The sequence below is a fragment of the Triticum aestivum genome, chromosome 3B (assembly GCF_018294505.1).
Source record: "Triticum aestivum cultivar Chinese Spring chromosome 3B, IWGSC CS RefSeq v2.1, whole genome shotgun sequence".
NCBI lineage: Eukaryota > Viridiplantae > Streptophyta > Magnoliopsida > Poales > Poaceae > Triticum > Triticum aestivum.
The window spans coordinates 812,915,563-813,203,920 of record NC_057801.1 but is presented as its reverse complement, the minus strand read 5'-3'; the positions used below and the strand labels follow the sequence as shown (position 1 = coordinate 813,203,920).

The following is a 288,358-nucleotide window of genomic DNA, read 5'->3' as shown; positions in this document are numbered from 1 at the left end:
TGTGGTGCTCCTCGTTGATGGAGGCGCCGTTAAGCACCTCGAGCAAATTGTCCGGTACCTCCGGTTGGATGGAGGCCGCCGGCGTTGTAGGCTTGCCCTTCTTGCGAGGGGGCCGCCTGCCAGACTCCGGAATCACTGATGGTTCCGGGGCGGTGTCCGCTCAGGGCCGGACTTAGATCCCTCTGGGCTTCATTCCCTTTGGGCCTCGAGTCCGGGAGGTCGCCTTGCGGCGCCTCCAGGACCACCTCCTCCTGGTTTAGCCCCTTTTGGGACTCCACCTCGACATCGTCTGTAGGGCGAGGGGAGGTAGCAGTCGGGAGTGAAGCGCTATTCACATCTGACGAATCCAGGGAGCCGCTCGACGAATCGCCGAGTTGAGCCTTGGGCGGACTGCATGATTGAATTCGGCGTCAGAAGGTATTGTACAATAGAAGAACGCCATGAGTTATTCTGGTATCCGGATACTTACGATTTTGCCAGGGGCTTGGCCCTGGATGGCCATTCCTCTCCGTCGTCGGCGGCGTCGGAGGCGTAGTCCGGAAGAAGGGTCTTCGCCTTCTTGGACCCTCCGGCCTCCCCAGTTGGGGCGGCCTTCCTTTTCGTTCCACCCCCCGCTAGAGGGGGAGAGGCTTCTTCTTCCTCCTTGTCGGTGTCAAAACCGGTGGATCTCGGGTAGGGGGTCCGAACTGTGCGTCTAGGCGGATTGTAACAGGAGACAAGGGACACGATGTTTTACCCAAGTTCGGGCCCTCTTGATGGAGGTAAAACCCTACGTCCTGCTTGATTGATATTGATGATGTGGGTATTACAAGAGTAGATCTACCACGAGATCAAGGAAGCTAAACCCTAGAAGCTAGCCTATGGTATGATTGTTGTTCATCCTATGGACTAAAGCCATCCGGTTTATATAGACACCAGAGAGGGCTAGGGTTACTCAGAGTCGGTTACAATGGTAGGAGATCTACATATCCATATCGCCAAGCTTGCCTTCCACGCCAAGGAAAGTCCCATCCGGACACGGGACGAAGTCTTCAATCTTGTATCTTCATAGTCTTGGAGTCCGGATGATAATGATAGTTCGGCTATCCGGACACCCCCTAGACCAGGACTCCCTCAGTAGCCCCCGAACCAGGCTTCAATGACGACGAGTACGGCGCGTATATTGTCTTCGGCGTTTGCAAGGCGGGTTCTCCTCCATATTCCATGTGTTTGCCGAATAGTGTCCAGTTTCCTTATAAATGTTGTGCTCCTTGGCTTCCACGTCCAATAATGGCCCTCTTCCACGTGTCGTATGAATGCGAAAAGCCAGGGTATTTTTACGTTTTACCCCCCTAGCTGCGCGAATAATCCGCCTATAAGAGAGGCGAGGATCCAGATCTGAATCACACCATCCTCCTTCCGCAAGTACTCATCGAAGCGCATCTGACAAAAATCCATTCCAACATGGACAGTCGACGCGGCTCCTCCTCTCGTGCTCCTAGTCCTCAGCCAGGAGATTGGAGGAGATGTTCAATCCCGCATAGCGAGTTAGTGACGCTCCAAGTAGAGGGATACCTTCCCCCATCCTTTATGGTTCCGGTTCGAGCCGGACTGGCCACCTACAAGGGTGGGAAGCAAGCGGAGAGCGTCCCCAATCCCTCCAAAGGAGAGCGGGTATGCTTCCTCCCCTACCTAATAAGGGGACTCGGATTTCCCATACATCCGTTTCTCCGGGGGCTCCTGGAGTTCTATGGACTTCAACTTCACCACCTCACACCTGCCTCCATCTTGCACATTGTGGGCTTTGTAGCTCTCTGCGAGCTGTTCTTGGGCATCGAGCCCCATTTTGCGCTGTGCAAGAGATTGTTTTGCCTCGTACCCCGTTCTCACGAGGGGTCGATATATCAAGTGGGCGGAGCCGAAATATGGCGCATCGCCAAGACCGGATATCTATCCGGAACCCGGAAGAAGGCGTCCGAAGACTGGCCTTCGGAGTGGTTCTATACGGAAGACGCCCCGCTGCCGGATCCAGTTCGGATCGGCCTCCCGGAGTTTAGCAACGCTCCTCTGAAGAAACGCCTAAGTTGGCGCCCGCGGAGCCCTCAACGGGAAGATGATAGGAGCGTCCAATATCTGATGGGCCGGATAAGGTTATTGGCCCATTTCGGATTGACCATGATTGGAGTCATGGCCACATGCATTATGCGAGGGGTGCAACCGCTCCAATATAGGGGCCACCCCATGTGGGATTTCAACGGGGAAAATGACGCCACCCGTCATGGCCGCAAGGGGCCGGGATCGGCCGTCGATCTGGTGAAGATCCTGTCCGGCTTGTACAAGGGGGAGAAGGAGGACTTCCTCCGCACGAGTCCATTGAATGGATTCTCCATGAATAACCCTCGGAGCTGGGTAAGTGGACGTTTATATATCCGATCCGTGCTTTCAAAGATAAGTGTCTTACTTTATGATTTCGATGCAGGAACTGCGCCGGGATATGGAGGGCATAGAAAGCCCGACTCCACAACCCGAGGATCCGGGAAGATCCCTTGATCCGGCCTCCAGGGAGGATCCAGACATAATGGTGGAACTGATTGACGGGGTGTTCCACCAACTCAGCATAGACAATTCTCTAGTCGCCATTAGGGCTGACTACCCGGTTTATCTCCGGCTTCCCAGGTGAGTACGACCGAAGTCCTGACACCATTACTTTTTTAATGCTTATTTCTGGCCACCGTGTACCAACGGTGCTTCGCAGGAGGTGCCTTTACGGCGGGAAGCCGAGCCCGCGGCGACTGACCAACCAGGGTCAGTGCGGCCCAGCAGGCGGAAGAGGAGTGCGGCGCGAATCGAAACATCGCCGCAAAGGTATGGCGTACCATTGTCTTTAAGGGAAAGACTCCTGGGAGGTATATTAATGCTCATGATTCTTCCAGGAGAAAGAGCGCTCGCCGGACTGTGCCCGGAGAGGTTGCCAATCAAGCCTCCGCCAGCCAGGCTCCAACACCTGGTCCGGAGGGGGAGGCTAGCGCAAGGCGCGAGCCGGATGCTCCTCCAACGGAGGATGCCGACAGGTTGTCCGCCACCAGGTCTGAGGTGGAGAGCGCCATGAATCACAGGCGCCGTCGGACAGTTCTTCGTGACGCGTGTTTCTCCGCAGAGGCGTTGAATGCCTTTAATGCGGGAGACGCGCACCTCCGTGCTGCTCAAGATGGTTTAACCAGAGCCAGGAGCAGTATGTGAAAGACATACGGGTGAGGAATTTTAATAGTTATATATGCCAGTAGCCCCCGAGACTTAAAATAGTTAAACTAACTGATTTAAGGATCATTTGTTATGCAGGATCTTACGGAGAAGAATACCCACCTGTCCCAGGAGCTTCAAGAATGCAAGGCCCAACTTGAGGCCGCACTAGCCGCCGCCGGGGGAGCCACAGAGACCCCCTCTGGTAATACATATTTCGAAAAGATAAGTAGTTTATGAAGTGCGGCGTGTGCGTTTAGTCTGGCAATAATATGGCAGAGGGTGCCGAACTAGATCCGGACAAGCAACATCTGCTGCGCCAGCTGAAGGCCGGCGAGAAGGTGCTTATGAGGGTGCAGCAGGAGAGGAACAAACTCCAAGATGCCAACACCCAGCTGGGCGAAGAACTAAAATATGTTCGGTCCAGCTGTCTAACTCCGTAAAGGAGAATCGGCGGCTTCGTCACGGCATTTACAGTAAGTGCTTGAGCAAACTCTTTTGAAAAGAAGAGTTCGGCGAGGAAGTCGATTGACAGAAATGTGTCTGTAGGTGTGCTCACGGGTCGTCCGGCGGAGGAAATGCCTGGTTCCATGGGTGACCTTCTTCCCGAGTTCCTGCAACTGCACGAACATGTCCGGCAGGCGATGAGCGGCGTCGTTCAGGCCTTATGGCCTTCCGTCTCCCTACCCGAGGGTCTTGGAGCGCTTGCTGAGAAGCATCGGGGAGTACGGCAGCGCTTCCGTCTGTGGAAGATATCGGCCTGCCGTCAAGGTGCCAGGGAGGCCTGGCCATGGTGAAGACGCGGTACACGAAGGCTGATCCAAACCACATGGCCGAGGTCGGACCTGTGGGGCCCGATGGGAAGGAGATCCCTGTGAGCCTGATGTACGGCCAAGTAGAGTTGGCCGCGAAATATTCCCAACGGGACTGTAAACTAGACAGCCTGTTAGATGGGATTGAAGAGGAGTACAATCAGTCAATTTGACGATGTAATTGAAAATGACATGTAAAATGCCTTCTAGCCGGATTGTAGATCATTTTTCTTTGCGGACCTTTTCGCTTCAACCTCGGGATCCAACAGTCCGGAGTGTGTCCGAATACCCTCACGGTTATACAAAAACCGGGGCATGCATGGAGACTAGGTGTAGGGGTCATAAGTGCTTTATTAGACAAGTGCCCAACTAGCTATGTTATATTACATGGTTAGTAAGAAACATCTTCCAGGGAGAATAGTTCCGTTAGGGGTTCCTTTCCCTGGGAGGCATGCCCTAAAGTGCATGTCCGGACTGCGAAAAGAGCAGAAAAAGCATCTGGGGGCAGATAAATAAATAAGTAATAAATCATCTTTCAAGTCACCGACCGAATATTCCCTTAAGAACGCTATCCTTTGGCTTCACCCAGTCTGAGGTACACATCCGGCTGACCCGGCAGTAACAATCACAGAGGTGCTCCCTTTACCTCCTAGCCGAACAATCGGGAACGTAGGGGTAAGCACAGGAGCCAGGCAACCCAGCTTGGCCAAAACTTAAGTCATGTCGATGCATATAATGGTGAGTAAAAGGTACATGCGGAAGTATGACACATGTGTTGGGCATGAAGCCCGTATAAATAAGCTTCTGTTAAAGAAGCCCCCAGGTATAATGAGTGCGAGTAGCACATCAAGTGTGTGCGAACAATGCGCAGATCAACCCTCAAAGGCTTTTACTGAAAGAGGGAGGAAAAAGGAGGGAAACCAAAGACAGCGAAAAAATATGAAAGGTGGACGGAGGAAGGAGACGAACTCTGAGTCCGGCGCTAGGCGTAGTATCTTCGGAGACGGGTTGCGTTCCATGGGTTCGGCTCGAGTCGGTTGTTAGATGCGTTGCATAGACGGTATGCACCGCCGGCAAGGACTTGGTCGATGATGAAGGGACCTTCCCATTTGGGCTTAAGTTTGTCCTTTTTCTTGTCGGGTAGGCGTAGAACTAGCTCGCCAACATTGTAAGTTTTGGCCCGTACGTCTCTGCTTTGATATCTTCGAGCCTCCTGCTGATAGAATGCGGAACGGGATTTTGCCACGTCGCGCTCCCCCTCTAAGGTGTCCAAACTGTCCTGTCGATCCAACTCGGCTTCTCTTTCTTCGTACATGCGCACGCATGGTGAGTCATGAATTATATCGCAGGGCAAAACTGCCTCTGCGCTGTATACCATAAAAAATGGTGTGAATCCGGTAGTGCGGTTTGACGTGGTCCTCAGCCCCCAGAGTACGGAGTCGAGCTCCTCTACCCAGTGCGTGTTAGATTCCGTGAGGGACCGCACTAATCTGGGTTTAATGCCGCTCATGATTAGACCATTTGCTCATTCGACTTGACCGTTAGTTTGAGGGTGATAGACTGAAGCGTAGTCGAGCTTGATGCCCATGTTTTTGCACCAGAGTTTAACCTCGTCGGCCGTGAAATGCGTGACGTTATCAGTGATGATGCGGTGGGGGATGCCGAAACGGTGTACTACCCCGGATATGAAGTATATCACAGGTCCGGATTCTGTCATTTTAACCGGCTTGGCCTCTATCCATTTGGTGAATTTTTCCACCATGACCAATAAGTATTTTTGCTTGTGGGATCCCCCTTTAAGGGGTCCAACCATGTCAAGCCCACAGACCGCGAACGGCCAAGTGATGGGTATAGTTTTGAGGGCGGTGGGTGGCATGTGGCTTTGATTAGCAAAGAGCTAGCAACCGACGCATTGTTGGACTAAGTCCTGAGCATCTGCCCGGGCTGTCGGCCAATAAAATCCTGTACGGAAGGCCTTTCCTACAAGGGCCTGGGCTGCAGCGTGGTGCCCGCGGAGTCCGGCGTGAATTTCAGCCAGGAGATTTCGCCCTTCCTCTTCGGAGATACACCTTTGAAGGACTCCGGTTGTGCTTTTCTTATAAAGTTCTCCCTCATGGACCTTGTAGGATTTAGATCGCCGAACTATGCAGCAGGCCTCATTTTGGTCTTCGGGAAGTTCCTGCCTAATTAAGTAGGCTAGGAATGGTTCCGTCCACGGGGCAATTACTGCCATTATTTCTTGGCAAAAGGTGTTATTTCATTGGCTGAGCCACCGATTGTGTCAGAATGTTCCGTGTTGGGTGGTGCAGTTGGTTCCGGGTTGTTATTTCCGGACTCCTCTTCCCATAATACGGATGGATTAAAGAGCCACTCTAGGAAGATGTTTGGAGGGACGGCGTCGCGTTTTGCACCGATGCGTGCCAACACGTCTCCTGCCTAGTTATTATCCCGGGCTACATGGTGGAATTCGAGTCCTTCGAACCGAGCTGACATTTTTAGGACGGCGCTAAGGTAGGCTGCCATTTTCGGATCCTTGGCATCAAAGTCTCCATTTACTTGGGATATTGCGAGGTTTGAATCCCTGCGCACCTCTAGGCATTGAATACCCATGGAGATTACCATCCGGAGACCATGTAGAAGGGCCTCGTATTCGGCTGCGTTGTTGGAGTCCATGTACATTATTTGAAGTACGTCTTGGACTATGTCTCCGGTTGGGGACGCCAAGACGACGCCAGCCCCCAAGCCAGCCAACCTTTTGGAGCCGTCGAAATGCATGATCCAATTGGAGTGTGCGTCGTACTCTTTAGGGAGTTCGGCTTCGGTCCATTCGGCGATGAAGTCAGCCAAAACATGCGACTTTATAGCTCGCCGTGGTTTGTATGTTATGTCAAATGGTAAGAGCTCAATGGCCCATTTTGCAATCCTGCCCGTCGCGTCGCGATTGTTTATAATATCGCTGAGAGGTACTTCGGAGGCCACCGTTATGGAACACTCTAGAAAGTAGTGTCGCAGCTTCCGGGATGCCATGAACACCACGTATGCTATCTTTTGATAATGTGGGTACTGGGACTTGCATGGAGTTAAGACAGTGGATACGTAGTACACTGGTTTTTGAAGAGGGAATTTGTGCCCTTCTGTTTCTCGTTCGACGACGAGTACCGCGCTGACAACTTGATGTGTTGCCTCGATATATAATAACATCGGTTCGCCCAGGTTGGGAGCGGCCAGGACCGGATTTTTTGCCAATATGGCCTTAATTTCTTCGAGTCCGGTCGTGGCAGCATCCGTCCATTCGAAGTGTTCGGTGCACCGGAGGAGGCGGTAGAGGGGCAGTGCCTTTTCTCCCAAACGGGAGATGAAGCGGCTTAGAGCTGCCACACATCCAGTTAGTTTTTGTATTTGTTTGAGGTCTTTTGGGATATCCAATTGTGACAGAGCTCGGATCTTGGCTGGGTTTGCTTCAATTCATCTACCGGATACAATGAAGCCCACGAGCTTTCCGGCTGGTATGCCGAAAACACATTTTTCCGGGTTGAGCTTAATGTCGTATGCTCGGAGGTTCTCGAATGTAAGCCTCAAATCGTCTACTAGAGTTTCGACGTGTTTGGTCTTAACGACCACATCGTCTATGTATGCCTCCACTGTTTTGCCTATCTGGGTAGCCAGACATGTCTGAATCATGCGCTGATATGTTGCACCGGCGTTTTTGAGTCCGAAGGGCATTGTGTTGAAGCAGAATGGTCCGTATGGAGTAATGAATGCCGTTGCGGCCTGGTCTTTTTCCGCCATCTTGATTTGATGGTATCCGGAGTATGCGTCGAGGAAGCACAATGAATCGTGCCCTGCGGTAGCATCGATGATTTGGTCGATGCGGGGGAGGGGGAAAGGATCCTTTGGACAGGCCTTGTTAAGGTCTTTGAAATCGACACAAAGGCGCCATGATTTGTCCTTTTTTGGTACCATTACCAGGTTTGCTAGCCAGTCTGGACGTTTTATATCTCTGATGAATCCGGCTTCTAAGAGTTTGGCTAGCTCCTCTCCCATTGCCTGTCTTTTGGGTTCGGAAAATCGCCGAAGAGCCTGTTTGACTGGCTTGAATCCTTTTAGGATATTTAGGCTGTGTTCTGCCAGCCTGCGTGGGATTCCTTGCATATCTGAAGGGTGGCAGGCAAAAATGTCCCAATTTTCCTGAAGGAATTCTCGTAGTGCGGCTTCTACATCAGGGTTTAATTGTGCCCCAATGGAGGCCGTCTCTATGGGGTCCGTTGGATGGACCTGGAATTTGACTATTTCGTCTGCTGGTTTAAAAGAGGTGGACTTAGATCTCTTATCGAGTATCACATGGTCCCTATCCACCGTGGAGCACAGCGTAGTGAGTTCCTCTGCCGCTAGGGCTTCGGATAGTGCCTCTAGGGCTAGTGCGGCTGTCTTATTTTCAGCGCGGAGTGCTATATCTGGATCACTGACAAGAGTGATGATTCCATTGGGCCCGGGCATTTTAAGATTCATGTTCCCGTAATGGGGTATAGCTTGGAAAATTGTGAATGCCTCTCACCGTAACAAGGCGTGATATCCGCTACTGAACGGGGCCACTTGGAACGTAACCTCCTCAGACCTATAATTGTCCAGCGAGCCGAACACTACATCTAGTGTGATTTTTCCTGTGCAGCGTACTTCTCGACTAGGGATTATTCCTCTAAAGGTTGTGCTGCTTCGCTCAATGTGGCTCCAGTCAATTTCTATTTTTTGGAGGGTTTCCTCGTAGATGAGGTTTAATCCACTGCCGCCATCCATGAGTACCTTGGTAAGACGAAAGCCGTCCACTATTGGACTAAGGACTAATGCGGCTGGTGCTCGGGCTGTTCGGAATTTAGGTTCATCGCTGGCATTGAAGGTGATAGCTGTGTCGCTCCATGGATTTGTTGTTGCTACTTGGTAGACTTCGGCGAGGCTGCGGATTGTTCGTTTCTGCATATTATTTGATGCAAAAGTCTCGAAGACTGTTAATACCGTACTGGTACTGTTGGGCTGGTTGCCCGGGGCTAGAAAACCTTCGCCACTTTTGGCCACCTGCCGTCGTATCCAACATGCTCGAAGGCTATGTGTTGGAGTGGCGCCCTCTGTACTATGGATTTTACAGGGTCCGTTGAGCCATCCCTCCAGTACGGTTCCGTGCCCTTTAGGGGTTTTTTGCTTTTTGGTTTTTAACCCAAGTGCTTGAGTATGACGCACCCTCTTATTTTGAACTAGGGTTGTGTTCAGGGCCGGATTGTCCCAAAACCTAGTTTCAGTTTTCCAGGCACTCTCCATCGCATAGTATTTTTGTACTATGGTCGCCAGGTCGGTGAAGCGTGTAACTTCGCGACGACTTATGGCGTTCATGATTCCCTTGTCCGTGCAATTGTTGCAGAAACTTGAGATTGCGCTTTTCTCACGGCAGTCCTTTATCCTGTCCATAACCAGGAGGAATCTGGCCCAGTAATGATGTACTGTTTCATCGGGCTCTTGCCGTATTTGAGATAGATCGCTTATGTTTGGGTGGGCGGGCGGAATTAAATTCGGAACCCCGCCCAATCTGAGGCTCAAAGGCCGATAAGTTACCGGATTTGGAAGCTTGGATTGCTGGATGTTATCCAACAAATCTGGTCCGATGCCTGACTTTAGGTTCAGTACTTGATTGAGGTCCGTCCCTCTGCGGGAATCCGGCATGGAGGGATCGGGAATCCGGACATAACTGGTCTTTAACATAGAAGAAGAGTCGCCGCGTTGTTCCTCTACCCCAACAACGTGGTGGGTAGCCTGGGGAGAGTTAATTTCTCTCAGATCGGTTTTAAGCCCAATCTGATCGTAGTCTGTAGCGACTCCCAGGGCGGCGATGCGATCCAAGAGCTTATTTACGGAGGAGAGCTCCATCGGATCTAGCTGCTCGGCGAATTCCGAGTTGACGTGAAGATTGATTTTGATGACCTGAGAGGTCATTGTCGGAGCGGCGGCCGAATAGGCGGTCATAAGAAAACCTCCTAGCCGGATAGTTTGGCCAGCGGCCAAAGCTCCCTTGACGACGGCGCCGTCTTTAAAGACAGGAAAAGGCATCCCTCCTGATTGCGACGGCATAGAGGAACTCTCAATGAAAGCACCAATGTCGGTGTCAAAACCGGCGGATCTCGGGTAGGGGGTCCCGAACTGTGCGTCTAGGCGAATGGTAACAGGAGACAAGGGACACGATGTTTTACCCAGATTCGGGCCCTCTTGATGGAGGTAAAACCCTACGTCCTGCTTGATTGATATTGATGATGTGGATATTACAAGAGTAGATCTACCACGAGATCAAGGAGGCTAAACCCTAGAAGCTAGCCTATGGTATGATTGTTGTTCGTCCTATGGACTAAAGCCATCCGGTTTATATAGACACCAGAGAGGGCTAGGGTTACACAGAGTCGGTTACAATGGTAGGAGATCTACATATCCGTATCGCCAAGCTTGCCTTCCACGCCAAGGAAAGTCCCATCCGGACACGGGACGAAGTCTTCAATCGTGTATCTTCATAGTCTTGGAGTCCGGCTGATAATGATAGTTCGGCTATCCGGACACCCCCTAGTACAGGACTCCCTCACTCCTCCTCGTCTTCGGAGGCGGAGGGTGCTTCGGGGTCGTCGGGCGATGAATCCGACACCACCAGGCGCCGGGAACTCTTTCAGTCCCCGTGCCCTTCTTCTTGGCCTTCTTCTCCGGCACCACGTGAGGTGCCGGAACTAGCAGCTTAGTCAAGCGTGCATCTGCTGGGCCTTCGGGCAAAGGGGTCGGACAGTCAAACTGTTCGGACGTCCTCTTCCAGTCTTGTCAAAGGAACGGGAGTTTAGATCCTGCATAGAGTCAAACTATGAAAATCAAGTGTCCTGTAAAGGATAAAAACAAGCTTACTTCGGTGGCTTGGCGCTTGGCACAGAATCCGCGATCCTCTGTGACGGGAGGGGAAACCTCGGAGCTCTTGAATAGCACCTTCCAGGCGTCCTCGTGCTTTGTGTCGAAGAGCCTGGACAAAGTCTGGTGCTGGGCCGGGTCGAACTCCCACAAGTTGAAAGACTGTCGTTGACACGGAAGGATCCGGCGGAAGAGCATGGCCTGGACTACGTTGACAAGTTTAACCTTCTTGTTCACCAGGTCTTGGACGCAGGTTTGGAGTTCGGTCACCTCTTCCGGATTACCCCACAACAGGCCCGTCTCTTTCCAGGATGTGAGCCGGGTGGGGATGCCAGATTGGAATTCAGGGGCCGCTGCCCATTCAGGGTCACGCGGCTCGGTGATGTAAAACCACCCCGATTGCCACCCTTTGATGGTTTCCACGAAGGAGCCCTCGAGCCATGTGACGTTGGGCATCTTGCCCACCATGGAGCCTCCGCACTCCGCTTGCCGGCCGCCCACGACCTTCGGCTTGACGCTGAAGATCTTTAGCCATAGGCCGAAGTGAGGCTTGATGCGGAGGAAGGCCTCGCACACGACGATAAACGCCGAGATGTTGAGGATGAAGTTCGGGGCTAGATCATGGAAATCCAGGCCGTAGTAGAACATGAGCCCTCGGACAAATGGTGAAGTGGGAAGCCCAGTCCGTGGAGGAAATGGGTGAGAAACACCACCCTCTCATGGGGCCTAGGGGTGGGGATGAGTTTCCCCTCGTCGGGGAGCCGGTGCGCGATGTCGTCAGACAAGTATCTGGCCTTCCTCAACTTTTTGATGTGCCCCTCCGTGACGGTGGTGGCCATCCATCTACCTCCCGCCCCGGACAAGATTGGGGAAGGTTGAGGTGGGAAGAGCGGACTTGGGCGCTGGAGCTCGAGTGTGCGGAAATGGATAAGCAAATGAGGAAGAAGGCGTAGATTGAAAGGGCGGATCCTTATCCCCTTATATGGGCGGCCGGAACTATGTTCCCCCATTAGCCTAGTAAAACTCGCTTATCCCCCAAGCGCCGCGATTGATGGCGCGGTTGGGTTACCCATGCCCGTATTGATGAGAATCCCAGAATAAGGGGACACGATCTCCTCTTTGACAAGACGTGCCAAGGAAACCGCCAAGCTAAACACGCGGAGGTGGGACAGTAAAACGATTCGAATAAAGGCTTGGCTATGGCATGATGTCACGCTACAGAATACGTCAGCAGATTAGATTTGTGCGAATATTATTCTCTCTATGGTGATATGTGGAAACTATTTTGCAGAGCCAGACACTATCCTTGTGTTCAACATCTTCTATGAAGTATTTAGAGGAGGAACCCGCCTTGCAATGCCGAAGACAATTTGCACGCCGGACTCATCGTCATTGGAGCCTGGTTCGGGGGCTATTGAGGGAGTCCTGGATTAGGGGGTGTCCAGATGGCCGGACTATGACCTTTGGCCAAACTCCCGGACTATGAATATACAAGATTGAAGACTTCGTCCCGTGTCCGAATAGGACTTTCCTTGGCATGGAAGGCAAGCTTGGCGATACGATATGTACATCTCCTCCCATTGTAACCGACTCTGTGTAACCCTAGTTGAGGGAGCCCTGGATTAGGGGGTGTCCGGATGGCCGGACTATGACCTTTGGCCGGACTCCCAGACTATGAAGATACAAGATTGAAGACTTCGTCCCGTGTCCGGATAGGACTTTCCTTGGCGTGGAAGGCAAGCTTGGCAATACGATATGAAGATCTCCTCCCATTGTAACCGACTCTATGTAACCCTAGCCCTCTCCGGTGTCTATATAAACCAGAGAGATTTAGTCCGTAGGACGAACAACAATCATACCATAGGCTAGCTTCTAGGGTTTGGCCTCTTTGATCTCGTGGTAGATCAACTCTTGTACTAAACATATTATCAATATTAATCAAGCAGGAGTAGGCTTTTACCTCCATCGAGAGGCCCCGAACCTGGGTAAAAACATCGTGTCCCTTGTCTCCTGTTACCATCCGCCTAGACGCACAGTTCGGGACCCCCTACCCGAGATCCGCCAGTTTTGACACCGACATTGGTGCTTTCATTGAGAGTTCCTCTATGTCGTCACCTTTAGGCCTGATGGCTTCTTCGATCATCAACCACGATGCGGTCTAGGGTGAGACTTTTCTCCCCGGACAGATCTTCATATTCGGCGGCGGCGCACTGCGGGCCAATTCGCTTGGCCATCTGGAGCAGATCGAAAGCTACGCCCCTAGCCATCAGGTCAGGTTTGGAAGCTTAAACTACATGGCTGACATCCGCGGGGACTTGATCTTCGATGGATTCGAGCCACGGCCGAACACGCCGCACTGTCACGATGGGCATGATCTAGCTCTGCTGTCGGACAGCGCCCAGAGCGTCGTTCAGGTGCCCGCTCCGACCATTAGCTCACAGCCGGCTGCACCAGTCGGAGATGGACGGTCGGACGCCACCCCAGGAGCTGCAATCTCTACGGCGATAGAGCCGAATACCAGCCTAGTCCTTTGCGAGGCCTATGACTCCAAGGTGCCGGACTCCGTTCCGAACTTCAAATCTTCAGCACCCCTTCCGATCGAACCCGTTTGGGCTCTGATCATGGAGTTCACCGCCGTGGACGTCTTTCAGCACTCGCCCTTTGGCGATATCCTAAATTCACTAAAGTCTCTCTCTTTGTCAGGAGATCCCTGGACGGACTATGGTCAGCATGGTTGGGATGCGGACGACGAAGAAATTTGAAACCCACCCAGCACCCACTTTGTAGCCACTGTCGACGATCTAACCGACATGCTCGACTTCGACTCCGAAGACATCAATGATAAGGACGCCGATGAAGGAGACGACCAAGAACCAGCACCTATAGGGCACTGGAAAGCCACCTCGTCATATGACATATACATGGTGGACACCCCCAAAGCAGGGGATGGCGATGAAAAAACGGAGGACGACCCCTCCAAGAAGCAACCCAAGCACCGACATCAGCGGCGCCGCTCTAAATCCCGCCAAAGAAAAAACGGCTAGTCCGGCACTGGAGACAACAACACCCCAGACAGTGTCCTCATGAGAGAGCTGCAGACAGGGAGGTCGAGGACAACAATTATATGGCTCCCTCTGAAGACGAGGCAAGCCTCGACGACGACGAATTTGTTGTGCCAGAAGATCCCGTCGAACAAGAGCGTTTCAAACGCAGGCTTATGGGCACGGCAAGCAGCCTCAAGAAAAAACAGCAGCAGCTTAGAGCTGACCAAGACTTGCTAGCCGACAGATGGACTGATGTCCTGGCTGCCAAAGAGTATAAACTCGAACGCCCCTCCAAGAGCTACCCAAAGCGAAGGCTGCTACCCCCACTAGAGGAGGAAGCAACTAAACCTACATCACCAGCATACGATGCGCCCGATCGGCCACCGCGTGGCCGCGACAAAGAGGCCTTTCGGCCCTCGACCCAAGCCGCACACCGGCGCCGATCAAAAAATACCAGAGCGCGGTGAGATGCAACAGAGTTGCAAGACATATTGGAGAATAACCGTCACGCCGGATATGACAAACAAGATCGATCTACGGATCGTGTGGGCACCACACGTCACGTGACGATAACCGTCACGCCGGATATGACAAATACGGCCAGGCCGAACACAACAGAAAAAGCTCATCCGAGCTGCGTCGCGATATAGCCCAGTACAGGGGCACCGCACACCCACTATGCTTCACAGACGAAGTAATGGATCATCAAATCCCCGAGGGTTTTACACCCGTAAACATCGAATCATACAATGGCACAACAGATCCCGCGGTATGGATCGAGGACTATCTCCTTCATATCCACATGGCCCGTGGTGATGATCCAGCAGCCAGAGGAATCGGCTAGACAATTCTGGACACGGTTCCTAACCAAGAAAAATCAAATAGTCGACTGTCCGAATGCCGAGGCCCTTGCAGCCTTCAGGCACAACATCCGAGACGAATGGCTTGCCCGACACCTAGGACAGGAAAAGCCGAAATCTATGGCAGCCCTCACGACACTCATGACCCGCTTCTGCACGGGAGAAGACAGCTGGCTAGCTCGTAGCAATAACATAACCAAGAGCCCTGGCAATTCGGATACCAAGGACAACAACGGCAGGTCACGTCGCAACAAGCACAAGCGCCGCATTAACAGCGACAACACTGAATATACGGCAGTTAATGCCGGATTCAGAGGCTCTAAACCCGGTCAGCGGAAGAAGCCATTCAAAAGAAACCCTCCGGGCCCATCCAGTTTAGACCGGATACTCGATCGCTCGTGCCAGATACACGGCACCCCCGAACAACCAGCCAACCACACCAACAGGGATTGTTAGGTGTTCAAGCAGGCAGGCAAGTTAAGTGCCGAAACCAGAGACAAGGGGCTGCATAGCGATGACGAGGAGGGGCCCCGGCCGCCAAACAACAGAGGATAGAAGGGCTTCACCACGCAATTGCGGAGGTGAACATGATATACGTAACCCATATCCCCAAAGGGGAGCGGATCGTGCTCTCAAGGACGTCTATGCGTTGGAGCCGGTCGCCCCAAAGTTCAACCCATGGTCCTCCTGCCCGATCACTCTTGATCGAAGGGACCACCCCACTAGCATCCGTCACGGCGGATTTGCCGCATTGGTCCTAGACCCAATCATTGACGTATTTCACCTCACTAGAGTCCTCATGGATGGTGGCAACAGCCTGAACCTGCTTTATCAGGATACAGTGCAAAAAATGGGTATAGATCCCTCAAGGATTAGACCCACAAAGACAACCTTTGAAGGCGTCATACCAGGTGTAGAAGCCAGCTGTATAGGCTCGGTTACACTCGAAGTGGTCTTCGGATCCCCGGATAATTTCCGAAGCGAAGAGTTAATCTTCTACATAGTCCCATTGCACAGTGGCTATCATGCCCTGCTCGGACGAACCGCATTCGCAAAATTCAATGCGGTGCCGCACTACGCATATCTCAAGCTCAAGATGCCAGGCCCTCGCGGAGTCATTACAGTAAATGGAAACACCGAACGCTCCCTCCAAACGGAGGAGCACACAGCGGCCCTGGCGGCGGAAGTATAAAGTAGCCTATCAAGGCAATTCCCCAATCCGGGTGTTAAACGTCCGGACAATGTCAAGCGCGCCTGAAGTAACGTACAACAAAACTGGCTGGCACATTCCGAGCAAGCATAGCAGTGCGGCCCCAACCCCAACCCTCGCCAGATGGCGATAGCGGTACCACGCGTACATAACTACGCTTTGGAAATACCATGGGCATAAGGGGAGGGGCACAACTACGGCACGCCTAGAATGCGGATTAACCGCACTAGGGGCTCCCTATTCTACCATTTCCTTTTATATATATATATATACTTTCAGGACCCAACTATCGGGAAGGCCTGTCCGGCAATACACTCGCCGAACGCACGATGCAACAGCCAGGGACAGAGCAAGCCATGTCAAATGTCCAGGTGGTCTCTATAACGAGCTAAATACCTATTTTACTTAAAAGTCTCACAACTTGCCCCTGGAGGGGGACATGTCAAATAATCCCATGTCTTGCTTATCGCACTATTTGTATCGCTCTGCTTTCATAACAGCCCCTTTTTAATAAACAAAACATGGCTCTTATCTATTATTGTATTCGTCTATTTTTATACAAATATGTTCAGTCATGATAGTATGCAACCGTATGCTTTGGTACAGCCAATACACCAGGGGCTTAAGCACCCCATAATAAAGGTGTGAGAAGACCGAACACTCTCACGAGTGCGGCACCCCGAACTTATAGCACTATATGCATCGGCTCCGAATCATGTCTTGGGTCAATAGTTGGGTTTGCCCGGCTCCCATGTTTTGGTACCTTACGTTCCGCAATGTTGGCTAAGGTAGCGCTGGGAGAACTACTGCGATTGTGCCCCAGTTGAGCTGGGTTAACACCTCAGTAGAGAAAGCTAAAACTGACCGTCATGATAGTGTGAGAGACCGGTCGCTGTTCGCGAGGTTTTTCGAGTCCCTAAAGACTTATGCCGCTTAGAGCGAGGAGCTGGATTTATCTGGCCTAGGCGTGGATAGCGCCCCGAACTCGGTCTTCCGAATACTAGGGGCTTCGACGAAATTTAAAATTATAGAATTCTATGGCTAAGTGAGAGTGATAAAGCATTATAAGTCTGACGGCCTCGTTCGTTGTGCTGAGCGCCTCCCTAGATGGACCCAAGAATGGGAACAAGAGCACTCAGGTTTATCCCGAATACCCCAGCACTCGTGGCATGGGGGTAGAAGCCGACGACTTGCATCTCTCAGATTTGATAAACGGCCGCACAGAAGGTAATATTTTATATTAACAAGCGTTGCTTAACGCATATGAACAAAGTTTTCAGCGTACAGGATAACAGATGTGAGTCTACTCAAAAATTACATCTTTGGAGCATTCACCCGCTTAAGGCGGCACCCTTCAGGACGCCCTTATAATAACATCTCGGGCTTGCGATACTCCTTGCCCGGCGGTGGCGCGTCCGTCAAAAGCTTCTCTGCGTCCATCTTACCCCAGTGCACCTTAGCACGGGCAAGGTCCCGACGGGCACCTTCAATACAGACGGAGCGCTTGATGACTTCAATCCATGGACAAGCGTCCACCAGCCGCCGCACCAGACCGAAGTAGCTCCCAGGCATGGCTTCTCCAGGCCACAGCCGAATTATGAGGCCCTTCATAACCTGTTCGGCCACCTTGTGGAGCTCGACCAGCTGCTTTAGCTGGTCGCTCAGGGGCACCGGATGTCCGGCCTCAGCATATTGAGACCAGAACACCTTTTCCGTCGAGCTCCCCTCCTCGGCTCGGTAGAACCTGGGAGCATCAGACACACTACGGGGTAGATCGGCGAACACTCCTAGAGAGCTCCGGATTCGGGTAAGTAACAGATAATTCACTTGTATATGCTTGCTTTGCATAAAGAATGCCTTACCCACCGCTATCTTCTTTATCGCCTCGATCTCCTAGAGGGCCTTCTGGGCTTCGGCCTTAGTGGTTTTGGCACTCTCAAGAGCCAAGGCGAGCTCGGACTCTCGAGTCTTCGAGTCACGCTCCAAACTCTCGTGTTTCTCCATGAGAGCCTGGAGCTCTTGCCGCACCTCTGCCACCCGCGTGTCCTGTTTCTCTCGCTCGATGCGCTCCAAGGCCGCACTATTTTCGGCCTTGGACACCGCTTCCTTCAGGGTCGCCACCTCGGTCGTGGTCCCTACAACATTCACATTGGTCCTGTCATTATTTGCAACCAGGTATTTCTATATACATTTACATACGGTATTACATACCCTCCTTGTCCTCAAGATGCTTCTTGGCACGGCCGAGCTCATTCTCAAACCGCTCGAGGCTCTTCTTCAATGTATCAACCTCCGCAGTCAGTGCGGCAGAGGTAAGCAGCGCAGCCTGCATTCCCATATTGACATATTTATGTTAGACTCCTGCGTATATCTTTTTAGATCCTCAGCTTGGCTTTTCTTTCCGAACACCAAACTGAGCATCAGGGGCTACTGTCTATGTGGTACATATTCTTACATATCTTAAAACTTAGCTCAAAGCCTGTTAGAAGGCTGATACAGGCTTCAGTCAGCCCGCTCTTGGCGGACTGAACCTTCTCAATCACCACACTCATAACAGTGCGGTGTTCCTCGTCGATGGAGGCGCCGTTAAGCACCTCCAGCAAATCGTCCGGCGCCTCCGGTTGGACGGAGGCCGCCGGCGTCGTAGACGTGCCCTTCTTGCGAAGGCGCTGCCTACCGGTCTCTGGAACCGTTGATGGTTCCGGAGCGGTGTCCGGCTCAGGGCCGGACTTAGATCCCTCTAGGGTTTTACCCCCTTTGGGCCTGGAGTCCGGGAGGTCGCCTTGCAGCGCCTCCAGGACCACCTCCTCCTAGTTTAGTCCCTTCTGGGACTCCACCTCGGCCTCGTCCGTAAAGAGAGGGGAGGAGGCCGTTGGAAGTGAAGCGCTATTCACATCCGACGAGTCCAGGGAGCCGCTCGACCAATCGCCGAGCTAAGCCTTGGGCGGACTGCATGATTGAATTCGGCGTCAGAAGGTACCATACATCAAGGAGCACCATAAGTTATTCTGGTATCCAGATACTTACGATTTTGCCAGGGGCTTGACCCTGGATGGCCATTCCTCCCCGCCGTCTTCGGCATCGGAGGCGTAGTCCGGCAGAAGGGTCCTCCCCTTCTTGGACCCTCCGGCCTCCCCAGTTGGGGCGGCCTTCCTCTTCTTTCCTCCCCCCGCTGGAGGGGGAGAGGCTTCTTCTTCTTCTTCCTCCTCCTCGTCCTCAGAGGCGGAGGGTGCTGCGGGGTCGTCGGGCGATGAATCCGACAACACTAGGCGTTGGGAACTCTTTCGGGTCCCCGTGGCCTTCTTCTTGGCCTTCTTCTCTGGCACCACGTGAGGTGCCGGAACCAGCAGCTTCGTCAAACGTGCGTCTGCTGGGCCTTCGGGCAAAGGTGCCGGGTAGTCAAACTGTCCGGATGTCCTCTTCCAGTCCTGTCAAAGGAGCAGGAGTTTAGATCCTGCATGGAATCAAACCATGAAAATCAAATGTCCCGAGAAAGACTAAAAGCAAGCTTACTTCGGTGGCTTGGCGCTTGGCGCAGAATCCGCGATCCTCGATGACGGGTGGGGAGACCTCGGAGCTCTTGAATAGCACCTTCCAAGCGTCCTCGTGCTTTGTGTCGAAAAGCCGGGCCAGAGTCTGGTGCTGGGCCGGGTCGAACTCCCACAAGGTGAAGGCCCGTCATTGACACGGGAGAATCCGGCGGAAGAGCATGACCTGGACTACGTTGACAAGCTTAACCTTCTTGTTCACCAGGTCTCGGACGCAGGTTTGGAGTCCGGTCACCTCTTCCGGACTACCCCACAACAGGCCCGTCTCCTTCCAAGATGTGAGCCAAGTGGGGATGCCGGATCGGAATTCAGGGGCCGCTGCCCATCAGGGTCACGCGGCTCGATGATATAGAACCACCCAGACTACCATCCTTTGATGGTCTCTATGAAGGCGCCCTCGAGCCATGTAACGTTGGCTATCTTGCCCACCATGGCGCCTCCTCACTCCGCTTGACGTCTGCCCACGACCTTCGGCTTGACACTGAAAATCTTCGGCCATAGGCCAAAGTGAGGCTGGATGCGGAGGAAGGCCTCACATACGATGATGAACGCCGAGATGTTGAGGATGAAGTTCGGGGCCAGATCGTGGAAGTCCAGGCCGTAGTAGAACATGAGCCCCCGGAAGAACGGGTGAATAGGAAAGCCTAGTCCGTGGACGAAATGGGGGAGAAACACGACCCTCTCATGGGGCCCAGGGGTGGGGATGAGTTGCCCCTCCTCGGGAAGCTGGTGCGCGATGTTGTCAGAAAGGTATCTGGCCTTCCTCAACTTTTTGATTTGCCCCTCCGTGACGGAGGAGGCCATCCATCTACCTCCCGCTCCGGATATGATTGGTGAAAGGCCGAGGTGGGAAGTGCGGGCTTGGGCGCTGGAGCTCGAGTGCGCAGGGATGGATAAGCAAGGGAGGAAGAAGGCGTAAATGGAAAGGGTGGATCCTTATCCCCTTATATGGGCGGTCGAAACTATAAGCCCCCAACAGCCGAATAAAACTGGCTTATCTCCCAAGCGCCGCGGTTAATGGCGCGGTTGGGTTACCCACACCCGTATTGATGAGAATCCCGGAATAAGGGGACACGATCTCGGCTTTGACAAGACGTGCCAAGGAAACCGCCTCGCTAAACGCACTGAGGTGGAACAGTAAAACGATTCGAATAAAGGCTTGGCCGTGGTGTGATGTCACGCTGCGGAATACGTCAGCAGATTAGATTTGTGTAGATATTATTCTCTCTACGGTGGCTTGTGGAACTTATTTTGCAGAGCCGGACACTATCCTTGTGTTCAACATCTTCTATGGAGTATTCGGAGGAGGAACCCGCCTTGCAATGCCGAAGACAATTTGCGCGCCGGACTCATCGTCATTGAAGCCTGGTTCAGGGGCTACTGAGGGAGTCCTGGATTAGGGGGTGTCCGGATGGCCGGACTATGACCTTTGGCCGGACTCCCGGACTATGAAGATACAAGATTGAAGACTTCGTCCCGTGTCCGGATAGGACTTTCCTTGGCGTGGAAGGGAAGCTTGGCGATATGATATGAAGATCTCCTCCCATTATAACCGACTCTATGTAACCCTATCCCTCTCCGGTGTCTATATAAACCGGAGAGATTTAGTCCGTAGGACGAACAACAATCATACCATAGGCTAGCTTCTAGGGTTTGGCCTCTCTGATCTCGTGGTAGATCAACTCTTGTACTACCCATATCATCAATATTAATCAAGCAGGAGTAGGGTTTTACCTCCATCGAGAGGGCCCGAACCTGGGTAAAAACATCGTGTCCCTTGTCTCTTGTTACCATCCGCCTAGACGCACAGTTCGGGACCCCCTACCCGAGATCCGCCGGTTTTGACACCGACACTAGCCCTCTCCGGTGTCTATATAAACCGGAGAGTTTTAGTCCGTAGGACGAACAACAATCATACCATAGGCTATATTCTAGGGTTTAGCCTCTCTGATCTCGTGGTAGATCAACTCTTGTACTACCAATATCATCAATATTAATCAAGCAGGAGTAGGGTTTTACCTCCATCGAGAGGGCCCGAACCTGGGTAAAAACATCGTGTCCCTTGTCTCCTGTTAACATCCGCCTAGATGCACAGTTCGGGACCCCCTACCCGAGATCCGCCGGTTTTGACACCGAAATTGGTGCTTTCATTGAGAGTTCCTCTGTGTCGTCACCTTTAGGCCCAATGGCTTCTTCGATCATCAACCATGACGTGGTCCAGGGCGACACGTTTCTCCCCGGACAGATCTTCATATTCGGCGGCTTTGCATTGCGGGCCAATTCACTTGGCCATCTGGAGCAGATCGAAAGCTACGCCCCTAGCCATCAGGTCAGATTTGGAAGTTTAAACTACACGGCTGACATCCGCGGAGACTTGATCTTCGACGGATTCGAGCCACAGCCGAGCGCGCCGCACTATCACGATGGGCATGATCTAGCTCTGCCGCCTGACAGTGCCCAGAGCGCCGCTCAGGTGTCCGCTCCGACCCTTAGTTCGGAGCCGACTGCGCCGGTCGAGGACGGGCGGCTAGACACTGCCTCGGGGGCTGCAATATCTACGGCGATCGAGCCGAACACCATTCTTGTCCTGCGCGGAGCTCGTGACTCCATGGTGCCGGACTCCTTGCCGGACTCCGAATATTCCGCACCCCTCCCGATCGAACCCAATTGGGCTCCGATCATGGAGTTCACCGCCGCGGACATCTTTCAACACTTGCCCTTTGGCGACATCCTGAATTCACTAAAGTCTCTCTCTTTATCAGGGGAGCCCTGGCCGGACTATGGTCAGCAAGGTTGGGATGCAGACGACGAAGAAATTCAAAACCCACCCACCACCCACTTCGTATCCACTGTCGACGATTTAACCGACATGCTCGACTTCGACTCCGAAGACATCGACGGTATGGACGCCGATGAAAACGACGAACAAGAACCAGCGCCTATAGGGCACTAGACAACCACCTCATCCCACGATGTATACATGGTGGACACACCTAAAAGAAACAACGAAGAGGATCAAACGGGTGCAACGAGGGATCATTCCCTCGAAAAGCAATCAAAGCGGCGGCAGAAGCGCCGCGCCAAACCCCACGTCAACAGAGATCCAGCCATAGAGCAGGATGAACCGGCGGACGACGAACATACCATCGAGCAATTGACCGAATAGGGCAACTTGGATAAACAAACCAAACATCCCGTCCCCGGCGAAGATAATAGTCCGGACGACCTCACGTAGGACAAGCTGCTGGAGAAGAAGAACCTCCACCAAAGGCTCGTCGCCACTGCGCGTAGCCTGAAAAAGCAGAAGCAAAAGCTCAAAACAGCGGAAGATGCACTCAGAATCAGATGGGACAAAGTACTCAACACCGCACACAAGTACGGTGACAGCCACCACAGAAAGAGCTATCCGACGCGAAAATTACTACCGGAATTTGATGAGGAGGCCTTTCAACCCCCACGGTCAAAAAACAAGGAAGTCACCAGGTCGGATAGACGACACGATGACCGACGTCGAGTGGCAAAGGGCGCCGCACTCAATCCGGTGCGCGATCCGCACAAGGATTCACATCAAAAATACGGCCCAACTAGATCTATCTACGAGCCAAGAAAGTAAGCTCTAGTAAGCAATGCAACACAACAAATATCCGAACATCACGGCACACCCAAATACAGGGGCGCCGCACATCCCCTATGTTTCACCAATGAGGTGTTGGACCATGAATTTCCAGCGGGATTCATGCCCGTAAGCATAGAGGCATACGACGGAACAACAGACCCTGGAGTCTGGATTGAGGATTATATCCTCCACATACACATGGCTAGAGGAGATGACCTCCACGCCATAAAATACCTACCCCTCAAGATCAAAGGGTCAGCCCGGCACTGGCTTAAAAGCCTTCCCGAAAACACCATAGGAAGTTGGGAGGAGCTCAAGGATGCTTTTCGGGCAAATTTTCAAGGGACCTATGTCCGACCTCCAGATGCAGATAGTCTAAGCCATATAACTCAACAACCCGGAGAGTCAGCCCGGAAACTCTGGAACAGATTTCTTACTAAAAAGAATCAGATAGTCGACTGTCCGGACGCCGAAGCCTTAGCAGCTTTCAAACATAGCATTCGAGACGAATGGCTCGCCAGACACCTCGGCCAAGAAAAGCCAAGAACAATGTCCGCATTGACAAGCCTCATGATGCGGGAGGTGCAAGGGCATCCTGTTGGGTTTCGTAGTAATTTCAAAAAAATTCCTATGCACACGCAAGATCATGTGATGCATAGCAACGAGGGGAGAGTATTGTCTACGTACCCAACGCAGACCGACTGCGGAAGCGATGACACGACGTAGAGGAAGTAGTCGTACGTCTTCTCGATCCAACCGATCAAGCACCGAAACTACGGCACCTCCGAGTTCGAACACATGTTCAGCTCGATGACGATCCCCGGACTCCGATCCAGCAAAGTGTCGGGGAAGAGTTTTGTCAGCACGACGGCGTGGTGACGATCTTGATGAACTACAGTAGCAGGGCTTCGCCTAAACTCCGCTACAGTATTATCGAGGAATATGGTGGCAGGGGGCACCGCACACGGCTAAGGAATAGATCACGTGGATCAACTTGTGTCAACTTGTGTGTTTAGAGGTGCCCCTGCCTCCGTATATAAAGGAGGAGAGGAGGGGAGGCTGGCCGGCCAAGGGGGGGAGGCGCAGGAGAGTCCTACTCCCTCTGGGAGTAGGATTCCCCCTCCAATCCTAGTCCAACTAGGATTCCTCGGAGGGGAAAAGAGGAGGAGGGGGCCGGCCACCTCTCCTAGTCCTAATAGGACTAGGGGAAGGGGGGGGCGCGCAGCCCATCTAGGGCAGCCCCTTCTCTTTTCCACTAAGGCCCACTATGGCCCAAATAGCTCCCGGGGGGTTCCGGTAACCCTCCCGGTATTCCGGTAAAATCCCGATTTCACCCGGAACATTTCCGATATCCAAATATAGGCTTCCAATATATCAATCTTTACGTCTCGACCATTTCGAGACTCCTCGTCATGTCCGTGATCACATCCGGGACTCCAAACAACCTTCGGTACATCAAAATGCATAAACTCATAATATAACTGTCATCGTAACCTTAAGCGTGCGGACCCTACGGGTTCGAGAACAATGTAGACATGACCGAGACACGTCTCTGGTCAATAACCAATAGCGGGACCTGGATGCCCATATTGGCTCCTACATATTCTACGAAGATCTTTATCGGTCAGACCGCATAACAACATACGTTGTTCCCTTTGTCATCGGTATGTTACTTGCCCGAGATTCGATCGTCGGTATCCAATACCTAGTTCAATCTTGTTACCGGCAAGTCTCTTTACTCGTTCCGTAATACATCATCTCACAACTAACATATTAGTTGTAATGCTTGCAAGGCTTATCTGATGTGTATTACCGAGAGGGCCCAGAGATACCTCTCCGACAATCGGAGTGACAAATCCTAATCTCGAAATACGCCAACCCAACATCGACCATTGGAGACACCTGTAGTACTCCTTTATAATCACCCAGTTACGTTGTGACGTTTGGTAGTACCCAAAGTGTTCCTCCGGTAAACGGGAGTTGCATAATCTCATAGTCATAGGAACATGTATAAGTCATGAAGAAAGCAATAGCAACATACTAAACGATCGGGTGCTAAGCTAATGGAATGGGTCATGTCAATCAGATCATTCTGCTAATGATGTGACCTCGTTAATCAAATAACAACTCATTGTTCATGGTTAGGAAACATAACCATCTTTGATTAACGAGCTAGTTAAGTAGAGGCATACTAGTGACACTTTGTTTGTCTATGTATTCACACATGTATTATGTTTCCGGTAAATACACTTCTAGCATGAATAATAAACATTTATCATGATTATAAGGAAATAAATAATAACTTTATTATTGCCTCTAGGGCATATTTCCTTCAGTCTCCCACTTGCACTAGAGTCAATAATCTAGATTACACTGTAATGATTCTAACACCCATGGAGCCTTGGTGCTGATCATGTTTTGCTCGTGGAAGAGGTTTAGTCAATGGGTCTGCAACATTCAGATCCGTATGTATCTTGCAAATCTCTATGTCTCCCACCTGGACTAGATCCCGGATGGAGTTGAAGCGTCTCTTGATGTGTTTGGTCCTTTTTTGAAATCTGGATTCCTTTGCCAAGGCAATTGCACCAGTATTGTCACAAAAGATTTTCATTGGACCCGTTGCACTAGGTATGACACCTAGATCGGATATGAACTCCTTCATCCAGACTCCTTCATTTGCTGCTTCCGAAGCAGCTATGTATTCCGCTTCACATGTAGATCCCGCTACAACGCTTTGTTTAGAACTGCACCAACTGACAGCTCCACCATTTGATGTAAATATGTATCCGGTTTGCGATTTAGAATCGTCCGGATCAGTGTCAAAGCTTGCATCAACGTAACCTTTAACGGCGAGCTCTTTGTCACCTCCATATACGAGAAACATATCCTTAGTCCTTTTCAGGTATTTCAGGATGTTCTTGACCGCTGTCCAGTGATCCACTCCTGGATTACTTTGGTACCTCCCTGCTAAACTTATAGCAAGGCACACATCAGGTCTGGTACACAGCATTGCATACATGATAGAGCCTATGGCTGATGCATAGGGAATATCTTTCATATTCTCTCTATCTTCTGCAGTGGTCGGGCATTGAGTCTTACTCAATTTCACACCTTGTAATACAGGCAAGAATCCTTTCTTTGCTTGATCCATTTTGAATTTCTTCAAAATTTTGTCAAGGTATGTGCTTTGTGAAAGTCCAATTAAGCGTCTTGATCTATCTCTATAGATCTTAATGCCTAATATGTAAGCAGCTTCACCGAGGTCTTTCATTGAAAAACTTTTATTCAAGTATCCCTTTATGCTATCCAGAAATTCTATATCATTTCCAATTAGTAATATGTCATCCACATATAATATCAGAAATGCTACAGAGCTCCCACTCACTTTCTTGTAAATACAGGCTTCTCCGAAAGTCTGTATAAAACCAAATGCTTTGATCACACTATCAAAATGTTTATTCCAACTCCGAGAGGCTTGCACCAGTCCATAAATGGATCGCTGGAGCTTGCACACTTTGTTAGCTCCCTTTGGATCGACAAAACCTTCTGGTTGCATCATATACAACTCTTCTTCCAGAAATCCATTCAGGAATGCAGTTTTGACATCCATTTGCCAAATTTCATAATCATAAAATGCGGCAATTGCTAACATGATTCGGACAGACTTAAGCATCGCTACGGGTGAGAAGGTCTCATCGTAGTCAATCCCTTGAACTTGCCGAAAACCTTTTGCGACAAGTCAAGCTTTGTAGACAGTAACATTACCATCAGCGTCAGTCTTCTTCTTAAAGATCCATTTATTCTCAATTGCTTGCCGATCATAGGGCAAGTCAACCAAAGTCCATACTTTGTTCTCATACATGGATCCCATCTCAGATTTCATGGCTTCAAGCCACTTTGCGGAATTTGGGCTCACCATCGCTTCTTCATAGTTCGTAGGTTCATCATGATCTAGTAGCATGACCTCCAGAACAGGATTACCGTACCACTCTGGTGCGGATCTTACTCTGGTTGATCTACGAGGTTCAGTAGTATCTTGATCTGAAGTTTCATGATCATTATCATTGGCTTCCTCACTAACTGGTGTAGGTGTCACTGAAACAGTTTTCTGTGATGAACTACTTTCCAGTAAAGGAGCAGGTACAGTTACCTCGTCAAGTTCTACTTTCCTCCCACTCACTTCTTTCGAGAGAAACTCCTTCTCTAGAAATGATCCATTCTTAGCAACGAATGTCTTGCCTTCGGATCTGTGATAGAAGGTGTACCCAACAGTTTTCTTTGGGTATCCTATGAAGACACATTTCTCCGATTTGGGTTCGAGCTTATCAGGTTGAAGCTTTTTCACATAAGCATCGCAGCCCCAAAAGAAACGACAACTTTGGTTTCTTGCCAAACCACAGTTCATAAGGCGTCGTCTCAACGGATTTTGATGGTGCCCTATTTAACGTGAATGCGGCCGTCTCTAAAGCATATCCCCAAAATGATAGCGGTAAATCAGTAAGAGACATCATAGATCGCACCATATCTAGTAAAGTACGATTACGACGTTCGGACACACCATTACGCTGTGGTGTTCCGGGTGGCGTGAGTTGCGAAACTATTCCACAGTTTTTCAAATGAACACCAAACTCGTAACTCAAATATTCTCCTCCACGATCAGATCGTAGAAACTTTATTTTCTTGTTACGATGATACTTCACTCTGAAATTCTTTGAACTTTTCAAATGTTTCAGACTTATGTTTTATTAAGTAGATATACCCATATCTGCTTAAATCATCTGTGAAGGTGAGAAAATAACGATATCCGCCACGAGCCTCAATATTCATCGGGCCACATACATCGGTATGTATGATTTCCAACAAATCTGTTGCTCTCTCCATAGTACCGGAGAACGGTGTTTTAGTCATCTTGCCCATGAGGCACGGTTCGCAAGTACCAAGTGATTCATAATAAAGTGGTTCCAAAAGTCCATCAGCATGGAGTTTCTTCATGCGCTTTATACCGATATGACTTAAACGACAGTGCCACAAATAAGTTGCACTTTCATTATCAACTCTGCATCTTTTGGCTTCAACATTATGAATATGTGTATTACTACTATCGAGATTCAATAAGAATAGACCACTCTTCAAGGGTGCATGACCATAAAAGATATTACTCATATAAATAGAACAACCATTATTCTCTGATTTAAATGAATAACCGTCTCGCATTAAACAAGATACAGATATAATGTTCATGCTCAACGCTGGCACCAAATAACAATTACTTAGGTCTAATATTAATCCCGAAGGTAGATGTAGAGGTAGCGTGCCGACTGCGATCACATCGACTTTGGAACCGTTTCCCACGCGCATCGTCACCTCGTCCTTTGCCAGTGCCCGCTTATTCCGTAGTCCCTGTTTCGAGTTGCAAATATTAGCAACAGAACCGGTATCAAATACCCAGGTGCTACTGCGAGCTCTAGTAAGGTACACATCAATAACATGTATATCACATATACCTTTGTTCACCTTGCCATCCTTCTTATCCGCCAAATACTTGGGACAGTTCCGCTTCCAGTGACCAGTCTGCTTGCAGTAGAAGCACTCAGTTTCAGGCTTAGGTCCAGACTTGGGTTTCTTCTCTTGAGCAGCAACTGGCTTGCTGTTCTTCTTGAAGTTCCCTTTTCTTCTTTCCTTTGCCCTTTTCTTGAAACTAGTGGTTTTGTTAACCATCAACACTTGATGCTCCTTTTTGATTTCTACCTCCGCAGCTTTCAGCATTGCGAAGAGCTCGGGAATAGTCTTGTTCATCCCTTGCATATTATAGTTCATCACGAAGCTCTTGTAGCTTGGTGGCAGTGATTGGAGAATTCTGTCAATGACGCAATCATCCGGAAGATTAACTCCCAATTGAATCAAGTGATTATTATACCCAGACATTTTGAGTATATGCTCACTGACAGAACTATTCTCCTCCATCTTGCAGCTATAGAACTTATTGGAGACTTCATATCTCTCAATTCGGGCATTTGCTTGAAATATTAACTTCAACTCCTGGAACATCTCATATGATCCATGACGTTCAAAACGTCGTTGAAGTCCCGATTCTAAGCCGTAAAGCATGGCACACTGAACTATCGAGTAGTCATCAGCTTTGCTCTGCCAGATGTTCATAACATCTGGTGTTGCTCCAGCAGCAGGCCTGGCACCCAGCGGTGCTTCCACGGACGTAATTTTTCTGTGCAGCAATGAGGATAATCCTCAAGTTACGGACCCAGTCCGTGTAATTGCTACCATCATCTTTCAACTTTGCTTTCTCAAGGAACGCATTAAAATTCAACGGAACAACAGCACGAGCCATCTATCTACAATCAACATAAACAAGCAAGATACTATCAGGTACTAAGTTCATGATAAATTTAAGTTCAATTAATCATATTATTTAAGAACTCCCACTTAGATAGACATCCCTCTAATCCTCTAAGTGATTACGTGATCCAAATCAACTAAACCATGACCGATCATCACGTGAGATGGACTAGTTTTCAATGCTGAACATCGTTATGTTGATCATATCTACTATATGATTCACGCTCGACCTTTCGGTCTCCGTGTTCCGAGGCCATATCTGCATATGCTAGGCTCGTCAAGTTTAACCTGAGTATTCTGCGTGTGCAAAAACTGGCTTGCACCCGTTGTAGATGGACGTAGAGCTTATCACACCCGATCATCACGTGGTGTCTGGGCACGACGAACTTTGGCAACGGTGCATACTCAGGGAGAACACTTCTTGATAATTTAGTGAGAGATCATCTTGTAATGCTACCGTCAATCAAAGCAAGATAAGATGCATAAAAAGATAAACATCACATGCAATCAATATAAGTGATATGATATGGTCATCATAATCTTGTGCTTGTGATCTCCATTTCCGAAGCACCGTCATGATCACCATCGACACCGGCGCGACACCTTGATCTCCATCGTAGCATCGTTGTCATCTCGTCAATCTGATGCTTCCACGACTATCACTACCGTTTAGTAATAAAGTAAAGCATTACATCGCGATTGCATTGCATACAATAAAGCGACAACCATATGGCTCCTGCCAGTTGCCGATAACTTGGTTACAAAACATGATCATCTCATACAATAAAATTCAGCATCATGCCTTGACCATATCACATCACAACATGCCCTGCAAAAACAAGTTAGACGTCCTCTACTTTGTTGTTGCATGTTTTACGTGGCTGCTACGGGCTTAAGTAAGAACCAATCTCACCTACGCATCAAAACCACAACGATAGTTTGTCAAATAGACTCCATTTTAACCTTCGCAAGGACCGGGCGTAGCCATACTTGGTTCAACTAAAGTTGGAGAGACAGTCGCCCGCAAGCCATCTCTGTGCAAAGCACGTCGAGGGAACCGGTCTCGCGTAAGCGTACGCGTAAGGTTGGTCCGGGTCGTCTCGTCCAACAATACCGCCGAACCAAAGTATGACATGTTGGTAGGCAGTATGACTTGTATCGTCCACAACTCACTTGTGTTCTACTCGTGCATATTACATCAACATAAATAACCTAGGCTCGGATGCCACTGTTGGGTTTCGTAGTAATTTCAAAAAATTTCCTACGCACACGCAAGATCATGTGATGCATAGCAACGAGGGGAGAGTATTGTCTACGTACCCAACGCAGACCGACTGCGGAAGCGATGACACGACGTAGAGGAAGTAGTCGTACGTCTTCTCGATCCAACCGATCAAGCACCGAAACTACGGCACCTCCGAGTTCGAGCACACGTTCAGCTCGATGACGATCCCCGGACTCCGATCCAGCAAAGTGTCGGGGAAGAGTTTCGTCAGCACGACGGCGTGGTGACGATCTTGATGAACTACAGCAGCAGGGCTTCGCCTAAACTCCGCTACAGTATTATCGAGGAATATGGTGGCAGGGGGCACCGCACACGGCTAAGGAATAGATCACGTGGATCAACTTGTGTCAACTTGTGTGTTTAGAGGTGCCCCTGCCTCCGTATATAAAGGAGGAGAGGAGGGGAGGCTGGCCGGCCAAGGGGGGAGGCGCAGGATAGTCCTACTCCCTCTGGGAGTAGGATTCCCCCTCCAATCCTAGTCCAACTAGGATTCCTCGGAGGGGAAAAGAGGAGGAGGGGGCCGGCCACCTCTCCTAGTCCTAATAGGACTAGGGGAAGGGGGGGCGCGCAGCCCATCTAGGGCAGCCCCTTCTCTTTTCCACTAAGGCCCACTATGGCCCAAATAGCTCCCGGGGGGTTCCGATAACCCTCCCGGTATTCCGGTAAAATCCCGATTTCACCCGGAACACTTCCGATATCCAAATATAGGCTTCCAATATATCAATCTTTATGTCTCGACCATTTCGAGACTCCTCGTCATGTCCGTGATCACATCCGGGACTCCGAACAACCTTCGGTACATCAAAATGCATAAACTCATAATATAACTGTCATCGTAACCTTAAGCGTGCGGACCCTACGGGTTCGAGAACAATGTAGACATGACCGAGACACGTCTCTGGTCAATAACCAATAGCGGGACCTGGATGCCCATATTGGCTCCTACATATTCTACGAAGATCTTTATCGGTCAGACCGCATAACAACATACGTTGTTCCCTTTGTCATCGGTATGTTACTTGCCCGAGATTCGATCGTCGGTATCCAATACCTAGTTCAATCTCGTTACCGGCAAGTCTCTTTACTCGTTCCGTAATACATCATCTCACAACTAACATATTAGTTGTAATGCTTGCAAGGCTTATGTGATGTGTATTACCGAGAGGGCCCAGAGATACCTCTCCGACAATCGGAGTGACAAATCCTAATCTCGAAATACGCCAACCCAACATCGACCATTGGAGACACCTGTAGTACTCCTTTATAATCACCCAATTACGTTGTGACGTTTGGTAGTACCCAAAGTGTTCCTCCAGTAAACGGGAGTTGCATAATCTCATAGTCATAGGAACATGTATAAGTCATGAAGAAAGCCATAGCAACATACTAAACGATCGGGTGCTAAGCTAATGGAATGGGTCATGTCAATCAGATCATTCTGCTAATGATGTGACCTCGCTAATCAAATAACAACTCATTGTTCATGGTTAGGAAACATAACCATCTTTGATTAACGAGCTAGTTAAGTAGAGGCATACTAGTGACACTTTGTTTGTCTATGTATTCACACATGTATTATGTTTCCGGTAAATACACTTCTAGCATGAATAATAAACATTTATCATGATTATAAGGAAATAAATAATAACTTTATTATTGCCTCTAGGGCATATTTCCTTCACATCCCTGGCGGAGGACGGTGCACTATGCTACCGACGTCAGTTGCTCGGGAGGAACTTGGTGTAGGCGCAACACACAGGGATGCAGGGGTTAAGTGGCGGCATGTGGAGATGTTGGGTCCCGGCGGCGAGCGAGGGGTGCGTGGTTTTAGCGGCTTGCGTGGATCCGGAGGTCCAGCGGTGGTGGAGCAGGGGAGAGAAGACCCCGACGGTGGTGGGGGTGCAGGATTCCCGGCGGCGCGCGGGGGTGCAAGGTTCCCGGAGGCGCCGTACAGTGCGGGGGATCCCGACTGTGGTGGTGTGCGTCGTCTGTGGCAGGGCGCTGGGGTGCGTAGGCCTCGACAGCGTTGGGCGCAGGCGGCGGCGCATAGCAGGGGGAGGTCATTAGATCGAGAGAGGTTAGGAGAGGTGGAAAACGGGAGCGGGTGGGGCGAGGTGTATCCTTTTTCTTGTGCTGATCGGGTCTGGTGGGTATCTCGTGATCTCAGGAACATACTGTCGGGCCCTTATAGGGACGAGGGTGATCAGAATAACTATTCTAATCCTAGGATCTCTCTCTAGGGAAGCCTCACTCTAATATAATAAGATGATCGAACGGTGTGATTGTAAAAATATGCATTTATGTGTCCTCAGCGAAAAAGACAAGCATTTCAGCTCACTGCAGGATCAATATATATTGAAACATTTGTTCTTTTTGTCCAGGACACATGCAGTCATATTTCTTCAATCCCTCCGTTGGATCATGTTTTATTATAGGTGTGTTGGTCCAGTATTTTTTACAGAATTTTTGAGAAATTTTACACCGTCAAAAACCTTAACTAGTTCTGTGGCAAGCTATTGTACACACACACACACACACACACACACACACACACATATATATATATATATATATATATATATATAGAGAGAGAGAGAGAGAGACACTTATAAGGACATGGTTTCATAACCAAATTAAACATCCACTTACATAGGTGGCTAATACAACAATGGCATTTGCACACACCGAAGTAAACTATTACATGCATAATTAAATAGGTGGCTACTACACACATATCATTTCCACACACCAAAATAAACTATATATTACATGCATGATTAACTAGCATAAACGATCATCTGATCGTCATCTCCTGCTTGTGATGCTTCGTCTGCTTGTGGTTCGATCCGGGCTCGTCAATTTGGGTAATGAAGCACTTCCTCATGTCAACGATCCGTCTATGCATCTCGTAGTATGTGTACATGCTGTTGGTCGCGAACCTGAGGTGAGGTTCATCCAGTCGCCGCATCCAGGCCCTGTGCGAGGATACGGGACTTGATCTCTGGGCATCCTGGTTCATCGATGATGGCCAACGCGAATTGAACCAGGGAATCGTTCTTCATGTTGTCCCAGACCCTGTAGTGATCACGGATTTCGACAAGGTTCTTGCAGGTCAAGCTCGTAAACCTGAGCGCTTTTACATCATCGGTGGTTTCCATCGTAGCGAACTTGTAGTTGGTTTTGTTGACAAACCTGGCGAAACTACTGCAAGGCTCTGTGGCCATGCAGTAGTGGTAGATGAGGACATGATGGCGCACTCACAACTGGGCCACGGCAACCTCCTGATCTTTGCCGGGAACACTGTCGGTGTATTGGAGGTCGATATCAACCACCTTGTACTTGTCTCCAGCAAGCAGCTGCTAAACGGTGTTGACGTAGTCGTCCACCACGGCTGGGTCGATGGTGTACACCACCGAGAGAACCATCTCCCTCGCATGGGTCTCCACTTTATGATCGCCAAACTCCATTGGAGCGCCGCTAGACATCCCCTCTCTATGTGTCATTGTGGGTGCGATGGTTGTGTTGTGGGGCACGATTGAAAGGTTGAAGAAACTAAGGTTATCATGGCCGCGGGAAATAAAGGGGAAGCTAGACGGCCTGGAATATCTATCGGCACGCCCTGATGGCAGTTGTAATTCGTAGCGCATAACTCCATCGTGCCGAACATAACTGCATCACGTGACAACGTGCGCGGCGCAACCACATGCATATGGGCCCCTGACGTGATCATGTGCTGGCCCAACCGCTAGCGGAGCGCGCGCGGACGGACGTGAGCAGAGCGCTTCGTGGTCGCTTCAACCGAGCAGTTGAACACGCAAGTTGAAATCACAAGGAAAAGTTGTCCACAACCCAAGCACACAGACGAACGCGAGCAGAGCGCGCCACAACACCTAACGGCGAGCACAGCGCGCTGCAGTGCCTAACGGTGAGCAGAGCTTGTCAAGGGACGCGAGCAGAGGCCGGCACAGTGATACATGGCAAATAAGACGAAGTGTGTGAGCGGTGTCGGAGACATCAAGCACGAACCAGATTAGAGTTGCGTGTGCGATACATGGCATACAATTGATCCATCCTAGCTATTTGTGATGGAATAAACCATGTGTGTTGTGGGCAAACGCTTGCTAGTATATAACCTCAAATTTGACCAACAAATCGTTAATGCTTGTTGCAAAAATTATATAACTAGAAACTATGTTCAAATACGAATCCAGATATATAATCTTTGGCGACATGCATTCGTATTTTATTAATTAAATCCTACTTATAAACCAGGATGGGGGTATAGTAGGTAAATATATCGCAAACGTTTTTTTATTAAACATTTGTGTACATGTCCTTTCGTCCTCCTCTCGCACGTCTTGTCACCCCGCTGCTAGCCTGCCATAGATGGTTCGAGTGCAATCTTGAGAAGTCGTGCGGGGGTGTTCTTTTGGCCAAACGTTGGTGAGCCCATTCCCACGCAACCGCGCAGGTTCCTGCGCAAGCTTCCCGCATGACTTGGTGAAATCCCCCTAAATCCCAATGCTTACCAGCCTACTATATAAACCCTCACAGCCGGCAAGTCATGTGTCGCATTTCCCCTCCCTCTCTATAGGTTATCTCGTCTTCTTCTCCCACAATCACCAATGGCACCGGTCCGTCATCGCCGCTCAGCCACTCCACCATCATCAGAGCATAGCTCTAGCTAGGAGGCTACACCGCGACGGCGGCGCAGTCACCATCGTAGTGTAGTGCATGTGGCGTCCTTGTTGGATGTGCGTGCAAGACCCACCACACGCTCGGCCGCCGGTGCCCGTCGGCAGCTATTGCCGGTCACCATTGCCGCCACAGCTCCGTCAAAAGCCAGGGCCATCGCCCGCTCCGCCGCCGAGACCCGAAGGCGGGAGGTGTCCGTCGTGGCCTCCACCCCACTGCCGGCCACCATGGCCATCACCCGCTCCGCCACCACGGCTCGAAGGCGGGAGGTGGTGGTCATAGCCTCCACCCCATCGTCGGCCGACGTAGCCGCCAGCCCCCGTCAACCGCCAGGATCATCACCTCTCTGCCACCGCCTCCCGAATGAGGGAGGCGGAGGTGTAGGCCCGCACGTGTGGCAGCGACCTTGCAAGCTACATCGAGTTCCTGTGGGAGGAGGAGGAGCGCCTTGTTGAGCACGCAAAGAGACTTACCGCCGTCGTGGCCGCGGCACTCGCCCAGCTAGAGGCAAGGAATCAGGAGATCCACGAGCAGTCCGGCCGCTTTGAGAGGGGTCGTCTGGAGCAGCAGAGGGCGTTCGAGGTTAGCGTCACTGAAGGTGCAGCAACGGCAAGCACCGTATTGCAGTTGTCCAGCTCATCGGTAGGCTCCTCCTCCTCTTCCTCTTACTGAGCGCGCTGAGCAAAGGAGAGGCTGCCGGAAGTAGTACAAAGCACCTCTAGTAGTAGTATTTAGGGGCTATTCTGTCTAGTTCATATGACTATAGATGTGGTGGAACTGTATAACGTACTTAAAATTAGCTAGTATATATAGTTGAACTAGCTATTTTAGTATGTGGTTGGCAACAATTGAGGAAAATTTTGGTCGGTTTAGCTATCGAGTTGAACTATTTGTATAAATTAAGAACGACTACTTAATCTATGAATGAAATCTATGCTTAATTACTGAATTGTAGTTGCCAAAATTAGATAGTGCTAGTGATTTTTGCTACTTATTTTGAAAAATCGCAGTGTTGCAAGGATTGACAAATGGCAATTTTACTAGATCAACAAATGTCAATCTTTCCAGTTTGACAAATGGCAATATACCCAATATGACAGGTGCAAATCTTACCAAGCTGTCTGTACGTGGTTGCACACGGGTCAAACGAAAAAACCGATTGCGTTGAAGGGAGGTAGAAATCCTACTTGCCAAATTTTCTCTTGGCTTAGCGCCGAAGTCTCGCTTTGCATACCTTATTCAACCTGAATCGTTTGTGTTGAAGGGATGCACAAATCCTATGGCTAACTACAGAAGATCGTAGCTCTTAGTTTGCATATAGGTGTTCTATCTAAAACATCTGCGATGAAGAGCTGCACAAATCCTGCTCGGCACATTTTCCATTGGCTTACTAGGGAAGTTGTCAGTGTACATACGTGTGTTCTATCTAAAAAGTTTGTGATGTTAGAGTGGCAGGTAGTTGTTTCAAAATGCCTTTGTTGACTGTTATTTGAGTGCACCTTCTCTCAAAATGGACACAAAAATTACCAAAGCATGTCGGGTGCCATTCCATCATGGCATGCCAAGTTTCATGAATTTTAGACGAGTTTTGGATTTACTAGAATTTAAAAACAAAGTATCTCAACGTTTTGCCGGCAATCAATAGTGCCCTGGTGTTTGAATTCATTCCCATTTCTTGCATGGGACCTAAGCATGCACATGAGGACACAAATTTGCTTTTTCAACCAATTTATATACACTGGAGCATGTGCATGTAGTTCAAATTTGAATTATGCACATAAAATGCCTAGAAAAACAAGTTAATATATAAGCATGTCCAAACGAACCCCGAAAAATTCCAAAATTTAACACAACACTCATGTTGTTCTATGTTGACACTAGATTTTTTTTGAAGCTATAACATGCAATGGGTATCGTTTTGGCCCCAAAGGTGGCACATTCCCTACCAAAACCATCAGGCTCTGATTTCTGAGAAGCAACCTGCCCCAAATGGGACAAAAAATTTACCACAGCATGCCGGGTGCCATTCCATGATAGCATGCCAGGTTTCATGAATTTCAGACGAGTTTTGGATTTACTAGAATTTTAAAACGAGGTATCTCAAGGTATGGGGCCGAGTGACAGTGGCAGGGCATTTGTCTTTCATTCCCATTTCTTACATGAGACCCAAGCATGCAACCAAGGACACTGATTTGAATTTCAACCAATTTATATGCATTACAACATGTGTATGTAGTTCAAATTCGAATTATGCACATAAATGCATTGAAAACACAATTAATGCATTAGAATGTCCTAACAAACCCTGAAAAATTCCAAAATTTAACACAACACCCATGTTGTTCTGTGTTGATACTAGAGAAAAAATTGAAATCAAGAAGAGGCAACGGCTATCCTTTCGTCCAGAAAGGTGAAACGTTCCCTACCGAAACTACGAGGCTTGTTGTGAGAAGCTCTGGTTTGTGATAAGTTTATACCCAAACCTACCCCAAATGGGACAAAAAATTTATGACAACATGTTGATGCCGCTCCATGATATATAGCATGCCATGTTTCATGAATTTCAGATAAGTTTTGGATTTAGTAGAATTTAAAAACCAGTTATCTCAATGTTTGTGCCCGAGTGACGGTGGCAGTTTCTTTGACATTCATTCTCATTTCTTGCATGGGACCTAATTAAGCATGCAACCAAGGACGCAGATTTGAATTTTCAACTAATTTATATGCATTAGAGCATGTGTATGTAGTTCAAATTTGAATTATGCACATAAATGCATTGAAAACTCAATTAATGCATAAGAATGCCCTAACGAACCCCAAAAAATTCCAAAAGTTAACACAACACTCATGTTGTTCTATGTTGACACTAGAAAAAAATGAAATCAAGAAGAAGGCAACGGCTGTCATTTTGTCCAGAAAGGTGAAACGTTCCCAACCGAAACCACCAGGCTTGTCGTGAGAAGCTCTGGTTTTTGAGAAGCTTATACCCAAACCTGCCCCAAATGGGACAAAAAAATTACGATGGCATGTTGATGCCACTCCATGATAGCATGCCATGTTTCATGAATTTCAAATCAGTTTTGGATTTACTAGAATTTAAAAAACAAGTATCTCAATGTTTGTGGCTGAGTGACATTGGCAGGGTGTTTGACATTCATTCCCATTTCTTGCATGGGACCTAAGCATGCAACCAAGGAGACAAATTTGAATTTTCCACCAATTTATATGCATTAGAGCATGTGCATGTAGTTCAAATTTGAATTATGCACATAAATGCATTGAAAACTCAACTAATGCATAATAATGTCGAAACAAACGCCGAAAATTTCCAAAATTTAACACAACACTCCAGTTGTTCTATGTTGACACTAGCGCAAAAATTTAAATGAAGAAGAGGCAACAGATATCATTTTGTCCAGAAAGGTGAAATGTTCCCTACCGTAACCATGAGGCTTGTTGCGAGAAGCTCTGCTTTGTGAGAAGTTTATACCACAACCTGCCTCAAGTGGGACAATATTTTTACCACTGCATGTTGCTGCCGTTCCATGATAGCATGTCAAGTTTCATGAATTTTAGACAAGTTTTTGATTTATTAGAATTTTAGAACCATGTATCTCAATGTTAGCATGGTAGCAAAGGTGTTTGCCATTCATTCTCATTTCTTGCATGGGACCTAAGGTTGCAACCAAGGACACATATTTGATTTTTCGACCCGTTTATATGCACTGGAGCATGTTCATGTAGTTCAAATTTGAATTAAGCACATGAATGCGTAGAAAACTCAGTTAATGTATAAAAATGTCCACACGAACCCCGAGAAATCCCAAAAATTGCACAACACTCTTGTTGTTCTATGTTGACACGACAAAATTTTTGAAAGTAAGAAGAGGCAGCAGATATCGTTTCGTCGCCAAGGTGGGACGTTCCCTACCAAAACCATAATGCTTGTTGTGAGAGAAGCTCTGGTTTGCGAGAAGCTTATTCCATAACCTGCCCCAAATGGGATAATATTTTTTTACCCCAGCATCTTGATGCTATTCCATGATAGCATGGCAAGGTTCATGAATTTCAGATGAGTTTTGTATTTACTGGAATTATAAAAGCAAGCACCTCAACGTTTGCCCAAGAGCCATGGTGTCATGGTGTTTAAAATTCATCTCCATTTCTTGAATGGGACGTAAGCATCAACCCATGGACACATATATCATTTTACAACCCATTTTGGTGCACCGGAGCATGTGCATGTGGTTTAATTTTGAATTGTGCACCTGAAATGCCTAGAAAACCAAGTTACTGTATAAAAATGTCCAAACGAACCCAGAATGATTCCAATTTTTTTGACGACACATATATAGTTGCATGTTCACTGCATATAGAAGTTCTAGCAATTCAAACACCATGCTTTGCAGCTGTGACACCATTATGTAATTCAAATCAAGATGAAAAATTAAGTAGATCCCACACAATTTATTATCACCAACCGTGTGAGATGAAGTACAAAATATGGTGGAGCAACGTCGGTGTATAGTACGCCTATGGCTTACGCGAGAAGGTGTGTCGGCTAGAGTCCACAGCCAACGTGTCAAGCACACTAGCTCGCTCCCCAATTATCATTTAACTATTCAATCGTCGCCGGTGAAAGATGGGGACATGGACCCGCGTCCCAAGGGCAACTTCGGCGGCCCACTCCGGCGAGAGTGCCATGGAGCCCCTTCCCCAGGAGACCGTCAGGCGCGATAGGACATGAAGGAGGCGGCGAAGATCGACGAGCACCAGCCATAGTAGTACTCTTGTTTTGTTTAATTAAGAGCGTCGGTATTTAATTTGTTAGAGTAATGTTCAGGCTAGCTAGCTCTATTTAATTGCTGAACTTGCTCGATCAAGAAGTGTCGGTGTGTTGTACTCTCCTTTGTGTACCCAAATTATGCAATGACGTGGATGACCATTGTAACCAGGGAAATTGGAACCAAAATTTTTGACGTTCAAACTCATCACACACGGGTTAAGCTATCTGAATTGTTTGTCATGTTCACATAACGTACACAGTTCTGAATAAGGGACCGTGTCTGATGACACTGCGCACAAGTTTTTTCGCTAAACCCATTCAAAATTTTCAGCTTCCGCGGAAATATCTACCTCCCCGCCCCCTCCCCCTTAACAAAAGCCACATTTCCCCTATTTCCGCCTTCCTTTCCAAGCTGAAGCCTTCACTCCTTTCTTGCAGTGCCGCCCCCCTCGCCAGCGACCCTCTTTCAGGCTGCTCGGCCTTGTCTATCCAGGAAGGTAATCCACACCAGACCCCATCCTCCTCCTCCTTCCACTTCCCACATGCCCCGACCGCTGGCGCGACACCTTCCACCCAAATCACTGACTCCTCCACCAAATAATCGCCGCCCTAAGCCATGGTGCACGTAGTATAGCCAGAATCTCGAGGAGCATTTGGCAGCGGAGAAGCAAATCGCGGCCGCACGCGCGGATGGGGTCGCAATGGCTGCCATTCGTGCCGACCCCCAGATCTTCGAGGAGCACCTCGCCATCGAGGCCACCATCGACGCCTCGCGCGCCAAAGGCGCGACGTGGTTGGCAGCTTTAAACGACAGTAAGCAGTGTTTTCTCGAGGCCACCCTCGGTGCCTTCGACAAAGACTACGATGTGCTTTCTCAGCATGCACGTGCTTACCTAAACTCGAGAGCCAGAAGGTTGGTGCCCGGAGCGGCTCACGCAACTCACCACTATGACGAGGGCACGCACGATGCAGACGCCTCGCCCTCGTCCATGTCCAAGGAGCCAATCATCATCGATATCTCCGACAATGAGGAGTAGCTTGTCTTATTAGCTCACTATAAGGACCCAGTTCAGTTTGCTAGCTAGTGCCTTTCCTTAACAAATTCTAGTGAATTGTGCTATCTACTTTTACCATGCAATCTATTGCTCTAGTGTATATGTTCTATATGTCGTGCAATGTGGTGCTCACTTATTAACTGTTTGGTTAATTAGTTGTCATGTTTAGTTAACTATTAGGTTTAATTCTGCAAATGTGATGTTCAATTCTTCAGGATGCAATTTTGTATTGTCTTCCATGTGAGAAATACACCGAATTTTTCTTTACAAAATACATGAGAAACAAATCCAATTTCTATATTTCCAAGTTGTCAAGCATGCTTGGTTTGGTTAACTGTTTGATCTTCTAGTATGTTATACATTGTGCAATGTGTTGCTCAGTTAATCTTTGGTTCATTTGTTGTTGTGTTAGTTAACTCTTTGGTTCCATTCTGGAATGCGATGTTTAATTGTTGCGGGTGCATTCTGGTATTGTACACCATCTGAGAAATAAATCAAATTTGGTTGTACCAAATACATGAGAAATGAATACAATTTCTATATCTCCAAGTTGTTAAGAATGCTTGGTTTGGTTAACTGTTTGATCTTCTATTAGGAATATGTTATATTATGCAATGTGGTGCTCAGTTAATGTTTGGTTCATTTGTTGTGATGTTTAGTTAACTTCTTGGTTCAATTCTGCAATGCGATGTCCAATTATCGTGGATAGAATTTTGTATTGTTGTGCATGCGAGGCATAAATCGAACTTGGCTGCAATTAATACATGAGAAACATATACAAGTGTTATATTTCCTAGTTCTTAATCATGCTTCGTTTGGATAAATGGGTTTTCCATGTGGCTTGAATTAATGTGATGAATCTACAATGTGCTTATTTTTCATCAACATATTTTACTGACAGCATGCGATCCCTTACTTAACCTCATGACTAAATACCTTTTATGTGTTGCAGGGAAACAATGAAAAGCACCGAGGTTTACAATCGAGGTCAGCACGTGCATGGTTTGTTGTCTAATAGCACATTATTGTGCAATTGCAGGAACCATTCTAATATTTAGCTTTTTAACAATTTGGTCTTGCGCATGTAGGTCCTACTGTCAGAGGTTTTGACCCACCGTTTGACCCTTTTTGCATATGGGGAAATGATTTGTTCATGAATATCAGTCAAGTCAAGAAACTCAGAAAGATTATTAGGATAAAGAAATTAGCGACAAAAACAACAAGATCTTTGTCTGCACAATGAAGAAGACATCAATTCACTACAAGATGGTACATACTATTATACCTTTTCTTTTTTATTCCTTTACCCCATTTTCAATATAGAGAAGATATTTATGCACATCCTTGTTTTCAGGCCTTTCTAAAGCAGTTCACTGATGATTACCTCTCAAACCACCTGTATGGTCAGGAGGCAAGGAAGGTTTTCATACAACACCCACAGTTCAATATTGAAGTGTTTCTGAAGAGGACGAAGGATGGACGGTCAATCATCCACAGGCACTGACCTAAAGTTGCAAACACCTTCAACATCAATGAAGGCTCTATATTCACCTTCCGCTTCAGCAGTTTTCCAAATGAGATGCATATGTCTATGTAGCATCTATGATGCTAATTTCGAAAGGTTCTAGATGTTGCATGTGAAACTTGGTGCTGGTGCTGTAATGAGGTAGCTGGGTGCTGAAGCTATATCATGTTGTAGTCTCATGTATTTCAATTATTAAATCTTGCTTCATTAATATGTTAATGAAATATAATATGTGTTTGATATGAATGTCAATTAGATTAATAAATGGATAATTAATAATAGGGCAATTAGCCTGCTAATTATTTTTGGATTGCAAACAGTTATTGAGAAAATACCATGGGCGATCACATAAGGCAAAACACACAGTTTGTAGGAATAAACCATGTTGGATCTATGAACAATCACACACGACATTCTCTTCAAAACTGTTTGCGTTAGGCCACCTTGCGCAAACGTTTACCACATAAAAATTGTGTGTGATGGACAGCATTTGCCACACAGTTTCTTCTATGCACCTTGTCTGATGCATTCAATAACGCAAAAGATAAAATTGTTAATATTGTGTGCGATGGCAACGGTATCACAAACGATTTAACGGGGAAAATTGTATGTAATATACGTGCGAATAGAAACGTTTCCCAACGGAAACGTCTAGCGGGGACTGACTGTGTGGGATGTACTTACGACCGGAAATAATTTTGCCTGTATAATTGTATTTTTTTAGCACTACTATACGTATAACCGTATTTGCTCGCTCGCCGGTCACACACAACCTCGTTTTGCCAAGCGTGTGTGCCAGGAGGGCATATCCTCGATGGTTTCTGGTTCATGTGTGAAGGGCCCCCCTATCGCCCACATTCACTTGACGATGGTTCCAAATGCCATCATGAAAAAGGGGTTAAAAACCGTTTGTATAGCACCGGTGTGTATCAGTGTATGGATCAATATCATGCGCCATAAATCCAGGGTCGCAACATCAAGCCGGCTAAAACAACCGAAGAATGTTTGTTCCCATGTGTACTTGCATCATATCGCTGCACATCACCTGCGTGGTGAACATACACACTTAGAGAATCTACCACCGGACTTGGCAAATTCAATCCCTTAAATACACGCGGATGCGTTCAAACACATTTGCGGACAATGACCGATTACATCTTAAATATTTGATTCTAAAACCGGATACCTCAAGTTAGAAACCTCAAATCCATATTATTACAGGAAACATAAACCGAGCTTTAAGCGGAGCTCGTCCGGCTCCGTCGTGCCCATGTCCGGCGGCTGGCTGTACTCTTCAGAGTGTTGGTCCAGTCACCAGTAAGGTAAAGTAGGACATGGGACACGAGCCGGCTCCCAGGACTCAAGGCACTATCGTATCCCATGCACTACTCTTCGTCGTCGGAGCCCGGACGGTGCCGATGCACATCAGATTGATGATGGATCCATCCTGGGACAAGCTGGCGACATCCACCATGACGCACTTGCGGCGCCCATATTGGTGCACCATACGAGGCGTCGAAGAATGTGACTCCACCTCTCCAATGTCCACCGCCGTGAGGGTTGTCGTCGCCTCCCGTGCCGGTTGCCTTGCACGTGGAGCATGTGATGCCATGTTTCGGTTGGACGACGCGCATGGTGCGTCCATGGCCTCGGCACGCTTCCGTCACGGTGCCCGGACGCCAAATGGAGCTCGCCGCCTCTGGTGAGGCAGTGATGGCACACCTAGCGTCGGATCCATGCGTTATTTGGCGGATGCCAGATCCCTGATGGAAGGAGTCCGAGCGTTGCCTCGCATGGGCCTCCTCCTCGGAGTGGCGGAGGGCAAGGCGAACGGTCAACTCCTCTTCGGGGACGCGTGGAATTAACTCGGGGTCGATGGATCTGGAGGTGTAGGACTCGGATCCGCTGCCCGACATGTTGGGGAAGGCCGGAGATTGGCACACGTGAGCTTGGGTGGCGGAGGGGAGTGGAAGGAAGTGACTATGATTTTGTCCAGCAAGCGGATGAAAGGAATATATGTGGGATCGGATGGACCAGCGTGGGTCCAGGACGACGTGGCAGACGCACTCGGGCGTCTCTATATCTGCCTCATATTTGACCTAGATATTAAAGATGCCTGTCAACCTGGACGTATGAGGCGTCTATGTGATTGTTTTTCTTTTTTTGACCTATCAATAACCAGGCTGCCCGATCAAGTATTTGAGTCGGGTTTGGGGCGTTACCCACTCCCTACTGATCTGGCAAGGAAAGAGAGCCACCAGACTAGCTACGTGTAGACCGGATACCCCATTGCCTTGAAAGAGCTCGCGCCGGTGTGACAGAGGCAGTCACCACCAGCTACCATTGTGAGAGCATCTCCAGCCGTTAGGCCCCCCAGGGCTGCAAAAATAAGCCGCCTGGAGCGAATGGGCGCAAGCTTGGAGCATGGGGGCGACTCCGTTCCCAGTCGTCGCCCATCAGGTCGCCGCCAAATATCACGCGAGCTCGGCGATACTACATACATATTTGCGCAAACTCGGTGATCTCGCACGAACTCAGCGAAATTTCATTGAAATTTGTAGAAAAAAGATAAAACATGCAAACTATGCCTACTACTACGCCTAGCATAGCCACTGCGCCGCGCCCGCCATCTACATGCCGAGAAGCCTGTAGAAACGGGTGTAGACGCCGTCGTCGTCGTCATCATGATCGTCGTCGCGCGCCACGCCGGAGCTGCCGCCGTCCCTGCTGCACCCCTTCCCAGGGTCGCCGACGCGTGGTGGGGCGCTGGACGGTTCGGCCTCGTCCTCCTCATCACTGTCGAGGACAATGACGCCGCCCTCCTCGCGTCCGCGGCGCCATGCCTGGAGCTCTGCGTATGCCAGGTGCTGGCGGCGCACCTGCTCGAGGACTTAGTCCTCCTTTGCCCATTTTAGGGAGGACTCGTCGTCAGAGGCCACCATGTTGATGTGCTCCGGCTTCACGGGGCGCAGGACCGGCTTGGGTTTCGACCGGACCAGGTGGAGTGAGAGCGGGGAGGAGAGGGCACCCTCGTTGATGAAGAGGGCGCTTCTGTGGGTGCGGCTCCGGAGTTGTGGTGTCTCCTCCTGCTCTGGCTTGACGGGGTGGAGAGCTAGTGAGCCGGAGGAGAGCGAGCCAGAGCCCGACGATGAGGACGTCGGCGCCATTCGCCGAGGCGTCCAGGAGCTGCCACGATGGCGAGAGAAGGACGACCGCGCCGGGTTATTTGAGGCGCGGTACGTTGTCGGTCTCGATATGGTCGAGGACGGCCTCGAGGGTGCAGCCTGGCACGCCCCACCACTCACGCCGTCCTTCGACATTGAGGCGGCCACGGGGGATGATGTCGTTGATGGAGGCGATCTGCTCTTGGCGGCGGCGCTCGAAGTGCAGCGTCCATAGTGTTTCGCTGTCGGCAGAGTACCTCGGCTCGTTCCGCTGCTCCTCCGTCAGGGACGAGCGAATGCGGGCGATCTCGGACTGCCGTGCCGCCCCTTCGGGCACCGGTGCCACCGGGGCGCCGCCAATGCTCAGCCTCCACGCCCCCGGCACACGCAAGTCTGGGGGCGCCGAATACTCGGCCTCGTAGAGGAGGCGCGCCTCTGGCTCTTGGAGATGGCGGCGGCCGAAGCCGTTCAGAGCCTCGCCGTCGCCCGGAAACCTCTCAGCCATTTTCTCGTCTACGGGAAGGGGGGGAGAGTGTTGCTGTGTGCGGCGGATGCGAGGGGTGCGAGGGGAATGTGAGCTGTAGCATTCACCGGCGGGGAGGTCGCCTTTTATAGCCGCAGCGGGGGGCGGCGAGAGGCTGCAAGCTGGGCGATGCATGGCGGGAGCGGGTGGGACGCACGTCGGTGGCGTCTTCACTAAGCTGCCCGGGAGGCATCAATGGAGGCTGACGCGGCGCGGCAGTGCGGCAGCCTTCGCCAGCCTTGGCATTGATTCCCGCGGGAACCGAGGCGATGAGGGAGACAAAGCGGCATATCACTGACTCGGTGGGCCACCATCGTTCGCACCAAACATGTTTCCCGGTGCCTCCAGGCGCTCCCCGGCGCGTCGGGTTCGGCCAGGGTCCGCTGGCGCTAATTTTGGCCCAAACCGACAAAAAACGGGCTCATTGGAACGCGACTGGACCGATTTTTGGGCGCCAGCGCGGAAAAATCACCTGGGGATGGCCTGTTGGGGGCGTGGCGGGAGATGCTCTGAGCAAGTGGCCCAGCGACAGTGGGCGGGCGAACCTCGTGGGTGTGCGTGGACGGCGTCTTGGGAGGCAGGCAAGTCGAGGCCGTGGTGAGGCAGAGCGTGGGGAGTCTCATTGTTAGTGCGAATCCAGGCATGTTAGTATTCATAATACACCAACTACTCATACTAGTAGCGATGGCAAGAAACCAATCGACACAGCAAATCCAATATGTATAGCGTCCGGGGCTTCAACGCCGAGAGAGAAGACACATGCACATACACCATATATACGAGCCAGCTAGTAGCTATAGGCCATAGCTCCTGCTCGCTAACCCTTGTCCTACCATACGGTAGGAGCATGGCTGGCAGGGACGAGCATGAGCATCAGCATCAGCATAGCACGTCGAGTCGGCTGGAGAGATCCTAACGGACACATCGGCGCCAATAGCAGAGCACGGGTGGGCCGCGGGGACGGTCGAGCTCCGCCTGCTGTCGTGACTGGCGGCCCCGGCGGTGGTGGTGTACATGATCAACTAAGTCATGTCCATGTCTACGCAGATCTTCTCCGGCCACCTGTAGAACCTGGAGCACGCGGCCACCTCGCTCGGCAACACCGGCATCCAGACCTTCGCCTACGGCCTCATGGTGCGTTCAGACTCTCTCCTCTCATCTCTATACGTAGCCGCAATGCTTCAATCAGGTAGATCGAAATGCTTGATTTGCGCGCTCATGCTCATGGAGAGCGGCTGAGAGAGAGCACATGCATGCTCGGGTAGATCGAAATGTTTCCAAGATCGCTAATATTTGCGATCTTGAGTGAGATTTAAATTAACAAAACATCTGATTTCCAAAGATCAGACTTTTGACAGGAGAGAGACTTTCTCGGGATGCCGTCACCCCTCCCCTCCCCCTCCCATCCCTCTCCCCCTTGGGCGATGTGTACGATGCGCCATTAAAGCGAGCTTATCCCCGACCTCCCACCCACCCCGCACCTTGTCGAGCTCTCCCCGCCCCAAATCCACACTTGAGATCTCACATGACGGGTGCGCATCGCCGCGGCGTTCGGGTTCATCAGCTTGCGCGGTGTCAAGGGTAGCGGAGCCATGGGCGCTCCCACCTCCGGCAGCGAGGCCACTACCTGAGATCGACCCAAGCACGACGGAGGCTCGCCGCGAGATGCGTCAAGTGGAACTGGAACGCTTCCACGACAGAGACGAGTGGGGGGAGATTGTCGGTGTCAAAACCGGTGGATCTCGGGTAGGGGGTCCCGAACTGTGCGTCTAAGGCTAATTGTAATAGGAGACGGGGACACGATGTTTACCCAGGTTTGGGCCCTCTCTATGGAGGTAATACCCTACTTCCTGCTTGATTGATCTTGATGATATTAATATTACAAGAGTTGATCTACCACGAGATCGTAATGGCTAAACCCTAGACGCTAGCCTGTGATTATGATTGTTCTTGTCCTACATACTAAACCCTCTGGTTGATATAGACACCGGAGGGGGCTAGGGTTATACAAGGTCGGTTACACAAAAAGGAATCTACATACCCGAATCTCCAAGGTTGCCTTCCACGCAAAGGAGAGTCCCATCTGGACACGGGACAAAGTCTTCTATCTTGTATCTTCATAGCCCAACAGTCCGGTCGATGTATATAGTCCGGATTTCCGAAGACCCTTTAATCCAGGACTCCCTCAGTAGCCCCCGAACCAGGCTTCAATGACGATTAGTCCATTGCGCAGATTGTCTTCGGCATTGCAAGGCGGGTTCCTTCTCCGAATACTTCCAGGTACCTGTTTTTAGAGATTAGTGTCCGGCTTCCCATATAATGTTATACTCATCGGCTTCCGTACCTTCATGGTTTCAGCTTCCACGTGTCGAGCGAATGCGAGAGGTCGGGGCATTTTTACACTTGCCACCCTAACCATGTAATTAAATTGTCTATTTAAAGAGACGGGGATCTTCAGATCGAATCCACACCATCTCCCCCAAGCGAGGAAGAATCGGAGCGTGCCCGCAAAAACCACCCCAACATGGCTAGTGTTCGCAACTCTTCCTCTCGCCCTCACAGCACCAAACCTGGCGATTGGGAGAAGTGTACCGTATCCCACGGTCAATTGGTGAAGTTGCAGACCCAGGGGTTTCTTCCTCCTACATATCTAGTCCCTGTTTGAGCCGGATTGGCTTCCTTTGACGGCGGGGAGCAAGCGGAGGAGTTTCCCAACCCATCCAGGAGGGAGTGAATATGCCGTGTCCCCTACTTGCTGAGGGGTGTCGGATTTCCAATCCATCCGTTCCTCTGAGGTCTTCTGGAGTACTATGGCCTCCAGCTGCATAACTTCACCCCAGCCTCCATCCTGCATATTGCCTTTTATGTCGCTCTTTGCGAGCTATTTCTGGGTTGTGAATCCCATTTTGAGTTATGGAAGAAGCTGCTTTGCCTCGTCCCTCGCAATCAAGAGGGATCAATATTCCAAGTAGGTGGACCCGAGATATGGCACATCGCCGGGACCGGATACCAATCTGGTACACCGAAGAAGGCATCCGAAGAATGGCCTTTCGAGTGGTTTTATATTGAGGACGTCTCCCTTCCCGACCCAATCCGAATGGGTCTTCCTGAATTTTCAAGTGCTCCATTGAAGAAACGCCTCAGCTGGTGTCCCCGGAGCCTCAGGGAGGAGGATAGCATGGAGGTCCATCAATTGATGAGCAAGATAAGGACACTTGCTAAATCTGGATTGTCAATAATCGAAGTTATGACGATATCCATAATTCGAGGGGTTCAGCCACTCCAATATCAAGGGCGTCCCATGTGGCACTTCAATGGAGAAGACGATGCCACCTGCTGCGGTTGGAAGGGTCCAGATACCCCCGCTGCTTTGGCAAAAATATTGTCCGGATTATATAAAGGGGAGAAAGAGAAGTTCATCCGCATTAAGCCATGGGACGGATTTTCCATGTACAACCCTCCCAGCTGGGTGAGTTTCCATCCATTACTCTACTCTATTCACTCCCTGAGTCCTTTCTCATAAATATTTAATCCGTCCTTTTATAACAGGAATGACGGAAAATAACCAAGGAGATCCACAGCCTGGCACCACAGCCAGAGGACCACAACTGAGCTCTTGACCCTGGATTTGAAGAGGATCTGGATATATTCATGGAACTCGGAGAAGGGGTGTTTTACTAGGCGAGCTGTGACGGCACAGAAGTAGCCATCATCGCTGACTATCCCGGCCTCCTCCCTGTATCTCATGTAAGTAAACAGGAGACCTATCCTTCAATAAGGATTTACTCTTTCCACCATACCCACCGCACAATTTTATGCTCTCAAGGGAAGATGATTGGCGCGCCATGCCGAATCCGAGGCGACTCACCAAAAAGGGGCCCCCATGCCGGGTAGGCCTTCAAAAATAAAAGCAAACGGAAACATGGCCAAGCTGTCATCAAAGAGGTGTGGTTTTAAACATGCTCCGTGGTTGTCATCTTAAAGTATGACACTATCCATTGTCGCAGAAAGAACATCCGACGGACTATGTCCGAGGATCCTGCCGGCCATCCTTCTCCTAGACGGATTCCGGACCCGGTCTCGAGGACGGAGGCTAACCCGGAAGTGACACCGGACTGTCCTTGTATAGAGGATTCAGATAGAATATCCGTTACAAATTCTGAAGTGGAGGGCGCCATGAATCTGAAGGAAATATGCTCTAGAGGCAATAATAAAGTTATTATTTATTTCCTTATTTCATGATAAATGTTTATTATTCATGCTAGAATTGTATTAATCGGAAACATGATACATGTGTGAATACATAGACAAACATATAGTCACTAGTATGCCTCTACTTGACTAGCTCATTAATCAAAGATGGTTATGTTTCCTAACCATAGACATGTGTTGTCATTTGATTAATGGGATCACATCATTAGGAGAATGATGTGATTGACATGACCCATTCCGTTAGCCTAGCACTTGATCATTTAGTATGTTGCTATTGCTTTCTTCATGACTTATACATGTTCCTGTAACTATGAGATTACGCAACTCCCGTTTACCGGAGGAACACTTTGGGTGCTACCAAACGTCACAACGTAACTGGTGATTATAAAGGAGTACTACAGGTGTCTCCAATGGTACATGTTGGGTTGGCGTATTTCGAGATTAGGTTTTGTCACTCCGATTGTCGGAGAGGTATCTCTGGGCCCTCTCGGTAATGCACATCACTATAAGCCTTGCAAGCAATGTAGCTAATGAGTTAGTTACGGAATGATGCATTACGTAACGAGTAAAGAGACTTGCCGGTAACGAGATTGAACTAGGTATTGGATACCGACGATCGAATCTCGGGCAAGTAACATACCGATGACAAAGGGAACAACGTATGTTGTTATGCGGTTTGACCGATAAAGATCTTCGTAGAATATGTAGGAGCCAATATGAGCATCCAGGTCCCGCTATTGGTTATTGACCGAGAATAGTTCTAGGTCATGTCTACATAGTTCTCGAACCAGTAGGGTCCGCACGCTTAACATTACGATGACAGTTTTATTATGAGTTTATAAGTTTTGATGTACCGAAGGAGTTCGGAGTCCCGGATGAGATCGGGGACATGACGAGGAGTCTCGAAATGGTCGAGACATAAAGATCGATATATTGGACGACTATATTCGGAGTTCGTAAAGGTTCCGAGTGATTCGGGTATTTTCGGGGGTACCGGGGAGTTACGGGAATACGAGGAAGAAGCAATGGGCCTCATGGGCCAAGTGGTGGAAGAGAGGAGGCAGGGCGCGCGGCCCCCCCTAGCCCAAACCGAATTGGACTAGGGGGCCAGCCCCCCTTTCCTCCTTTTCCTCCCTCTCCTTCCTTCTCCTTCTCCTTCCCTTCCTTCCCCTCTCCTAGTTAGACTAGGAAAGGAGGGAGTCCTACTCCCGGTGGGAGTAGGACTCCTCCCTGGCGCGCCCTCCCTTGGCCGGCCGCCCCCTCCCCCTTGCTCCTTTGTATACGGGGGCAGGGGGGCAGCCCATGACACACAAGTTGATCTACGGATCGTTCCTTAGCCGTGTGCGGTGCCCCCCCTCCACCATATTCCACCTCGGTCATATCGTCGCGGAGTTTAGGCGAAGCCCTGCGCCGGTAGAACATCATCATCGTTACCACGCCGTCGTGCTGACGGAACTCATCCCCGACACTTTGCTGGATCGGAGTCCGGGGATCGTCATCGAGCTGAACGTGTGCTGAACTCGGAGGTGCCGTACGTTCGGTACTTGGATCGGTCGGATCGTGAAGACGTACGACTACATCAACCGTGTTGTCACAATGCTTCCTCTTACAGTCTACTAGGGTACGTGGACAACACTCTCCCCTCTCGTTGCTATGCATCACCATGATCTTGCATGTGCGCAGGAATTTTTTTTGAAATTACTACGTTCCCCAACAGTGGCGTCCGAGCCTAGGTTTTATGCGTTGATGTTATATGCACGAGTAGAACACAAGTGAGTTGTGGGCGATACAAGTCATACTGCTTACCAGCATGTCATACTTTGGTTCGGCGGTATTGTTGGATGAAGCGGCCCGAACCGACATTACGCGTACGCTTACGCGAGACTGGTTTTACCGCCGTGCTTTGCACACAGGTAACTAGCGGGTGTCTGTTTCTCCAACTTTAGTTGAACCGAGTGTGGCTACGCCCGGTCCTTGCGAAGGTTAAAACAACACTAACGTGACGAACTATCATTGTGGTTTTGATGCGTAGGTAAGAATGGTTCTTGCTCAGCCCGTAGCAGCGACGTAAAATTTGCAACAACAAAGTAGAGGACGTCTAACTTGTTTTTGCAGGACATGTTGTGATGTGATATGGTCAAGACGTGATGCTATATTGTATGAGATGATCATGTTTTGTAACCGAAGTTATCGGCAACTGGCAGGAGCCATATGGTTGTCGCTTTATTGTATGAAATGCAAACGCCCTGTAATTGCTTTAGTTTATCACTAAGCGGTAGCGATAGTTGTAGAAGCAATAGATGGCGTAACGACAACGATGCTACAATGGAGATCAAGGTGTCGCGCCGGTAACGATGGTGATCACAATGGTGCTTCGGAGATGGAGATCACAAGCACAAGATGATGATGGCCATATCATATCACTTATATTGATTGCATGTGATGTTTATCCTTTATGCATCTTATCTTGCTTTTATTGACGGTAGCATTTTAAGATGATCTCTCACTAATTATCAAGAAGTGTTCTCCCTGAGTATGCACCGTTGCGAAAGTTCTTCGTGCTGAGACACCACGTGATGATCGGGTGTGATAGGCTCTACGTTCAAATACAACGGGTGCAAAACAGTTGCACACGCGGAATACTCAGGTTAAACTTGACGAGCCTAGCATAGACAGATATGGCCTCGGAACACGGAGACCGAAAGGTCGAACGTGAATCATATAGTAGATATGATCAACATAGTGATGTTCACCATTGAAACTACTCCATCTCACGTGATGATCGGACATGGTTTAGTTGATTTGGATCACGTAATCACTTAGATGACTAGAGAGATGTCTATCTAAGTGGGAGTTCTTAAGTAATATGATTAATTGAACTTAAATTTATCATGAACTTATTCCTGGTAGTATTTTGCAAATTATGTTGTAGATCAATAGCTTGCGTTGTTGCTTTCATATGTTTATTTTAATATGTTCCTAGAGAAAATTGTATTGAAAGATGTTAGTAGCAATGATACGGATTGGATCCGTGATTTGAGGTTTATCCTCATTGCTTCACAGAAGAATTATGTCCTTAATGGACCGCCAGGTGACAGACCTATTGCCGGAGCAGATGCAGACGTTATGAACGTTTGGCTAGCTCAATATGATGACTACTTGATAGTTTAGTGCACCATGCTTAACGGCTTAGAATCGGGACTTCAAAGATGTTTTGAAAGTCATGGAACATATGAGATGTTCCAGGAATTGAAGTTAATATTTCAAGCAAATACCCGAGTTAAGAGATATGAAGTCTCCAACAAGTTCTATAGCTAAAAGATGGAGGAGAATCGCTCAACTAGTGAGCATGTGCTCAGATTGTCTGGGTACTTCAATCGCTTGAATCAAGTGGGAGTTAATCTTCCAGATAAGATAGTGATTGGCAGAGTTCTCTAGTCACCAACACCAAGTTAGTGGAACTTTGTGATGAACTATAATGCAAGGGATGACAAAAACGATTCCCAAGCTCTTCGTGATGTTGAAATCAACGAAGGTAGAAATCAAGAAAGAACATCAAGTGTTGATGATTGAGAAGACCACTAGTTTCAAGAAAAGGGCAAAGGGAAAGAAAGGGAAACTTCAAGTAGAATGGCAAACAAGTTGTCACTCCCGTGAAGAAGACCAAAGATGGATCAAAGCCTGAAACTGAGTGCTTACACTACAAAGGAAATGGTCACTAGAAGCGGAAATGCCCTAAATATTTGGTGGATAAGAAGGATGGCAAAGTGAACAAGGGTATATTTGATATACAGATGTTTGATGTGTGCCTTACTAGTGTTTATAGTAACCCCTGAGTATTTAATACTTGTTCGGTTGCTAAGATCAGTAACTCGAAACAGGAGTTACATAATAAACAGAGACTAGTTGAGGGGAAGTGACGATGAGTGTTGGAAATAGTTCCAAGATTGATATGATCATCATCACACACTCCCTATATTTTCGAGATTAGTGTTAAACCTAAATAAATGTTATTTAGCGTTTGCGTTGAGCATGAATATGATTTGATCATGTTTATTGCGATACAGTTATTCATTTGAAGTTAAAGAATAATTGTTATTCTGTTTACATGAATAAGACCTTCGATGGTTATACACCCAATGAAAATAGTTTGTTGGATCTCGATCGTAGTGATACACATATTCATAATATTGATGCCAAAAGATGCAAAGTTAATAGTGATAGTGCAACTTATCTGTGGCACTGACGTTTGGGTCATATCGCTGTAAAGCGCACGAAGAAACTCCATAAAGATGGATTTTCGGAATCACTTGGTTATGAATCATTTGATGCTTGCGAACCGTGCCTTTCGGGCAAGATGACTAAAACTCCGTTCTCCGGAACAATGGAACAAACTACTGACTTATTGGAAATAATACATACCGATGTATGCAATCCAATGAGTGTTGATGCTCGTGGCAAGTATCGTTATTTTCTGACCTTCACAAGATGATTTGAGCAGATATGGGTATATCTTCTTGATGAAACATAAGTCTGAAATAATTGAAAGGTTCAAAGAATTTCAGAGTGAAGTGGAAAAATCATCTTAACAAGAAAATAAAGTTTCTGCGATCTGATCGCAGAGACGAATATTTGAGTTACGAGTTTGGTCTTCAAGTAAAACAATGTGGAATAGTTTCACAGCTCACGCCACCTGGAACACCACAAGGTTATGGTGTGTCCGAACGTCGTAACCGCACTTTATTGGATATGGTGCGATCTATGATGTCTCTTACTGATTTACCACTATTGTTTTGGGGTTATGCATTAGAGACAGCTGCATTCACGTTAAAAGGGCACCATCTTAATCCGTTGAGACGACACCGTATGAACTATGGTTTAGCAGTAAACCTAAGCTGTCATTTCTTAAAGTTTGGAGTTACGATGCTTATATGAAAAAAGTTTTTCAACCTAATAAGCTCGAACCCAAATCAGAGAAGTGCGTATTCATAGAATACCCAAAGGAAACTGTTGGGTACACCTGCTATCACAGATCCAAAGGCAAAACATTTGTTGCTAAAAATGGATCCTTTCTAGAGAAGGAGTTTCTCTCGAAAGAAGTGAGTGGGTGGAAAGTAGAACTTGATGAGGTAACTGTACCTGCTCCCGAATTGGAAAGTAGTTCATCACAGGAATCAGTTCCAGTGATTCCTACACCAATTAGTGAGGAAGCTAATGATGATGATCATGAAACTTCAGATCAAGTTACTATAGAACCTCGTAGGTCTTCCAGAGTATGGTCCGCACCAGAGTGGTACGGTAATCCTGTTCTGAAAGTCATGTTACTAGACCATGATAAACCTACGAACTATGAGGAAGCGATGATGAGCCCAGATTCCGCGAAATGGCTTGAGGCCATGAAATCTGAGATGAGATCCATGTATGAGAACAAAGTGTGGACTTTGGTGGAGTTGCCCGATGATCGGCAAGCCATAGAAAATAAATGGATCTTCAAGAGGAAGACAGACGCTGATAGTAGTGTTGCTATCTACAAAGCTAGACTTGTCGAAAAAGGTTTTTGACATAGTTCCAGGTGTTGAATACAATGAGATTTTCTCACTCGTATCGATGCTTAAAAGTCTGTCCGAATCATTAGCAATTGCCACATTTTATGAAATTTGGCAAATGGATGTCAAAACAACATTCCTTAATGGATTTTTTTTAAAAGAAGAGTTGTATATGATGCAACCAGAAAGTTTTGTTAATCCTAAAGGTGCTAACAAAATGTGCAAGCTCCAGTGATCCATCAATGGACTTGTGCAAGCATCTCGGAGTTGGAATGTACGCTTTGATGAGTTGATCAAAGCATATGGTTTTAATACAGACTTGCGGTGAAGCCTGTATTTACAAGAAAGTGAGTGGGAGCACTACAACATTTCTGATAAGTATATGTGAATGACATATTGTTGATCGGAAATAATGTAGAATTTTTTTGGAAAGCATAAAGGAGTGTTTGAATGGAGTTTTTCAAAGAAAGACCTTGGTGAAGCTACTTACACATTGAGCATCAAGATCTATAGAGGTAGATCAAGACGCTTGATAAGATTTTTCAATGAGTACATACCTTGACAAGATTTTGAAGTAGTTCAAAATGGAACAGTCAAAGAAAGAGTTATTGCCTGTGTTGCAAGGTGTGAAGTTGAGTAAGACTCAAAACCCGACCATGGCAGAAAATAGAAAAGAATGAACAGTCATTTCCTATGCCTCAGTCATAGGTTCTATAAAGTATGCTATGCTGTGTACTAGACCTATTGTATACCTTGCTCTTAGTTTGGCAAAGGAATACAATTTTGATCTAAAAGTAGATCACTAGAACGGCGGTCAAGAATATCCTTAGTGAGGACTAAGGAGATGTTTCTCGATTATGGAGGGGATAAAAGAGCCCGTCGTAAAAGTTACAATGATGCAAGTTTTTACACCAATCCAGATGACTCTAAGTCTCAATATGGATACATATTGAAAGTGGGAGCAATTATCTAGAGTAGCTCCATGCAGAGCATTGTGGACATAGAATATTTTGCAAAATACATACGGCTCTGAATATGACAGATCCGTTGACTAAACTTCTCTCACAAGCAAAACATGATCATACCTTAGTACTCTTTGGGTGTTAATCACATAGCGATGTGAACTAGATTATTGACTCTAGTAAACATCTTGGGTGTTGATCACATGATGATGTGAACTATGGGTATTAATCACATGCAGATGTGAATATTGGTGTTAAATCACATGGCGATGTGAACTAGATTATTGACTCTAGTGCAAGTGGGAGACTGAAGGAAATATGCTCTAGAGGCAATAATAAAGTTATTATTTATTTCCTTATTTCATGATAAATGTTTATTATTCATGCTAGAATTGCATTAACTGGAAACATGATACATGTGTGAATACATAGACAAACATATAGTCACTAGTATGCCTCTACTTGACTAGCTCATTAATCAAAGATGGTTATGTTTCCTAACCATAGACATGTGTTGTCATTTGATTAATGGGATCACATCATTAGGAGAATGATGTGATTGACATGACCCATTCCGTTAGCCTAGCACTTGATCGTTTAGTATGTTGCTATTGCTTTCTTCATGACTTATACATGTTCCTGTAACTATGAGATTATGCAACTCCCGTTTACCGGAGGAACACTTTGGGTGCTACCAAACATCACAACGTAACTGGGTGATTATAAAGGAGTACTACAGGTGTCTCCAATGGTACATGTTGGGTTGGCGTATTTCGAGATTAGGTTTTGTCACTCCGATTGTCGGAGAGGTATCTCTGGGCCCTCTCGGTAATGCACATCACTATAAGCCTTGCAAGCAATGTAGCTAATGAGTTAGTTATGGAATGATGCATTACGTAATGAGTAAAGAGATTTGCTGGTAACGAGATTGAACTAGGTATTGGATACCGACGATCGAATCTCGGGCAAGTAACATACCGATGACAAAGGGAACAACGTATGTTGTTATGCGGTTTGACCGATAAAGATCTTCGTAGAATATGTAGGAGCCAATATGAGCATCCAGTTCCCGCTATTGGTTATTGACCGAGAATAGTTCTAGGTCATGTCTACATATTTCTCGAACCCGTAGGGTCCGCACGCTTAACGTTACGATGACAGTTTTATTATGAGTTTATAAGTTTTGTTGTACCAAAGGAGTTCGGAGTCCCGGATGAGATCGGGGACATGACGAGGAGTCTCGAAATGGTCGAGACGTAAAGATTGATATATTGGACGACTATATTCGGAGTTCGGAAAGGTTCCGAGTGATTCGGGTATTTTCGGGGGTACCGGGAAGTTACGGGAATACGAGGAAGAAGCAATGGGCCTCATGGGCCAAGTGGTGGAAGAGAGGAGGCAGGGCGCGCAGCCCCCCTAGCCCAAACCGAATTGGACTAGGGGCCCGGCCCCCCTTTCCTCCTTTTCCTCCTTCTCCTTCCTTCTCCTTTTCCTTCCCTTCCTCCCCCTCTCCTAGTTAGACTAGGAAAGGAGGGAGTCCTACTCCCGGTGGGAGTAGGACTCCTCCCTAGCGCGCCCTCCCTTGGTCGGCCGCCCCCTCCCCCTTGCTCCTTTATATACGGGGGCAGGGGGGCACCCCATGACACACAAGTTGATCTACGGATCGTTCCTTAGCCGTGTGCGGTGCACCCCTCCACCATATTCCACCTCGGTCATATCGTCGCGGAGTTTAGGCGAAGCCCTGCGCCGGTAGAACATCATCATCGTTACCACGCCGTCGTGCTGACGGAACTCATCCCCGACACTTTGTTGGATCGGAGTCCGGGGATCATCATCGAGCTGAACGTGTGCTGAACTCGGAGGTGCCGTATGTTCGGTACTTGGATCGGTCGGATCGTGAAGACGTAAGACTACATCAACCGCATTGTCATAACGCTTTCGCTTACGGTCTACGAGGGTACGTGGACAACACTCTCCCCTCTCGTTGCTATGCATCAGCATGATCTTGCGTGTGCGTAGGATTTTTTTTGAAATTACTACGTTCCCCAATAGAATCATCGGGGCCGGCGGGCCGTACTCCGCGACCCTGGTTTTTCAGAAGAGGCTTTCCACGCCTTCAACTTGGGTGATGCATACATCCGAGCTGCTCAAGATGGGCTTGCTAGAGCCAAATACCAGTATTTGAAGGATATATGGGTAAGTGAAATCTGAAAATTATGTATGTCAGTAGCCCCTGAGACTTGAAGCAATTGGTACAATTGATTTAAGGATCACTATATGAATAGGTGCTCACAAAGAAGAAGAACCTGTTGTCTCAAGAGCTGGAAAAGTGTCGGACCCAACTAAGGGATGCAACTGCCGAACTAGAAGAATCCAAGAAGGCCTCAACTAGTAATGTGTCCCTCTATCGAGAAAAAACATGATCATATGTACCAGTAATATTAACGCAGATGCATATCTGGTGATAGAATCCGCAGATAATTCGGAAGCAAATCCGGAAACCCCACAAGAGGGTGAACAAAGAGCTCAAAGACAACTCGATGCTAGCGAGCGTGTACTTACACGGGTCAGGCAGGAGAAAAACAAACTTCAAGATGCAAATACCCCGCTGGGCGAAGAGTTGAAAGATATTCGGGCCCAGCTAGCTGACTCCGTGAAGGAAAATAAGAGGCTTCAACACGGCATATTTAGTATGTGCTCGAACTAAATCGTAAATAGTTCAGCAAGGAAAGAAACTAACAAAATTATGTCTGTAGGTATGTTGACTAGTCATCCCGAAGAGGAGATGTCCGCATCCCCAGGCGATCTGCTACAAGAGTTATTACAACTACACGAGCAAGCTCGGCAGGCAATGCGGAGTGTCGCCAAGGCCTTGTGGCCATCCGCCTCCATACCAGGAAATACGGAGGAGCTTGTACAACTATTCAAGGGAGCACGACGGTGTTTCTGATTATGGAATATATCGGCCTGTCGAGAAGGTGCGCGGGAGGGTTGGGCCATGGTGAAGACACGGTATAACAAGCTCGATCCAAATCATATGGCCCGGGTCGGACCTTTAGGGTCAGATGGGAAAGAAATTTCAGTCAGTCTGGTGTATGACCAGGTAGAATTAGCCACAAAGTATTCTCAGCAGGATTGTAGGCTAGACAACATGTTGGATGGCATAGAAGAAGAAGCTTTTGAGTCTAAGTGACTATGTACTTCGATGGACATATTTATCCTTAGCTCGATTGTAAAACATTTGTCATGGCGAACCTTTTCGCTTCGGCCTCCGGACCTGACAGTTCAGAGTGTTTCTGAATACCCGCTCGGTAATATAAACCGGGGTATGCATGGAAACCAGGCATAGGGGTCATAGTTGCTTGAACAGACAAGTACCCAACTAGGTACGTTATATTACATTGATAGTAAGAAACATCTTCCAGAGAGAATAGTTCCGTTAAGGGTTCCTTTCCATGGGTGTACACGCATCAACGTGCATGTCCGAACTATGATTAAGAAGTCACAGTATATGTAACATGTGGGGGTTCATAGTGTAATAAGTAAAAATAATCTTTAGTCCACCGACTGAATATTCCCTTAAGAACGCTAACTTTCGGCTTCACCCAGTCTGAGGTACACATCCGGAGTACCCGGTAGTAACAATCGCAGAGGTGCTCCCTTTATGCCCTAGCCAAACTAACGGTAATGTAGGCATAAGCACAGGAGCCAGGCAACCTAGCTTGGCCAAAACTTAAGTCATATCGCTGCATATAATGGCAGAGGAAAGGTACATATGGAGTAAGGACACATATGCGGTGAGCTTGATGCTCGGAAAATAAGCTTCTGTATAAGAAGCCCCCTGGTATAATGGACGCACATACTTGAAGATTACTGTGTCGCAAGTGTGCGATCTAGCCGCGCGAGAGCTTTATAGCTGGAAGAGAAAAAGCAAAAAGAGAGCTAAAAATAAATAGAAAGGAAATAAGGGAAGAAGATGAACGAAGAGTCCGACGCTAGGCGTAGAATCTTCAGAGTTTGGCCGCGTTCCATGGGTTCGGCTCGAGGCGATTATCTGATGCATCACGCAAATGGTACGCTCCTCCGGTGAGAACTTTGTCAATGATGAAGGGACCCTCCCACTTGGGCTTGAGTTTGTCCTATTTCTTCTCCGGTAGGCATAGAACGAGTTCACTGATATGATAGGTCTTGGCCCGTACTACTCTGATTTAATACCTGCGAGCCTATTGTTGATAAAATGTGGAACGGGCTTTGGCAACGTCGCGCTCTTCTTCAAGGGCATCTAGCATGTCCTGCCGATCAATTTTGGCGTCTCTCTCTTTGTACATGCGCATTTGAGGTGAGTCATGAATAATATTGCAGGGCAACACAGCCTCTGCGCCATACACCAAGAAGAATGGTGTGTATCCGGTAGTACGATTCGGCGTGGTTTGTATGTTATGTCAAATGAAAGGAGCTCGATAGCCCACTTTGCAATCCGGGCCATGGCATCACTGTTATTTATTATATCCTTGAGTGGTATTTCAGAGGCCGTCGTGACCGAACACTCTTGAAAGTAGTGTCGTAGTTTACGGGATGCCATGAAGACCGCGTATGCTATTTTTTGATAATGAGGGTACCGGGATTTGCATGATGTGAGGAAACTGGATACGTAGTATACCGGCCTTTGAAGTGGCAATTTGTATCCGTCCTCTTTCCGTTCGACGATGAGAACCGCACTCACGACTTCGTGCATTGCCGATATGTATAATAACATGGGTTCGCCGATGTTTGGTGCAACCAGGATTGAGTTGCTTGCTAAAAGAGCCTTAATTTCCTCCAATCCGGCTGTTGAAGCATCCGTCCACTCGAAGTGTTGGGTTCATCGGAGGAGGTGGTAGAGCGGCAATGCTTTTTCTTCTAATCTGGAGATAAAGCGGCTTAAAGCTGCCACGCATCCAGCCAGTTTTTGGACCTGTTTCAGGTCCCTTGGTTTAGCCAACTATGAGAAAGCCCGAATTTTGGCTGGGTTTGCCTCGATTCCTCTATGGGAAACAACGAATCCCAGCTGTTTTCCAGCGGGGACGCCGAAAACACACTTTTCTGGATTGAGCTTGATGTCATATGTGCAGAGGTTGTCGAATGTAACACGCAGATCGTCTATTAATGACTCGACGTGTCTAGTCTTGATGATCACGTCGTCCACGTATGCTTCAACCATTTTGTCGATTTGTGTCTCGAGGCATGTTTGAATCATGCGCTGATAGGTGGCACCGGCGTTGTTGAGCCCGAAAGGCATAGTGTTGAAGCAGAAAGGCCCATATGGGGTCATAAATGCCGTTGCGGCTTGATCGGACTCCTTCATCTTGATTTGATGGTATCCGGAGTATGCATCGAGGAAACACAATGAATCATGTCCTGTGGTAGCGTGGATAATTTGATCGATGTGGAGAGGGAGAAGGGATCATTAGGGCAAGCCTTGTTGAGGTCTTTGAAATCGACGCCCAGACGCCAGGATTTTTCCTTCTTTGGTACCATCACCAGGTTGGCTAGCCAGTCCAGATATTTTATTTCTCTGATGAATCCGGCTTCGAGTAACTTGGCTAGCTCTTCTCCCATAGCTTGTCATTTGGGTTTTGAAAAGCGTCGTAGTGTTTGCTTGACCGGCTTGTATGCCTTCAGTATGTTTAGGCTGTGTTCAACCAACTTGCGTGGGATCCCTGGCATATCAAAGGAGTTTTCGCGTAGAAACGTCTGCAGTGCAGTGCCCCGATGGATGCTGTCTTCATGGAGGCTGTTGGATGGACTTGGAATTTAACTATTTTGTCTGCTGGTTTAAAGGAGGTGGATTTGGATCGCTTATCGAGTATCACATCTTCCCTATCCACTGTGGAGCGTAACATAGTTAATTCTTCGGCCGCGAGGGCTTCAGACAGTGCCTCGAGGGCCAAGGCAACGGTTTTGTTTTTGGCGCGGAGTGCTATGTCCGGATCACTGGCGAGAGTGATGATTCCATTGGGCCCAGGAATCTTGAGCTTCATGTACCCATAATGGGGTATAACTTGGAAGCTTGCGAATGCATCTTGCCCTAACAGGGCGTGATATCCACTATTAAAAGGGGCCACTTGAAAGGTTATCACTTTGGACCGATAATTCTCCGGTGTGCCGAATACCACATAAAGTGTGATTTTCCCGCACATTGCGCCTCTCGACTGGGAATAATTCCTCGGAAGGTCATACTGCTTTGCTCAATGCGGCTCCTGTCTATTTCCATTTTGTTGGGAGTTTCCTCGTAAATGAGGTTTAGTCCGTTGTCGCCGTCCATGAGTACTTTGGTAAGCCGAAAGCCGTGCACAATTGGACTAAGGACTAATGCGGCTGGTGCCCGGACTGTTCTGAATTGTGGTTCTTCACTGGCATTGAAGGTTATGGCTGTGTCGTTCCAGGGGTTTATTGCTGCAATTTGGCAGACTTCAGCGAGGCCGCGGAGTCCCCTTATGCGCCTGTTGTTTGAGGCGAAAGTCTCGAAGACTGTCAACACTATAGGGTTGCTGTTTTCTGCGGAACGTTGCTCTGCGGTATTCCTGGTGAGGAGATCCTCGCCGCTCTTGGCCACCTGCAGGAGTATCCAACATGCTCTAAGGCTGTGGGGAAAAGTACAGTATCCGGTGTGGTGTGCAATTTGCATGGCGTATCAAGCCATCCCTCTAGAACGATTCCGTGCCCCGTAATGGGTTTTGATTTTTTCGTTACTGGATCAGGCGACCTATGAGGGTACACCCTTTTTTTCCGGACGAAGGGTTTAGTGGAAACCGATGGTTCCGAAGAGGCTGCCTGAGTTTTCCAGGCGCTTTGCATCTCGCACTACTTTTGTACTATGGTTGCCAAGTCAACGAATTATGATACATGACGGCGTTTTATGGCGTTGAGGATTCCCTCGTTTATGCAATTCTTGCAAAATAATAAGATTGTGTCTTCATCGCGGCAGTCCTTGACCTTGTTTATGACAAGGAGGAGTCTGGCCCAAAAGTGATGGACCGTCTCTAGGAACTATTGTCTGATGTGGGAAAGATCGCTTGTACCTAGGTGGGCAGGCAGATTTATGTCCGGACCCTGGTCCAATCTGGGATCCAGAGTTTGAGGAATTTCCGAGCATAAAAGTTCAGGCTCCGAGATATCGTCCAATTTTTTCGGCCCCTAGTCCGACTCTAGGTTCTGAGCATGGGGCATGTCTTCCCGTGGGCGGGTATTCGGCTCGATGAGCTCAGAAATCCGGACATATTTCGTGTTCAATATAGGGGAAGAGTTGTTGCATTGTTCCTCCACCACCGCTATCTGATGGGTGATCAGTGGAGATTCAATCTCTCTCTGATCGGGTTTAAGCCCAATCTGATCGTAGTCCGTAGCGACTCCCAAGGCGGCGATGCGATCCAGGAGCTCAATTAAAGATGATAACTCCATCAGATCCATCTGTTCGGAGTATTCCGAGCTGATGTGGAGATGATTTTCGATGACCCGAGAAGTCATCGTCGGCCCGACGGCCGAACGGGCGGTCATGACGAAGCCGCCTAGCCAGAGGGTTTGGCCTAAGGCCAGGGCTCCCCCGGAGGTAATGTTGTCCTTGATAACAAGGTGAGTCATCAACCCTATCTTCGACGTCACAGTGGAACTCTCAATGAAAGCACCAATGTCGGTGTCAAAACCAGTGGATCTCGGGTAGGGGGTCCCTGCGTCTAAGGCTAATGGTAATAGGAGAGGGGTACACGAAGTTTACCCAGGTTCGGGCCCTCTCTATGGAGGTAATACCCTACTTCCTGCTTGATTGATCTTGATGATATGAGTATTACAAGAGTTGATCTACCACGAGATCGTAATGGCTAAACCCTAGAAGCTAGCCTGTGATTATGATTGTTCTTGTCCTACAGACTAAACCATCCGGTTTATATAGACACCGGAGGGGGCTAGGGTTGTACAAGGTCGGTGATACGTCTCCGTCGTATCTATAATTTTTGATTGTTCCCTGCCAATATTCTACAACTTTCATATACTTTAGGCAACTTTTGTTACTATTTTTGGGACTAACATATTGATCCAGTGCCCAGTGCCAGTTCCTGTTTGTTGCATATTTTCTTGTTTCACAGAAAACACATATCACACAGAGTCCAAACGGATTAAAAATGGACGGAGATATTTTTTGGAATATTTATGATTTTTGGGAAGAAGAATCAACGCGAGACGATGCTCAAGTGGCCCACGAGGCAGGGGGCGCGCCCCTGACCCTCGTGGAAACTCCGTAAGGCGGTTGGTGCCCTTCTTCCGCCGCAACAAAGCCAATATCCGGATAGAAATCATGTCCAAAGGACAAGCCAATTGGAGTTATGGATCTCCGCGAATATAAAAACGGTGAAAGGGCAGAATTTGGAATTCAGAAACAGAGAGAGACAGAGAGACAGATCCAATCTCGGAGGGGCTCTCGCCCCTCCCACGCCATGGAGATGATGGACCAGAGGGGAAACCCTTCTCCCATCTAGGGAAAAGGTTAAGGAAGAAGAATAAGAAGGGGGCTCTCTCCCCCTTGCTTCCGGTGGCACCGGAATGCCTCCGGGGGCCATCATCATCACCGCGATCTACACCAACACCGCCGTCATCTTCACCAACATCTCCATCACCTTCCCCCCATCTATATTCAGCACTCCACTCTCCTGCAATCCGCTGTACCATCTACTTGAACATGGTGCTTTATGCTTCATATTATTATCCAATGATGTGTTGTCATCCTATGATGTCTGAGTAGATTTTCGTTGTCTATCGGTGATTGATGAATTGCTATGACTGGTTTAATTTGCTTTTAGTTATGTTGCTGTCCCATTGTGCCCTCCGTGTCACGTAAGCATGAGGGATTACTGTTATAGGTTGTTGCAATATGTTCATGATTCGCTTATAGTGGGTTGCTTGAGTGACAGAAGCATAAACCCGAGTTAAGGGGTTGTGGCATATGGGATAAAGGGGACTTGATACTTTAATGCTATGGTTGGGTTTTACCTTAATGATCTTTAGTAGTTGCGGATGCTTGCTAGTATTCCAATCATAAGTGCATACAATCTAAGAAGAGAAAGTATGTTAACTTATGCCTCTCCCACATAAAACTTGCTATCGGTCTAGTAAAGTAGTCAATTGCTTAGGGACAATTTCACAATTCCTACCACCACTTTTCCACACTCGCTATATTTACTTTATTGCTTCTTTATCTAAACAGCCCCTACTTTTTATTTATGTGCTCTTTATTATCTTGCAATTCTATCCAACAACACTGAGGGAGTCCTGGATTAGGGGGTGTCCGGATAGCCGGACTACCATCATCAGCCGAACTATCATCGGCCGGACTATCATCATCGACCGGACTCCAAGACTATGAAGATACAAGATTGAAGACTTCGTCCCGTGTCCGGATGGGACTTTCCTTGGCGTGGAAGGCAAGCTTGGCGATACGGATACGTAGATATCCTACCATTGTAACCGACTCTATGTAACCCTAGCCCTCTCCGGTGTCTATATAAACTGGATGGCTCTAGTCCGTAGGACACAACAACAACAACCATTACAATTATACCATAGGCTAGCTTCTAGGGTTTAGCCTCCTTGATCTCGTGGTAGATCCACTCTTGTAAACATCCACAATATCAATATCAATCAAGAAGGACGTAGGGTTTTACCTCCATCAAGAGGGCCCGGACTCTCGAGTCTTTGAGTCACGCTCCAAACTCTCATGCTTTTCCATGAGAGCCTGGAGCTCTTGCCGAACCACCGCCACCCGCGCCTCCTGCTTTTCTCGCTCTGCCCGTTCCGTGGCTGCATTGCGTTCGGCCACAGACACGGCCTCCTTCAGGGTCACCACCTCGTTCGTGGCCCCTGCAGTACCCATGTTATCCTTGTTATTTTTTGTTGCAACCTAAATCCTTTTCTGTAAGGTACAAGTTCAAAGTGGTGTTACTCACCTTCTTTGTCCTGGAGCTGCTTCTTGGCGCAGCCGAGCTCTTGCTCGGACCGCTCGAGCTCCTGGTTCAAAGCACCGACCTCCGCAGTCAGTGCGGTAGAGGTCAGCAGCGCAGCCTGCAACCCATATTGACATAATTTTTTAGCAACCCTGCGTATATCTTCTTTTTTTTAGATCCTCAGTCCGGCTTTGCTTTCCGAACACCGAACCGAGCATCAGGGGCTACTGTCTATGTGGTATTACATTGCATATTTTTAACTTCTTACCTCAAAGCCTGATAGAAGGCTACTCCAGGCTTCGGTCAGCCCGCTCTTGGCGAGCTATACCTTCTGAATCACCGCACTCATAATAGTGCGGTGTTCTTCCTCGATGGAAGCGCTCTGGAGTGCCTCCAACAAATTGTCCGGCGCCTCCGGTTGGACGGAAGCCGCTGGCGTCACGGTCTTGCCCTTCTTGCGAAGGGGCCGCCGGCCGAACTCCGGAACCACTGCGGGTTCTGATATGGAGTCCGGCGCAAAGTCCGGGAGGCCGCCTTGTGGCGCCTCCGGAGCCTCCCCCTGATGGTTCCCTTCTTGGGATCCCACCTCGGCGTCCTCGGTGTCGCGAGGGGTGGAGGCGGTCGGGATGGAGTCTACATCCGACGGAGCCAACGACCCGCTCGATGAAGCGGGGAGATCATCATTGGCCGGACTACAGGCAGCATGCGGCATCAGAATGACATTATGTGACACAGAAAAAGAAATTATAAATCATTCAGGAATCCGGATGCTTACGATCTCGCTGGAGGCCTAGCCCTTGAAGGCCATTCTTCCTCGCCAACATTGACGTTGGCGGAGCTGTCCGGGGGAATAGTCCTTCCCCTCTTGGACCCTTCGGCCTCCCCTGTTGGGGAAGCCTTCCTCTTCCTCTCTCCCTCCTCTGGGAGAGATTCCTCTTTCTCCTCCTCGTTTTCGGGGGAGGAGTTCACCCCGGAGTCGTCGGACACCTGAAAACGGGAACTCTTTCGAGCACCCGTGGCCTCCTTCTTGGCCTTCTTCTCCAGCACCACGTGCGGTGCCGGAACCAGCAGCATCGCTAGATGGGCGTCTACTGGGTTTTCTGGCATGGGAGCCGGGTAGATAATCTGCTCCGCCTTCCTCATCCAGTCCTGTCAAAGGAAAAGGGGAAATTAAAACCCGCATAGAGTCAAACTATGAAAAGTAAGTGTCCCGTAAAGGGGTAGAATCACTTACCTCGTTGGCTTGGCGCTGCGAGCGAAATCCGCGATCTTCAGTCGCGGATGCGGGGGCTTCGGCGCCCTTAAACAGCACCCTCCAGGCGCCTTCGTACATCGTGTCGAAGAGCCCGCTCAGCGCCTGGTGCTGTTCCGGATTGAACTCCCACAGATTGAATGCCCGCTCTTGGCATGGGAGAATCCGGCGGACGAGCATGACTTGGACCACGTTAACTAGCCTGAGCTTCTTCATCAGCTTCTGGATACAGGCTTGGAGTCCCGTCAGCTCCTCCGAACTACCCCACAGCAAGCCCTTCTCTTTCCAGGAGGTGAGCTGTGTGGGGATACCAGATCTGAACTCGGGGGCCGCCGCCCACTTAGGGTCGCGCGGCTCGATGATATAGAACCAACCCGATTGCCACCCCTTGACGGATTCCATGAAGGCCCCTTCGAACCAAAGGACATTGGGCATCTTGCCCAACATGGCGCCTCCGCACTCCGCTTGAGTGCCCTTCACTACCTTCGGCTTGACATTGAAGGTCTTGAGCCACAAGCCGAAGTGGGGCTGGATGCAGAGGAAGGCCTCGCACATGATGATAAACACCGAGATGTTGAGGATGAAGTTCGGTGCCAGATCATGGAAATCCAGGCCGTAGTAGAACATGAGCCCCCGGACAAAGGGGTGAAGTGGAAAGCCCAGTCCGCGGAGGAAGTGGGGAAGAAAAACGACCCTCTCATGGGGCCTGGGGGTGGGGATGAGATGCCCCTCGTCGGGCAGCCGGTGCGCAATGTTGCCGGACAGATAGCCGGCGCTGCACAGTCTTTCGATGTTCTCCTCCGTAACGGAGGACGTCATCCACTTGCCTCCCGCTCCGGACATAACTGGGGAAGGTTGAGACGAGATGTGCGGGCTTGGGCGCTGGAGCTCGAGTGCGCGGAGATGGATAAGCAAAGGAGGAAGAAGGCGTAGGTGAAAAGGTGAATCCTTATCCCTTATATGGGCGGGCGAAGTCTACGCGTCCCCCCACCGGCCTGGTAAAACTCACTTATCCCCCAAGCATCACCATCAATGGCGCGGTTGGGTTACCCACGCCCGTATTGATGAGAATCCTGGATTAAGCGGGAACACGATCTCTGCTTCGACAAGATGTGCCAAGGAAACCGCTTCGCTAAGTGCGCTGAGGTGGTAGAGTAAAAAACGATTCAAGTAATGTCTTGGTAGTGGCGTGACGTCATGCCGCAAAAAACGTCAGCAGATTGAACTTGTGTATATATTATTATTCTCTCTACGGTGGAATGTGGAATTTATTTTGCAGAGCCGGACACTATCCTGGTGTTCACAATCTTCTATCATTCACAGGAGGAACCCGCCTTGCAATGCCAAGCAATATACGCGCCGGACTTATCGTCATTGAAGCCTGGTTCAGGGGCTACTGAGGGAGTCCTGGATTAGGGGGTGTCCGGATAGCCGGACTACCATCATCAGCCGAACTATCATCGGTCGGACTATCATCATCGACCGGACTCCAAGACTATGAAGATACAAGATTGAAGACTTCGTCCCGTGTCCGGGTGGGACTTTCCTTGGCGTGGAAGGCAATCTTGGCGATGCGGATACGTAGATCTCCTACCATTGTAACTGACTCTATGTAACCCTAGCCCTCTCCGGTGTCTATATAAACCGGATGGCTCTAGTCCGTAGGACACAACAACAAGAACCATTACAATCATACCATAGGCTAGCTTCTAGGGTTTAGCCTCCTTGATCTCGTGGTAGATCCACTCTTGTAAACATCCACAATATCAATATCAATCAAGCAGGATGTAGGGTTTTACCTCCATCAAGAGGGTCCGAACCTGGGTAAAATATCGTGTCCCTTGTCTCCTGTTACCATCCGCCTAGACGCACAGTTCGGGATCCCCTACCCGAGATCCGCCGGTTTTGACACCGACAAACACCTAAAAAGTACTTCTAGTTTCATACTTGTTCTAGGTAAAGCGAACGTCAAGCGTGCGTAGAGTTGTATCGATGGTCGATAGAACTTGAGGGAATATTTGTTCTACCTTTAGCTCCTCATTAGGTTCGACACTCTTACTTAACGAAAGAGGCCACAATTTATCCCCTATACTTGTGGGTTATGAAGACCTTTTTCTGGCGCCGTTGCCGGGGAGTCATAGCGTGGGGTGAATATTGTCATGTGTGCTTGTTTGCTTTATCACTAAGTAATTTTTATTTGCGGTTCTAAGTTGTTCTCTATCTTTAGTTATGGGTAGGAAATGAAAATACCAAAAAAATTAGTTGTACCTACTACACCAGTGGTTGAAAAACCACTCAAAATCTATCACACTCCTGAAGCTTTTTACTTGGATCATCTTCGATCCCTTTGTGCTCGTGCTGAAACCCCAACTAGCTTAGTTGAGGGCAAATCTTTAGATGAGCATGCTTGTTATGTGCGACACCGTATATCTAAAAAAAGGGAAACTTTTACTCGATCAAATTTATCATTTGCAATGCTATGCTTGGAATTTATGTGAAATATATGATTTTACTTGTTGTTCTGAAAACCCTAAGAAACACCTTCCCTACCAATGTTAATTTAGTGATAATGGAATCATATCTTCGTATGCTAAGGGTGTTTATAATTACTATGATGTTCAAAAAATTGAAGAATTTGTTGCTTTTAAGGGTGCTTATGAAATTGCTTCCTTGATTGAAAAATATGATGCTACTCTCTACGAATCTGAAAATTTTGCCATACTTCAATATTGTTATGATAATTATGCTTCTAATTCCTATGTTAAACCATATATTGAGGACTCCTCCGCTGTCCAAGAAGAGATTAATATTTTGAAGGAGTCTATGGAAGAAGAAATTGATGAAACTGTGAGCTCATTGGATGAAAAAGATGAGGAGGAGAGCGAAGAACAAAAGGAGGAAGAGCGGATTAGCTACCCGTGCCCACCTTCTAATGAGAGTAACTCTTCAACTCATACACTGTTTAATTCCCCTTCATGCTTACCGAAGGATGATTGCTATGATGATTGTTATGCTCCCGTTGATTCTCTTGAAATACCCCTTTTTGATGATGCGTGCTATGCTTGTGGCCAAGATGCCAATATGAATTATGTTTATGGAGATGAACTTGCTATAGCTCCTTATGTTAAACATGTAATTTTTGCAATTGCACCCACGCATGATAGTCATGTTATCTTTTTAAATTCTCCGTACTACACTATATCGGAGAAGTTTGCCCTTATTAAGGATTATATTGATGGGTTGATTTTACTACTACACATGATGATTTCGATAGATATAATATGCATGTGCTTTCTGCTCCTACTTGCAATAATTACGATAGAGGAACTATATCTCCACCACTCTATGTTTCCAATATGATGAAATTGCAAGAAACTGCTTATACTATGCATCGGCCTTTACTATGTGTGCATGAATTGTTCTTTTATGACATACCGATGCATATGAAGAGAGTTAGACTTTGTTGTTGCATTATATATGTTACTTTGTGCTCACTACTAAATGACAAATCATTGTTAATTAAAATTGGCGTTGATACACCTTGGAATCCGGGTGGATCCATTACTTGAGCACTATATGCCTAGATTAATGGCTTTAAAGAAAGCGCTGCCAGGGAGACAGCCCAGAATTTTAGAGAGTCATTTATTCTGTTGAGTGCTTTCATAAAGTTTAAAGACAAAAAAATAAAGAGGGGAACCCAAAACTTTTCAAAAAGGAAAGTGAAAGTGAGAAAGACAATCATTGTTGAAGTGGGAGAGCTCCTTGAACTTTGTTCATGCTCACGGAAAATTTGTGAATCTTAATTATAGAAACTTTTCATCAGAAATAATTATCCCCTTGTAAAATTCCATTGTATTATAAAAATAATGTGCCAAGGTTTTCCTTTAGGATGTTTACAATGCTAGTTGGTTTGTGCGGTGCAGGACAGAATCTTTGGCTGTAGTGCATGATTTTAAATTTTCTACTAGAATGTCAAACGGTTCTGATTCTCTTTGCACTATCTTTATATACAAATTTTTTATTTTTTCTAATTTTGGTAGAATTTTTGGACTAAAATAAGTACGGTGAATGTTCAGATTTCTACAGACTGTTCTATTTTTTGAAAGATTCTGGTTATGATGCATAGTTTGCTTGTTTTGATGAAACTATCAATTTCTATCAATGAATTAAACCATGGAAAAGTTATATTAAAGTAGCTATAATGCAAAAAATATATATGAATTGGTTTGTAACAGTACTTAGAGTAGTGATTTGCTTTATTATACTAATGGATCTTACTTAGTTTTTTGTTGAAGTTTTGTGTGGATGAAGTATTCGATGATCGAGAAGGTCTCGATATGAGGAAAAGGAGGAGAGGCAAGAGCTCAATCTTGGGGATGCCCAAGGCACCCTAAGTAAATATTCAAGGAGACTCAAGCGTCTAATCTAGGGGATGCCCCGCAAGGCATCCCCTCTTTCTTCAACAAGTATCGGTATGTTTTCGGATTCGTTTCATTCATGTGATATGTGCAAATCTGGGAGCGTCTTTTGCATTTAGTTTTCACTTTTCTTTTATGCACCATGCTGGTATGAGATAGTCCTTGGTTGATTTATAGAATGCTCATTGCACTTCACATAAATGTTTTGAGTATGGCTTTATAGAATGCTTCATGTGCTTCATTTATATCATTTGAAGTTTGGATTGCCTGTTTCTCTTCACATAGAAAACCGCCATTTGTAGAATGCTCTTTTTCTTCACTTATATTTGTTAGATCATGGGCATATCTTTTCTTAGAAAGAATTAAACTCTCTTGCTTCACTTATATCTATTTAAAGAGATGACAGGAATTGGTCATTCACATGGTTAGTCATAAAATCCTACATAAAACTTGTAGATCACTGAATATGATATCCTTGATTCCTTGCAATAGTTTTGTGATATAAAGGTGGTGATATTAGAGTCGTGCTAGTTGAGTAATTGTGGAATTGATAAATACTTGTGTTGAGGTTTGCAAGTCTCGTAGCATGCACGTATGGTATCCATTGTGTGACAAATTTGAAGCATGGGGTGTTTCTTTGATTGTCTTCCTTATGAGTGGCGGTCAGGGACGAGCGATGGTATTTTCCTACAAATCTATCCCCCTAGGGGCAAGCGTAGTAGTACTTTGCTTCAAGGGCTAATAAACTTTTGCAATAAGTATATGAGTTCTTTATGAGTAATGTGAGTCCATGGATTATACGCACTCTCACCCTTCCATTGCTAGCCTCTTCGGTACCGTGCATTTCCCTTTCTCACCTCGAGAGTTGGTGCAAACTTCGCCGGTGCATCCAAACCCCGTGATACGATACGCTCTATCACACATAAGCGTCCTGATATCTTCCTCAAAACAGCCACCATAGCTACCTACCATGGCATTTTCATAGCCATTCCGAGATATATTGCCATGCAACTTCCATCATCATCATATACATGACTTGAGCATTTATTGTCATATTGCTTTGCATGATCGTAAGATAGATAGCATGATGTTTTCATGGCTAGTCCATTTTTTGATGTCATTGCTATGCTAGATCATTGCACATCCCAGTACACCGCCGGAGGCATTCATATAGAGTCGTATCTTTCTTCTAGATATCGATTTGTAATATTGAGTTGTAAGTAAATAAAAGTGTGATGATCATCGTTATTAGAGCATTGCCCCAGTGAGGAAACGATGATGGAGACTATGATTCCCCCACAAGTCAGGATGATACTCCGGACTTTATGAAAAATAAAAGAGGCCAAAGAAGCCCAAATAAAAAAAGAGGCCAAAGAAGCCCACCAAAAAAAGAGAAATAAAAAGAAAAAGAGAGAAGGGGTAATGTTACTATCCTTTTACCACACTTGTGCTTCAAATAGCACCATGTTCTTCATATAGAGAGTCCCTTGAGTTATCACTTTCATATACTAGTGGGAATTTTCAATATAGAACTTGGCTTGTACATTCCGATGATGGGCTTCCTCAAATGCCCGAGGTCTTCATGAGCAAGCAAGTTGGATGCACACCCACTTAGTTTTCAGTTTGAGCGTTCATACACTTATAGCTCTAGTGCATCCGTTGCTTGGCAATCCCTACTCCTCGCATTGACATCAATTGATGGGCATCTCCATAGCCTGTTGATTAGCCTCGTCGATGTGAGACTTTCTCCCTTTTTGTCTTCTCCACACAACCTCCACCATCATACTCTATTCCACCTATAATGCTATATCGATGGCTTGCGCTCATGTATTGTGTGAGGGTTGAAAAGGCTGAACCGCGTTAAAAAGTATGAACCAATTGCTCGGCTTGTCATCGGGGTTGTGCATGATGGGAGCATTTTGTGTGACGAAAATGAAGCATGGCCAAACTATATGATTTTGTAGGGATAAGCTTTCTTTGGCTATGTTATTTAATAAGACATAATTGCTTGGTTGGCATGCTTGAAGTATTATTGTTTTTATGTCAAATGATAGACTATTACTTTGAATCACTCGCGTCTTAATATTCATGCCATGATTAGATTACATGATCAATTATGCTAGGTAGCATTCCACATCAAAAATTATCTTTTTTTGATCATTTACCTACTCGAGGACGAGCGGGAACTAAACTTGGGCATACTGATACGTCTCTGTCGTATCTATAATTTTTTATTGTTCCATGCCAATATTCTACAACTTTCATATACTTTTGGTAACTTTTTATACTATTTTTGGGACTAATATATTGATCCAGTGCCCAGTGCCAATTCTTGTTTGTTGCATGTTCTTTTGTTTCGTAGAAAACCCATATCAAACGGAGTCCAAACGGGATAAAAACGGACTGAGATTTTTTGGGATATTTATGATTTTTTTGGAAGAAGAAGCAACGCGAGACGATGCTCGAGTGGCCCACGAGGCAGGGGCATGCCCCAGGGGGGTTGGCGCGCCCCTGACCCTCGTGGCCACTCCGTATGGCGGTTGGTGCCCTTCTTTTGGCACAAGAAAGCCAATATCCGGATAGAAATCGTGTCCAAAGAATAACCCAATCGGAGTTATGGATCTCCGGGAATATAAAAAACTGTGAAGGGCAGAATCTGGAAAACAGAAACAGAGAGAGACAGAGAGATAGATCCAATATCGGAGGGGCTCTCGCCCCTCCCACGCCATGGAGACCAAGGACCAGAGGGGAAACCAGTCTCCCATCTAGGGAGAAGGTCAAGGAAGAAGAAGAAGAAGGGGGCTCTCTCCCCCTTGCTTCCGGTGGCGCCCGAACGCCGCCGGGGGCCATCATCATCACCGCGATCTACACCAACACCGTCGTCATGTTCACCAACATCTCCATCACCTTCCCCCCATATATATTCAGAGGTCCACTCTCCCGCAACCTGCTGTACCCTCTACTTGAACATGGTGCTTTATGCTTCATATGATTATCCAATGATGTGTTGCCATCCTATGATGGCTGAGTAGATTTTCGTTGTCCTATCGGTGATTGATGAACTGCTATGACTGGTTTAATTTGCTTGTGTGTATGTTATTGTCCTATTTTGCCCTCCGTGTCGCGCAAGCGTGAGGGATTACTGTTGCAGGGTGTTGCAATACGTTCATGATTCGCTTATACTGGATTGCTTGAGTGACAGAAGCACAAACCTGAGTAAGGGGGTTGTGGCATATGGGATAAAGGGGACTTGATACTTTAGTGCTATGGTTGGGTTTTACCTTAATGATATTTAGTAGTTGCGGATGCTTGCTAGAGTTCCAATCATAAGTGCATATGATCCAAGAAGAGAAAGTATGTTAGCTTATGCCTCTCCCACATAAAATTTGCTATCGGTCTAGTAAAGTAGTCAATTGCTTAGGGACAATTTCACAACTCCTACCACCACTTTTCCACACTCGCTATATTTAGTGTATTGCTTCTTTATCTAAATAGACCCTACTTTTTATTTACGTGCTCTTTATTATCTTGCAATTTTATCCAACAACACCTGCAAAGTACTTCTAGTTTCATACTTGTTCCAGGTAAAGCGAACGTCAAGCGTGCGTAGAGTTGTATCAATGGTCGATAGAACTTGAGGGAATATTTGTTCTAACTTTAGCTCCTTGTCAGTTTCGACACTCTTACTTATAGAAAGAGGCTACAATTGATCCCTTATACTTGTGGGTTATCAGTCGGTTACAGAGAAGGGAATCTACATATCTGAATCGCCAAGCTTACCTTCCACGCAAAGGAGAGTGCCATCCGGACACGGGACGAAGTCTTCTATCTTGTATCTTCATAGGTTAACAGTCCAACCGATGTATATAGTCCGGCTGTCCGAGGACCCCTTAATCTAGGACTCCCTCAGAGATCCATCTCCACATCGTCCGCCATGCAAACTTCATCGAACACGTGCGCTTCATCGGAGATGACGACTGCGGTGATTTGGACCTCCTCTTCTGGGTCATCCAGGAAGCTGTGCGGTAGGAGAACTTCTAGATGGCGAACCCATCAAGGCTCCACATTCGATCGCCGTCGTGGGAGGGCATCGCCAACATCCCGCAGGGGTTCCTTCCGCCGGCAATCGTTTGGCCCCAACTGTTGGGGAACGTAGTAATTTCAAAAAAAATACTACGCACACGCAAGATCATGGTGATGCATAGCAACGAGAGGGGAGGGTGTGTCCACGTACCCTTGTAGACCGAAAGCGGAAGCGTTAGCACAACACGGTTGATGTAGTCATACGTCTTCACGGCCCGACCGATCCAGCACCGAACGCACGACACCTCCGAGTTCTTGCACGTTCAGCTCAATGACGTCCCTCGAACTCCGATCCTGCCGAGTGTCGAGGGAGAGTTCCGTCAGCATGATGGCGTGGTGACGATGATGATGTTCTACCGACGCAGGGCTTTGCCTAAGCACGACTACGATATTATCAAGGTGGATTATGGTGGAGGGGGGCACTGCACACGGCTAAGAGATTAATGGTCAATTTTTGTGTCTAGAGGTGCCCCCCTGCCCCCGTATATAAAGGAGCCAGGGGGAGGGGGTCGGCCAGCCAGGAGGGTCGCGCCAGGAGGAGTCGATCTCCCACCGGGAGTAGGACTCCCCCTTCCTTGTTGGAGTAGGAGAGGAGAGGGAAGGAGAGAGAGGGGGAAAGGAAAGGGGGGGCGCCGCCCCCACCTTGTCCAATTCGTACTTGAGGGGGAGGGGTGTGTGGCTGCCCCTTGGCCGCCTCTCCTCTTCCACTACTTGGGCCCATGAGGCCCATTAACCTCCGGGGGGGGGGGGGGGTTCCGATAACCCCCCGGTGCTCCGGTATATATCCAATAACCCCCAAAACCATCCCGGTGTCCGAATATAGTCGTCCAATATATCAATCTTCATGTCTCGACCATTTCGAAACTCCTCGTCCTATCCGTGATCATATCTAGGACTCCGAACTACCTTCAGTACATCAAAACATATAAACTCATGATATAACTGTCATCTAACTTTAAGCGTGCGGACCCTACGGGTTCAAGAACAATGTAGACATGACCTAAACACGTTTCCGGTCAATAACCAATAGCGGAACCTGGATGCTCACATTGGCTCCCACATATTCTACGAAGATCTTTATCGGTCAAACCGCATAACAACATACGTTGTTCCCTTTGTCATCGGTATGTTACTTTCCCGAGATTCAATCATCGGTATCTCAATACCTAGTTCAATCTCGTTATCGGCAAGTCTCTTTACTCGTTATGTAATACATCATCTCGCAACTAACTCATTAGTCACATTGCTTGCAAGGCTTATAGTGATGTGTATTACCGAGAGGGCCTAGAGATACCTCTCCGACAATCGGAGTGACAAATCCTAATCTCGAAATACGCCAACCCAACAAGTACCTTCGAAGACACCTGTAGAGCATGTTTATAATCACCCAGTTACATTGTGACGTTTGGTAGCACAAAAAGTGTTCCTCCGGTAAACGGGAGTTGCATAATCTCATAGTCACAGGAACATGTATAAGTCATGAAGAAAGCAGTAGCCATATACTAAAAGATCAAGTGCTAAGCTAACGGAATGGGTTAAGTCAATCACATCATTCTCTCCATGATGTGATCACGTTAATCAAATAAAAACTCTTTTGTCCATGGCTAGGAAACATAACCATCTTTGATAAACGAGCTAGTCAAGTAGAGACATACTAGTGACACTCGGTTTGTCTATGTATTCACACATGTATCATGTTTCTGGTTAATACAATTCTAGGATGAATAATAAACATTTATCATGATGTAAGGAAATAAATAATAACTTTATTATTGCCTCTAGGGCATATTTCCTTCAGTCTCCCACTTGCACTAGAGTCAATAATCTAGATTACACAGTAATGATTCTAACACCCAAGGAGCCTTGGTGCTAATCACGTTTTGCTCGTGGAAGAGGTTTAGTCAAGGGTCTGCAACATTCAGATCCGTATGTATCTTGCAAATATCTATGTCTCCCACCTAGACTTGGTCCTGGATGGAATTGAAGCATCTCTTGATGTGCTTGGTCTTCTTGTGATATCTCGATTCCTTTGCCAAGGTAATTGCACCAGTGTTGTCACGGAAGATTTTCATTGGACCCAATGCACTAGGTATGACACCTAGATCGGATATGAAGTCCTTCATCCAGACTCCTTCATTTGCTGCTTCTGAAGCAACTATGTACTCTTCTTCACATGTAGATCCCGCCACGACGCTTTGTATAGAACTGTACCAACTGACAACTCCACTGTTCAATATAAACACGTATCCGATTTGTGATTTGGAATCGTCCGGATGAGTGTCAAAGCTTGCATCGACGTAACCATTTACGAGTAGCTCTTTGTCACCTCCATAAACGAGAAACATATCCTTAGTCCTTTTCTGGTATTTCAGAATATTCTTGACCGCTGTCTAGTGATCCACTCATGTATTACTTTGGTACCTCCCTGCTAAACTTATTGCTAAGCATACATCAGGTCTGGTACACAGCATTGCATACATGATAGAGCCTATGGCGGAAGCATAGGGAACATCTTTCATTTTCTCTCCATCTTCTACTGTGGTCAGGCATTGAGTCTGACTCAACTTCGCACCTTGTATTACAGGCAAGAACCCTTTATTTGCTTGATCCATTTTGAACTTTTTCAAAACTTTATCAAGGTATGTACTCTGCGAAAGTCCAAGCAAGCGTCTTGATCTATCTCTATAGATCTTAATGCCCAATATGTAAGCAGCTCCACCGAGGTCTTTCATTGAAAAACTTTTATTCAAGTATCCTTTTATGCTATCCAGAAATTCTATATCATTTCCAATCAATAATATGTCGTCTACATATAATATTAGAAATGCTACAGAGCTCCCACTCACTTTCTTGTAAATACAGGCTTCTCCAAAAGTCTGTATAAAACCATATGCTTTGATTACACTATCAAAGCATTTATTCCAACTCCGAGAAGCTTGCACCAGTCCATAAATGGATCACTGGAGCTTGCACACTTTGTTAGCATCCTTTGGATCGACAAAACCTTTTGGTTGCATCATATATAACTCTTCTTCCAGAAATCCATTCAGGAATGCAATTTTGATATCCATTTGCCAAATTTCATAATCATAAAATGCGGCAATTGCTAACATGATTCGGACAGACTTAAGCATCGCTACGGGTTAGAAAGTCTCATCATAGTCAACCCCTTGATCTTGTTGAAAACCTTTTGCAACAAGTCGAGCTTTGTTGACGGTAACATTACCATCAGCGTCAGTCTTCTTCTTGAAGATCCATTTATTCTCAATGGCCTGCTGATCATTGGGCATGTCAACTAAACTCCACACTTTGTTCTCATACATGGATCCCATCTCAGATTTCATGGCGTCAAGCCATTTTGCGGAATCAGGGCTCATCATTGCTTCCTCATAGTTCGTAGGCTCATCATGGTCAATTAACATGACCTCCAGAATAGGATTGTCATACCACTCTCGTGCGGATCTTACTCTGGTTGACCTACGAGGTTTGGTAGTAACTTGATATGAAGTTTCATGATCAATATCATTAGCTTCCTCACTAATTGGTGTAGTCGTCAGAAAAACTGGTTTCTGTGATAAACTATTTTCCAATAAGGGAGCAAGTACAGTTACCTCATCAAGTTCTACTTTCCTCCCACTCACTTGTTACAAGAGAAACTCCTTCTCTAGAAAGGATCCATTCTTAGCAACGAATGTCTTGCCTTGGGATCTGTGATAGAAGGTGTACCCAACAGTGTCCTTTGGGTATCCTATGAAGACACATTTCTCCGATTCGGGTTCGAGCTTTTCAGGTTGAAGCTTTTTCACATAAGAATTGCAACCCCAAACTTTAAGAAATGACAACTTTTGTTTCTTGCCAAACCATAGTTCATAAGGCGTCGTCTCAACAGATTTTGATGGTGCCCTATTTAACGTGAATGCGACCGTCTCTAAAGCATAACCCCAAAACAATAGCGGTAAATCAGTAAGAGACATCATAGAACGCACCATATCTAGTAACGTGTGATTATGACGTTCGGACACACCATTACGTTGTGGTGTTCCGGGTGGCGTGAGTTGTGAAACTATTCCGCATTGTTTCAAATGTAAACCAAACTCGTAACTCAAATATTCTTCTCCACGATCAGATCGTAGAAACTTTATTTTCTTGCTACGATGATTTTCAACTTCACTCTGAAATTCTTTGAACTTTTCAAATATTTCAGACTTATGTTTAGATATACCCATATCTACTTAAATCATCTGTGAAGGTGAGAAAATAATGATACCCGCCGTGAGCTTCAATATTCATTGGACCACATACATCAGTATGTATGATTTCCAACAAATCAGTTGCTCGCTCCATAGTTCCGGAGAACGGCGTTTTAGTCATCTTGCCCATGAGGCATGGTTCGCAAGTACCAAGTGATTCATAATCAAGTGATTCCAAAAGTCCATCAGTATGGAGTTTCTTCATGCGCTTTACACCAATATGACCTAAACGGAGGTGCCACAAATAAGTTGCACTATCATTATCAACTCTCCATCTTTTGGTTTCAACATTATGAATATGTGTATCACTACTATCGAGATTCATCAAAACTAGACCACTCTTTAAGGGTGCATGACCATAAAAGATATTACTCATATAAATAGAAGAACCATTATTCCCATATTTAAATGAATAACCGTCTCACATCAAACAAGATCCAGATATAATGTTCATGCTCAACGTTGGCACCAAATAACAATTATTTAGGTCTAAAACTAATCCCGAATGTAGATGTAGAGGTAGCGTGCCGACGGCGATCACATCGACTTTGGAACCATTTCCCACACGCATCGTCACCTCGTCCTTAGCCAGTGTCTGCTTAATCCGTAGTCTATGTTTTGAGTTGCAAATATTAGCAACAGAACCAGTATCAAATACCCAGGTGCTACTGCGAGCTCTAGTAAGGTACACATCAATAACATGTATACCACATATACCTTTGTTCACCTTGCCATCCTTCTTATCCGCCAAATACTTGGGGCAGTTCCGTTTCCAGTGACCAGTCTGTTAGCAGTAGAAGCACTCAGTCTCAGTCTTAGGTCCAGACATGGGTTTCTTCTCTTGAGCAGCAACTTGTTTGTTGTTCTTCTTGAAGTTCCCCTTCTTCTTCCCTTTACCCTTTTCTTGAAACTGGTGGTCTTGTTGACCATCAACACTTGATGCTCCTTTTTGATTTCTAGCTCTGCAGCCTTTAGCATTGCGAAGAGCTCGGGAATAGTCTTGTTCATCCCTTGCATATTATAGTTCATCACAAAGCTCCTGTAGCTTGGTGGTAGTGATTGGAGAATTCTGTCAATGACGCAATCATCCGGAAGATTATCTCCCAGTTGAATCAAGTGATTGTTATACCCAGACATTCTGAGTATATGCTCACTGACAGAACTATTCTCCTCCATCTTGCAGCTATAGAACTTATTGGAGACTTCATATCTCTCAATCCGGGCATTTGCTTGAAATATTAACTTCAACTCTTGTAACATCTCATATGCTCCATGACATTCAAAATGTCGTTGAAGTCCCGGTTCTAAGCCATAAAGCATGGCACACTGAACTATCAAGTAGTCATTAGCTTTGCTCTGCCAAACGTTCACAATGTCTGCAGTTGCATCTGCAGCAGGCCTGGCACCCAACGGTGCTTCCAGGACGTAATTCTTCTATGCAGCAATGAGGATAATCCACAAGTTACGGACCCAGTCCGTGTAATTGCTACCATCATCTTTCAACTTTGCTTTCTCTAGGAACGCATTAAAATTCAACGGAACAACAGCAGGAGCTATCTATCTACAATCAACATAGACAGGCAAATAACTATCAGGTACTAAGTTCATGATAAATTTAAGTTCAATTAATCATATTACTTAAGAACTCCCACTTAGATAGACATCCCTCTAATCATCTAAGTGATCACGTGATCCAAATAAACTAAACCATAACCGATCATCACGTGAAATGGAGTAGTTTTCTATGGTGAACATCATTATGTTGATCATATCTACTATATGATTCACGCTCGACCTTTTGGTCTCAGTGTTTGGAGGCCATATCTGCATATGCTAGGCTCGTCAAGTTTAACCTGAGTATTCTGCATGTGCAAAACTGGCTTGCACCCGTTGTAGATGGATGTAGAGCTTATCAAATCCGATCATCACGTGGTGTCTGGGCACAACGAACCTTGGCAATGGTGCATAATCAGGGAGAACACTTTTATCTTGAAATTTAGTGAGAGATCGTCTTATAATGCTACCGTCAATCAAAGCAAGGTAAGATGAAAAAGGATAAACATCACATGCAATCAATGTAAGTGATATGATATGGCCATCATCATCTTGTGCTTGTGATCTCCATCTTCGAAGCACCGTCATGATCACCATTGTCACCAGCGCGACACCTTGATCTCCATCGTAGCATTGTTGTTGTTTCGCCACCTATTGCTTCTACGACTATCTACCGCTTAGTGATAAAGTAAAGCAATTACAGGGCGATTGCATTGCATACAATAAAGCGACAACCATATGGCTCCTGCCAGTTGCCGATAACTCAGTTACAAAACATGATCATCTCATACAATAAAATATAGCATCACGTCTTGACCATATCACATCACAACATTGCCTGCAAAAACAAGTTAGACGTCCTCTACTTTGTTGTTGCAAGCTTTACGTGGCTGTCGGTGTCAAAACCGGCGGATCTCGGGTAGGGGGTCCCGATCTATGTGTCTTAGGCTAATGGTAACAGGAAGCAAGGGACACAATGTTTACCCAGGTTCGGGCCCTCTCAATGGAGGTAAAACCCTACTTCCTGCTTGATTAATATTGAAGATATGTGTAGTACAACAGTAGATCTACCACGAGATCGTAGAGGCTAAACCATAAGAGCTAGCCTATGATGGTATGATTGTAATTGTGATCGGCCTTCTAAGGACCATCCTCTCCGGTTTATATAGACACTGGAGAGCTAGGGTTTACATGGAGTCGGTTACAAGGAAGGAAATATAATATCCAGATCGCCAAGATTGTCTCCCATGCAAAGGAGAGTCCCATCCGTACACGAGCTGGAGTCTTGAGTCTTGTATCTTGACGCTTCTATAGTCCGGACGATGTGTATAGTCCGGCTATCTTGATACCTCCTTATCCAAGACTCCCTCAGTAGCCCCTGAACCAGGTTTCAATGACGATGAGTCCTGCGCGCAGTCTTGTCTTCGGCATTGCAAGGCGGATTCCTCCTCTGAATACTCCAAGGTTATTATCGAACACGTAGACCGTGTCCGGATCTGCAAGATGATCTTCACATACCCTAGTATAAATACATTCTGTTGGCAATCTTTGTACGTCGTGCCCTTGAATCGTGGCCTGGTCCAACACGAACCGGCGTCTCCTGCTCCACCTCGACTCGCATTGCGAGGCGGTTTTATTGGCACATCTTGCCAAAGCAGATATTGTGTCCCTCTTAATACATGATCTTTTATTAACATGGTCATACGTGACCCCATGGCGACCGTTGGTATGATTCCGTGTATTTTAGATAAGTCTCAAGCGGTCACGCTGAGGACTCTTGGTATTCACCCCTTTTATAAAGGGGTCAAGGCCTACGCCTCTTTTCCACCTCTCCTGCTCCTTCTCGCACCTCGAGCTCCGGCACTCAAAACCTAAGCTCCAGCACCCCAGACCCTCCAGTATGTCCGGATCCGATGCAATAGGTCGGTGCGTGGCCTCCTCGATTTAGGAGGAGGATATCGTGAAGCTTAGGGAGGTCGAATACCTGACTGTCGATATCCACCACAGGCTTCCCAATCCGGGGCAATTCATCCCTATGCCAGATCCCAGTGAGAGTGTTGTGTTCATTCCTCACTTCCTCCGAGGCTTGGGCCTCATCCTCGACCCCTTTGTGAGGGGGCTCATCTTCTACTATGGGTTGGATTTTCACGATCTGGCTCCAGACGCCATCCTCCACATATCATCTTTCATTATTGTGTGCGAGGCTTTTCTCCACGTCAACCCACACTTCGGCTTATGGCTGAAGACCTTCAATGTGAAGCCGAAGATGATCGAGGGGCGACATGCAGAGTGCGGAGGCGCTATAATAAGCAGGAACGCTGATGCCCCATGGCCAAAGGGTTCTTTTCCGGAAGTATCCGACGTATGGCAACGGAGATGGTTCTATGTCACTGCTCCCAGAGGTACAAAGTGGTAGCTGCCCCCGAGTTCCGCTCAGGCCCTCCGTCATAGTTGGCGTCTTGGACCGATGTAGGACGGAATTACGGGCCTGCTAGCGATGTACCAGAACTGCAGAATCGCATCCGGGAGCTCATTGGGAGGGACATAAATCTTGTCAGCATAATTCAAGTAATGCTAGTTCGACGGATGTTGCCGTGCAAACGTCGGCCTCTCCGGATGTGGGAGTTTAATCTGGACGGTCCGCGGACTATTAAGCACTTCTTCGTCCTGATGCTCGAAGGGATGTGTAAGTTATTCTTTGGACCACATGTGAAGTGTCCGGACACCACCGAGGATGCGGGCCTAAGCTGCAGTCGCCTAGATGCCCAAGTAAGTTACCTTAAAGCTGGACCCTTTATTTATATTAATCATAACTATTATTCTAACAATCCCTCCGAGGCCAGAAATGGTCCGACAAGGCAAAGAGAATCAGGTGTCGGGCGCAGCTTCCTGAAGGCTCGCCTGGTCCAACCATCGCAAAGATGCTGGACCGGGCGCTCAGCAAAGTCCCTTCAGGGAAATGTGAAGGAAAGGGCGGTGAAGCCGAACTTCACGCGCTGCGCATCCAGACCGGGGAAATCGCTACCCCTCCTATGGAGGATAGCCGGGAAGGGGAGGTCAAGGCCTCCTCCCCACGCAGGAAGAAGAGGGCCGCCTTCGACGATTTGGAGGCGGAGACGCCCAAGAAAGGGAAGAAAACATCACCAAGGGGCTCTGCCGCGACGGGCACCCTCACCACGTCGTGCCCACCAACGGGCCATCCATCCACCGAGCCGTAAGTTATTCATTAATTCGAAAGTATGGGGTTATTCCGCGATCCATAACCAGGACTTCGTCTTTCATAGTCCGGCAAGCAGCTCTTCTCAACAGAGCTCGTCTTCGGGGGACCTTCGTCCGGAGATGATGGAGAGTGAGACTCCACCCACCTCTCCGCCTCATGAAGCCGACAGCGAATACGTCAATCACCTAGAGCCCGGAGCGTTTGGCTCCCACGGGGGGCGATGAGAAGGGTCCGGCACAGGTCAGTGTCCGGCCGGACGTACTAACGGGCCTTCTGGAGTGATCCGCGCTCTCGGAGGAGCACCGCTCTTTAATGAGCGCGGTGGTCACGAAGATTTCATTCGCCACCATCGGTATGAATGAGGCATTTACAAGCCTGCTCAAAGGCTTTGAGGTATGTAGTGAAAAATGCACAATTTTTGGTTATGAAGCGCACGCTAGGTGTGCTCCCTATAGATAGTAGCCCCTGAGACTCTGGTTGCCCGCCATAGGCGGCAAACGGGGGATCATATACTAATGGCTGCGCCGTATATGTGTGCAGGTATACAAGGATCCAGCAGCCGACCAGTCTGTTGAAGTTGCCGAACTAAGGAAGCAGATCGGATCCATTTATGCCGATATCATGCTGGTGAATAAACGGTTGGAGTCACATGGTATATGCTCGGTTTCCCTTATTATGATGTATATGAGGGGCATAATATTAATGCAATGTGTTTGGACTACAGATGGTGTTGCTGCCATGGAGGCCTTGAGGGTGGAACTTGCTCAAGCCAAGGAACAAGCTCGGGCTAGCAATGCGGCTGCCCTAAAGGTGGCCGAAGAATTGAGAGCCGAACAGGCTGCTCGTCGCTGAAGCGAGGAAAAGATAGACGAAATGGCTGGGGAGTTAAAAAATGCCGCCATCCGGTACGCACCCCTCGAAAAGGAGAATAAGGCTAATTCGGCCGAGCTTGACAAGGCACTTAATGCCGCCAAGGAGATGCAGACCGAGATCCGGAGTATGTGGGAGAAGCTCCAACAGGCCGGCAAAATCGTGGCTGGGGGCTCATACTTACTACGGATGAAGTTCTTGGATCCGAAGTATGCTCCCCTGGCTGGTCGCATGAGTCCTGCAGACGCATATGTGGACTTGGAGAATAGTACAGCTGACGATGTCAAGTTCTTTGAGGGTCAAGGCGATGAAGAAGTGGAGAAGCTTTTCTGGTCGCAGTTCAATGCTCCCACTCGCCCGCTGCCGCTGAATGAGAAGGTGGCTGCTATGGTGGAGCTCCATAGGCTGTCCGGGCTTGCAATGCGGTCTGTAATAGACCATCTTTGGCCGAAGGGGCCTAAGCCGGACAACTATTTTGGTTTGGTGCAGCAATTCCTTGGAGCCGTGTCTCGGATTGACGCCATGAGGAGGTCGGCGTGCATAGAAGGTGCGCGGATGGGTCTAGCCCGCGCTAAAGCCTATTGGACGGATATGGAGGCCACTGTAATAGCGACCCAGGATTCGGCGGGAGGCCAATATCGGGCCGAGCACTACTTGGCGCAAGTCACAGAAGGTGCCCGCCTAATAGAGGCGCAGTGCTCGAAGAATGTCTTGTTCGAGTGATAAGTCGAATCATTGTAAAAAACAATATTTATTTTGAATACAAGGGTATATTTATACTTTCTGCTTGAAAATATGATTGTGTCCCCTGTACGGCCATTTTTATATGTATAGGTAGTCTGAACGATAGAAGTCGTTGGCTTCAGCCCCCATGCATAAAATGCGGGGGTGTTGGCGAAAAATATGCATAATCACACTTGATCCAACGTCTTGGTCCGTGAAGGAGGTGATCGCACGCCAAACTAGGCAGTCGGACTATATAGCTTTAACACTTTCGCTTAGCCATGGGAGTCTAATGGTGGGGCTACTATGTAGCCCCTGGTACATGCGCGTGCATCCGAATACGGGTGCGTCTGTACATGGCCGGGAAATGGCCCTTCATTAATGTGGAGGAATGTTTAGGGATTCCGGTGAGTCTTCAAGTGGTTGAATAGTCTCTTGATGTATCATGATAGTCAGTTTTCGGCTTTCTCTAGTGAGGCGCTCATCCGGAATAACCAGGGCACAACCGCAGTAGTTCTCCTTTGGCCTGCCTTAGCCGGTGATAACGGAACGTAAGGCGGCAAACCCAGGAGCCGGGCAAACCCAACATTTTGACCAAACACATGATTCGGCACTAATGCATATAGGGCCAAACTCGTGATGTCGAACACTCCCGAGGGTATTCGGTGTTTGTAAAAGAAAATAGGCTGACGAGAGCCTATTACAAGCCCTTGATTTCTAGGTACGTGCAATTTAGTCTGCCGTGGCAAAATGCCAATAACGGCAGTATCCTCTGTGGGTATAGAACCCATGGGATGGTTAAACAACAAGAGGCAGTAGAAAAGGTTTACCCAGAGGCTTAATCTAAAAAGAAACATGTTGAACGGGGCCCTGCTGCATGTCTGCGCCTTTGTCTCCGATGTGTCGTATCCTGGAAGGGTATCGCGCGAACGTTGTTTGTAAAAAAACGGAAAGCTCGTAGGAGAGTGCAACGTAAGTATGCGATTGATAATAAAAGTGTAAGATGTTGGCCTGTCAAAAATGGCGAGGCAAGTGTGGGGCTGTGTTAAATATTTACAGCCCCTGATTTCCGTTATGGGATTACATATACGGTGCCCGGTTGAATTTTATCCGGGCTACCGGACTCGTCTAACCGTGTTTATGGTCTTAGTGACCAGTCATATCTTCTGATATTAGAGGCCGATTATAGTCCGGCCGCCAGGGCCATCGCGTATTCCTCTGCGCGTGAAGGGCTCTCTGTGATTCAGCTAATGGTGATGATGCCACCAGGACCGGGCATCTTCAGTGTAAGGTAGCCATAGTGCAGCAATGCGTTGAAGCGGGCGAAGGCTGTTCTTCCTAGCAATGCGTGATAGCTGCTTTGGAAGGGTGCGATGGTGAAGATCAGTTCTTCGCTTCTAGGGTTGCCTGGGGAGCCGAATGTTACTTCCATCACGACGGAGCACCTGGCGCAGGATTCAACGCCTGGTATCACCCCTGCAAAGGCGGTGTTGATTTGGCTGATTCGGGATGGGTTTATCCCCATTCTGTGAACAGTGTCCTCGTATATTAAATTGAGACTACTGCTGCTGAGGGAGTCCTGGATTAAGGGGTGTCCGGATGGCCGGAATATGACCTTTGGCCGGACTCCCGGACTATGAAGATACAAGATTGAAGACTTCGTCCCGTGTCCGGATAGGACTTTCCTTGGCGTGGAAGGCAAGCTTGGCGATACGATATGTAGATCTCCTCCCATTGTAACCGACTCTGTGTAACCCTAGCCCTCTCCGGTGTCTATATAAACTGGAGAGTTTTAGTCCGTAGGACGAACAACAATCATACCATAGGCTAGCTTCTAGTGTTTAGCCTCTCTGATCTCGTTGTAGATCAACTTTTGTACTACCCATATCATCAATATTAATCAAGCAGGAGTAGGGTTTTACCTCCATCGAGAGGGCCCAAACCTGGGTAAAAACATCATGTCCCTTGTCTCCTGTTACCATCCGCCTAGACGCACAGTTCGGGACCCCCTACCCAAGATCCGCCGGTTTTGACACCGACATTGGTGCTTTCATTGAGAGTTCCTCTGTGTCGTCACGTTTAGGCTCAATGGCTTCTTCGATCATCAACCACGACGTGGTCCAGGGTGAGACTTTTCTCGCCGGACAGATCTTCATGTTCGGCGGCTTCGCACTGCGGGCCAATTCGCTTGGCCATCTGTAGCAGATCGAAAGTTACGCCCCTGGCCATCAGGTCCGATTTGGAAGCTTAAACTACACGGCCGACTTCCGCGGGACTTGATCTTCGACGGATTCAAGCCACGGCCGAGCGCGCCGCACTGTCACGACGGGCATGATCTAGCTCTGCCGCCGGACAGCGCTCAGAGCGCCGCTCAGGTGTCCGCTCCGACCCTTAGCTCGGAGCCGACCGCGCCAATCGGGGACGAACGGTTGGACGCCACCCCAGAAGCTGCAATCTCTACGGCGATCGAGCTGAATACCAGCCTAGCCCTTTGTGAGGCCTGTGACTCCAAGGTGCCGGACTCCTTTACAGACTCTGGATCTTCCACACCCCTTCTGATCGAACCCAATTGGGCTCCGATCATGAAGTTCACCGCCGCGGACGTCTTTCAGCACTCTCCCTTTGGCGACATCCTGAATTCACTAAAGTCCCTCTCTTTGTCAGGAGAGCCCTGGCCGGACTATGGTCAGCAAGGTTGGGATGCGTACGACGATGAAATTCGAAACCCACCCACCACCCACTTCGTAGCCACTATCGACGATTTAACCGACATGCTCGACTTCGACTCCGAAGACATCGACGTTATGGACGCCGATGAAGGATACGATCAAGAACCAGCACCTATAGGGCAATGGAAAGCCACCTCGTCATATGACATATACATGGTGGACACCCCAAAAGTAGGGAATGGCGATGAAAAAATGGAGGATGACCCCTCCAAGAAGCAACCTAAGCGCCGACGTCAGCGGCGCCGCTCTAAATCCCGCCAAAGCAAAAACGGCGAGTCCCGCACTGGAGATAACAACACCCCGGACAGTGCCGAAGACAACCCCCTCCAGCAGGATTCAGCGCAGGAGGACGGAGAAGCCAACCCTCATGAGAGAGCGGTAGACAGGGAGGTCGAGGGCGACAATTACATGCCTCCCTCCGAAGACGAGGCAAGCCTCGACGACGATGAATTTGTCGTGCCAGAGGATCCCGCCGAACAAGAGCATTTCAAACGCAGGCTTATGGCCACGGCAAGCAGCCTCAAGAAAAAACAGCAGCAGCTTAGAGCTGACCAAGATTTGCTAGCCGACAGATGGACTGAAGTCCTGACGGCCGAAGAGTATAAACTCGAACGCCCCTCCAAGAGCTACCCAAAGTGCAGGCTGCTACCCCAACTAGAGGAGGAAGCAACCAAACCCACAACACCAGCGTATGATGCGGCCGATCGGCCACCCCGTGGTCGCGATAGAGAGGCCTTTTGGCCCTCAACTCAAGCCCCACCCCGGCGCCGCTCAAAAAATACCAGAGCACGGGGAGACGCACCAGACCTGCGAGACATATTGGAGGATAAGGCAAGGAAAACAAGATCAATCTACGGATCGCGTGGGCGCCCCACGTCACGTGACGGTAACTCTCACGCTGGATATGACAAATACGGCCGGGCCAAACACAACAGACAAAGCTCATCTAAGCTACGTCGCGATATAGCCCAGTACAGGGGCGCCGCACACCCACTATGCTTCACAGACGAAGTAATGGATCATCAAATCCCTGAGGGTTTCAAACCCGTAAACATCGAATCATACGATGGCACAACAGATCCCGCGGTATGGATCGAGGATTATCTCCTTCATATCGACATGGCCCGTGGTGATGATCTACACGCCATCAAATACCTCCCGCTCAAGCTTAAAGGACCAGCTCGGCATTGGCTTAACAGCCTGCCAGCAGAGTCAATTAGTTGCTGGGAGGACCTGGAATCCGCATTCCTTGACAACTTACAGGGCACTTATGTGCGACCACCAGACGCCGATGACCTAAGCCACATAATCCAGCAGCCAGAAGAATCGGCCAGACAATTTTGGACGCGGTTCCTAACCAAGAAAAATCAAATAGTTGAATGTCCGGACGCAGAGGCTCTTGCAGCCTTCAGGCACAACATCCGAGACGAATGGCTTGCCCGGCACCTAGGACAGGAAAAGCCGAAATCTATGGCAGCCCTCACGACACTCATGACCCGCTTTTGCGCGGGAGAAGATAGCTGGCTAGCTCGTAGCAATAACATAACCAAGATCTCTGGTAACTCAGATACCAAGGACAAGAATGGCAGGTCACGTCGTAACAAGCACAAGCGCCGCATCAACGGTGATAATACTGAGGATACGACAGTTAATGCCAGATTCAGAAGCTCTAAACCCGGTCAGCGGAAGAAGCCATTCAAAATAAATCCTCCAGGCCCATCCAGTTTAGACCGGATACTCGATCGCTCGAGCCAGATACACGGCACCCCCGAACAACCATCCAACCACACCAACAGGGATTGTTGGGTGTTCAAGCAGGCAGGCAAGTTAAGTGCCGAAAACAGAGACAAGGGGCTGCATAGTGATGACGAGGAGGAGCCCCGGGCGCCGAACAACAGAGGACAGAAGGGCTTGCCCCCACAAGTGCGGCTGGTGAACATGATATGCGCAACCCATATCCCCAAAAGGGAGAAGAAGCGTGCTCTCAAGGACGTCTATGCGTTGGAGCCAGTCGCCCCAAAGTTCAACCCATGGTCCTCCTGCCCGATCACTTTTGATCGAAGGGACCACCCCACTAGCATTCGTCACAGCGGATTCGCCGCATTGGTCCTAGACCCAATCATTGACGGATTTCACCTCACTAGAGTCCTCATGGACGGCGGCAGCAGCCTGGACCTGCTTTATCAGGATACAGTGCGAAAAATGGGTATAGATCCCTCAAGGATTAAACCCACAAAGACAACCTTTAAAGGCGTCATACCAAGTGCAGAAGCCAGCTGTACAGGCTCAGTTACACTCGAAGTGGTCTTCGGATCCCCGGATAATTTGCGAAGCGAAGAGTTAATCTTCGACATAGTCCCGTTCCGTAGTGGCTATCACGCCCTGCTCGGACGAACCGCATTCGCAAAATTTAATGCAGTGCCGCACTACGCATATCTCAAGCTCAAGATGCCATGTCCTCGCGGAGTCATTATGGTCAATGGAGACACCGAATGCTCTCTCCGAACAGAGGAGCACACGGCGGCCTTGGCGGCGGAAGTACAAAGTAGCCTCTCAAGGCAATTCTCCAATCCGGTTGTTAAGCGTCTGAACAACATCAAGCGCGCCCGAAGTAACCTACAACAAAACCGGCTGGCACGTTCCGAGCAAGCATAGCAGTGCGGCCCCAACCCCAGCCCTCGCGAGATTGCGATAGCGGTACCATGCGTACATAACTACGCTCTAGAAATACCATGGGCATAAGCGGAGGGGCACAACCACGACACGCCCAGAATGCGGCTCAACCGCACTAGGGACTCCCGATTTGCCGTTTCTTTTTTTATACTTTCAGGTCCTAACTATTCGGAAGGCCTGTCCAGCAATACACTCGCCGAATACATGATGCAACATCCATTGAGACAACAAGCCACGTCAAATGTCCAGGTGGTCTCTATAACGAGCTAAATACCTGTTTTACTTAAAGTCTCGCAGCTTGCCCCTGGAGGACATGTCAAATAATCCCATCTCTTGCTTATCGCACTATTTGTATCGTTCTGCTTTCATAGCAGCCCTTTTTAATAAGAAATACATAGCTCTTGTCTGTTATTGTATTCATTTCTTTTTATACAAATATGTCCAGTCATGATATTATGCAACCGTACACTTTGGTACGGCCAATACACCAGGGGCTTAAGTACCCCATAATACGGTGTGAGAAGACCGAACACTCTCATGAGTGCGGCACCCCGAACTTATAGCACTATATGCATCGGCTCCGAATCATGTCTTGGGTCAATAGTTGGGTTTGCCCGGCTCCCATGTTTTGGTACCTTACATTCCGCAATGTCGGCTAAGGTAGCGCTGGGAGAACTACTGCGATTGCGCCCCAGTTGAGCTGGGTTAACACCTAAGTAGAGAAAGCTAAAACTGATCGTCATGATAGGGCGAGAGACCGGTCGCTGTTCGAGAGGTTTTTCGAGTCCCTAATGACTTATGCTGCTTAGAGAGAGGAGCTGGATTTATCTGGCCTAGGCGTGGATAGCGCCCCAAACTCGGTCTTCCGAATACTAGGGGCTTCACCGAAATTTAAAATTATAGAATTCTATGGCTAAGTGAGAGTGATAAAGCATTATAAGTCCGACGGCCTTGTTCGTTGTGCTGAGCGCCTCCCTAGATGGAACCAAAAATGGGAACAAGAGCACTCAGGTTTATCCCGAACACCCCAACACTCGTGGCATGGGGGTAAAAGCCGACGACTTGCATCTCTCAGATTTAATAAATGGCCACACAGAACGTAATATTTTAAATTCAAAAAGCGTTGCTTAGCGCATATGAACAAGTTTTCAGCGCACAGGATAAACACAATCGAGTTTACTCAAAAATTACATCCCCGATACATTCATTCGCTACAAGACGGGCACCCTTCAGGACGCCCTCATAATACATCTTGGGCCTGCGATGCTCCTTCCCCTCCGGTGGCCCATCCTTCACCAGCTTCTCAGCATCCAGCTTGCCCCAGTGCACTCTAGCACGGGCAAAAGCCCTGCGCGCGCCCTCGATGCACACGGAGCGCTTGATGACTTCAAGTCGTGGACAAGCATCCACCAGTCGCCGCACCAGCCCAAAGTAGCCCAAAGGCATGACCTCCCAGGCCATAGCCAGCCTATAAGGCCCTTCATGGCCTGTTCGGCTGCCTTATGAAGCTCGACCAGTTGCTTCAGCTGGTCGCTCAAGGGCACCGGGGATTCGGCCTCAGCATACTGGGACCAGAACACCTTCTCCGTCGATCTTCCTTCCTCGGCCCAGTAGAATGCGGCGGCGGCGGATACACTGCGGGGCAGATCTGCGAATGCTCCTGGAGAGCTCCGGATTCGGGAAAGTAATAGGTAATTTACTTTCGCGTGCTTGCTTTGCATAAAGAATGCCTCACCCGTCGTAATCTTTTTCATCGCCTCAATCTCCTGGAGGGCTTTTTGGGCTTCGGCCTTGGCAGATTTGGCGCTTTCAAGTGCCGAGGCAAGCTCGGACTCTCGAGTCTTCGAGTCAAGCTCTAAACTCTCATGCTTCTTCACGAGAGCATCGAGCTCTTGCCGCAGCTCCGCCACTCGCACCTCTTGCTTTTCTTGTTCAGTATGCTCCACGGCCGCATTGTCTTTGGCCTTAGATACCGCTTCCTTCAGGGTCGCCACCTCGGACGTGGCCCCTGCAACATCCACGTTGGTCCTGTCATTATTTGCAACCATGTATTTTTTATATACTTACATGAGGTATTACATACCTTCCTTGTCCTCGAGCTGCTTCTTGGCACGGCAGAGCTCAACAGCGTAGCCTGCATTCCCATATTGACATATTTATGTTAGACTCCTGCATATATCTTTTTTAGATCCTCAGTCTGGCTTTTCTTTACGAACACCAAACTGAGCATCAGGGGCTACTGTTTATGCGGTAACATTTTTATATCTTTTAAATACATACCTCAAAGCCTGTTAGCAGGCTGGTACAGGCTTCTCATCAATGGAGGCGCCGTTAAGCACCTCCAGCAAATTGTCCGCTGCCTCCGGTTGGACGGAGGCCGCCGGCGTCGTAGGCTTGCCCTTCTTGCGAAGGGCCCGCCTGCCGGACCCCGGAACCACTAAAGGTTCCGGAGCGGTGTCCGGGCCAGGGCCGGACTTAGATCCCTCTGGGGCTTCGTCCCCTTTGGGCCTGGAATCCGGGAGGTCGCCTTGCGGCGCCTCCAAGACCACCTCCTCCTGGTTTAGTCCCTTTTGGGACTCCACCTCGGCATCGTCCGTAGGGCGAGGGGAGGAGGCCATCGGGAGTGAAGCGCTGTTCACATCTGATGAATCCAGGGAGCCGCTCGACGAATCACCGAGCTGGGCCTTGGGCGGGCTGCATAATTGAATTCGGCATCAGAAGGTACTGTACAATAGAGGAATGCCATAAGCTATTCTGGTATCCAGATACTTACGATTTTGCCAGGGGCTTGACCCTGGATGGCCATTCCTCTCCGCCGTCTTCGGCGTCGGAGGCGTAGTCCGGTAGAAGGGTCTTCCCCTTCTTGGACCCTCGGGCCTCCCCAGTTGGGGCGGCCTTCCTCTTCTTTCCTCCCCCCGCTGGAGGGGGAGAGGCTTCTTCTTCCTCCTCCTCGTCTTCGGAGGCGGAGGGCGCTTCGGGGTCATAGGGCGATGAATCCGACACCACCAGGTGTCGGGAACTCTTTCGAGTCCCTGTGGCCTTCTTCTTGGCCTTCTTCTCTGGCACCACGTGGGGTGCCGGAACCAGCAGCTTTGTCAAACGGGCGTCCGCTGGGTCTTCGGGCAAAGGAGCCGGACAGTTCATCTGTCCGGCCTTCTTCTGCCAGTCCTGTTAAAGGGATGGGAGTTTAGATCCCGCATAGAGTCAAACTATGGAAAACAAATACCCCGTGATGGGAAAATTGAGCTTACCGCATTGGCTTGATGCTTCGCGCAGAATCCGCGATCCTCGGTAATGGGAGGGTGAACCTCAGAGCTCTTGAAAAGCACCTTCCAGGCATCTTCGTGCGTTGTGTCGAAGAGCCTGGGCAAAGTTTGGTACTGGGCCGGGTCGAATTCCCACAAATTAAAAGCCCGTCGTTGACACGGAAGGATCCAGCGGAAGAGCACGACCTAGACTACTGTGACAAGTTTAACCTTCCTGTCGATCAGGTCTTTGCCGCAGGTTTGAAGTCCGGTCACCTCTGCCGAATTACCCCACGACAGGCCCGTCTCTTTCCATGAGGTGAGCCGTGTGGGGATGCCAGATCGGAATTCGGGGGCCGCTGCCCATTCAGGTTCACGCAGCTCGGTGATGTAGAACCACCCCGATTGCCACCCTTTGATGGTTTCCACGAAGGCGCCCTCGAGCCATGTAACATTGGCTATCTTGCCCACCATGGCGCCTCCGCACTCCGCTTGTCGGCCGCCCACAACCTTCGGCTTGACATTGAAGGTCTTCAGCCATAAGCCAAAGTGGGGCTGGATGCGGAGAAAGACCTCATACGCGACAATGAACGCCGAGATCTTGAGGATGATGTTCGGGGCCAGATCGTGGAAGTCCAGGCCGTAGTAGAACATGAGCCCCCGGACGAACAAGTGAAGAGGAAAGCCCAGTCCGCGGAGGAAATGGGGGAGAAACACGACCCTCTCATGGGGCCTAGGGGTGGGGATGAGTTGCCCCTCATCTGGAAGCCGGTGCACAATGTCGTTAGACAAGTATCTGGCCTTCCTCAACTTTTTGATGTGCCCCTCCGTGACGGTGGAGGCCATCCATCTACCTCCCGCTCTGGACATGATTGGAGAAGGTTGAGGTGAGAAGTGCGGACTTGGGCACTGGAGCTCGAGTGCGCAGGAATGGATAAGCAGAGGAGGAAGAAGGCGTAGATGGAAAGGGTGGATCCTTATCCCCTTATATGGGCGACCGAAACTATAAGCCCCCACCAGCCTAATAAAACTCGCTTATCTCCCAAGCGCCGCAGTTAATGGCGCGGTTGGGCTACCAAGCCCGTATTGATGACAATCCCGGAATAAGGGGATGCGATCTCTGCTTTGACAAGACGTACCAAGGAAACCGCCTCGCTAAACACGCTGAGGTGGGACAGTAAAACAAAACGAATAAAGGCTTGGCCGTGGCATGATGTCACGCTACGGAATACGTCAGCAGATTAGATTTGTGCGAATATTATTCTCTCTACGGTAGTGTGTGGAACTTATTTTGCAGAGCCGGACACTATCCTTGTGTTCAACATCTCGTATGAAGTATTCGGAGGAGGAACCCGCCTTGCAATGCCGTAGACAAATTTGCGCGCCGGACTCATCGTCATTGAAGCCTGGTTCAGGGGCTACTGAGGGAGTCCTGGATTAGGAGGTGTCCGGATGGCCGGACTATGACCTTTTGCCGGACTCCCGGTCTATGAAGATACAACATTGAAGACTTCGTCCCGTGTCCGGATAGGACTTTCCTTGGCGTGGAAGGCAAGCTTGGCGATACGATATGTAGATCTCCTCCCATTGTAACCGACTCTGTGTAACCCTAGCCCTCTTCGGTGTCTATATAAACTGGAGAGTTTTAGTCCGTAGGACGAACAACAATCATACCATAGGCTAGCTTCTAGGGTTTAGCCTCTCTGATCTCGTGGTAGATCAACTCTTGTACTACCCATATCATCAATAGTAATCAAGCAGGATTAGGGTTTTACCTCCATCGAGAGGGCCCGAACCTGGGTAAAAACTGTTGGGGAACGTAGTAATTTTAAAAAAATTCCTACGTACACGCAAGATCATGGTGATGGCATAGCAACGAGAGGGGAGAGTGTTGTCCACGTACCCTCGTAGACCGTAATCAGAAGCGTTAGCACAACGCGGTTGATGTAGTCATACGTCTTCACGATCCGACCGATCCAAGTACCGAACGTACGGCACCTCTGAGTTCAGCACACGTTCAGCTCGATGACGATCCCCGAGCTCCGATCCAGCAAAGCTTCGGGGATGAGTTCCGTCAGCACGACGGCGCGGTGACGATGATGATGCTCTACCGGCGCAGGGCTTCGCCTAAACTCCACGACGATATGACCGAGGTGGAATATGGTGGAGGGGGGCACCGCACACGGCTAAGGAACGATCCGTAGATCAACTTGTGTGTCTATGGGGTGCCCCCGGCCCCCGTATATAAAGGAGCCAGGGGGGAGGAGGCAGTCGGCGAAGGAGGGCGCGCCAAGGGGGGAGTCCTACTCCCATCGGGAGTAGGACTCCCTTCTTTCCTAGTTGGAATAGGAGAAGGGGGGAAGAGGAGGAAGAGGGGAAGGAAAGGGGGGGCGCCGCTGTCGGTGTCAAAACCGGCGGATCTCGGGTAGGGGGTCCCGAACTATGCGTCTAGGCGGATGGTAACAGGAGACAAGGGACACGATGTTTTACCCAGGTTCGGGCCCTCTTGATGGAGGTAAAACCCTACGTCCTGCTTGATTGATATTGATATTATGGATGTTTACAAGAGTGGATCTACCACGAGATCAAGGAGGCTAAACCCTAGAAGCTAGCCTATGGTATGATTGTAATGGTTGTTGTTGTTCTACGGACTAGAGCCATCCGGTTTATATAGACACCAGAGAGGGCTAGGGTTACATAGAGTCGGTTACAATGGTAGGAGATCTACATATCCGTATCGCCAAGCTTGCCTTCCACACCAAGGAAAGTCCCATCCGGACACGGGACGAAGTCTTCAATCTTGTATCTTCATAGTCTTGGAGTCCGGTCGATGATGATAGTCCGGCCGATGATAGTTCGGCCGATGGTGGTAGTCCGGCTATCCGGACACCCCCTAATCCGGGACTCCCTCAGTAGCCCCCGAACCAGGCTTCAATGACAATAAGTCCAGCATGTGTGTAGTCTTCGGCGTTGCAAGGCGGGTTCTCCTTTAAGTTCTACGTACCTGCCGAACAGTGTCCGGCTTCCTCATCAATGTTGCGCGTCTCGGCTTCCACGCCCAATAATGGCCTTCTTCCACGCGTTGCGCGAATGTGAAAAGCCAGGGTGTCTTTTATGTTTTACCCCCTAGTTGTGTGAATAATCTGCCTATAAGGGAGGCAAGAATCCAGATCCAAATTACCATCTTCCTCCCGCAAATACTCATCGGAGCGCTTTCGACCAAGAATCCATTCCATCATGGACCGTCAACGCGGCTCCTCTTCTCACGCTCCCAGCCCTTTGCCAGGAGATTGGAGGAGATGCTCTGTTCCGCACAACGAGCTGGTGAAGCTCCAAGCGGGGGGATATCTCCCTCCGGCCTTCATGGTTCCGGTTCGAGCCGGGCTGGCCACCTACAAAGGTGGGAAGCAAGCGGAGGTTACCCCAAGTCCCAACAAAGGGGAGCGGGTATGCTTCGTCCCCTATCTGATAAGGGGGTCGGATTTCCTGTACATCCATTCCTCCGCGGGCTCCTGGAGTTCTACGGACTCCAGCTTCATCACCTCACGCCCGCCTCAATCCTGCATATTGCGGGTTACGTAGCTCTTTGCGAGCTATTCCTGGGCGTCGAGCCCCATTTCACGCTGTGGAAGAGGTTGTTCTGCCTTGTACCCCATTCTCACGAGGGGTCCATATATCAAGTGGGCGGCGCCGAAATATGGCGCATTGCCGGGACCGGATATCCATCCGGAACCCCTAAGAAGGCGTCCGAAGACTGGCCATCGGAATGGTTTTATATAGAAGACGCTCCGCCGCCGGACCCTGTTCGGATCGGCCTCCCGGAGTTCAGCAATGCTCCTCTGAAGAAACGCCTTAGTTGGCGTCCGCGGAGCCCCCAACTGGAGGAAGACAAGAGCGTCCATTATTTGATGGGCCGAATAAGGTTACTGGCCCATGCCAGGTTGACCATGATTGGAGTCATGGCGACATGCATTATGCGGGGGGTGCAGCAACTATAATACAGGGGCCACCCCATGTGGGATTTCAACGGGGAGGACGATGCCACCCGTCATGGCCGCAAAGGGCCGGATTCGGTCGAAGATCTGGTGACGATCCTGTCCGGCCTGTATAAGGGTGAGAAGGAGGATTTCCTTTGGACGAACCCGTTAAATGGGTTCTCCATGAATAATCCCCGACCTTGGGTAAGCGAACACTCTGCATGCCCGACCCATGCTTTTTGAAACTTAAGTTTCTTATATTGTGTTCTTCTTCCGATACAGGAGCTGCGCCAGATCGTGGAGGACATGCTAAGTCCAGCTCCATAACCCGAGGATCCAGAGGGATCCCGGGATCCGGCCTCCGAAGAGGATCCGGACATAATGGTAGAGCTAATCGACGGCGTGTTCCACCAGCTCAGCATGGACAATGCTTTAGTCGTCATCACGGCCGACTATCCCGGACTATATCCGGCTTCCCAGGTGATTGCGACCGAAGTCCTGACACCGTCATTCCTTCCTTGCTTATTTCTGACCACCGTATACGATGGCGCTGCGCAGGAGGCACCCCTGGGGCGAGAAGCCGAGCCCGCGGTGGCTGGCCAACAAAGGCCAGTCCGGACCAGTAGGCGGAAGAGGAGCGCGACGCGGACTGAAACGTTGCCGCAAAGGTGTAGCTCACAATTCATTATTTAGAGCAACATTCCTAGGAAGCGTTTGAGTGCTCATGACTTTTGTAGGGAAAAAAGCGTCCGCCGGACTGCGGGCGTGGAGGTTGCCAATCCAACCTCTACCAGCCAGGCTCCAGCACCTGGTCTGGAGGGGGAGGCGAGCACAAGGCACGAGCCGGACGTTCCTCCGATGGAGGATGCCGACAGATTGTCCGCCACCAAGTCTGAGGTGGAGAGTGCCCTGAATCACAGGCGCTGCCGGACAGTATTTCGTGACGCATGCTTCTCCCCCGAGGCGTTGAATGCCTTTAACGCAGGGGATGCGCACCTTCGTGCTGCTCAAGATGGTTTTACCAGAGCCACAGAGTAGTATGTAAAAGACATACGGGTAAGAGAATTTAATAGTTGTATATGCCAGTAGCCCCCGAGACTTAAAGTAGTTATATTAACTGATTTAAGGATCATATGAAACGTACGATCTTACCGAAAAGAATACCCAACTGTCTCAGGAGCTGCAAGAGTGCAAGGCCCAACTTGAGGCTGCACTCTCTGGCGCAGGAGGAAACACAGGGACCTCTCCTGGTAACGCATTATTTTAGAAAGATAAGTAGCGTTTGGCCTTTGCGCAAGTCTAAAAAATGACATTGCAGGTGCTGCCGGACAAGATCCGGACAGGCAAGAACTTCTGCGCCAACTAAAGGCCGGCGAGAGGGTGCTGCATAAGGTGCAGCATGAAAGGAACAAGCTCCAGGATGCCCATGCCCAGCCTGGAGAAGAGCTGAAAGGTGTTCGGGCCGAGCTGTCGGGCTCCGTTAAGAAGAATCAGCGGCTTTGTCGCCGCATCTATAGGAAGTGCTTGAGTGAACTCCTTTGAAAAGAAGAGTTCGGCGAGGAAGTCAATTTGACAGAATATGTGTGCAGGTATGCTCACAGGTCGCCCTGCGGAGGAGATGCCCGTATCAACGGGTGATCAACTTCCCGAATTGTTGCAACTGATCGAACGAGTTCGGCAGGCAATGAGCGGCGTCATCCAGGTTTTATGGCCAGCCTTCTCCTTACCCGAGGGTCTTGGGGAGCTTGCGAAGAAGCTTCAGGGAGTGCGGCAGCGCTTCCATTTATGGAAGATTTTGGCCTGCTGCCAAGGTGCTAGGGAGGCCTGGGCCATGGTAAAGACGCGGTACAAGAAGGCGGATCCCAACCACATGGCCGAAGTCGGACCTGTGGGGCCCGATGGGAAGGAGATCCCCGTGAGTTTAGTATACGGCCAAGTAGAGCTGGCCGCTAAATTTTCCCAACAGGACTGTAAATTAGACAACCTGTTAGACGGGATTGAGGAAGAATACAATCAGTCGATTTGACAATGTATTATAAAATGACATATAAAATTCCTCCTAGCCGGATTGTAGATCGTTCGTCTTTGCCGACCTTTTCGCTTCGACCTCGGGACCCTAGAGTCCGGAGTGCGTCCGAATACCTTCTTGGTTATGAAACAACCGGGGTATGCATGGAGACCAGGCATAGGGGTCATTAGTTCTTTATCAGACAAGTGCCCAACTAGTTATGTTATATTACGTGGGTAGTAAGAAACATCTTCCAGGGAGAATAGTTCCGTTAAGGGTTCCTTTCCTCTGGGGGTGGCATGCCCTAAAGTGCATGTCCGGACTGCGAAAAAAAGCAGAAAAACATCTGGGGGCAGATAAATAAGTGGATAAAAAAATCATCTTTTAAGTCACCGACCGAATATTCCCTTAAGAACGCTAGCTTTCGGCTTCACCCAGTCTGAGGTACACATCCCGCTGACCCGGCAGTAACAATCGCAGAGGTGCTCCCTTTACCTCCTAGCCGAACAATCCGGAACGTAGGGGTAAGCACAGGAGCCAGGCAACCCAGCTTGGCCAAAACTTAAGTCATATCGATGCATATAATGGTGAATAAAAGGTACATGTGGAGGCTTGACACATGTGCTGGGCATGAAGCCCTTATAATTAAGCTTCTAGTAAAGAAGCCCCCAGGTATAATGAGTGCGGATAGCACATCAATTGCGCGCGAACGTTGCACAAGTAGGCCCTTTAAGGCTTTGATGAATAGGGTTGAGAAGAAAAAGATAAACAAAAGGCAGCTAAAGTAAAAAAAAAATTGGACGGGGGGAAAGGGACGAACTCTTAGTCCGGCGCTAGGCATAGAATCTTCGGAGGCGGGCTGCGTTCCATGGGTTCGGCTCGAGTCGGTTATCCGATGCATTTCGTAGACGGTACGCTCTGCCGGTCAGGACTTGATCGATGATGAAGGGGCCTTCCCATTTGGGCTTGAGCTTGTCCTTTTTCTTGTCCGGCAGGCGTAGAACTAGTTCGCCAACGTTGTTAGTCTTGGCCCGTACTTCTCTGCTTTACTATCTTCGAGCCTGTTGCTGATAAAATGCGGAACGAGCCTTGGCGACGTCGCGTTCTTCCTCCAATGCGTCCAAGCTGTCCTGCCGATCCAACTTGGCTTCTCTTTCTACGTACATCCACACTCGAGGTGAGTCATGAATGATGTCGCAGGACAAAACTGCTTCTACGCCGTATACCATAAAAATGGTGTGAATCCGGTAGTACGGTTAGGCGTTGTCCGCAGCCCCCAGAGTACGGAGTCGAGCTCCTCTACCCAGTGCGTGTCAGATTTCGTAAGGGACCGCACTAGTCTGGGTTTGATGCCGCTCATTATTAGACCATTTGCTCGTTCCACTTGACCGTTGGTTTGAGGGTGATAGACTGAAGCGTAATCGAGCTTGATGCCCATATTTTTGCACCATGATTTAACCTCGTCGGCCGTGAAGTTCATGCCATTATTGGTGATGATGCTGTGGGGGACACCGTAACGGTGTACTACCCCGGATATGAAGTCTATCACTGGTCCGGACACTGCCGTTTTAACTGGCTTGGCCTCTATCCATTTGGTGAATTTATCCACCATGACCAATAGGTATCTTTGCTTGTGGGTTCCCCCTTTAAGTGGTACAACCATGTCAAGCCCCCAGACCGTGAACGGCCAGGTAATGGGTATAGTTTTGAGGGCGGTGGGTGGCATATGGCTCTGATTAGCAAAGAGCTGACAACCGACGCATCTTTGGACTAAGTCCTGAGCATCTGCCCGGGCCGTCGGCCAATAAAATCATGTACGGAATGCCTTTCCTACAAGGGCCCGGGCAGCGGCGTGGTGTCCGCCTAGTCCGGCGTGAATTTCAGCCAGAAGGTCTCGCCCTTCCTCTTCGGAGATACACCTTTGAAGGACTCCGGTTGTGCTTTTCTTATAGAGTTCTCCCTCATGGACCTTGTAGGCTTTAGATCGCCGGACTACGCAGCGGGCCTCATTATGGTCTTCGGGGAGTTCCTGCCTAAGCAAGTAGGCGAGGAATGGTTCTGTCCACGGGGCAATTACTGCCATGATGTCGTGGGCTGAAGGTGTTATGTCATCGGCTCAATCGCCGGTTGGTGCGGCTTGTTCCGGTTTGTTATTTCCGGACTCCTATTCCCATAGTACGGATGGCTTGAAGAGCCGTTCCAAGAAGATGTTAGGAGGGACAGCGTCGCGTTTTGCGCCGATGCGTGCCAGTACGTCGGCTGCTTGGTTATTATCCCGGGCTACGTGATGGAATTCAAGTCCATCAAACCGGGCTGACATTTTTCGGACAGCGTTGCGATATGCTGCCATTTTTGGATCTTTGGCGTCAAAGTCTCTGTTTATTTGGGATATTGTGAGGTTTGAATCCCCGCGCACCTCTAGGCGGTGAATGCCCATGGAGATTGCCATCCGGAGACCATGTAAAAGGGCCTCGTATTCGGCTGCGTTGTTGGAGTCCGTGTACATTATCTGAAGTATGTATTGGACTGTGTCCCCGGTCGGGGACGTCAATACAACGCCAGCCCCCAAATCCGGCTAACATTTTAGAGCCGTCGAAGTGCATAATCCAATTGGAGTATGCGCCGTACTCTTTAGGGAGTTCGGCTTCGGTCCATTCATCGACAAAGTCAGCCAAAACTTGTGACTTTATAGCTCGCCGAGGTTTGTAAGTTATATCAAATGGTAAGAGCTCAATGGCCCATTTTGCAATCCTACCCATCGCGTCGCGGTTGTTTATCATGTCATTAAGTGGTACTTCAGAGGCCACTGTTATCGAACACTCTTGAAAGTAGTGCCGGAGCTTCCGGGATGCCATGAACACCGCGTATGCTATCTTCTGATAGTGCGGGTAATGGGACTTGTAGGGGGTTAACCCAGTGGATACGTAGTATACTGGTTTTTGAAGAGGGAATTTATGCCCTTCTGTATCTCGTTCGACGGCGAGTACCACGTTTACAACTTGATGCGTTGTTGCGATGTATAACAACATTGGTTCGCCCAGGTTGGGCGCAGCCAGGACCGGATTTGTTGCCAATATGGCCTTTATTTCTTCGAGTCCGGCGGTGGCAGCATCCGTCCACTCGAAATGCCTTTTCTCCTAGACGGGAGATAAAGCGGCTTAGAGCCGCCACGCATCCAGTCAATTTTTGTATTTGCTTGAGGTCTTTTGGGATATCTAGCTGTGACAGAGCTCGGATCTTGGCTGGGTTTGCTTCAATTCCTCTACCGGATACGATGAAGCCCAGCAGCTTTCCAGCCGGTACGCCGAAAACGCATTTTTCCGGATTCAGCTTGATGTCATATGCTCTAAGGTTGTCGAATGTGAGCCTCAAGTCGTCTACTAGAGTTTCGACGTGTTCAGTTTTGACGACTACGTCATCTACGTATGCCTCTACTGTTTTGTCGATCTGGGTAGCCAGACATGTCTGAATCATGCGCTGATATGTTGCGCCGGCGTTTTTATGTCCGAAGGGCATCGTGTTGAAGCAGAATGGTCCATATGGAGTAATGAATGCCGTTGCGGCTTGATCCGCTTCTGCCATCTTGATTTGATGATAGCCGGAGTATGCGTCCAGGAAGCACAATGAATCGTGCCCTGCAGTGGCATCGATGATTTGGTCGATGCGGGGGAGGGGGAAGGGATCCTTTGGGCAAGCTTTATTTACGTCTTTGAAATCGACACATGGGCGCCAGGATTTGTCTTTCTTTGGTACCATTACCAGGTTTGCTAGCCAATCCGGATGTTTGATGTCTCTGATGAATCCGGCTTCCAATAGTTTGGCTAGCTCTTCTCCCATTGCCTGTCTTTTGGGTTCGGAAAATCGTCGAAGAGCCTGTTTGACTGGCTTGAATCCTTTTAGGATGTTTAGGCTGTGTTCTGCCAATCTGCGTGGGATTCCGGGCATATCCGAGGGGTGCCAGGCAAAAATGTCCCAATTTTCCCGAAGGAATTCTCGCAGTGCGGCGTCTACATCAGGGTTCAATTGTGCCCCGATGGAGGCCGTCTTTGTCGGGTCCGTTGGGTGGACCTGGAATTTTACTATTTCATCTGCTGGTTTAAAGGAGGTGGACTTGGATCTCTTATTGAGTATCACATCGTCCCTATTCACCGTAGAGCGCAGCGCGGTGAGTTCCTCTGCCGCTAGGGCTTTGGACAGTGCCTCTAAGGCTAATGTGGCTATCTTGTTTTCGGCGCGGAGTGCTATGTCCGGATTACTAACGAGAGTGATTATTCCGCCGGGCCCAGGCATTTTGAGCTTCATGTACCCGTAATGGGGTACAGCTTGAAAAATTGTGAATGCCTCTCGTCCTAATATAGCGTGATATCCGCTGTTGAACGGGGCCACTTGGAACGTGACTTCTTCGGATCTGTAATTGTCCGGCAAGCCGAATACCACATCGAGTGTGATTTTTCCTGTGCAGCGCGCCTCCTGGCTAGGGATTATTCCTCTAAAGGTTGTGCTGCTTCACTCAATGCGGCTCTAGTCTATTTCCATTTTTTGAAGGGTTTCCTCGTAGATGAGGTTTAATCCGCTGCCGCCATCCATGAGGACCTTTGTAAGTCGAAAGCCGTCCACTATTGGACTAAGTACCAGTGCGGCTGGAGCTCGGGCTGTTCGGAATTTAGGTTCGTCGCTGGCGTTGAAGGTGATGGCTGTGTTGCTCCATGGATTAGTTGTTGCTACTTGGTAGACTTTGGCAAGGCTGCGGATTGTTCGTTTCCGCATATTGTTTGATGCGAAAGTCTCGAAGACTGTTGATACCGTACCGGTATTGTTGGAGTGGTTTTCCAGGGCTAGAAGCTCCTCTCCACTTTTGGCCACCTGCCATAATATCCAACATGCTCGAAGGCTATGTGTTGGGATGGCGCCCTCTGTATTGTGAATTTTACAGGGTCCGGTAAGCCATCCCTCCAGTACGGTTCCGTGCCCTTTATGGGGTTTTTGCTTTTTGGTTTTTGTATCTGGTGCCTGAGTGTAATGCACCCTTTTGTTGCAGACTAGGGTTGTATTCGGGGCCGGATTGTCGCAAAACTTATTTTCGGTTCTTCGGAAACTCTCCATCGCACAGTACTTTCGTACCATGGACGCCAGGTCGGCGAAGCGTGTAATTTCATGACGGCTGACGGTGTTCAAGATTCCCTCGTCCGTGCAATTATTGCAAAAAATTGAGATTGCGTTTTCCTCTCGGCAGTCCTTTATCCTGTCCATAACCAGGAGGAATCTGGCCCAGTAGTGATGTACTGTCTCAGCGGGCTCTTGCCGGATTAGAGATAGATCGCATATGTCTGGGCGGGTGGGTGGAATTAAGTCCGGAACCCTACCCATCTCAAGGCTGGAGGGCCGAGAAGTTTCCGAATTTGGAAGCTTGGATTGCTGGACGTTGTCCAATGAGTCTGGTCCAATGCCTGACTTTAAGTTCAGTGTTTGATCGAAGTTCGTCCCTCCGCGGGAATCCGGCATGGGGGGTTTGGGAGCCCGGACATGACTAGTTTTCAATACAGGAGAGGAGTCGCCGCATTGTTCCTCTACCACTGCAACGTGGTGGGTGACCTGGGGAGAGTTAATCTCTCTCAGATCGGTTTTAAGCCCAATCTGATTGTAGTCTGTAGCGACTCCCAGGGCGGCGATGCGATCCAAGAGCTCGTTTATGGACGAGAGCTCTATTGGATCCAGCCGCTCGGCGAATTCCGAGCTGACGTGAAGATTGCTTTTGACGACTTGAGAGGTCATTGTCGAAACGGTGGCCGGACAGGCGGTCATAAGAAAACCACCTAGCCGGATAGTTTGGCCAGAGGCCAAGGCTCCTTTGGCGAAAATACCGTCCTTGAAGACGGGAGGAGGCATCCTTCCTATCGGTGACGGCACAGAGGAACTCTCAATGAAAGCACCAATGTCGGTGTCAAAACCGGCGGATCTTGGGTAGGGGGTCCCGAACTGTGCGTCTAGGCGGAAGGTAACAGGAGACAAGGGACACGATGTTTTACCCAGGTTCGGGCCCTCTTGATGGAGGTAAAACCCTACGTCCTGCTTGATTGATATTGATATTGTGGATGTTTACAAGAGTGGATCTACCACGAGATCAAGGAGGCTAAACCCTAGAATCTAGCCTATGGTATGATTGTAATGGTTGTTGTTGTTCTACGGACTAGAGCCATCCGGTTTATATAGACACCGGAGAGGGCTAGGGTTACATAGAGTCGGTTACAATGGTAGGAGATCTACATATCCGTATCGCCAAGCTTGCCTTCCACGCCAAGGAAAGTCCCATCCAGACACGGGACGAAGTCTTCAATCTTATATCTTCATAGTCTTGGAGTCCGGTCGATGATGATAGTCCGGCCGATGATAGTTCGGCCGATGGTGGTAGTCCGGCCATCCGGACACCCCCTAATCCGGGACTTCCTCAGCCGCCCCCCTTCCCTTGTCCTATTCGGACTAGGAAGGGGAGGGGTGCGCGGCCCCCTCCTTCCTCTTTCCCTCTTCTCCCTCGAGGCCCATGTAGGCCCAATAACCCCCCGGGGGGTTCCGGTAACCTCCCGGTACTCCGGTAAAATGCCGATTTCACCCGGAACGATTCCGATGTCCAAATATAGGCTTCCAATATATCGATCTTTATGTCTCGACCATTTCGAGACTCGTCCGTGATCACATCCGGGACTCCGAACAAACTTCGGTACATCAAAACTTATAAACTCATAATAAAATTGTCATCGTAATGTTAAGCGTGCGGACCCTACGGGTTCGAGAACTATGCAGACATGACCTAGAACTATTCTCGGTTAATAACCAATAGCGGAACCTAGATGCCCATATTGGTTCCTACATATTCTACGAAGATCTTTATCGGTCAAACCGCATAACAACATACGTTGTTCCCTTTGTTACCGGTATGTTACTTGCCCGATATTTGATCATCAGTATTCAATACCTAGTTCAATATCGTTACCGGCAAGTCTCTTTACTCGTTCCGTAATGCATCATCCCGTAACCAACTCATTTGGTCACATTGCTTGCAAGGCTTATAATGATGCGCATTACCGAGAGGGCCCAGAGATACCTCTCCGACAATCGGAGTGACAAAACCTAATCTCGAAATACGCCAACCCAACATGTACCTTTGGAGACACTTGTAGTACTCCTTTATAATCACCCAGTTACGTTGTGACATTTGGTAGCACCCAAAGTGTTCCTCCGATAAACGGGAGTTGCATAATCTCATAGTTACAGGAACATGTATAAGTCATGAAGAAAGCAATAGCAACATACTAAACGATCAAGTGCTAGGCTAACGGAATGGGTCATGTTAATCACATCATTCTCCTAATGATGTGATCCTGTTAATCAAATGACAAGTCTTTTGTCCTTGGCTAGGAAACTTAACCATCTTTGATTCAACGAGCTAGTCAAGTAGAGGCATACTAGTGACACTATGTTTGTCTATGTATTCACACATGTATTATGTTTCCGGTTAATACAATTCTAGCATGAATAATAAACATTTATCATGATATAAGGAAATAAATAATAACTTTATTATTGCCTCTAGGGCATATTTCCTTCAGTCTCCCACTTGCACTAGAGTCAATAATCTAGTTCACATCGCCATGTGATTTAACACTAATATTCAAATCTGTATGTGATTAATACCCATAGTTCACATCGTCGTGTGATCAACACCCAAAGGGTTTACTAGAGTCAATAATTTAGTTCACATCGCTATGTGATTAACACCCAAAGAGTACTAAGGTATGATCATGTTTTGTTTGTGAGAGAAGCTTAATCAACGGGTCTGTCACATTCAGAGCCGTATGTATTTTGCAAATGTTCTATGTCTTCAATGCTCTGCATGGAGCTACTCTAGCTTAATTTCTCCCACTTTCCATATGTATCCAGATTGAGACTTAGAGTCATCTGGATCAGTGTAAAAGTTTGCACCGATGTAACTTTTACAACAAACTCTTTTATCACCTCCATAATCGAGAAACATCTCCTTAGTCCTTACTAAGGATATTCTTGACCGCTGTCCAGTGATCTACTATTAGATCAAAATTGTATTCCTTTGTCAAACTTAGAGCAAGGTATACAATAGGTCTGGTTCACAGCATAGCGTACTTTATAGAATGACTTTTCATTCTCTTTCTATTTTCCGCCATGGTCGGGTCTTGAGTCTTACTCAACTTCATACCTTTGCATCACAGGCAAGAACTCCTTCTTTGACTGTTCCATTTTGAACTATTTCAAAAATTTATCAAGGTAAGTACTCATTGTAAAATCTTATCAAGCGTCTTGATCTATCTACATAGATCTTGATGCTCAATGTGTAAGCACCTTCACCGATGTCTTGCTTTGAAAAACTCTTATTCAAGTATCCTTTCATGCTATCCAGAATTTCCATATCATTTCCAATTAACAATGTGTCATCCACATATAATATTAGAAATGCTACAGAGCTCCCACTCACTTTCTTGTAAATAGAGGCTTCTTCAAAAGTCTGTATAAAACCATATGCTTTGATCAACTCATCAAAGCGTATATTCCAACTCAGAGATGCTTGCACCAGTCCATTGATGGATCGCTGGAGCTTGCACATTTTGTTAGCACCTTTCGGATCGACAAAACCTTCTGGTTGCATCATATACAACTCTTCTTTAAAAAATCCATTAAGGAATGCAGTTTTCGCATCCATTTGCCAGATTTCATAAAATGTGGCAATTGCTAACATGATTCAGACAGACTTAAGCATAGATACGAGTGAAAAACTCTCATCGTAGTCAACACCTTGAACTTGTCGAAAACCTTTTGCGACAATTCTAGCTTTGTAGATAGTAACACTATCAGCGTCCGTCTTCCTCTTGAAGATCCATTTAATCTCAATGTCTTGCCAATCATTGGGCAAGTCAATCAAAGTCCATACTTTGTTTTCATACATGGATCTTATCTCAGATCTCATGGCCTCAAGCTATTTTGCGGAATCTGGGCTCACCATCGCTTCTTCATAGTTCGTAGGTTCGTCATGGTCTAGTAACATAACTTCCAGAACAGGATTACCGTACCACTCTGGTGCGGATCTTACTCTGGAAGACCTACGAGGTTCTGTAGTAACTTAATCTGAAGTTTCATGATCATCATCATTAACTTCCTCACTAATTGGTGTAGTAGTCATAGGAACAGATTTCTGTGATGAACTACTTTCAAATAAGGGAGCAGGTACAATTACCTCATCAAGTTCTACTTTCGAGAGAAACTCCTTCTCTAGAAAGGATCCATTCTTTAGCAACGAATGTTTTTGCCTTCGGATCTGTGATAGAAGGTGTACCCAACAGTTTCCGTTGGGTATTCTATGAAGACGCACTTCTCAGATTTGGGTTCCAGCTTATCAGGTTGAAACTTTTTCACATAAGCATCGCCGCCCCAAACTTTTAAGAAACGACAACTTTGGTTTCTTGCCAAACCACAGTTCATAAGGCGTCGTCTCAACGGATTTAGATGGTAAACTTTTAACGTGAATGCAGCTGTCTCTAATGCATAACCCCAAAACGATAATGGTAAATCAATAAGAGACATCATAGATCGCACCATATCCAATAAAGTGCGGTTACGATGTTCGGACACACCATAACGTTGTGGTGTTCCAGGTGGTGTGAGCTGTGAAACTATTCCACATTGTTTTAATTGAAGACCAAACTTGTAACTCGAATATTCGTCTCTGCAATCAGATCGTAGAAACTTTATTTTCTTGTTACGATGATTTTTCCACTTCACTCTGAAATTATTTGAACCTTTCAATTATTTCAGACTTATGTTTCATCAAGTGGATATACCCATATCTGCTCAAATCATTTTGTGAAGGTCAAAAAATAACGATACTTGCCACGAGCATCAACACTCATTGGATCGCATACATCGGTATGTATTATTTCCAATAAGTCAGTAGCTTGTTCCATTGTTCCGGAGAACGGAGTTTTTAGTCATCTTGCCCAAAAGGCACGGTTCGCAAGCATCAAATGATTCATAACCAAGTGATTTCGAAAATCCATCTTTATGGAGTTTCTTCATGCGCTTTACACGGATATGACCCAAACGGCAGTGCCACAAATAAGCTGCACTATCATTATCAACTTTGCATCTTTTGGCATCAATATTATGAATATGTGTATCACTACGATCCAGATCCAACAAACTATTTTCATTGGGTGTATGACCATCAAAGGTTTTATTCATTTAAACAGAACAAAAATTATTCTCTGATTTTAAATGAATAACCTATTGCAATAAACATGATCAAATCATATTCATGCTCAACGCAAACACCAAATAACATTTATTTAGGTTCAACACTAATCTCGAAAGTATAGGGAGTGTGCGATGATGATCATATCAATCTTGGAACCACTTCCAACACACATCGTCACTTCACCCTCAACTAGTTTCTGTTTATTCTGTAACTCCTGTTTCGAGTTACTAATCTTAGCAACCGAACAAGTATCAAATACTCAGGGGTTACTATAAACACTAGTAAGGTACACATCAATAACATGTATATCAAATATACCCTTGTTCACTTTGCCATCCTTCTTATCCACCAAATATTCAAGGCATTTCCGCTTCTAGTGACCATTTCCTTTGTAGTATAATCACTCAGTTTCAGGCTTTGGTCCAGCTTTGGGCTTCTTCGCGGGAGTGACAACTTGCTTGCCATTCTGCTTGAAGTTCCGTTTCTTTCCCTTGGCCCTTTTCTTGAAACTAGTGGTCTTGTCAATTATCAACACTTGATGTTCTTTTTTGATTTCTACCTTCGTCGATTTCAGCATCACGAAGAGCTCGAGAATCGTTTTCGTCATCCCTTGCATTATAGTTCATCACGAAGTTCTACTAACTTGGTGGTGGTGACTAGAGAATTCTGTCAATCACTATCTTATCTGGAAGATTAACTCCCACTTGATTCAAGCAATTGTAGTACCCAGACAATCTGAGCACATGCTCACTAGTTGAGCGATTCTCCTCCATCTTTTAGCTATAGAACTTGTTGGAGACTTCATATCTATCAACTCGGGTATTTGCTTGAAATATTAACTTCAACTCCTGGAACATCTCATATGGTCCATGACGTTCAAAACGTTTTTGAAGTCCCGATTCTAAGCCGTTAAGCATGGTGCACTAAACTATCAAGTAGTCATCATATTGAGCTAGCCAAACATTCATAATGTCCGCGTCTGCTCCTGCAATAGGTCTGTCACCTAGCAGTGCATTAAGGACATAATTCTTCTGTGCAGCAATGAGGATAAACCTCAGATCACGGATCCAATCCGCATCATTGCTACTAACATCTTTCAACACAATTTTCTCTAGGAACATATCCAAATAAACATATGAAAGCACCAATGCAAGCTATTGATCTACAACATAATTTGCAAAATACTACCAGGACTAAGTTCATGATAAATTTAAGTTCAATTAATCATATTACTTAAGAACTCCCACTTAGATAGACATCCCTCTAATCCTCTAAGTGATTACGTGATCCATATCAACTACACCATGTCCGATCGTCACGTGAGATGGAGTAGTTTCAACGGTGAACATCAATATGTTGATCATATCTACTATATGATTCACGCTCGACCTTTTGGTCTCCGTGTTCCGAGGCCATATCTGTATATGCTAGGCTCGTCAAGTTTAACCTGAGTATTCCGCGTGTGCAACTGTTTTGCACCCGTTGTATTTGAACGTAGAGCCTATCACACCCGATCATCACGTGGTGTCTCAGCACGAAGAACTTTCGGAACGGTGCATACTCAGGGAGAACACTTCTTGATAATTAGTGAGAGATCATCTTGAAATGCTACCATCAATCAAAGCAAGATAAGATGCATAAAGGATAAGCATCACATGCAATCAATATAAGTGATATGATATGGCCATCATCATCTTGTGCTTGTGATCTCCATCTTCGAAGCACCGTCATGATCACCATCGTCACCGGCGCGACACCTTGATCTCCATCGTAGCATCATTGTCGTTACGCCATCTATTGCTTCTACGACTATCGCTACCGCTTAGTGATAAAGTAAAGCAATTATAGGGCGTTTGCATTTCATACAATAAAGCGACAACCATATGGCTCCTGCCAGTTGCCGATAACTTCGGTTACAAAACATGATCATCTCATACAATAAAATATAGCATCACATCTTGACCATATCACATCACAACATGCCCTGCAAAAACAAGTTAGACGTTCTCTACTTTGTTGTTGCAAATTTTACGTGGCTGCTACGGGCTTAGCAAGAACCGTTCTTACCTACGCATCAAAACCACAATGATAGTTCATCAAGTTAGTGCTGTTTTAACCTTCACAAGGACCGGGCATAGCCACACTTGATTCAGCTAAAGTGAGAGAGACAGACACCCGCCAGCCACCTTTAAGCACAAGTGCTCGTAATGGTGAAACCAGTCTCGTGTAAGCGTACGCGTAATGTCGGTCCGGGCCGCTTCATCTCACAATACCGCCGAACCAAAGTATGACATGCTGGTAAGCAGTATGACTTGTATCGCCCACAACTCACTTGTGTTCTACTCGTGCATATAACATCAATGCATAAAACCTGGCTCTGATACCACTGTTGGGGAACGTAGTAATTTCAAAAAAATTCCTATGTACACGCAAGATCATGGTGATGGCATAGCAACGAGAGGGGAGAGTGTTGTCCACATACCCTCATAGATCGTAAGCGGAAGCGTTAGCACAACGCGGTTGATGTAGTCGTACGTCTTCACGATCCGACCGATCCAAGTACCGAACGTACGGCACCTCCGAGTTCAGCACACGTTCAGCTCGATGACGATCCCCGGGCTCCGATCCAACAAAGCTTCGGGGATGAGTTCCGTCAGCACGACGGCGTGGTGACGATGATGATGCTCTATCGGCGCAGGGCTTCGCCTAAGCTCCGCGACGATATGACCGAGGTGGAATATGGTGGAGGGGGGCACCGCACATGGCTAAGGAACGATCCGTAGATCAACTTGTGTGTCTATGGGGTGCCCCCGGCCCCCGTATATAAAGGAGCCAGTGGGGAGGAGGCGGCCGGCCAAGGCGGGCGCGCCAAGGGGGGAGTCCTACTCCCACCGGGAGTAGGACTCCCTTCTTTCCTAGTTGGAATAGGAGAAGGGGGAAAGAGGAGGAAGAGGGGAAGGAAAGGGGGGGGCGCCGCCCCCCTTCCCTTGTCCTATTCGGACTAGGAAGGGGAGGGGCGCGCGGCCCCCTCCTGCCTCCTTCCCTCTTCTCCCTCGAGGCCCATGTAGGCCCAATAACCCCCTGGGGGGTTCCGGTAACCTCCTGGTACTCCGGTAAAATGTCGATTTCACCCGGAACGATTCCGATGTCCAAATATAGGCTTCCAATATATCGATCTTTATGTCTCGACCATTTCGAGACTCCTCGTTACGTCCGTGATCACATTCGGGACTCCGAACAAACTTCGGTACATCAAAACTTATAAACCCATAATAAAACTGTAAACGTAACGTTAAGCGTGCGGACCCTACGGGTTCGAGAACTATGCAGACATGACCTAGAACTATTCTCGGTCAATAACCAATAGCGGAACCTGGATGCCCATATTGGTTCCTACATATTCTACGAAGATCTTTATCGGTCAAACCGCATAACAACATACGTTGTTCCCTTTGTTACCGGTATGTTACTTGCCCGAGATTTGATCGTCGGTATCCAATACCTAGTTCAATCTCGTTACCGGCAAGTCTCTTTACTCGTTCCGTAATGCGTCATCCCGTAACCAACTCATTTGGTCACATTGCTTGCAAGGCTTATAATGATGTGCATTACCGAGAGGGCCCAGAGATACCTCTCCGACAATTGGAGTGACAAAACCTAATCTCGAAATACGCCAACCCAACATGTACCTTTGGAGACACCTGTAGTACTCCTTTATAATCACCCAGTTACGTTGTGACGTTTGGTAGCACCCAAAGTGTTCCTCCGGTAAACGGGAGTTGCATAATCTCATAGTTACAAGAACATGTATAAGTCATGAAGAAAGCAATAGCAACATACTAAATGATCAAGTGCTAGGCTAACGGAATGGGTCATGTCAATCACATCATTCTCCTAATGATGTGATCCCGTTAATCAAATGACAACTCTTTTATCCATGGCTAGGAAACTTAACCATCTTTGATTCAACGAGCTAGTCAAGTAGAGGCATACTAGTGACACTATGTTTGTCTATGTATTCACACATGTATTATGTTTCCGATTAATACAATTCTAGCATGAATAATAAACATTTATCATGATATAAGGAAATAAATAATAACTTTATTATTGCCTCTAGGGCATATTTCCTTCAAAAACATCGTGTCCCTTGTCTCCTGTTACCATCCGCCTAGACGCACAGTTCGGGACCCCCTACCCGAGATCCGCCAGTTTTGACACCGACAGCTGCCATCCATGAGGACACGGGTGAGATGGTATCCGTCGATTATTGGGTCTAGCACCAAGGCCTCTGATCCTCTGCGCCGAATACAAGTTCGGCCGTCATTGTGATCGAAAGTGATCGGATGAGACATCCAGTAGTGAGATGTGGGTACGATGGGCTTTACATCGTGCGCGTCTCTGGGCGCACGTCCATGCTTTCTCATGGATGTGTGAGTCGCATGGATCGTGTTTACTGTTTTAACCTCTGGCGGGAATTTTTTCTGTCCCCTAGTGTTCGGCTGGCGAGGTTCATCCTCGTCTTCACTTGGTGTGTCCCTTCCCTTGTGTTCGGCGTTTAATTTGCCGGCCTGCTTGAAGACACAACACTCCCTATGGGTGTGGTTCGCAGGTTTCTCCGGGGTGCCATGAATTTAGCATAGTCTGTCCAGGACCCTGTTCAGACCGGACGGTCCCTCTTTATTCCCTTCAAATGACTTCTTTTGCTGATCAGGTCAACAGCCCCTGAATCCGGCGTTCACTGTCGTGTTATCCAGGCTCTCTTCCTTGTTTTGGCGTTTGGTTTTATTACGCCGTGGCTTCCCATTGCCGTCTCTTATTTCGGATGTGCTGGGGTCGCTAGTGCCTTTGCGGGCCAGCTAGCTATCTTCACCTGCGCAAAAGCGGGTCATAAGGCTTGTTACGGCTTCCATTGTCCTTGGCTTTTCTTGGCCGAGGTGTTGGGCGAGCCATTCGTCACGGATGCTGTGTTTGAATGCCGCTAAGGCTTCGGCGTCCGGACAATCGACAATTTGATTCTTCTTAGTGAGGAATCTGTTCCAAAGCTTGCGGGCGGACTCTCCGGGCTGTTGGATTATGTGACTTAGGTCGTCTGCATCCGGAGGCCGGACATAAGTCCCTTGAAAATTGGCCCTGAAAGCATCTTCGAGTTCCTCCCAACTCCCAATTGAGTTTTCGAGGAGGCCTTTCAACCAGTGTCTAGCTGGTCCCTTCAATTTTAACGGAAGGTATTTGATGGTGTGGAGGTTATATCCACGAGCCATGTGAATATGCAGGATAAAATCCTCAATCCAGACCCCTGGGTCTGTCGTACCGTCGTATGCTTCTATGTTCACAGGTTTGAAGCCTTGTGGGAATTCATGGTCCAGTACTTCTTCGGTGAAGCACAGGGGTTGAGCAGCCCCTCTGTATCTGGACATGCTATGGCATGCAGTCGGCTGTTGTTGTGTCCGCAGTTTATTCCAAACTGGTATTTGGCTTGTATGAGCATTTGGGTGACCATAGTCCCTCGCCGGGGTGTGTCTTTTAGATCCATAGATGGACCTGGCTGCACCGGCTTTCTTATCCAGATGCTCATGTAGATCGTGCGCGGCGTCTATGGCCGTTCTGTTGCGGTTGTGGAGCGGTACGTCTGGTTTCTTGGTCGAATTTTCTTTTGGTGGAATGGCCGGATTATCGAATTCTGGCAGTACCTTGCGCTTCGGATAGCTTTTCGTATGGCGGTCATCACCATATCTTTCTTCGGTGTCTAGCACTTTATTCCATCTTCCGCTGAGCTTTTCCTGTGCGGCCTTAAGCCATTGCTTCTGCTTTTTTAGACTTCTTGCGGTGGCCATAAGCTTTCGGTGGAGGTTGTCTCGTTCCACTTGTTCGTCCGGGATGATGAATGCGTCGTCGTCCGGACTTTCTTCCTGTTCAGGGACGGTTTCATGAGCTCGTCCCTCCGGATCATTGTGATCGGATATTTGCTCCGAACTTGGTTTGGCGTGACCTGGCTCATCCTGCTCCATCGCTGGGTCCATGTGGTCGTTGTTGCCTTCGGAGTTTACGGATATATCGACCCTTCTTGCGCTCTTGTTGCCTACCATGTATATATCGTGTGACAAGGTAGTAGTTTCGTGTCCCAGATTCTAGAGCTTCTCCTGCATCGTCGTCCATTCCGTCGATGTCTTCGGAGTCGAAGTCAAGCACGTCAGTTAAATCTTCGATCGTGGCAATGAAGTGGGTGGTGGGTGGGCAACGAATTCCTTCGTCGCCTGCTTCCCACTCGGGCCGGACATAGTTCGGCCCAGAGCCTCCTAATAAAGAGAGAGACTGTTGGGGATATACCCCGCAGTATGAACCGGCCGGAAATATGATCCGGCCGGGCTTGACGGTTTACTTGAGACCCGGTTGACACTTGGCGATTCACTGGCGACCCGCCCTGACCAGACGGTTTACAAGAAACCTACCTGAACATTATAACTCACTGGTAACCCGGCGGGCAGTGGAAGGATGACAAGGCCCAAGGCCCAATAGGCCGATTTATATTAATGGTGGGCTGGTTTAAGAGGAAAGCATAAGGAGTATTCCCTTACAAAGGAAGCAAGACTAGGACTCCACTTGTAATAGAGTAATAGTAATCCAACTAGGAGTAGTGATGTAACCCGCCCTTCAACTTATATAAGGAGGGGCGGGGCTCCCCAAAGAGGGACAAGCAAGAAACAATCCCTAGGGCTAGACACAACTAGAGGGGAGCCGGTTTACGGCGACTCCCTCCTGATGATAATGAGATCTAGCCTCAAATAGCATGTAGGGTTGTTACCGGATGATGTTTCCCGGGGCCCGAAGCTGTCTAAATCCTTGTCTTGTGTTGCATCTCTCGATTCCGCTCAACCCCTCTCAAGCTACCACATAGATGCGTTGGCCTCGCGACTAAGTCCTCACACTAAAGACATCTGACGTGTTAATTCCACGACAGTTGGCGCCCACCGTGGGGCTTGCGCACGGTGATGTTGAGTTCTTGAAGGGATTTCTTCAGGGATTGAGAAGCACGCAGTTGACCGGATAAAGAAGAGCCAACGCAGAAAGATTCACATCGTCTTCAAGTTCATCAAATCAAGATAAGAAAAAAAAAATAGGCGAAAGAATGCAATCTGTCCACCACCACGATCTCGTGATCCGGCATATCACAGTTGTTTTTTCTGCGGACGTAATCCGCCAAGACCAAAGGAAAGTCAATCTCCATGGTTGCGTTATCCTACAAGGGCACTTGAGTCCCGAGAAGATTCATCGCGGCGGCAGCAGGCAGAACCAAAAGAGGTTTTGTCATTGATATTTTCCATGAGAAGGAAGAAATTGTTTATTCAAACTAGGGGGAGTACTAATCCATGGAAGAATCAATCAGCAAGTCACGTCAATGTACATTAGCAAATACGTCAAGCCGGCGTGAAGTCAAGATCGATCTGGCAGGAGGCCTCATCTGGCAGTACTATTTTTTCACAAAAGTGAAATCTGGCCCGTGAAAAAAAAGGCTTCCGTGGGACGTGAGACCCGGACTCGGTTTGGCCTCGCTGGCTTACCGTGGGAAATGGAATCGGTTTCGCCTCGCCTCCACCTCTGCCGCACGTCATCACAGTCTTGAACCGCCCGCCTCCGTGGCTGGCCTCGCTCTCGCCCTCGCCCAAACCCCAGGCTCAGCTCGCCTCCTCTGGTGCTGACCCGGCCCTTCAAGAGCTTGAGGCGGCCCACATCAGTACATGTGACCTTGTCTTGGTTCCACTCCGCTACGCTGGACCCGGTGCATTTAAACTGCCATTGTTAGGGGAACGCCAGCGTCAAGTCCCGAGGGAATCGGTGCCGCCGCTACTGTTTCCTGTAGTGGGGGCTAATTAAATCCAAAGAAACAAATTGCTACTTGTAGACGAAGACTGCCGCAAAGATCTAAGGAATAAACCAACGTGACTAGTGCTGGTACTCCGTATTGGGCTGATTTTCTTCGGAGATCGGTTTGTCGTAAATTGGATGGAATACACATATGTGGAGACCAGCCCACATGCGTTCAAAAAATAAATCAGGTGTTATCTTTTCTATACATTTTCTTAGTATACTTTAATTATTCTGAGCACTCTGCTATACGGTATTTTTTTATATCCAGGAGAATTACTCATTACAAAGTGGCATTATACCGCGGAGATGGAGGTGCGCCGACATCGTTCGGCACAGGCGGTTCTTGTTATTCAACGGACTCCCACATCAACTTACAACACCGTGGCCGTCTCTCGCGACCGCACTGTCTTATAACGTCACAGACGACTCACCCGTCCGCCCTCGTGGCCGGTTCACGCGTCCGCGCCGGTTTACAACGCGGAGGATAACTTGCTCATCCGCACCGGTTTACAACGCCTCGGTCGACTCATGTGTCTACTTCCGCGGCCGACTCGGCCGTGATTTATTTCAACTTCACCATAGTGATCATCAACACTACGGCGGGTAATTTCCAGCCTAATATATCAGGTGAAATCCATCCAGCGTATTTTTACATAATAATTTCTTTAAAAGAGCAATTACTCTGGCTTGCGATGTTTTCTATGCAGGACAATTATTCACTGCAAGGATCATCATTATGTCACGGATATAAAGCTCGCGCCAATATTATCAAGCGCCAGCATCCGACCATACTGCATTGTTCAACAAATGTGTGTGCAAACTGCCGCCTCTGTGGCTCAGTCTATAAAACCAACACCGCGGCCGGCTCACCCGTCTATGCCGGTTTACAACACCGCAGATAACTCACCCGTCCGTTCTGGCAGCGGATTTTCCCGCCCGCGCCGGCTTACGACGCCGCGGCCGACTCGTCTGTCTTTGCCGCCTCAGATGTTGCGGTCGTCTTTACCACCCATCTCTTGCGGGCTCGTCCACATCAACACAAAGGGTCGCATCTATCTGCATGAGCTGTTTATTGATTATGAACAAGTCACATCTTGGGTAGCCCGGTTTTCATTCAACAAAATGGAGGCAAATTATCATATACTATCAACCATCGTCTGCACTGGTTGGTTCAATAGGCAGGCGCACAAGTCATCGCCACTACAGTTTGGTTAACTTCAAATCACCAGTTGGAAGGAACCATTGGCCGAGTTGCTGACACGGCTCATACGGGACCATTTATAACCCGCCGTAGTCACCTCAATCTTCTATGGATTCACATCGTGCTATCAACACCAATGATATGCAACTTATGCCGGTTTATCTCACGATCCAATATGGAGAATCTCAAGCCAACTCCTCGAGTCACGTTGAGACTCGGGGGCTACAATGATATGACTCAGCAGAAGTTTGCAGTTTTCAGTGAAGTCAAGAACCCCAGGACGTTGGAGGGAAAGATAACCCGGTCCCGGAGGCTACTGCCTTATTGGCGAAAATTTAAAAGCCGTCAGAAGAATTTTCCGGTTCAAAATGAAGAATGCCGGTTTAAGATCCGGTTCAAGAGAAATCAGTTCCCCCACAAAGCTCTGAAGCTCTCAAGTCCGGTTTAAGAATTTCTGGTTCAGAAAGAATTAATTTCTCGCAAGTTCGAGTTTAAAGGTCGCCAGAAAATTTCCGGCTGAAAAAGAAGGATTCCGGTTTAAAATCCGGTTCAAGGGAAAGATATCTCCCACAAAGCTTCCAAGCTCTCAATATCCGGTTTAAGAATTTCTGGTTCAAGAAGAATTTGTTTCATGCAATAAGTTAAAGGTTGTCGAAGAGGACCTACTGCCCTAATGCGCGGTTCAAATATGGGTATCCTGCCTTATGGGCTCATCTTCATATGATCACTTGGGGGCTTCCTGTTCAAACATAGGTGTATTCACCAAAGAGAACATAGCATTACTACCCTCTTGATGCGGCTATCAAGCCAATGTTATCATAAGAGCACAACTCTGGTTACTTCGGTAATCCGGCTATCAATCCAATATTATCATAAGGGGCCAAAGAGAGTTTGTTGCACAGCACAACTCAAACATAGGCACCCGGCAAGCACAGCTCAGGAATATATCACATGGGGGCTTCTGCTTGCAAAGCGGAGTCCTGTCCATTAATCTGTCTATCACGCCACAACAAATTTTGGGAGCTTCACACCCAAGGGGCCAAAGAGAGTCTTGTTTCTACACACAGCTCAAACATAGGCACCCATTGAGCACAGCTCACAAAGTTACTTGGGGGCTCTTTGTGCAAAGCAACAAAGAGTTTGAAAGGACCCTTGTAATATGCTATCAAGAACGGCTTGGAAGCCTGGTGTATTCACCTAAAACCCCGGGTTAACCTGCTTTCATCAAGTAAGCACCTCCTATCCAGGTAATCCTGGCATGACCCGCCGAACGTTTGACAAGTCAATCTTATACAGACCCTGAACTTGTCAAAGTTGAAATGACGATTGGTTAGTTGGAGGTCCATCTTAAAAGGCTTTGTCAAATAGTTTAACTCAGTGGCCTGGCAGCCCATGAAAAGCCTCGAATTTGGGCTTGGCAGCCCTTGAAAAGCCTCGACTACATGGTTTTATTTGCTTTTGCCAAGTTTTTATCCTTTGATAAATTTTATGTTGAACCGGCGTATATTGATCCGGCATGACTATCAGTCATCAAATTAACCCGGTGTTCATTAACCCGGCTCGACTTTCAACTACAAGTTGTCAGTACATAATCATTTATATCCGGTGTTTATTGACCTGGCCTGGCTTTGGACAATAAGTCGCCAGTATATATTTGGATTGCGCCATTGGAATTATGCACTTATAAATCATTGGGTATATTATTCAAATAGCGAACATGGCTGGATTCATATTATGGTTATGAATAACCAATATTATGATTGAGGTTTTCAATGTTGCTTCAGCGCACTGGATATTATTTTGTCAATGGGTATGATTTATTCTACAATTGCCGGAACGGTCCCGAGTCGCTGCAGGCTTACAACCCGGCACTTGGGGGCTACATTATTCAAATATGCAAGTCTCATGTCGCTGCAAGCATGCACCATGACACTTGGGGGCTAATGCAAAGTCATTTTTTGCTCACCTTATTGAAGACCCAACTCATCACATTGTAATGAGCCGGCCCTTGGGGGCTACCAATTGCCTCTGTCAACAATTTAAGGAATAAAGCTTTTTATCCATTATATTGAAGGGTCCACTGCTCAGTTGGTAAAGCACAAGGCTCTTAACCTTGTGGACGTGGATTCAAGCCCCATGATGGGGGTTACATCATATGATGTTATTTTTTGTTGAAGTATATATCAAGTCCCAGCTCAATATTATCTTACTGAGCCGGCCCTTGGGGGCTACACATCACTGCTCAAATTTACATGATTATATTTAGAAAGTCCCTGCTCATTATTGCATACTGACCCGACCCTTGGGGGCTACACTGGTGGGTGTTTTTATGAGCATAAGGCAATTTCAAGTCCCAGGTTGCTGCAAGCATGACAACCCGACACTTGCGGGCTACATATATGGAGTATTCAGTTTTCATTAGTGACTGAGATGAACAACATGGATTTCTTCAAAGTGGCAGTAATTATATGGAAACAAGTCTCAAATCATCACTTTGTTCTGTTCAAGACTTGGGGGCTACCGGTAATATGGATATAAGGGAGAAATATCTTCCATTTTCAGTATGACCCGGCATCACCAATCATTATGACCCGGTGTCTGCAACGATCATGAACCGGCATTGGCAACAATCATGAACCGGCATTGGAAACCATCATGACCCGGAATTATCAGTTTTTACAACCCGGCGATTTTTGGAAATCATAGATCGGCAAGTTCTACAGTTTCAAACCGGCTGAATATCAGTTGAATATTTGAAGACCAATATTTTTGTCAAATCAAAGCATTGAAGGCCGATTCAAATGGATTCTTTGTTTACAAAATATCTTCGGCAAGTAAATTGATTATGAAGCTGGTTTATTAATTGACTCGGATTTTCTATAAGGAAGAAATAACAAAGATTTAAGGATGATCAAGCGCCGGTTTATAAGAATCTTTAACCCGGAGCACAAGCCGCCAAGTTTGTTCTTGTGTTTGTTTTACAGGATCTGTTTAACATGGATGAATCCAAATTAAATTGGGGGCTAATGTCGGGGATATACCCCGTGGTATGAACCAGCCGGAAATATGACCCGGCCGGGCTTGGCGGTTTACTTGAGACCCGGTTGACACTTGGCGATTCACTGGCGACCCACCCTGACCAGACGGTTTACAAGCAACCTACCTGAACATTATGACTCACTGGTAACCTGGCGGGCAGTGGAAGGATGACAAGGCCCAAGGCCCAATAGGTCGGTTCATATTAATGGTGGGCCGGTTTAAGAGGAAAGCATAAGGAGTATTCCCTTACAAAGGACGCAAGACTAGGACTCCACTTGTAATAGAGTAATCCTAATCCAACTAGGACTAGTGATGTAACCCGCCCCTTCAACTTATATAAGGAGGGGCAGGGCTCCCCAAAGAGGGACAAGCAAGAAACAATATCTAGGGCTAGACACAACTAGAGGAGAGCCGGTTTACAACGACTCCCTCATGATGATAATGAGATCTAGCCTCAAACAGCATGTAGGGTTGTTACCGGATGATCTTTCCCGGGGCCCGAAGCTGTCTAAACCCTTGTCTTGTGTTGCTTCTCTCGATTCCGCTCAACCCCTCTCAAGCTACCACATAGATGTGTTGGCCTCGCGACTAAGTCCTCACACTAAGGACATCTGACGTGTTAATTCCACGACAGAGACTTTAATGAGTTCAGCATGTCGCCAAAGGGCGAGTGCTGAAAGATGTCCGCAGCGGTAAACTCCATTACCGGAGCCCAACCTGGCTCGGCTGGCTCGAGAATGTGCGGATCGGGGCCAACACCCGGATACGAGTCCGAGGGCCCGGGGATACAAGCCTCTACAGAGATGCGACCTGTGTTCGGCTCCACCGCTAATGAGTGTGCGTCCTACGGGATGGGATCTATCCCTCCGTCCTTGGACAACGCAAACTGTTCCGGATTTGAATCCGGGGCTGCTGCAGGGATGATGTCCTGAGCATAGTCCGACAGCAGGTCCAGGCCATGCTTGTCGTGACTGTTCGGTGCTCCTCGAATAGGCCTGAATCCGTCGAAGATCAAGTCTCCGCGAATGTCCGCCCTATAGTTCAAGTTTCTGAACCTGATCTAGTGGCCAGGGGCGTAGCTGTCGATATGCTCCAGCTAGCCAAACGAATTGGCCCGCAGTGCGAAGTCGCCGAACACAAAGATCTGTCCGGGGAGAAAAAGTTTCACCCTGGACCGTGTTGTCCATGATTGAAGACACCATCAAGCCTCGAAGCGACGACACAAAGGAACTCTCAATGAAAGCACCAATGTCGGTGTCAAAACTGGCGGATCTCGAGTAGGGGGTCCCGATCTGTGCGTCTTAGGCTGATGGTAACAGGAAGCAAGGGACACAATGTTTACCCAGGTTCGGGCCCTCTCGATGGAGGTAAAACCCTACTTCCTGCTTGATTAATATTGAAGATATGTGTAGTACAAGAGTAGATCTACCACGAGATCGTAGAGGCTAAACCCTAAGAGCAAGCATATGATGGTATGATTGTAATTGTGATCGGCCTTCTAAGGACCATCCTCTCCGGTTTATATAGACAACGGAGAGCTAGGGTTTACATGGAGTCGGTTACAAGGAAGGAAATATAATATCCATATCGCCAACCTTGTCTCCCATGCAAAGGAGAGTCCCATCCGGACACGAGCCGAAGTCTTGAGTCTTGTATCTTGACGCTTCTATAGTCCGGACGATGTGTATAGTCCGGCTGTCCGGATACCCCCTTATCCAGGGCTCCCTCAATGGCTGCTACGGGCTGAGCAAGAACCGTTCTTACCTACGCATCAAAACCACAACTATAGTTTTTCAAGTTAGTGTTGTTTTAACCTTCTCAAGGACCGGGCGTAGACACACTCGATTCAACTAAAGTTAGAGAAACTGACACCCGCCAGCCACCTATGTGCAAAGCATGTTGGTAGAACCAGTCTCGCGTAAGCGTACGCGTAATGTCGGTCCAGGCCGCTTCATCCAACAATACCGCCGAACTAAAGTATGACATACTGGTAAGCAGTATGACTTGTATCGCCCACAACTTACTTGTTTTCTACTCGTGCATATAACATCAACGCATAAAACCTGGCTCGGATGCCACTGTTGGGGAAGGTAGTAATTTCAAAAAATTCCTACGCACACGCAAGATCATGGTGATGCATAGCAACGAGAGGGGAGAGTGTGTCCACGTACCCTCGTAGACCAAAAGCGGAAGCGTTAGCACAACGCGGTTGATGTAGTCGTACATCTTCATGGCCCGACCGATCAAGCACCAAACGCACGACACCTCCGAGTTCTTGCACACGTTCAGCTCGATGACATCCCTCGAACTCCGATCTAGCCGAGTGTCGAGGGAGAGTTCCGTCAGCACGACGGCGTGGTGACGATGATGATGTTCTACCAACGCAGGGCTTCGCCTAAGCACCGCTACGATATTATCGAGGTGGATTACATGGAGGGGGCACCGCACACTGCTAAGAGATCAATGATCAATTGTTGTGTCTAGAGGTGCCCCCCTGCCCCCGTATATAAAGGAGCCAGGGGGAGGGGGTCGGCCGGCCAGGAGGGGCGCGCCAGGATGAGTCCTCCTCCCACTGGGAGTAGGACTCCCCCCTTCCTTGTTGGAGTAGGAGAGGAGAGGGAATGAGAGAGAGGGGGAAAGGAAAGGGGGGGCGCCCCCCCCCTCCTTGTCCAATTCGGACTTGGGGGGAGGGGCGCGCGGCTGCCCCTTGGCCGCCTCTCCTCTTCCACCACTTGGGCCCATGAGGCCCATTAACCTCCGGGGGGGTTCCGATAACCCCCCGGTACTTCGGTATATATCCGGTAACCCCCGAAACCATTCCGGTGTTCGAATATAGTCATCCAATATATCAATCTTCATGTATCGACCATTTCGAGACTCCTCGTCATGTCCGTGATCACATCTGGGACTCCGAAAAACCTTCGGTACATCAAAACATATAAACTCATAATATAACTGTCATCTAACTTTAAGCGTGCGGACCCTACGGGTTCGAGAACAATGTAGACATGACCGAAACACGTTTCCGGTCAATAACCAATAGTGGAACCTAGATGCTCATATTGGCTCCCACATATTCTACGAAGATCTTTATCGGTCAAACCGCATAACAACATACGTTGTTCCCTTTGTCATCGGTATGTTACTTGCCCGAGATTCGATCGTCGGTATCTCAATACCTAGTTCAATCTCGTTACCAGCAAGTCTCTTTACTCGTTATGTAATACATCATCTCACAACTAACTCATTAGTCACATTGCTTGCAAGGCTTATAGTGATGTGTATTACCAAGAGGGCCCAGAGATACCTCCCCGACAATCGGAGTGACAAATCCTAATCTCGAAATACGCCAACCCAACAAGTACCTTCGGAGACACCTGTAGAGCACCTTTATAGTCACCTAGTTACGTTGTGACGTTTGGTAGCACACAAAGTGTTCCTCCGATAAACGGGAGTTGCATAATCTCATAGTCACAGGAACATGTATAAGTCATTAAGAAAGCAGTAGCAACATACTAAATGATCAAGTGCTAAGCTAATGGAATGGGTCAAGTCAATCACATCATTCTCTCAATGATGTGATCCCGTTAATCAAATGACAACTCTTTTGTCCATGGCTAGGAAACATAACTATCATTGATAAATGAGCTAGTCAAGTGGAGGCATACTAGTGACACTCAGTTTGTCTATGTATTCACACATGTATCATGTTTCCGGTTAATACAATTCTAGCATGAATAATAAACATTTATCATGATGTAAGGAAATAAATAATAACTTTATTATTGCCTCTAGGGAATATTTCCTTCACCAACGCCGTCAGTAGATCGACTGTCCCGACCGTTTCAAGCTCAGCGACGACCCATCGAACCCCCGCCATGGCCTGGTGAGCTAGGTATGCATTACATTCGTGCAGATTTATCTTTCAAGGCTCAATTGTGGGATTTTCGATTGTGCTGGAAAGGGATGACAATTCAAATTGATTCGAGTGTTCATACTCTAGATAAGGAAATGGTAGTTAAATTGGGGGTTATCCCTCATGCATCTGTGCATCTTGAGGATTGTGTTGCTGTTTCCACAGCTGGTGAGACCTCGTCGGGGTTGGATTCCGAAGAGGGGCTCGGTCGAGTCCCAAGCACGAACACCAGTTTGGGGGCGATGGCACTTTGTCGTTCATCCCCTTCAAATCCAGTGTTGACTGGTCCCACATTCATAATACGTGTCCTGGGTGAGAAAGCGGGTAGAGCGAGTCATTTCCGTAAAGTGGAAACCATATAAAGTGTGGATGAGCATTTTGGCCAGCTCTGGCTTATACCTTCCCCCCACGCCACCGCTATCAAAAAGATCTCGCCCTTCAGCCTCAGACCAACCCAAAATCCGGATTCCTTTGTTGGATTCGGAGAGACTTAGTTGAGAGCAACTCTTTTATGGCTACTTATTGCTTCCCTGCCTCAATTCATGTTGGGGAACGTAATAATAATTCAAAATTTCCTACGTGTCACCAAGATAAACCTAGGAGATGCTAACAACAAGAGAGAGAGGGAGTGCATGTTCATACCCTTGAAGATCACTAAGCGGAAGCGTTACAAGAACACGGTTGCTGGAGTCGTACTCGCGGCGATTCAGATCGCGGAAGATCCGATCTAGCACCGAATGGACGGCACCTCCATGTTCAACACACGTACACCTCGAGGACGTCTCCTTTCTTGATCCAGCAAGGGGAGATGAGAAGTTGAGGGAGAACTCTGACAGCACGACGGCGTTGCGGTGGTGGAGCTCGTGGTCCGCCGGCAGGGCTTCGCCAAGCACTACGGAGGAGGAGGAGATGTATGAGGAGGGAGGGGCTGCACCAGGAGAAGGGTCGTGGCTGCCCTCCTACCCCCTCACTATATATAGGGGAAGGGAAGAGGGGGAGGCGCCCTAAGGGGCGGCAGCCGGGGTAGATTGGATCTCCCTAGGGAAACCCTAGGGAGACTTGCCCCCCAAGCCAAGCAGGTGGAGGGTTGCCTCCCAGGTCAGGTGGAGGCGCCCCACCTCCCCACGCAACATGGAAAAGGATGTGGGGGTGCACAGCCCCTTAGTGGGCTGGTTTGCCCCTCCCCTTGGCCCGTGAGGCCCTGCAACACTTCCCGGGGCCCCCAAAACACCTTTCGGTCATGCTGGCCATAGCCTTGTACCCCCGGAACACTTTTAGTCTCCAATACCCTTCGTCCAATATATCGGTCTTCACCTCCGGACCATTCCGGAGTTCCTCGTCATGTCCGGGATCTCATCCGGGACTCTGAACAACCTTCGGTAACCACATACTATTGCCGATAACAACTCTAGCATCACCGAACCTTAAGTGTGTAGACCCTACGGGTTCGGGAACCATCCAGACATGACTGAGACATTCTCCGGCCAATAACCAACATCGGGATCTGCATACCCATGTTGGCTCCCACATGTTCCATGTTGATATGCACGGATGAACCACGATGTCGGGGATTCAATCAATCCTGTATACAATTCCCTTTATCCATCGATATGTTACTTGCCCGAGATTCGATCGTTGGTATCCCTATACCTTGTTCAATTTACACGCAAGTATCTTTACTCATTCCGTAATGCATGATCCCGTGGCTAACTCATTAGTCACATTGAGCTCATTATGATGACGCATTACCGAGTGGGCCCAGAGATACCTCTCCATCATACGGAGTGACAAATCCCAGTCTCGATTCGTTCCTACCCAATAGACACTTTCGTAGATACCCATAGTGCACCTTTATAGCCACCCAGTTACGTTGTGACGTTTGATAAACCCAAAGCATTCCTATGGTATCCGGGAGTTGCACAATCTAATGGTCTAAAGAAACGATACTTGACATTAGAAAAGCTCTAGCAAATGAACTACGTGATCTTGTGCTATGCTTAGGGTTGGGTCTTGTCCATCACATCATCCTCCTAATGATGTGATCCCGTTATCAATGACATCCAATGTCCATGGTCAGGAAACCATAACCATCTATTGATCAACAAGCTAGTCAACTAGAGGCTCACTAGGGACATGTTGTGGTCTATGTATTCACACATGTATTATAGTTTCCAGTTAATACAATTATAGCATGAACAATAGAAAATTATCATGAGCAAGGAAATATAATAATAACCATTTTATTATTGCCTCTAGGGCATATTTCCAACAGTCTCCCACTTGCACTAGAGTCAATAATCTAGTTCGCATCACTATGTGATTGTAATGAATCCAACACCCATGCGGTTTGATCATATCTCGCTTGTGAGAGAGGTTATTAGTCAACGGGTCTGAACCTTTCAGATCCGTGTGTGCTTTACAAATCTCTATGTCATCTTGTAGATGCAACTACCACGTGCTATTTGGAACTATTCCAAATAACTGTTCTACTATATGAATCCGATTTACTACTCAGAGTCATCCCGATTAGTGTTAAAGTTTGCATCGATGTAACCCTTTACGACAAACTCTATTACCACCTCCATAATCGAGAAAAATTCCTTAGTCCACTAAGGATAAATTTGACCCTTGAAGAGTGATCCATTCATGGATCACTCTTGTACCCATTGACTGACTCATGGCAAGGCACACTTCAGGTGTGGTAGACAGCACAACTAAGAACTCCTTATTTGCCGATCTATTTTGAACTCTTTCAAAATCTTGTCATGGTACATATTCATTTGGAAGTACTATCAAGCAATTTTGATCTATCCTTATAGATCTTGATGGTAAAAGTTCAAGTAGCTTAATCTAGGTTATCCATTGAAAAACACTTTTCAAACAACCCTATATGCTTTCCAGAAATTCTACATCATTTTTGATCAACAATATGTCAACAACATATAGTCATCAGAGATTCTATAGTGCTCCCACTCAGTTATTTGGAAATACAAGTTTCTCATAAGCTTTGTATAAACCATAAATCTTTGATCATCTCATCAAAGTGTATATTCCAACTCTGAGATGCTTACTCCAGTCCTTAGAATGATTGTTGGAGCTTTGCATACTTGTTAGCATCTTTTAGGATTGACAAAACCTTCTGGTTGTATCACATACAACCTTTCCTCAAGAAAATCGTCGAGAAAACAATGTTTTGACATCCTATCTGCAAGATTTCATAAACAATACAGTAACTGCTAATATAACTCCAACAGACTCTTAGCATCGCTACGAGTGAGAAAATCTCATCGTAGTCAACTCCTTGAACTTGTTGGAAAACATCTTAGCGACGAGTCGAGCTTTCTGAATGGTGACACTTACCATCATTGTCCGTCTTGCTTTTAAAATCTATCTGTACTCAACAGCCTTACGACCATTAAGTAGTTCTTCCAAAGTCTACACTTTGTTTTTAGACATGGATCCTCTCTCAGATTTTATGGCCTCGAGCCATTCGTCGGAATACGAGCCCAACATCGCTTCTCCATAGCTCGTAAGTTCATTGTTGTCTAACAACATGACCTCCAAGACAGGATTATGTACCACTCTGAAGAAGTACACATCCTTGACGACCTACGAGGTTTGGTAGTGACTTAATCCAAAGTTTCATGATCACTATCATCACTTCCACTTCAACTGGCGTAGGCGCCACAGGAACAACTTCATGTGCCCTGCTACACACTGTTTGAAGTGATGGTTCAATAACCTCATCAAGTCTCCACCATCCTCCCACTCAATTCTTTCAAGAGAAACTTTTCCTCGAGAAAGGACCAGTTTCTAAAAACAATCATTTTTGCTTCCAGATCTTAAATAGGAGGTATACCCAACTATTTTGGGTGTCCTATGAAGATGTATTTACCCGCTTTGGGTTCGAGCTTATTAGGCTAAAGCATTTCCACATAAGCGTCGCAACCCCAAACTTCTAAGAAACGATAGCTTAGGTTTCTCTAAACCATAGTTCATATGGTGTCATCTCAATGGAATTACATGGTGCCCTATTTAAAGTGAATGCGGTTATCTCTAATTCCTAACCCATAAATGATAGTGGTAATTCAATAAAAGACATCGTGGTATGCACCATATCCAATGGGGTGCAGCAATGATGTTCGGACACACCATCACACTATCATGTTCCAGCTGGCATTAGTTGTGAAACAATTTCCATAGTGTCTTAATTTTGTACCAAACCCGTAACTTAGATATTCATCTCTATGATCATATCATAGACATTTTATCCTCTTGTCACGACGATCTTCAACTTCACTCTGAAATTACTTGAACCTTTCAATAAATCAGACTTGTGTTTCATTAAGTAAATATACTCAGCATCTATTCAAATCATATGTGAATTAAGAACATAACGATATCCATTGCGTGCCTCGGCACTCATTGGACTGCACACATCAAAATGTATTACTTCCAACAAGTTGCTTTTTTTGTTCCATTTACTGAAAATGAGGCTTTTCAGTCATCTTGCCCATGTGGTATGATTTGCATGTCTCAAGTGATTCAGAATCAAGTGAGTCCAAATGATCCATCTGCATGGAGTTTCTTCATGCTTGCATACCAATAGACATGGTTCACATGTCTCAAACTTTAAAAAAATTAGTGAGTCCAAAGATCCATCAACATGGAGCTTCTTCATGTGTTATACCAATATGACTCAAATGGCAGTGCCACAAGTAGGTGGTACTATCATTACTATCTTATATCTTTTGGCATGAACATGTGTATCACTACGATCGAGATTCAATAAACCATTCATTTTACGTGCAAGACCATTGAAGGTATTATTCAAATAAATAGAGTAACTATTATTCTCCTTAAATGAATAACCGTATTGCGATAAACATAATCCAATCATGTATATGCTCAACGCAAACACCAAATAACAATTATTTAGTTTTAACACCAATCCCGATGGTAGAGGGAGCGTGCGATGTTTGATAACATCAACCTTGGAAATACTTCCAACACATTTCGTCACCTCGCCTTTAGCTAGTCTCCCTTTATTCCGTAGCCTTTTATTTTGAGTTACTAACACTTAGCAACCGAACCGGTATCTAATACCCTGGTGCTACTAGGAGTACTAGTAAAGTACACATTAATTTAATGTATATCCAATATACTTTTGTAGACCTTGCCAGCCTTCTCATCTACCAAGTATCTAGGGTAGTTCTGCTTCAGTGACTGTTCCCCTCATTATAGAAGCACTTAGTCTTGGGTTTGGGTTCAACCTTGGGTTTCTTCACTAGAGCAGCAACGGATATGCCGTTTCATGAATTATCCCTTCTTTACCTTACCCTTCTTGAAACTAGTGGTTTTACTAACCATCAACAATTGATGCTCCTACTTGAATTCCACTTTCGCGGTGTCAAACATCGCGAATAGCTCAAGGATCCAATGTCCATGGTCAGGAAACCATAACCATCTATTGATCAACGAGATAGTCAACTAGAGGCTCACTAGGGACATGTTGTGTTCTATGTATTCATACATGTATTATGGTTTCCAGTTAATACAATTATAGCATGAACATTAGACAATTATCATGAGCAAGGAAATATAATAATAACCATTTTATTATTGCCTCTAGGGCATATTTCCAGCAATTCGACCATTTGAGCCACCACCAAATCATATCAAGGTCTCGCGAGAAGGAATTGTCCCCAGCTCGCTCTCTTTCGCGGAGGTAGTGAAGCGAGGGTCGGAGATGGCCGATCGTCGTGTAATCTTGCTGTTGGTCAGTCTAAGGTGGTGGAGTAGAAATCCACCTCTTTCGCTGGACGGAAGCAGCCATCTTCTCTTTCTGCGAAGGAGCAAGCTCCTGCCCCCAAGCCAACCAGATCCACAGCCTCAACTGCTGGATCGGCCTAGGTACAATCATCTTAATCTGCTGAAGTTAAAGTGGAACAAGTACTTGATCCTAGGTATAAAGACATGATCTTCTTCTATTGTGGAGGGCCTGGGCATTATGTTGGGAATTGCGTGAAGCCAAAAGCATGTTTTATATGTCAGCAAAATCACAATGTTAACAAATGTGCAGTGCTGACCTACTGCTGATTTCTTTGGTAGTGGAGCTCGAGGGCTTGGTTTCTACTATGTGGATGTGCCTGTAGCTAATGAGTCAAAATGGCTGAACTTCCAAAATTGTGCTGTGGTGAATATTTTAAAAGGAGAGGTGGACTGCTCTAAGATGATGGAACTGCTATCTGCCACTTTCTGCAAGACTAGGCAATGGCATGGAGGATGAGGGAGTCCTGGACTAGGGGGTGTCCAGATAGCCGAACTATCATCATCGGCCGGACTCCAAGACTATGAAGATACAAGATTGAAGACTTCGTCCCGTGTCCGGATGGGACTTTCCTTGGCGTGGAAGGCAAGCTTGGCAATACGGATATGTGGATCTCCTACCATTGTAACCGACTCTGTGTAACCCTAGCCCTCTCCGTTGTCTATATAAACCGGATGGCTTTAGTCCATAGGACGAACAACAGTCATACCATAGGCTAGCTTCTAGGGTTTAGCCTCCTTGATCTCGTGGTAGATCTACTCTTGTAATACCCACATCATCAATATCAATCAAGCAGGACGTAGGGTTTTACCTCCATCAAGAGGGCCCGAACCTGGGTAAAACATCGTGTCCCTTGTCTCCTGTTACCATCCGCCTAGACGCACAGTTCGGGACCCCCTACCCGAGATCCGCCGGTTTTGACACCGACATTGGTGCTTTCATTGAGAGTTCCTCTGTGTCGTCACCGATAGGCTCGATGGCTTCTTCGATCATCAACAACGACGCAGTCCAGGGTGAGACTTTTCTCCCCGGACAGATCTTCGTATTCGGCGGCTTTGCACTGCGGGCCAATTCGCTTGGCCATCTGGAGCAGATCGAAAGCTACGCCCCTGGCCGTCAGGTCAGATTTGGAAGTTTGAACTTCACGGCTGACATCCGCGGGGACTTGATCTTCGATGGATTCGAGCCACAGCCGAGCGCGCCGCACTGTCACGATGGGCATGATTTAGCTCTGCAGCCGGACAGTGCCCTGGAGGCCGCACACGAGTCCGCTCCGACCCTCAATTCGGAGCCGGCTGCGCAGATCGAGGACGGGTGGCTAGACACCGCCTCGGGGGCTGCAACCTCTACGGCGATGGAGCCGAATACTGACCTTGTCCCTCGTGAAGCTCGTGACTCCGAGGTGCCGGACTCCTCGCCGGACTCCGAACCTCCCGCGCCCCCTCCAATCGAATCCGATTGGGCGCCGATCATGGAGTTCACCGCTGCGGACATCTTTCAACACTCACCTTTCGGCGACATCTTGAGTTCGCTAAAGTATCTCTCGTTATCAGGAGAGCCCTGGCCGGACTGCGGTCAGGACGGTTGGGATGCGGACGACGAAGAAATTCAAAGCCCACCCACCACCCACTTAGTAGCCACTGTCGACGATCTAACCGACATGCTAGACTTCGACTCCGAAGACATCGACGGTATGGACGACGATGCCGGAGACGACCAAGAACCAGCGCCTACTGGGCACTGGAAAGCCACCTCATCATATGACATATACATGGTGGATATCCCAAAGGATGGGAATGGCGAAGGAACAGCGGAGGATGACCCCTCCAAGAAACAGCCCAAGCGCCGTCGTCAGCGGCGCCGCTCTAAATCCCGCCACAGCAAGAATGGAGATTCCGGCACCGGAGATAATAACACCCCAGACAGTGCCGAAGACAACCCCCTCCAGCAAGATTCAGCACAGGAGGACGGAGACGCCAGCCCTCATGAGAGAGCGGCAGACGAAGAGGTAGAGGATTACATGCCTCCCTCCGGAGACGAGGCAAGCCTCGACGACGACGAATTCGTCGTGCCTGAGGATCCCGTCGAACAAGAGCGTTTTAAACGCAGGCTTATGGCCACGGCAAACAGCCTCAAGAAAAAGCAGCAACAGCTTAGAGCTGATCAAGATCTGCTAGCCGACAGATGGACTGAAGTCCTTGCGGCCGAAGAGCATGAGCTCGAACGCCCCTCCAAAAGCTACCCTAAACCTGCATCACCAGCGGACAATACGGCTGACCGACCACCCCGTGGCCGCGACAGAGAGGCCTCTAGGCCCTCCACTAGAACCGTACCCCGGCATCGCTCGAAAAGCACAAGGCCACAGGGGAACGCTTTGGACTTGCGAGATATATTGGAGGATAAGGCAAGACAATCAAGATCGATCTACGGATCGCGTGGGCGCCCCATGATACGTGACGACAACCGTCGCGCCGGACACAGCAAGTCCGGCCGGGCCGAACACAGTAGACAAAGCTCTTTTGAGCTTCGTCGTGATATAGCCCAATACAGAGGCGCCGCACACCCACTATGCTTCACAGATGAAGTAATGGATCATCAAATCCCCGAAGGGTTTAAACCCGTGAACATTGAATCTTATGATGGCACAACAGACCCCGCGGTTTGGATCGAAGACAATCTCCTTCATATCCACATGGCCCGCGGTGATGATCTTCACGCCATCAAATACCTCCCGCTCAAGCTTAAAGGACCAGCTCGGCATTGGCTTAACAGCTTGCCAGCAGAATCAATTGGGTGTTGGGAGGACCTGGAAGCCGCATTCCTTGATAACTTCCAGGGCACATATGTGCGACCACCAGACGCTGACGACCTAAGCCATATAATTCAACAGCCACACGAATCAGCCAGACAATTCTGGACACGGTTCTTAACTAAGAAAAATCAAATCGTCGATTGTCTGGATGCGGAGGCCCTCACGGCCTTCAAACATAACATCCGTGACGAGTGGCTTGCCCGGCACCTGGGATAGGAAAAGCTGAAATCCATGGCAGCCCTCACATCACTCATGACCCGCTTCTGCGTGGGAGAGGACAGCTGGCTAGCCCGCAGCAACAACCTCAGCAAAAATTCTGGCAGTCTGGATATCAAGGACCGCAATGGCAGGTCGTGTCGCAACAAGAACAAACGCCGCATTAACAGCGACAATAGTGAGGATACGGCAGTCAATGCCGAATTCAGAGCCTCTAAACCCGGTCAGCGGAAAAAGCCATTCAAAAGAACTACTCCAGGTCCGTCCAATTTGGACCGAATACTCGATCGCTCGTGCCAGATACACGGCACCCCCGAAAAGCCAGCTAACCACACCAACAGGGACTGTTGGGTATTCAAGCAGGCAGGCAAGCTAATTGCCGAAAACAACGACAAGGGGCTGCATAGCGATGACGAGGAAGAGACTCGACCGCCGAACAATAGAGGATAGAAGGGTTTCCCCCCACAAGTGCGGACGGTGAACATGATATACGCAACCCGCATACCCAAAAGGGAGCGGAAGCGTGCACTCAGGGGTGTATACGCGATGGAGCCAGTCGCCCCGAAGTTCAACCCATGGTCCTCCTGCCCGATCACTTTTGATCGAAGGGACCACCCCACCAGCATCCGCCATGGCGGATTCGCCGCATTGGTTTTAGACCCAATCGTCGATGGATTTCACCTCACCAGAGTCCTGATGGACGGCGGCAGCAGCCTGAACCTGCTTTATCAGGATACAGTGTGCAAAATGGGCATAGACCCCTCAAGGATTAAACCTACAAAGATGACCTTTAAAGGCGTCATACCAGGTGTAGAGGCCAATTGTACAGGCTCAGTTACACTGGAAGTGGTCTTCGGATCCCCGGATAACTTCCGAAGCGAGGAGTTAATCTTCGACATAGTTCCGTTCCGCAGCGGCTATCATGCTCTGCTCGGACGTACCGCGTTTGCAAAGTTCAACGCGGTGCCGCACTACGCATACCTCAAGCTCAAGATGCCAGGCCCTCGAGGAGTCATCACGGTCAACGGAAACACTGAACGCTCTCTCCGAACGGAGGAACATACAGCGGCTCTCGCGGCAGAAGTACAGTGCAGCCTCTTAAGGCAATTCTCGAGTCCGGCCGTTAAGCGACCGGACACGGCTAAACGCGCCCGGAGTAACCTACAACAAGACCACCTGGCACGTTCCGAGCACGCGTAGCAATGCGGCCCCAACCCCAGCCCCTGCAAAATTGCAAGACTGGTCCTTCGCGTACATCATTACGCTCTGGAGATACCATGGGCATAGGGGGAGGGGCACGACCACGATAGGCCCAGAATGCGGCTTAACCACACCAGGGGCTCTCAAGTGTGTCGTTCTTTTTTTCTCTTTTTCTTTTTTTACCTACAGGACTCCGTTCATCAGAGGCCCTATCCGGCAGTAGACCCGCCGAACTCACGATGCAACAGCCAGGGAAGGAGAAAGGCTACGATGAATATTCAGGTGGTCTCCATTACGAGCATTAAATCTGTTTTATACACCATTCCGCAGCCTACCCGTGGAGGGGGACATGTTTAATAGTCCCATCCCTTGCTTATCGCACTATTTGTATCGTTCTGCATTCACAGCAGTATTTCTTGAATAAACAATGCAGCACCTTTTTGCTTATAATTGCATTTCTTTCTTATACATATGTTCATTTATGACATGTTGCATTCGTACACTTTGGTACGGCTAAATACACCAGGGGCTTATGTTTCCCGCATCATGGTGTGATAAGTCCGAACACTTTCACAAGTGCGGCACCCCGAACTTATAGCATTATATGCATCGGCTCCGAATCATGTCTTGGGTCAATAGTTGGGTTTGCCCGGCTCCCATGTTTTGGTACCTTACGTTCCGTTGTATCGGCTAAGGTAGCACTGGGAGAACCACTGCGATTGCGCCCCAGTTGAGCTGGGCGAGCGCCTCAGTGGAGAAAGCTAAAACTGACCGTCATGATGAGGCGAGAGCCGGTCGCTGTTCGAGAGGTTTTTTCGAGTCCCTAAAGACTTATGCCGCTTAGAGCGAGGAACCGGCTTTGTCCGGCCCAGGCGTGGATAGCGCCCCAAATTCGGCCTTCCGAACACTAGGGGCTTCGCCGAAATTTAAAATTATAGAATTCTATGGCTAAGTGAGAGTGTTCAAGCATTATAAGTCCGGTTGCCTTGTTCGTTGTGTTGAGCGCCTCCCTAGATGGACCCAAAAATGGGAACAAGAGTGCTCAAATTTATCCCGAACACCCCAGCACTCGTGGCATGGGGGCTGAAGCCGACGACTTGCCATCTCTCAGATTTGATAAACGGCCGCACAGAAGGTAATATTTTAAATTAACAAGCGTTGCTTAGCGCATATGAACAAAGTTTTCAGCGCACAGGATAACAAAATGCGAGTCTACTCAAATATTACATCTTTGGAGCACTCACCCGCAATAATGCGGGCACCCTTCAGGACACTCTTATAATACATCTCGGGCGTGCGATACTCCTTGCCCGGCGGTGGCGCGTCCGTCACAAGCTTCTCAGCATCCATCTTGCCCCATTGCACCTTTGCGCGGGCAAGGGCCCGACGGGCACCTTCAATACAGGCAGAGTGCTTGTTGACTTCAACCCATGGACACGCATCCACCATCCGCCGCACCAGGCCGAAGTAGCTCCCAGGCATAGCCTCCTTGGGCCACAGCCGAACTATGAGGCCCTTCATGGCCTGTTCGGCCACCTTGTGGAGCTCGACCAGCTGCTTCAGCTGGTCGCTAAGGGGCACCGGATGTCCGGCCTCAGCATACTGAGACCAGAAGACCTTCTCCGTCGAGCTCCCCTCCTCGGCCCTATAGAAAGGGGCAGCATCGGACACGCTGCAGGCAGATCTGCGAACACTCGTGGAGAGCTCCGAATTCGGGTAAGTAATAGGTAATTCACACTCACATGCTTACTTTGCATGAAAAATGCCTTACCCGCCGCTATTTTCTTCAACGCCTCGATTTCCTGGAGGGCCTTGTAGGCTTCGGCCTTAGCGGCTTTGGCACTCTCAAGAGCTGATGCAAGCTCGGACTCTCGAGTCTTCGAGTCGCGCTCCAAACTCTCATGTTTTTCCACGAGAGCCTGGAGCTCTTGCTGTACCTCCGCCACCCGCGCCTCCTGCTTCTCTCGCTCGGTGCGCTCCGCGGCCGCATTACGTTCGGCCGCGGACACCGCCTCCTTCAGGGTCGCCACCTCGTTCGTGGCCCCTGCAATACCCACGTTATCCTTGTCATTCTTCTTGCAACCAAATCCTTTTCTGTAAGGTACAATTTTAATAAGGTGTTACTCACCTTCCTTGTCCTCGAGCTGCTTCTTGGCACGGCCGAGCTCGTTCTCGGACCGCTCGAGGCTTTGCTTCAAAGTATTGACCTCCGCAGTCAGTGCGGCAGAGGTCAGCAGCACAGCCTGCAATCCCATATTGACATATTTTTTATGACTCCTGCGTATATCTTTTTAGATCCTCAGTCCGGCTTTTCTTTCCGAACACCGAACCGAGCATCAGGGGCTACTGTCTATGCGGTACTATTTTACATATATCAAAATTCTTACCTCAAAGCCTGTTAGAAGGCTGCTGCAGGCTTCGGTCAGCCCGCTCTTGGCGAGCTGAACCTTCTGAATCACCGCACTCATGACGGTGCGGTGTTCCTCTTCGATGGAAGCGCCGTTGAGCGCCTCCAGCAAGCTATCCGGCGCCTCCGGTTGGACGGAGGCCGCCGGCGTCACGGTCTTGCCCTTCTTACGAAGGGGCCGCCCGCCGGACTCCGGAGCCACTACAGGTTCCGGTGCGGAGTCCGGTGCAAAGTCCGGGAGGTTGCCCTGCGGCACCTCCGGGGCCTCCTCCTCCTGGCGGGTCCCTTCCCAGGATCCCACCTCGGCATCGTCCGCATCACGGGGGGTGGAGGCAGTCGGAAGGGAATCCATATCCAACGCACCCAAGGACCCGCTCGACGAAGCGGGAAGATCATCATTGGGCGGACTGCAGGGTTGTATGCGGCATTAGAAAGACACCATGTGGCGAAAAGAAAAATCATGAAGTTATTCGGGAGCCCGGATACTTACGATCTCGCCAGGGGCTTGGCCCTTGGAGGACAATCCTCGTCGTCATCGCCGGCGTTGGCAGAGCAGTCCGGGGGAAGAGTCCTTCCCTTCTTGGACCCTTCGGCCTCCCTCATTGGGGAGGCCTTCCTTTTCTTCCCTCCCCCCACTGGGAGAGAGGCCTCTTTCTTCTCCTCCTCGCCTTCGTGGGAGGAGTCCGCCTCGGAGTCATCGTCCGATGACACCTGAAAACGGGAACTCTTTCGAGTGCCCGTGGCCTTCTTCTCCGGCACCACGTGGGGTGCCGGAACCAGCAACCCCGTTAAGCGGGCGTCCGCTGGGTCTTCTGGCAAAGGGGCTGGATAGTAAGTCTGATCGGCCTTCTTCAGCCAGTCCTGTCAAGGGAGAGGGAGTTTAGATCCCGCATGGAGTCAAACTATGGAAAACAAGTGTCCCGTAAAGGGAAAAATCGCTTACCTCGCTAGCCGGACGCTGCGAGCTAAATCTGCGATCTTCGATAGCGGATGCGGGAGCCTCGGCGCCCTTAAACAGCACCCTCCGGGCCTCTTCGTACGTAGTGTGGAAGAGCCCGCTCAAAGTCTGGTACTGCGCCGGATCGAACTCCCACATATTGAAGTCCCGTTGTTGGCACGAGATAATCCGGCGAATGAGCATGACCTGGACTACGTTGACAAGCTTGAGCTTCTTGTTCACTAGCTTTTGGATACAGGCTTGAAGTCCGGTCAGCTCATCCGAATCACCCCATGTCCGGCCACTCTCTTTCCAGGAGGTGAGCCGCATGGGGATGCTAGACCTGAATTCGGGGGCCGCTGCCCATTCAGGGTTACGCGGCTCGGTGATGTAGAACCACCCCGATTGCCACCCCTTAATGGTTTCCACGAAGGTGCCCTCGAGCCAAGTAACGTTGGGCATCTTGCCCACCATGGCGCCTCCGCACTCCACTTGGCTGCCCTTCACAACCTTCGGCTTGACACTGAAGGTCTTGAGCCACAAGCCGAAGTGGGGCTGGATGCAGAGGAAGGCCTCACACACGACAATAAACGCCGAGATGTTGAGGATGGAATTCGGGGCCAGATCATGGAAATCCAGGCCGTAGTAGAACATGAGCCCCCGGACAAAGGGATGGAGTGGGAAGCCCAGTCCGCGGAGGAAATGGGAAAGGAATACTACCCTCTCATGGGGCCTGGGGGTGGGGATGAGCTCCCCCTCGTCGGGGAGCCGGTGCGCGATGTCGCTGGACAGATATCCGGCGCTGCGCAGCTTCTGGATGTGCCCCTCCGTAACGGAGGAGGCCATCCACTTGCCTCCCGCTCCGGACATAGTTGGAGAAGGTTGAGGTGAGATGTGCGGACTTGGGCGCTGGAGCTCGAGTTCGCGGAGATGGATAAGCAAAGGAGGAAGAAGGCGTAGGTAAAAGGGTGGATCTTTATCCCCTTATATGGGCGGACGAAACCATGCGTCCCCACCGGCCTGATAAAACTCGCTTATCTCCCAAGCGCCGCAATCAATGGCGCGGTTGGGTTACCCACGTCCGTATTGATGGGAATCCCGGAATAAGGGGAACACGATCTCTGCTTCGACAAGACGTGCCAAGGAAACCGCTTCGCTAAACGCGCTGAGGTGGTACAATAAAAACAATTCGAGTAAAGGCTTGGTGGTGGTGTGACGTCACGCCACAAAATACGTCAGCAGATTGAACTTGTGTAAATATTATTCTCTCTACGGTGGTATGTGGAATTTATTTTGCAGAGCCGGACACTATCCTGGTGTTCACAATCTTCTATAAATTATTCGGAGGAGGAACCCGCCTTGCAATGCCGAAGACAATATGCGCGCCGGACTCGTCGTCATTGAAGCCTGGTTCAGGGGCTACTGAGGGAGTCCTGGACTAGGGGGTGTCCGGATAGCCGAACTATCATCATCGGCCGGACTCCAAGACTATGAAGATACAAGATTGAAGACTTCGTCCCGTGTCCGGATGGGACTTTCCTTGGCGTGGAAGGCAAGCTTGGCAATACGGATATGTAGATCTCCTACCATTGTAACCGACTATGTGTAACCCTAGCCCTCTCCGGTGTCTATATAAACTGGATGGCTTTAGTCCATAGGACGAACAACAATCATACCATAGGCTAGCTTCTAGGGTTTAGCCTCCTTGATCTCGTGGTAGATCTACTCTTGTAATACCCACATCATCAATATCAATCAAGCAGGACGTAGGGTTTTACCTCCATCAGGAGGGCCCGAACCTGGGTAAAACATCGTGTCCATTGTCTCCTGTTACCATCTGCCTAGACGCACAGTTCGGGACCCCCTACCCGAGATCCGCCAGTTTTGACACCGACAGAGGATTAGTGGGCTTTCCAGCAAGACCTTTCTGGTCAGATTTCCCCCTAGAACAAAGTTGAGGACCTCATTGATATGCCTGGGTTTTCTCTTCCACATGATGTGAATGTCACTTTGACTGAATGGAAAGGAGGATGCGAACCTTTTGGGGAGCTGGTTGAAGCCTGGGTTCTAATTGAAGGTATTCCTCCAAAATGGTGTACATGGAAAGTATTTGCTCAAATTGCTTCACTCTTTGGGGTTCTTACAGATGTTGATTGGGATGACATGTTCAGGACTTTCTTTGAGAATGTTAGGATTAAAATTGCCTACAGAGATCCCACTAAGATTCCATTTGAGAGGCTGATTGAGATGAAGAAAAAACTATTCCTCTTTACCTGATTCTGAAAATAAGGAACCTAAAGAAGAGGAGCTGGGGGTTCTCCCCCTTGAGGCCATTCATATCTTGCAAAGTGAGACATGGAAGAGATCCTTACTAGAATCACTCAATCAAGCCCAGAAAGATGGAGCCATTCCTGAGAATAAACCAAAATGGAGACCTATGCTAACTCAGAATCCTGCTACCAGAGGACATGGAAATGTCAACATCATGGAGAAAGATGTTGCATACAAGAGGAAGAAAAACCTGGAGATCCCACAAAAGTTTAAAGGTAAATCCTTTTCTACTATTGATAAATCTATTCTTGTTGATCAAAGGGTAAAATGAACTTAACAATTGGAGGGGATGAATCTCAAAAGAACTTCACCATTGATGAGATGATAGCTGAGGAGAAAGAGAGATGTCTGGTTTTTGCAAGCAATAATCTCGAATTAGTTCTACCTGATAACCTAGACATCAAAACCAATGAGATAGTTAGTACACCTGTGGGTGGCATTTCCTTGGAGCCAGTTGGCACTACTGTTGCTTTTAGGAAAACACCCACTGTCCTAACTAAGTCTAAGCCTTGTGGCTTATCTCACACTTTTAAAATTGCTTAATCCATGATAGGTCTTATTTGGAATATTAGGGGTCTTGAATAACATGGGAAAATTCAGTGCCTTTGTGATACTATTACTAAATCTGATCCTGATTTTATTGGCTTTCATGAAACTAAAAGAGAAGTTATTCTGAGGGTTTCCTCAAAGCTATTGATAGATATGATAATTTTGTTTGGCACTTCTTGCCTGCTGATAATACTGCTGGGGGGATCCTCTTAGGATTTAAAAAAATATCTTTGAGGTTGTTGGTTTTATTAACCAAAGATTTTCTATTGTTGCTACTATTAAAAATAAGAATGATAGCTTTGCTTGTCAACTGGTGCTGGTCTACAGTTCTGCATGTCCTTAGTTTAAAATGGATTTTGTGGCAGAACTACATGATACTTTGACAAATTCATCTTATCCTATCATGATTTGTGGAGACTTTAACCTGGTTAGGAATAAAGCTGAAAAAAGCAGTGGCTTGATTAACCAACAAACTGCATTTTTTTAATGATTGGCTCAACAGATGGGCCCTGATGGAGATTTCTATCTCTAACAAAGTGTTTACTTGGTTTAACAATCAGATTTCCCCTGTTTTTTCTGTTCTTAATAGAGTGTTCACTTATGTGGACTGGGATGCCCATTTTCCTTTCTCTACCTTGTCAGCACATCCCAGAGTGGGAAGTGATCACACTCTTTTAGTCCTTGACACTGGTGCTAGAGCCCCCTCTAATCCCAAACCTTTTAGATTTGCAAAATGGTGGCTCTCTCAGCCAGGTTTCCATCAAATGGTCACAGAAGTTTGGAACTCTGTGTCCTCATCTAATTATTCAGCTGAAATTTGGATGGTTAAGACTAGGGTCCTTAGGAATAAGACAAAGGGGTGGAGTATTAATAGGGAGGCAGCTTTGAAAAAGAAGAAAAAGGCACTCCTTATGGAGTTTGACATCCTTGATGTCTTGTCTGAATCTCAGCAGCTATCTGTTTCTGATTTTGATAGGATGAAGGAGATTAAGAAGGAACTTGATGATGTTTGGAAAAAATAGGAAATTGCCTTATGGCAGAGATCTAGGGACAGGAAAATCTTAGAGGTGGGGTAGGAAAAATGCCTACTTCTAGGCTCTTGCTAATCATAGGCATAGGAAGAATCATCTTACTGAGTTGAATGGCCCTAATGGTGTGGTTACTTCTACCAATAATATGCTTGAGGTGGCTACCTCCACTAGTAGAAAAGAGGGCTTTGGTTTAGGCCGGATCAGCCCATTAGTCTCGGTTTAGTCCAGAACCGGGACCCATGGGGGCATTGGTCCCGATTTGTGAGCCCAGGGGCCGGCCGGGCCACGTGGGCCATTGGTCCCGGTTTGTCTGGACCGTTTGGTCCCGGTTGGTGGGGTGAACCGGGACCAATGGGCCTGGCACCTGTCCCACCACCATTGGTCCCGGTTGGTGGCTCGAACCGGGACAACTGGCTACCCTTTAGTCCCGGTTCATGCCACGAACCGGGACCATTGAGGTGCCTATATATACCCCTCGCCCGCAAGCAGAGCACTCCACTGCTCTGTTTTTCTCTGGCCGGGGAGGGGAGGGCTTTGTGGTGCTCTAGCTCACCTCCTATGCACTTGAGGTGTTCGATGAAATGCCCAAGCCACACTAGTTAAGCTTTCTCCTCTCGAAGCAGGACCTCTGAACTCTATTTTTCCCGAGATTTGTCTAGGTTTATATTAGCGGCCCGTCACGCCCCGTCCCCGTCTTCACTGTCGTCGATCGCCCGCGCCGATCTCGTCGCCGGCACCACCGTGGTGAGCCTCTTGTTCTTATCTTCTTTCTGGAAAAAATTCTTGCTTTAGATAGATACTTGTCTAATTTTCTTACTATTTTATTGCTTGTTATTATATAGTGCGATGGTTTTGGTATACGCCCCCGTCGGCCCTCGTCCTGTCTATGATTCGGGTGTGGTATATATTATCTTTATAACTATTGCTTCATTTATTATTTATGAAAATTATGCCAACCAACGTGACATAGATTTTATATATCTGGGAGGTATGTGAACTGGAAATTCCAACCGACCCTATTGTCGAGAGGTTAAATTTAGTTGAAGAAGAAATCAATTTCTTGAAGGAAAAATAAAAAAAATGAGGAGAAGATGTTATTGGAGTTGCATGTTGCGGATGTCATCGATGATCACAAGATCAAGATGGATGCAATGCGCTTGAAGATTAGAAAGATTAGAAAATATGTCATTCATACCGAGGCTTGGTATCATTATGCCGTTGGATCAATTGTTACCTTGGTTGCAATTATGACCGCATTTGTTTTCGCATTGAAATGTTTTACATAGTTTCAATGTATGGTTTAATTAATTTAGATGCTTTGGAGAGCTTTATGTTGTTAGATGAGAACTATGTATGTACTTTGGTTTTAATGTGATGATGAACTTCTATTAATTTGGTCACTTAATTATCTTTTCATGATGTTCTGTAATGGTTTTTGACACACTTAATTATATATAATGCACGCAGATGAACCGGCAATGGATGTACGGAGAAAGACACACCTCCGAGTACATTAAGGGCGTGCATGATTTTCTCGAAGTGTCTAAGGCAAACAAGCAGAATGGTTTTATGTGTTGTCCATGCCCTAAATGTGGGAATACAAAGTCTTACTCTGACCGGAAAATCCTTCACACCCACCTTCTTTACAATGGTTTCATGCCACATTATAATGTTTGGACAAGGCACGGAGAAATAGGGGTTATGATGGAAGACGACGAAGAAGAAGAGGACGATGACAACTATGTGCCCCCTGAATACGGTGATGCTGCAACGGGGGAAGCTGCTGAAGATCAAGAGGAACCAGATGATGTGCCCAATGATGCTGCAACGGGGGAAGCTGCTGGAGATCAAGAGGAACCAGACGATGTGCCTGATGATGATGATCTCCGTCGGGTCATTGTCGATGCAAGGACGCAATGCGAAAGTCAAAAGGAGAAGCTGAAGTTCGATCGCATGTTAGAGGATCACAAAAAAGGGTTGTACCCCAATTGAAAAGATGGCAACACAAAGCTCGGTACCGTACTGGATATGCTGCAGTGGAAGGCAGAGAATGTTGTGCCTGACAAAGGATTTGAGAAGCTACTGAAAATATTGAAGAAGAAGCTTCCAAAGGATAACGAATTGCCCGACAGTACATACGTAGCAAAGAAGGTCATATGCCCTCTAGGATTGGAGGTGCAGAAGATACATGCATGCCCTAGTGACTGCGTCCTCTACCGCGGTGCGTACAAGGATCTGAATGCATGCCCAGTATGCGGTGCATTACGATATAAGATCAGACAAGATGACCCTGGTGATGTTGATAGCGAGCCCCCCAGGAAGAGGGTTCCTGCGAAGGTGATGTGGTATGCTCCTATAATACCACGGTTGAAACGTCTGTTCAGAAACAGAGAGCATGCCAAGTTGATGCGATGGCACAGTGAGGACCGTAAGAAAGATGGGAAGTTGAGAGCACCCGCTGACGGGTCGCAGTGGAGAAAAATCGAGAGAAAGTACTGGGATGAGTTTGCAAGTGACCCAAGGAACCTATGGTTTGCTTTAAGCACGGATGGCATTAATCCTTTCGGGGAGCAGAGCAGCAATCACAGCACCTGGCCCGTGACTCTATGTATGTATAACCTTCCTCCTTGGATGTGCGTGAAGCGAAAGTTCATTATGATGCCAGTTCTCATCCAAGGCCCTAAGCAAACCGGCAACGACATTGATGTGTATCTAAGGCCATTAGTTGAAGAACTTTTACAGCTGTGGAATGGAAACGGTGTACGTACGTGGGATGAGCACAAACAGGAGGAATTTGACCTAAAGGCGTTGCTGTTCGTGACCATCAACGATTGGCCCGCTCTCAGTAACCTTTCAGGACAGACAAACAAGGGATACCACGCATGCACACACTATTTAGCTGACACCGAAAGTATATACCTGGGAAGCTGCAGGAAGAATGTGTACCTGGGCCATCGTCGATTTCTTCCGACCAACCATCAATGTCGAAAGAAAGGCAAGCATTTCAAAGGCGAGGCAGATCACCGGAAGAAGCCCGCCATGCGTACCGGTGATCACGTACTTGCTATGGTCAATGATTTACATGTAATCTTTGGAAAGGGTCCCGGCAGACTAGCTGTTCCGAGTGATGCTGAGGGACACGCACCCATGTGGAAGAAGAAATCTATATTTTGGGACCTACCCTACTGGAAAGACCTAGAGGTCCGCTCTTCGATCAACATGATGCACGTGACGAAGAACCTTTGCGTGAACCTGCTAGGCTTCTTGGGTGTGTATGGGAATATAAAAGATACAGCTGAGGCATGGGAGGACCTGCAACGTTCGCACGAAAAAGACGGCATATGCCTCCAAAGCAGTATGAAGGTCCTACCAGCTATGCTCTTACCAAAGAAGAGACGGAAATCTTCTTTGAATGCCTGCTTAGTATGAAGGTCCCGACTGGCTTCTCGTCGAATATAAAGGGAATAATAAATATGGCAGAGAAAAAGTTTCAGAACCTAAAGTCTCATGACTGCCACGTGATTATGACGCAACTGCTTCCGGTTGCATTGAGGGGGCTTCTACCGGAAAACGTCCGATTAGCCATTGTGAAGCTATGTGCATTCCTCAATGCATTATATCTGAAGGTGATCGATCCAGAAATCGTACCAAGGCTAAGGAGTGATGTGGCGCAGTGTCTTGTCAGTTTTGAGCTGGTGTTCCCACCATCCTTCTTCAATACCATGACGCACGTCCTAGCTCATCTAGTCAACGAGATTGTCATTCTGGAGCCCGTATTTCTACACAATATGTTCCCCTTTGAGAGGTTCATGGGAGTCCTAAAGAAATATGTCTGTAACCGCGCTAGGCCAGAAGGAAGCATCTCCATGGGCCATCAAACAAAGGATGTCATTGGGTTTTGTGTTGACTTCATTCCTGGCCTTAAGAAGATATGTCTCCCTAAATCGCGGTATGAGGGGAGACTGACTGGAAAAGGCACACTTGGAGGGGACTCAATAATATGCAGGGACGGAAATTCTTAGTCTCAAACACACTACACAGTTCTACAGAACTCTACCTTGGTGACCCCGTATGTCGATGAACACAAGAACAGTCTGCGCTCCAAACACCCGGAGCAGTGCGACGACTGGATTACATGTGAACACATCAGGACTTTCAGCAGTTGGTTGGAAACACGTCTCAGAGGTGACAAGACTGTTTGTGATGAGTTGTACTTGTTGTCCAGGGGACCATCTTTGACTGTATTGATTTACAAAGGATACGAGATAAATGGGAATACATTTTACACGATTGAACAAGATCAAAAGAGCACCAACCAAAACAGTGGTGTCCGCTTTGACGCGGCAACCGAGAGGGGAAAGGACACATATTATGGTTATATAGTGGACATATGGGAACTTGACTACGGACGTGATTTTAAGGTCCCTTTATTTAAGTGCAAATGGGTCAATCTGTCACGAGGTGGGGTACAAGTAGACCCACAGTCCTGGGCCCTTGGAGCATATAAAAACTTTTACAGATGGGTCCCTAGGGATGGCAAAAGCATTGCCTTCTGGCATGATATATGGATTGGGGAATGTTCTCTTAAAACTTCATTTTGGGACCTGTTTGATATCTATCAACAACAAGAGGCCACTCTTGCACAGGTCTGGGTGGGAGGTGAACTCCAACTTACTTTTAGGAGATGTGTAGAGGAGGTAGCTATGATTAAACGGAATGAACTCATCAACTTAGTTAAGCAGGTTGTGTTGTCTGACTCTCCAGAACAACCTGTTTGGATGTTGGAGTCTTCCAGCAAGTACTCTGTCAAGTCCTTTCATAAATTAATCAACTTTGGGGGGTTGTCTGCTGAGATTAAAGATGATATTTGGAAAATTAAAGTCCCACCTAATATCCATGTCTTTTCGTGGTTGATTTACTATAATAAGAGCTTGACTAGAGATAATCTTGCCAAACGTAGGCATGTAGAGGACATGACATGTGTCTTTTGTGATGAACCAGAGACAATTCAACATCTTTTCTTTGAATGTATTGTTGCTACACAAGTATGGGAACTAGTAGCTGATAGTTTTAACATTATTACACCTGATTCTTTTGCTTTGCTGTCTTCCTTCTGGAAGAGGAGGAAACATTATGAAGCTTTGAACATATATACTTGTTGCTGCTACCTTGTGGAGCTTATGGTATTTGCGAAATGACTTTGTTTTCCAGGGGCGAAGATGGCGAAGTATACATTGTGCTTTGGATCTGTTAGGTGCAACGATAAGGCAACGGAAAATCCTATGTTCAGAGGCTCAGGGTGCGTTTTTACTCGGGTGCTTAAGGCTGTTAGACCACCGAAGAGGGGAGTTGCTTAGGATCGCTTGGTACTAATGAATCGCCGGAGCGTCGCTCGGTTTGCATTTTGCTAGTTTGCCATCTTTGCTTTGATCTAATTGTGAGCTGGCATGTATGCTTACCTAGTTATGTATCCCATCCTGGAACTGCCTAAAACTGTTGTAATAGGGATAGTTAAAAAACCCTGGTTGTTCCTTCTGTGGCAGCTACTCTCCGGTTGCCGCTGAGCGCTGTTAACAGTCTATGTTTGTGGTTTGCCTTGGCTTGAATAAATGTTGGGGTGGGGCAAACCCCTTTCGGTTCAAAATAAATAAATATTTGCGACGGTCGTGAATCTCGCAGGCACGCACTAGCGAGCCGATGGCCAGAAACCCACCCACCCACAGCTTAGACCAAGTACTGTTTCCTTTCCTGTTGCGGTAAGTAGTGGATTAGATTCTGGTAGCCCTGGATTAGATTAGCTCATGACGTCGTTGGTAGGGCTGGATTGCATTAGTGGAACTATGGCAGGCCCATTTGGCAGTCATTCATGCCGAGTTGGTAGTTGGCACTGCACCCGTGGCCCCGTCCTGCCTGCTGACTTTCCAGCTGGGCCGTCTCCTCAACGTGCACCTGGCAGGGGACGAACATGGTCCAAAGCGACGTGCTGCCTCTCCTCTCAGTGGTCACAGGGCAACCTGTGCTCTCCATTGTCCGTAAGACTGTGACCACGTTACATAAGGGCATGTACAATGGTTGATAAGATAATCTTATCTTAAATCTTGCATGTGATTTAGAGATGACAAAAAAAATTATCTACAATGGGTAATTTCTTAGCCTTATCTTCAATAACTAGCAATTCCTAAAAATATGGTGAGACATATTATGCTAAGAGACCACCTCTTGTCTTCTCTTAAATAAGAGAAGACAACGCCTTTCTTATGAGTTCTCTCTCCTTCACTTCATCATCTATCCTATGTGGCACTCCTAAGATAGCACCATTGTACATGCCCTAAATGCACTTTTGACAGCAAGAATCCCGGTCGATCTTGGGTTTGTGTTGGTGCCGGCGGGTTTCTGTTTTCTTTCTTTTCTTTCCGCACTAGCCTTTTTGCGGTGCTTTCCTCTTTTGAAGGTGTTCTTGTTACTCTTCTTCTGATCATTGAATTTGGTTGTGCTACTGTTAACGTTCAAAAAAAAAAATCCCGGTGGATCGGATGGTTTGGTTTCTAGTGGTAGCAGCAATTAATATTGCGTGACCGCATTTTGGTATTAAATACATCCGTTTTTGGACAAATTTTAGACAAGAATTTTGGAATGGAGGGAGTACCTGTTTTGGACTCTTGTCGTGGCGCACGTACATATACATAGGTATATTCTCCTCTGTTGATCAGTGGGTACCATCCATGGCTGGCCAACGCCCACCCACTGCTTAGACGGAGGCTAGATCAGCGACACTGAATAGGAAACCAAGGGAATACTGGATTACATGGTGATTAGTTTTTTAGGCTATCTCCGCATCACTCTAATATAGTACTACCTCTGTATCAAAGTATAATATGTTTTTTAGGCTAGTTAAGCCTAAAAAACTGGCCTCAAACATCTTATATTTTGATATGGTGGTAATTGCTTCTTTTATATTAAGATAAAACGGTAGGGCTATCCGTCTAGTATAGTACTGTAGCTTCTTTCTTTTAAGAGAAAACACTCCGGCCTTGCTTCATATATTTTATTAATTTGTAAATAGGTAATAAAATTGCTTTTTTCGTCTACTAGTGTATAGTGTGTCCGGTTAAGTCAAAGCACGACTTTAACCTGTCATCAGCCTATATATATACTGGAGTGTTGTTGTCGTTGTTTATATATTCTGCTCTTCTCAATCAACCAACTAATCAATTAACTGATAGCGTAGGTAGGACAAGAGCCAAGCTCATTTGATTATGGGTGAAAGGTTGATGGATTCATATGCCTCGTCGGCACCTATGTGTCACCCTACTTAAAAACAATCTCATGTCATTTTCGATAAATAGTGCTTTTATTAACCTAACATGTAGCATCGAGCGGATATAAGCATAATGATCCCATGTCATTTGGAATGTTTGTCCTCCAACCTAAAATCTAAAGTACTATTTCGACCCCACTTAGTTGTAGCACGTATTATGATGCTGCCGTCAGCTTGTTAATTTTCCAATGCAAAATTTACTGGGCCTGAGCGAAATGGCGAAATTCGCTTTTTCAGATTTATTGTAGAAAATTTCGGACGAAAATGACAAACCAAAATTTAAAATTTGCACGAAAATTCACAGAATTTTGCACAAAATTTGAAATAAAGCAGTGCAGGAATCGCACGAACCATGCATCAAAACATTATAGATCATACTTAACATTACATTAACGATCCAGTTGACCAACAATCTACCGCTGCCGTGCTCCCCGAGCCAAGGCTCGGCTGCTTGTGGCCGCGCTCACTGTTGTTGCTGCCGTTGACCCTTTTTTCTAGTAATACCGGGCCCAAACGAAATGGGCGAATTTTGGACAAATTTCGTTTTTTCCGGACGTAATCCAAATGTCTGCGCTGAACATAAATTGAAATCTAAACTCAGGGACCAGATACACCTCCTCTGTAATCATGCGAGACACGCATCATAAGCGTCTTTGAATTTTCAATGTGCTTCTTGAGATTGATAAATCACCTTGGCTGTTGATCAACAGTTTCATACTTTAATTTCCAATTTTTTTCTTCCGCAAAAAAAAGTCCATTTTTTTCCTTGAATGTTTTGGTTTGATTTACCCTTTTTTCCTTATTTGTTAATCCATTAATCTTAAAATCTTTTTTGTTTGTTTCACATAATTTTCTACGGTTTAATTAGTGTAATACTACTGTTTGATAAGAAGACTGCCTGGAATCCAAGCAAATCAAACATGAATCCACCAAACGGTGAACCAGTTGAAAATCTTTCTTTGTTTTATTGGAAACACTTGTACATGCTGTTTTCCCAAGAAACATACAAAATTGTTTTGGAACCTATGTAAGAATAATAATTATAGGACATGAGGGAGAAATATGAAACTCATAATGATGAATTTGATCAAGAGAGGTGAAGCTCCATTAAAATCCAAATAAAGACAAAATACAAAAAAAATTAAGAATGTGCCTTCGTAGATCATTGTGAACCATAATCACATTCAATATTCTGAAAAGTAATCATTGCTACCATTTGTGCCTTTCCTATGTCATTTGGAATGTTTTTTCCTCTAACATAAACTCTAAATGCAATTTCGACCCCACATAGTTGTAGTACGAATCATGACGCTGTAGTTGTCTGCTCCTTAATTTCCAAGGACGCTGCACATAAATGGAAATCTGGACGCGTCGACCAGATGCACCTACTATGTAATCATGCGAGAGACACGCAATATATTAAGTGGATTTTAATTTTCAGTGAGCTTCTTGAGATTCATAAGTTTCCATGCTTGTTGCTCAACACTTTTTCTTCAATGTTTAATGCCCATTATTTTTCATTAATGTTTTTGTGTTATTTAGTAAGTTTTTCCTTATTTGTCGATTCATTAATTTTATGAGCTATTTTGTTGGTTTTTAATATGTTTTTGTACATTTACTTAGTGTTATACTGCAGTATAAGAAGTCTGCTTGGAAACCGAGCAAATCAAACATGTTCAGATGCTATTTCCTAACAAAAATACAAAATCTGTTTGCAAATTATGTAAGAACAAAAATGAGAGGGCATGGAGGGAACAATATGAAACTCATAATGATGAATTTGATCAAGAGAGACGTAGCTCCATGAAACTCCAAATGAAGATAAATTAGGAACAGAATTAAGGATGTATTTCTGCAACACAGTGTACTTGGGGTAGACCATTGTGAACCATAATCACATTCCATATTCTAAATAATAGTAATCGCTACCAGCTGTGTCTTTCCTTTTTTTTTGCCAAGTACTCCTAATTTGCCTAAACCTAAGCTAAAAAGTGAGCTAGAACGCAATCTGTGACAATCCTAACAATTAAGACATTACGTTTTTGCAATTGGGCTTGCAATGGAGACCCTGTGCGGGCAGGCCTACGGTGCACACAAGTACGACATGCTCGGAATCTACCTGCAACGCTCCGTCATTCTCTTGTGCTTAACCGGCATACTACTTGCTGTGATGTATGCCTTCTCGGAGCCACTCCTCTTGTTGATGGGACAGTCACAAGAGATAGCTCGTGCCGCTTCGATCTTCGTGTATGGCCTGATTCCTTAGATCTTCGTGTATGCCATCAACTTCCCAATTCAGAAGTTCCTGCATGCACAGAGCATCGTCCTACCGAGTGCTTACATATCAACGGCAACACTCGTTCTACATGTGCTGCTGAGATGGGTGCTCATATACAAGTTTGGCCTTGGGCTGCTCGGTGCCTCGTTGGTGCTGGGCGTGAGTTGGTGGATCATGGTCGCCGCGCAATTTGCGTACATCGTCGTCACCCCAACATGCTGGCACACGTGGACGGGGTTAAGTTGGCAGGCCTTCTCCAGTTTGCCGAGTTTCTTCAAGCTCTCCGCCGCGTCTGTCGTGATGTTGTGCCTTGATACATGGTACTTTCAGGTGCTGGTGATCATTCATGTATTGCTCCGCAACCATGAGATTGCCATGGTGAGTATCATTCGATATTAAAAAATGTCTTATTGTTGTTCCTAGTAATCAATCTTCATAGTCCATGCTGATTAAACTATGATGTGTGTGTTTGGCCGGTGCAGTATGATGATTTATGGTTGGGTGTTTATGATCTCAGTAGGGTTCAACGCAGCTGCAAGGTTCGCAAGTCTATACTGAAAGGCCTTAATAAATATTAGCATCTATCTATTATGTATTTAAAACGATAGAAAACGAACGGATGAGATGTTGTGGTAAAGTAAAAGTTAAAAGGAACGGCTAAGATCTGCAGGGAATAGTATGTACAGATGTCTTTTTAGGAAAGAAAAACTGTCAAAAAAAAAGATGAGTCAGAGTCCAGAAAAAGAAAAACAGCTGCAAGACAACTAACAAAAGGCACGGCTGCCAGAGTCAAAGCGGTGATTCTAAAAAAAAGGTGTCGGAGCGGCCTGTAGGAAATAAGAGTCCTGCCAGAGTACTACATCCGGACTTCTATTTTGAGTAGAAGTAAAATCAATTCAGATTACTACATTAGCGCTGGGATAAAAAACATTCTCTATTCACAGGCAAAAGCCAACTTTTTCACTTCGGATTAAAAACGTACATGTGTACATACATATATCATGTGTAAAGGAGTCAGTCCGATTCATATGCTAATTAAGTTAATAATTTCATGCTCATATCAGCAAGGAAGCGGCCAACCTTTTTTTAGCTAGCACTTCCTTAATTGTACTCCTACGGACGAGCCAATCTGATTGGCGCAAGCAAATTATTGCTGATAATGGTGAGATAATGTCAGCGGAAGCAATCATCAACTTTTTTTGCTCATTAGCTACGAGAACAGAATGTAGTATTCCGCTGATGGATTACAAGCTTGCAAGGAAGGACAGCTAAGAAAAATACGGCAGTGCATAATCGACATAGATATTTTAAAAATTAATAACATTATAGAAGCTCACACAGAAGCGTTGGTTTTGCATAAAAAATACTTTGGTGTTCAATACACAATAATTATAAATTCAAACTTTGAAATGTTAGTGAATAAAAATAACATATGCATAAATCTAAATACTAAAGATAGATAATTAACTGTAAAAAATCAAAATGGATTCATTAATTCTAATTATAGCAATTGAGATTAAAACATGCAGAAATTATGCTTATATTTCCCGTATATGTAATAAAGATAGATAATTAACTGTAAAAAATCAAAATGGATTCATTAATTCTAATTATAGCAATTGAGATTAAAACATGCAGAAATTATGCTTATATTTCCCGTATATGTAAGTGGAAACATAGAGCCGTTAAGATGGGGAAAACACACATAACATTAATCACGTACTAGCAAGACACCCTACGCCCCAAAAAAGCGTCTCCACGCATTAAGTAAGTAAAACGCTAGCTTGACACGTAACCGAAAAAAAAATACACGCGAAGAGAATTTTCCCCATTTATGATTCAATACATGAGGCACACACGGACAAGGACATGACAAGACCTATCGGTAAATATAAAGGAAATGCTTTTGCATGCGGTACATAGGAATCAGACACCGCAAGGCCGACAATAGAAGCCCAACAATAAAAGAAATGCTCTGTAAACATACACATCAATGGTGTTGTAGAAGAGGCAAATTCAAATATCATCCAACCAATAATAAACAAAAAAGACACCAACTACATCAATTAAAATTGAAATTGATATATGTGCAGTCACGGCCGGTCAAGAATACAAGTGAACATTTTTTGTAAAATATGTAGAAGTTTAAGATGCGGATAAAATAACATACTTTCTTTCACTTATAAAATTTAAACAATTAAAATCCTTCTTTTACAAATAATAGTGCAATTAATACAACGATTTCTTCCTAAGTTTGTTTCTCTATATGGCAGGAAAAAAATCTTATGATATTTGGCCACTAGGGAAGATATGGATATAGAGAAAGCAATACCGTGGGTACCATAAAAATAACAAGTTATGATGAGTACATGTGAGGGGCCATTTACCATTTTCGAAGCATCCACCGATAGCTATGATTATTGAGAATGGAAAGCCAAATAGATAATTAGAGTAAGACAAGAAGACATCGATGCAAATTATGATGTATGATATGGCATTAATAAAGAAACCATAATTGCAACATGTACAAATACGGGACTGGTGATGGAATGGATAACAAGTTTCATCAATTTTTAGATTTTCTCTGAATCTCCCTAAAATAATATTTGGGAAAAAATATCAAGGGAAAGCTTGAAGATAGTCTGAGTACTAATGGTTTTAGATTATGGGACTTATAGGACGACCCTTTTGTTCTTTGACCATCACATACGAAAGTCTTTGCCAACAACTTAATACAAAATAGGGGAAAATGTGTACCAAAGTTTAAGTACTTTTTCACAAGATGTAAATGTTGACTATTTTTGTAGATCAATATTAATGTAGTATAAAATAATAACCACAGAGAGAAAATTAAATAATAAAATAGTATCTCAAATCTAGCCGCGCAAATGCGCGGGAGTCCCGGCTAGATTTTCAATTTTTTTAGGTTTTAGCAGATTTGTAATATTAACTTTGACTGTGTTCTTTCTTATCAATTCTGTTCACTGTCCTTATGAAATTGTACACCAAAAAATAAGATCGCATTAGAGAGATGTCAGATTAGTGTTATTGCGGTTAGGTTTGGTTACTAAAATGCCATGCATCAAGATGCATCCAAACATGCAATCCTTACTAGTTTTTTTTTCAAACCTTCGCACATATAGAGGAAAAAATCATTCCCTTTCTTCATCTATGATTGTCTATGGCACGCTTATCCACCTGTTTAGTATTCTTAACCGTTGTCATATACATGACTTCTATTACATGATAATAGATGTCTTATTGTTGTTCCTAGAAATCAATCTTCATAGTCCATGCTGATTAAACTATGATGTGTGTGTTTGGCCGGTGCAGTATGATGATTTATGGTTGGGTGTTTATGATCTCAGTAGGGTTCAACGCAGCTGCAAGGTTCGCAAGTCTATACTGAAAGGCCTTGATAAATATTAGCATTTCTTACTAAAGCATATATAAACATTAGTAGGTAAGTCCTCACTAACTAATAGATACCTTTTCACATCAATGTAAGAGTGAGCAATGAGCTTGGCGCCGGCAAACCCCAGTCTGCATTTTTCTCTGTGTGGGTGGTGACCGGGATTTCTACAGCAATCTCTACTATCCTTGCTGTTGTGATCCTCTGCCTTCGCAACCACATCAGCTACTTGTTCACAGATGGTGAAGCAGTTTCGGATGCGGTGGCGGATCTCTGCCCCGTTCTCGCCATCATGCTCGTTCTCGGTAGCATCCAACCTGTACTGACAGGTAATTTTGGACACTTTTTACATGCCAAACATGTGATTTCTTGATTCTTAACTAGCCCGTTAGTACAAAATTATAGAAAGTGTAGATGGAAGGTGCATTATTAGAACAACAGGAGCCCATTTCTGTGTTGTTTAACGTTATAATTCTTGTGCAATTTTCAGTTTTTTAATTCAATATTTTTTTCCATAGTTACTAAATTCCAACGTACCAGAGTATTGCGAGATGACCTACACCTATATTTGAAATGACAGTAGAATCTTTCATATTTGTGGGACAACTGCGTCATAAGTGTTAGAAATAGCTCCAAATTACTTATAGTGCAAAGTTCTCTCCGGAGTTCCAGGCTAGTCAGTTATAGTTCTATCATATTCTTTTAGGAATATAGTAGGTTTCCCTACCATGGTTTTATTAGTTTTTGTATTATTAAAGTACAAGAAAAGAACTGAAGGAAATATGCCCTAGAGGCAATAATAAAGTTATTATTTATTTCCTCATATCATGATAAATGTTTATTATTCATGCTAGAATTGTATTAACCGGAAACATGATACATGTGTGAATACATAGACAAACATAAAGTCACTAGTATGCCTCTACTTGACTAGCTCATTAATCAAAGATGGTTATGTTTCCTAATCATAGACATGTGTTGTCATTTGATTAATAGGATCACATCATTAGGAGAATGATGTGATTGACATGACCCGTTCCGTTAGCCTAGCACTTGATCGTTTAGTATGTTGGTATTGCTTTCTTCATGACTTATACAACGTTCCTGCAACTATGAGATTGTGCAACTCACGTTTACCGGAAGAACACTTTGTGTGCTACCAAACGTCACAACGTAACTGGGTGATTATAAAGGTGTTCTACAGGTGTTTCCGAAGGTGCATGTTGGGTTGGCATAATTCGAGATTAGGATTTGTCACTCCGATTGTCGGAGAGGTATCTCAGGGCCCTCTCGGTAATACTCATCACCCAAGCCTTGCAAGCATTGTAACTAACGAGTTAGTTATAAGATGATGTTTTACAGAACGAGTAAAGAGACTTGCTGGTAACGAGATTGAACTAGGTATTGGATACCGACGATCAAATCTCGGGCAAGTAACATACCGATGACAAAGGGAACAACGTATGTTGTTATGCGGTTTGAGCGATAAAGATCTTCGTAGAATATGTAGGAACCAATATGGGCATCCGGGTTCCGCTATTGGTTATTGACCGCGAATAGTTCTAGGTCATGTCTACATAGTTCTCGAACCCATAGGGTCCACACGCTTAACGTTACGATGACAGTTTTATTATGAGTTTACAAGTTTTGATGTACCGAAGTTTCTTCGGAGTCCCGGATGTGATCACGGACATGACGAGGAGTCTCGAAATGGTCGAGACATAAAGATTGATATATTGGACGACTATATTCGGACACCGGAAGTGTTCCGGGTGATTTCGGAGAAAACCGGAGTGCCGGAGGGTTACCGGAACCCCCCCCCCCCCCCGGAGAGTTAATGGGCCACATGGGCCTTTGTGGGAAGAGAGAGGGCCGGCCAGGAAGGGCCGCGTGCCCCCTCTCCCTCTGGTCCGAATTGGACTAGGAGGGGGGGCGGCGCCCCCCTCTTTCCTTCCCCTCCTCTCCCCCTTCCTTCCCCTCCTAGTAGGAGTAGGAAAGGAGGAGTCCTGCTCCTACTAGGAGGAGGATTCCTCCTCCTGGCGCGCCCAACAAGGGCCGGGCGGCCTCCCCCCTCCCTCCTTTATATACGGGGGCAGGGGGCACCCCATAGACACACAAGTTGATCTACGGATCGTTCCTTAGCCATGTGCGGTGCCCCCCTCCACCATATTCCACCTCGGTCATATCGTCGCGGAGTTTAGGTGAAGCCCTGCGCCGGTAGAATATCATCATCGTCACCACGCCGTCGTGTTGACGGAACTCTTCCCCGAAGCTTTGCTGGATCGGAGCCCGGGGATCGTCATCGAGCTGAAAGTGTGCTGAACTCGGAGGTGCCGTGCGTTCGGTGCTTGGATCGGTCGGATCGTGAAGACGTACGACTACATCAACCGCGTTGTCATAACGCTTCCGCTTACGGTCTACGAGGGTACGTAGACGAACACTCTCCCCTCTCGTTGCTATGCCATCACCATGATCTTGCGTGTGCGTAGGAAAATTTTGAAATTACTACGTTACCCAACAGTGGCATCCGAGCCTGGTTTTATGCGTAGATGTCATATGCACGAGTAGAACACAAGTGAGTTGTGGGCGATATAAGTCATATTGCTTACCAGCATGTCATACTTTGGTTCGGCGGTATTGTGAGATGAAGCGGCCCGGACCGACTTTACGCGTACGCTTACGTGAGACTGGTTTCACCGCTACGAGCACTCGTTTCTTAAAGGTGACCGGCAGGTGTCTGTCTCTCTCACTTTAGCTGAATCGAGTGTGGCTACGCCCGGTCCTTGCGAAGGTTAAAACAGCACCAACTTGACAAACTATCGTTGTGGTTTTTGATGCGTAGGTAAGAACGGTTCTTGCTAAGCCCGTAGCAGCCACGTAAAACTTGCAACAACAAAGTAGAGGACGTCTAACTTGTTTTTGCAGGGCATGTTGTGATGTGATATGGTCAAGACGTGATGCTATATTTTATTGTATGAGATGATCATGTTTTGTAACCGAAGTTATCGGCAACTGGCAGGAGCCATATGGTTGTCGCTTTATTGTATGAAATGCAAACGCCCTGTAATTGCTTTACTTTATCACTAAGCGGTAGCGATAGTCGTAGAAGCAATGGTTGGCGAGACGACAACGATGCTACGATGAAGATCAAGGTGTTGCGCCGGTGACGATGGTGATCATGACGATGCTTCGGAGATGGAGATCACAAGCACAAGATGATGATGGCCATATCATATCACTTATATTGATTGCATGTGATGTTTATCATTTATGCATCTTATCTTGCTTTGATTGACGGTAGCATTTTAAGACGATCTCTCACTAAAATTATCAAGAAGTGTTCTCCCTGAGTATGCACCGTTGCCAAAGTTCATCGTGCCCAGACACCACATGATGATCGGGTGTGATAAGCTCTACGTCCATCTACAACGGGTGCAAGACAGTTTTGCACACGCGGAATACTCAGGTTAAACTTGACGAGCCTAGCATATACAGATATGGCCTCGGAACATCGAGACCGAAAGGTCGAGCGTGAATCATATAGTAGATATGATCAACATAGTGATGTTCACCATTGAAAACTACTCCATCTCACGTGATGATCGGTTATGGTTTAGTTGATTTGGATCACATGATCACTTAGATGACTAGAGAGATGTCTGTCTAAGTGGGAGTTCTTAAGTAATATGATTAATTGAACCTAAATTTATCATGAACTTAGTACCTGATAGTATTTTGCTTGTCTATGTTTGTTTGTAGATAGATGGCTCGTGTTGTTGTTCCGTTGAATTTTAATGCGTTCCTTGAGAAAGCAAAGTTGAAAGATGATGGTAGCAATTACACGGACTGGGTCCGTAACCTGAGGATTATCCTCATTGCTGCACAGAAAAGTTACATCCTGGAAGCACCGCTGGGTGCCAGGCCTGCTGCTGATGCAACTGACGACGCTAAGAACGTCTGGCAGAGCAAAGCTGATGACTATTATAGTTCAGTGTGCCATGCTTTACGGCTTAGAACCGGGTCTTCAAACGACGTTTTGAACGTCATGGAACATATGAGATGTTCTAGGAGTTGAAGTTAATATTTCAAGCAAATGCCCGGATTGAGAGATATGAAGTCTCCAATAAGTTCTACAGCTGCAAGATGGAGGAGAATAGTTCTGTTAGTGAGCATATACTCAAAATGTCTGGGTATAATAATCACTTGATTCAACTGGGAGTTAATCTTCCGGATGATAGCGTCATTGACAGAATTCTCCAATCACTGCCACCAAGCTACAAGAGCTTTGTGATGAACTATAATATACAAGGGATGAACAAGACTATTCCCGAGCTCTTCGCAATGCTAAAAGCTGCGGAGGTAGAAATCAAGAAGGAGCATCAAGTGTTGATGGTCAACAAGACCACTAGTTTCAAGAAAAAGGGCAAAGGGAAGAAGAAGGGGAACTTCAAGAAGAACAGCAAGCAAGTAGCTGCTCAAGAGAAGAAACCCAAGTCTGGACCTAAGCCTGAAACTGAGTGCTTCTACTGCAAGCAGACTGGTCACTGGAAGCGGAACTGCCCCAAGTATTTGGTGGATAAGAAGGATGGCAAAGTGAACAAAGGTATATGTGATATACATGTTATTGATGTGTACCTAACTAGAGCTCGTAGTAGCACCTGGGTATTTGATACTGGTTTTGTTGCTAATATTTGCAACTCGAAACAGGGACTAAGGAATAAGCGAGCACTGGCCAAGGACGAGGTGACGATGCGCGTGGGAAACGGTTCCAAAGTCGATTTGATCGCGGTCGGCACGCTACCTCTACATCTACCTTCGGGATTAGTTTTAGACCTGAATAATTGTTATTTGGTGCCAGCGTTGAGCATGAACATTATATCTGGATCTTGTTTGATGCGAGACGGTTATTCATTTAAATCAGAGAATAATGGTTGTTCTATTTATATGAGTAATATCTTTTATGGTCATGCACCCTTGAAGAGTGGTCTATTTTTATTAAATCTCGATAGTAGTGATACACATATTCATAGTGTTGAAACCAAAAGATGCAGAGTTAATAATGATAGTGCAACTTATTTGTGGCACTGCCGTTTGGGTCATATCGGTGTAAAGCGCATGAAGAAACTCCATACTGATGGACTTTTGGAATCACTTGATTATGAATCACTTGGTACTTGCGAACCGTGCCTTATGGGCAAGATGACTAAAACGCCGTTCTCCGGAACTATGGAGCGAGCAACTGATTTGTTGGAAATCATACATACTGATGTTTGTGGCCCAATGAATGTTGAGGCTCGCGGCGGGTATCATTATTTTCTCACCTTCACAGATGATTTGAGAAGATATGGGTATATCTACTTGATGAAACACAAGTCTGAAGCATTTGAAAAGTTCAAAGAATTTCAGAGTGAAGTGGAAAATCATCGTAACAAGAAAATAAAGTTTCTACGATCTGATCGTGGAGGAGAATATTTGAGTTATGAGTTTGGCCTACACTTGAAACAATATGGAATAGTTTCGCAACTCACGCCACCTGGAACACCACAACGAAATGGTGTATCTGAACGTCGTAATCGTACTTTACTGGATATGGTGTGATCTATGATGTATCTTACTGATTTACCGCTATCATTTTGGGGTTATGCTTTAGAGACGGCCGCATTCACGTTAAATAGGGCACCATCAAAATCCGTTGAGACGACGCCTTATGAACTGTGGTTTGGCAAGAAACCAAAGTTGTCGTTTCTTAAAGTTTGGGGCTGCGATGCTTATGTGAAGAAACTTCAACCAGATAAGCTCGAACCTAAATCGGAGAAATGTGTCTTCATAGGATACCCAAAAGAGACAATTGGGTACACCTTCTATCACAGATCCGAAGGCAAGACATTCGTTGCTAAGAATGGATCCTTTCTAGAGAAGGAGTTTCTCTCGAAAGAAGTGAGTGGGAGGAAAGTAGAACTTGATGAGATAACTGTATCTACTCCCTTATTGGAAAGTAGTTCATCACGAGAACCGGTTCCTGTGACAACTACACCAATTAGTGAGGAAGCTAATGGTAATGATCATGAAACTTCAGATCAAGTTTCTACTGAACCTCATAGGTCTACCAGAGTAAGATCCGCACCAGAGTGGTACGGTAATCCTATTCTGGAAGTCATGTTACTTGACCATGATGAACCTACGAACTATGAGGAAGCGATGATGAGCCCGGATTCCGCAAAATGGCTAGAAGCCATGAAATCTGAGATGGGATCCATGTATGAAAACAAAGTATGGACTTTGGTTGACTTGCCCGATGATCGGCAAGCCATTGAAAATAAATGGATCTTTAAGAAGAAGACTGACGCTGATGGTAATATAACTGTCTATAAAGCTCGACTTGTTGCAAAAGGTTTTCGACAAGTTCAAGGGGTTGACTACGATGAGACTTTCTCACCCATAGCGATGCTTAAGTCCATCCGAATCATGTTAGCAATTGCTGCATTTCATGATTATGAAATTTGGCAAATGGATGTCAAGACTGCATTCTTGAATGGATTTCTAGAAGAAGAGTTGTATATGATGCAGCCGGAAGGTTTTGTTGATCCAAAAGGTGCTGACAAAGTGTGCAAGCTCCAGCGTTCCATTTATGGACTGGTGCAAGCATCTCGGAGTTGGAATAAATGCTTTGATAGTGTGATCAAAGCATATGGTTTTATACAGACTTTTGGAGAAGCCTGTATTTACAAGAAAGTGAGTGGGAGCTCTGTAGAATTTCTAATTTTATATGTAGATGACATATTATTAATTGGAAATGATATAGAATTTCTGGATAGCATAAAAGGATACTTGAATAAAAGTTTTTCAATGAAAGACCCCGGTGAAGCTGCTTACATATTGGGCATCAAGATCTATAGAGATAGATCAAGACGCTTAATAGGACTTTCACAAAGCACATGCCTTGACAAAATTTTGAAAAAGTTCAAAATGGATCAGGCAAAGAAAGGATTCTTGCCTGTGCTACAAGGTGTGAAGTTGAGTCAAACTCAATGCCCGACCACAGCAGAAGATAGAGAGAAAATGAAAAATGTTCCCTATGCTTCAGCCATAGGCTCTATCATGTATGCAATGCTGTGTACCAGACCTGACGTATGCTTAGCAATAAGCTTGGCAGGAAGGTACCAAAGTAATCTAGGAGTGGATCACTGGACAGCGGTCAAGAACATCCTGAAATACCTGAAAAGGACTAAGGATATGTTTCTCGTATATGGAGGTGACAAAGAGCTAGTCGTAAACGGTTACGTCGATGCAAGCTTTGACACTGATCCGGACGATTCTAAGTCGCAAACCGGATACGTGTTTTTATTAAACGGTGGAGCTGTAAGTTGGTGCAGTTCTAAACAAAGCGTCGTAGCGGGATCTACATGTGAAGCAGAGTACATAGCTGCTTCGGAAGCAGCAAATGAAGGAGTCTGAATGAAGGAGTTCATTTCCGATCTAGGTGTCATACCTAGTGCATCGGGACCAATGAAGATCTTCTGTGACAATACTGGTGCAATTGCCTTGGCAAAGGAATCCAGATTTCACAAGAGGACCAAGCACATCAAGAGACGCTTCAATTCCATTCGGGACCAAGTCCAAGTGGGAGACATAGAGATTTGCAAGATACATACGGATCTGAATGTTGCAGACCCGTTGACTAAGCCTCTCTCACGAGCAAAACATGATCAGCACCAAGACTCCATGGGTGTTAGAATCATTACAATGTAATCTAGATTATTGACTCTAGTGCAAGTGGGAGACTGAAGGAAATATGCCCTAGAGGCAATAATAAAGTTATTATTTATTTCCTCATATCATGATAAATGTTTATTATTCATGCTAGAATTGTATTAACCGGAAACATGATACATGTGTGAATAAATAGACAAACATAAAGTCACTAGTATGCCTCTACTTGACTAGCTCATTAATCAAAGATGGTTATGTTTCCTAACCATAGACATGTGTGGTCATTTGATTAATGGGATCACATCATTAGGAGAATGATGTGATTGACATGACCCATTCCGTTAGCCTAGCACTTGATCGTTTAGTATGTTGCTATTGGTTTCTTCATGACTTATACAAAGTTCCTGCAACTATGAGATTGTGCAACTCACGTTTACCGGAAGAACACTTTGTGTGCTACCAAATGTCACAACGTAACTGGGTGATTATAAAGGTGCTCTACAGGTGTTTCCGAAGGTGCATGTTGGGTTGGCATAATTCGAGATTAGGATTTGTCACTCCGATTGTCGGAGAGGTATCTCAGGGCCCTCTCGGTAATACTCATCACCCAAGCCTTGCAAGCATTGTAACTAACGAGTTAGTTATAAGATGATGTGTTATAGAACGAGTAAAGAGGCTTGCTGGTAACGAGATTGAACTAGGTATTGGATATCGACGATCAAATCTCGGGCAAGTAACATACCGATGACAAAGGGAACAACGTATGTTGTTATGCGGTTTGACCGATAAAGATCTTCGTAGAATATGTAGGAACCAATATGGGCATCCAGGTTCCGCTATTGGTTATTGCCCGAGAATAGTTCTAGGTCATGTCTACATAGTTCTCGAACCCGTAGGGTTCACACGCTTAACGTTAGGATGACAGTTTTATTATGAGTTTACAAGTTTTGATGTACCGAAGTTTGTTCGGAGTCCCGGATGTGATCACGGACATGACGAGGAGTCTCGAAATGGTCGAGACATAAAGATTGATATATTGGACGACTATATTCGGACACCGGAAGTGTTCCGGGTGATTTCGGAGAAAGCCGGAGTGCCGGAGGGTTACAGGAACCCCCCCCCCCCTCGGAGAGTTAATGGGCCACATGAGCCTTTGTGGGAAGAGAGAGGGGCGGCCAGGAAGGGCCGCGCGCCCCCTCTCCCTCTGGTCCGAATTGGACTAGGAGGGGGGGCGGCGCCCCCTCTTTCCTTCCCCTCCTCTCCCCCTTCCTTCCCCTCCTAGTAGGAGTAGGAAAGGAGGAGTCCTACTCCTACTAGGAGGAGGATTCCTCCTCCTGGCGCGCCCAACAAGGGCCAGCTGGCCTCCCCCCTCCGTCCTTTATATACGGGGGCAGGGGGCACCCCATAGACACACAAGTTGATCTACGGATCGTTCCTTAGCCGTGTGCAGTGCCCCCCTCCACCATATTCCACCTCGGTCATATTGTCGCGGAGTTTAGGCGAAGCCCTGCGCCGGTAGAACATCATCATCGTCACCACGCCGTCGTGCTGATGGAACTCTTCCCCGAAGCTTTGCTGGATCGGAGCCCGGGGATCGTCATCGAGCTGAACGTGTGCTGAACTCGGAGGTGCCGTACGTTCGGTGCTTGGATCGGTCGGATCGTGAAGACGTACGACTACATCAATCGCGTTGTCATAACGCTTCCGCTTACGGTCTACGAGGGTACGTGGATGAACACTCTCCCCTCTCGTTGCTATGCCATCACCATGATCTTGCGTGTGCTTAGGAAAATTTTGAAATTACTACGTTACCCAACAAGAACGTGGTACTATTTCGCAAAAGAGAACGAAAAAAGAAAGAATTGATACTACAAGATGTAAGCCCTTAGGAAAAAGAGTGAAGCTACAAATGATGGAAACATGTCTATCATGTTTTGAGATGCAATACTTTTCATATTGACATCACACGTATTTCAGGGATATAGTTTTTGTAGTATCAAAGTACAAGAAAAGAATGGGGTACAAGGTGTAGGCCCTTAGGGGGAAAACGTGAAGGTACAAATGAGGGAAACAAGTCTACCATGTTTTGTGATGCATATTTTCTCTCTTGAGATACCACATATTCATGGTGATTAAAACTTACTAACATGCATGGAAACATCAGGTGTTGCTGTTGGATGTGGATGGCAACAATTTGTTGCTTACGTGAATGTCGGCTCTTACTACATCATAGGCGTTCCACTTGGTGTTGTTCTTGGGTTTTTCTTCAATCTTGGCGCGAAGGTGATGGATATTTTTGTGAAATTTCTATATATATTCCGTGATGACAAGGTCTTCAGTTATGTGTTTTAACGTATGTTGATGCATTCGTATGCCTACTTGCAGGGTATTTGGAGTGGCTTGATTGGGGGAACGTCCTTGCAGACAACCATTCTACTGTGGGTCACCATGAGAACTGACTGGATGAAAGAGGTATCCCTTGTTATCAAACCTATAGAACAGAAATTTGAATTTACATTTCCATTCTTTTATAAAAAAGTGTAAATGATGACTGCTAAATTGACTCCCTGATGACCGAGGATACAATATAGCTTTCAATGTCGCCATTTCTTTAAAAAGGAGGATAAACCCCGGCCTATACATCTCGTCGATGCATGGGATCACTTTATTAATTGTTCACAAGGACTTTACAAAGTAGTACATTAGTAATTCTAAAGCCATCATTTCGACAACACCTGTCGCAACTCCTATCCACTTGACGAAGGGGTGCCGAAATCCGAGCCGAATACCAAATAGACTTCGCACCAAAGCCTAACATCTAAAGTCAGAGGCCTCAGCCAAGCTACAATGCAGACATGTTGCTTGCTCATCACCGTTCCTCCATTCACATGATTTAGAACCTTTTTGAGAGTATATGCTTGTTGCAAACTGATCAAAAATATGCGTTGAAAAAATGCACTACTTAACTGTATTAGTCAATTTTACTATCTTCTTCAGGTAGAGGATGCGCAGAAAAGGTTGAACAAGTGGGATGAGAAGAGAGATCCCCTCCTTACAGGCTTCAAGGACAATAACTAACATGTGGACCTGTCTAGATGTGTGTTTCCATCTCAACAACACAGAAGCGTGCTGACTTCGAGACTCGCCGTCAATGTGCAGGTGAGAAGCACTGAATTCAGGTGTCTTAAATCTCACATTGATTTATGTCCCGATTTGGATGACATGCCAGTGATAGGCTTGTTAGTATATGTTGTAGTCTTGTTTGGCAAGTTACATCTTTCTTTCGTTTGAGTGCCTCTATGTTTTTGGTCTTCCCACTTTCTTGTAAGGCCATTATTTGGCAACTTTGTAATACATTTTGTAAATTTCTGGACTATATGCATCCATGATGAAGAAGAGGGTAATGAAAAGTTTTGGAGATCAGGCTCCAGTGAGCCTGGAATTTGGAAATCTAGGGAAAACGCTACATTGCAAAAAATTCTTCATTCCTATGCACACATATTGAGTGACGCCTTACTTGACATTGTGTGTTCATAACTTCATCACACATATTACGTGCACTACCAGCCCGGCCGCAAGGGGGGGGGTGATTAATCGGCTAGATAACTCCCACAATTGCAAACGGCTAATCCAGGGTTGCGGGTCCCAAATCGAATAGCATGCAAGGGGGTGATTTACATGTCGCATTCCACGCCCGCAAAAAGAAAAACCTCTCGTGTCGCTAAGGTCTAAGGTCAATTTCAATAGGTTATACTAAGTGACGGCTCTTTATTGCATTTTTTTCGATACAAATTGTTTTTCTAGTGCCTTCTATAGTGTTATATGACAGGGTCATTGCTATGAATTTAGGGCAGGGGGAAATAGAGACACATTTATTTAAAATTCATATAACCAAAGAGCTGATATGACTAAAATATACTTCCTGGTGGCTTCATGAGTTAGGAAGGTAGGACGGCCATCAAGAACATGCAATGGTGAAATAAATCGAAGATTGGACAGAGACACTCCGAGCTTGGGATGGAGATCAAGTGGATCTGGATCATGAAGAGGCGGATTTAGAGTCTCCATCCACGCCGCATGACTGCACAAGATAATAAATTTACAAACAATGAGGTAGGCACCATGCAGAGAAATAAGATCAGGCTTGCCCCCCCCCCATCGTTCTCATAGGCTAGACGCGTGGGGGCAGAGGGATCACCACCACCACCTCTCGAGCTTTATCCACGTTGGCGCCGGTCGGCCCGTGCGGGCTGTGCCCTAGACGTCAGCACGCGCCGCCGGGGCCTCTCTTTCTCCCTGTCCCCTTGATGTTTCCTGGCTACGTTACCAAAAAATATGTTGGACCCTGAAGATCAAGGATTTGTCGCAAGAGAAGAATTTTCCCTCACTAGGAAGCAAGGATATAAATTTCCAGAGCTCTTCTATACGAGTCCAATGACCAGCCCTGCTTTTCAACTAAGAATATTTGACATTGGTCCCCGACATGTTCAGCGAGTGTGTCAACGTCACTAGCTTTGCATTACTAGGATTAATGTATCGTCATGTGCGAATAAATTTGTATGCGATTGTTAAAGATTTAGAATATAAAAAGCAGTTTTTTTAAAGAATTTGTATTTATGAGGAAAAAAGAACTTAGATCCATAGGTTCACTAGTGGATTTTCTCCAAATAGTATAGGCATGGCAATCAAATTACAGTTTCATATCGGTTAAATTGTAGTCCTTATGGTTAATTATTCATATATCATCACTGCACATAGCCGTCACGTCCTTATATCGATAGACTACTTAAAAGCATTCATGTATAGCTAATACTCCACTCCAAGACCAAAATTCTTCATACATCTCAAAGTATTAAGTAATAAAATAGAGTATAGCATTAAGAAAATTGATATAATGTTGATAATATATTCTGTTTACTTTGAGCTCAGCATCAAGGCATTTAGCTAGCTATATTTTTATTTTCGGTGACAATAACACAATATAAAGCCATTTCTCTTACTTTCAGCAAGACAGACTACTTGCAAGGTTAAACCCAACCAATGCACATCACTCCCTCTTCAAGATCATTCATCTAAACACGGCCAAGGAATCTATAATACCTAAATAGTTCATCCCACTATCTTATTTCTCTTGACATGCAAGCTATCCATATCACCAATAACATGCAACCATCCATCTTACTACACCTCAGCAGTCTAGCCACATCATCAGCCATAGTGCCACATGAGCAACTTTTTCCCGTGCATGAAGTCAGGCCGTGCCTTCCGTTACCAGTGTGTAAATTGAGCCCTTCCGTTTCATCTTCAGGTGGTAAACTGAAAGTGCGTTATATCGACTAGAGGGGGGTGAATAGGCGATTTTTATGAATTCTTCACTGAGGAATTTGCTGGTGAGGAAGTTCCTATATGAAGAACTACTTGCAGCGGAATAAGTACTCAGAAAGGAACATAACAGAACACAAGCATGGTCATCATGATGAAATGAAGAAAAGCACAAAGTACAGAAAGCGTAAACACATGATAACACAAGAAAGAAGACAAACAGACTGAAGAAATAGAGCTGAGAAAATTGAGAAAGTCTTCAGTCAAAGTCTTCAAACAGATATGAACAGGCACACAACAACATACATGAGGAATTTAAAGAGTTGAGGAAATAGAACTAGTTAGCTCGGTGAAGACAATGATTTGGTAGACCAGTTCCAACTGCTGTCTCAGTTGTACATCTGGTTGGAGCGGCTGAGTATTTAAACTCGAGGACACCCAGTCCCGGACACACAGTCCTCACCGTATTCTCCTAGAGCTAAGGTCACACAAACCTCGCCCAATCACTTGTGGTAAGTCTTCAGGTGACTTCCGAACCTTCACAAACTCGGTCACTCGGCAATCCACAATTCCTCTTGGATGCTCTAGACCTTGACGCCTAACCGTCTGGAAGAAGCACAGTCTTCAAAGGAAACAATCATCGGATCCATGCAGGATCAATCTCTTCAGTGATGCTCAATCACTTGGGGTTTTGTAGGTTTGGGTTTGGGATTTCCTCACTTGATGATTTTCACTCAAAGTCCTCGGAGGATGGGTTGCTCTCAAATGACAAGTGTCAGTTTCTCTCGGAGCAGCCAACCAACTAGTGGTTGTAGGGGGAGGCTATTTATAGCCTAGGGAGCAGCCCGACATGATAAGACATAAATGCCCTTGTCTGATATGACCGTTAGGTGGGTAGATATTTTGGGACAGCTGGCGCGTAGCACAACAACGGTCGGAATATTTGTGGTTCGAATTCCTCAGGGCTATCATGTTCCTCACTTGGTAGGCAATCCGCATTGGCGAATTCCTAACTTTTCAGTCAGAACAAATTCCTCAGAGACCAGAAGAACTTCGTCTCAGTCACTGAAGAATATGGCTGAACTGTGCGAGATTTCCAATGGCTTCACTCGAAGGGATTGGTAGGTGTAGGATTTGAGTTGAGCATCATATGGAAATTTCTCCTTAGTATTTCCTCGACCGCCTTTTACAGTACGGTGTTTCCTATGACTCAAGAAAGAGAAAATGAAACTATGAAAACAAAAGTCTTCGCGCTTCATGTTCCTCAAATGAATATCAAGTCTTCAAGGTCACACCAATTTCTTCACTTTCAAAGTCTTCAGAAAGTTTTCAGAAATCCAAAGTCTTCAGTCAAAGAACTTCATTAATAGGGATCGACATTCCCTGTAAATATCAAACTCCTCATAGACTTATAGACCTGTGTACACTCACAAACGCATCAGTCTCTTAACCTATAAGTCTTCAATACACCAAAATCACTAAGGGGCACTAGATGCACTTACAATCTCCCCCTTTTTGGTGATTGATGACAACATAGGTTAAGTTTTCAACGGGGATAAATATGTGAAGTGTAAATACTGATATTGTGGAATTTGATTGCAAGATATAGAAGAACTCCCCCTGAAGATGTGCATCGTGAGGAATTTTCTTTTGAAGCAATGCACACTTGAAGAGTATAATCATGGAGATCTCCCCCTATATCTTGTAATTCATACACGCATTTGACATATAAGATGAGGAATTTGAAATGCATGATGAAATATGGTGACTGATGTTCTTCAGCATGCGTACATTAACATTAATGAGGAATAAGCATGAAGAAGAACACAGCAAAAGTATCAAGCCACCATAGCTCGATCCAGCAAAGTCATCAGAAGAACGAGAGTTGTAACTTAGCAAAAAACGCCCATATAATAGACCCGCTTGAAGACTAACTTAAATTTCTCCCCCTTTGTCATCGAATGACCAAAAGGGTTGAAACTGAGGACTAACGCCCCTGAAGAATATCATGATGATGGAGGAGCGCCAGCGTTGTCAGGGTCTTGAGTCGTTGTAGGGCCTGCTGCAGTGTCGTCCAAGTCTTCATTCTCGTCCGTGGCGCGTGATGAAGAATATGAGCTGGCCACCAAGGAAGGAACCTTGACCTTCTTGAATTTCTTCGTTGGAGGTGCAAACCAGTCAAAGTCTTCCTTGAAGTCCATTTGCTTCAAATCTTCTTCGCCATATAGATGTGACATAATAGCCCGGGTGCGATCAAACACTTCATGGACATAGTAGTGGTTTTTCTTCACTGCATTATGTGTTTGAAGTCATGTTGTGAAGAATAGAACCAAACTGACACTTAACCCATTTGTGATTCCGATCGACCTTCTGGTGAAGACTTATGAGCAGTTCACGGTCAGTCATCACACGAGGAGCAGTAGCTTGAGGACTTGACTTTGGAGCATTGGCAGCAGAATCATGTGTGGCAGAGTCATCATTGGTGGAATAGGATGCAGCTTTGCGGAATTGACCATCCAATGGACGAGTGCCTTCATCGATCACAGCTGGTGACTTCCCCTTCTCATCGGATGAGGAAGTTGTTCGTTTAAGGACTTCAATTGGGGGCAAGTAGCTGCCATGGTTAAGTGTATCAGCCTTATAGTTGAGTGAAGTCCTTGCTCTGAGGAATCTCATGATCCATGGTGCATAAGGCTTCAGCTCAAATGGCGAGAGTGCAATATTTGCAAGAGTCCTCATGAAGAAATCATGGTAATTGATAGGAATCCCATGCATGATGTTGAAGAGTATATTCTTCATCATCCCCACAATTTCTTCATCTGAAGAATCATGTCCTTTGATTGGGCTGATAGTCTTCGTCAGGATGCGGTATATGGCTCTTGGCACATAGAGCAAATCCTTCACGAGGAATTTGGTCCTGTGAATTTGTCCTGGCTTCAGCGGCTTCATGAGCACTTGAATATAATGATTAGTAAGTTTAGGTTCATCATACAGACAGCGAGCGCCTTCTGGTGGAGGACTGATTGGCAAGGCACAAAGCAATTCAGTGGCTGGTGCCTTGTAGTGAGTGTTTTCAGTCATCCAGTCCAACACCCAAGAGTTGACGTTAGTTGTGTTGCCTGTGATGTCCAAAGTTGCGTAGAACTGAAGAATTAGCTCTTCATTCCAGTCAACAATGTCAGTGCAGAAATTCAGCAAGCCTACATCGTGAAGCATACTGAGAACCGGCGTGAAGCATGGCATAGATTCCATGTCCACGTGAGGAATATGCTCATGATCGAAGATTTTGTCCTTGTCAAAAAGAACTGAGGAATAGCAGATCTTCTCGAATAAAATGCAGCACTTTTTGCCCATAATTGCATTACCTTATATATATATGTTCATTTACGACATGTTGCATCCGTACATTTTTGTACGGCCAAATACACCAGGGGCTTATGTTCCCTGCATTATGGTGTGATAAAGTCCGAACACTTTCACAAGTGCGGCACCCCGAACTTATAGCATTATATGAATCGGCTCCGAATCATGTCTTGGGTCAATAGTTGGGTTTGCCCGGCTCCCATGTTTGGCACCTTACGTTCCGTTCTATCGGCTAAGGTAGCACTGGGAGAACCACTGTGATTGCGCCCCGGTTGAGCCAGGTTAACGCCTCAGTGGAGAAAGCTAAAACTGACTGTCATGATAAGGCGAGAGACTGGTCGCTGTTCGAGAGGTTTTTTCGGGTCCTTAAAGACCTACGCCGCTTCAAGCGAATTTCCGGATAATGTCCGATGAAGGCGTGGATAGCGCCCCTAATTCGGTCTTCCGAATACTAGGTGCTTCGCCAAAATTTAAAATTATAGAATTCTATGGCTAAGTGAGAGTGTTCAAGCACTATAAGTCCGGTTGCCTTGTTCGTTGTGTTGAGCGCCTCCCTAGATGGACCCAAAAATGGGAACAAGAGTTCTCAAGTTTATCCCGAACACCCCAGCACTCGTGGCATGGGGGCTGAAGCCGACGACTTGCCATCTCTCAGATTTAATAAACGGCCGCACAGAAGGTAATATTTTAAATTAACAAGTGTTGCTTAGCGCATATGAACAAAGTTTTCAGCGCACAGGATAACACATTGCGAATTTACTCAATAATTACATCCCTGGGGCACTCATCCGCAATCTTGCGGGAACCCTTCAGGACAGTCTTATAGTACATCTCGGGCGTACGATATTCCTTGCCCGCTGGTGGCGCGTCAGTGATTAGCTTCTCCGCATCCAGCTTGCCCCAATGCACCTTTGCGCGGGCAAGGGCCCGACGAGCACCTTCAATACAGGCGGAGCGCTTGATAACCTCCACCTAGGGGCACGCGTCCACCAACCGTCGCACGAGGCCGAAGTAGCTCCCAGGCATGGCCTCTCTAGGCCATAGCCGGACTATGAGGCCCTTCATGGCCTGCTCGGCCGCCTTGTGGAGCTCGACCAGCTGCTTCAGCTGATCGCTAGGGGGCACCGGATGGCCGGCCTCAGCATACTGAGACCAGAAGACCTTCTCCGTTGAGCTCCCCTCCTTGGCTCGGTAGAATGTGGCAGCATCAGACACACTGCGAGGCAGATCTGCAAACGCCCCTGGAGAGCTCCGAATTCGGGTAAGTAACACGTAATTTACATTCACATGCTTGCTTTGCATGAAAAATGCCTTACCCGCCGCTATCTTCCTCGCCAACTCAATCTCCTGAAGGGACTTATGGGCATCGGCCTTGGCAGTCTTGGCACTTTCGAGAGCCGAGGCAAGCTCAGACTCTCGAGTCTTTGAGTCATGCTCCAAACTCTCATGCTTTTCCATGAGAGCCTGGAACTCTTGCCGAACCACCGCCACCCGCGCCTCCTGCTTTTCTCGCTCTGCCCGTTCCGCGGCTGCATTGCGTTCGGCCGCAGACACGGCCTCCTTCAGGGTCGCCACCTCGTTCGTGGCCCCTGTAGAACCCATGTTATCCTTGTTATTTTTTGTTGCAACCTAAATCCTTTTCTGTAAGGTACAAGTTCAAAGTGGTGTTACTCACCTTCTTTCTCCTGGAGCTCCTTCTTGGCGCGGCCGAGCTCTTGCTCGGACCGCTCGAGCTCCTGCTTCAAAGCACCGACCTCCGCAGTCAGTGCGGCAGAGGTCAGCAGCGCAGCCTGCAACCCATATTGACATAATTTTTTAGCAACCCTGCGTATATCTTCCTTTTTTTCAGATCCTCAGTCCGGCTTTTCTTTCCGAACACCGAACCGAGCATCAGGGGCTACTGTCTATGCGGTATTACATTGCATATTTTTTAACTTCTTACCTTAAAGCCTGATAGAAGGCTACTTCAGGCTTCGGTCAGCCCGCTCTTGGCGAGCTGTACCTTCTGAATCACCACACTCATAATAGTGCGGTGTTCTTCCTCGATGGAAGCGCTCTGGAGAGCCTCCAACAAATTGGCCGGCGCCTCCGGTTGGACGGAAGCCACCGGCGTCACAGTCTTGCCTTTCGTGCGAAGGGGCCGCCGGCCGGACTCCGGAACCACTGCGGGTTCTGATATGGAGTCCGGCGCAAAGTCCGGGAGGACGCCTTGTGGCGCCTCCGGAGCCTCCCCCTGATGGGTCCCTTCTTGGGATCCCACCTCGGCGCCCTCGGTGCCGCGAGGGGTGGAGGCGGTCGGGATGGAGTCTACATCCGACGGAGCCAACGACCCGCTCGATGAAGCGGGGAGATCATCATTGGCCGGACTATAGGCAGCATGCGGCATCAGAATGACACTATGTGACACAGAAAAAGAAATTATAAATCATTCAGGAATCCGGATACTGACGATCTCGCTGGAGGCCTGGCCCTTGAAGGCCATTCTTCCTCGCCAACATTGATGTTGGCGGAGCTGTCCGGGGGAATAGTCCTTCCCCTCTTGGACCCTTCGGCCTCCCCTGTTGGGGAAGCCTTCCTCTTCCTCTCTCCCTCCTCTAGGAGAGAGTCCTCTTTCTCCTCCTCGTTTTCGGGGGAGGAGTCCGCCCCGGAGTCGTCGGACACCTGAAAACGGGAACTCTTTCGAGCACCCATGGCCTCCTTCTTAGCCTTCTTCTCCGGCACCACATGCGGTGCCGGAACCAGCAGCCTCGCTAGATGGGCGTCTACTGGGTTTTCTGGCATGGGAGCCGGGCAGATAATCTGCTCCACCTTCCTCATCCAGTCCTGTCAAAGGAAAAGGGGAAATTAAAACCCGCATAAAGTCAAACTATGAAAAGCAAGTGTCCCGTAAAGGGGTAGAATCACTTACCTCGTCGGCTTGGCGCTGCGAGCGAAATCCGCGATCTTCAGTCGCGGATGCGGGGGCTTCGGCGCCCTTAAACAGCACCCTCCAGGCGCCTTCGTATGTCGTGTCGAAGAGCCCGCTCAGCGCCTGGTGCTGTTCCGGATTGAACTCCCACAGATTGAATGCCCGCTCTTGGCATGGGAGAATCCGGCGGACGAGCATGACTTGGACCACGTTAACCAGCCTGAGCTTCTTCACCAGCTTCCGGATACATGCTTGGAGTCCCGTCAGCTCCTCCGGACTACCCCACCGCAAGCCCTTCTCTTTCCAGGAGGTGAGCTACATGGGGATATCAGATCTGAACTCGGAGGCCGCCGCCCACTTAGGGTTGCGCGGCTCGGTGATATAGAACCACCCCGATTGCCACCCCTTGACGGATTCCACGAAGGCCCCTTTGAACCAAAGGACATTGGGCATCTTACCCAACATGGCACCTCCGCACTTCGCTTGAGTGCCCTTCACTACCTTCGGCTTGACATTGAAGGTCTTGAGCCACAAGCCGAAGTGGGGCTGGATGCAGAGGAAGGCCTCGCACACGACAATAAACGCCAAGATGTTGAGGATGAAGTTCTGCGCCAGATCATGGAAATCCAGGCCGTAGTAGAACATGAGCCCCCGGACAAAGGGGTGAAGTGGAAAACCCAGTCCGCGGAGGAAGTGGGGAAGGAAAACGACCCTCTCATGGGGCCTGGGGGTGGGGATGAGCTGCCCCTCGTCGGGAAGCCGGTGCGCGATGTCGCCGGACAGGTAGCCGGTGCTGCGCAGTCTTTCGATGTGCTCCTCTGTAACGGAGGAGGTCATCCACTTTCCTCCCGCTCAGGACATAACTGGGGAAGGTTGAGACGAGATGTGCGGGCTTGGGCGCTGGAGCTCGAGTGCACGGAGATGGATACGCAAAGGAGGAAGAAGGCGTGGGTGAAAAGGTGAATCCTTGTCCCTTATATAGGCGGGCGAAGTCTACGCGTCCCCCACCGGCCTGGTAAAACTCGCCTATCCCCCAAGCGTCACCATCAATGGCGCGGTTGGGTTACCCACGTCCGTATTGATGAGAATCCCGGATTAAGGGGGAACATGATCTCTGCTTCGACAAGACGTGCCAAGGAAACCGCTTCGCTAAATGCGCTGAGGTGGTAGAGTAAAAAACGATTCAAGTAATGGCTTGGTAGTGGCGTGACGTCATGCCACAAAAAACGTCAGCAGATTGACCTTGTGTATATATTATTCTCTCTACGGTGGAATGTGGAATTTATTTTGCAGAGCCGGACACTATCTTGGTGTTCACAATCTTCTATCATTCGGAGGAGGAACCCGCCTTGCAATGCCAAGCAATATACGCGTCGGACTTATCGTCATTGAAGCCTGGTTCAGGGGCTACTGAGGGAGTCCTGGATTAGGGGGTGTCCGGATAGCCGGACTACCATCATCAGCCGAACTATCATCGGCCGGACTATCATCATCGACCGGACTCCAAGACTATGAAGATACAAGATTGAAGACTTCGTCCCGTGTCCGGATGGGACTTTCCTTGGCGTGGAAGGCAAGCTTGGCGATACGGATATGTAGATATCCTACCATTGTAACCGACTCTATGTAACCCTAGCCCTCTCCGGTGTCTATATAAACCGGATGGCTCTAGTCCGTAGGACACAACAACAACAACCATTACAATCATACCATAGGCTAGCTTCTAGGGTTTAGCCTCCTTGATCTCGTGGTAGATCCACTCTTGTATCCACAATATCAATATCAATCAAGCAGGATGTAGGGTTTTACCTCCATCAAGAGGGCCCAAACTTGGGTAAAACATCGTGTCCCTTGCCTCCTGTTACCATCCGCCTAGACGCACAGTTCGGGAGCCCCTACCCGAGATCCGCCGGTTTTGACACCGACAACGTGGTTCATCAGATCCCACTTGAACTTCAGTAGTGGTTGGGGACTGAGGAACAGCTTGGAGAGGAGTGAACATTGGTGAGTTTGGATGTTGACTGTCCCAAAATTCATCATTGAGCACAGGTGTGGTACATCCAATGTCCACATCCTCATCGTCAATTTCTTCAACACCTGCCTCTTCAGCAGTGAACTGAGGCATTGGTGAGGAAATGACAGGGGTTAAAGGGATCGCAACCACTTCAATTTCTTCGTCCAACTGCTCTGTCGAAGCAGCAGATGGAGTTTCTTCATCAGATTCCTCGGGAATCTCATAGTCTTCACCATAAGGAACAGGGTCCTTTGATGGCATTGATGAGACGGGAACGGCATCAATTGGATTGTCAATTGAACTGATCAGAGTCTTCATCTTCTTCGGAGCGGAAGAATTTGATGAAGCTGATGCCTTCCTTTTCTTCATCGCTGCACGTTCTGCAGCCTTGGTCTTCTTCACATCAAGAGCAGATGAAAGGATAGGAGTTGGTGTAGGCGCAGGAGGTGCATTTTCTTCAGGCTCAACTGTTTCAGTTGCCCTGGCTTGTTCATTTTTCTCAGGCGCATCACTAGTGGATGCCCTGGCAATATCATCAGCGGCTGGAATGGAGTCATCTTCCCTGGTATTCTCATTTTCTTCAGCAGCCATACTAACATCAGCGGTGCTGGCATGTTCTTCAGTGGGCTGAGCAGATTCTTCAGCCTTAGGAATTTCAACATGCACCGGTGCAGAGGCAGTTGAAGAGAAAGTCTTCGTCAAGTTGATGAAACGAACCTTTGCTCCCTTCCAATCAGCATGATATCGATTGAAATCATCACTCAGTTGCTTGATTTCAGCTTGTACAACAATGAGTTGTTCAGGGGTAAGAGTGAGGACATTGTCCTTGAGGAAGCCTTGTTTCTTGTATTGCGCTTTCTTCAGCCTTCGTCCTTCTTCATATTTCCATTTCTCTTCCTCAATGAAGTGAGTGAGAACATGGCTTTGACCAGGAGTGAGGTTCAACTCCGGTAGAGGCGTGTTAGGGTCCTTGTGTCATAAGTCAATGAAGTCGAGGACCAACTTTGGATCCAATAGCGGTGGCACATTGCTGCCTTTGGCTCTAGCGGCCCTGGCTTGCCTGTCTCTGATGATTTCAGCAAGTTCATCATCATCCGCCTCATCATCATCAGAGGGCACTTGGAAAGCAACTTGCTTCTTGTGAGGACTTGGTCGAGTACCTCATCCAGAAGTGGCCTTTTTCTTCAGAAGTGAGGGACCAGCTGAGGAAGGTCGAGCAGCTGAGGAGCTTGCAGATGCTCCTGAGGCAATAGAGAAGCCTTGAGTCCTTTGGCACGTGGCAAGATGCATAGGTGCCGAACATTTTGTCGAAGCAGTTGAAGACTTTGTCGGAGGAGGAGGAGGAGCAGACTGAGGAATTGGCCGTGAGGGCTTTGAAGATGCTGGCCGTGAGGGCATTGCTGAGGAGCTTGGCCGTGAGGGCATTGAAGGAGAAGCACTACATTTGTGGGCAGGCTTCTTTGGCATAGCCTTCGTGGGCTTACTACCAAATGCCTCAGCAGCGTTAGCAGCAGCAGCAGAATCTTCATTGAATTTCATCACTACTTCTTTTGCTTGCTTGGCTAGTTTTGCCTGGCGCCTAGCCCATTCAGTAGCATAGTCCTCACCGAGCTTGAGGCTGGTGGGATCTTCCAGTTGGCCAGGCCTCAATGGAGGTCTTGATCATGGAGGATTGAGCGCGAATTTCTTCATGTACTTGGGAGTAACATATCTGTACTCCCTCCATTCTCGTGCCCATCTCCTCTCAATTCGTTGTATGCGCACTTTGCGCTGATTCTTGTCCTCCTTGCCAAACTTGGCCTCATCTGGAGTGCAATATCCAGCATATATATCCTCAGGGATTTCAAACGCTGTGTTGACCTTGGGCCTTTTTCCTCCCTTCTATGGCTTCTTGTCAGCCATTTTCTTCAGCTGAGGATTAACAACTGAGGTTTCTGAAGACATATGCAACTTTTCTTCAAGGAACGCTGCAAATGAGTTAAGTTGATGAGAACCTAGTGATTCAGCAGCGGACATTTGTACCTGTGAACAGAGTATAGTTGTGAGGAATTTGGAGAGGTCATATGCGTTCTCAGAAGATTTTTCAAAAGAGAATAGGTTTGAGGAATTTGACCGATGAGTCTTGAAGAATTTCACTAAGCATACTTTATATTAGGTTCCAGAGTTGTACAGATTTGAAAATCCACATAATTGAGGAATCTTGAAGAAATCATTGCTTAGAGAAATGAATCAAGAACAGATAACATGTGAGGTGTTTAGTGTGTGAAGATTTGAAGAATAAACACCTTTGAAGATTTTTAGGAAAAACACATGAATCAAAGCGGGTAATAAAAGTAACTTTTAATTACCCGAAGTGAAGAACACGACGAACTGAGAAGTACTGAGGTGAAGTTCGTCCGTTCAGATCTTCCGCGCCCTAACTCGGTAGAGGAAGACAGCTACGGCGGCGGCGGAGTGAAGAAATCCGCAACCGGCGCGAGTACGATGGCGACGAGGTCGAGGCAGTGAAGCTCTTCCTCACCAGCGACAATGAAGTAGTGGCGGCGCTAGGGTTTGGGAAGCTCGAGTGGAAGAGACAGGTCGAGCGGAGTAAAAGTGAAGTGAAGAGAAGACAGGGGTATTTATAGCGACAGTGAAAAACTGTGCGCCAGAGGATTTCGGACGAACGTGCCCCTGGCTTTTCCCATTCACATGACATGTGTCACCCACGTACTGTGAGGTGGCGATCGTGTAGGATCGTGGGTGAATAGATAAGTATTTGTCGTGAGAAGCGGAACGGTTTGAGCGGCAAAGCCGGAAATTTAGATAAGATAAGTTTTAAGTTACCGTTCGCAATTTCTTCAACCATCAAGGACATAGTGAAGATTTTGAGCGAGTTTCAAATCAGAACACACATGAAGAATTTGTGAATAGACTGGGTTGAGTTTAGCATAGAGGGGAAGGGTCCGATCACATTCACTTAGCGAAAAAAGTCAATTGGAAGAAATAGCAATAATTGAATGTTGTAGAGGACATATATATTCAACTGAATACAAACGACGGAAATAGTGAAGATATTGCAAGTTGAAGAACTTGAAAATCTGAGGAATTTCAAGAACTGAGGAAAAACTCAAATTTGAAGATTTTCAACTTTTGTGGTGGCGTAACCCACCGTATAAGAAAGTTGGCTTCAGACGCCGCGTACAATTGTCGTAGGGCTCTGAGAGTCAATTTCTTCATTAATTTCTTCACACTTAGAGGGTTAGTCTTCATTGATTGAAGAAAAACGTTACTTCGTGTGTTGCGCATCTAAGTCATCAAGTCAGCATAAGTGTTAGGATGAGTGTCCTATTTCAGAGAACATTCGAAGATTCTAGGATATTTAGCTCACACCGCAACTTGCTAAATCTCTCCTCATCCAAGGGCTTAATGAAAATATCGGCCAGCTGATCTTCAGTTCTTGCATGGCAGATGGAGATATCGCCCTTCAACACATGATCGCGAAGAAAATGATGACGAATCTGGATCTGCTTTGTCTTCGAGTGCTGAACTAGGTTGCGAGAAATCTTGATTGCGCTCTCATTGTCGCAGTAGAGAGCCACGTTCTTCACGTCGATGCCATAATCTTTGAGAGTTTGCTTCATCCATAATAATTGTGCACAGCATGATCCGGCAGCAATGTACTCAGCTTCTGCAGTGGAGAGAGATACACAGTTCTGTTTCTTCGAGGACTAACAGACCAAAGATTGTACGAGGAAATGGCATGTGCCTGGCGTTGACTTGCGGTCCACGCGATCGCCAGCATAGTCAGAGTCTGAATATCCAACGATATCAAATGAAGAGCCCTTGGGATACGATAATCCAAGTGTTGGTGTGTGAACTAGATATCGAAGAATATGCTTCACAGCCTTATGGTGTGATTCCTTCGGTGTAGCTTGAAATCGGGCACACATGCAAACACTAAGCATAATGTCTGGCCTAGATGCACATAGGTACAATAAAGAGCCAATCATGAAGTGGTATACATTTTGATCGAAGTCTTGACCATTTTCATCAGTGCATAGATGGCCATTTGTGGGCATTGGAATTTTGACCCCTTTGCAATCTTGCATGCCGAATTTCCTCAATACTTCTTTGAGGTATTTCTCCTGCGATATGAATATACCATTGCGCCGTTGACGAATTTGAAGACCTAAAAAGAATTTCAACTCTCCCATCATAGACATTTGATATTCTTCACTCATCATATAGGCAAATTCATCACTATAACGTTGGTTAGTACAGCCGAAGATAATATCATCAACATATATTTGGCATACAAACAGTTCACCATCATAAGATTTAGTGAAAAGAGTTGGGTCAAGTGAACCGGGTTTGAAGCCATTCTTCATGAAGAATTCCTTCAAAGTGTCATACCACGCCCGAGGGGCTTGCTTGAGGCCATACAGGGCATTGTTGAGTCTGAAGACTTTGTCGGGATTCTTTGGATCTTCAAAACCTGGGGGCTGAGCAACATATACTTCTTCCTCAATCTTACCACTGAGGAATGCACTTTTGACATCCATTTATTGTAAGATAATATCATGATGGTTAGCGTAAGCAAGTAATATGTGAATAGCCTCAAGTCTAGCAACAGGTGCAAAAGTTTCATCGAAATCAATTCCTTCAACCTGTGTGTAGCCTTGAGCTACAAGCCGTGCCTTATTCCTCACCACAAGGCCATTTTCATCTTGCTTGTTGCGGTAGATCCACTTTGTGCCAATGACGTTGTGCTTGCGAGGATCTGGACGTTTGACCAGTTCCCAGACATTGTTGAGCTCGAACTGATGTAATTCTTCATGCATAGCCTGAATCCACTCAGGCTCCAGAAATGCTTCATCTACCTTAGTGGGCTCTACGATAGAGACAAAAGCATACTGCCCACAAAAGTTAGATAGATGTGAAGATTTTGAGCTAGTGAGAGGACCTGGTGCTTCAATGTCATTAATGATCTTCTCAATTTGCACTTCATTAGCGATGCAAGGATGAGTGGGTTGTCTTCGAGGAAATTGATCAGCATTCCCTTCAGGAGCATTTTCTTCAGCACCATTTTCTTCAGGTGCGCCAGCTCGGTAATCATCACAATCAGGAATGAATTCTTCAGCAGTTTCTTTGGTAGGAATGACATCCTCAGTAGCCTTGAACTTGATAGAATCTTCAGGTGTTGGTTCATCTATCACAGAAGGTGGGTGCTCTCTTTGCGAGCCATTAGTTTCATCGAACCGCACATCTACAGTTTCAACAACTTTTTGAAGAACGATGTTGAAGACTCTGTAGGTGTGCCAGTCCTTTCCATAACCAAGCATAAAACCTTCATGTGCTTTCGGTGAGAATTTAGATGAGTGATGAGGATCCCTAATCCAACATTTTGTACCGAAGACTTTGAAATAACTCACATTTGGCTTTTTGTCAGTGAGGAGTTCATAAGCAGTTTTCATGAAGAATTTGTGAAGATATACCCTGTTGATGACGTGGCACACAGTATCAATTCCCTCGATCCAGAAGCGACGAGGCGTCTTGTATTCATCACATAGTGCGAGCCATTTCAGTGAGGGTTCTGTTCTTGCGCTCCACGACGCCATTCTGCTGAGAAGTATAAGGAGCAGATAACTCATGAGTAATACCAAGTTCATCAAGATAGCCGTCAAGACCGGAATTCTTGAACTTGGTCCCATTGTCAGTTCTGATGTGCTTGATCTTCACACCAAAGTTGGTTGAAGCCCTTAAGGAAAATCGTTTGAAGATTTCCTGCACTTCATGTTTGTAAGTGACAATGTGTACCCATGTGTAACGAGAATAGTCATCAACAATAACAAAGCCATATAGAGATGCATCATTTGAAACATTAGAATAATGATTAGGACCGAAAAGATCCATGTGAAGCAATTCAAATGGTCGAGTGGTGGTCATGATAGTCTTAGCTGGATGCTTGGCCTTTGTCATCTTTCCAACTTCACAAGCTCCGCATAAGTGATCCTTGAGGAATTTGACATTCTCAATGCCAATGACATGCTTCTTCTTCGCAAGCGTGTTCAGATTCCTCATGCCAGCATGACCAAGTCGTCGATGCCATAGCCAGCCTTCTAAAGCTTTTGCAAGTAAGCACGCAGCTGGTTGTGGTCCTGTAGAGAAATCAACGATATACAGATCTCCTCTTCTAAAGCCTTCGAAGACTTTGGAATGGTCAGCTTCCATGATCACAACACAACAATATCTTCCAAAGACAACAACCATATCGAGATCACAAAGCATTGAGACAGACATGAGGTTGTATCCTAAGGACTCGACAAGCATGACTTTGTCAATGTGTCGATCCTTTGCATCACAACCTTACCTAGACCCAATACCTGACTTTTGCCTTTGTCAGCGAAGATGATATGCTTCAGATGTGATGGTGATAAAGGAGCATCCATCAATAGATTCTTGGCACCCTTCATGTGATTTGTACATCCACTATCGAGGACCCACTCGTTTGCTTTGGGCTGATCATCCTGCAGATGAATTAGTGCAGCTTACGAACTCATATACTTCATCAGTGAAAAATATGACATCAATATCATCAGTTCGATTTCATCAAGCAATAGCACAGATAAAACAGTATGAGGACGTGAGAAATGAAAATTCATTTCTTCATGATTAGCCTGCGTCCTTTCAGGCATTGTTCAGGACTCCAGCAAATTCTTCACACGTTTTGAGCACGTCTGGAGACCTGACCCTACATAAGAGATTATTTCTTTTTCTTCACCACCCACATCTGAAGGGGTGGCAAAGAGTTCATCACCCTGCGAGCACCATATGAGAAAGGTGGCATAGAAGCTAGTCCGCTTTGTTTCACATAATAGGGGTTAAGGTAAGCATATGAATAAGCAGAGAAATTCTTCGGGGACTTATGAACATAATGATTTGAAGAATAATGCGCATATTCATAGCCCTTAGCTCTACCCTGTGAAACAGAAGGGTTAGCATGACGATGATCATATGAGGTCTTTGATCCACTTGAGGAATTTGATCCATGTGAAGAATTAGGTCCATATGAAGAATTGGATCTGGGGTTCCTGTTCTTCATAGGTGGTGTCATGAGGGCATTCACCTGAAGACTTTCAAGATAACTTTTGGGAACCCAGATTTTCTTCATAGGGGAACCGTTCCTGCAGTTAGTGCCAATATATCTAGCAAATACTTCACCATTCTGATTTTTGAACAGTTTATAGTTACAGTCAAATGACTCATCAGAAGAATGAGGAGATTCACATGTAAAGCTAGATAAGTTGGATGGATCAACTAGAGGTTCCTTTGCAGCAACCCATGAGGTTTTGGGGTACTGCTCAGGCTTCCAATATGTTCCATCAGCATTGAGTTTCCTCTCAAAGGCAATACCCTCTTTCCTAGGGTTTCTATTGAGGATTTGCTTTTTGAGCACATCACAAAGAATCTGATGCCCTTTGAGGCTTTTGTACATGCCTGTCGTGTACAATTCCTTCAGCCCTGCATCATTAGTAGTACTAGCAATGTTCTCAGATGAGGAATTAGTGATAGCAGAGACATGTGAAGAATTTGTAACATTTGAAGCATTTGAACATTCAGGTGAAGAGTTAGCAGATTCACGTTCAATGCACTTTAGACATGGAGGAACAAATTATTCCTGAGTAGCGCTGATTTGTTGAGCAAGTAATGAATCGCGCTCCTTCTGAAGATCTTCATAACTCACTCTTAGCTTCTCAAGATTTTGCTTTCTTTGAAAAAATTCATAAGAAAGCTTCTCGTGATCAGATAAGAGAGTTTTATGATGACTTTGAAGGTTGTCAAACTTAGACTGAAGTCTCTAAAAATTTTCAGTTAAGTCTTTAGTGCGGTCCATTTCATCACCCAACATATCATCACTTTTGTCAAGCATGTTTTGAAGCTTTTCAATAGCCTTTTGTTGTTTCACAGCAATCTTAGCAAGTTTAGAATAGCTAGGCTTAAGATTTTCATCAGATTCATCCTCACTTGATTCAGAGGAGGGGTATTTAGTTACCTTGGCACCCTTTGCCATGAAGCAATAGGTGGGAGCATAGTCATCATTGCCTTCGTCAGCATTGTTGGTGTTGCCATTTTCTTCAGCGTTGAAGATAGACTTGCTGACAAATGCGGTAGAAAGAGCTAGACTTGCCACACCAGACTCAAACTCCTCGGATTCCTCCTCTTCCTCATAATCCTCAGATTCAGCCTCAGAATCCATTTCCTTGCCAATGAATGCCCGAGCTTTCTTGGAGTTGCTCTTCTTGTGAGATGAAGACTTTGAGGATTTTGATGATGAAGACTTTGAAGATTTCTTCTTCTTCTTGGCGTCAACAGAACTGTAATCCTTGTATTTCTTCTTCTTCAGTTCCTTGTCCCACTGAGGACAATCTTGAATGTAGTGACCAGGCTTCTTGCATTAGTGGCACAGCCTTTTCTTGTAGTCACCGGATGAGGAATCGTTGCTCCTTGATGATTTTCCAAAACAACCACGTCTTGAGAACTTCTGAAATTTCTTCACGAGCAGTGCTAGTTCCTGGCTTAGTTCTTCAGGATCACCAAGGCTGCTGGTAGAGTCTTCTTTCTCAGACTCAGAGACTGCGTTGGCCTTCAGAGCACGTGGTTTTCCATAGCTTGGACCATAGAGGTCTCTCTTCTCAGCAAGTTGGAACTCATGAGTGTTTAGCCTCTCGAGGATATCAGCGGGATCAAGTGACTTGTAATCACCACGCTCTTGAATCATCAGTGCCAGAGTGTCAAATGAAGAATCGAGCGATCTCAGATATTTCTTCACCACCTCATGGTCGGTGATGTCAGTGGCGCCAAGCGCTTGGAGCTCATTTGAGATATCAGTGAGGCGATCGAAGGTTTGCTGAACATTTTCATTGTCGAGTCTTTTGAAGCGGTTGAAGAGATTGCGAAGAACGTCAACACGAGAGTCATGTTGAGTTGAGACTCCTTCGTTTACTTTGGAGAGCATATCCCAGATAAGCTTAGCAATTTCCAAAGCACTCACTCTACCATACTGCCCTTTACTCATATGGCCACATATGATATTCTTCGCTTGAGAATCGAGTTGCTTGAATCTCTTCACATCAGCAGCATTCAGGGAAGGTGTGACTGAGGGAACACCATTTTCCACAACATACCAGAGATCATTGTCAATTGCTTCAAGATGCATTCGCATCTTATTCTTCCAGTAGGGGTAGTCCGTGCCATCGAAGGTAGGACACCCAGCAGAGACCTAGATCATACCTGCGGTCGACATAACTAGAACTCCAGGTGGTTAAACCAAAATTACACAGAACAAGGGAGTACCTTGTTCTGATACCAATTGAAAGTGCGTTATATCGACTAGAGGGGGGTGAATAGGCGATTTTTATGAATTCTTCACTGAGGAATTTGTTGGTGAGGAAATTCCTAAATGAAGAACTACTTGCAGCGAAATAAGTACTCAGAAAGGAACATAACAGAACACAAGCATGGTCATCATGATGAAATTAAGAAAAGCATAGAGTACAGAAAGCGTAAACATAGGATAACACAAGAAAGAAGACGAACGGACTGAAGAAATAGAGCTGAGGAAATTGAGAAAGTCTTCAGTCAAAGTCTTCAAACAGATATGAACAGGCACACAACAACATACATGAGGAATTTAAAGAGTTGAGGAAATAGAACCAATTAGCTCGGTGAAGACAATGATTTGGTATACCAGTTCCAACTGCTGTCTCAGTTGTATATTTGGTTGGAGCGGCTGAGTATTTAAACTCGAGGACACCCAGTCCCGGACACACAGTCCTCACCGTATTCTCCTTGAGCTAAGTTCACACAGACCTCGCCCAATCACTCGTGGTAAGTCTTCAGGTGACTTCCGAACCTTCACAAACTCGGTCACTCGGCGATCCACAATTCCTCTTGGATACTCTAGACCTTGACGCCTAACCGTCTGAAAGAAGCATAGTCTTCAAAGGAAACAAGCGTCGGATCCACGAAGGATCAATCTTTTCAGTGATGCTCAATCAGTTGGGGTTTTGTAGGTTTGGGTTTGGGATTTCCTTACTTAATGATTTTCACTCAAAGTCCTCGGAGGATGGGTTGCTCTCAAATGACAAGTGTCAGTTTCTCTCGGAGCAGCCAACCAACTAGTGGTTGTAGGGGGCAGCTATTTATAGCCTAGGGAGCAGCCCAACATGATAAGACATAAATGCCCTTGTCTGATATGACCGTTAGGTGGGTAGATATTTTGGGACAGCTGGCGTGTAGCACAGCAACGATCAGAATATTTGTGGTTCGAATTCCTCAGGGCTATCATGTTCCTCACTTGGTAGGCAATCCGCACTGGCGAATTCCTAACTCTTCAGTCAGAACAAATTCCTTAGAGACCAGAAGAACTTCGTCTCTGTGACTGAAGAATATGGCTGAACTATGCGAGATTTTCAATGGCTTCACTCGAACGGATTGGTAGGTGTAGGATTTGAGTTGAGCATCATATGGAAATTTTTCCTTAGTATTTCCTTGACCCCCTTTAACAATACGATGTTTCCTATGAATCAAGAAAGAGAAAATGAAACTAGGAAAACAAAAGTCTTCGCGCTTCATGTTCCTCAAATAAATATCAAGTCTTCAAGTTCACTTTCAAAGTCTTCAGTAAGTCTTCAGAAATTCAAAGTCTTCAGTCGAAGAACTTCATTTTTAGGGGTCGACATTCTCTATAAATATCAAACTCCTCATAGACTTATAGACATGTGTACACTCACAAACGCATCAGTCTCTTAACCTATAAGTCTTCAATACACCAAAATAACTAAAGGGCACTAGATGCACTTACATAAACTATGCAACCCACCTCTCTCTCTTTAATAAAGTAGAAAAAACGATTGAGCCCTCAACCCGTCGAGCCCTTCTCTTTTCCCTTATATATTCGTGCGGCGGCTGGGGAGCCATCTCAAAGGCCAGACACTCCTCAAAATTCCATTGAAGAAATCCAACACAAGTCGGTGCAAGCGGCAGCGCCGCCGATCTCGAGCGTGTTCATGGCTACTCCAAGCAAATCGAAGACTCCAACCTAGAGACAATGCATGACTACACGGATCCTGCCGGCTCCAACGTCGACAGTAGCCTACGTCAATCTGAGCGTGGATCATCCACACGGCCGGGCGACAGCGACGAAGCACGCAACACGTGACGACTCACATCCCAGGAGCAGCGCACATGCGAGGGCAAGCAAACGCCTCCAGCCGCGAGTGAGTGTCATCAACGATCGCGCTGCCCGGTCGGGCGTCCGGTGACGGGAGGGATTCAATTCGCGCATGTTATCTCTGATGCATATGTGCAGGTATATAGCCAAGGTGGATAATACACATGTGGCTTCTCCTGCACAACGTCGGTCCGGCTCTCCTCCATGGCACTCCGGGATTTTCTCGAGCGTGCCTCCCCTTATCGGTGCAGTGCCTGATCCTCCCCTTCCTTCTCTGTTTCTATTCCGGCCAAGGTCGATCCAGCGTCGTTCCTCCACCAGTCCTCTGCCCCGCCCTAGCCAGCTGAAGCCTCTCCGTGCGTCCATATCGACGTCGCCTACCTCCCCCGGTCATCTGTCCCAGCCAAGGCGGCCACAGAACCAATCCCAGCCAAGCAGGCAGCACAACCACCAGAAACGATATCGGAAGTAGCGCTCCTCCTATAGACGTTTCTGCTACACACTGTACCTAAGTTGTGGAATTTTTTTCTTTGCAATTTTGAGATAATGAAGCGTTGCACAATGAAGTATCCTTCATGCGTAATCAAGACCCCCTCCCCCTCACCCGCCCCCGCGTCGCTCCCTTGGGGCAACTCGGGCGGCCCCCAACCCTAGCACGCCGCCGGCCTCTCCCCTCCTTCCTCCAGACCTTGCCGCCACCGGAGACTGCCGCCGGCAAGCCCGCGCGGCGCCGAGGAAGGTGGCGGCGAGGCTTGCCGCTCCTGCCTCACGCGCAGGGCATGGTGTGCCGGGGTGGCGGCCCCGGTCAAGGTGGGCAACGCTGCTTCCTGCGGCGGACGGCGGCTACGGGTGCTCGGCTGGGCACCTCGGCTTGCTTGGGCGGCGAGGCCCCGGTGGATGGATCTCGCGGTGGCCGGATTTCCTCCGTCGGTCCGCCTCCAGATCTGATTCGACCAGCTCCAACTCCACCCTCCTCGCCTTCTCCCGTTCGATCTCAGCTCCGGTGCGACTCTGCTCGCCGGATCCGGCGGTTGGCGGTGTTTTGGCGGTGGGGCTCCTGGGACCGGGGGAAACCCTTGGCCGCCGGCGGCGGCCACAACGACGACGATGCCGCGGCGTCGAACTACTTCTTGGAGGCTTCGTTGAGGTATCCCACCCCCCACCAATCTGCCCCTGCATCTAGGTGAAAACCTTGGTCCTGTTTCGGGACGATGGCGGCGCTACGGCACCATTCCCCTTCCTGAAGGCGTCGTCCTTGGACTGCGGGGTGGATGTCAAGTTTGGATGTATTGGTGGCTGCAGTGGCGGCATTGCTCTTCATCAACCTCTCGCCGTGTCGATTTGGTTCATGTTCCTATCCTGCAGTGTGCGTCTCCTTCGTGGTTGTGCCATGGCAACTGAAGTTTCTTGTGGAGCACAATGGCAACTGACATTTGTGAATCCGGGTTCTTGGGGAACCACTTCGCCTGCCGACGACGAGAAGGTTGTGGCCTCCTACGGCGACGAAGACAGATTTCATTATGCCCAGGTTGTTCATCATGCTGGAGTGGACTTGAGCCTTCTCCTTTCACATTGTTGCTTTCCACAAGTTCGATGTTTGTCCGGTGGTGGTTGCTTCGGTGGACGAAGACCTTGACTGACCAAGCTTAGTTCTTCAGCTTCATCTTGGTAGCTGCTTGTGTAGTCTTTGGTTTGTGCACTGTCCTGTTTTGCACCTTGTATCGGCCGCCTGAGGTTGTTGTGCCTCAGTGTCTTCCTTTTCTTTCTTTTTCATGTTGCTTGTATGTGGTTAATCGATGTAATCCTGGCCGGTTGATGGCTTTGTTAATTCAAAGCCGGGCTAGGTTCGAGCCTCCTCTCGGGCTCGGCCGATGCCTTTCCTCTAAAAAAAAGATCTGATCGTGCATAATAAGATTGGTTCACTAATGACACAATTTGTTTCCGATTCGTATAATCCCTATATTCCTCTGTGACATAGCATGTAGATCCATCATCTTTATTTTATGTTTTTTATGGCTCTATGCAGCTGAATCTCTTGATTAGCCGCAGCCCTCACACCATCAGCTATCGGACAAACCTTACTTCTACTACCCCAGAGAGGTAAGCACTGAGGTTTCTTCTTGCTCCATACCCCATTCTTCCGCAGAGATTAACACTATACTTTGTATGATGAGATGATCCTTTCAAGAATTTTACGGTTAATATAGTCACTTTGTGATTATCTCTATTCTGTAATCTAGATGTTCTAGCAATAACATGGTTTGCTCCTTTATGCCCACAGGTATACAGAACATTCTAGGCATTCTTTTATATTTTACCCAAATCATTATGATCTCACACGACATTGATGGCCGACAACCTTCTCTACTTTTGAATTGGTATGAATGATGAACATTTTAATTTCCAAATATATAGTGCATTTAACATCCCTTTGGTTATATTATCATAGAATATAGTCACAAGCCTGAGAGAAAACGTAAGAAGTTGGCGGCTTAAATATGGATGGCATAAAAGTAAGCATATGTTGTGTGTGTTTCTGACAAATTTTCGTTCCTGTCATTTTTTCATTGAATTTGTAAGTACGTGCTAAAAATCGTATAGAAATGATTCAGTCTTCAATACTTTTTAAACTATGATAAGTTATCCATGCATCCAAGTGAGATAGACAAACATCATAGTTTAAAGAGAACTGCGACATTACACGAGTGGCCCAGTCATATAAAGAGAACATGAAACATCAAGGTATACACTGTTGTCTGGGCATTCTCTTATAATATTCCATTCTCTTATAATATTCCCATATCAATATGATATCACACCCCTTTGATTAGGATCGCACATATGACTGACCGGTTAAGATTTATTTTCTCGACTCCTCAATCCACCTAATGTTTATCATTGCAAAACTTCAGTCACTTTGAGGATGACACTTAACTTATCCACCAGAGTAATTCCATGGATTATATATTTCTATTCGGAGTCCATTGCCAGCTTTTAATTCCACCGACACTGCTACGTTCAGGGAATAACAACGTGAGAAAAACTAAGTGCAACCATACTATACAAAACTGCACAGATGGGAGATGCTCCCTCAAATCATCCTTACTGTTTACTATGATAATCCAACTATACACTTTGTTTTTTTCTGAAATAGTCTGGCATATTCATGCATGGGTATAGACCCACCATGCATTCTATTATGCTACTTATATGTAATGGATATTTTGAAACTATACAACATACTTAAGTACAATAAATTATATTATTTTCAATTCCAGTTTGTCATTTCATTACCAATGTTCATATTCCTACAAAAGAAGAAAAATCTCACTTAAATATTTTGCAACCAATTCCCGTAGCAACGCGCGGGGTATCATCTAGTAAACTAATAGAAGAGCATGTACATCTTTAAACAATGCAGCTAAAACCAAAAGTAAAGGAAAATAAAAATTCATAAATAATCAGATCATAAAAGAGCACTAGTAGAAAAATGACTTTTAATACCGGTTCGTAAGGACCTTTAGTACCGGTTCTGGAATCGGTACTAAAGAGTGGGGACTAAAGGTCCCCCCCCCCTTAGTATCGGTTCAACACGAACCGGGACCAAAGGCCCACCACGTGGCACGAGGCGCGCCGTGGTCTGGGGACCTTTAGTCCCGTTTGGTAAGGATTTTTTTTATTTTTATTTTTGAAATAAAGCAAAAACAGCCTGCCTACTGGGCTGGCACCGCCTTCATATGACTAGAAACCCAATCTCTAGTTGGGCCAGGATGCAGGTCCGTACGGCCCAGTAGGCCCCACAGGACAGAAGACTTGCAATAGGCCCACAAAGGCCTGCTTAGAGAGGAGCTCGACACGGTAGCCGCGGCGGGGCTTATAAACCGGTGCGAGCTCCTCTCAACTAGCGAGGTGGGACTAAACATTGTGCACTGCGGGTGGCAGCGCACCACCTTTAATACCGGTTGGTGGCCCCAACCTGTACTAAAGGGGGGGGGGTCTTTAGTACCGGTTGGAGCCACCAACCCGTACTAAAGGCCACCACCTTTAGTACCGGTTGGTGGCTCCAACCAGTACTAAAGACCCCCCCCCCCCTTTAGTACCGGTTGGAGCCACCAACCCGTACTAAAGGCCACCACCTCTTTAATACCGGTTCGTGGCACGAACCGGTACTAAAGGTTCGCCACGAACCGGTACTAATGAGCGCCGCCCACCTGGCCGTTGGAACCGGCACTAATGGTCACATTAGTGCCGGTTCAATTGCAAACCGGGACTAATGAGTTTCACATTAGACCCTTTTTCTACTAGTGGAGACAACTCATCACATGGTAATAAATACACCAAGAATGCATGAAATTGATCACAATCATGTTACGCGGCTCACGTGATCTTTGCATTGAAGAACGTGAGAGAGTACATGCCACATAACTACTACTCTGTTGATTCCATAATATAGTGCGCTCATATTTTCGAGTTGTAACTTTGATCATAAATTAAACCAACATGGGCGACTGCGGCGGAAATAAAAATTATACCATTGAATTTTTTTAATGGTATAATTTTTGTTCCCACCGCAGTCGGTCACGTTGATTAAATTTATGGCCGATGTTAAACCTCGAAAAGCTTGGACGCACTATATTATAGAATGGAGGGAGTATCATGGACACAGTCACATAACTACTGTTATGGACCATAGTCTAACGACGACTACTCACATGATGAACGGTGCAACAAGGTTGATGAAGAAAGCTCGTGCATGTGGAGAGGATATCACTTCTACTTGAAAATCTCTCCTATTTCTTTTAAAGTAAAGTTGTGTCCTTCGGTTCTCCTTGGTCTAACCTAGTAAATTCCTCACTCCCTCTTTTTGTTTTGATTTTTGCCCTTTCGTCTCTGCTTTTTCTGTCGATATTTTTTCTGAAACCACCTCAATTGTCATGCCTATTATTGACTTATAAAATAAAATTGTGTTTTATCTGATAAGTCAACAAAGTTACCAAATGAGTGTTTATCAAACAAAAGCCTACTTCATTTACACAATCACAGTAACATGGGAGGGTAAATCACGGGCTAACATACTAGAATATTTATAACCCTTAGCAATGCGGAGAAATTGTCTAGTACTATAAAATAGCATTTTCACATGATTTCCAAATTCCAAATTCCGGGCTCCTGTCCAAAACTTCACACCCTTTTAATTACCCGCTTCTGCATCATGCCAAAGCTAATCACAAAGACGCCAAATAATGGTCTCCCAAGAAAGAAGGAGAAACACATAACTTAAAGACAATTGGACAAAAGAAAGATGTAACATGCTAACCAAGCCTACCGTATATATACTAACAAGCCCATCACTGGCTTGTCCACCAAAAATTGAGACAGAAACTCTCTGATAATCTACACGAGAATCAAGGGACCTGAATTCAGCCACTCACACCCACGAAGACTGTGAGTCTCATAGCCAGCACACTTCTGCATCGTTCAAGTGAAACACACATCTAGACTGGTCCACTTATTTGTCATTATCGTTGAACCCTGCAAGGAGAGGCTGTTTCTTCTCGTCCCACTTGTTCAACCTTTTCTGTGCCTCCTCTACCTGAAGAATGTACACAATAAACCACTACGGGTTAATTAGTGTATAATTTTTTTTCAACACATATATTTGATAAGTTTGCATCAAGCATACACCCTCAAGAAGGTTATAAATTATGTGATGGAAGGAACGACGATGAGCAAGCAACATGTCTTTATGTTACATTTATGACAACATCTATGGCGACGGCGAAAGATAGACTGTATCCTCGGACATCAGGGAGTTAATTTAGTATTCATCATTTAAAATTTCATTTAAAAGAATGAAAATGTAAATTCAACTTTCTGCGCTTGTAGTAATAAGGTATATAGGTATACCTTATCCCGCAAAAAAAAGTAATAAGGTATACCTCTTTGGACCAGTCAGTTCTGATGGTGACCCACAGCAGAATGGCCGTCTGCAAGGCTGTTCCCCCAATCAAGCCACCCCAAATACCCTGCAAGCAGGCATGCGATTCCATCAACACAAGTTAGAACACAGAACTGAAGACTTTGTCATCATGGAATGTAGATGAAAATTTTAGACAGATCCATCACCTTTGCACCAAGATTGAAGAAAAAACCGAGAACAACACCAAGTGGAACGCCTACAATGTAGTAAGAGCCGACGTTCACGTAAGCAACAAATTGTTGCCATCCACATCCAACAGCAACACCTGATGTTTCCATGCATGTCAGTAAACTTCAATCACCATGAATATGTGGTATCTCAAGAGAGAAAATATGCATCACAAAAAACAGTAGACTTGTTTCCCTCATTTGTACCTTCACTTTTTTTCCCTAAGGGCCTACACCTTGTATTACCCTATTCTTTTCTTGTACTTTGATACTAGAAAAAGTAATCAAATCACGGTGCGGAAACCTACTATAGCCCTAAAATAACAGGGTTGGCATAATAGTTTGCGCATGGCCGCAGGTTTCAATTCACTTGCCAACATTAAACTATAAATGACAAGCCTGGAACTTGGGAGAGAACTTCACGCTTTAAACAAGTTAGAGCTATTTTTAATACATATTACGCAGTTGCCCCACAAATATCCAATAAAAATTGACGCAGAATCATACTGATGCATATACGAAAGAGTCTACAGTCATTTAAGATAGAGGTGTGGGTCATCTCTTACCACTGGTACGTTAGAATTCAGTAACTATGATTAAAAAATATAGATTGAATAAAGAAACTAAATCATAGGAATTGTAACGTTAAACAAAACATAGATGGGCCAAGGATATAAGCTCCTGCTGCTTGAATAATGCACCTGCCATGAACATTCTCTGGAAAGTTGTACTAATGGACCTTACAAGAATGAAGATAGCACATTCCGTCAAGAAGAAAGTTTCTAAAAGTACCTGTCAGTACAGGTTGGATGCCACCGAGAACGAGTGTGATGGCGAGCAATGGGCAGAGATCTGCTACCGCGTCCGAAACTGCTTCACCATCTGTGAACAAGTAGCTGATGTGGTTGCGGAGGCAGAGGATCACAACAGCAAGGATGGTTGAGATTGTTGCAGAGAGCCCGGTCACGACCCACACAGAGAAAAATGCAGACTTGGGGTTGCCGGCGCCAAGCTCATTGCTCACTCTTACACTGAAGTGAAAACGTATCAATTAGTTAGTTAGAGTACTTAACTACTCCCTCTGTCCCAAAATATAAGAACGTTTTTAACACTACGCTAGTGTCAAAAATGTTCTTATATTATGGGACGGAGGGAGTAGTTGTCAGTAACCAATGCTAATGTTTATCAATGCCTTTGAGTATAGACTTGCGAACCTTGCAGCAGCATTGAACCCAACGGAGATCATGAACACCCAACCATAAATCGTCATACTGCACACATGCATCACAAAGTTAATTAGCGCCCACACATGCATCACAAGTTAATTAGCACCAACTTTGCAGACTTATTACTAGGAATAATAGCAAGACTCAAAGTCCAATGATACTCACCATACAGAGAGGGAATCCAGGGCAATCTCAGGGTTGGGGAGCAATCCAGCAATGATCACAAGCACCTGAAAGTACCATGTTTCAAGGCACAACATCACAGCAGATGCGGCGGAGAGTTTGAAGAAGCTCGGCAAACCGGAGAAGGCCTGCCAACTGAATCCCGTCCATGTGTGTCGGCATGTCGGGCTCACGACAATGTACACAAATTGCGCTCCGACGATAATCCACCAGCTCACACTCAGCACCAGCGAGGCACCGAGCAGCCCAAGGCCGACCTTGTACATTAGCACCCAGCTCAGCATCACATGTAGAATGAGTGTTGCCGTCGAGATGTAAGCACTCGGCAGGACGATGCTCTGGGCCTGCAGAAATTTCTGAATGGGGAAGTTGACGGCGTACGCGAAGATCTGAGGAATCAGGCCGTACACGAAGATCGATGCGGCACGGGCTATCTCGGGTGACTGTCCCATCAACAAGAGGAGTGGCTCCGAGAAAGCGTACATCACAGCAAGTGGTATGCCGGTTAAGCCCAAGAGAATGACGGAGCGCTGTAGGTAGATTCCGAGCATGTCGTACTTGTGGGCACCGTAGGCCTGCCCGCAGAGGGTCTCCACTGCACTTCCCATGCCCAGCTGCAAAAACAAAAACGTAATGTCTTAATTGTTAGGGCTGTCACAGATTGCATTCTAGCTAACTTATAGCTTAGATCTTGGTTAAAATTAGGAGTCCATGGAAAACACAATGAGGAAAGGCAAAACTGGTAGCAACTAGTATTATTTCTCACAATGATCTAGCAAAGTGCACTATGTTGTAGCACTACAGCCTTAATTTTGTTCCTCTTTCATGTTCAGTTGGTGTTAATTTCATGGAGCTTCATTTCTCTTGATCAAATTCATCATCATGAGTTTCATACTGCTCCCTCCATTGTCATCTATTTTTTTTCTTCTTACATCCTAATTACTTACAAAACGGTTATGCATGTTTCTTAGAAACAACATCTACTTATGTTTTCAATAAACAAGGAAAGCGGTTCAATTGGTTTGTTGTTTGCTAGATTTTCTTTTTTTTTTGGAAATTAAACAGAGAAGATAAACTGTTGACCAACTAAAAATAACAGTTAAGGCACCTTATTAATCTCAAGAAGCACATTGAGAATCCAAGGACTCCGAATATAATACGTGTCTTGCATCATTACTGGGTAGGTGCATCTAGTCGCTGAGTCCGGATTTTCATTTATGTGCAGCGTCCTTGGAGAGCAGACAGCTACACCACCACGATTACCAAGTGGGGTCGAAACAGCATTTAGAGTTAAGATTAGAGCGCAAACATTCGATATGACATGGGACTTTTCTTAAGTAGGGCGAGGTATAGGTGCCGACGAGCAATACCAATCCATCAACCTCTGGCCCATAAACAAATGAGCTTAGCTCTTGTCGGACGCTATCGATTGATTGATTGGTTGATTGAGAGAGGAGAATATATAAACGCGACGACAACAGTCCAATCCAAGACTGGTGGGGCAGGTCACGTCATTTGGCCACGCCCCGCTTAGAAATTGGCAGTACACCGTCATGAAGAAAAATAATGACATAATCACCTCTGGTGTGTTCTGCACAGAAATTGGTAATTTGTTTCGGTGGAAGTTACCTTAATTATCAAAATCTGTAAGCCGTGATGACATGTTAAAAATACTCACTCCATTTTTATTTACTCTGCATATTAGGTTAGGCTGAAGTCAAATTTTATAAAGTTTGACCAAATTTATAAAAAACAATATGAACATTCACAGTAACAAATTTATATGATGTAAAAATATATGCAATGATGAATCCAATGATACATATTTGGTGGTGTGTATGTTAATATGTTTTTGTACAAACTCGTTGAAAGCATATAATGTTTGACTTTATATAAACCTAATATGTGGAGTAAATAAAAACAGAGAGAATAGTGTAGTATGTACTGCCTTGACTTAAGGAGACACACTGCACTTATTGATGTGGGCACAACGTTATCTTTTTTAGGACCATATAGTCGATAATTGGAACGGTCCAAGCACTTGAAGACGCCTGAAAGGGTAGAGACCACAATGGATGGGAAGAGAGAGGGGAAGATCTAAATCTTGTGGGCAGGTCTAGAGGGAAGTGTACAAACTAAGCACCATGTGGCATGTGATTGACAAGGAAAGAAGCCAGGAAAGAAGATCACGTGTATGGATCTAGATGAAAGAAGAGAGAGTTGGAGGGACCAGGAGCAAATGCGCCTGCTGTGAACAGTAACATCAAAAATATTCAAAAACAATACAAAAAATTTTGAATTTTTTTTGTGGCATACTTTCGCAAGTGTTTGTTGTGCATGCAAAATTTCATCGCAAAATCACATTGGTAGAAGGCGTGGTAAAAAAAACAAAATTGATGCTCTGAAAATGTTACTACTTACAAAAGCATTTTGGAGCTTTGATTTTGTTTTTTTGGCACGACTTCTACCAATATGATTTCGTGATGAAATTTTGCATGCACAACAAATATTTGTGAAAGTATGTCACTAAAAAATTTCAGAATTTTTTCATTTTTTTTGTTTTACTGTTCACACCAGGAGCATTTGCTCGTGGGTGCAGAAAGGTTCTTTCGGAGTGGGAGGTGGCATCTCGCTTTCGACCATGCATGAAGAACACACCATGTACTTCATCTATACCATAATATATGTCATTTTAGCAGCTTAAATTAAACTGCTAAAACAAATAAATTATGATACGGTGGGAGTATTTTTTTTTTGTTTGCCTTTGTCGGAGGGAGTATGTATGACTGGCCCTAGTTGTGCATGCCAAATAGGCGTTGCCAACCATAGACCTGTCCCGCGCAATCTAGTCTAATCTACCAGTGGTTGTACGTAGGAAATATGGGTGTCACGCTCCGTCTAAGCAGTGGGTGGGCTGTGGCCATCACCTCCCTAGCCGTGTATGCTATCCATTGATCGAGAAAGGAGAATATATAAATGCCACAACAGTACAGAATTTTCTTTTATTTTCTTTGCTGGTAGGTGAGAGAGAAGAAGAAGAATCCAAAACTGATGGGACAGGCCACGTCTTTTGCCAGAAACTGATTAAGTTAAACTGAAGACAAGCCTGCTATCAAGCGACTGTTAGGCAGGTGGGACCCAGAAACACCTGCATTTATTTAATGCTGTCACTGTGCATATCCCGACATTACCTCTCTCCTTGACTCTTACCAACCACCTTCCACGGACCCGCTAGGGCTCCTACTCCCTCCTTTTAAAAATAAGTGACTTAATTTTGTACTAATTTTAGTATAAAGTTGAGTTATTTATTTTGGAACGGAGCGAGTAGAAGACCATATTCACGCCTACGTGGACGGTGCAGAGACGGCCCAGCAAGAAAGTGAAGAGGCAGGGGAGGACGGGGCCACGGAGGTGGTACCAAGTGGGTTTGAATGACTGGCTTGTGCCAAATGGGCCTGCCATGTGCCATGCCAAGGCCACTCCATGCATCTAGTAACTAGTGATGCTCTCCAACTAATCCAATCTAGTAGTACTAGTAGTACACCCACTAATCCAATCCACCTCTTCTAATAAGCACACGACGTCATAGGCTAATCCACTCCAGGGTTGCAATAGTCTAATCTAGTACTTACTGTAACAGGAAACAGCACTTGGCCTAATCCTATCTACCCAGCTACAGGATTATTAGAATCTACTCCCTCCGTTTCATAATATAAGAGTGTTTTTAACAAAGGGAGAAGTAATGTGCCCAAGCATGTGCTCTCAGCTCTCAATGAGCATGGCATCCAAGTACGCCGGCCGGGAAGAGAAACACAAACGCTACTCGTCGGGTGAACAAACATTTCGATCTACACGAAGCATTGCTCCGACCTCGACATGGGAGGGGTGAAGGTACCATGAGGCCTACTCCATTGTCGGCTGGACAAACGTAGTGTGTGCGACTGCCTACCATGAGGCCGAAGGCGAAGGTCTGGACGCCGCAGTTGCCGAGCGAGGCGGCGGCGAGCTCCAGGGTCCCCAAGTGGCCGCACAGGATCTGCGTCGACATGGACATGACGAAGTTGATCATGTACACCACCACCGCCGGCGCCGCCAGCCGCGCCAGCAGCCGGAGCTCGACCGCCCCCGCCAACCACGCGCGCCTCGCCAGCGGCGCCGACGTGTCCGTCAGGATGCTCTCCAGCAGACACGACGCGCCATGCTCATGCTCATGCTCATGCTCGTCCCCGCGAGCCATGACGCTCGTGAGGTTTGGCAGCTAGTTAGGACGAGAGAGGCTACGGAGCTATGGTCTATAGCTAGCTCGTACAGTACATGTGTGTGTGTGCCCTCTTGGCGTTGACGCTCCGGCCGGCTAAATAGTGGATTGGCTTGGCTCTTTCCAGATTGGTTTCTGATCACTCACTCCCACTGACGGCACCGTCAATAACAGGCCTGGATTCCCGCCGACGGCAGTGCCGACGGTGAGACTGGCTGTCTGGCCAGACCACGGCCGGACTGCTTTCCAAGTCGCCGTCCACGCGCACCCACGAGGTTCACGAGCCTGCTGTCGCCGGGCCACTATCTGACAATAGTAGCTGGGCTGCCACCGGCGCGACCTGTCCGGTGGCTCTCCTTCATCACCCGATCCGTGGGTGAGTAGGTAGGTATGGACACCATGTGCGGGCGATGATGCCATACACATGGGAGCATGGCCATCATTTTAGCCAGCATGATGTTGCATTCAGAAACGTTGTTTCCATAGCAAAATTATGGCTGGACATACGTTGCATCAGAAACACTGATTAAGCGGTAGGATCGATCTTATCTTAACTTTCTATATAACTAGAATCATCTTTTGGTAAGGAGGTGCTCGAGTGCCCAGCTCATCGTGCTATTAGTTATTGCATATGAATTTCAAGGACCTGGCTAGACAGCGCCCCTGCGCTCGTCGGAGGCTGCGAGCACACCTACCAGAAAAGGAAAGTCCTACTTTTAGTTAGAGAAGCACATGATGTCCGTCCCCCTTTGCTTACTTACCTTGCAGATTCTAGCCGGAAAGGATAAGATCTTGTCCCATGTGCATTTATTAGGGGGTTTCAAAAGAATTAAAAAGTCGTAATTTTTTATTTGAGTATCAATATTCAGATCCGTTTTCATCGTTGGGTTTCTTTTGACAAGCTCTTCAAAACTAGATCTCGTATGGATGGGTTTGGATGATTTTTTTCTCTCGAGCAACTTTGGATGCTATAGAGGCAACTTTAGTACTCTAGGAAAGCAACTTCTTATTTGTTTGTCAGTATGACTGTCTATCAACAAAAAAACCTTCTAAGTTGGCTACCATGACAGCCAAGTTGACTAGTTTCACATCTAAGTTCCCTACTATAACCAGTGAGTATCTTAACATTGTGCTTCGGAGATAGACAACTTAAGAAACAATGATGAACAACTATTCGGGTATTGTAGGCAACTAATTAACAATGACATGTAACTGTATGACCATAGTACACCTGGTAAGCAACTAACTAGCAATGACAACACCTCAACAACAATGGTAAACGACTTCAAAGTATTATAGGAAAATTATAAGTAATGACATAAGAGCGTCAACAATAGGAAACTTATAAGTAGAAGTGAGAAAGTTAGAAGAGTGTTACCACTTGTAGTACTAAAGTTGCCACTTGTAGAAGGAACATTGGTTATGAAAATCGATGTGATGTTACCTACCTATGTTTCAAAGTTATTCACTGTTGCTAATTAGTTGCCTATAATTGTTTACTAGTTGCTTTTAAATGGAGTGAAGTTGCTTATCTTATTTATTTTTCTAACACTAATCAAATTTAGTCCACATATATCAACAACATCATAACCACGGTAAACAACTTAGGAGAAAATATTACCATGCATTTACAAAACATGGATACATGATTATAGGGCCATGTATGGAATGGATAATATATGTTGTATATACCTTGATAAGCGAGTTGCCTCCTTTAGTGCTAAAAGTTGCCTCCATGTAATTCTAAAGTTGCCTACCAATGATACCTAGTTGCCTATATATGATAAAAAGTTGTCTACCATGGTTTCTAAGTTGTATACAACATACTTACTAGGTAAATTCACTATACACATGGTATAAGAAAGTTGCTTCTGATTAGAACTAAAGTTGCCTCATCTAGCATCAAAGTTGCTTTTTTTTAAATCATCAAAACATAGCACTATAGGATCTAGTTTTGAAGAGCTCCTCACGAGAAACCTAACGATGAAAACGGATCTTCGTCCTGACAATCGGTTCGAAAGTTGTAGCTTTTAGAAAAAGAAATGAACGGAATAAAATGAAATGACATCAGTACATGCATGCAGTTAATACTTGCGTCCACATGTGTTAGTATTCCTCTATCCTCTCTGCGCGGGCCGCGTCCTGACAAAAAAAATGATGTTTCCTATGTCTCCATCATATGGTCACCTTTTAATCGAACAGGTGGAAGAGCGAGCGCTCAGAAATGTTTAATAGTGCAGCTGCACTATTAAGCATTTAGGAAATTTCAATGGTCCGTTCTCTCTCTAAAAAAAATCAATGATTCATCATGCTATTGCTCGGATCATCATGATATTACATGCTTAATTTAGCTCATCCATAGATGTCTTGTTGTTTGTTGCATTTGTTTGTGTTGTGCATGATGAGTTCCATAGACAGGAACCAACATATATTAGATGTCATTTCTGGATGTCCTACTCTTTCCATTATTATCTACCATGTTCTCTTCCACCTCATGTCAACAAAACAAATATTTTCTTCTCTCCGGGTTATTCTTTTTTTTCAAATAGGTCTACATTGATTTATGATTATTATTATTTTTGAAAAGGAGGATAGCCTCCGGCCTCTGCATTGCATCAGAGTGATGCATGCAGCCTAGCATTGATTTTAAGATGAACAACTAATGATGGTTGTAATCTCGAGGTGTTTAAATTATAGCTGAATGGATATTATAGTTGGTGGCTTTCAGTGCATGACGATCATACTTGTGCACTCTCCAAGAGGTTAAAATGTACTCAAGTTGCTCCTAGGGATAGCTCGGGTGCTCTACCGCCCCCTCCCCTAGGCGTTTTCTCTACTTCCACCATGTTCTCCTTGTCATCACCGGATAAAAATGGCCGGTGGCAGTGAGGGTCGTGTCTTCATTTTCGGCCAAAAAAAATTAAATTTCGGCCGAATTTCGTCCATCTCGCCTAGGCCCGGTAATTGTATTAGTCGACCAAAATTTTCAGCACAGTTTAAACTTTTTTTGGCCCAATCCAACTTCTGGGGCCTCCCCACAATTTTCCTATCGAACCAAGCCTGAACCCTAAATAAATTACGATCCCCGCTCCTCCTGTGTGTGCGGCGGCGGCGGCGCTGCGCCCAGACTCGGCTCCACCACTCGTCGCCGTCTGCCTCCCCGCTCGAGCCTGCCACTCCTGCCCTTCGCGCCTTCCTGATGGTCTGGCCCCTGCTCATGACCTCTGCCGGCTGCGGGCTGCAGCTGAATCGAGAACTCCTCAACTCTGCAACACATCTCCATGTCCTTGTTTGCTGGTTTGCAATCCATCAAGCTCTCATGTCCATAAACAAATTTAACCATGACGCACAAGCTTGACTCTTGGCAATAAAGAAAAGTGAAGCATTACGTGTAGCCGGACGACACTCCATACGATACGCCCACTAATCCACCCTTGCACACGTCATAATCTAAGAGACATTGTTCACGCTTCGTGTAAGCCGTGGGTTATGCGAGATGGAGGCATGGAGCGTGTGCTGGAACCGAAGTATACCAAGCAGGCAGAGAAACACAAACGCGGGGAAGGTCACCAGGACAGATTCACACGCGAATGATTTAGAGTCCGCACGTACCATGAGGCCGTAGGCGAAGGTCTGGACGCCGGTGTTGCCGAGCGAGGCCGCGGCGAGCTCCAGGTTGCCCAGGTGGCCGGAGAAGATCTGCGTGGACATGGACATGACATAGTTGATCATGTACACCACCACCGCCGGTGCCGCCAGGCGCGCCAGCATCCGGAGCTCGACGGCCCCCGCCGCCCACGCGCGCTCTGCCAGCGGCGCCGACGTGTCCGTCAGGATGCTCTCCAGCCGACCCGGCGCGTCCTCGCCACCCATGCTCGCACTGTAGCTTTGAGGAGCCGAGGACAAGAGTCCACAGACGTATTCGGACGGCAACTAGCTAGCGCAGCTGAGGAGCTCCGATCCTGTTGCTGCTGCTGCTTGATGGCCTTCCGGGTCGTCGGTGATTTCATACTTATAGAGAGTCCCATGCATAAAATAATGGACAGCCCGCCCACGTGCTGGGGCGTGGGAGACTTGCGATTTGTTTTTGCTCCTTCAACGCGACAGCTACCGCGTTCGTTCGTTCGCGGCTGCTCCACACGGCGCCGCTTGTTGGTCGGCACACTGATGAGTGATGATGGCCGGCGTTGCTTCCCGGTCGTCCTCGCGCCGCACGCGCGCTGATATGTCATGGCCTACGCGGGCACCACACCTACCCATTGGGCATTACCCCCACGAAGGCACGGGCCAGTAGGCGGCCGGTAGCTGCACACCCATCACCTTTCCAACCACAACCCTGGTCCAAACAAGATTATCATCTCCTTGAATCCCTGGCATTTTCACCTGCTTTGTTTACATACCAGCCTGGAGCATTGGCCGTAGAAGATTACTAGAAACACGTAGAAGCACCACCTCTATCTCTTTCTCCTCCCCTTTCTCTCATGCATGGAGCACGGGCCGTGCCTTTAGTTGGTGTCAGGTGCCACTCGCGTGATCCCTTTCACGGCGATGCATGCATTGTATTTGTCCAGACGTAGACAGGTTCACATAGCCGCAGATTTATTTCCCCCGTCGTCCCCTGATCCGTGTACACTACGGTCGTCATTAATTTCACGGCGACGCATGGTCTATACCAAGTATAGTTGGACATACATTGCACTAGAACACACATTAAGTGCAAGAAACACACGGTTTGGTGTAGTAATAACTGCCTAACTCTTGCTAGCCAGGCAAGATAACTGGGACTGACAGTAGGACCTAGCCAGCGCCGGCCATACCGGGTACCCAGCTCATAGGGTATCACAAATTCACAATGACTTATGCCGCGTCGGATCTATCACCCAATAAGAGCAACTCTAGCAGAGCCTCTATATGCAGTATATGGAGGTTGCTGAGGTGATGTGGAAACTAAGACTCTAGGTCGACTTGTCAGTTGGACATATTTTTTTTCCCAAATATCCATGTCCTCCCATATGAGGCGGTAGATCACGTGAAGTCCTTTGCGCCACACGCAACTTCCATTTGGAGAGCGCTTCAAAAGATGGCCCCGAGACTACAAATAGGGAACCTGAAGGCCAGATATGCAGGGTGCTTCATAAATTTTGGCAGATCTAATAGATATGTCGACTCTGCTAGAGTGCCTTTTTTTTGGGGAAAGTCAAGAAGTTCGTGTGTGAGGCTGCTACGCTCGAGCAGTTCAAGGACAACATCAAAAGATGTCCCAGTAACACCGACGACCTGGCCATGAAAGGTGAAGATGAATGAGGCAGTGAGGAAGAAGAGGTCGAGGGCACGCAGTGGGGGAACAACGAGAGAGGAATGGATTGGTTGTCAATCTGCTGCTCGCAGGGTGCGTGCTGCTACTGGCGAGCATGTGTACAACTGAAGGAGAACAGGGGAGAGGGAACTGAAAAAGATGACCCAGCTGAGTGATGGGTCACACGTCTATCTCAATGTAACATGCATACAAGCTGCCACCTCGACACTTATGGATGGACCTCACCTCGGAGAAGTCATTAAAATGCCCTAAGTTGCCGATTGGTGGTTTATGCAAAAAAGATCACCATAGCCATGGTGTTTTTTCGCAACAAAATTGTACAGGGATGTTTCTTATAAATCTAGCCTTTAATGTGGTGGTTTTGTGCACTTAACTCGCTGAATTTCCCTAAGTATTGGCTTGGATGTTCCTAGTGATTTTGTGTTCTTTTACTGTAATAACAAGATATCTTGAACAATAGAAAGTACCTCCGGATTTATTTATTTTTGAAACGAGGCAAAAGATTTGCCATTTTCATTGATTAAGAAGAAGAGAGAATTGCCCGGTTAATTCGCGGAAAACCGGGCTAAAACCGATACAACTCAACCCACATGACATGGGTACCACCGGCCAACCTGGCCACCGACATGGAACACAAAGCTGCAAAGAAGAAAGGCATTCGCCGAGGAGTCGCAAGCGTCATCGCCATCACTGATTGCCTCGAACGAGCGACTCCGACTTCACCATAGAGCTCCAATCTCGAAGCCAACCTGCAAACAGCTGTATAGGAGCCACGACGGCACATGCCACCGGATGGCCACACGCGCAAGCAACTGACAGCTCCGACTTTGACAACGAGCATCACCAGGAAAATATGCAAGACTTGCACCGACCGTGCCCACAGAAGAGCACCTCGGACACGCCGGGAAGAACCGACTACCGAAGTCCACGCTGCGACCCGAGCTCCTCTCGACGCCATCATCATTACCAAACAGAAACCAGCGCCCCGCCTCAGCAAACCACGCGGCGAAGATGCCGCCATCCACGGCGAAGATGCCGCAATCCACCAGTCTCCCAGTCGTAGCCGGCTCCGAGACGATGCCCCCAAGGAGGAGAAAGACGCGAAGACGCCTTCATCGCCCGACCCAGCGGATCTGAGGTTTCCCTCTGGAGCCAAAGCCGTGGGGAGGAGGAGCACACCTCCACGACAACACTTCCAAGAAAGATCACGACACCCGCAGGCGCCACCATCGCCGGCTCCGAAGAAGGCCGAAGCAAAGATTTCTCCTGGAGATGCACCGACCACCTACCACCACCGACCACCGCCCACCAGCCACCACCTACTGAGGCCGACCTCATTCAGGCCACGGGATCCCACGATCCACCGCGACATGACATGCACCACCCCCTGGCCGAAGCCGCCGTCCACCACCGCAGCACCACCGTGGCCACCACCACCGCAGCAACCCACGCCGCATCGCAAAGCGCATCACCCAGATCGATGCACCTCGCACCAGATCCAATCGGAGCTGCACATGCGAAGCAGCAGAGCAGACGAGCAGGATCCCCTCCGCAGCACACCTCGCACTCCAGAGAAGCACACATGCCACGCACAGCCGGTCACCAGCCCGACACGCGCCTGCAGCCACCGCGCCCGGCCGGTCGCTGCGCCCCACGCGCACAGCCGGAACCGAGCCGCCGCCACGCAAGCGCGCGCCGTCCACGCCCCGGCCACATCAGGAGCTCGGACCGAGGCCGCCGCCCCGGCGCCCCACACCGTCCGCACCAACCGCCGCCAGCGGGATCCCAGATCGGATCGGGACCGCACGAGGCCGACGACCGTGACCGCGCGCACCGCGACGGCGCGCCCACCGCCGCGACCAGACGCCTCGCCACACGCCGGAGACCGCCTCCGCCGCGAGCAGCGACGCCGCCACGAGGCCGAGCGCCGGACAGCCGCGACCCGCACGCGAGCGCCCCTCCTCCCTAGCGAGCAGCAGCTACAGAGACCGCCCCGCCGCCGCCGGCTCCGCGCAGGCTTTGCCTGCCAGAGGCCACCGGCGACGGCGAGGGAGAGAAGAGGCTGGTGTTGGGGAGGCCGCGGGAGGAGCGGCGGTCGCCGCCCGTGCCGCCCCGGGGAGAGAGCGACGCGGGGGCCTTCAACCTTCTGTCCTACCTCCGGATTCATATTAATTGGCACACACTTAGTATAAAGTTGTACTAAGTGTGCATCAATTAATTTGGATCGGATTGACCTATATGTTTTTGTTCCAATTGGTTGTTTCGAGTGCGAGTATCTCCATAGGATTTCCCTTCAGTGCACCAGCTCACTTGCTCCTTATAATGAACTGATTTTCTTTTCTTAAGATATTAGTGGAAAGTTGGTTTGCCCATTTTGAAAGCGACAGCAGTAACCAACAAGGTTACTATAGCTGGGTTAGTAGGTAGGCTTTTGCCCATTCTTGCACATTAGGTGTGTTGTGGCCAGTGGCGCGCGAGTGAAACTCAAGGAGGGGCCAAAACAGCTAGAGAACTTAGAGAGGCCGGGAGATTAGCATGGGGTTTAGGCTTAGCAGGAGCACATCCTTGCAATTTTTCTCTTTGGAGGGGGGCCGACGATCCGCCGGTGTTTGTGGCCTTGCCTTGGTTTTGCCTTGGTGTTGTCCGTGCACTTTTGTGCAAAAATGGTAATTAATCACATCAGTAATTTTGGTAGTGTGTCTTCGAGTGACAAAAACCGAAGGAACAACCAAACATCAAACTAATTTTTTGTGTGAAATTGGACTAATCTTGTTTGGTTAGCTCGTTTAGTTTTCAGCGTTAAGTTTTCAGCTGAAACTGTCCACTTCTACTTAAAACCTCTCCGTTTTCCTCCTTTGTGGACACAACTAATGATCCAAGCCACATGCAAGTTCATGAACTGACACAAGCAAACTTACGGAAGATCCGACTCACAGATCTTAAAATATTTTTATGTGAAGTTTTATTCTATTTAAGCTGATCATGTTATGCATTGGTTTTCCGTCTGATAAATCTGAAAGTGAAGTATCTGTACATTTTAAACATTGTATACGTCCAGATTGATTATGTATTATTACTTCCCATAAGCCAACTTAATTTAGATTGAAATATTAGTAATTTGTCGTATATACATAGATAGCCGACATACATTTTCATAAGAAAGGTTTTTTGAGTACCACGTTACAGAACTCCTTTTCTTTATCAAAAAAGTCAGGCGTTGTGCAAACTTTGCTGAGTACAAATAGAATGAACTTGTTTGGTTGCTTCACTGGAGCAAACATGCCTGACAAGGCACTTCCCTAAGATCTGCATCTACTTTATTTTGTTTGTGCCCTGGATAATCTGACGCTAGCCTGGCCGGAAAACCTGAGAGCGTCATTAGCTTAGTCCATGTGACCGAGATTGGAGTCCAGGGCAGCAATTAAACAGGCCCCACATGCATGCAAGGTCGTTCGAACATGGTGCCACAAATAAACACCCCCTCCCCCACACAAACAAACAAAACATATCAACCACCGTCGTTAGCATGGAAACCTGAGAGCATTATTAGCCCAGGTGACCGAGATGGATGCTTAGGTATACCATATGATTGGTAAGCATGTTACTAATTATATATGAAATGGAAACAAAAGCAGCGGCCTGATATCGTATATTTAGCTCGAGCATGCATCCTACCCCCCCCCCCCCCCCCCCCCCCTCCCAAAAAAAGTAATTCAAAATGAAGCATAGATGCCATTATTATTTTTCAAAGATGTACCGGTAATGACCAGTTTCGACTTACCTACATTGAGTGCTGTTTCATCGCAAAAAAAAAGGGAACTACACCATTATATATTTTTTTTTGATATGTACCAGTTACGGACTTTCACACATTCCGCGACATAAGATGGTTATTAATTTATGTGCAACTCCAAGTTGTACCATATCAATTAACATCAACGAAGAGGCCGCGCGCAAAGCATCAAATGAACTTAATTACCCCACAGCAACATGTACAGCAAAGGCTAACTTGGTTTCCTTTTTAGTGAAAACGCAGTCGAAGTGAGCGCCTAGTTTTGAAGACTAGGCTACAATGGTTCCAAAATTTTGAAGTCATGCAAAAAAAGAAGTTATTTCAAAGTTTTGAAAAAATCCAAACTTTTCACCAATTACATATACCTGATCAGTACATATTTGTAAAATTTTAAGAATTAATACGATGATTTGGAGGCCACACAAAAAAGATAGAATTCCGGCCCAAATACAATAAGAATGTAACCAGTTTTTAACTACGACCTGTCCTTTCTGTATGCAGCAGATACGAGAAATATGTTTTTGATAAAATTTTGTATATAGACAACATACATATAAGTATATGTGTACATACACTTTTTATATACATGTAACAATAACGTTTTGTATATGGTGGAAACAAGTGTTATCTAGAGTCCGGTATCCAAATGGCATTTTCGGATAGAAGGTTAATAGGATAAATGCCTTTTTCGGATGGAAGGATGCTATCTGGTGCACGTGACGTGTTCGAATCCCATGCCTTTGGGGGAGTATGACGCATGCATGAAGAGTCGGAAATGGTCAATGCATGCATGCACGTAAGTGTTAATTATTCCCACGAGAGACAAGACGTACTATGGTTCTTGCTCTGCCACGTCCATATATACATATGTCACTCATATATACCATACGATCGACAGACATACTGGTCTCTTAATAGCTACTCCAATAGCGTGTCCACAACATTATACAGTACTCCATTACTCCTTGAACACACAACAATAAGGACCGTGTGTATGCCGCGCTTATATATTACTGTATGTCGGTATCACTGTATGCATGCATACACGGCGACATAGTAGAGTGCTTCGCGGAAATGTTGAAAACAGCAGTAGAATATTGCGTCACATGCCCGCCAATAATGCATGTGATGTTTCACTTTCTTGTTGCGTGCATGCATGGCAAAGAGTGCGGACGGTTCGGGTAAGGCCAACGCACAAAAGATGGACTCCTTTTCCGCCGTATCGTACACACCTCATCCATGCATAAACAAATTGGCCCATGACACACGCGCTCGGCTCGTGGCCGTAAACAAATTTGTGAAACCTTTTGGTCAAATCCATCAACGTCCAATAATGGCAATGTTCATTGAACATTTCGATCGGTCTAAGTCTAAGATGTGGGCAAGTGAATAATATACTAGGGATGAAGTAGCTAGCAACAAGTGAAGTAGTATATTGTGACTCAAAATCTCCAGTTGCAATCCATCAACCTCACCCATAAACAAATTACCTCACCAAATCAACTCCCCATTAATTAAGATCCAACAGCCGTCGGAGGCTCGGAGCATATGGTCCAACACTCCAACTCTCAACGTACAGTCCAGATGGAACAAGGCAGGCACGCGGATGATTTAGATAGTATAGTATGAGATGGACGGGAGAGGAGGAGCACGTACCATGAGGCCATAAGCGAAGCTCTGGATGCCCGTGTTGCCGAGGGAGGCGCCGGCGAACTCCAGGGTCCCGAGGCGGCCGCAGAGGACCTGCGTGGACATGGACATGAGGTAGTTGATCATGTACACGACCACCGCCGGCGCCGCCAGACGCGCCAGCATCCCGAGCTCGACCGTCGCCGCCGCCCACGAGCGCCTCGCCAGCGGCACCGACGAGTCCGTCAGGATGCTCTCCAGCCTGCCCGACGCGTCCCCTTCAGCCATGCTCTCGTATGGTATGGTAGCTTGGTTAGGTTGATTCTGCTAGCACAGCGAGGAGCTCGTGTATGTGCGCGTGTGTCGCTGGTATGTAAATATAGATAAACGAGTGAAGCCATTAGAATCGCCATGCATTGCCCTGCGCCAACCACTTGTCCCGCCGTCGCTGTAGCTCCGATATCCTTATCGTCCAGCTCTCGCCGTGTCAGCCATGCTGCCTTGGCTTGTAGCCAGCTCTCTCACACGAGATCGTGTAAAGCAAAGATAGAGAGATGATGCTAGTAGTTCTCTCACGTGGCAGCACGGAAGAAGAAAGGCAATGTATGCACCCACCTACACACGCACACATACTTCCAAGTGACGCTGACTCACGTATACTAACTTTAGGCTTGATTGCTTCTATTATTGATTGGTTCATAGAGGAGAAGTAAATACACGCCTCTAATTTTATGACTCTATATATATGAGCCCACGTATTATTTGTTGAAGTGTCCAGATACAATGCTTGTTTTGAGAAGAAATCTCCTAAAGATCCTGCTGTTGTGATTTTTAGCTTATGTCATTACCTCATTAGGAGGGTTCTCTGAAGATCAATAAGATCCTTGAAGAAGCATATGCCAGAATTCATGGTTGGAATCCACTGAGTAGACAACTTGGAGGCTCAGATGAGATGACTAGGCTCTGGACTCTGGAGGGGTGTTTTTTCTTGCCGAGGATCAATCTCTTGATCTTCTGTCTTGCTTGTTGTAGCTGTTTTCCTCTGCTAAAATAGACGATGTTGTATATCATGGATGTTTTGCCAGTGTTGATCGCTTAATTTGGTCGTTGTGTGGCTAGGAAGGTCTTTGCTTTGTGTTGGCCGATATTGTGCTTTGATGGTGGTGCGAGTATAGTGGAACAGGCCTGCTAAAAATCAGTCGACTAAGATTAGCCAAGTATCAGTCGATCATGTAGCATTTTATGCCATTGTTTGCAACATTTTTTCTATCGGTTGCAATATTCATCTTGCTGGTTATAGCATGTCGTCCCTCATCAGTTGTAGCACGTCATCTCACCAGTTACAACATCCTTTATTAACGGTTGTAGCATTTCAGTTAGAATGGTTGTAGCATTTATTGTTGTTGCTTGCAATAACGTCGCAACATTTTTCGTCACCATCTGTAGCATCCAGCCATGTCGCTTGTAGGACAAAAAAAAAACACGCTGACGTACCAAACTGAGACTTCGTAAAGTCTCAATCGATTGAGTTCTAGACACACCAGATAAATAGAGCCTGCATGCTGAGATGCGATGCAAGTATGTTCACTAAACATTTCTTTTCTCTTGGTTTGTTTTCTGTTTTGCAATAACTCTATTGATGGTTTCTTTAATAAAAATCAACTTGGTGGCTCGTTAAAACTTAGAAAAAAACATGATTCCACTTTGGGTTCACAAACATGCCCTCCTTGCTGAGTAGTCACTAGCTCCAAACTACTAGAAACTGCTGCTAGAATCTATAGTGATACAAGCTTTTGTTTTATAATTTATAGTGACACGATTAAGAATAATGCTGCCTCTACCATGCCTAAACTAAGCTGGCAACATACTACACGTTGGTTATACCAGCTACAAGGTTCACATGTTAAAGACACGTTTCACCGCGCGCCATAAGAAAAGGAGAATTACACCGGCCTCTGCATCACCGTGATGCACACAGTCATCTTTATTAATTATTCACCAGAGTCTGACAAAATTAATACAAGGATCAACCCGATGCCCTCTTCTAGGCGAACAAAGTCAATACATCTAAACCAATACAGATGTGCCTTGTCCGCATAAGAGACACACTGAAGGATCAGCCATCGCCGCCATCTTCTTCCATCCAGTCTTCAGGAGGAATCACTACATAGATCTTGCGAGTCCCATTTGCCATCGACGTCACCACTTCACCAGACAGCACCACCAACCTGCGCTCATCGACCAAACCGCATCCAACTCTGGGACTCCACTGCTCCACGCCACCGAGACACACCGTCTTCAATGCGGTCGATGTAACACCGCTCCACCTATTGGCCTCCCCGGTGAATCACTGCTCCAAAACGATACCCCCAGGAGGGAGAACGACACCAAAGTCTCCGTCATCATCTGATCCGGGAGACCCTGATCTAGGGTTTCCCCCGTAATAGCTACCACCTAGAGGAAGAGGGGCACGCCATGTGCAACTGCGAACGCACCCAAGCGGTGCCCACCGCTACATAGCTCTCACGACGTCGTCTTGAAGAAGGACACGACACCAAGAGCGTCGTCAACGCCTTAGTTTTTTCACCCGAGAGACCGTGAGGTGGGAAAAGGTAGGGTGGATTCGAACGACATCTCCAAGAAGAAAGACGGCACCCTCGGGTGTCGTCGCCGACGCCGGCATGAGCCGACCTGGGAATTATCGCAATCCAAATCCCCACCTCCCGCTCCGTCCCAACCCGGTAACCAGCGAGCAGCGCGGCCATGTCCAGTAAGATGGACTGCATGCCACATGGGTTGGAGGAAGAAGCAGCTTGGCGCCATTGGCCACCGGGGCATCAAGACGCGACACCAACCCACCGGTGAATCTCTGGCCATCCGGTCCGATCCCCGGCATTCCTCCCGCCCCACCGCACCACCTGACAGGGAGGCCATCCCAGGGGCTTCCACCTCTAATCCGGGGCCCTCCGCTCCTGATCAGGAAGGGTTGCGCCAGCCCTGCCGTCAAGGCCACCGTTGGACGCCGGCCAGCCGCCATACCATCCTTGTCCATTCGTGCGCCATGGTCCAGATCGGCGCCGCCACGATCCAGATCGGGATCACACCCTCGAGATGAGGCATCTCGCGCCACCCATAGACCCGAGAGGGGAGGCGGTACCTCCGCTGCCGCTGTCGTACGCACATGCTTTGCCCGGCATCAACCACCGGCAACGGCGGAGAGGGGAGGGGGGGGGAGGTTGGGAAGACCTACGGCTAGGGCTAGGGCCCCTAGGTCGCCCGCACGGGAGGCGGCGGAGGGGTAGGGGAGGGGAGGGGCGGTCGCGATCCGTTGTCGGCGGCGGCTTGTGAGGGAAGGACCTGTGGAGAGTTTTTTGTCCTAGGCGGTAATTCCGGCCAAACAACGAGCATCCGAACTTGGTTGGATATGGATGCAACTCTAGCCAATTAAGAGCTAAGACATCTGAGAATAGAGACAAGGAATGGGCAGCCATAACAAGCCAATAGAAAAGACAAGGAATGGGCAGCCATAAGCAGCGACATAAACTGCAAAGAGAAATGAGTTTACACTGGTGGAAAAAGGGCCTTTGGTCGCGGTTCGCAACTGCCATTAGTCGCGGTTGCGCAACCGCGACCGAACGGGCGCGACTAAAGGCCCCACCCTTTAGTCGCGGTTGCTTAAGAACCGCGACTAAAGGCCCGTCCACGTGGGCGCCAGGTGGCCGTCGGGGCGGAGGACCTTTAGTCGCGGTTCTTCTGGCCAACCGCGACTAAAGGCCGCCGCAGGTTTAGGGTTTTAGCCCCCCCCCCTTAAACCTGTTTTCTGTTTAATATGTATTGTTTTATTTCTTTTGTGCTTTATTTTAATTTTGAAGGAGTTTCACATATTCTACGGTACTACATACATGCATATGAATGTACAATTTCAAACAAATTTGAAATTAGAACCAAAAAGAATTCAAGAGGAATATACAATATATATTCAATATCATCGGATGACCATATACAATTTTGAACAAGTTTCCATACATAATTTAATGCATATAAAGTTCTACGTCCTCGTAATGGTGTTCTCCTTTAGGATGGAGGACTTCCCTCCTGAACCATCCAGCTAGTTCCTCTTGAAGTGGTCGGAAGCGAGCTTCTGGAACTAAGCATCATCCGGAGGTTATTCCTCTGAGCATTGGTATCACTCGGAACCCGCTCAGAGGTGTATCTCCGGATCATCTCACAGACATAGTATGCACATAGATTGGTCCCCGCTGGCTGAATATCCTCACCATTCTTAGCCTTTGCCCTTTTGAATTCTAGCTCTTTTTTGAATTCACCGACCTTTGTATCTACGAACCGTCTCCAAACCCTACGAGGCAAAGAAAATTAAATGAACAAGAGAGTTATTAGTTACTTGATATTAGGAAATGAACGAAATAGGCCGATCGATATAGAGCGCAAATGAATGAAAATAATTACTTCTGCAGCATTCTTCTCATGTCGACCCAAAGCTTTGGATCCTTATTCAGAGAGTCGTGGACGAGACATTCTGAGGTGTCAACTTTAATTACTAGCAGAATCCAGTGGAACCTGCGGACACGATACATGCACAGTACGTCATGCATAACTCATCGATTAGCCAGCCACATACCATGCATGGAGTAAACAAAAGAGAATGTGCTCAAGACAGAAACACTCACCCAAAATGGTAAGGAAATAGAATATCACTTTTGAGTTCCTGCTTTGTAAGAAACTGCCACAGGTCTGCCTCCATGTCGGCGGGGTGATGCTCCAACACATATCCATTAACGATGTGTGGGTCAATGAACCCAACATTATGGATGTTCCTTACTCTGCATTCCTTAATCTTCATTCTGCATGTATAATAGCGGACACAACAATATAGTTAGGACATATATATAGTGCAGGCAATATGAACGAGATGGGGTAGAAATAAATCACTTACAGAACGTAGCAACTGATGATGGATTTGTCGAGCTCGCGCAGATTGAAAAGCTGGAACAATTCACTCAGATGAATTTGTACATAGTAATGTTTGAAGTGATGCTCATATCTAACTTCCGCATAAATATATTCTTTGGCGTTTTTATTTTTTATGTAACCCTTGTACCATTTCAGCAGACCTTTCATTTGTGGAGGTAGATCCTGTTCCTGCGCAGGCTCGACGAGAGGCCCATTCTTCACATATGTAATTACTACCTCCTTCACTGGCGCCTCATCAAGGCCTAACAGTTCACAAAGAGTAATACCTAAGTTGGCCGCTTGTTCTCTGGCACTCGTTACAGTCAATCCATGTGCTGCCGCAGCTGCTATGATATCGGGGTCATCCGGACCGGCGGCTTTCACTATAAGCGGGGCAATCGATTGTTTACTTTGTTCCCCGAGCTGGGCAACTCGTTTCCCGCTTTTTTTACTTTCTAATTCCGTTTTCTCGGCCTCCTCCAAGGCTTTGTTCTCCTGGTTCTCCGCCCGCTCTTTCTTCTCCTTCAACATGAGTGCCTGCCTACGAAGTTCACGTGCATAGTCGTCAGGCAGATTCTTCGCGGCTTGGGAAGGTGTGCTCAAAAATGACTTAGCCCACTTCTTTTGCTCATCAGAAAATACTGGCTTGGGCTCGGGCTCTCTTTTCTTCTTGCAGTCCGCCTTCCATTTCTCATGATCAGCAGCCGCGGCCGCGGCAGTTTCCTCGGCACTACGTTCCCAAGGCCTTGTGGGGAGAGGCTTCAATGATGGCTCCGGTACCTTTGTGGTCTTAGGTACATAAGGGTCCGGGTTAATAATCCAGGACTGCTTCTGCTTCTTTGCCGGAGGTGGATTGGGGGGCGGCGTCTGATCACCCGCCGGACGAGGACTGGGGGGCGGCGTCTGATCACCCGCCGGACGTTGTGGACTGGGGGGCGTCGGCTGACGTGACGGAGGTGTAGGTGAACCGCCACCACCGTAGGGGGGTGGACTTGTTGTCCTTGGCGCCTCGCCTGGAAACTTGATAAACTTCTTTTGCCATAGAATGAAATGGCGCTTGACATCTCCAAGTCTTTTCTCCCCTTCAGGTGTAGCAATGTCAATCTCCAGGTCCTCAAACCCTTGGACTATGTCCTCCACCGTGACACGAGCATAGCCATCTTGAATGGGGGTGTTGTGGTGGAGTGCTCCAGGTAAACATGGTAAAGCACTGCCGATGGCTACCTTCACGGACATGTTCCCGATAGGATAATACAGATGACATTCTTTCATCTCCTTTATATCGTCCACGGGGTAGCGAGGAGGCTCCGGTGCAGTAATTTCGACCACCAGAGGCTCCGGTGCAGTAATTTCGACCACCAGAGGCTCAGGTGCAGTAATTTCGATCGTCGGTGCATCTGCACCAGCCGGTGGGGCCTCCGTGGAAGCCACACTGCTTCTCCGCTGCTGGCTTCTGAGATCCGCTGGATGATCTTCATGCTGCGCCCGAGCTGCATCTCGTTCGGCTACTAGTACACTCACGGTTTTCTTCATCACATCCATTTCCGATGCCAACCGCGCCACAACATCTGCTTCTCGATCCATCTTTCTCTTCCGGCTTCTGTAACCGTACGGGTCATCGTTCTGGGGGAACCCTATTTTCCACGGAATGTGCCCCATGCCTCGTACACGTCCTCCGTGTTCAGGATTCCCGAGGGCTTTTGTCAGCGCGTCGTTCTCTCTGTTGAACTTGATCTTCCCCTCTTGAGCATCCCTCATTGCTTCAATAAGGGCTTGGGTGGGTTTAATTATTTTGCCCCGGTAAACACAGTCCCCTGTCTCCGGGTTCAGCGTTCCCCCATGCCCGTACCACCAGCTTTTGGCCCTTGGGTCCCATCCCTCCATACCTGGACGGATTCCCCGCGCCCTCAGCTCGTTCTCCATCTTCTCCCACCTAGGCTCCCAAAGGCGATACCCTCCTGGCCCCATAATATGATTGTACTCCTTCTTAGCCGCATTTTCCTTATTTTTTTCGATATTTGAATGAACTGCTCCGATTTCTTTTGCTTCACAAATTCTGGCCAATCATGTTTCAGTTTCTCATATTGTCCTTTGAAATCCGGAGTCTTGTTCTGCTTGACAAAGTCATGGGCTAGATTTTGCTTGAATTTCCGGAATGCGTCGGCCATCTTATGAAGAGCGAACTGTTTGACTAGCCTCCTCCTCTCCTTGTTTTCCTCAATCTTGTTACCCTCCTCATCGAATTTGTTGTATTCCGGAGGTAGAACGAAATGTTCCATAAGCTTTTTGAAGCAATCTTTTTTTGTTCTCTTATCGACGAAAGTGAAACCAGCGCTTCGTTCCTTCTTTGGCTTATTCCACTCCTGGACGATGATCGAGACGTTGTCTCTAACAATGGCTCCGCATTGGTTGACAAACTTGGTGGCGTTCTTGCGGGGCTCCAGCAGCCTGCCGGTTGCACTGTCGACAACCTCGATGGTGCATGTTTCTCCTTGTTTCATCGTCTTGGTTGCGCCACGCTTTGACGACGTACTCGATTGTTTCGACGATCCGGCCGAGGGCTAAAATAAGAAAGAGAGTCGCGCGCGTTAGTCCACACATATTTATTCAAATCAGTTAGTTTGTATCACCAGAGGCTCAATGTATATATATATACCTCGGCGCCGGAGGTGGTTGCTACTTCCATTTGAAGATCGTTGTTTATCGACGTTTGTTCGGCATCATCTTGCTGACGGCGCCCTTCATCTTCACCGTCAAGGTTCAGATAAGAAGAGATATCATCTTCTTCTTGTCCGATCGGCACATATAGAATATCGCCGTTTATGATGCCGAACATATGTGCTTCACCGTCCGGATCATAGTTGTCCATAATCGGGTCAGCTCTATCGTCCGCCATTATGTCAGTCCTGAAAACATGTAGTAAAAACAAATTAATTAAGTGAAGAAGGGGGGCGGTGGCGGTGGCGGTGGCGAAAGGGCGGTGGCAAAAGGAGGGGGCGAGGAAGGGGTGGGAGAGGGTGTCGCGGTAGAGCGCGAGACGGGGCGGCAGACGACGGCGTCACGGAGAGGGGAGGTGAGGACAACACATTTATAACCCTCGCCGTCCCCTCTCGATCCCTAAAAAAACACCGCGCGCATCGCCGCCCCCCTCGCCGCCCCCTCTCCGTATATACGGTTTTTTTTGTTAATTATCAAAATTTACGGTTTTTTTTGTTAATTATCAAGTTTTAAGTTATTTACCATTTTTGTTAAACTAAGTTATTTACCGTTTTTGTTAATTATCAAATTTTACCGTTTTTTTGTTAATTAACTAGTTAAAAAATTCTCTCTCTCTCTCTCTCTCTCTCTCTCTCTGCTCTCTCTCTCTCTCTCTCTCTCTCTCTGCTCTCTGCTCTCTCTCTCTCTCTGCTCTCTCTCTCTCTCTCTCTCTCTCGATCATCGCTCTTTCTCTCTGCTCTCTGCTCTCTCTCTCTCTCTGCTCTCTCTCTCTCTCTCGATCAACGCCGGCGGCCCGAGGATGGATTGGGGGGCGGCGTTGAGGGCGGCGAGGCCGGCCGCCGGCGTTGAGGGCAGCGAGGCGGCGCGGTGGGCGAGGGAGGCCGGCGGGCGGCGTACTAGGGCGAAAGGGGGCGGCGGGCGCCGTACGTGGGCGAGAGGGGGCGGCGGGCGACGGCGGGCGGCGTCGAGGGCGCGGGCGACGGCGGGCGGCGTCGAGGGCGAGGTCGACGGCGGGCGGCGTCGAGGGCGAGGTCGACGGCGGGCGGCGTCGAGGGCGAGGGCGGCAGGCCTTCGGCGCGGCAGAGAACGAGCAGAGAAATGGAGGCGACGGGTCGGGCGGTTGTATTTATAGCCCCCCCCCCTTTAGTCGCGGTTGGGGAGGCGACCCGCGACTAAAGGGCCTTTAGTCGCGGTTGGGGAGGCGACCCGCGACTAAAGGGAAACCTTTAGTCGCGGTTGGGGAGGCGACCCGCGACTAAAGGGTAACCTTTAGTCGCGGTTGGGGAGGCGACCCGCGACTAAAGGACTTTTTTGGCGGGTTTTTCGTTCCCGCGCGCAACCACCTTTAGTCGCGGTTGGGCAGGCCAACCGCGACTAAAGGTATTTTCCAAATACTTTTTCTTTTTCAAAATCTTAAAAATACAAATAATATATCAAAAAATTCAGAAAAAAATAACTAATTCAATTCAATATGTTAAAAACACAAATATTATATCAAAAAATTTAGAAAAAAAAACTAATTCAATTCAAAATTCTAAAAATACAAATAATATATCAAAAAATTAAGACAAATAAAAATAATTCAATTCAATATGTTAAAAATACAAATAATATATCAAAAAATTCAGAAAAATAGAACTAATTCAATTCAATATGTTAAAAATACAAATAATATATCAAAAAATTAAGAAAAATAAAACTAATTCAATTCAAAATGTTAAAAATACAAATAATATATCAAAAAATTCAGAAAAATAAAACTAATTCAATTCAAAATTCTAAAAATACAAATAATATATCAAAAAATGCAGAAAAATAAAACTAATTCAATTCAAAATTCTAAAAATACAAATAATATATCAAAAAATTAAGAAAAATAAAACTAATTCAATTCAAAATGTTAAAAATACAAATAATATATCAAAAAATTCAGAAAAATAAAACTAATTCAATTCAAAATTCTAAAAATACAAATAATATATCAAAAAATTCAGAAAAATAAAACTAATTCAATTCAAAATTCTAAAAATACAAATAATATATCAAAAAATTCAGAAAAATAAAACTAATTCAATTCAAAATAATATACCAGAGGCCGGTCGTTGGCTATGGTGGTACGGCCGGACTCTGCAGAGCGTCATGGACTACATCACTCCAAATTTCATGTATCATTCGAAAATGGACACCAAACACATCACGGGTAATATAATTCACATGATCCATTCAACAAAGTTTGGTACAATAAATTATTACACATCATTTCTTCCCTTGTGTCCCTGCTTGCTTACGATTGTGCCGTATCCATGGAGCATCCTCATCATTTAACTTAATGCTTGGGTCGGTGTTCACTTTGAAGGGCGGAATTTCAGCAAACATATTATAATCTTCTGACATGTCTGTCTTGTCCTAATATTGAAGAAGGATGGCGGGAACACCAACTCGAAACTGACAAGACATTGGATCACATCGTTCTGTAACCGTGGTAGATCTTCTGGATTGATTACCTTCTGAGAGATTGCATTGAGGAATGCACATAGCTTCACAATGGCTACTCGAACATTTTCCGGCAGGAGCCCCCTCAAAGCAATCGGAAGCAATTGCGTCATAATCACGTGGCAGTCGTGAGACTTCAGGTTTTGGAACTTTTTCTCCGCCATGTTTATTATTCCCTTTATATTGGACGAGAATCCAGACGGGACCTTCATACTGCTCAGGCATTCAAAAAGATGACCTTCTCTTCTTTGGTCAGAGCGTAGCTGGCACGACCTTGAAACCATTCCGGATGCCGGTCATCAGGGTCTTTCAAACGTTGCTGGTCCTGCCGTGCTTCCTTTGTATCATTTGTCTTCCCATACACGCCCAAGAAGCTTAGGAGGTTCACGCAAATATTCTTCGTAACGTGCATCACGTCGATTGCAGAGCGGACTTCTAGGACTTTCCAATATTCTAGCTCCCAGAATATAGATTTCTTCTTCCACATGGCTGCGTGCCCGTCAGCTCCCTTCGGAACTGATTGTCCGCCAGGACCCTTTCCAAAGATGACTTTCAAATCCTTGACCATATCAAATACCTCAGCACCAGTGCATTCCGCAGGCTTCGGCCGGTGATCTGCCTTGCCGTTGTAATGCTTGCCTTTCTTTCTTACTGGATGAATTTTCGGAAGAAATCGACGATGCCCAAGGTACACGTTCTTCTTACAATTTGGCAAATGTACACTTTCAGTCTCATGTAAGCAGTGTGTGCATGCATTGTATCCCTTATTTGACAGTCCCGAAAGGTTACTAAGAGCAGGCCAATCGTTGATGGTTACGAAAAGCAACGCTCGTAGGTTAAATTCCTCTTTTTTGTGCTCATCCCACACACGGACACCAGGTCTGCCCCACAGCTGTAAAAGTTCATCAACTAATGGCCTTAGGTACACATCGATGTCGTTGCCGGGTTGCTTCGGACCTTGGATGAGCACTGGCATCATAATGAACTTCCGCTTCATGCACAACCAAGGAGGAAGGTTGTAGATGCATAGAGTCACGGGCCAGGTGCTATGGCTGGAGCTCTGCTTGCCAAAAGGATTCATGCCATCTGTACTTAGACCAAATCTTATGTTCCTTGCGTCAGCTGCAAAATCTTTGAACTCTCTGTCGATCTTTCTCCATTGCGTTCCATCTGCGGTGTGTCTCAACTCCCCGTCCGACTTACGGTCCTCTTTGTGCCATCGCAACAACTTGGCATGCTCTTTGTTCCTGAACAGACGTTTCAACCGTGGTATTATAGGAGCATACCACATCACCTTGGTGGGAACCCTCTTCCTGGGTTTCCCGCCCTCAACATCGTCACCAGGGTCATCGCCTCTGATCTTATAACGCAATGCAGTGCATACCGGGCATTCATTCAAATTCTCGTATTCGCCGCGGTAGAGGATGCAGTCGTTGATGCATGCATGTATCTTCAGAACCTCTAAACCTAGAGGGCAGACAACCTTCTTTGCTTCGTACGTACTGGCGGGCAACTCGTTATTCTTTGGAAACATATTCTTCAACATTTTCAGCAAGTTTTCAAATGCCGAGTCAGCTACACCTGCCTGTGCCTTCCATTTCAGCAAATCCAGTGTGCAGCCCAGCTTTTTCAGACCATCATCGCATCCAGGGTACAACGACTTTCTGTGATCCTCTAACATGCGATCTAAATTCTCCCTCTCCTTTTCAGTTTCGCAGCGTCTCCGTGCATCAGCAATGGTCCGACCAAGATCATCAACGGTCTCATCACGTGCCTCTTCTTCACCTTCACCTTCACCTTCCCCTTCACCTTCCCCTTCACCTGCCCCTTCACCTTCCCCTTCACCTTCAGCATCCTCCATGAAAGTATCACCGAAATGAGCAAGATAGCTTTCATCGATGAAATCATCCCCTTCTTCATCTTCTTCCATTATAACCCCTCTTTCTCCATGCTTGGTCCAACAATTATAGCTTGGCATGAAACCGTGCCGAAGCAAGTGCAGGTGAACTTCTTTTGAGGAAGAGTAACCCTTCTGATTCTTACAGTCAACACATGGACAGATAACAAAACCCTTCTGCTTGTTCGCATTAGCCACTACGAGGAAATCTTTCAAACCTGTAGTGAACTCGCGGGAGAGTCGGTTACCGTACATCCATTGCCGATTCATCTGCATTATTATAATATAAAATATATAATTAATCATCATGCATTTGTTAAAGTAACTAGCTATAAACAATAGAAATTAAATAATGAACAACACGCATGCATGCATATTTTATCAATGACACACTTGCATGAAAGGTTCAAGTTGCTAACCGCGATCGAGGAGGAACCTCAAGTGTGGCTCCAACACTTCATATCATGTTTGTTTCACGCTGTTGGGCATTTCATCAAACACCTTGTGTGCATAAGAGGAACCAAAAGTAAACCTACACCCCCTTGTGAAGAGAAGTGGCACCAAATGGCTAAGTGAGTGCGCTGAACTGGTATATATAGGGGAGGAGCTTTAGTCGCGGTTGGCCAGGCCAACCGCGACTAAAGGCCTGTGGGCACCTTTAGTCGCGGTTGGCCTGGCCAACCGCGGCTAAAGCCCCTCACGTGCACCAGCTGGCCACCGAGCGCCCTGGCCCAAGCCTTTGGTCGCGGTTCGTCTGCCGAACCGCGACTAAAGACTTCATTAGTTGCGGTTCCTACAGTTTCGCGACTAATTTTGCTGGACGGAAGCCTCTTTTTTTACTAGTGTTAAAAATTAAATAGTACTACTGTAGATGGAGGGAGAGAGAGTAGACCAAGCATTGACAAAGATTCACTCATACCGACTCTACTCCCAAAGTAGACACACCAGGTTGGAGTGCGGCATTTCGATGCCCAGGCCCATCTACGCCTGGTCAGAAAAAAACTCAAAATAAATACTAGAAAATTTAAAAAAAATCTAAATATTTGTTGTGTCGTAGATAATTTTATACATGAGGTTAGTCCTAATTTTTAGATCATTTAAACATTTTTACAGCAAAAATAACAAATCGGGTCAGAACAGTGCGTGAACAGTAAACATTTTTACAGACCCTGAATTTGTCTTTTTGCGCCGAGCTGCTCGGATGTCCAATTGATTTGAAAATTGAAGCGAACCGCACACATCAAATTGTCTATCATACAAAAAAAATATTTTTTTGAATTTTTTTAGTATTTGTTTTCATTTTTTTCGTGTGCGTCTGGGCCTGGGCTCAGAACTGGATTACCGAGAGTCTCACTATACACAATAGCAATAATAAAAAAGATATACTCCCTCCGTTTCTAAATATTTCAAATGAATTACACCATATGGATGTATATAGACATATTTTAAAGTGTAGATTTACTCATTTTACTTTGTATGTAGTCACTTGTTAAAATATTTAGAAAGACAAATGTTTACAAAACGGAGGGAGTAGTTGGTAACTCGGCCGCCACTGATGTGCTCTCGTGGAGAGGAGGGGCAGACCAAGGGAAGGAGCTAGTACATCAGGGCGTCTTCAATTCTTAATTTATATTCAGAGAAGAGCCAGGAAACAAGAACGAGACAACGACATTTTCATCATAGTGAACTTATTTTTTTGAAATTTCCGTTCTATTCATCTTTAAACAACATCTCCATCATAGGAAACTTGTTCTCTTTTTGAAACTTCCTATCAATTTGTCTTCAATTTTGGCAGTACAACAAACACCAAAAATAATAAAAATTACATCCAGATACTTAGACCACCTAGCGATGACTACAAGCACCGAAGCGAGCCGAGGGGCGCCACCGTCATTGTTCCTCCCTTGTATCAAAACTTGTTGTATTAGACAGTCGAAAAGTTATCATGCTAATGCCTTATAGAACCAGCGCACCAGAAAAGCAACCATCATCGATGAAGAGAAACATAGTTGAAAGTACCCAACTTGAAGACACACAAACATAGACAGCCGAAGAACGGATCCGAACAGATCCACCAAAGACAACAACCGACCGAATCCCGTCAGATCCGCCGAAGACACACCTCCACATGCCCTCCGACGATGCTAAATGCACCACCGGGACATGGACTAGCCGGAAGAATCTTATTCCATCCTCAGAGAGCCGTCGTCGTCCCTCCTACCTTAACAAGACACAGATCCTAACAAAACTCAAAGAAACACTTAAAAATGAAGTCTACCCGCCGACAAGGGCTGGGATCCACTGCACCCCATGGCCATAAGGCAACAGAAGACGTGGCAGATCGGCGATGCTGCCAACGAGAGACAAGAACCCTAGACGCCTTTTTTCTTGGGAGGAGAGACGAAGGGTAAAGAGATGCGTGTGTGTCCAGTTTGCCTATCAAATTTATTTGGAACACCAATGACTCACCATCTTTGCCAATCCAATGCACCTGCCCATGCTGGAAGGTGGCGTAATTTTCTTTCTTCATGCTAGCGTGATCTCTCAGGTCCTTATCATTTCGGAATAAAGTTCAGATATATATCCTCTTCCCCTAGTGAAAGTTCTTTAGAAAAAATTGTACGTGTGTTAGGGGAGTACCCGGAACATAGTTTCTGGTTATTTCAGGATCGGAAGAGAAATTGCTGTCTTAAGCCACTAGCCAGACAGGGAGTGGGGCGTTTTAGAGCTCGGTCTTCATGGCGGCCAAAACTTTTGAAAAAAAAAATTCAAACTTCTCAGCTTCAAATAAATCTGAAAAAAATAATACAAGTAAATAAGTATGTGACGTGGATATGCGCAAAATTTTAGGATGACATACCTCAAAATGTGATCTGTAAAAAACAAATTCATGGACTTTTTGGATGAATAGTACATCTACTAAAAAGCTTCAGATTTGTTCCTGTTTTTTTGTAGCACTCGTTTTAACGTATTTCATCTTGAAATTTTACACACTTGTAATTCTTCTATTTGCTTGTAATACTTCTATTTGTTGTATCTCGTACTTTGGTTGTGAGCTACTTATTTAGGATTGTGTGATATCTTGCTAGCTTGAGCTTATAGACTAGGTTATCTTGTAGTGGATACTTTCAATATTATGCGAATTAGCCTCTCATAGGGAACGAGGGCGCTCGCTTTTGGGCATTCTTCATGGGTTGGAGGTAAGCACTCTCGCTCCTCCGAGTGTCCAACGGCTTCGACCGAGTGCTCGGACCCCGCCTGGGCGCTGCCCATTCCATGGGTTCCTGGTCCCTTTGGCCTGGTGCCCGGCCTCGCACTGGGGCATGCACCTCGGCTCCCCCGGGTGCCCGGACGTTCCTCGACCAGGTGCCCGGTCTGCTCGGAGGCTATCGCTAATTTTGAAAGTTTCATTTTTTTTATCTTACTTGTCGCATGGACTCTTGCATTTACCTATGTTCTATTGTACTATCTTTGTTGTTTAGACACGTTTGGACGGGTTGTTGGTGCTCGTTGAACTAAGACGGCGAAGGATGAAGCTGGCAAAGACAAGTTTGTTCGTCGGGTTCTTTCTGGCCAGAATTCTCAGGCGGTTCCACAGGCTTGTGCTCGTCGGACGATAATTCACAAGGCTTTCATTGAATCCTCTAACAGTGGCGATGATGAGGAAGGGCTGATTGTATGCAATGAAGATGACAATGATGATGATGAGTCCGAGAAAGGAGAAGAACAAGAGGATGTGGCATGTGATCCTATGGCCATTGATGATCTGAACAAGCTTAGAAAGTCTAAGTACCAACAAATTCGTAAGAAAGACCAATATGTGTGTGATCGCGGTGAGGGTATGGACTAGAGGTTCTATAACGAATTTCAACATCGCACCTTTGAGGAGATTCTAAAGGCGAAGATATACAACGGTGTTCCACGTCGTTGTTTGGATATGGAGTACATTCGCACTCATAATTATATTTATCCTCATATGTACCGTGTTCTGGACAAGATGGGCTTGATTCCTTTTCTACAGTACAACAAAGGCTACAATGAGGATCCCATTTTGCAGTTCTATGCAGTTGTCTACTTTCAGAGGGACTCTGGCCGTCAGTTTATGTGGAGATTAGGTGGTGCTACACTTGAGGGCTCTATGTCTGACTTGGCCACTACCACTGGGAATAATTTCTAACTTGAGCCTCATACCGAGTCTGCCATTGTGGTTCAACATACTCGTAGAAAGGAAGGCTCTTGCTTTTGCCTATAAGAGTCAACCCCACTTAGTGAGATTGGCACTATACGTGGGATGAAGCCCAAGTATGATGCTCTTTGCAAGATTTTCAAGACGTCATTGGCCCCTGAGACAGACTGTTCTGATGAGTTTTGGGGGACGACCATTGACTTGCTGGTTTATGCTCATGAGGAGAAGAAGGTGGATGTCCTCGACTTCATGCTTGAGGGAATGAGCGCTTGCGTGTTTGAAAAGAAGTCTGCCTTGTTTGCTCCATTCATTCAGGCTCTCATTGAGATGAAGAATGGTGATAGAGACAAGCTTCTTCACAAGTTTCCCCTTACTCTGCCTTCCCGGTACACCAATGTCAAGTGACGGGTGCATGTCGATCTTCTTAATCTTGTGTGCAAGAGGCCCAAGCCTAAGAAGGCGTCTGCTGCTGCTACTGAGATTGGTGGTTCCTCCTCATGAGGTGCCACCACGGAGGATCCATCAACTTTGCATGTTCTATTGCTTATTCCCCTTCTTTCTCCTAGAAGGATAAGAACATCTTGTTTCGTGGGTTTGACAATCTGTTTAAGATGTGTCAGTCCACTGCCAGGCATTGGGTTGTGGAGACCAACTTCAGGAAGGGGCAGATGCGAGAGAAGAAGGTTGGGAGAGAGCTTGAGTCTGGTGTGGCAGTCTTGAGGGCCAGAGGACACTACAGTGCTACCACGGTCACCAATCCTTGCCTTGGCTACATTCCTGAGGATGAGGATGATGATAATGCCAATGCTCCTCCTCGAACTTAGGACATCTTGTTATCATTGTCTTGTCCCTTTTTGGTGTCTCATGCCATACGGGGAGATGTGTTCTATTAGGATTCGTCATGTGCTTGGCCATTGCAAGCCCTCATGTTTTCTTTGATTCTTGTATGGTCTTGTAATACTTTTATTTGTCATATCTCGTACTTTGGTGGTGAGCTACTTATTTATAATTGTGTGAGACCTTTTGCTAGCTTGAGCTTATTATGGTTATCTTCTTATGCATGACACTGCATCTCACACATATTTTATGTCCTCAAAACACCTCTAGTTTGTGCCCGGACCCCGCCTGGGCGTTGCCCATTACATGGGTTGCTGGTCCCTTTGGCCTGGTTCCCGGCCTTGCACTGAGGCATGCACCTCGGCTCCCCCGGGTGCCCGGACGTTCCTCGACCAGGTGCCAAGTCTGCTCAGAGGCTATCACTAATTTTGAGAGTTTCATTTTTTTTCTTACATGTCGCATGGACTCTTACATTTACCTATGTTCTATCATAGTGTCTTTGTTGTTTAGACACGTCTGGAGGGGTTGTTGGTGCTCGTTGAACTAAGACGACGAAGGATGATGCTGGCAAAGACAAGTTTGTTCGTCGGGTTTGTTCTGGTCAGAATTCCCAGGCGGTTCCACAGGCTTGTGCTCGTCGGATGATAGTTCGCAAGGCTTTCATTGAAGCCTCTAACAGTGACGATGATGAGGAAGGGCGGATTGTGTGCAATGCAGATGACAATGATGATGATGATGATGATGATGATGATGATGATGATGATGATGATGATGATGATGATGATGATGATGATGGTGATGATGAGTATGAGAAAGGAGAAGAACAAGAGGATGTGGCATATGATCCTATGACCATCGATGATCTTCACAAGCTTGGAAAGTCTATGCACCAACAAATTCGTAAGAAAGACCCATATGTGGATCGCAGTGAGGGTATGGACTAGAGGTTCTATAACGAATTTCAGCGTTGCACCTTTGAGGAGATTCTGAAGGTGAAGATATACAATGTTGTTCCCCATCGTTGTTTGGGTATGGAGTACATTCGCACTCATAATCTTCTTTATCATCATATGTACCGTGTTCTGGACAAGATGGGCATGATTCCTTTTCTACAGTAGAACAAAACCTACAATGAGGATCCCATTTTGTAGTTCTATGCAGCAGTCTACTTTCAGAGGGACTCTGACCGTCAGTTTGTGTGGAGATCGGGTGGTGCTACACTTGAGGGATCTATGCCTGACTTGGCCACTACCACTAGGAACACTTTCTAACTTGAGCCTCATACTGAGTCTGCCATTGTGGTTCAGCATAGTCGTAGCAAGGAAGGCTCTTGCTTTTGCCTATAAGAGTCAACCCCACTTAGTGAGATTAGCACTATACGTGGGATGAAGCCCAAGTATGATGCTCTTTGCCAGATTTTCAAGACATCATTGGCCCCTGAGACAGGCTCTTCTGATGAGTTTTGGGGGACGACCATTGACTTGTTGGTTTATGCTCATGAGGAGAAGAAGGTGGATGTCCTCGACTTCATGCTTGAGGGAATGAGCGCTTGCGTGTTTGAGAAGTAGTCAGCCTTGTTTGCACCATTCATCCAGGCTCTCATTGAGATTAAGAATGGTGATAGAGACAAGCTTCTTTGAAAGTTTCCCCTTACTATGCCTTCCCGGTACACCGATGTCAAGCTACATGTGCATGCCGATCTTCTTAATCTTGTGTGAAAGAGTGAAAGGATCGATATGGTTGACTAGAGGGGGGGGGGGTGAATAGGCAACTAACAATTTTTAGCTTTTCTTTACCAAATTAAACTTTGCATCAAATTAGGTTGTCTAGATATTCAACTAGGTGAGCAACCTATATGATGCAACAATAATAGGCACGCAAACAAGCAAGGGATATAACACAATATAACTTGCACAAGTAAAGGTAGGAGATAACCAAGAGTGGAACCGATGGAGACGAGGATGTGTTACCGAAGTTCCTTCCCTTTAAGGGGAAGTACGTCTCCGTTGGAGCGGTGTGGAGGTACAATGCTCCCCAAGAAGCCACTAGGGCCACCGTATTCTCCTCACACCCTCACACAATGCAAGATGTCGTGATTCCTATATTGGTGCCCTTGGAGGCGGCGGCCAAACCTTTACAAACAAGGTTGGGGCAATCTCCAGAACTAAATTGGAGGCTCCCAACGACACCACGAAGCTTCACCACAATGGACTATGGCTCCGCGGTGACCTCAACCGTCTAGGGTGCTCAAACACCCAAGAGTAACAAGATTCACAAGGGATTAGTGGCGGGAATCAAATTTCTCTTGGTGGAAGTGTAGATCGAGGCCTTCTCAACCAATCCCTAGAGAATCAACAAGTTTGATTGGCTAGGGAGAGAGATCGGGCTAAAATGGAGCTTAGAGAATCAATGGAGCTTGGAGATGGAAGAGGTGGTCAACTCGGAGAAGAAGACACCCCTTATATAGTGGAAGAACAAATCCAACCGTTATCCACCAACTCAGCCCACGAACACGCGGTACTACCGCGTCAAACAAGCGGTACTACCGCACGGGCCTGCGGTACTACCGCGGTGGACCGCGGTACTATCGCTGGCATGCCAGGGGCCAGGACTAGACATGATGTGCTAAGACAAGGAGTAGTAGAACCGCTGGCGCGTAACTACCGCGCCCCCTTGCGGTACTACCGCAAGGCAGGGATAGTCAAGGCTGAGAAGGCACGGACATAAAAAAATTACATCCTCGACTACTTCCGCTGAGTTTAGGCCCATGCAAAAATCCGACATGGTACTACCGCAAGCCTGGCGCGGTACTACCGTGTAGGGCGCGGATGTAAAAAATTACATCTGCCCCTACTTCCGCTCATGCTACTGTGCCTGGCCAGAGCTCATGGTACTACCGCGCCCAAGACGCGGTACTACCGCGTAGGGTGCGGATGTAAAAAATTACATCCGCCCCTACTACCACTCGGGCAGCAGTGCCTGTACTGAGGCCACGGTACTACCGCTCCAAAGGAGCGGTACTACCGTGAGCACTCATGGTACTACCGTGCAGGATGCTGGTAGTACCGCAAGGTCATGCGGTAGTACCGCTCTGGGGAGCAGTACTACCGCCTGCCTCAGTACAGCAACATTAGGAGTCCTTCATTTTGCCTAGACACGGAATGACGGAGGATGCTACAAAGAGCCAAGGGAAAGGTCGTGCAAAAAGAAAAGATTCCAACACGGACCCCCTCTTAATAGTACGGCTTTCCTACGACGCAAATCCACCAAAAAGAAACGTACAGAAATGCCATCTTCAATAGTCTTCGAGGGGCACCAAATCGTCTTATGTTTAGACATGATATATCTGAAACGCTCAAAGAACACGATTAGTCCGCAAAGCATTGTCATCAATCACCGAAACTACTAAGGGATAAATATGCCCTTACAATCTCCCCCTTTTTGGTGGATTGATGACAATACATGATTTGCACATAGGGATATAAAATGAATCAACGGCAAACCCACCATCTATAAAATATAGACGGGCTCCCCCTAGATGTGTGCACTCTGGAGAAGTGATTTGGACTGCACGGCACACATACTAGGATCAACACTGCCCCGATATTTTATAGACAAGGCATCTCTTGCAACAATATAACTAACACTGAGCAAGTAGGCAAGATAATGAATATGAGCATAAAGAGAAGGGCATATGATAGCATAGGCTCATGAACTACTAAGTAATGAAGACAATAAGATACGCTAGAGTGCAAATGTCTTACACCATATGATAGATAACTTGGCCTTATGAGCACAAACCAAATCAAAGCAAACGAGGTTCAACAGACCGAAACAAAGTGACAAAGCTAAACACACGACACAAGATGTGCAAATCCTACACTCTCTCCCCCTTTGGCATCGAGACACCAAAAAGTCAAAGAGGATACCTACGACACATGTGGTAGATCAGGCTGAAAATGACTCGTCATCGGTCTCGGCAGCGGGAATAGGCTCCTCCTCGGACTCCGTCCACTGATACTCTTGCTTGGCTATCCAGGCAGCCTCCGGAGTGATGATGTCCTCTGAGCCATTGGTCACATTCTTGCCAAAGAGCTTCAACATCTTCTTATCGCACTGGCGACTCTCCTGGGAGGCAACATGGGCCCTGTACTGCCCCTGGATCTGCATGCAGAACAGACTCTTCATCTTCCTCGTCAGCTTCTTAGCCCAAGAGGGCTCATTAGAGGGAGGAATGTATCCATCAGAACTGTCCTCATCTGCTTCCTCCTCCTCGATCTCATCCTCATCCACAGCCATCTTGGCAACCTCGGCCTCAGCAATAGTGGTGGTGTTAGCCCTTTGGCTCTTGATGCAGAGCTTGATGGGCTCATGACGAATCCAGCTGGGGGCAACAAACTCATCATCGGGATAGAGCTTCTCCCAAGTCTTGGAGATCAAGAGGAACAGGTAAGGCCCATAGATGGGGACCTTATGGTTGAACACCGCAAACTGAAGCTTGCACCACATGATATGTGAGACATCAAGTGGTTGCGTCTGAGCATGACGCGCCTCCTCACAAAGAAGCATAATATCCACAAGATAGGCATGCACCTTATCCTTGTCACCGATACGCGGGAAGAGGGACTTGCGGAAGAGCCGATGCATTATGTCAAGGAAGGATTTCAGCACCCACACCTTCTTATTGCTAGGAAGCGTCTTCTCAACAAGGAGGGACTGGATCTTGTTCTTGTTGGCTGACTCAGGGTTGGCATGAGGGAGAACCCCAACGGGCGAGTCGAGCCCAGCATCAGGAACCTGCAGCAACTCCATGAAGTCCTTCCATGTAGTAGTCAACTGTTGCCCATTGGTCATCCATATCATGGTCCTTGCCTCATCAAACTGGAAATGGACTGAAGCAAAGAACTGAGCCACAATTTCTGGTTCAAAGTCCAGGTGAAAGATAAGCACATGCTCAATGCCAAACTGCTCCATCAGGTCCAAGGCCTCACCAAAGTAGTCATGGTGCTTATCCTACCTCATGTGATTCATGTTGATCCAGTGCATGTCCACGTAGATGTTCTTCTTGGCCTTGATCACATCCAGATAGATAAGGTTCTGCTGCCTTGTCCAGAACAGATCATTCCCTCTGAAGTTGGCATGGGGATTCACATAGGGGTTGATCTTCCTTCGAACAATGAACTCAGCCAGTGGTATCTCATCCATGCCCATGGTGGGCTCCTTGAGCTTGGTGCCGGTGTGCTTGGTTCTGCGTTGGGAGGCATTGGAGCCCTCTGGAGCTTCATCTGGGTTGCGCAGGCGCTTCGAGCCCGTGTCACGGACCAGATTCGACCGATGAACATTGGAACCGGAGACACCACCTAGACACACAACACAAGAACACGCAAGAAAAACGAGAAGGATCAGTGCAAAGTTCACAGCAAAGCAAATGAAACAAGTAGGAATAACATTGGGTAGTTGCTACTAGGAAGGTTTGATGTCAGTGGTAGTACCGCTCCAAGGTACGGAACTAAAAATTTACTGCCGCTCTAGCCGCGGTACTACCGCGCCGGGACGACACGGTAGTACCACGCCTAGAGAGGAAGTAAAATTTTACTTCCGCGCCGCGCGCGGTAGTACCATACGAGGCGACCGCGGCGAGGGCAGTAGTACCGTGCGGGGGGAGCGGTAGTATCCCTCGAGTTCAGATCTACACAGAATTAGATCCAAAACGCTGCAAAATGGAGCGGTACTACGGTTGGTCAAAACTACCAAGTAGCAACGATCCAAATAGCATCTCTACTACAAAACGACTCTCCTACACCCTACTCTTGCAAAGATTTGGACTAAAATCTCAAGAACACAAGCATCTCCCAAAAAACCTAGAGACAAGACAACGAAGCAAAAAAGCAAGGGATTTGGGGAAAAACCTTGGTCCATGGCAAGAGGGCGAGGTGGGGAACGATCCCACCGGTCGGAATCCGAGGAGAGCGGACGGAGACGGAGATCCGGCGAGGTCCTACGGCGCCATTCTTGGGCAGGAGAGAGAGAGAGAGAGACGTCGTGGGGAAAAAGAGTTGAATGGGTATGGGGGAGTTAGAACTCCCCCTGCCCGCTCATAACCCCCACGCGCTCATGACTGCACAGTAGTACCGCACCTCATTGCAGTAGTACCGCCCGGGCGGAAGTACCGCACGCTGGGCGGTAGTACCGCTTGACCAGCGACAGTAAAAAAATACTGTCGTGCTGGTTGCAGTAGTACAGTGTGTAGCTCCTGTGGTAGTACCATAGACCCAAGAAAATGCATGTTTCGCCACCGAAAGAAGAAAACAGCCTTTGCAACGCAACCTTCATGCAACCGGACACACCGCAAGGGCTAGCACGTGAGGCAACACAAACACAAACACGACTCAAATGAAGGGAAAAGACAACAAAGACAAAAACACGAAACAAAACTCTCATGAAGAGAGGGCGATGGTCGGAGCCACCTATTTATGAGTCAATTGGTATGGCACCGTGAAGAATTATCCATGGGCCCATGACCAAAACTCGTCTTTGAAGCACAAGTACCATCAAAAATGGCTAATGTGAAAGAGTTGATCAATTTATGCATAATGGGGGAGGGAGAGTTCATTGAGAGAACAACACCCCCCCCTATGTCCATGCCTACACCTAAACAAGATATCAAGTTGAGTATGGTGGGGTGTGCAAGGGTTCAAACTACATTGCTCGAATCAATGATATTTAGCTCATGCCTTAATTCGTGAAATCTTGCTTCATCCAAGGGCTTCGTGAAAATATCTGCAAGGTTATCATGAGTGTTGACATATTTGAGCGTGATCTCCCCTCGCCTAATGTGATACCAGGTGAAGCGATACCGAATCTCAATATGCTTCATCTTGAAGTGTTGCACCGGGTTGAGAGAGATCTTGATGGCACTTTCATTGTCACACCAAAGAGGCACTTCGTCACAAGTGACACCGTAATCCTTCAAAGTTTGCCTCATCCATAGAAGTTGAGAACAACGACTACCACCAGCCACATACTTCGCCTTGATGGACGAGAGAGACACACAACTTTGCTTCTCAGAAGACCAACTTACCAAAGAGCAAACAAGAAATTGGCACCCTCCAGAGGTGGACTTCCTATCCACTTTGTCTCCCGCCCAATCTGAGTCAGAATAGCCCAAAAGATCAAAGTTGGCTCCTCTTGGGTACCATAAGCCAAAGTTTGGGGGTATGAGCCAATATCAAAAGATTCGCTTAACCGCCACAAAGTGGCTTTCCTTAGGTGCGGCTTGAAACCGTGCACAAATTCCCACACTCAACATGATATCTGGTCTAGATGCACAAAGGTAAAGCAAGGATCCAATCATGGAGCGATATACCTTTTGATCCACCGCTTTACCATTGGGATCAATGTCAAGTTGGCATTTGACGGGCATTGGAGTGGAAGCCGGCTTGACATCACTTAGCTTGAATCTCTTGAGCATGTGCTACGTCTTGAGCTTGCGTTGGTTTTCCTTGAAGAGGAAAGGGTGATGTAGCACACTAGCGTAAGTATTTCCCTCAGTTTTTCAGAACCAAGGTATCAATCCAGTAGGAGGCTCCTCACAAGTCCCACAAACCTACACAAACAAACAAAGAACTTGCAACCAACGCGATAAAGGGGTTGTCAAACCCTTCACGGCCACTTGTGAAAGTGAGATCTGATAGAGATAATATGATAAGATAAATATACTTTTGGTATTTGTGATATAGATGCAGAAAATAAAGATGCAAATAAAAGTAGATTGAAAGCTTATATGGTAAAGAATAGACCCGAGGGCCATAGGTTTCACTAGAGGCTTCTCTCAAGATAGCATAAGAATTACGGTGGGTGAACAAATTACTACCGAGCAATTGATAGAAAAGCGAATAATTATGAGATTATCTAGGCATGATCATGTATATAGGCATCACGTCCATGACAAGTAGACTGACTCCTGCCTGCATCTACTACTATTACTCCACACATCGACCGCTATCCAGCATGCATCTAGAGTATTAAGTTCATAAGAACAGAGTAACGCATTAAGAAAGATGACATGATGTAGAGGGATAAACTCAAACAATATGATATAAACCCCATCTTTTTATCCTTGATGGCAACAATACAATACGTGTCTTGCAACCCTTTTTGTCACTGGGTAAGAACACCGCAAGATTGAACCCAAAGCTAAGCACTTCTCCCATGGCAAGAAAGATCAATCTAGCAGGCCAAACCAAACCGATAATTCGAAGAGACTTGCAAAGATAACTCAATCATACATAAAAGAATTCAGAGAAGATTCAATTATTATTCATAGATAAACTTGATCATAAACCCACAATTCATTGGATCTCGACAAACACACCGCAAAAAGAGATTACATCGAATAGATATCCACAAGAGAGGGGGAGAACATTGTATTGAGATCCAAAAAGAGAGAAGAAGCCATCTAGCTATTAACTATGGACCCGAAGGTCTGTGGTAAACTACTCACAACTCATTGGAGGGGCTATGGTGTTGATGTAGAAGCCCTCCGTGATCGATTCCCCCTCTAGCAGAACGCCGGTGACGGCTCCAAGATGGGATCTCGCGGATACAAAAGGTTACGGTGGCGGAAATATTTCTTCGGTGGCTCCCTGGATGTTTTCGGGCTATGAAGGCTTATATAGGAGGAAGAAGTACGTCGGTGGCCGCCCGAGGGGTCCACGAGACAGGGGGGCGCGCCCAGGAGGGGTGGGCGCGCCCTCCTATCTCGTGGCCGCCTCAGCTACTTCTTGGCTTGCACTCCAAGTTCTCCGGATCATGTTCGTTCCAAAAATCACGCTCCCGAAGGTTTCATTCCGTTTGGACTCCGTTTGATATTCCTTTTCTTCGAAATACTGAAATAGGCAAAAAAACAGCAATACGGGCTGGGCCTCCGGTTAGTAGGTTAGTCCCAAAAATGATATAAATGTGTAAAATAAAGCCCATAGACATCCAAAACAGGTAATATAATGTTGGGGAACATAGTAATTTCAAAATTTTCCTACGCACACGCAAGATCATGGTGATGCATAGCAACAGAGGGGAGAGTGTTGTCCACGTACCCTCGTAGACCGTAAGCGGAAGCGTTAGAACAACGCGGTTGATGTAGTCGTACGTCTTCACGGCCCGACCGATCAAGCACCAAAACTACGGCACCTCCGAGTTCTAGCACACGTGCAGCTCGATGACGTCCCTCGAACTCTTATCCAGCCGAGTGTCGAGGGAGAGTTCCGTCAGCACGACGGCGTGGTGACGATCTTGATGTTCTACCGTCGCAGGGCTTTGCCTAAGCACCGCTACAATATTATCGAGGAGGACTATGGTGGAGGGGGGCACCGCACACAGCTAATAGATTTTAAGGATCAATTGTTGTTGTGTCTTTGGGGTGCCCCCTGCCCCCGTATATAAAGGAGCAAGGGGGGAGGCGGCCGGCCTAGGGAGGAGGCGCGCCAAGGGGGGAGTCCTACTCCCACCGGGAGTAGGACTCCTCCTTTTCCTTGTTGGAGAAGAAAAGAGGAGGAGAGGGAGAAGGAAAAGGGGGCTTCCCCCCTTGTCCAATTCGGACCAGAGGGGGGCGCAGGCCTCCTTCCTTTTGGCCTCTCTCCTCTATTCCCATATGGCCCAATAAGGCCCATATACTCCCCAGCGAATTCCCGTAACTCTCCGGTACTCCGAAAAATACCCGAATCACTCGGAACCTTTCCGAAGTACGAATATAGTTGTACAATATATCGATCTTTACGTCTCGACCATTTCGAGACTCCTCGTCATGTCCCTGATCTCATCCGGGACTCCGAACTCCTTCGGTACATCAAAACTCATAAACTCATAATATAATTGTCATCGTAACCTTAAGCGTGCGGACCCTACGGGTTCGAGAACAATGTAGACATGACCTAGAACTATTCTCGGTCAATAACCAATAGCGGAACCTGGATGCTAATATTGGCTCCTACATATTCTGAGAAGATCTTTATCGGTCAAACCGCATAACAACATACGTTATTCTCTTTGTCATCGGTATGTTACTTGTCCGAGATTCGATCGTCGGTATCCAATACCTAGTTCAATCTGGTTACTGGCAAGTCTCTTTTACTCATTATGTAATGCATCATTCCGTAACTAACTCATTAGCTACATTGCTTGCAAGGCTTATAGTGATGTGCATTACCGAGAGGGCCCAAAGATACCTCTCTGACAATCGGAGTGACAAAACCTAATATCGAAATACGCCAACCCAACATGTACCTTTGGAGACACATGTAGTACTCGTTTATAATCACCCAGTTACGTTGTGACGTTTGGTAGCACCCAAAGTGTTCCTCCGGTAAACGGGAGTTGCATAATCTCATAGTTACAGGAACATGTATAAGTCATGAAGAAAGCAACAGCAACATACTAAACGATCAAGTGCTAAGCTAACGGAATGGGTCAAGTCAATCACATCATTCTCCTAATGATGTGATCCCGTTAATCAAATGACAACTCTTTTGTCCATGGTTAGGAAACATAACCATCTTTGATAAACAAGCTAGTCAAGTGGAGGCATACTAGTGACACTATGTTTGTCTATGTATTGACACATGTATTATGTTTCCGGTTAATACAATTCTAGCATGAATAATAAACATTTATCATGATATAAGGAAATAAATAATAACTTTATTATTGCCTCTAGGGCATATTTCCTTCAGTCTCCCACTTGCACTAGAGTCAATAATCTAGTTCACATCATCATGTGATTTAACACCAATACTCACATCTGTATGTGATTAATACCCATAGTTCACATCGTCATGTGATCAACACCCAAAAGGTTTACTAGAGTCAATAATCTAGTTCACATCGCTATGTGATTAACACCCAAAGAGTACTAAGGTATGATCATGTTTTGCTCGTGAGAGAAGTTTAGTCAACGGGTCTGTCATATTACAGAGTCGTATGTATTTTGCAAATATTCGATGTCTACAATGCTTTGCACGGAGCTACTCTAGCTAATTGCTCCCACTTTCAATATGTATCTAGATTGAGACTTAGAGTCATCTGGATCGGTGTAAAAGCTTGCATCGATGTAACTCTTTACGACTAACTCTTTTATCACCTCCATAATCAAGAAACATATCCTTATTCTACTAAGGATAATTTTGACCAATGTCCAGTGATCTACTCCTAGATCACTATTGTACTCCCTTGCCAAACCAGGGCAGAGTATACAATAGGTCTGGTCCATAGCATGGCATACTTTTATAGAACCTATGACTGATGCATAGGGAATGACTTTCATTCTCTTTCTATTTTCTGTCGTGGTAGGGTCTTGAGTTTTACTCAATTTCACACCTTTGCAACACAGGCAAGAACTCTTTCTTTGACTGTTCCATTTTGAACTATTTCAAAATCTTGACAAGGTATGTACTTATTGAAAAACTTATCAAGCGTCTTGATCTATCTCAATAGATCTTGATGCTCAATATGTAAGCAGCTTCACCGAGGTCTTTCATTGAAAAACTTTTTATTCAAGTATCCTTTTATGCTATCCAGAAATTCTATATCATTTCCAATCAACAATATGTCTTGCACATATAATATCAGAAATGCTACAGAGCTCCCACTCACTTTCTTGTAAATACAGGCCTTTCCAAAAGTCTGTATAAAACCATATGCTTTGATCAACTCATCAAAGCGTATATTCCAACTCCGAGATGCTTGCACTAGTCATTGATGGATCGTTGGAGCTTGCACATTTTGTTAGTACCTTTAGGATTAACAAAACCTTCTGGTTGCATCATATACAACTCTTCTTTAATAAATCCATTAAAGAATGTAGTTTTGACATCCATTTGCGAGATTTCATAACATGTGACAATTGCTAACGCTGTGTTCAGATGTCTGTATTCGATACCTCTGTATTGAATTGGTTTCATTTCCAATTCGGAGAGGAAACTGTAATGGACATGAATACAAATTCACGTGTTCGGTTGCTCATGGAATTGGGCCATGGAATCTCAATACCAAATCATGTTCGGATGACATACTATGGAATTGCATATGCTTTGTGTTTTATGCATCAAATCAAATCTGTACAATTTGTGAGTATAATTGAATTATTATATAGCAATAAAATGAACAAATATATATTCTAGATAGAAAGGCATGACGACACCAAATAATATTCACACATGAATAGGAACAGTGATAAATTTCTAACAGCAACAACAATAATTATGCGAACAGAGTGCAAATTTTTAACCAGAGCACATACAACAACACGTAGTTCGGATATGTAGTTTCCAAACTCTCAACAACAACAACAACACATAGTTCTAAATTTAACATCACCGCACTAGTTCAAATAGGTTCAAGTAGTTAAACAAGACAAGCTGAAAAGCAACATTTGAATAAATTTAAGGCAACACTAACAGCCAGGCCTTCCTCATTTCCATGGGCAACTCCATTAGAGCTTCAAATAAACACTCATTAAGAATCAGCTTCCCATATGATCGCAACATGTCTGGCTCTGCCAAGTCTGGTATCAACTGAAGTGCAGCTAGAATTGCCGCAGGAGTGGTAGCTTTTGGCAGTGGAAGTGGATCAGTTGTCTTCAAAGCATCCTTGAAAGTAGCCCTCATTTCTCCAATCATGCACATAATGGACTCACCTGTTCGTTGCCTCTTTGGTGCCACTTCTGGAGAGATTTCTATTGGTTCTGCTTCTGGATCTGCAGCAGTCTCAGCACCAGTCATCGCACCTTCACCATTGGCATGATCTTTTGAATATATGATAGATATGGACTCCCAATGCTTCACTACTTTGGTCTTGTAGGAAGCTAATCCTTTCTCTTTCTTATTAGCCTGCAAAATACACACAAGCGAAGAGTAAAGTTGCTGTCCTGTTATGTGACATACTAAAAAGGTAAACATGAATGTGCATATTATGATGGTTACCTCCACATATTTGATCCAGACATCATCACTATCCATTGATAGCTTATGATTCACCCAATCCCACCCAAAACCACTTTGGGAAAGTATCTTGGTAATGACTTCATAGTACCTGTCGAAAGTTCTAAGCCTTCCCAAAATGTTGTCCTTTGTGATATCCTTGTTGCACTTCTCCTTCACATTCCTTATGGCTTCACATTCCATGTAATTAAGTTAGCGTCATCCCCCGTCTCAAGTTCTAAATCATCTAGTTCATGGTCAACTTCTGGAAGCAATAGATCATCCATCACATGTTGCCTATCCCTTGCAAAGTTGTGTAACACACAACACGCATTAATAATTCGAATATGCACAAAATTAGATTCACAATCAGCATGTCATCACTATCCATAAGTAACATCACTTTAACTTTTGTTACCTGGTCCTTTATATCAAAGAAAGATTGAACTCTTAGTATGGCCCATTTTTTCTTCCACAACCCGAAAGTTCTCTCCACAACATTTCTAGCACGAGAATGACGCAAGTTATAGAGCTCTTTATAAGTTTGGGGTTGTTGTTGACTTGCAACCCACTCTTTCAAGTGGTACCGAGTCGATCGGAATGGAGCAAGAAAGCCCGGCCCATTGGTGTAGCCAGCATCCACTAAGTAATACTTTCCTATGGTGGAGCAATTAAAATTAGCTAACAATTACATGGGGAAGAAAGTAAATGTCAAGAGAAATAATCATACCCTGCGGTACAACAAATGCATCTTGACGATTATTTCTCATTGCATCACGCAACACTCTCGAGTCAGATGAAGATCCCTCCCAGCCAGGTAGAACATAAAGAAATTTCATGTTCCAGTCAACCACACCTAGCATGTTAGTGGTGATCGCTTGCTTTCTGTTCCTATACCTTCCTTGGTCAGATGGAACAACAAAAACATCAACATGACACCCATCTAGTGCTCCCAATGCATTGCCAAACCACTTCCATTTGTAATCATCCGGAGGCTCGACAGATGGATTGGGAAGCTTGATAAACTCCCCACTTAGGGAAAGTATGGCTGTTAACACGGAAGGGAAGTGCCTACTGATAGTGTCTAATGAACGCTTGTAAGTGCCCCGCAGGATCCTCATTTTAATACCATGTCCAACAACCAATAAAAACATAGCAACCTTTTCTTCTACAGTCACATATATGCTATAAATGAGACCACACTTCTCCCGCAACATCGTGCACAAAGCATAAAAGTTTCTTTTTGTTAGTCGCAACTCATCATAGCAAGTGATTTCTGACCCATTGTACATTTCCTTCAGCAAATACTTCCGAAGACCATATCGCTGCTCTTCATCACTAAAGCAGCCCAAACTCTTCGGTGCCCTCTGCGTACTAAGATACGCTAGCCCAAGACACACTGACTCAACATACATGGCTGTCATAATAATCCTTTTTCTCTTTCTTCTTTTGTTTTCTTCAGTAATGGAAGCAATCAATTCCAGATGAGACATGATACAACTACAGTTATACACATCATGTCAATTTTATGCTATATGGCGAGCACACAATTTTTAGTCACATAACCATGCATCATTCAATCAATATGACTAGCACAAAATCTCAATCAACATGACTAGCATAAGATCTCAATCAGCATGACTAGCACACAACTTTTAGTCACATAACCATGCAGCTCATACCTTAACTCAGCCTCCTGGGGTTCCACTTATCAGCAACACCTACAAAAAAATGAACATGGGCTTTAATAATTCATTGGAGCAGAACAAGGGAAGAACAAAACATGTTGGACATGGACAGTAGGGGAAGAACAGAACAACTGAAAAGAAAGAAGGGGGTACAAGGGAGTGGAATAAGAAGATGGAAGAGGAAGGGGAAGAAGATGGCAGAGGATAAGGGGATGAGGAAGATAGGCGGGATGGAGGGCTTGCGCCGGAGCAAGATGGCCGGGATGGAAGGCGCTCCGGCGAGCGAGCTGGAAGGGATGGAGGCCACGCCGGCGAGCGACACAGGCCAGATCCAGGGCTGCGCCAGCTCGGGCGGCAGAGGAAGGAGCACTGCAGGGGAGGGAAAGGGCAGCAGCCGCGGGGGCTTGAAGCTCCGCCGCCGCCGGAGAGAGGAGGGGGAGGAGGTCCATGGCGGGGGGGTGGGGATGAATACCTGCGCTGCCGGTGGCTCCAGCCATCTCGCGCGAGGAGGAAAGGGGCAGGTTGGGAGCGAGCCTTTCTCCAAACATTATCTTTTGCGGGACTAGGTCAATTCGAGCAAAATCGGAGGCAAAGAGCTCTGTATCGCGGGAGGGCTGCGCGCGTGGATGAAATTTCGGCTCTGTATTGGGCCCGTTTTCGTTCCCTCGATTCAGTATACATCCAAACGCCTGAATTGGCAGGTAGCCAATACCATATCCAATTAGAAGGCCCTAATTCAGACATCCGAACACAGTGTAACATGATTCGGACAGACTTAAGCTTCGCTACAGTTGAGAAAATCTCATTGTAGTCAACACCTTGAACTTGTCGAAAACCTTTTTGTGACAAGTCGAGCTTTGTAGATAGTAACACTACTATCAGTGTCCGTCTTCCTCTTGAAGATCCATTTATTTAACATGGCTTGCTGATCATCGAGCAAGTCAATCAAAGTCCATACTTTGCTCTCATACATGGATCCTATCTCAGATTTCATGGCCTCAAGCCATTTCGCGGAATCTGGGCTCATCATCGCTTCCTCATAGTTCGTAGGTTCATCATGGTCTAGTAACATGACTTCTAGAACGGGATTACCGTACCACTTTGGTGCGGACCTTACTCTGGAAGACCTACAAGGTTCGGTAGTAACTTGATCTGAAGCTTCATGATCATCATCATTAACTTCCTCACTAATCGGTGTAGGCCTCACTGGAACTGATTTCTGTGATGAACTACTTCCCAATTTGGGAGAAGGTACAATTACCTTATCAAGTTCTACTTTCCTCCCACTCACTTCTTTCGAGAGAAACTCCTTCTCTAGAAAGGATCCATCTTAGCAACGAATCTTGCTTTCGGATCTATGATAGAATGTGTACCCGATAGTTACCTTTGGGTATTCTATGAAGATGCACTTCTCCGATTTGGGTTCGAGCTTATCAGGTGAAAACTTTTTCACATAAGCATCGCAGCCCCAAACTTTTAAGAAACGATAACTTTGGTTTCTCACCAAACCACAGTTCATAAGGTGTCGTCTCAACGGATTTTGATGGTGCCCTTTTTAAAGTGAATGCAACTGTCTCTAATGCATAACCCCAAAACGATAGTGGTAAATTGGTAAGATACATCATAGATCGCACTATATCCAATAAAGTACTGTTATGACGTTCGAACACACCATTAAGCTGTGGTGTTCCAGGTGGCATGAGTTTGTGAAACTATTCCACACTGTTTTAGTTGAAGACCAAACTCGTAACTCAAATATTTGTCTCCGCGATCAAATTGCAGAAACTTTATTTTCTTGTTACGATCATTCTCCACTTCACTCTGAAATTCTTTGAACTTTCCAAATGTTTCAGACTTGTGCTTCATTAAGTAGATATACTCATATCTGCTCAATTCATCTTGTGCAGGTCAGAAAATAACGATACCCGCCACGAGCATCAACACTCATTGGACCGTATACATCGGTATGTATTATTTCCATCAAGTCAGTAGCTCGTTCCATTGTTCCGGAGAACGGAGTTTTTGTCATCTTGCCCAAAAGGCACGGTTCGCAAGCATCAAATGATTCATAACCAAGAGATTCCAAAAATCCATCTTTATGGAGTTTCTTCATGCGCTTTACACCGATATGACCCAAAGGGCAGTGCCACAAATAAGTTGCACTATCATTATCAATCTTGCATCTTTTGGCATCAATATTATGAATATGTGTATTACTACGATCGAGATCCAACAAACTATTTTCATTGGGAGTATGACCATCGAAGGTTTTATTCATGTAAATAGAACAACAATTATTCTTTGACTTTAAATGAATAACCGTATCGCAATAAACATGATCAAATCATATTCATGCTCAACGCAAGCGCCAAATAACATTTATTTAGGTTTAACACTAATCTCGAAAGTATAGGGAGTGTGCAATGATGATCATATCAATCTTGGAACCACTTCCAACACACATCGTCACTTCACCCTCAACTAGTCTCTGTTTATTCTGTAACTCCTGTTTCGAGTTACTAATATTTAGCAACCGAACAAGTATCAAATACTCAGGGGCTACTATAAACACTAGTAAGGTACACATCAATAACCTGTATATCAAATATACCCTTGTTCACTTTGCCATCCTTCTTATCCACCAAATATTCAAGGCATTTCCACTTCCAGTGACCATTTCCTTTGCAGTATAATCATTCAGTTTCAGGCTTTGGTCCAGCTTTGGGCTTCTTCGCGGGAGTGACAACTTGCTTGTCATTCTACTTGAAGTTTCCCTTTCTTTCCCTTTTCCCTTTTCTTGAAACTAGTGATCTTGTCAACCATCAACACTTGATGCTCTTTCTTGATTTCTACCTTCGTCGATTTCAACATCACGAAGAGCTCGGGAATCGTTTTTGTCATCCCTTGCATACTGTAGTTCATCACAAAGTTCTACTAACTTGGTGATGGTGACTAGAGAACTCTGTCAATCACTATCTTATCTGGAAGATTAACTCCCACTTGATTCAAGCGATTGTAGTACCCAGACAATCTGAGCACATGCTCACTAGTTGAGCGATTCTCCTCCATCTTTTAGCCATAGAACTTGTTGGAGACTTCATATCTCTCAACTACAACATAATTTGCAAAATACTACCAGGACTAAGTTCATGATAAATTTAAGTTCAATTAATCATATTACTTAAGAACTCCCACTTAGATAGACATCCCTCTAATCCTCTAAGTGATTACGTGATCCATATCAACTACACCATGTCCGATCGTCACGTGAGATGGAGTAGTTTCAACAGTGAACATCAATATGTTGATCATATCTACTATATGATTCATGCTCGACCTTTCGTTCTCCGTGTTCCGAGGCCATATCTGTTATATGCTAGGCTCGTCAAGTTTAACCTGGGTATTCCGCATGTGCAACTGTTTTGCACCCGTTGTATTTGAACGTAGAGCCTATCACACCCGATCATCACATGGTGTCTCAGCACGATGAACTTTTGCAACGGTGCATACTCAGGGAGAACACTTCTTGATAATTTAGTGAGAGATCATCTTAAAATGCTACCATCAAACTAAGCAAAATAAGATGTATAAAAGATAAGCATCACATGCAATCAATATAAGTGATATGATATGGCCATCATCATCTTGTGCTTGTGATCTCCATCTCCAAAGTACTGACATGATCTCTATCATTACCGGCACGACACCATGATCTTCATCATCTTGATCTATATCAATGTGTCTTCACATGGTCGTCTCGCCAACTATTGCTCTTGCAACTATTGCTATCGTATAGCGATAAAGTAAAGCAATTATTTGGTACTTGCATCTTATGCACAAAGAGACAACCATAGGGCTTCTGCCAGTTGCCGATAACTTCAACAAAACATGATCATCTCATACAACAACTTATATCTCATCACGTCTTGACCATATCACATCACAACATGCCCTGCAAAAACAAGTTAGACGTCCTCTACTTTGTTGTGGCAAATTTTACGTGGCTGCTACGGGCTGAGCAAGAACCGTTCTTACCTACGCATCAAAACCACAACGATAGTTCGTCAAGTTAGTGTTGTTTTAACCTTCTCAAGGACCGGGCGTAGCCACACTCGGTTCAACTAAAGTTGGAGAAACAGACACCCGCTAGTCACCTGTGTGCGAAGCACGGCGGTAAAACCAGTCTCGCGTAAGTGTACGCGTAATGTCGGTCCGGGCCGCTTCATCCAACAATACCGCTGAACCAAAGTATGACATGCTGGTAAGCAGTATGACTTGTATCGCCCACAACTCACTTGTGTTTTACTCATGCAAATAACATCAACACATAAAACCTAGGCTCGGATACCACTGTTGGGGAACGTACTAATTTCAAAAATTTCCTACGCACACGCAAGATCATGGTGATGCATAGCAACGAGAGGGGAGAGTGTTGTCCACGTACCCTCGTAGACCGTAAGCGGAAGTGTTAGAACAACGCGGTTGATGTAGTCGTACGTCTTCACGGCCCGACCGATCAAGCACCGAAACTACGGCACCTCCGAATTCTAGCACACGTTCAGCTCGATGACGTCCCTCGAACTCCGATCCAGCCGAGTGTCGAGGGAGAGTTCCGTCAGCACGACGGCGTGGTGACGATCTTGATGTTCTACCGTCGCAGGGCTTCGCCTAAGCACTGCTACAATATTATCGAGGAGGACTATGGTGGAGGGGGGCACCGCACACGGCTAATAGATCTCAAGGATCAATTGTTGTTGTGTCTTTGGGATGCCCCCCTGCCCCCGTATATAAAGGAGAAAGGGGGGAGGCGGCCGGCCTAGGGAGGAGGCGCGCCAAGGGGGGAGTCCTACTCCCACTGGGAGTAGGACTCCTCCTTTTCCTTGTTGGAGAAGAAAAGAGGAGGAGAGGGAGAAGGGGCTGCCCCCCTTGTCCAATTCGGACCAGAGGGGGGGCGCAGGCCTCCTTCCTTTTGGCCTCTCTCCTCTATTCCCGTATGGCCCAATAAGGCCCATATACTCCCCGGCGAATTCCCGTAACTCTCCGGTACTCCGAAAAATACCCGAATCACTCAGAACCTTTCCGAAATCCGAATATAGTCATACAATATATCGATCTTTACGTCTCGACCATTTCGAGACTCCTCGTCATGTCCCCGATCTCATTCGGTACTCCGAACTCCTTCGGTACATGAAAACTCATAAACTCATAATATAACTGTCATTGAAACCTTAAGCGTGCGGACCCTACGGGTTCGAGAACAATGTAGACATGACCTAGAACTATTCTCGGTCAATAACCAATAGCGGAACCTGGATGCTCATATTGGCTCCTACATATTCTGCGAAGATCTTTATCGGTCAAACCGCATAACAACATACGTTATGTCACTTGCCCGAGATTCGATCGTCGGTATCCAATACCTAGTTCAATCTCGTTACTGGCAAGTCTCTTTTACTCGTTACGTAATATGCATCATTCCGTAACTAACTCATTAGCTACATTGCTTGCAAGGCTTATAGTGATGTGCATTACCGAGAGGGCCCAGAGATACCTCTCCGACAATCGGAGTGACAAAACCTAATCTCGAAATACGCCAACCCAACATGTACCTTTGGAGACACCTGTAGTACTCCTTTATAATCACCCAGTTACGTTGTGACGTTTGGTAGCACCCAAAGTGTTCCTCCAGTAAACAGGAGTTGCATAATCTCATAGTTACAGGAACATGTATAAGTCATGAAGAAAGCAACAGCAACATACTAAACGATCAAGTGCTAAGCTAACGGAATGGGTCAAGTCAATCACATCATTCTCCTAATGATGTGATCCCGTTAATCAAATGACAACTCTTTTGTCCATGGTTAGGAAACATAACCATCTTTGATAAACGAGCTAGTCAAGTAGAGGCATACTAGTGACACTATGTTTGTCTATGTATTCACACATGTATTATGCTTCCGGTTAATACAATTCTAGCATGAATAATAAACATTTATCATGATATAAGGAAATAAATAATAACTTTATTATTGCCTCTAGGGCATATTTCCTTCATATAATAGCATGGAACAATCAAAAATTATAGATACGTTGGAGACGTATCAAGCATCCCCAAGCTTAATTCCTGCTCGTCCTCGAGTAGGTAAATGATAAAAACAGAATTTTCAATGTAATTTTCTTTGTTGTAGCATGAATGTTCAGATCCAAATGATTCAAGATAAAAGCTTATAAAACATAAAAATGATAATAATTTGAAGCATACTAACAAATAATCATGTCCTATCAAAATAGCATAGCCAAAGAAAGCTTATCCCTACAAAATCATATAGTTAGGCCATGCTTCATTTTTATTACACAAAATACTCCCATCATGTACAACCCCAATGACGAGCCGAGCAATTAGTTCATACTTTTTAACGCGCTTCAACTTTTTTTCAACTCTTACTCAATACATGAGCGCAAGCCATGGACATAGCACTATGGTGGTCTATGGTGGTGTTTGTAAGGACAATAAGGGAGAAGATAGTCTCACATCAACTAGGCGTATCAACGGGCTGTGGAGATGCCCATTAATAGATATCAATGTGAGTGAGTAGGGATTGCCATGCAACGGATGCACTAGAGCTATAAATGTATGAAAGCTCAACAAAATAAACTAAGTGGGTGTGCATCCAACTTGCTTGCTCACGAAGACCTAGGGCGTTTTGAGGAAGCCCATCATTGGAATATACAAGCCAAGTTCTATAATGAAAAATTCCCACTAGTATATGAAAGTGACAACATGGGAGACTCTCTATCATGAAGATCATGGTGCTATTTTGAAGCACAAGTGTGGAAAAGATAGTAGCAATTGTCCCTTCTCTCTTTTTCTCTCATTTTAATTTTTTAATTTTTCTATTTTTTATTTTCCTTTTTTCTTTTTTTTCTTTTTTCTTTCTCTCTTTTTTTTCTTTTTTTCCTTTTTGGTGGGCTTCTTTGGCCTCTTTTATTTTTATAAAGTCCAAAGTCTCATGCCCACTTGTGGGGGAATCATAGTCTTCATCATCCTTTCCTCACTGGAACAATGCTCTAATAATGAAGATCATCACACTTATATTGATTTACAACTCAAGAATTACAACTCAAAGCTAGAACAAGATATGACTCTATATGAATGCCTCCGGCGGTGTACCAGGATATGCAATGAATCAAGAGTGACATGTATGAAAATTATGAAGGTAGCTTTGCCACAAATACGATGTCAACTACATGATCACGCAAAGAGAAATATGACAATGATGGAACGTGTCATAATAAACGGAACGGTGGAAAGTTGCATGGCAATATATCTCGGAATGGCTATGAAAATGCCATAATAGGTAGGTATGGTGGCTGTTTTGAGGAAGGTAAATAATGGGTTCATGATACCGGTGAAAATTATGTGGTAGACTAGAGGCTAGCATAGTGGAAGGATGAGTGTGCGTATATCCATGGACTCACATTGGTCATAAAGAACTCATATACTTATTGCAAAAGTCTACTTAGCCCTTGAAGCAAAGTACTACTACGCATGCCCCTAGAGGGATAGATTGGTAGGAAAAGACCATCGCTCGTTCCCGACTGCCACTCATAAGGAAGACAATCAAAAGAGAACCTCATGCAACAAATTTGTCACACAACTTTTACCATACGTGCATGCTACAGGACTTGCCAAATTCAACACAAGTATTTCTCAATTTCACTAGCATGACTCTAGCATTACTACCTTTATATCTCAAAACAATTATCAAGCATCAAATTGATCCTAGTGTTTATGCACTTTCTATGCTAGTTTTTATTATACCCAACTTGGATGCTCATCATTCTAGGACCAAATTCATAACCATAACAAATACCATGCTATTCTAAGAGACTCTCAAAATAATATAAGTGGATCATGAGAGACTAGAAATTTCTTCAAAATTAATCCAGCGTCGTGCTCTAAAAGATATAAGTGAAGTACTAGAGCAAAAACTATCTAGCTCAAAAGATATAAGTGAAGCACATAGCATATTCTAATAAAATTTCAATCAAGTAGGCTTCTCCCAAAAGGTGTGTACAGCAAGGATGATTGTGGTAAACTAACAAGCAAAGACTAATATAATACACGATGCTCCAAGCAAAACACATATCATGTGGCGAATAAAAATATAGCTCCAAGTAAAGTTACCAATGAACGAAGACGAAAGAGGGCATGCCTTCCAGGGCATCCCCAAGATTATGCTTTTGGCTATTCTTGAATATATTGGGGGTCCATGGGCATCCTCAAGCTTAGGCTTTTTCCACTCCTTATTCCATAGTCCATCAAATCTTTACCCAAAACTTGAAAACTTCACAACACAAAACTCAACAGGAAATCTCATAAGCTCCATTAGTGCAAGAAAGAAAACCCACCACATAAGGTACTGCAATGAACTCATTCTTTATTTATATGGGTGTTAAACCTACTGTATTACAAGTTCTCTATGGTTCATACCCTTACATACTAGCCATAGATGCATCAAAATAAGCAAACAACACACGAAAGGCAGAATCTGTCAAAAACAGAATAGTCTGTAGCAATCTGTAACTAACGCAAACTTCTGGAATCTCAAAAATCCTACAAAATAGGAAGTCCTAAACAAATTGTCTATTTAACAGGAGCAAAAAGAATCAATGAAAAAGCACGTTCCTGTGATTTATTGATTTTTTTTCTCGTGAGCGCAAAGTTTCTGTTTTTCAGCAGAATCAAATCAACTCATATCATAGGTTATCCTATAGGTTCTACTTGGCACAAACACTAAATAAAACATGAAAACACATCTAAACATAAAGTAGATGCAAAATCTATTACTAAACAGGAACAAAAACAAGAAACACAAAGAAAATTGGGTTGCCTCCCAACTAGCGCTATCGTTTAACGCCCCTAGCTAGGCATAAAAGCAAGGATAGATCTAAGTAGTGCCATCTTTGGCACTTGATTCATAGGTAGCTCGCATAATGGATTCATAGGGTAATTTGAATTTCTTTCTTGGAAAGTGCTCCATGCCTTTCTTTAATGGAAATTGGAATCTAATATTCCCTTCCTTCATATCAATAATCGCACCAATCGTTCTAAGAAAAGGTCTACCAAGAATGATAAGGCAAGAAAGATTGCAATCTATTATCAAGAAGGATAAAATCAACGGGCACCAAATTTCTATTTTCAACAATTAGAACATCATTGATTCTTCCCATTGGCATTTTAATGGTGGAATCCGCGAGGTGCAAATTTAAAGAGCAATCATCAAGATCATGGAAACCTAGAATATCACATAAAGTTTTCGGAATCGTGGAAACACTAGCACCCAAATCACACAAAGCAAAACACTCATAATCTTTAATTTTAATCTTTATAGTAGGTTCCCACTCATCATTGAGTTTTCTAGGTATAGAAACTTCCAAATTAAGTTTTTCATCAAAAGATTGCATCAAGGCATCAACAATATGTTTGGTAAAGGCTTTATTTTGACTATAAGCATGAGGAGAATTAACAACGGATTGCAACAAGGAAATACAACTTTCTAAAGAACGATTATCATAATCAAATTCCTTGAAATCCGAGATAGTGGGTTCAATACTATTTAAAGTTTTGACCTCTCCAATTGCACTTTTACCAAATTTAGCATCAAGATCTAAAAACTCCAAATTATCGGAACGTTTTTTAACAAAAGTTGATTCACTTTCAGTCCCATTATTATCAAGATTCAATTTGCAAAACAAGGATCTAATAGGGGACACATCAATGACTTTAAGATCTTCATCATTATTTTCATGGAAACTAGAAGAACACACTTTTATAAAGCAATCTTTCTTAGCGCGCAATCTAGCAGTTCTTTCTTTGCACTCGTCAATGGAACTTCTAATAGCTTTGAGAGACTCATTGATATCATGCTTACAAGGAGTAGATCTAAGTTTCAAAGAATCAACATCGAGCGAAAGTCTATCAACGTTCCTAGCCAAATCATCAACTTTGAGCAATTTTTCTTCAAGTAAAGGATTAAAATTCTTTTGAGAGATCATAAATTCTTTCACACTATTTTCAAAATCAGAGGGCAACTTATTAAAATTACCATAATAATTATTGCAGGAATTTCCATAATTATTAGAGGAATTGCTAGGGAACGGTCTAGGATTAAAGTTTCCTCTATAAGCATTGTTTCCAAAATTATTCCTACCAACAAAATTTACATCAATAGATTCATTATTATTCTCAATCAAGGTAGATAAAGGCATATCATTGGGATCAATAGAAGAACTCTTAGTAGCAAACAATCTCATAAGCTCATCCATCTTTCCACTCAAAACATTAATTTCTTCTATAGCATGCACTTTTTTACTAGTAGATCGTACGGTGTGCCATTGAGAATAATTAGCCATAATATCATCAAGAAGTTTTGTAGCATCTCCTAATGTGATTTCCATAAATGTGCCTCCGGCGGCCGAATCTAAAATATTTCTAGAAGCAAAGTCCAAACCGGCATAAAATTTTTGTATGATCATCCATAAATTCAAACCATGAATAGGGCAATTGCGAATTATCAATTTCATTCTTTCCCAAGATTGGGCAACATGCTCATGATCAAGCTGTTTAAAATTCATAATATCGTTCCTAAGCGAGATGGTCTTAGCGGGAGGAAAATACTTAGAGATAAAAGCATCATTGCACTTGTTCCAAGAATCAATACTATTTTTAGGTAAAGACGAAAACCAAACTTTAGCACGATCTCTAAGTGAAAACAGAAATAACTTCAATTTAACAATATCATTATCCGTATATTTTTTCTTTTGCATCTCACACAAATCAACAAAGTTGTTTAGATGAGTAGCGGCATCTTCACTAGGAAGGCCGGAGAATTGATCTTTCATAACAAGATTCAGCAAAGCAACATTGATTTCACAAGACTCAACATCATTAAGAGGAGAAATTGGAGTACTAAGGAAATCATTATTATTGGTATTGGAGAAATCACACAATTTGGTATTATCTTGTGCCATGGCAACAAGTAATCCAACACACAAGCGAACAGAAGAAGGCAAGCGAAAGAGAGAGGAAGAAGAAGGTAAGCGGAAAAGAGAGGAGATTGGGAAAGAGAGGGCGAATAAAACGGCAAAGGTGAAGTGGGGGAGAGGAAAACGAGAGGCAAATGGCAAATAATGTAAATGCGAGGGAGATGAGTTTGTGATGGGTACTTGGTATGTCTTGACTTGAGCGAAGACCTCCTCGACAACGGCTCCAGAAATCCTTCTTGCTACGTCTTGAGCTTGCATTGGTTTTCCTTGAAGAGGAAAGGGTGATGCAACACACTAGCGTAAGTATTTCCCTCAGTTTTTGAGAACCAAGGTATGAATCCAGTAGGAGGCTCCTCACAAGTCCCATGGACCTACACAAACAAACAAAGAACTCGCAACCAACGATAAAGGGGTTGTCAATCCCTTCACGACCACTTGCGAAAGTGAGATCTGATAGAGATAATATGATAAGATAAATATATATTTGGTATTTTGTGATATAGATGCAGAAAATAAAGATGCAAATAAAAGTAGATTGAAAGCTTATATGATAAAGAATAGACCCGGGGGCCATAGGTTTCACTAGAGGCTTCTCTCAAGATAGCATAAGAATTACGATGGGTGAACAAATTACTGTCGAGCAATTGATAGAAAAGAGAATAATTATGAGATTATCTAGGCATGATCATCTATATAGGCATCACGTCCATGACAAGTATACCGACTCCTGCCTGCATCTACTACTATTACTCCACACATCGACTGCTATCCAGCATGCATCTAGAGTATTAAGTTCATAAGAACAGAGTAATGCATTAAGAAATATGACATGATGTAGAGGGATAAACTCAAGCAATATGATATAAACCTCATCTTTTTTATCCTCGATGGCAACAATACAATACGTGTCTTGCAACCCTTTCTGTCACTGGGTAAGAACACCTCAAGATTGAACCCAAAGCTAAGCACTTCTCCCACACTACTAAGGAAAACCTTATACATAGAATGTTACCAGTAGCGCTGTACAAAATCAAACGCTACTGCTACTTAGTAGCAGCGCACGTAAATAAACCGTGCTACTGCTATGACTTTAGCAGTAGCGCGTACAAGCAAAATGCGCTGCTTCTATGTTTGAACTGGGTGCACATGGCTAGCCCAACCTAGCAGTAGCGCGTATACTGGCCCAGCACTACTACTACTCTCCTTAGCTGTAGCGCGCTTACGTGTAAGGCGCTGCTGCTAACGGAAATAAAATAAAGTAAAAAACAAGTAGAAAAGTAAATGAAAATGAAAGAAATAGAAAAAGGAAAAAGGGAAAAAAATAAAATGTAAAGAAAAATAAAAGAAAAAAGGGGAAAAGGAGAAAGGAATAGCAGTAGCGGGTTTTAGGAAACGCGTTGGAGCTAACTTAGCTATAGCGCGTTTCGGAAACGCGCTACCGTTATATTTCACTTAAACAGCGGTTTCCCCCCCCCCCCCGCCCCCCGGCCACCACACTTCTTCCCCAAATCCCTCGCCCTCGCCGCCATCTCCCCAATTCATCGTCGCCCCACTTCTCCGCCGTCTCCTGCCGGCGTGGACGCCCGCAACCTCACCGTCTCCCCCCGAGGCCGCCGTCATCCTCACCGTCGCCGCCCGAGGCCGCCCTCAGCCTCACCGCCGCTGCCCGAGGCCGCCCTCGACGTCACCGTCGGTGCCCTCCACCTCACCGCCGCCCGAGCCTGCCCAGGACCGCCGTTGCCCATGCCCGAGCCCGCCCTCTCCCCCCTGCCTCCGTCACTGAGCACCTCCCCGCCACCGTCTCTCCACTCTCTGTAAGTCCCCCACCCCTCCCCCCGACTCCTCTCTCTCTGCATTTTAGAGAAAAAAATAGTAGAGCAAAAGTTTGTTTATAGCAAAAAAATTAGTTTAGAGCAAAGGATGTTAAGTAGTAGATGTTAGAGCAAAAATTAGTTTAGAGCAAAAAAATTGGTTTACAACAAAAGTTAGTTAGGGTAGTAGGGTTTAATTAGGGTAGATGTTGCTTGTATAGTATATAGTGATACTAGTAGATGTTAATTAGGTTAGGGCAATAGTGGTACTAGTAGATGTTAATTAGATGTTTTTCAGTTAGGGCACTAGAGTTTTGCTAGGTTAATTAGGTTAGTAGTGCTGCTAGTAGTAGTGGTACAGTAGGTTAATTAGGTGATGTTAAATGAATAACCTAAATGAATGAAATTAGTAGTTAACTGAATTTTTTTTCCTTTCATCATTATAGAGCACTAAAGTTAACTTAATTTTGTTCTATTAGTAGTTAAATGAATTTTCTTCTACACTTAGTTTTTGAATTAGCTTGTGAAATTTGGGCATGTGGTTGCTCGTGTATATTTGGACATGTGTTGCGGTGTGGAAGAGGGATATTTGAACACTGTTTCCAGGGAATGATGCTGAGTGTTGGGGAACGTAGTAATTTCAAAAAAATTCCTACGTACACGCAAGATCATGGTGATGGCATAGCAACGATAGGAGAGAGTGTTGTCCACGTACCCTCGTAGACTGTAAGCGGAAGCGTTATGAAAACGCGGTTGATGTAGTCGTACGTCTTCACGATCCGACCGATCCAAGTACCGAACGTACAGCACCTCCGAGTTCAGCACACGTTCAGCTCGATGACGATCCCCGGGCTTCGATCCAGCAAAGCTTCGGGGATGAGTTCCGTCAGCACGACGGCGTGGTGACGATGATGATGCTCTACCGGCGCAGGGCTTCTCCTAAACTCCGCTACGATATGACCGAGGTGGAATATGGTGGAGGGGGGCACCGCACACGGCTAAGGAACGATCCGTAGATCAACTTGTGTGTCTATGGGGTGCCCCCCGCCCCCGTATATAAAGGAGCCAGGGGGGAGGAGGCGGTCGGCCAAGGAGGGCGCGCCAAGGGGGGAGTCCTACTCCCACCGGGAGTAGGACTCCCTTCTTTCCTAGTTGAATAGGAGAAGGGGGGAAAGAGGAGGAAGAGGGGAAGGAAAGGGGGGGCGCCGCCCCCTTCCCTTGTCCTATTCGGACTAGGAAGGGGAGGGGCGCGCCGCCCCCTCCTTCCTCCTTCCCTCTTCTCCCTCGAGGCCCATGTAGGCCCAATAACACCCCGGGGGGGTCCGATAACCTCCCGGTACTCCGGTAAAATGCCGATTTCACCCGGAACGATTCCGATGTCCAAATATAGGCTTCCAATATATCGATCTTTATGTCTCGACCATTTCGAGACTCCTCATTACGTCCGTGATCACATCTAGGACTCCGAACAAACTTCGGTACATCAAAACTTATAAACTCATAATAAAACTGTCATCGTAACGTTAAGCGTGCGGACCCTACGGGTTCGAGAACTATGTAGACATGACCTAGAACTATTCTCGGTCAATAACCAATAGCGGAACCTAGATGCACATATTGGTTCCTACATATTCTACAAAGATCTTTATCGGTCAAACCGCATAACAACATACGTTGTTCCCTTTGTCATCGGTATGTTACTTGCCCGAGATTTGATCGTCGGTATCCAATACCTAGTTCAATATCGTTACCGGCAAGTATCTTTACTCGTTCCGTAATGCATCATCCCGTAACCAACTCATTTGGTCACATTGCTTGCAAGGCTTATAATGATGTGCATTACCGAGAGGGCCTAGAGATACCTCCCCGACAATCGGAGTGACAAAACCTAATCTCGAAATATGCCAATCCAACATGTACCTTTGGAGACACCTTGAGTACTCCTTTATAATAACCCAGTTACGTTGTGACATTTGGTAGCACCCAAAGTGTTCCTCCGGTAAACGGGAGTTGCATAATCTCATAGTTAGAGGAACATGTATAAGTCATGAAGAAAGCAACATCAACATACTAAACGATCAAGTGCTAAGCTAACGGAATGGGTCATGTCAATCACATCATTCTCCTAATGATGTAATCCCATTAATCAAATGACAACTCTTTTGTCCATGGCTAGGAAACATAACCATCTTTGATAAACGAGCTAGTCAAGTAGAGGCATACTAGTGACACTATGTTTGTCTATGTATTCACACATGTATTATGTTTCCGGTTAATACAATTCTAGCATGAATAATAAACATTTATCATGATATAAGGAAATAAATAATAACTTTCTTATTGCCTCTAGGGCATATTTCCTTCACTGAGTGGCCTATGTTTTTCCGGAATGTTGATTCATTTCTGTTCCGGCAAATTTCAAGTTCTCGATTTGTCCACTTTTTAGCAAAGGTCATGCCGAAATTTTCCTGACCTGGATGGATGGCACGACATGGTGGAGTGATTGTCGATATATGACAATGTGTTTGTTTAGTCCATACTTTCTGTATGACAAAACTTTGAGTTATGCACGGTGAAACTTTATTTGTGATGTAATTAAACCATCCTCCTCCTCCACTAGCGAATATCACTCTAGTTAGGGCATTTTGGGTACGATGAACTTTATTATTTATGCTTATGATATGTTGTTTCTATTTTTGCCAAGTCTGTCTCTTTCTGTTGCTCAACTATATATGTTGCATATCATCGACTCATGTGACGATGCAGGTGCATAGATCATCGATGGCGAAGAAGTGCTACGCCAGGAGTATATGTACGACGAGTGGCCGGAGTGTCAGGCCCAGGTGTACCGGTTTCTCGTTTCCGAGCAACAGGCAGTAGTTAGTTTAGGTTCACGCTAATGCAAGAGAGGGATACGAACTCATGTACTCAAAGTGATAGCTCTTCTCGCGTATACCATTGTTTAGATGGATGACAATGTATTTGCAAGTAATCGAGGACTTGTATCGCTATTTTCGAGATGATGACGCGAGACCACTTTGTGTTGGATGATGATTATGATGATGACATGATTTGATGAGACTAATTGTATGTATATGCTATGATTACATTTGTATGTGTATGATATGCTAAAGATTATTGTATAAAGCTTATTCAAATACAAAACAAATACAAAAACAAATATGCAGGAAAAAAACTAATAAAACTAGTAGTAGCGAGGGGGGGAATTTAGCAGTAGTGCCGCATTACCAGTAGCGCTTCCCGGTAAACATCGCTGCAGATAATATCAGCAGCGCCCTTTTCTAAACAGCGCTACAACTATTCATGTATAGCAATAGCGTGGGACAACAGGCGCTACTGCTACCTGTAGCGCCTTATTAGTAGCGCCTGTCCCCGCGCTATTGAGAGGCCCAAAACCCGCGCTGCTGCTAGGCTTTTCCCTAGTAGTGCCATGGCAAGAAAGATCAATCTAGTAGGCCAAACCAAACCGATAATTCGAAGAGACTTGCAAAGTTAACTCAATCATACATAAAAGAATTCAGAGAAGATTCAATTATTATTCATAGATAAACTTGATCATAAACCCACAATTCATCGGATCTCGACAAACACACCGCAAAAAGAGATTACATTGAATAGATCTCCACAAGAGAGGGGGAGAACATTGTATTGAGATCCAAAAAGAGAGAAGAAGCCATCTAGCTAATAACTATGGACCCAAAGGTCTGTGGTAAACTACTCGCAACTCATTGGAGGGGCTATGGTGTTGATGTAGAAGCCCTCCATGGTGGATTCCCCCTCCGTCAGAACACCGGCGATGGCTCCAAGATGGGATCTCGCGGATATAGAAGGTTACGGTGGCGGAAATATTTCTTCGGTGGCTCCCTGGATGTTTTCGGGGTATGTAGGCTTATATAGGAGGAAGAAGTACGTTGGTGGCTGCTCGAGGGGTCCACGAGACAGGGGGGTGCGCCCAGGAGGGGTGGGCGCACCCTCCTATCTCGTGGCCGCCTCAGCTGCTTCTTGGCTTGCACTCCAAGTTCTCCGGATCATGTTCGTTCAAAAAATCACGCTCCCGAAGGTTTCATTCCGTTTGGACTCGGTTTGATATTCCTTTTCTTCGAAATACTGAAATAGGCAAAAAAACAGCAATATGGCATGGGCCTCTGATTAGTAGGTTAGTCCCAAAAATGATATAAATGTGTAAAATAAAGCCCATAGACATCCAAAACAGGTAATATAATAGCATGGAACAATCAAAAATTATAGATACGTTGGAGACGTATCAGCATGTCTTGAGTTTATTTGGCTTGGTTGATGAAGGTTCCTTCTCTTCTTTGCTTGATTTCAAACCCGAGAAAGAACTTCAACTCTCCCATCATAGACATCTTGAACTTAGAGGTCATGAGAGCGGCAAATTCCTCATTGAAAGCTTTGTTAGGGGAACCAAAGATAATATCATCAACATATAGTTGGCATACAAACAACTCCCCTTTGACCTTCTTAGTAAAAAGAGTGGGGTCAATTTTCCCAATTTCAAACCCACGATCTTGCAACAACTCAGTAAGGTGCTCATACCACGCACGTGGGGCTTGTTTAAGGCCATAGAGTGCCTTGTCGAGTTGGTACACACGATTCAGAAAATAGGGATCCTCAAACCCCGGGTTTTTTTGACATACACCAACTCATTAATAGGACCATTAAGAAAAGCACTCTTCACATCCATTTGTTGCAACTTGAAATTATGATGAGAAGTATAAGCAATCAACAAACGAATAGATTCAAGGAGAGCAACGGGAGCAAAGGTTTCACCGTAGTCGATACCCTCGACTTGGGAGTAGCCTTGTGCCACCAAACGAGCCTTGTTGCAAACAATGATCCCATGAGTATCTTCCTTGTACTAGAATATCCACTTGGTTCCAATGACGTTATGATTCCCTGTTGGCCTTGGCACCAATCTCCACACTTGGTTGTGCTCGAAGTTGTTGAGTTCTTCATGCATGGCATTGAGCCAATCCGGATCCTCGAGCGCCTCATAAACCTTTTGGGGTTCGACACAAGAAACAAACGCTTGATGTTCACAATAGTTTGCTAATTGTCTACGAGTTCTTACCCCCTTTCTTAGGCTTCCAAGCACATTCTCCATGAGATGACCTTTCGTTGTGAGCCTGGAAGCAATCTTTGTGGCACAACTCTCTAATTCCTCCTCGGGTGTGAAAAGAGGAGCGGAAACTTGATCATCTTGAGCGTCGTCATAAGCTTGTTCTTGATCTTGAGCTTGCTCTTGATCTTGAACTTTCTCAGAAGGGATAACTCGACCTTGGGCATCACTTGGTAGCACACCACCATCTTGAGGTTGATCTTGCCCTTGATCTTGTTCACGTGGTTGAGGGCCTTCAATTTGTTCTTCGGAAGCGTGTGGATCTTTGGGCGGTGATGGCTCCACTTGAGTGGAGCATTGTCCTTCTCCTTCGGCCACAAGGGATTCCTCCATGGGTAGGATATGACCAACACCCATTCTTCTTATGGCTTGGGGAGGAATTTCATCACCTACATCACAAGTACCACTTTGCTCCACTTGGGAGCCATTATTCTCGTCAAACTCTACGTTACACTTCTCCTCAATGAGTCTCGTGGACTTGTTGAGGACACGGTAAGCATGAGAGTTTGTAGCATAACTAACAAATATGCCCTCATAAGCTCTAGCCTCAAATTTAGACAACCTAACACCTTTCTTGAGAATGAAACACTTACAACCGAACACCCGGAAGTACTTGAGGTTGGGCTTGTTGCCGGTGAGAATTTAATATGTAGTCTTGTTCAAGCCTTTGCGGAGATAGAGCCGATTGGATGCATGACATGCGATGTTGATGGCTTAGGCCCAAAAGTTGTAAGGAGACTTGAACTCCGCCATCATGGTCCTTGCTGCATACATCAACGTCCGATTCTTCCTCTCTGCAACACCATTCTGTTGCAGGGTGTATGGTGCGGAATATTGATGCTTGATCCCCTCATCACTAAGAAACTCATCCAAGGTGTAGTTCTTGGACTCGGTGCCGTTGTCACTTCTTATTGTCAAGATCTTTGCATCGTGTTGACGTTGAGATTCATTTGCAAAGTCGATGACAGTTTGTTGAGTTTCACTCTTCCTCTTGAAGAAATATACCCAAGTGTACCTTGAGTAATCATCGACAATCACCAAGCAATACTTTCTACCCCCAAGACTATCAAAGTATGGAGGACCAAAGAGATCTATGTGAAGGAGCTCCAAAGGTCTCTTCGAGTAGATGATAGTCGTGGGAGGGTAGGCCTTCTCATGTAACTTTCCTTCGATACAAGCACTGCAAGCACGATCTTTGGCAAAACTAACATTTGTTAGTCCACGGATATGGTCCCCCTTGAGGATACTTTGCAAAGATCTCATATTGACATGGGCTAAACGGCGATGCCAAAACCATCCCACATCAACTTTAGCCATTAGGCATGTCGCGGTCTTTATGGGTCGCTCCGAAAAGTTAATCCCATAAAAACCATTCTCGACATGCCCAACAAAGGCTACTTTAAGAGTCTTGCTCCACAAGAGGGCCACGGTATCAATATCAAAGAATGTGGCAAAGCCCATGAGTGCAAGTTGACGAACGGAAAGTAAATTGTATGCAAGGGACTCAACAAGCATGACTTTCTCGATTGTGAGATCATGAGAAATGACAACCTTGCCAAGACCCAATACCTTAGAAGACGAGGCATCACCCCACTCGACATTGGTGGGCATAGATGGGATCTTGTGCACGTCCACCACCAAATCCTTGCTTCCAATCATATGATTTGTGGCTCCACTATCGAGTAACCATGATCCCCCACCAGAAGCAAACACCTACAAGAGATCAATGCTTGGTTTTAGGTACCCATTTTGTAATGGGTCCTTTGATGTTAGTAACAAGGATCTTAGGAACCCAAATAGACCATTCAATGTACTCATAAGGAGAACCAACAAATTTAGCATAAACATGCCCATCACTGCACGGCACAACACATAAGAGGGGTTAAAGTCACTGGCTTTGTTGGAAGGGGTGGCATTGTCCTTTTTGACATCACCACCCTTCACATGGTTCTTCTTCTGCTTTGAAGCACTCTCTCCCTCCTTCACAAAGGTTTGCTTGAGAAGGGGAGGTCGTTTGGTCTTGTCATTCTTCTTCTTGTTCTTGGACTTGGGTGAGAACCCAACTCCCTCCTTGGCCACAACTTCCTTTTGATTGCTCAAAAGTTCATTGAGATTCTTCTCACCTTGAATGCAAGAGACAAGGCATTTCTCAAGTTGCTTCTTCAACTTGGCATTCTCCTCCACAAGATGCGCATGCTCACAACACGGGTTAGTAGCATTTGCATTATCAATTAAGACCATATGAGGAAACGTGGCTTTCTCCTTGGTTAGCTTTACTTGGAGTTCATCATGAGACTCCTTGAGGCTAGCATGAGCACGCTTCAAGGCCTTGTGAGCCTTGTCAAGTATATCAAACTCTTCCTTGAGTCTAGCATGGTCAACCCCAAGTTTAGCCTTCTCGGAATTGAGCACACGAGATGTCACCATTGTATTCCCTCTTCTCGTAAGGGTACTTCGCAACGAAGTGGCTCACATTGCCACAATTGTAACATGTTCTCACACGTTGCTTGCCCTTGAAGCCACTAGAGTTGTTCTTGTTGAAATTGGGCCTTGAGTTCTTCTTGCTCCAAAATTGCTTTGAAGCAAGACCCATGTGTGAGGGAGTCCTGGATAAGGGGGTATCCGGACAGCCGGACTATATACTTTGGCTGGGCTGTTGGACTATGAAGATACAAGATTCAAGACTTCGTCCCGTGTCCGGATGGGACCCTCCTTTGCGTGGAAGGCAAGCTTGGCGATTCAGATGTAGATCTCCTTCTCTGTAACCGGCTCTTTGTAACCCTAGCCCCCTCCGGTGTCTATATAAACCGGAGGGTTTAGTCCGTAGGAAACAAAAATCATACTATAGGCTAGCGTCTAGGGTTTAGCCTCTATGATCTCGTGGTAGATCAACTCTTGTAATACTCATATCATCAAGATCAATCAAGCAGGAAGTAGGGCATTACCTCCATCGAGAGCGCCCGAACCTGGGTAAACATCGTGTCCCCAGTCTCCTGTTACCATTAGCCTTAGACGCACAGTTCGGGACCCCCTACCCGAGATCCGCCGGTTTTGGCATCGACATTGGTGCTTTCATTGAGAGTTACTATGTGTCGTCGCTGTAAGGCTCGATGGCTTCTCCAACCTTCAACAATGCCGTCCAGGGTGAGACTTTTCTCCCTGGACAGATTTTTGTGTTCGGCGGCTTCGCACTACGGGCCAACTCGCTTGGCCATCTAGAGCAGATCGACAGCTACGCCCCTGGCCATCAGGTCAGGTTTGGGAACCTAAACTACATTGTCCACGTCCACGGAGACTTGATCTTCAACGGATTCGAGCCCACGTTAGGAGCACCGAACGATCGCCACGCGCATGACTTAGATCTACCGTCGGACAGTATTCGGGATATCGCCCCTGCCATGGCTCCGGACTTTGATCCAAAGCACATCGTGCCATCCAAGGATGGGTGGATGGACCCCGCCACGGAGGCCGCACACCTATCGGTGTTGGAGCCGAACGCAGACTCCGCTTCTAAGGACATCTGTGTCTCTGGACCCCCGGACTTGTTTTCGGTCGTAGGTCCCGGACCGCGCGCATCCATGCCCATCGAATCTGATTAGGCCCCACTCATGGAATTCACCGCCGTGGATATCTTCCAGCACTCCCCCTTTGGCGATGTGCTAAATTCATTGGGGTCTCTCTCTTTGTCAGGAGATTCCTGGCCGAACTATATCCGGCCTAAGTGGGGCACGAATGACGAAGAAAATCGCCTCCCACCCACCACCCACTTCATAGCCACAGTCGATGACCTAATAGACATGCTTGATTTCGACTCCGACGACATCGGTGGTATGGATGTCGACGCAGGGGACGATCTGGAACCACCGCCCACGGGGCGCTGGACCGCCACTTCATCATATGACATCTACATGGTAGACACACCTAAGGAAGACAATGGTGACAAGAAGGACACGACAGAGGATAAACCCCCCGGACAAAAACAAAAATGACGGCGCAGGCGCCGCTCTAGGTCCAGTCATAGTAAAAATAGCGATAACAGGGCGAGGAAAAACGGCACTCCGGTTGACTCCGAAGGCAACAATTCGAACCCAGCAACAGATCAAGAAGAGCCAGGCCACGCCGAACAAACGCCCGATCACAGCGATCCCGAGGGCCGAAATCGTCAAACTACCCACGGAGGGGAGGACAGTCCAGTTGATGATGCATTCATAATCCTGGAAAAACGTGTGAAGCAAGATAACCTCCACAGAAAGCTTCTGGCCACTGCGAGAAGCCTGAAGAAGCAGAAGCAAAGGCTTAAAACCGCGCAGGATATGCTCAACCAAAGATGGAACAAGGTGCTGGACACCGAAGGAAAATGTGGCGACGATGGCCACACAAGAGCTTCCCAAAGCGCAAACTACTACCCGAATTTTACGACGAGGCCGCAGCGCCCATTCCTCCAAAGAACAATACGGCCACTCGGCCGGACCAACCACCTCATGGCCGCGATAGAGCTGCCACTGATACCGTACACGATTTACGTGAGCTCCTGGACAAAAAGGCCAGTGCGGCCAGGTCCATTTACGGGTCCAGAGGACATGCTCCGACGCGGGACTATGGTCACCACAACGATCATACTGATCGAATACCAGTCTGGAATCAACACCGGGCACAACAACAACCGACAGTATGCCGCGACACGGCCAGATACAGAGGGGCTGTGCACCCCCTGTGCTTCCCCGATGAGGTGCTGGATCATGAATTTCCACAAGGATTCAAACCCGTGAATATAGAGGCATACAGCGAAACGACAGATCCTGGGGTCTGGATTGAGGATTTTATCCTTCACATACACATGGCTCGTGGGGATGACCTCCACGCCATCAAATACCTTCCCCTCAAGTTGAAAGGACCAGCTCGGCACTGGCTGAAGAGCCTCCCCGAAAACTCAATTGGAAGTTGGGAGGAACTTGAGGATGCTTTCAGGGCCAACTTCCAAGGAACCTATGTCCGACCTCTGGATGCAGACGATTTAAGTCACATAATACAGCAGCCCGGAGAGTCAGCCCGCAAGCTTTGGAACAGATTCCTCACTAAGAAGAATCAAATTGTCGACTGTCCAGATGCCAAAGCCTTAGCGGCCTTCAGATATAGTATCCGAGACGAGTGGCTTGCCAGACACCTCGGCCAAGAAAAGCCAAGGATGATGGCAGCCTTAACAAGCCTTATGACCCGCTTTTGTGCGGGCGAAGACAGCTGGTTGGCCTGTAGAGGCACCAGTGACCCGGGCACATCCGAAATTTGAGATGGCAACGGGAAGCCACGACGCACTAAGCACAAACATCGGAATAACGATATTCCGGACAACACGGCGGTCAACGCCGGATTCAGGGGCTCCCAACCCGGTCAAGGAAAGAATCCATTTAAGGGCAGCAAAGAGGGACCGTCCGGCCTGAATAAAGTCCTGGATAGATTGTGCCAAATCCATGGCACTTCCGACAAACCTGCAAATCATACCCATAGAGAATGTTGGGTCTTCAAGCAGGCCGGCAAATTAAATGCCAAACACAAGGGAAGGGAAACACCAAGCAAAGACGGGGATGAGCCTCGCCAACCGAACACGGGGGGCAGAAAAAATTCCCACCAGAAGTCAACAAGGTAAACATGGTACACGCAACTCACGCAGAGTTCGTCGCCCCGAAATTCAATCCCTGGGTGGCCTGCCCGATCACTTTTGATCAGAGGGACCACCCGGCCAGTATCTGACACGGAGGATCGGCTGCCTTGGTGCTCGACCATTAATTGATGGATGCCATCTCACTCGAGTCCTAATGGACGGAGGCAGTAGTCTCAATCTGATATATCAAGACACCATCCGCAAGATGGGGATAGACCCATTCAGAATAAGCCAAAATAGCGCCACCTTCAATGGAGTGATACCAGGCGTTGAGGCCCACTGCTGGGGCTCCCTCGTATTAGAAGTGACATTTGGTTCTCCCGACAACTTCAGAAGCGAGGAACTACTCTTCAACATCGCTCCCTTCAGCAGCGGTTATCATGCATTACTCGGAAGAACGGCCTTCGCTTGCTTTAACGCAATACTGAACTATGCTTGCCTTAAACTTAAGATGCCCGGTCCACGTGGCATCATAACGGTTAGTGGAAACACAGAGCAGTATGCGGCAGCTCCTGCTGCCGGACTCTAGGCGGCCTCTCCCACTAGAAAGCATGATCGGTTGTTCAGACCACGGACACGGCTAGACGAGTCCGGTGCACCACCATCGACAACAGCCCGGATAAACCCTGGCTGGGTGCTATACATATATCCCCATAAATGGTACTAGGGGCTGTCAACACATAATAAAGCCCACAATTCGGCTTGCCTTATCAATAGGCCAATAACTCATATTTCTAATACCCATTGAGAAAAACAAAATTCCCACACGCTTACTCCTCTGTATGAGTTTTTGTTTTTACAGACAAGCCGTGCAGACGTCCCAGACATGCACCAGGAGCCCCGCCCAAAGGTTTCTCTTTAGATTAAGCCCCTGTGTAAACCTTCTTTACTGTCTTGTGTTGCTTGACATCCCATGAGTATTTCATACACCCATAAGGGACACTGGCGTTATAGGCTTTTCGCCACGACAGATCAATACATGTACCTGGAATTACAGGGTCAAGGGCGTTATTCAGCCCAGTATATGTTATAAAGTCCGAATACCTTCGGGAGTGTTCGTCGTCGTGAGTTTGGCCTTATATGCATTAGCTCTGAATCATGTCTTTGGTCAAATGTTGGGTTAGCCCGACTCCCGGGTTTGCTGCCTTACATTCCGTTCTATCGGCTAAGGCGGCCAAAGGAGAACTACTGCGATTGTGCCCTGGTTATTCCGGATGAGTACATCGGTAGAGAAAGCCGAAAACTGACTGTCATGATACAGCGAGAGACTGGTCAACCACTTGAGGACTCATCGAAATTTATAGGATTCCCCCGCATCAACAAAGGACCGGTTTCCCGATCAAGTACGCGCACCGTATCCGGATGCAGGCGGAAGTACAAGGGGCTACATAGTAGCCCCACCTTTCAACTCCTATGGCTAAGTGAAAGTGTTACAGCTATATAGTCCAGTTGCCTGGTTCGACGTGCGATCACCTCCTTAATGGACCAAGATGTTGGATCAAGTGTGTTTACGCCTATTTTTTCGAACACCCCCGCATTATGTGTGGGGGGGCTAAAGCCAACGACTGCTAACTTTCACGTTATATGCATACATAAACAGCCACACAGGAGACATTATAATACTTTCGGGCAAAAGTATAAAAAACAGCCTCTATAATTAAACACATAATTGTTTACAATTAATAGACTCGTCACTCGAACATGACATTCTTCGAGCACTGAGCCTCTATTCTACGGGCACCTTCTATGACCTGCTCAAAATAGTGTTCGGCTGGGTCTTGGCTTCCTGCCGGACCCCGGGTTGCAATGCTGGTGGCCTCCATATCTGCCCAATATGTCTTCACACGGGCAAGAGCCATCCGCGCACCCTCTATGCACGCCGACCTCTTCTCGCCATCTATTCGCACTCTAGCTCCAAATAATTGTTGCACCAAACCAAAGTAACTGTCCGGCTTCAGTCCCCTCGGCCAGAGATGGTCTATTACAGACCTCATTGCAAGGCCGGACAGCCTATGGAGCTCGGCTGTAGCAGCCATCTTCTCACTCAATGGTAATGAGCGCGCCGGGGCATTAAATTGTGACTAGAACAGCCTCTCCATTTCATTATCTTTATGATCCTTGAACAACTTGGTCGCATCAGCCGCACTCTTCACCAAGTCTGCATACTCATTTGCAGCGCTCCATAGCTTATCCAACGGAGCATACTTTGGATCTAAAAACTTCATCTGCAACAAATAAGGATTTCCAGTCGTGATTTCTCTGGCTTGTCGAAGTTCCTCCCGCGCGTCTCTAATGTCAGAGCGCATCTCCTTAGCCGAATCCAGCGCCTTCTTCAGGTCAACCGCCTTTGCCTAGTTCTCCTTCTCAAGAAGCTCATACCAGCCGGCGGCGTCCCTCAGCTCCACGGCCATCTCGGCTATCTTTTCTTCGCTTCGGAGATGAGCAGTATGTTCGGCTTTCAAGTCTTCGGTTGCCTTTAGGGCAGCTGCATTGCTGAACCGGGCTTGTTCCTTGGCTAGGGCAAGTTCCGCCCTCAGGGCCTCAATGGCGGCAGCTCCGCCTGCAGCCACATCACATCATATTAATGTTACAACCTTCTTATAATTTCCTAAAGCAAATATGGATATAAGAGCGCATACTCTGCGACTCCTCGAATCGCTTGTTTACAAGCGTGATATCGGTATCCACCACATTAATCCGTCGCCTTAATTCGGCGCATTCGGCGGTCTAGTCTATCGCCGAACCCTTAGCAACCTGCACATCAATACAAGTGCGATGATTACCTGGGAGTGTGATCCTCCGTTTGCCGCCATGGGCTGGCAACCACAGTCTTAGGAGCTACTATCTATACAGAGCACATCTATCGCATGCGTGCAACCAAAAAACTGCGTATTTCGTTGCTTACCTCAAAGCCTTTGAGCAAGCTCCTAAAAGCTTCATTTAACCCCTTGTGGCAGAGGAAATTTTCTCCAAAACCGTACCCATTAGTGTACGGTGATCCTCTGAGAGAGCAGCTGACTCCAGGAGGCCCGTCAGTATATTCGGCCGGACACCGGACTCTCCCGGACCATTTTCATTGTCCTCCACAGGAGCCGAACGCGCTGGGATCGGGGCGGCCGGAGTATTAGCTTCTGGCCTCAGTGGATCTGGACTCCTCCGTGAGGACACCTCAGGGTTGCCTGCCCCATAGGGCGGAGAGGTAGGTGGGGTTTCACTCTCCATCATCTCCGAAAGAAGATCCCCCGAGGATGAATCCTGTTGAGACAAACTACTAGCCGAACTGCAAAAAAATAGGTCCTGGTTAATACTCTCAGAGGAAAAAGCAATAAGCTTCTTGTTTATTAAACTTACAGCTCGGTGGAGGGCTGGCCCGTTAGCGGGCGCGGTGCGGTAAGAACGCCCTTCGGGCAGGGCCCTTTGGTGAAGTTTTCTTCCCTTGTTTAGGCGCCTCCGTTTCCAAGTCTTCGGAGGCGGCCCTCTTCTTCCCGTGGGGGGAGGAAACCTCATATTTTCCTCCCCGATTCTCCTCCTCCGTGGAGACATTAATTCCCCCGGTTTGGATGCACAATGTGTGAGGATCACTCTTGGCGTCTCCACTCTTCCCTTCATCTTTCTCCGATGGCACTTGACTTAGCGCCCGTTTAAGCATCCTGGCTATGGCCGGACCGGGCGAGACTTCGAGAAGCGGGGCCGGACACCTGATTCTCTCCGCCTTACTGAGCCAATCCTGGTCGCGGACAGTTTTTCAGAACAATGTTACTACAAATATAAATAAAGTGTTCAGTCATAGGGTTACTTACTTGGGTATCCGGGCGGTTGCAGCTCAGGCCCACATCCTCGATGGTGTCCGAACACTTTATTTGTGGTCCGAAGAACAACTTATACATTCCTTTAGGCGTCATGCCGAAGAAGTGTTGAATGGTTCGCGGACCTTCTGGATTGGACTCCCACATCCAGAGAGGTCGACGTTTACACGGCAGGGCCCGCCGAACTAGCATTACCTGGATTATTTTGACAAGACTAATATCCCTCTAGAGAAGCTCCTGAATGCGGCTCTGCAATGTCGGTACATCATTTGCAGGCCCCCAGTCCAGTCCCATATTGGCCGACGATGCTAGTTGAGGCGGAGGGCCCGAGCGGAAGGTGGGGGCGGCCGCCCACTTTGAGCCTCGGGGAGCTGTGACATAGAACCACCTCCGTTGCCATAGATCGGATACCTCCGAGAAGGAGCCATCGTGCCACGGGGCATTGGCATTCCTGCTTATTGCGGCGCCCCCGCACTCTGCGTGCCGCCCCTCGATCACCCTCGGCTTCACATTGAAAGTCTTGAGCCATAAGCCAAAGTGTGGGGTGACATGGAGGAAGGCTTCGCCACGACGATAAACGACGAGATGTGAAGAATAGATTCCGGAGCTAGATCGTGAAAATCTAGCCCATAATAGAACATGAGCCCTCTCACGAAGGGATGAAGAGTCAAGCCCAAGCCCCGGAGGAAGTGAGAGACAAATACGACGCTCTCGTTGGGCTCGGGAGTAGGGATAACCTGTTCGGGGGCGGGAAGCCTGTGCTTAACATCGGCAGTCAAATAACCGGCCTCCCTGAGCTTCGCGATATCCTCCTCTATGACAGAGGAAGCCATCCACTGGCCTTGATGGTCGGATCCGGACATGATCAAAGATCCGAGGTGCTTGAGCTTAAGCTTTGGGTGTTGGAACTCGAAGTACGGGAAGGCGCAAGCATGGAGGTAAAGGGATAGGCCTCGACCCCTCTATAAATGGGGAAGAATATCAAGTGTCCCCGGCGTAACCGTTCGGGACTTGCCTAAAAACACGGAGTCATGCCAACAGGCACGGTTGGATTACCCATACCCGTATTGATGAGGATCCCACGATAAGAGGGACACGATCTCTGCTTCGACAAGACGTGCCAAAGAAACCGCCTCGTAATGTTTGCGGTAGCTGGTTGTAAAAAATGGTTCAAATAAAAGCCGGACCGTGGCGTGATGTCACGTTTCAAAGAGTTTTCAGTAGATTAGATTCGTGGATTATTATTATCTTTACGGTGGTATATGGAATTTATCTTGCAGAACCGGACACGGTCCTTATGTTTGGAATTTATCTTGAAGTATTCGGAGATGGAACCCGCCCTGCAATGCCGAAGACAATCTGCGCGCCGGACTCATCATCATTGAAGCCTGGTTTAGGGGCTACTGAGGGAGTCCTGGATAAGGGGGTATCCAAACAGCCGGACTATATACTTTGGCTGGACTGTTGGACTATGAAGATACAAGATTCAAGACTTCGTCCCATGTCCGGATGGGACTCTCCTTTGCGTGGAAGGAAAGCTTGGCGATTTGGATGTAGATCTCCTTCTCTGTAACCGGCTCTATGTAACCCTAGCCCCCTCCGATGTCTATATAAACTGGAGGGTTTAGTCCGTAGGAAACAACAATCATACTATAGGCTAGCGTCTAGGGTTTAGCCTCTACGGTCTCGTGGTAGATCAACTCTTGTAATACTCATATCATCAAGATCAATCAAGCAGGAAGTAGGGTATTACCTCCATCGAGAGGGCCCGAACCTGGGTAAACATCGTGTCCCAGTCTCTTGTTACCATTAGCCTTAGACGCACAGTTCCGAACCCCCTACCCGAGATCCACCGGTTTTAACACAGACAATGTGCTCATGGTAATCATACTTCATATCTTCGGGGTTGCTCTCCTATTCTTCCTCTTCATCCTCTTCTTCCACACTAACATTGGCCTTCAAGGCAAGGTTGGGCTTCTTTGCTCTTTGAGAACGCAACACCGCATTGTCGGCGGTCTTGTCCAAGATCCTCATTGCCACAAACTCATCCAACACTTCACTTGAGGACAAGGTGTCGAAGTCCGGCCTTTGACGGATGACGGGGGACATGGCCTTGTGGTAGGGCATCATGGCCTTGAGGAACTTGCGCGTGATCAAATTGCCATCTATATCCTTGCTCCCATGATCTCAGAGTGAGACCGCGAGAGTGGTTAATCTCCCGTAAAGCTCACGAGGTTCTTTGTCTTCATTCATTGCAAACTCATCGGCTTCATCTTGCACCACTTCATAGTTGGAGCGTTGAATGCTTGCGCTTCCCTTGTAGAGGGAAACAACATGGTGCCATGCTTCCTTGGCCATGGTGAAGGGCCGGAGATGTGCAATATCTTCGGGAGGAATTGCATCTCGGAGGATGAAGAGAGCATTCTCGTTGAATTGATTATCCACGGCTTCTCTAGGAGTGAAGTTTCTTCGGTCATGAGGATAGAAACCTTCTTCAATGATTCTCCAAAGATTAGTGTTAACATGGTTTAAATGACGCTTGAAGCAATAGACCCAAGCATCAAAATCCTCATTTTTCACAATCTTAGGGGGAGAACCGGCATGATTTAAACGAGTAGAGGGAATAGGTCCTCCATAAGTAAGTGGAGGTTCCACATGGGCAAAGGTGCCACTACCATTTCTACCACTAGACAAAGGAACTTTCTCATTAGTAGCTTCCCCCTTGTCGAAGTTAGCATCCGTCACCTTGTTAGTGGGATCGACCACTTCCAACGGTGTAGTGGATAATTTCAGACCATCAAGAAAGTTCTTAAGAATGCCTTTGACCTCGGCCGTCATGGAGGTTTTCAATGTGTCCAAAGCCACATTGAATTCCTCACGTGATACCGAGGTTTCCCCATCGGCCGTAGACGAGGACGGAATCACACCGGGTGCTCCTTCTCACCGTCTACGGTGTCAACCATACTCTTCGGACGGCGAAGTCCTTAATAAAGAGACGAGGCTCTGATACCAATTGAAAGGATTGCTATAGTTGACTAGAGGAGGGGTGAATAGGCAACTAATAATTTTTAGCTTTTCTTTACCAAATTAAACTTTGCATCAAAGTAGGTTTTCTAGATATGCAACTAGGTGAGCAACCTATATGATGCAACAATAATAGGCACACAAGCAAGCAAGGGATATAACACAATATAACTTGCACAAGTAAAGGTAGGAGATAACCAAGAGTGGAACCAATGGAGACGAGGATGTGTTACCGAAGTTCCTTCCCTTTGAGGGTAAGTACGTCTCCGTTGGAGCGGTGTGGAGGCATAATGCTCCCCAAGAAGCCACTAGGGCCACCGTATTCTCCTCACACCCTCACACAATGCGAGATGTCATGATTCCACTATTGGTGCCCTTGGAGGCAGCGACCGAACCTTTACAAACAAGTTTGGGGCAATCTCCACAACTTAATTGGAGGCTCCCAACCACACCATGAAGCTTCACCACAATGGACTATGGCTCCGCGATGGCCTCAATCGTCTAGGGTGCTCAAACACCCAAGAGTAACAAGATCCGCAAGGGATTAATGGGGGGAGTCAAATTTATCTTGGTGGAAGTGTAGATCGAGGCCTTCTCAACCAATCCCTAGAGAATCAACAAGTTTGATTGGCTAGGGAGAGAGATCGGGCTAAAATGGAGCTTAGAGCATCAATGGAGCTTGGAGATGGAAGAGGTGGTCAACTCGGAGAAGAAGACACCCCTTTTATAGTGGAACAACAAATCCAACCGTTATCCACCAACTCAGCCCGCGACACGCGGTACTAATGCGTCAAACAAGCGGTACTACCGCAAAGGACTACGGTACTACCACGGCGGACCGTGGTACTACCGCTGGCACGACAGGGGCCAGGACTAGACCTGATATGCTAAGACAGGGAGCAGTAGAACTGCTGGCACGGTACTACCGCGCCCCCTTGCGGTACTACCGCAACGCAGGGATAATCAAGGCTGAGAAGGCACGGACATAAAAAATTACATCCGTGACTACTTCCGCTGAGTTTAGGTCCATGCAAAAATTCGACATGATACTACCGCAAGCCTGGCGCGGTACTACCTTGTAGGGCGTGGATGTAAAAAATTACATCCGCCCCTACTTCCGCTCATACTACTGTGCCTGGGCAGAGCTCACGGTACTACCGCGCCCAAGGCGTGGTACTACCGCGTAGGGTGCAGATGTAAAAAATTACATCTGCCCCTACTACTACTCGGGCAGCAGGGCCTGTACTGAGGCCACGGTACTACCGCTCCCAAGGAGCGGTACTGCCGTGAGCACAAACGGTACTACCGTGCAGGATGCCGGTACTACTGCAAGGCCATGCGGTAGTACCGCTCTGGGGAGCAGTACTACCGCCTGCCTCAGTACATCAACATTAGGAGTCCTTCATTTTGCCTAGACACGGAAAGACAGAGGATGCTACAAAGAGCCAAGGGAAAGGTGGTGCAAAAAGAACAGACGTGTATGTGAGATTCCACCCAAAACTTTCCAACGCGGACCCCCTCTTAATAGTACGGCTTTCCTACGACTCAAATCCATCGAAAAGAAACGTAGGGAAACGTCATCTTCAATAGTCTTCGAGGGGCGCCGAATCGTCTTGTGTTTAGACATGATATATCTGAAATGCTCAAAGCACACGATTAGTCCGCAAAAGCATTGTCATCAATCACCAAAACTACTAAGGCATAAATATGCCCTTACAAAGAGGCCCAAGCCTAAAAAGGCATCTGTTATTGCTACTAAGATTGGTGGTTCCTCCTCATGAGGTTCCACCATGGAGGATCCCGCCGACTTTGCATGTTCTATTGCTTATTCCCCTTCTTTCTCCTAGAAGGAGAAGAACATGTTGTTTCGTGGGTTCGACAATCTGTTTAAGATGTGTCAGTCCACTGCCAGGCATTGGGTTGTGGAGACCAACTTCAAGAAGGAGCAAATGTGAGAGAAGAAGGTTGTGAGAGAGCTTGAGTCTCGTGTGGCAGTCTTGAGGGTCATAGGACACTGACAGTGCTACCACGGTCACCAACCCTTGCCTTGGCTACATTCCTGAGGATGAGGATGATGATAATGTCAATGCTCCTCCTCGAACTTAGGACATCTTGTTAGCATTGTCTTGTTGCCTTTTGGTGTCTCAAGCCAGAGTGGGAGAAGTGTTCTATTAGGATTCGTCATGTGCTTGGACATTGCAAGCCTCATGTTTTCTTTGATTCTTGTATGGTCTTGTAATACTTTTATTTGCTGTATCTCATACTTTGGTTGTGAGCTACTTATTTATGATTATGTGAGACCTTTTGCCAGCTTGAGCTTATTATGGTTATCTTCTTATGCATGACACTGCATCTCACACATATTTTCTGTCCTCAAAACACCTCTAGTTTGTGCCCGGACCCCGCCTGGGCGCTGCCCATTCCATGGGTTACTGGTCCCTTTAGCCTGGCGCCCCGCCTCGCACTGGGGCATGCACGTCGGCTCCCCCGAGTGCCCGTACGTTCCTCGACCAGGTGCCCGGTCTACTCAGAGGCTATCGCTAGTTTTGAAAGTTTCATTTTTTATCTTGTCGCATGGACTCTTGCATTTACCTATGTTCTATCATACTGTCTTTGTTGTTTAGACACATCTAGAGGGGTTGTTGGTGCTCGCTGAACTAAGACAACGAAGCATGATGCTGGTAAAGACAAGTTTGTTCATCGGGTTCGTTCTGGCCAGAATTCTCAGGCGGTTCCATAGGCTTGTGCTCGTCGGACGATAGTTCGCAAGGCTTTCATTGAAGCCTCTAACAGTGATGATGATGAGGAAAGGTTGATTGTGTCCAATGAAGATGACAACGTTGATGATGATGATGATGATGATGATGATGATGTTGTTGTTGTTGTTGATGATGATGATGATGATGATGATGATGATGATGATGATGATGATGATGATGATGATGATGATGATGAGTCTGAGAAAGGAGAAGAACAAGAGGATGTGGCATATAATCCTATGACCATTGATGGTCTGAACAAGCTTGGAAAGTCTAAGTACCAACAAATTCGTAAGAAAGACCCATATGTGTGCGATCTTAGTGAGGGTATGGACTAGAGGTTCAACAATGAATTTCAGCGTCGCACCTTTGAGGAGATTCTAAAGGCAAAGATAAACAACATTGTTCCCCATCGTTGTTTGGATATGCAGTACATTCGCACACATAATTATATTTATCCTCATATGTATCGTGTTCTGGACAAGATGGGCTTGATTCCTTTTCTATAGTACAACAAAGCCTACAATGAGGATCCCATTTTGCAGTTCTATGCAGCAGTCTACTTTCAGAGGGACTCTGGCCGTCAGTTCATGTGGAGATCATGTGGTGCTACACTTGAGGGCTCTATGTTTGACTTGGCCACTACCACTGGGAATACTTTCTAACTTGAGCCTCATACTGAGTCTGCCATTGTGGTTCAGCATAGTCGTAGCAAGAAAGACTCTTTCTTTTGCCTATAAGAGTCAACCCCACTAAGTGAGACTGGCACTATACGTGGGATGAAGCCCAAGTATGATGCTCTTTGCCTAATTTTCAAGACGTCATTGGCCCCCGAGACAGGCTCTTCTGATGAGTTTTGAGGGACGACCATTGACTTGCTGGTTTATGCTCATGAGGAGAAGAAGGTGGATGTCCTCGACTTCATGCTTGAGGGAATGGGTGCTTGCATGTTTGAGGAGAAGTCAGCCTTGTTTGCACCACTCATTCAGGCTCTCATTGAGATGAAGAATGGTGATAGAGACAAGCATCTTCGCAAGTTTCCCCTTACTCTGCCTTCCCGGTACACCAATGTCAAGCTACAGGTGCATGCCGATCTTGTTAATCTTGTGCGCAAGAGGCCCAAGCCTAAGAAGGCGTCTGCTGCTGCTACTGAGATTGGTGGTTCCTCCTCATGAGGTGCCACCACGGAGGATCCCACCGACTTTGCACATTCTATTGCTTATTCCCCTTGTTTCTCCTAGAAGAAGAAGAACATGTTGTTTCGTGGGTTCGACAATCTTTTTAAGACGTGTCAGTCCACTGCCAGGCGTTGGGTTGTGGAGACCAACTTCAGGAAAGAGAAGATGCGAGAGAAGAAGGTTGCGAGAGATCTTGAGTCTGGTGTGGCAGTCTTGAGGGCCAGAGGACACTAACAGTGCTACCACGGTCACCAACCCTTGCCTTGGCTACATTCCTGAGGATGAGGATGATGATAATGCCAATGCTCCTCCTCAAACTTAGGACATCTTTTTCGCATTGTATTGTACCTTTTTGGTGTCTCATGCCAGAGGGGGAGAAGTGTTCTATTAGGATTCGTCATGTGCTTGGACATTGCAAGCCCTCATGTTTTCTTTGATTCTTGTATGGTCTTGTAATACTTTTATTTGTCGTATCTCGTACTTTTGGTTATGATCTACTTATTTATGATTGTGTGAGACCTTTTGCCAGCTTGAGCTTATTATGGTTATCTTCTTATGCATGACACTGCATCTCACACATATTTTCTGTCCTCAAATCACCTCTAGTTTGTGCCTGGACCCCGCGTGGGCGCTGCCCATTCCATGGGTTACCGGTCCCTTTGGCCTGGTGTCCAGCCTCGCACTGGGGCATGCACCTCGGCTCCCCCGGGTGCGCGGACGTTCCTTGACCATGTGTCCGGTCTGCTCAGAGGTTGTCGCTAGTTTTGAAAGTTTCAATTTTTATCTTACTTGCCGGATGGACTCTTGCATTTACCTATGTTCTATCGTACTGTCTTTGTTGTTTAGACACGTCTGGAGGGGTTGTTGGTGCTCGTTGAACTAAGACGACGAAGGATGATGTTGGCAAAGACAAGTTTGTTCACCGGGTTCGTTCTGGTCAGAATTCTCAGGCGGTTCCACAGGCTTATGCTCGTCGGACGATAGTTTCCAAGGCTTTCATTGAAGCCTCTAACAGTGATGATGATGAGGAAGGGCTGATTGTGTGCAATGAAGATGACAATCATGATGATCATGATGAATGTGCCCCTTCTTCTTCCTCCTAACTCCAATTCGTGCCAAGCTTTGCTCCACCATTCCAAACCTCCAAAAGCTTGATATCTCCTTCCCAACCACCCAAACTCCACAATACTTTGGGGATTGGAAGAGATTCACCCGATCTACACTTTTACCAAACCATTTTGCATTTCCCGGCATTTACGTCATCATCAACTTGTTACTCTTGGTTGTTTGGGCACCCTAGATGGAAGAGGTCATCATAGAGCCACAATCCATTGTGATGAAGCTTCGTGGTGGTGTTAGGAGTCTCCAATTAAGTTGTGGGGAGAGTTCCGACATTTGTTTATAATGGTCCCGGTTGCCGCCTTCAAGGGAACCGCAAGTGCATTCATGGCACCTTGCATTGTGCGAGGGCATGAGGACAATAGGGTGAGTCCTTGGGATGCTTGGGGAGCATCGTGCCTCCACACGCCTCCAACGAAGACATACTGTTACTTCTTGAGCTTGTGTTGGTTTTTCCCTTGAAGAGGAAAGGGTGATGCAACAAAGTAGAGATAAGTATTTCCTCAGTTAAGAACCAAGGTATCAATCCAGTAGGAGGAACAAACAAGTCTCCAGTGATAGCACCTGCGCAAACAAACAAATACTTGCACCAAACACGATAAAGGGGTTGTCAATCTCTTCACGGTTACTTGTAAGGATGAGATCTGATAGTGATGGATATGAAAGATAAGTAAAAGTGTAAAATAAAATAAAGACAAATAAATTGCAGCAAGGTATTTTTGGGTTTTTGATTTTATAGACCTGCAAATAATATGATAGAAATGGACCCAGGGGCCATAGCTTTGACTAGAGGCTTCTCTCTTGAAAGAAAGCATACGGTGGGTAAACAAATTATTCTTGAGCAATTGATAGAAAAGTAAATAGTTATGACAATATCTAAGGCACTGATCATGAATATAGGCATCTCATCCGTGACAACTAGAACGGCTCATGCCTGCATCTACTACTATTACTCCACACATTGACCGCTATCCAGCATGCATCTAGTGTATTTAGTTAACAAGAACGGAGTAATGCCTTAAGCAAGATGACAAGATGTAGAGGGATAGATCCAATCAATATGAATAAACCCCATCTTTTTATCCTTAATGGCAACAATACAAATACGTGGCATGTCCCCTTCTGTCACTGGGAATAAGCACTGCAAGATTGAACCCATTAGAAAGCACATCTCCCGTTGCAAGAAAAATCAATCTAGTTGGCCAAACCAAATAAATAGATCAGAGAGAAATACAAAGCTGCCTTAATCATGCATAAAAGAGTTCAGAGAAGACTCAAATAATATTTATAGATAATCTGATCATAAACCCATAATTTGTTCGATCTCAACAAACGCACTGCAAAAGAAGATTACATTGAATACATCTCCAAGAACATCGACGAGAACAATTGAAAGGATCGAGAAGAGGTGTCTAGAGGGGGGTGAATAGACCCCAAGTAAGAAAAGTTACAGTTTTTAGTCTCTTTGAATTGAAGTGGAGTTTTGGCATAAGTTTTTACCATTCACAATACATATCAAGCAAGCATGCAAAGAGTACAGCGGAAAGTAAAGCATGCAACTTGCGAGAAAGTAAAGGGATGGGATTGGAGTGTGCAAATGCAATTGGAGACACGGATGTTTTTGTCGTGGTTCCGATAGGTAGTGCTATTGTACATCCACGTTGATGGAGACTTCAACCCACGAAGGGTAACGGCTGCGGAGTCCACGGAGGGCTCCACCCACGAAGGGTCCACGAAGAAGCAACCTTGTCTATCCCACCATGGCCGTCGCCCACGAAGGACTTGCCTCACTAGGGTAGATCTTCATGAAGTAGGCGATCTCATTGCCCTTACAAACTCCTTGGTTCAACTCCACAATCTTGACAGAGGCTCCCAAGTGACACCTAGCCAATCTAGGAGACACCACTCTCCAAGAAGTAACAAATGGTGTGTTGATGATGGACTCCTTGATCTTGTGCTTCAAATGATAGTCTCCCCAACACTCAACTCTCTCTCACAGGATTTGGATTTGGTGGAAAGAAGATTTGAGCGGAAAGCAACTTGGGAAGGCTAGAGATCAAGATTTATGTGGTAGGAATGGTATATCTTGATCTCAACACAAGTGTAGGTGGTTCTCTCTCAGAAAATGTATATTGGAAGTGTAGGCATGTTCTGATGGCTCTCTCCACAAATGAAGAGTGGGTAGAGGGGTATATATAGCCTCCACAAAAAATCTAACCGTTACACACAACTTACCAAACTCGGTGGGACCAAATCGTGAAACTCGGTCAGACTGATTTAGTTCATAATGTGATTGTTCACTACTAGGGAAAACCCTAGCAGCAGCGTGGGTTTTGTGCTCACTAGTAGCGCGGGAGGGTGCGCTACTAATAAGGCTCTACAGCTATTGCTTAGCAGCAGCGCGTGCATGCCCGCGCTACTGCTAGGAGGAATAGCTACAGCGTTTGTTCGGTACCACGCTGCTGCTAAGGTAACTACTTGCAGCGTGTTTTCTGTCCATCGCTACTAGTACTTTTTTTTTCTTTTTTCATTTCTAGTGTATTTATGCGCCATCGTACAAATATTGATACAATACCAGGTATGAGGTTTACATCATTATGTCCATAACAGTGTGTCAAATGAAGGTGGATTAGGTTCAAGTGGAGGCAATATGTGGTGCATGTCAAAAGTATACTACTAATCCAAACTTGATCTAGTTTGGACTAGTAGTACTTTCGATGTGCACCACATGTTGCCTCCACTTGAATCTAATCCGCCAGCACAAGCTATTTATCATCCTCATAGTCATTACCACCAACAGTATTTATTTCTGTCTAAAAAAACAGTATTTATTTAATCACCACTAACACTAGCTAATAATAATCATCATAGTCATTACCACCAACGCTAACTATTTTATCATCATAGTAATATAGTGTAGCACATCATCATCCTGAAACTCATTTCTAGCTAGCTAATCACTCCTGCTGCTCTCTCTTAGGTAAAATAACATAAAACATGTATAGCTCTCCTCCTTGATCAAGCTGGAGCATGCAGATGAACTTGTCTCCTAATCGTGGGTAGCACATCTGTTTGCTGTCCCCTAGTACTTCTCTGCGCTCCCCCATCACATATTTGGTCTGCACTATTAAGCATCCGTCGCTAATCTTGAATGCACTAAAGTAATCTATAGGATATCTTGGCCGTAAGCTGATAATACTCATGGTACCTTTAGTCTCGATCCCATAAGGCACAACATTCATCGGGAGTCCCTGTTGAAGAACATCGTATGTTAACATACTTAGCAATGAAGTTTAGTTTCAAAAATAATGTATGGAAAAGATGCACTGATGACAAATAGTAAAAATCTTACCATCCTTCCTAAATAGATGTGACCGTAGTTCATTACGAACACTATTGGTCGCACATTTTCAGTACTAACATTTCTAAATGCAGGAAGAAAATTTGTCTTGACAGTATCAAGATCCTCAAGCCATGAAACATAATGACTGAGCTCCTCGCAGTTGAATTCAGCCCCAGGACAGTATACGGTCCTGTCTACCAAGCGCTGGACACGTTTGCTTGCACCGAAATAAGCTGACAATACAAATTAGTTGTCAACTATTTTTGAATAAACAATATCGATCAAAGACATAAATATGGTTGAGAAACTTACATAATGGTATAACTGGAGGCGTCTGCACATCGACCCAGATGTCGGTATTACCTTCAATATCATCTTCCGGACGAATACCAAAGGTGATAACCATATCAGGCTCAAATGCATAAGTCTTGCATTGTGCTCGCCATGTTTTGCATCCAAAATAGGTGTAGTCGTCTGAATTGTACAATTTTGCATGGAAAATATAACCATGCTCGGTCTTCAAGTAAACTTTCTTTTTCTCCATACTATGACTGAAACCTATCTTATCCAATACAAAAACTCTTGCATGGCAGGGGATACGCTAGTAGAATAGTAAAAAAATAAGTGGAAGCAAATGAAGCAGATGTCATGCTTAATTACGAAAAAAGACTTGTCGCTGTGACTTGCTGTATCCACTTTGAAGTTCTCGTCCAGCTTGATGCTGAAGCGCCTATCATCATCTAGGAAGATTCCGTCGCACAGGCCGCGCTCGTCTTCGCAGTATTTGCAAATACCGAAATCCTTTTCGTCGTCAGACATTTCCTATGTTCATAGTTAGAACATTAATTGAAAATCGATCGAAGACAACTACCAAGATACTCAACACACAAATCCGGGGCACTCGATATTTCCTACATATTCTGGCACAAGTCATGCCAAAATTCACGGAAAAATCCGGCATGACCTTTGCTAAAATAGGACATATCGAGCGCCTGAAATTTGCCGGAACGGAAATGAATTAACACTCCGGCAAAACATAGGCCACTCGGAGGTGTAACCTGCAAACATGATGGGCCACTTGGATATTGAGCAACACAAGATATACATTTCAAAATATCTTATAGGACTCAAATTAGCATGCATTCAATAAGCAAAAGTAAATCATCTCATACGTCCGTACATCGTCGAATATTATCACTAATACATCACGAATAGTGTCATACATATAACATCACTAATACAACTAAAACCCTAGCACACGACGGGTATCGGCGCGGGCAGTGGACACCCACAGAGAAGGAACCATCACGGGATCATAGCTCCAGTGAGATCCCCGGAGAACCTACCAGGTATTGGAGAACGGCCTGTGCTCCAACGCAAACAAGTAGCGACGGACGTGCGCGTCCTCCTCACTGACACGGTGACGCACCACCTCCGCGGAGTCCTCGAGCCTCTCGATCGTCATTGGCCCACGTGACCGCCACCAAAGAAGGTTCGGGTCAACGACAGGCTGGCTCCTCACTAACCTGCGCCCCCCGGTAGGTAGCGCCTCCCAGTCCCGGACATGGCCGATCTGGTCAAGCAGGTGTCGTCCTCCGCCGACTCGACGACGAGGATGCGGGATAGGCATCGTCCACGTCGAGGCGGGAAAAATTGCTTTAACTAAAAAATATAAACAAGTTCTTACTAACTAGTTCTACTAATTCAACTAGTTCTTACTAAAAATAAACTTAATATAAATAAAAATATTCTACTGCCTAATTAGTACCTAGTTCTTAATATGCAACTAAAATAAACTTACTATAAACAAAAATAAACTTAATATGCAACTAAAATATAAAGAAACCCTAGGCAGAGGTAGGGGAGAGGGAGGAGCGGGCGTGCTCACCTCGGGTGACTGCGACAAGGAAGGGGCGGGGCGGCGTCAAGGTCGGGGCGGCGTTGAGGTCGGGGGCGGGGGCGGCATTGAATCTGGGGTCGGGGCGGCGTCCGGGGCGGCGTTGAGGTCGGGGGTCGGGGCGGCGTAGAGGGTGCGGAGAGCGCGTGGCGGCCGACGGGCGACGGCGGCGGCGAGAGTGGAGAGAGTTGGATTTGGGGGAAAGTGGCGTGGGGAAGGACGAACCCTGTGGTTAAGTCAGAAGTAGCAGTAGCGCGTTCCGGGAAAAGCGCTGCTGCTATCTTAGCTACATCGCGTTCTCTGATACACGCTACTGCTACTCCTTTCTCTTCTTTCCCTTTTCCATTTAGTTTTCTTCACATTTTATTTGTTTCCTTTCACCTTATTCTATTTCTTTCATTTTCAATTACCTTTCCATTCTCTTTCCATTTAATTTTATAACCTTTAGCAGCAACGAGTTTATATTAAAATGCGCTGCTACAAACAACGTAGCGGTAGCGCGGTTCGCCATAGATCGCTACTACTATGTGTAGCCTATGGGCTAAGCCGTGGGAATTTTAGTAGTAACGTGTGTTCAGCAAGACGCGCTACTGCTAGATCTTTATCTGCAGCGCGGTTTCCTCTGGCGCGCTACTGCTAATTAGCACCAGCGTGCTTTTCTGACCCATGCTACTGCTAAAGTTTTGTGTATAGGGTTTTCCCTAGTAGTGGTTAGGCATTTCGGTGGGACCGATATGATCAACTCGGTAGGACCGATGTGCTAGGGTTAGGGTAAAGCCTTAACTCGGTTTGACCGATTACACAAACTCGATGGGACCGATTTGGGTAATAAACGAAACAGAGAGTTGGCCAGGCAAACTCGGTGGTACCGATTGCATACCTCGGTGGGACCGAAATTATTGCCATAGGCAACAGAGAGTTTGCAAGCCCATCTCGGTGAGACCGAGATCCCATCGGTGAGACCGAAAAGACTAGGGTTTCTGGCAGTGGCTATGACAACTAAACTCGGTGGCGCCGGATAGAAAGTTTCGGTAGGGCCGAGTTTGACTTTTTGGTGTGGGACATATGTGAATGTGAGAAAGTGGTTGAGGGCTTTGGAGCATATCACTAAGCACTTTGAGCAAGCAAGCCATTAAGCAACACCTCCTCCCCTCTTAATAGTATTGGCTTTCCTATAGACTCAATGTGATCTTGGATCACTAAAAGTAAAATGTAGAGTCTTGTGCTTTGAGCTTGAGCCAATTCTTTTGTCCTTAGCATTTTGAAGGGGTTCCACATCCTCTAGTCCATGCCACTCCATTGTTGAACTTATCTGAAACATACTGGGTAAAGGTATTAGTCCAACAAGAGATATGTTGACATTAATTACCAAAATCACCCAGGGAGCACTTGTGCTTTCAACATTGTATTGATGATCAAATAGAGATAAGAAGCCATCTAGCTACTAGCTATGGACCCATAGGTCTATGGTAAACTACTCACACATCATCGGAAGGGTAACAAGGTTGATATAGAAGCCCTCCGTGATCGAATCCCCCTCCGGCGGAGTACCGGAAAAGGCCTCTAGATGGGATCTCGCGAGAACAGAAACTTGCGGCGGCGGAAAAGTACTATTGGTGTGCCCCCATGTCTACAGGAAATATTTGGGTATTTGTAGAGTAAAGAATAGGGTTGGAGGAGCATCAAGGGGCCCACAAGCCTGGGGGTGCCCCCCCCCCCTTAGGTTGCGGCCTCCAAGCTTGTCGCCACTGGCAGCCCCTCTGACCCCCTCTCT

The 288,358-nt window shown here is 46.6% G+C and overlaps 2 protein-coding genes and 1 pseudogene across 6 annotated transcripts; 1 reads left to right on the top strand and 2 right to left on the bottom strand.

Moving 5' to 3' along the window:
- The first annotated feature begins 46,542 nt into the window (after positions 1–46,542).
- Positions 46,543–169,720, top strand: LOC123067980 (protein DETOXIFICATION 40-like; annotated as a pseudogene).
- Positions 169,721–196,416: 26,696 nt separating this feature from the next.
- On the bottom strand, positions 196,417–214,362 carry LOC123072603 (protein DETOXIFICATION 40). Of its 4 annotated transcripts, none has more exons than XM_044496186.1 (7): positions 214,045–214,362; positions 199,003–199,634; positions 198,826–198,882; positions 198,404–198,642; positions 197,591–197,709; positions 197,404–197,490; positions 196,417–197,057 (listed from the first exon to the last, which is right to left on the bottom strand). In XM_044496186.1, exons 1-7 carry the CDS (start codon positions 214,303–214,305, stop codon positions 196,974–196,976), a joined length of 1,479 nt encoding a protein of 492 aa, XP_044352121.1. In that variant the 5' UTR covers positions 214,306–214,362; the 3' UTR covers positions 196,417–196,973. The 4 variants fall into 4 exon arrangements, with proteins under 4 accessions (XP_044352121.1, XP_044352120.1, XP_044352119.1 ...); XM_044496185.1 differs by lacking the exon at positions 214,045–214,362 and adding an exon at positions 206,891–207,258; XM_044496184.1 differs by lacking the exon at positions 214,045–214,362 and adding an exon at positions 202,970–206,854.
- Positions 214,363–243,451: 29,089 nt separating this feature from the next.
- Positions 243,452–244,835, bottom strand: LOC123066794 (uncharacterized). 2 transcript variants are annotated; one of them, XR_006431443.1, is made up of 3 exons: positions 244,821–244,835; positions 244,094–244,747; positions 243,452–244,000 (listed from the first exon to the last, which is right to left on the bottom strand). XR_006431443.1 is itself a non-coding variant. In XM_044489805.1 (2 exons), exons 1-2 carry the CDS (start codon positions 244,292–244,294, stop codon positions 243,554–243,556), a joined length of 648 nt encoding a protein of 215 aa, XP_044345740.1. In that variant the 5' UTR covers positions 244,295–244,312; the 3' UTR covers positions 243,452–243,553. The 2 variants fall into 2 exon arrangements, 1 of the variants encoding a protein (XP_044345740.1); XM_044489805.1 differs by lacking the exon at positions 244,821–244,835 and having other exon boundaries at positions 244,094–244,312.
- Between the last annotated feature and the right edge of the window lie 43,523 nt (positions 244,836–288,358).

What these genes read in the sequence shown, in the direction of transcription:
- LOC123072603 (XM_044496184.1), bottom strand. Translation starts at nt 203,257, where the DNA reads ATGGCTCGCGGGGACGAGCATGAGCATGAGCATGAGCATGGCGCGTCG. An exon ending in CTGGATTCCCTCTCTGTATG is followed by an intron (nt 198,883 to 199,002) that starts GTGAGTATCATT and finishes GCATGTGTGCAG; the next exon opens with TATGACGATTTATGGTTGGG. An exon ending in GGGTTCAATGCTGCTGCAAG is followed by an intron (nt 198,643 to 198,825) that starts GTTCGCAAGTCT and finishes TTTTCACTTCAG; the next exon opens with TGTAAGAGTGAGCAATGAGC.
- LOC123066794 (XM_044489805.1), bottom strand. Translation starts at nt 244,294, where the DNA reads ATGGAATGTGAAGCCATAAGGAATGTGAAGGAGAAGTGCAACAAGGAT. An exon ending in TCTGGATCAAATATGTGGAG is followed by an intron (nt 244,001 to 244,093) that starts GTAACCATCATA and finishes TGTATTTTGCAG; the next exon opens with GCTAATAAGAAAGAGAAAGG.